Raw genomic sequence first — 288,358 nt, 5'->3', positions numbered from 1 at the left:
ATCAAGAGTTCTAGACTTTGACGGGTTCTTCTTCTTTGCTTTCATGTTGCTTTTCACACAATTGCTGTATGAGATTTTTATAGACATCTATGCCTACACTGTTAGACCTTACCGGGTTTTTTTACAGTAAAATACTGGCAACACTGTTGCCAGTAATTTACTGTAATCTACAGTATGTTACTGTAAAAATGCACTAAAACTCGAGTTAACTAATTTCACTTGCAGAAGCCGACTGTCTTAAATTAACCAACTGTCATTTAAAAGTATTAACTAAAATTTATAATGCATTAATAAAGTGAGCAAAGTATTACTGTGAACTTATTTCATTTGAAACCACAAAAAATTTTGGTAAATAAAGAGATTTCCACTGGATCAGCAACTACACAGTCACTGTCTGTTAAATAAAGCAACATGCAGCATATCATCAATGTTTGTAGATCTTCTCCTGGACTGAAGCACAGGCTCTACTCTTCTGCACAATGGTGAACCAAAAAACAAGATTTTACAGTAAACTACTGGCAACAGTGTTGCCAGTATAAACCTGTTTTATAACTTACAGTTTATTACTGTTAAAATACATTTTGTGGGTGTGTCTTTTTATCTTACACTGTTAACCCTTTCAACCCCACAGGGAAATCCACACTACAAAGAGTAAAAGTAACACTGACGCAGTGTTGCAGTGAGATAATTAAGGGAATATGTAAGTTGAAGTTGAGCATTAGTGATGAACACCTGCTGTTAGAACAGACAATAGAGAAACACAAGAACTACAACTGACTTATAGCCATTACACATTATTACACTTATTATTAACCAGTATGACTTTATTTCTGTCATACATCTACAGAAGTTGTTGAGATGTTTAATGGAAAATGTTTGGTTTGAAGTTACCATTATAGAGATCAGTGTTTGCTTTAGTTGGGATGCTGATGCTAAAACATTAGTGTTTCTTTTGCTGCTTGAGCTGTGTTTTTGCAAGTCACACTTGTGCACACACACAGTTTATGAATGAATGCGGTTACAAATGAATTAATTCCTATACTCATTCAGTTTTATCTTCAATCAAAAGTGTTACATTACCACTGTGAAACCACAGCAATAAATTACAATACTTATTGAACGCATCATGCATAAACCAAAAATTAACAAAGCTATGCTGTCTTTTAGAAACACAGAGATATCACAATTTAGCACATGAATCTCAACAATGGTGGCAATATTTTTTTATTATTCATGAAGCAGTGAATGCTGGGAGTTTTATACTATTCTGGAACCCAGCATGCATTGCGACATGAAACTTTTGATTGTCACCATTGTTGAGATTCATATACTGATTGTTGATGTCTGTGTGTGTCTGAGACAACCAAGAGTTAAACATGTTTTAAGGCACTATATGATTACAATATTGTTCAGAAGACCTGATTACAGAAATGTTGATTTCATGTTGATTCACAATTAAATTTAGTAAATATGAAATACCCATAAATTCAAAGAATATACACAGGAAATATCTGAATATCAGACATGTCCAGGATGAATGTTAAACAATCACAAAAGCCAAAAAACAACTATTCATCTTCCTCTTGACTTTTTCTTGTCATAGCAATTGTGCTTTATAAACTCACTGATACAGCAGCCAGAGAGAGATGAATGGTAAGCAGTCAAGAGACAAGAGACCAACTAAAGCAAATACTAATCTCCATCATGGTGACAACAAACTTTGTTATTAACGAAATCTCTGTTAATTGTCAACAAGAACTTTTGTACATGTATGAAAGAAATAATGTTAAACTGGGGTGCGTTTCCCGAAAGCATCGTTGGCCAACTATGGTCGCAAGTTCATCGCAATGTCCATTGAACTCTATTGGTAACGACGGAACTTGCGACCATAGTTGGCCAACGATGCTTTCGGGAAACGCACCCCTGGTTTGTAAACTGGTTTCACACTCAGTGTTGCTGGAAGTCAGTTGTAGTTTCTGTGTTTTTCTTTTTTCTGTTCTTGTCCTTCTTTTCATTCAAGTGGACTATATTAGTGAACTAATGTAGGCAATAGTGATTGAGGGTATAGGGTGTGATTGTGAAAACAGCCTCTGAGTGTCGATTTTGAGCTGTTAATTCACAGTATATTCCTGTAGGCTATTTTTATTTTCTACGGTATATTACTGTTTTAATGGAAAATGGTATAATATTGTCAGAATTTGGTCTTTTTTTACAGCAAGGGTTAACAGTGTAGGGCCTTGAAGTTCTATCACACCACATGTAGCCACTTATATGTTTTCTTACTTGGCATATGTAACTCTTTAGGTATTTACATCACGACTGTTCACTATATGATTAAAGTGTGAAAATTAATTGTAAGAAAAAGTTTATATTAGTTCAAGTTTGCTCTGTGTGGATGTATTGTTCTGTTCCAGTGATGTTCTATGACTAAACCTTGAAGGGAAAAGATATCACCTATGGGGTCAAAGCCTGTTCCCCAATGGTATCTGCTGAAGCCTTTGCTGGAGGCATATATACCCCTCGGGTCCCAGCAAGTTTTCACCGAGGTGGTAGGACCCAGCGATCCATTTTGCCCCTTTGCATACCTTGTTTATTCGTTTAGCCTGCCATCCAGATAATAAATATGCACTTGCTTTGCAATTCATCCATTGGGTTATTATGGAATCAAACTAATCAAGAGTTCTAGACTTTGACGGGTTCTTCTTATTTGTTTTCATGTTGCTTTTCACACGATTGCTGTATGAGATTTTTATAGACAACTATGCCTAGGGCCTTGAAGTTCTATCACACCGCATGTAGCCACTTATATGTTTTCTTACTTGGCATATGTAACTCTTTAGGTATTTACAACGATTAAAGTGTGAAAATTAATTGAAAGAAAAAGTTTATATTAGTTCAAGTTTGCTCTGTGTGGATGTATTGTACTGTTCCAGTGATGTTCTATGACTAAACCTTGAAGGGAAAAGATATCACCTATGGGGTCAAAGCCTGTTCCCCAATGGTATCTGCTTAAGCCTTTGCTGGAGGCATATATACCCCTCGGGTCCCAGCAAGTTTTCACCAAGGTGGTAGGATCCAGCGATCCATTGCACCACTTTGCATACCTTGTTTATTCGTGTAGCCTGCCATCCAGATAGTAAATATGCCCTTGCTTTTTGCAATTCATCCACTGGGTTATTATGGAATCAAACTAATCAAGAGTTCTAGACTTTGATGGGTTCTTCTTATTTGTTTTCATGTTGCTGTTCTCATGATTGCTGTATGAAATTTTTATAGACATCTATGCCTAGGGCCTTGAAGTTCTATCACACCACATATATCCACTTATGTGTTTTCTTACTTGGCATATGTAACTCTTTAGGTATTTACAACGATTAAAGTGTGAAAATTAATTGCAAGAAAAAGTTTATATTAGTTCACGTTTGCTCTGTGTTGATGTATTGTACTGTTCCAGTGATGTTCTATGACTAAACCTTGAAGGTAAAAGATATCACCTATGGGGTCAAAGCCTGTTCCCCAATGGTATCTGCTGAAGCCTTTGCTGGAGGCATATATACCCCTCGGGTCCCAGCAAGTTTTCACCAAGGTGGTAGGACCCAGCGATCCATTGCACCACTTTGCATACTTTGTTTATTCGTGTAGTCTGCCATCCAGATAGTAAATATGCACTTGCTTTTTGCAATTCATCCATTGGGTTATTATGGAATCAAACTAATCACGAGTTCTAGACTTTGACGGGTTCTTCTTATTTGCTTTCATGTTGCTTTTCACACAATTGCTGTATGAGATTTTTATAGACATCTATGCCTAGGGCCTTGAAGTTCTATCACACCACATGTAGCCACTTATATGTTTTCTTACTTGGCATATGTAACTCTTTAGGTATTTACATCACGACTGTTCACTATATGATTAAAGTGTGAAAATTAATTGCAAGAAAAAGTTGATATTAGTTCACGTTTGCTCTGTGTTGATGTATTGTACTGTTCCAGTGATGTTCTATGACTAAACCTTGAAGGGAAAAGATATCACCTATGGGGTCAAAGCCTGTTCCCCAATGGTATCTGCTGAAGCCTTTGCTGGAGGCATATATACTCCTCGGGTCCCAGCAAGTTTTCACCAAGGTGGTAGGACCCAGCGATCCATTGCACCACTTTGCATACTTTGTTTATTCGTGTAGTCTGCCATCCAGATAGTAAATATGCACTTGCTTTTTGCAATTCATCCATTGGGTTATTATGGAATCAAACTAATCAAGAGTTCTAGACTTTGACGGGTTCTTCTTCTTTGCTTTCATGTTGCTTTTCACACAATTGCTGTATGAGATTTTTATAGACATCTATGCCTACACTGTTAGACCTTACCGGGTTTTTTTACAGTAAAATACTGGCAACACTGTTGCCAGTAATTTACTGTAATCTACAGTATGTTACTGTAAAAATGCACTAAAACTCGAGTTAACTAATTTCACTTGCAGAAGCCGACTGTCTTAAATTAACCAACTGTCATTTAAAAGTATTAACTAAAATTTATAATGCATTAATAAAGTGAGCAAAGTATTACTGTGAACTTATTTCATTTGAAACCACAAAAAATTTTGGTAAATAAAGAGATTTCCACTGGATCAGCAACTACACAGTCACTGTCTGTTAAATAAAGCAACATGCAGCATATCATCAATGTTTGTAGATCTTCTCCTGGACTGAAGCACAGGCTCTACTCTTCTGCACAATGGTGAACCAAAAAACAAGATTTTACAGTAAACTACTGGCAACAGTGTTGCCAGTATAAACCTGTTTTATAACTTACAGTTTATTACTGTTAAAATACATTTTGTGGGTGTGTCTTTTTATCTTACACTGTTAACCCTTTCAACCCCACAGGGAAATCCACACTACAAAGAGTAAAAGTAACACTGACGCAGTGTTGCAGTGAGATAATTAAGGGAATATGTAAGTTGAAGTTGAGCATTAGTGATGAACACCTGCTGTTAGAACAGACAATAGAGAAACACAAGAACTACAACTGACTTATAGCCATTACACATTATTACACTTATTATTAACCAGTATGACTTTATTTCTGTCATACATCTACAGAAGTTGTTGAGATGTTTAATGGAAAATGTTTGGTTTGAAGTTACCATTATAGAGATCAGTGTTTGCTTTAGTTGGGATGCTGATGCTAAAACATTAGTGTTTCTTTTGCTGCTTGAGCTGTGTTTTTGCAAGTCACACTTGTGCACACACACAGTTAATGAATGAATGCGGTTACAAATGAATTAATTCCTATACTCATTCAGTTTTATCTTCAATCAAAAGTGTTACATTACCACTGTGAAACCACAGCAATAAATTACAATACTTATTGAACACATCATGCATAAACCAAAAATTAACAAAGCTATGCTTTCTTTTAGAAACACAGAGATATCACAATTTAGCACATGAATCTCAACAATGGTGGCAATATTTTTTTATTATTCATGCAGCAGTGAATGCTGGGAGTTTTATACTATTCTGGAACCCAGCATGCATTGCGACATGAAACTTTTGATTGTCACCATTGTTGAGATTCATATACTGATTGTTGATGTCTGTGTGTGTCTGAGACAACCAAGAGTTAAACATGTTTTAATGCACTATATGATTACAATATTGTTCAGAAGACCTGATTACAGAAATGTTGATTTCATGTTGATTCACAATTAAATATAGTAAATATGAAATACCCATAAATTCAAAGAATATACACAGGAAATATCTGAATATCAGACATGTCCAGGATGAATGTTAAACAATCACAAAAGCCAAAAAACAACTATTCATCTTCCTCTTGACTTTTTCTTGTCATAGCAATTGTGCTTTATAAACTCACTGATATAGCAGCCAGAGAGAGATGAATGGTAAGCAGTCAAGAGACAAGAGACCAACTAAAGCAAATACTAATCTCCATCATGGTGACAACAAACTTTGTTATTAACGAAATCTCTGTTAATTGTCAACAAGAACTTTTGTACATGTATGAAAGAAATAATGTTAAACTGGGGTGCGTTTCCCGAAAGCATCGTTGGCCAACTATGGTCGCAAGTTCATCGCAATGTCCATTGAACTCTATTGGTAACGACGGAACTTGCGACCATAGTTGGCCAACGATGCTTTCGGGAAACGCACCCCTGGTTTGTAAACTGGTTTCACACTCAGTGTTGCTGGAAGTCAGTTGTAGTTTCTGTGTTTTTCTTTTTTCTGTTCTTGTCCTTCTTTTCATTCAAGTGGACTATATTAGTGAACTAATGTAGGCAATAGTGATTGAGGGTATAGGGTGTGATTGTGAAAACAGCCTCTGAGTGTCGATTTTGAGCTGTTAATTCACAGTATATTCCTGTAGGCTATTTTTATTTTCTACGGTATATTACTGTTTTAATGGAAAATGGTATAATATTGTCAGAATTTGGTCTTTTTTTACAGCAAGGGTTAACAGTGTAGGGCCTTGAAGTTCTATCACACCACATGTAGCCACTTATATGTTTTCTTACTTGGCATATGTAACTCTTTAGGTATTTACATCACGACTGTTCACTATATGATTAAAGTGTGAAAATTAATTGTAAGAAAAAGTTTATATTAGTTCAAGTTTGCTCTGTGTGGATGTATTGTTCTGTTCCAGTGATGTTCTATGACTAAACCTTGAAGGGAAAAGATATCACCTATGGGGTCAAAGCCTGTTCCCCAATGGTATCTGCTGAAGCCTTTGCTGGAGGCATATATACCCCTCGGGTCCCAGCAAGTTTTCACCGAGGTGGTAGGACCCAGCGATCCATTTTGCCCCTTTGCATACCTTGTTTATTCGTTTAGCCTGCCATCCAGATAATAAATATGCACTTGCTTTGCAATTCATCCATTGGGTTATTATGGAATCAAACTAATCAAGAGTTCTAGACTTTGACGGGTTCTTCTTATTTGTTTTCATGTTGCTTTTCACACGATTGCTGTATGAGATTTTTATAGACAACTATGCCTAGGGCCTTGAAGTTCTATCACACCGCATGTAGCCACTTATATGTTTTCTTACTTGGCATATGTAACTCTTTAGGTATTTACAACGATTAAAGTGTGAAAATTAATTGAAAGAAAAAGTTTATATTAGTTCAAGTTTGCTCTGTGTGGATGTATTGTACTGTTCCAGTGATGTTCTATGACTAAACCTTGAAGGGAAAAGATATCACCTATGGGGTCAAAGCCTGTTCCCCAATGGTATCTGCTTAAGCCTTTGCTGGAGGCATATATACCCCTCGGGTCCCAGCAAGTTTTCACCAAGGTGGTAGGATCCAGCGATCCATTGCACCACTTTGCATACCTTGTTTATTCGTGTAGCCTGCCATCCAGATAGTAAATATGCCCTTGCTTTTTGCAATTCATCCACTGGGTTATTATGGAATCAAACTAATCAAGAGTTCTAGACTTTGATGGGTTCTTCTTATTTGTTTTCATGTTGCTGTTCTCATGATTGCTGTATGAAATTTTTATAGACATCTATGCCTAGGGCCTTGAAGTTCTATCACACCACATATATCCACTTATGTGTTTTCTTACTTGGCATATGTAACTCTTTAGGTATTTACAACGATTAAAGTGTGAAAATTAATTGCAAGAAAAAGTTTATATTAGTTCACGTTTGCTCTGTGTTGATGTATTGTACTGTTCCAGTGATGTTCTATGACTAAACCTTGAAGGTAAAAGATATCACCTATGGGGTCAAAGCCTGTTCCCCAATGGTATCTGCTGAAGCCTTTGCTGGAGGCATATATACCCCTCGGGTCCCAGCAAGTTTTCACCAAGGTGGTAGGACCCAGCGATCCATTGCACCACTTTGCATACTTTGTTTATTCGTGTAGTCTGCCATCCAGATAGTAAATATGCACTTGCTTTTTGCAATTCATCCATTGGGTTATTATGGAATCAAACTAATCACGAGTTCTAGACTTTGACGGGTTCTTCTTATTTGCTTTCATGTTGCTTTTCACACAATTGCTGTATGAGATTTTTATAGACATCTATGCCTAGGGCCTTGAAGTTCTATCACACCACATGTAGCCACTTATATGTTTTCTTACTTGGCATATGTAACTCTTTAGGTATTTACATCACGACTGTTCACTATATGATTAAAGTGTGAAAATTAATTGCAAGAAAAAGTTGATATTAGTTCACGTTTGCTCTGTGTTGATGTATTGTACTGTTCCAGTGATGTTCTATGACTAAACCTTGAAGGGAAAAGATATCACCTATGGGGTCAAAGCCTGTTCCCCAATGGTATCTGCTGAAGCCTTTGCTGGAGGCATATATACTCCTCGGGTCCCAGCAAGTTTTCACCAAGGTGGTAGGACCCAGCGATCCATTGCACCACTTTGCATACTTTGTTTATTCGTGTAGTCTGCCATCCAGATAGTAAATATGCACTTGCTTTTTGCAATTCATCCATTGGGTTATTATGGAATCAAACTAATCAAGAGTTCTAGACTTTGACGGGTTCTTCTTCTTTGCTTTCATGTTGCTTTTCACACAATTGCTGTATGAGATTTTTATAGACATCTATGCCTACACTGTTAGACCTTACCGGGTTTTTTTACAGTAAAATACTGGCAACACTGTTGCCAGTAATTTACTGTAATCTACAGTATGTTACTGTAAAAATGCACTAAAACTCGAGTTAACTAATTTCACTTGCAGAAGCCGACTGTCTTAAATTAACCAACTGTCATTTAAAAGTATTAACTAAAATTTATAATGCATTAATAAAGTGAGCAAAGTATTACTGTGAACTTATTTCATTTGAAACCACAAAAAATTTTGGTAAATAAAGAGATTTCCACTGGATCAGCAACTACACAGTCACTGTCTGTTAAATAAAGCAACATGCAGCATATCATCAATGTTTGTAGATCTTCTCCTGGACTGAAGCACAGGCTCTACTCTTCTGCACAATGGTGAACCAAAAAACAAGATTTTACAGTAAACTACTGGCAACAGTGTTGCCAGTATAAACCTGTTTTATAACTTACAGTTTATTACTGTTAAAATACATTTTGTGGGTGTGTCTTTTTATCTTACACTGTTAACCCTTTCAACCCCACAGGGAAATCCACACTACAAAGAGTAAAAGTAACACTGACGCAGTGTTGCAGTGAGATAATTAAGGGAATATGTAAGTTGAAGTTGAGCATTAGTGATGAACACCTGCTGTTAGAACAGACAATAGAGAAACACAAGAACTACAACTGACTTATAGCCATTACACATTATTACACTTATTATTAACCAGTATGACTTTATTTCTGTCATACATCTACAGAAGTTGTTGAGATGTTTAATGGAAAATGTTTGGTTTGAAGTTACCATTATAGAGATCAGTGTTTGCTTTAGTTGGGATGCTGATGCTAAAACATTAGTGTTTCTTTTGCTGCTTGAGCTGTGTTTTTGCAAGTCACACTTGTGCACACACACAGTTAATGAATGAATGCGGTTACAAATGAATTAATTCCTATACTCATTCAGTTTTATCTTCAATCAAAAGTGTTACATTACCACTGTGAAACCACAGCAATAAATTACAATACTTATTGAACACATCATGCATAAACCAAAAATTAACAAAGCTATGCTTTCTTTTAGAAACACAGAGATATCACAATTTAGCACATGAATCTCAACAATGGTGGCAATATTTTTTTATTATTCATGCAGCAGTGAATGCTGGGAGTTTTATACTATTCTGGAACCCAGCATGCATTGCGACATGAAACTTTTGATTGTCACCATTGTTGAGATTCATATACTGATTGTTGATGTCTGTGTGTGTCTGAGACAACCAAGAGTTAAACATGTTTTAATGCACTATATGATTACAATATTGTTCAGAAGACCTGATTACAGAAATGTTGATTTCATGTTGATTCACAATTAAATATAGTAAATATGAAATACCCATAAATTCAAAGAATATACACAGGAAATATCTGAATATCAGACATGTCCAGGATGAATGTTAAACAATCACAAAAGCCAAAAAACAACTATTCATCTTCCTCTTGACTTTTTCTTGTCATAGCAATTGTGCTTTATAAACTCACTGATATAGCAGCCAGAGAGAGATGAATGGTAAGCAGTCAAGAGACAAGAGACCAACTAAAGCAAATACTAATCTCCATCATGGTGACAACAAACTTTGTTATTAACGAAATCTCTGTTAATTGTCAACAAGAACTTTTGTACATGTATGAAAGAAATAATGTTAAACTGGGGTGCGTTTCCCGAAAGCATCGTTGGCCAACTATGGTCGCAAGTTCATCGCAATGTCCATTGAACTCTATTGGTAACGATGGAACTTGCGACCATAGTTGGCCAACGATGCTTTCGGGAAACGCACCCCTGGTTTGTAAACTGGTTTCACACTCAGTGTTGCTGGAAGTCAGTTGTAGTTTCTGTGTTTTTCTTTTTTCTGTTCTTGTCCTTCTTTTCATTCAAGTGGACTATATTAGTGAACTAATGTAGGCAATAGTGATTGAGGGTATAGGGTGTGATTGTGAAAACAGCCTCTGAGTGTCGATTTTGAGCTGTTAATTCACAGTATATTCCTGTAGGCTATTTTTATTTTCTACGGTATATTACTGTTTTAATGGAAAATGGTATAATATTGTCAGAATTTGGTCTTTTTTTACAGCAAGGGTTAACAGTGTAGGGCCTTGAAGTTCTATCACACCACATGTAGCCACTTATATGTTTTCTTACTTGGCATATGTAACTCTTTAGGTATTTACATCACGACTGTTCACTATATGATTAAAGTGTGAAAATTAATTGTAAGAAAAAGTTTATATTAGTTCAAGTTTGCTCTGTGTGGATGTATTGTTCTGTTCCAGTGATGTTCTATGACTAAACCTTGAAGGGAAAAGATATCACCTATGGGGTCAAAGCCTGTTCCCCAATGGTATCTGCTGAAGCCTTTGCTGGAGGCATATATACCCCTCGGGTCCCAGCAAGTTTTCACCGAGGTGGTAGGACCCAGCGATCCATTTTGCCCCTTTGCATACCTTGTTTATTCGTTTAGCCTGCCATCCAGATAATAAATATGCACTTGCTTTGCAATTCATCCATTGGGTTATTATGGAATCAAACTAATCAAGAGTTCTAGACTTTGACGGGTTCTTCTTATTTGCTTTCATGTTGCTTTTCACACGATTGCTGTATGAGATTTTTATAGACAACTATGCCTAGGGCCTTGAAGTTCTATCACACCGCATGTAGCCACTTATATGTTTTCTTACTTGGCATATGTAACTCTTTAGGTATTTACAACGATTAAAGTGTGAAAATTAATTGAAAGAAAAAGTTTATATTAGTTCAAGTTTGCTCTGTGTGGATGTATTGTACTGTTCCAGTGATGTTCTATGACTAAACCTTGAAGGGAAAAGATATCACCTATGGGGTCAAAGCCTGTTCCCCAATGGTATCTGCTTAAGCCTTTGCTGGAGGCATATATACCCCTCGGGTCCCAGCAAGTTTTCACCAAGGTGGTAGGATCCAGCGATCCATTGCACCACTTTGCATACCTTGTTTATTCGTGTAGCCTGCCATCCAGATAGTAAATATGCCCTTGCTTTTTGCAATTCATCCACTGGGTTATTATGGAATCAAACTAATCAAGAGTTCTAGACTTTGATGGGTTCTTCTTATTTGTTTTCATGTTGCTGTTCTCATGATTGCTGTATGAAATTTTTATAGACATCTATGCCTAGGGCCTTGAAGTTCTATCACACCACATATATCCACTTATGTGTTTTCTTACTTGGCATATGTAACTCTTTAGGTATTTACAACGATTAAAGTGTGAAAATTAATTGCAAGAAAAAGTTTATATTAGTTCACGTTTGCTCTGTGTTGATGTATTGTACTGTTCCAGTGATGTTCTATGACTAAACCTTGAAGGTAAAAGATATCACCTATGGGGTCAAAGCCTGTTCCCCAATGGTATCTGCTGAAGCCTTTGCTGGAGGCATATATACCCCTCGGGTCCCAGCAAGTTTTCACCAAGGTGGTAGGACCCAGCGATCCATTGCACCACTTTGCATACTTTGTTTATTCGTGTAGTCTGCCATCCAGATAGTAAATATGCACTTGCTTTTTGCAATTCATCCATTGGGTTATTATGGAATCAAACTAATCAAGAGTTCTAGACTTTGACGGGTTCTTCTTATTTGCTTTCATGTTGCTTTTCACACAATTGCTTTATGAGATTTTTATAGACATCTATGCCTACACTGTTAGACCTTACCGGGATTTTTTACAGTAAAATACTGGCAACACTGTTGCCAGTAATTTACTGTTATCTACAGTATGTTACTGTAAAAATGCACTAAAACTCGAGTTAACTAATTTCACTTGCAGAAGCCGACTGTCTTAAATTAACCAACTGTCATTTAAAAGTATTAACTAAAATTTATAATGCATTAATAAAGTGAGCAAAGTATTACTGTGAACTTATTTCATTTGAAACCACAAAAAATTTTGGTAAATAAAGAGATTTCCACTGGATCAGCAACTACACAGTCACTGTCTGTTAAATAAAGCAACATGCAGCATATCATCAATGTTTGTAGATCTTCTCCTGGACTGAAGCACAGGCTCTACTCTTCTGCACAATGGTGAACCAAAAAACAAGATTTTACAGTAAACTACTGGCAACAGTGTTGCCAGTATAAACCTGTTTTATAACTTATAGTTTATTACTGTTAAAATACATTTTGTGGGTGTGTCTTTTTATCTTACACTGTTAACCCTTTCAACCCCACAGGGAAATCCACACTACAAAGAGTAAAAGTAACACTGACGCAGTGTTGCAGTGAGATAATTAAGGGAATATGTAAGTTGAAGTTGAGCATTAGTGAAGAACACCTGCTGTTAGAACAGACAATAGAGAAACACAAGAACTACAACTGACTTATAGCCATTACACATTATTACACTTATTATTAACCAGTATGACTTTATTTCTGTCATACATCTACAGAAGTTGTTGAGATGTTTAATGGAAAATGTTTGGTTTGAAGTTACCATTATAGAGATCAGTGTTTGCTTTAGTTGGGATGCTGATGCTAAAACATTAGTGTTTCTTTTGCTGCTTGAGCTGTGTTTTTGCAAGTCACACTTGTGCACACACACAGTTTATGAATGAATGCGGTTACAAATGAATTAATTCCTATACTCATTCAGTTTTATCTTCAATCAAAAGTGTTACATTACCACTGTGAAACCACAGCAATAAATTACAATACTTATTGAACACATCATGCATAAACCAAAAATTAACAAAGCTATGCTGTCTTTTAGAAACACAGAGATATCACAATTTAGCACATGAATCTCAACAATGGTGGCAATATTTTTTTATTATTCATGCAGCAGTGAATGCTGGGAGTTTTATACTATTCTGGAACCCAGCATGCATTGCGACATGAAACTTTTGATTGTCACCATTGTTGAGATTCATATACTGATTGTTGATGTCTGTGTGTGTCTGAGACAACCAAGAGTTAAACATGTTTTAATGCACTATATGATTACAATATTGTTCAGAAGACCTGATTACAGAAATGTTGATTTCATGTTGATTCACAATTAAATATAGTAAATATGAAATACCCATAAATTCAAAGAATATACACAGGAAATATCTGAATATCAGACATGTCCAGGATGAATGTTAAACAATCACAAAAGCCAAAAAACAACTATTCATCTTCCTCTTGACTTTTTCTTGTCATAGCAATTGTGCTTTATAAACTCACTGATACAGCAGCCAGAGAGAGATGAATGATAAGCAGTCAAGAGACAAGAGACCAACTAAAGCAAATACTAATCTCCATCATGGTGACAACAAACTTTGTTATTAACGAAATCTCTGTTAATTGTCAACAAGAACTTTTGTACATGTATGAAAGAAATAATGTTAAACTGGGGTGCGTTTCCCGAAAGCATCGTTGGCCAACTATGGTCGCAAGTTCATCGCAATGTCCATTGAACTCTATTGGTAACGACGGAACTTGCGACCATAGCTGGCCAACGATGCTTTCGGGAAACGCACCCCTGGTTTGTAAACTGGTTTCACACTCAGTGTTGCTGGAAGTCAGTTGTAGTTTCTGTGTTTTTCTTTTTTCTGTTCTTGTCCTTCTTTTCATTCAAGTGGACTATATTAGTGAACTAATGTAGGCAATAGTGATTGAGGGTATAGGGTGTGATTGTGAAAACAGCCTCTGAGTGTCGATTTTGAGCTGTTAATTCACAGTATATTCCTGTAGGCTATTTTTATTTTCTACGGTATATTACTGTTTTAATGGAAAATGGTATAATATTGTCAGAATTTGGTCTTTTTTTACAGCAAGGGTTAACAGTGTAGGGCCTTGAAGTTCTATCACACCACATGCAGGGCCGGTTCTAGACATTAGGAGGCCCTAGGCAAAATTCATGTTGGAGGCCCCCCACCCCCAATAAAAAAACACTTGAAACAAATATGATTCCTAACCTTTTTATTTATATAACATTTAATTTTAAAAGCAGTATATTTTTACTTACACAGTACATAAGTTTGGACACATTACTATTTTTAATGTTTTTGAAAGAAGTCTCTTATGCTCATCAAGCCTGGATTTATTTGATCAAAAATACAGAAAAATAATATAGTGAAATATTATTAAAATTTAAAATAATGGTTTTCTATTTTACTATAGTTTATATTTCTGTGATGCAAAGCTGAATGTAGTGCCACGTGATCATTCTGATTTATTATGTTAGAAATGGTGCTTAATATTTATTTTATAACCTGTGATACTTTTTTTCAGGATTTTTGATTATTAAAACGTTGTTTTAAAAAAGTCTTCACTATCACTTTTTATATATTTAACACATCCTTGCTGAATATTCCTGTTTTTTTCTGTATTTTTGATCAAATAAATGCAGGCTTGTAGAGCATAATAATAAACTTCTTTCAAAAACATTAAAAATAGTAATGGGTCCAGACTTTTACCGGTACTGTATGTACATAGTAATCAAACTTTATCTAAGATAATCTCTTTTTTGTTTAATGAAGATGTTATTGTTGTTGTTGTTATTTTGCTGTTTTATTCAATTTATTCACAGTTCCAGAATCCCACTTCAGTAGATGAGCATAAGTGCTTTTATATTGCATTGCTACCTTAAATATGCTATACACAAATCAAGTGGAAGAAAAAGACACGATCGCTACTGAGCAGAAAAAAAATATATAAAGTGATATTATTGGCGTAATGTCAGGAATCTAATCAGCAGCAGAATTTAGAAGATAGACCCATAGATATGAGATCCTTTATTTGAAACATTTAAAAATGTTGTAGTGTGTTGGCTTTTTAACTTAGAATACAGACGTCTTGTCTTTTAATTTTGTAGCTTTTTTACTAGTCAGCTCCCGACGCGATGTTATTGTACGCGCAAATTCAAAGCGTCGCGTCTGGGCACGTTAATGACGCTCGCGCTCTTTTAAACTCGTAATAAAGCGGTGAATGATTTTTCCAGAAATGACGCTGATCTACAGTACAAGTTTATATTTAGAATACATTGCAATCACTCCAAACTAGATGACGACAACTCACACACCTGCATTATGAGCTGTGCTTCTTTGTGTGCTTATTAGGCTTTTGCCTCGCACCTGATGGATGCGTTCGTTACACACTACTTTCAGAAGCCGGCACCCGCTTTGTAACGGACACATTAATTGGTTTAACTGCAGTAATGTAACAGTCTATGGTTAAGATAAACATCGTCACTATTTTTAGTTAATAAATAAATATTGAAATAAATTGTAGATGGGACATTTGTACATTTTTTTTTTTTTTTTTTTTTGTCCCTCTGTCTGGGCCCCATCCCGCCAATCGGGCCCTAGGCACGTGCCTAGTTTGCCTTTGCGTTAATCCGGCTCTGACCACATGTAGCCACTTATATGTTTTCTTACTTGGCATATGTAACTCTTTAGGTATTTACATCACGACTGTTCACTATATGATTAAAGTGTGAAAATTAATTGTAAGAAAAAGTTTATATTAGTTCAAGTTTGCTCTGTGTGGATGTATTGTTCTGTTCCAGTGATGTTCTATGACTAAACCTTGAAGGGAAAAGATATCACCTATGGGGTCAAAGCCTGTTCCCCAATGGTATCTGCTGAAGTCTTTGCTGGAGGCATATATACCCCTCGGGTCCCAGCAAGTTTTCACCAAGGTGGTAGGACCCAGCGATCCATTTCGCCCCTTTGCATACCTTGTTTATTCGTTTAGCCTGCCATCCAGATAATAAATATGCACTTGCTTTGCAATTCATCCATTGGGTTATTATGGAATCAAACTAATCAAGAGTTCTAGACTTTGACGGGTTCTTCTTATTTGTTTTCATGTTGCTTTTCACACGATTGCTGTATGAGATTTTTATAGACAACTATGCCTAGGGCCTTGAAGTTCTATCACACCACATGTAGCCACTTATATGTTTTCTTACTTGGCATATGTAACTCTTTACGTATTTACAACACGACTGTTCACTATATGATTAAAGTGTGAAAATTAATTGTAAGAAAAAGTTTATATTAGTTCAGGCTTGCTCTGTGTGGATGTATTGTTCTGTTCCAGTGATGTTCTATGACTAAACCTTGAAGGGAAAAGATATTACCTATGGGGTCAAAGCCTGTTCCCCAATGGTATCTGCTGAAGGCTTTGCTGGGGGCATATATACCCCTCGGGTCCCAGCAAGTTTTCACCAAGGTGGTAGGACCCAGCGATCCATTGCACCACTTTGCATACCTTGTTTATTAGGGTAGCCTGCCATCCAGATAGTAAATATGCACTTTCTTTTTGCAATTCATCCATTTGGTTATTATGGAATCAAACTAATCAAGAGTTCTAGACTTTGACGAGTTCTTCTTATTTGCTTTCATGTTGCTTTTCACATGATTGCTGTATGAGATTTTTATAGACAACTATGCCTAGGGCCTTGAAGTTCTATCACACCACATGTAGCCACTTATATGTTTTCTTACTTGGCATATGTAACTCTTTAGGTATTTACAACGATTAAAGTGTGAAAATTAATTGCAAGAAAAAGTTTATATTAGTTCAAGTTTGCTCTGTGTGGATGTATTGTTCTGTTCCAATGATGTTCTATGACTAAACCTTGAAGGGAAAAGATATCACCTATGGGGTCAAAGCCTGTTCCCCAATGGTATCTGCTGAAGCCTTTGCTGGAGGCATATATACCCCTCGGGTCCCAGCAAGTTTTCACCAAGGTGGTAGGACCCAGCGATCCATTGCACCACTTTGCAAACTTTGTTTATTCGTGTAGTCTGCCATCCAGATAGTAAATATGCACTTTCTTTTTGCAATTCATCCATTGGGTTATTATGGAATCAAACTAATCAAGAGTTCTAGACTTTGACGAGTTCTTCTTATTTGCTTTCATGTTGCTTTTCACATGATTGCTGTATGAGATTTTTATAGACAACTATGCCTAGGGCCTTGAAGTTCTATCACACCACATGTAGCCACTTATATGTTTTCTTACTTGGCATATGTAACTCTTTAGGTATTTACAACACCACTGTTCACTATATGATTAAATTGTGAAAATTAATTGCCAGAAAAAGTTTATGTTAGTTCAAGTTTGCTCTGTGTGGATGTATTGTACTGTTCCAGTGATGTTCTATGACTAAACCTTGAAGGGAAAAGATATCACCTATGGGGTCAAAGCCTGTTCCCCAATGGTATCTGCTGAAGCCTTTACTGGAGGCATATATACCCCTCGGGTCCCAGCAAGTTTTCACCAAGGTGGTAGGACCCAGCGATCCATTGCACCACTTTGCATACCTTGTTTATTCGTGTAGCCTGCCATCCAGATAGTAAATATGCCCTTGCTTTTTGCAATTCATCCACTGGGTTATTATGGAATCAAACTAATCAATAGTTCTAGACTTTGACAGGTTCTTCTTATTTGTTTTCATGTTGCTGTTCTCATGATTGCTGTTTGAGATTTTTATAGACAACTATGCCTAGGGCCTTGAAGTTCTATCACACCACATATAGCCACTTATGTGTTTTCTTACTTGGCATATGTAACTCTTTAGGTATTAACAACGATTAAAGTGTGAAAATTAATTGCAAGAAAAAGTTTATATTAGTTCAAGTTTGCTCTGCGTTGATGTATTGTACTGTTCCAGTGATGTTCTATGACTAAACCTTGAAGGGAAAAGATATCACCTATGGGGTCAAAGCCTGTTCCCCAATGGTATCTGCTGAAGCCTTTGCTGGAGGCATATATACCCCTCGGGTCCCAGCAAGTTTTCACCAAGGTGGTAGGACCCAGCGATCCATTGCACCACTTTGCATACCTTGTTTATTCGCGTAGTCTGCCCTCCAGATAGTAAATATGCACTTGCTTTGTGCAATTTATCCATTGGGTTATTATGGAATCAAACTAATCAAGAGTTCTAGACTTTGACGGGTTCTTCTTATTTGTTTTCATGTTGCTGTTCTCATGATTGCTGTATGAGATTTTTATAGACAACTGTCCCTTACGAAAAAAAAGTATACTTCAAGTTAATTTTATGAAGTATACTTGAGTAATGTTCAAGTATATTTTTAAGTATACTTTATGTAGTAAGTATACTAATGTCAATATGTACTAGTAGTAAACTTGTAAGTGTACTATTTTAATACCGCTTGGGACTAAATTGGCCCACTTGAAGTATACAAAAGTATATGTTTAAGTGTACTATAAGTGTAACAGTAGTAAACTTTAAGTGCACAACTAGTTTTCTTTTAATGTACTCTCAGTAAACTACTAGGTTAGTAGTTTTATACTACAAGTTTTATTTAAGTGAACTTAACATTATACTTATAGTTTACCATTTCTATATTATTTTTACTCTTTTAGTGTACTCTCAGTAAACTATTAGTTTATTAGTTTTATACTACAAGTTTACTTAGAGTACACTAAAAGAGTAAAAATAATATAGAAATGGTAAACTATAAGTATAATGTTAAGTTCACTTAAAGAAAACTTGTAGTATAAAACTACTAAACTAGTAGTTTACTGAGAGTACATTAAAAGAAAACTTGTAGTATAAAACTACTAAACTAGTAGTATTGTTTAAGTGATCTTAACATCATACTTATAGTTTACTATGTATATATACTTCCGACATACCAATCAGAAATGTTTGAGGAGGGATTAACATGATGCCGACAGCGCAACAACGCTGAAGGAGATTTATAGATCACATTTCTCCTAGCTTTTTGCTATAACTATTGTGCCTTTTAAACTCACAGTTATAGCAGCCAGAGAAAATATAATGTTTAAATATCAAAGGCTAGAGCCCAACTAAAGCCAACACCTTTCACCATCATGGTGACTACAAATGAAACGATAAATAATCAACATCTAAACCTCTGCTGATTCTCAACAAGATATTTTGTAGACGTCTGATAGAAATAAAGTCAGTCTGTTTAGTAATAAGTTAAGCTGGTAATGTTCGTCTTCGGTTCAAACTTGCAATGGCACACTCTGCGCACTGTCACCTGTTTAAATAGGCCACGCCCCTCCCTTACAGAAGCTTAACATTATCTCAGCTTAACATGATTAGTGCAATGAATCTTTCAGCTAAATAGTACAAACAACTAATGTTGTTTAGTAATGATAGCAGGTTTTTACTAAACATAAAAGAATAAGTAATGATTACTCGTAAGTTTAATTAGAAACAAAATCCGGGTTTACAGTGCTTCATCGTTCTGATTGTTTTTAAGACTATCCAATTGTGCCCAGAGGAATTTGAGCTACGGTAGCTTCTCCAGGCCCTACACTTTCAACTGAGAAGGGTCTGGTGTTAACCAGGCTACCATTTATATATAATTTTACTCTTTTAGTGTACTCTCAGTAAACTACTAGTTTAGTAGTTTTATTCTACAAGTTTACTTTTAATGTACTCTCAGTAAACTACTAGTTAAGTAGTTTTATTCTATACGTTTTCTTTAAGTGAACTTAACATTATACTTACAGTTTACTATTTATATACAATTTTTGCAGTTGCAGTAGGCCTGTACTACTATGTTCAAATGTTATTTTTTATACTTGAAAAATACCTTTGATTCTACTTTAATTTTAAAAACATTTTATTAGCTTCATCCTTTTTTATCAACACTTAAATGTCAGTAAGTTTCATAAAGAAAGGGAACATTTTGTTAAAATGTTGAGAAAATAGTTGAGAAAAATCACATTTTTGTCAAAGACTACGCCTTGATCAGATCAAGAACGATGATCAAAACACAGGTGGAGTAGATCGAGTCCAACACCCCCAAAGCTTCACAGTCGTTTTCTCTTCATGGGTTCGGCCTACACTTCATTTCATTTGGAAACATTAAGCAGTTTTGATTTACAAGCTGTTTAATGTTTGATGTCACATTATTTTACATTTGAGTGAGCAATCTTCTATCACATGTTTCAGCTTCTTCTTCTCCTGTGTTTTGATCCAGAGATTCTGTTTTGTGTTTTACACATCTGTTTTATAGCAACACTTTAATCAATATTTTCGGTAACACTTTATAATAACTGCACGCTATTAATCATTAGTTAAGCAGTAGGTAACAGTTAATTCATAATTTATAAAGCATTAATATACATTAATAAGCAGTTTATAAATACAGTTATAAATGCTTTGTTCTTGATTTTAAAGCATATCTATAATGTGTTTAATGATTTGTATTTTCATACTTTATTAATGATCAATTTATCATTTCTAAATGAAGTATAGCATTATTTACAAACCAGTTATTTAGGAGTTGTCAGTGGTTCATAAGATCACTTAGAAAGTGTGAGTAAATGATTAATAAACTGTTTAAATACATATTATTATTCAGACATATAGTAATAGTTCCTTAGTGTGTTAATAACTGCTTTACTAACATGTATTTCTACTGTAATTAATGTTTAATTCAGGTAGTTATAAAGCATTTAGTAGTGGTCAGTTAACTATGTTTGTGAGCTCATCTAAAGTGAGGACTAGTTATGCTTTGTAAAGCATTTATAAAGGAGATTTAAAGGCTGTTAAATATTTCTATGTTCTGTATCACTGTGTTGTGTTTGTTTCCTTTTTCTGTTTAGAAGATAAATGAGCCTTTAAATCTCCTTTATAAATGATTTACAAAGCATAACTAGTCCTCACTTTAGATGAGCTCACAAAAAGTGTTAACTGACCACTACTAAATGCTTTATAACTACCCGAATCTACTACATTTACTTACACTTTCTAAGTGATCTTATTAATCAATGACAACACCTAGTTGGTAAATAATGTAACTGGTTTGTAAATAATGCTATACTTCATTTAGAAATGATAAATTGATCATTAATAAAGTATGAAAATACAATTATTAAACACATTATAGTTATGCTTATAAATCAAGAATAAAGCATTTATAGCTGTATTTATAAACTGCTTATTCATGTCTATTAATGCTTTATAAATGATGAATTAACTGTTTAGTAATGCTTAACTAATGATTAATAGCGTGCAGTTATTATAAAGTGTTACCATATTTTCAAACAAAGTTTCATAAGACTGTATATGAAAAACGATGTAAAAAAAGTATATTTAATAGGCTACTCGATCAAAAGAGTTAACACAACTACAAGCCAAGTATACTTTGAATAATTAAAATTTTAAGTATATCTTGATCAAAAGATTGAGTACAAGTATAGGCTAAATATACTTGGACTTTTCTCTCAGTATAAGTCAAGTAAACTTAAGTGTATTTAAGTATATTTTTGAGAAGTATGTAAAATGTAGACTAAAAGTATGCTTTCTTCTTTTTAGTTTAAAAGAAGTATACTAACACTTGAATAAACTTATTTTCCATGCTCATTTTATTTACTCTATAAGCTATTCCACCCGAAACTTTGTTACTATATAAAGCTGAACATGTTAGTTTATAAGACGGTGTGTAATATTATGTTTTTAAAAAAGTATTTAATAAGCTCCTCATTAAAAATAGTAAACACAAGTACAAGCCAAAAATACTTAGAATACTTAACTATACTTTTAAGTATATCTTGATCAACAAGTATAGGCTAAATATACTTAGACTTTTCTGTCAGTATAAGTCAAGTATACTTAAGTGCAATTTGAAGTATATTTCTGAGAAGAACATAAAGTATATTTCTGAGAAGTATATAAAAAGTAGACTGAAAGTATACTTTCTTATTTTTAGTTTAAAAGAAGTATGCTAATAGAACACTTGAATAAACTTCTTTTTCGTAAGGGATGCCTAGGGCCTTGAAGTTCTATCACACCGCATGTAGCCACTTATATGTTTTCTTACTTGGCATATGTAACTCTTTAGGTATTTACAACGATTAAAGTGTGAAAATTAATTGAAAGAAAAAGTTTATATTAGTTCAAGTTTGCTCTGTGTGGATGTATTGTTCTGTTCCAGTGATGTTCTATGACTAAACCTTGAAGGGAAAAGATATCACCTATGGGGTCAAAGCCTGTTCCCCAATGGTATCTGCTGAAGCCTTTGCTGGAGGCATATATACCCCTCGGGTCCCAGCAAGTTTTCACCAAGGTGGTAGGACCCAGCGATCCATTGCACCACTTTGCATACCTTGTTTATTCGTGTAGTCTGCCCTCCAGATAGTAAATATGCACTTGCTTTGTGCAATTTATCCATTGGGTTATTATGGAATCAAACTAATCAAGAGTTCTAGACTTTGACGGGTTCTTCTTATTTGTTTTCATGTTGCTGTTCTCATGATTGCTGTATGAGATTTTCATAGACAACTATGCCTAGGGCCTTGAAGTTCTATCACACCACATATAGCCACTTATATGTTTTCTTACTTGGCATATGTAACTCTTTAGGTATTTACAACACCACTGTTCACTATATGATTAAAGTGTGAAAATTAATTGAAAGAAAAAGTTTATATTAGTTCAAGTTTGCTCTGTGTGGATGTATTGTACTGTTCCAGTGATGTTCTATGACTAAACCTTGAAGGGAAAAGATATCACATATGGGGTCAAAGCCTGTTCCCCAATGGTATCTGCTTAAGCCTTTGCTGGAGGCATATATACCCCTCGGGTCCCAGCAAGTTTTCACCAAGGTGGTAGGACCCAGCGATCCATTGCACCACTTTGCATACCTTGTTTATTCGTGTAGCCTGCCATCCAGATAGTAAATATGCCCTTACTTTTTGCAATTCATTCACTGGGTTATTATGGAATCAAACTAATCAAGAGTTCTAGACTTTGACGGGTTCTTCTTATTTGTTTTCATGTTGCTGTTCTCATGATTGCTGTATGAGATTTTTATAGACATCTATGCCTAGGGCCTTGAAGTTCTATCACACCACATATATCCACTTATGTGTTTTCTTACTTGGCATATGTAACTCTTTAGGTATTTACAACGATTAAAGTGTGAAAATTAATTGCAAGAAAAAGTTGATATTAGTTCACGTTTGCTCTGTGTTGATGTATTGTACTGTTCCAGTGATGTTCTATGACTAAACCTTGAAGGGAAAAGATATCACCTATGGGGTCAAAGCCTGTTCCCCAATGGTATCTGCTGAAGCCTTTGCTGGAGGCATATATACTCCTCGGGTCCCAGCAAGTTTTCACCAAGGTGGTAGGACCCAGCGATCCATTGCACCACTTTGCATACTTTGTTTATTCGTGTAGTCTGCCATCCAGATAGTAAATATGCACTTGCTTTTTGCAATTCATCCATTGGGTTATTATGGAATCAAACTAATCAAGAGTTCTAGACTTTGACGGGTTCTTCTTCTTTGCTTTCATGTTGCTTTTCACACAATTGCTGTATGAGATTTTTATAGACATCTATGCCTACACTGTTAGACCTTACCGGGTTTTTTTACAGTAAAATACTGGCAACACTGTTGCCAGTAATTTACTGTAATCTACAGTATGTTACTGTAAAAATGCACTAAAACTCGAGTTAACTAATTTCACTTGCAGAAGCCGACTGTCTTAAATTAACCAACTGTCATTTAAAAGTATTAACTAAAATTTATAATGCATTAATAAAGTGAGCAAAGTATTACTGTGAACTTATTTCATTTGAAACCACAAAAATTTTTTGGTAAATAAAGAGATTTCCACTGGATCAGCAACTACACAGTCACTGTCTGTTAAATAAAGCAACATGCAGCATATCATCAATGTTTGTAGATCTTCTCCTGGACTGAAGCACAGGCTCTACTCTTCTGCACAATGGTGAACCAAAAAACAAGATTTTACAGTAAACTACTGGCAACAGTGTTGCCAGTATAAACCTGTTTTATAACTTACAGTTTATTACTGTTAAAATACATTTTGTGGGTGTGTCTTTTTATCTTACACTGTTAACCCTTTCAACCCCACAGGGAAATCCACACTGCAAAGAGTAAAAGTAACACTGACGCAGTGTTGCAGTGAGATAATTAAGGGAATATGTAAGTTGAAGTTGAGCATTAGTGATGAACACCTGCTGTTAGAACAGACAATAGAGAAACACAAGAACTACAACTGACTTATAGCCATTACACATTATTACACTTATTATTAACCAGTATGACTTTATTTCTGTCATACATCTACAGAAGTTGTTGAGATGTTTAATGGAAAATGTTTGGTTTGAAGTTACCATTATAGAGATCAGTGTTTGCTTTAGTTGGGATGCTGATGCTAAAACATTAGTGTTTCTTTTGCTGCTTGAGCTGTGTTTTTGCAAGTCACACTTGTGCACACACACAGTTTATGAATGAATGCGGTTACAAATGAATTAATTCCTATACTCATTCAGTTTTATCTTCAATCAAAAGTGTTACATTACCACTGTGAAACCACAGCAATAAATTACAATACTTATTGAACACATCATGCATAAACCAAAAATTAACAAAGCTATGCTGTCTTTTAGAAACACAGAGATATCACAATTTAGCACATGAATCTCAACAATGGTGGCAATATTTTTTTATTATTCATGCAGCAGTGAATGCTGGGAGTTTTATACTATTCTGGAACCCAGCATGCATTGCGACATGAAACTTTTGATTGTCACCATTGTTGAGATTCATATACTGATTGTTGATGTCTGTGTGTGTCTGAGACAACCAAGAGTTAAACATGTTTTAATGCACTATATGATTACAATATTGTTCAGAAGACCTGATTACAGAAATGTTGATTTCATGTTGATTCACAATTAAATATAGTAAATATGAAATACCCATAAATTCAAAGAATATACACAGGAAATATCTGAATATCAGACATGTCCAGGATGAATGTTAAACAATCACAAAAGCCAAAAAACAACTATTCATCTTCCTCTTGACTTTTTCTTGTCATAGCAATTGTGCTTTATAAACTCACTGATACAGCAGCCAGAGAGAGATGAATGGTAAGCAGTCAAGAGACAAGAGACCAACTAAAGCAAATACTAATCTCCATCATGGTGACAACAAACTTTGTTATTAACGAAATCTCTGTTAATTGTCAACAAGAACTTTTGTACATGTATGAAAGAAATAATGTTAAACTGGGGTGCGTTTCCCGAAAGCATCGTTGGCCAACTATGGTCGCAAGTTCATCGCAATGTCCATTGAACTCTATTGGTAACGACGGAACTTGCGACCATAGTTGGCCAACGATGCTTTCGGGAAACGCACCCCTGGTTTGTAAACTGGTTTCACACTCAGTGTTGCTGGAAGTCAGTTGTAGTTTCTGTGTTTTTCTTTTTTCTGTTCTTGTCCTTCTTTTCATTCAAGTGGACTATATTAGTGAACTAATGTAGGCAATAGTGATTGAGGGTATAGGGTGTGATTGTGAAAACAGCCTCTGAGTGTCGATTTTGAGTTGTTAATTCACAGTATATTCCTGTAGGCTATTTTTATTTTCTACGGTATATTACTGTTTTTTTTTTTTGTTACTTCTTTTTTATTTTGAATGTTCTTCAGATCCCCATTTACAACAATTACTTCCACACCGATACAATACCCTTTACAGGGGATCATAACATTCACACATCCTTACGTGTATGATCAATTCCAAAGAAAAATATGTCCAAAGTTACAAGGATATGAAGAAAAAAAAAAAAAAAAAAAAAAAAAAAAAAAAAAAAAATAGTCAACAATGTTTAAAGTAAACAATTTAAACAGAACAAACATAAACTTAAAACAAAACATGGGTTGTATACAAGTTCCCCTGGCAACTATAACCAGTTATTTCTACTGATCCTCCATCACTGTCATTAATGGTGCCCATCTTTCAACAAAAAGTTCCCTCTGTAATCTCAACGAATATGTAATTTTTTCCATAGTGTAGATATTTCTCAAAATTGTTAGCCATTCAGCTTGGTTTGGTGACTCGTTTTTAAGCCACTTTATTGTAATTGCTTTCTTTGCTGCTATCAGTAATATCTGTAATAAATACATATTTTTCCTACTGCATATCACAACTGGTTTAACCCCTAAAATTGCTATCAGAGGATCTCTTACCAGTTCAACATTCAATACTTTATTAATATATGTAAAAATGGATTTCCAAAAGTTATCCAACAAAGGGCATTGCCAAAAAATATGTGAGTGAGTAGCCATTGTCTCTCCACACCCCCTCCAACACTGACTTGACTGATCCGGATTCATTTTAGCCACAACTTGTGGTGTTCTGAAAAATCTGTTATTTATTTTCCATTGAAATTCCTTCCACAAATTGGCGTTCGTGACTTTATGAGCCTGAGTACATATCTCCAACCAAACTTCTTCACTTATTTCGAGCCGTAGCTCCCTAGTCCACTTGTCTTTCACATAGAATGAATTATCTCTTGTCATTGAAACAATGATTTTATAAACATTGGTTATTGGTTTCCTCATATGTTCTCCACTCTGAATTTTTAATAAATACTGTTCTAATAGGGAGGGCTCTATTAATCTGTTCCAGTTTGGGTGCTTCAGTATAAAACTCCTTAATTGAAGGTATCTGAAAAAATCTGTTCTTGGTAGTTTAAATTCTGTTCTCAGTTGTTCAAATGATTTGAAGTTGTTATTACTAAATAATTGGTGGACATAATGAAGGTTCAAAAGTTTCCAGTTTTTAAATCCCGTATCAAGTCTCAATGGAAGAAAATCTCTAGTATAAGTAATTGAACTCAAAACAGAGAAATCGCCTGTTAGCTTAAATATTTGTTGTATTTCCTTCCAGGCTACGTATGTTGTGTTCGACCATTCTCCCAAAAGTTCTCTGGTGGATTTAACCCTATTAAAAGGGATCACTGACAAGGGCATATCAGGGCTGTAACTTTTTTCTATACTGAGCCATCTTGTACCTGTGTCATCTGATAACCACACTATCATTGCACGTAATTGTGACGCTAACCAATAATGCTTCAAGTTGGGTACGCCTAGACCCCCTTTAGTTTTTGTCAGTTGTAAGACTTTATATCTTACTCTGGGTCTCCTACCCTGCCATATAAATCTTGAAATGAGACGATCTAACAGACTAAAAGTAGATTTAGGTGGAGAAATTGGTAGAGTTTGAAAAAGAAAGAGGAGCCTTGGGAGAACATTCATCCTAACAGCTTCCACCCTGCCTATTAAAGTAAGGGGAAGTGTATTCCAGCGGTTCAAATCTTGTTTAATTTTATCTATTAATTTAATATAATTATTTTGATATAAACTAAGATCAGGGGGTATATTTATTCCCAAATATCTTATTCCCTCCCTGGGCCATCTAAATGAGAAAGCAGATTTCATCTGTGGGGAAATTAAATTGTTCATGGGGAGTGCTTCTGTCTTAGTCACATTTATTTTGTAACCTGAGTAAAATCCAAAGGTCTCAATACATTTCATTAAATTAGGGACAGACTTTGTGGGATCTGAGATATACACAATTACATCGTCTGCATATAGCGACAGCCTGTGTTCTTCTCCACTCACTTCAATACCACTAATATCTGTACTATCTCGTATTAGCTGTGCAAGGGGTTCTATACTAAGGGCAAAAAGAAGAGGTGAAAGAGGATCCCCCTGTCTACAACCCCTCCCCAACAGAAATTTCGGTGAGAAACACCCATTTACTTTTACTGTCGCTTTTGGAGATGAACATAACAATTGGACCCATTTAACGAAGCCAGGACCTAGACCGTATTTCCTCAAAACACTAAAAAGGAAAGGCCAGGAGACACGGTCGAAAGCTTTTTCCGCGTCCAAAGCCAGTGCCATACATGGCACTGGCTTAGACTTGGCATAGGACATAACATTCAGTAACCGACGAATATTATCAGACAGCTGGCGACCAGTAATAAAGCCTGTCTGGTCTGGGTGCACTAGAGTTGTAATAACTGTTTTAAGTCTTTTTGTCAGTATGGAGGTCAATATTTTGCAGTCCGAATTTTGAAGCGCTATGGGTCTGTATGAACTGCACTCTGTAGGGTCCTTTCCCTCCTTATGAATAACCGAAATTATTGTCTCTTTCCAATTTGGTGGGAATTCCCCCTTTTCAAATGCATAAGCATAAGCTTTCTCTAAAATAGGGCTTATGTCGTCTACAAAGGCTTTATAAAATTCGTTACAGTATCCATCCGAGCCCGGACTTTTGCAGTTTTTTAACCTTTTAATTGTTTCCACAATTTCTTCTCTTGTAATAGGTCGATCTATGGCTTGTGAATCTTCTTCTGATAGCTTTGGCAGGTTTATGCTTTCTAAGTAGGCATATATTTTTTCAAATTCTGTACATGTGTCCATATTTGAGTACAGTTTCTTATAGAAAGTGGCAAAAGCTCCTGATATCTCATCTGGCTTATACAGAAAGGGCTTATCCGGGTCGTTATTTTTAATTTTCTGTACAACTGTTAGGCTCATCTGTTTTTTGAGTTGGAATGCTAATAATTTACTTGCTCTACTCCCATGCTCATAATAGCGCTGTTTTAGGAATCTTAAATTTCTCTCAGTATTATCTGTGAGCAAGTCTCCCAAGGCCCTCCTGGCCTCATTTAGCTGAGTTAGATCGCTTGTAGATAATTGACTTTTATGTCTCTGTTCTAACTGTTTAATTTGTTCTTCAAGTTCTTTACGTTTGGCTTCTCTAAGTCTCGCCTTAGCTGATGCAAATGAAATTATCCTTCCCCTCAAAACTGCCTTGGCCGCCTCCCACAAGATCCCTGGTGACGTCTCACTCGTGTCATTAAAGTGAAGGTATTGGTCCAATTCCGCCTTTATATAATCTTTAAATGCATTATCATTTAGAAGTGAGACATTTAGGCACCATAGGCTTGGGTTATAACATCTACCCAGATCCCAAATCAAACTAACTGGGGCATGGTCACTTAAGGTTATGTTATGTATTTTACAATCTAGGACTCTGTAAGATTCATTTTTAGCGACAAAGAAATAATCAATCCTGGAATATGAGGAGTGTGGGTTTGAATAGAACGTGTAATCCCGGTCTCTTGGGTGTATATGTCTCCATGCATCGATCAGGCCTAGATCCTCCATCATTTGCTTTAGAATCCTACTGGTCCCTGAAGGCATGGCAAATGATGGTGGATTTTTATCCATCCTATTTGACAAAATGCAATTAAAATCTCCTCCAATCAAAATGATTCCTTTAGCTTTTTCTATAATCATTTCACTAATTTTCTTAAAAAAATTAGGATTACTTTCATTTGGAGCATAGATATTCAGCATAGAGACCTTCACACCACAAATGGACCCATTCACCAAAATAAATCTCCCTTCTTTATCCGTAATTTCTGAATGTAAACAAAACTGCAACGAACTGTGCAACAATATTGCCACTCCACGCCTTCTGCCTGAACCATGAGATGAAAAATACACTTGGCTGGCCCATGACCTTTTAAGTTTCATATGTTCAGAATCTGATAGGTGGCTTTCTTGTATAAAAGCTATGGTACATTTAAGATGTTTAAGCTCATTGAGAATTTTTTTCCTTTTTATGGGGTTATGTAAGCCCTTAACATTATAGCTAATTACTCTTATGCTATCCATTAACGCTTACGTATGCAGACCATTTATCACACATTGTAGTTCTTTATGATCTTGAGGCACATTGTTATACATATCCCATGTTGTAAAATAAAACATTAACACGAACACTGTAACTATATACATGGTAACATTCTGCATCCAGACTTCCAATTTGTTCACCCATAAACATATGAGTCTTCCTTGCAGTAACATTGACAGAACAATATAAAGCACCTGAGTCGACCGTGAAAAAAAGAGTCTTGCAAGGAAGTAAAGGATTATCCAGAGCCTCCATAAAGGAGTCTGGGCCTTGACTGCAAGATCATTATTGCAGTCCCGCAGTAGATCTGTGTCCACTCCAACCATCACAGATATCCTGCGTTTATGTCTCCCACTCTTATCGCCAGAATTTTTAAATACAAAATAAATAGAAAAAAAATAATAATAAAATAAAAGATCCTTTTTCCGCCACTAAAGATTTTTTTTGTTTCATTGCCTTTATACCCATAAAGTCACCCAACAAGATAGAAACCATGGTTGTTAAAATTTTTTTTTCTTTTCTCCTTTTTTCCCCCCTGCCGTTCTGTTATTTCACAATTCACAATCTACTTCCCAGATATCGTCTGGGGTGTAATTGTAGAAATATTAGCTTATAGAGTTCTTATAAGCAGATATGAAAATCAATGAAAAATGCCTATGTAAACAGCAAGTAGAAGTAAAAAAAAAAAAAAAAAAAAAAAAAAAAAAAAAAAAATAGAGTAAGGAAAATAAAAAGGGCTCTCGTTAACCAATCAAGAACTTAGTAGCTTACCTCCCTAATAAAGTCACGCAACAAGTTATTATTACCCCGCCTCCGAGGAAGAGCAGGGAGGGAAGCAAGCAGCAAAAATAAATAAATAAAATAAAATAAAAAGTCATGAAAGAGATGACACCGTAGCTTCATCATGCTTCCCCTCCCAGAGCAGCAATGAACTGATAGACTGCAGCAGGCGTGTTGAAAGTGTGTGTGCGTCCTCCGTGGGTCACAAGCAATTTGGCTGGAAAAAGCATCCTGTGTTTGTCAACTCCCTTCTCCCTCAGCTTCTGCCGCACTTCATAGAAGTCTCGCTGTTGTTTATATACTTCAGCCGATAGATCCGGGTGGAACCTGATGCTGTTATTCTTGTAGATCAACTGGCCTTTTGCTCTTGATGCTCTCCATACTCGCTCCTTGTCTCGATAGTTTAGAAACTTAACAATGAAAGTTCGCGGGGAGGAGGCGGGGGCGCGCGTCGATCCGGTAATGCGGTGAGCCCTCTCCAATATCACCGGCGGCTGCACACTTAGATTTTCGGTAAACCATTTTTCCATAAAGGCGCAAGAATCCGTCCCCTCCTCTTTCTCTGGTATGCCCACAATTCTCATGTTATTGCGACGGCTTCTGTTTTCCAGATCATCTGCCCTCGTTTCCAAAAACTTCACCTTTCCTTCCAACGCACTGACTTTTGTTTGCAGGCCGCTAATTGAATCCTCCGCCGAGGAAACCCGTTCTTCAGCCTGTGTGATGCGCCCGTTGCACTCGTGTATGTTCGCCTGAACATCCTTAATAGCCGTTAACACACCACTAATTTCTACATGAAAGTCGTGTTTGAGGGATTTAATGGCTTGCATAATATCAGCGCTGGTTACGTCGTTGCTGTCGTTCACCTGCGCGTTGTCCGTGTCCACCGACATGGCGTCTCCTTCACAGTGTTCGGGTTCTGAGACACTGTCCTCACCAGCTTGGAAGTCCAGAGAGTTGAGCGTTTTCTTATGTTTGTTCTTTGATACTCCTCTGGGCATGTTTATAATGACATTAAGTTGACTTTAAGAAGTTTTAGAATAGATTGGGCGGTTTTGTAGCAATAATCTGAAGTTCAGCGACGGAGCGGGGAGAAGTGCTGCCGTTCAGCTCGACGCCATAACCGGAAGTCATATTACTGTTTTAATGGAAAATGGTATAATATTGTCAGAATTTGGTCTTTTTTTACAGCAAGGGTTAACAGTGTAGGGCCTTGAAGTTCTATCACACCACATGTAGCCACTTATATGTTTTCTTACTTGGCATATGTAACTCTTTAGGTATTTACATCACGACTGTTCACTATATGATTAAAGTGTGAAAATTAATTGTAAGAAAAAGTTTATATTAGTTCAAGTTTGCTCTGTGTGGATGTATTGTTCTGTTCCAGTGATGTTCTATGACTAAACCTTGAAGGGAAAAGATATCACCTATGGGGTCAAAGCCTGTTCCCCAATGGTATCTGCTGAAGCCTTTGCTGGAGGCATATATACCCCTCGGGTCCCAGCAAGTTTTCACCGAGGTGGTAGGACCCAGCGATCCATTTTGCCCCTTTGCATACCTTGTTTATTCGTTTAGCCTGCCATCCAGATAATAAATATGCACTTGCTTTGCAATTCATCCATTGGGTTATTATGGAATCAAACTAATCAAGAGTTCTAGACTTTGACGGGTTCTTCTTATTTGTTTTCATGTTGCTTTTCACACGATTGCTGTATGAGATTTTTATAGACAACTATGCCTAGGGCCTTGAAGTTCTATCACACCGCATGTAGCCACTTATATGTTTTCTTACTTGGCATATGTAACTCTTTAGGTATTTACAACGATTAAAGTGTGAAAATTAATTGAAAGAAAAAGTTTATATTAGTTCAAGTTTGCTCTGTGTGGATGTATTGTACTGTTCCAGTGATGTTCTATGACTAAACCTTGAAGGGAAAAGATATCACCTATGGGGTCAAAGCCTGTTCCCCAATGGTATCTGCTTAAGCCTTTGCTGGAGGCATATATACCCCTCGGGTCCCAGCAAGTTTTCACCAAGGTGGTAGGATCCAGCGATCCATTGCACCACTTTGCATACCTTGTTTATTCGTGTAGCCTGCCATCCAGATAGTAAATATGCCCTTGCTTTTTGCAATTCATCCACTGGGTTATTATGGAATCAAACTAATCAAGAGTTCTAGACTTTGATGGGTTCTTCTTATTTGTTTTCATGTTGCTGTTCTCATGATTGCTGTATGAAATTTTTATAGACATCTATGCCTAGGGCCTTGAAGTTCTATCACACCACATATATCCACTTATGTGTTTTCTTACTTGGCATATGTAACTCTTTAGGTATTTACAACGATTAAAGTGTGAAAATTAATTGCAAGAAAAAGTTTATATTAGTTCACGTTTGCTCTGTGTTGATGTATTGTACTGTTCCAGTGATGTTCTATGACTAAACCTTGAAGGTAAAAGATATCACCTATGGGGTCAAAGCCTGTTCCCCAATGGTATCTGCTGAAGCCTTTGCTGGAGGCATATATACCCCTCGGGTCCCAGCAAGTTTTCACCAAGGTGATAGGACCCAGCGATCCATTGCACCACTTTGCATACTTTGTTTATTCGTGTAGTCTGCCATCCAGATAGTAAATATGCACTTGCTTTTTGCAATTCATCCATTGGGTTATTATGGAATCAAACTAATCAAGAGTTCTAGACTTTGACGGGTTCTTCTCATTTGCTTTCATGTTGCTTTTCACACAATTGCTGTATGAGATTTTTATAGACATCTATGCCTAGGGCCTTGAAGTTCTATCACACCACATGTAGCCACTTATATGTTTTCTTACTTGGCATATGTAACTCTTTAGGTATTTACATCACGACTGTTCACTATATGATTAAAGTGTGAAAATTAATTGTAAGAAAAAGTTTATATTAGTTCAAGTTTGCTCTGTGTGGATGTATTGTTCTGTTCCAGTGATGTTCTATGACTAAACCTTGAAGGGAAAAGATATCACCTATGGGGTCAAAGCCTGTTCCCCAATGGTATCTGCTGAAGCCTTTGCTGGAGGCATATATACCCCTCGGGTCCCAGCAAGTTTTCACCAAGGTGGTAGGACCCAGCGATCCATTTCGCCCCTTTGCATACCTTGTTTATTCGTTTAGCCTGCCATCCAGATAATAAATATGCACTTGCTTTGCAATTCATCCATTGGGTTATTATGGAATCAAACTAATCAAGAGTTCTAGACTTTGACCGGTTCTTCTATTTGTTTTCATGTTCCTTTTCACACGATTGCTGTATGAGATTTTTATAGACAACTATGCCTAGGGCCTTGAAGTTCTATCACACCACATGTAGCCACTTATATGTTTTCTTACTTGGCATATGTAACTCTTTAGGTATTTACAACACGACTGTTCACTATTTGATTAAAGTGTGAAAATTAATTGTAAGAAAAAGTTTATATTAGTTCAAGTTTGCTCTGTGTGGATGTATTGTTCTGTTCCAGTGATGTTCTATGACTAAACCTTGAAGGGAAAAGATATTACCTATGGGGTCAAAGCCTGTTCCCCAATGGTATCTGCTGAAGGCTTTGCTGGGGGCATATATACCCCTCGGGTCCCAGCAAGTTTTCACCAAGGTGGTAGGACCCAGCGATCCATTGCACCACTTTGCATACCTTGTTTATTAGGGTAGCCTGCCATCCAGATAGTAAATATGCACTTTCTTTTTGCAATTCATCCATTGGGTTATTATGGAATCAAACTAATCAAGAGTTCTAGACTTTGACGGGTTCTTCTTATTTGCTTTCATGTTGCTTTTCACACGATTGCTGTATGAGATTTTTATAGACAACTATGCCTAGGGCCTTGAAGTTCTATCACACCACATGTAGCCACTTATATGTTTTCTTACTTGGCATATGTAACTCTTTAGGTATTTACAATGATTAAAGTGTGAAAATTAATTGCAAGAAAAAGTTTATATTAGTTCAAGTTTGCTCTGTGTGGATGTATTGTTCTGTTCCAGTGATGTTTTATGACTAAACCTTGAAGGGAAAAGATATCACCTATGGGGTCAAAGCCTGTTCCCCAATGGTATCTGCTGAAGCCTTTGCTGGAGGCATTAAACCCCTCGGGTCCCAGCAAGTTTTCACCAAGGTGGTAGGACCCAGCGATCCATTGCACCACTTTGCATACCTTGTTTATTCATGTAGTCTGCCCTCCAGATAGTAAATATGCACTTGATTTGTGCAATTCATCCATTGGGTTATTATGGAATCAAACTAATCAAGAGTTCTAGACTTTGACGGGTTCTTCTTATTTGTTTTCATGTTGCTGTTCTCATGATTGCTGTATGAGATTTTCATAGACAACTATGCCTAGGGCCTTGAAGTTCTATCACACCACATGTAGCCACTTATATGTTTTCTTACTTGGCATATGTAACTCTTTAGGTATTTACAACACCACTGTTCACTATATGATTAAAGTGTGAAAATTAATTGAAAGAAAAAGTTTATATTAGTTCAAGTTTGCTCTGTGTGGATGTATTGTACTGTTCCAGTGATGTTCTATGACTAAACCTTGAAGGGAAAAGATATCACCTATGGCAAAGGTCACTAACAGGCGGACCGCGGTCCGGGTCCGGACCCAGAAGCCGTCCAATACGGACCCGGACCTACAGCCAAAACCATAGGCGTTTTGTCCACAAACTAAGTCCTTTGAACAAAAAACAATAACAAAAGAAAGCATAAAGCCTTTCTTTAAAGTGAATTTCGTTTTGTATTAATTGTATCTTAATTTTAATCAATGTTTCATTATAAATAAGTAAATATAAATATAACTTCTCAGCTGCTCACTTGCAATAGTCACAAGCACAGTGACAGGCTGGTAGCAGAGCAATCAATTTTGTGAATTACACTGCGCAAATAAAAGTAATAGCAGGCTACCCATCGGATGAAGAAGGGTTGGCTCTCCACAGAACAATAAAATATTAATTTTTATTTCATTTTATTTTTCGTGTTCGCATTTATGAGGAAAAAACAATGTTACAGACGCGACCGCTCTGTAACGGCACTTAAAGACTGTTTTAAAACGTCCACAGACCTCAAATAGAAAGCACAAAGCCTTTCTTTAAAGTGAATTTCGTTTTGTATTAATTGTATCTTAATTTTAATACATTTTTCATCAACCAATTGATTTAATAAGTAATAAGTAGGCTATATAACAGACAATAGATAATCATGACGGAGGCGCCGGCGACTGAACTGGAGTGCGTCTCATAAATGAACCGAAACTCAACATAAGCCTACTTGCCTCACAGACCTGATAAATACATCTATAGAAAGCTTGAATTTTTAAAAAGAACAATTCAAAACGAAAGAAAAAACAGACTGCTCTCTGCTTATGTAATCCGTTAGTGTGCATTTCTCTCTGGTGCCTTCACTACTGCGTGCCTTCATAACTTCATCTTTCCATCCGACACTGACAGAAAACACTTGTTTATTAATAAACAATTAAAATGTCTGCTATATTTTACATAGGCATACATTTCGCTGGTTCTTTGTGACAGCTTTTAGTTGCTTTATTGGCAGCGCCACCCATGTTAAATGAGCGTCACATCCGCACCGCACCGCACCGCACCCCGCATTTATTTAGATTTTTGTCTGAAAATACGCTCAAGTCCTGTTAAGACTTGTAGCCTATATAAAACCCATGAGAACCGTGGGGAGTGAAAATGTGAAGCAGAAACGCTTAATGTCAGATAACGTGCATAATAATTGGACTTTGGGTTCGAGTTTTTTAACCGTTTTCAGTGGTTATGAGGAGCAATATGAGAGAGAAATTTGGTAATCATTATTTAGGTAGGCTACATTAAACCACGTCATGTCATATTGTCAACATATGAAGCTGAATAGTGGGTCATTATGTCTAATAATGATTTTTGAAAACTTAAGGCTTTCTTCTTCATAAAACGAGTCATCACATTTTGTATAGGCTAAATTTTTTTTTTATTTACATTAGTAAGCAGGACATCGTCTTTTTCAAAACATGACATGAGCGAAAGAGGAAAAAAAATGAAGGCGTCATTGTACCCAGCACTTCTGAAAATGCACTTACGAATGTGTGTCTGTCCCCAGCACATTTCAAACCAAACTGACGCCCATGGCCAAAACAGAAGGTTATGATTTTAAACCGGACTAGGCGCTTCTATTTTCACTGGCACAGCTTTTGTAGTCTTTATGGTAGTGGTGTAGCGGATGATGAAACTCACAGACCAATTGCATGCGAGTAAAGACATCCCACGTGATAACCCTCAGCCAATCAAGTTTGAGCATTCCAGGCAGTAAACATTGCGAGTTTACGGTGCAGACAGATGAGAGAGAGGCAAGTTACACAGGAAAAGACGGTAGAAATAAAAAAGAAAGATAGCGATACATGAGGAAACCAAAGGGAGCGAAACAGGCGAGTGAGGCGGATAAAGTTGAGGAAAAGACTGAGGCGGAGAAAGGGAGAGAAACTGACGAGTGAGGCGGAGGAAGTTGAGAAAAAGACGAGTGAGGCGGAGAAAGTTGAGGAAAAGACTGAGACGGAGAAAGGGAGAGATACAGACGAGTGAGACGGAGAAAAGGAGAGATACAGAAGAGTGAGACGGAGAAAGGGAGAGATACAGAAGAGTGAGGTGGAGAAAGGGAGAGATACAGACGAGTGAGGCGGAGAAAGGGAGAGATACAGACGAGTGAGGCGGAGAAAGTTGAGGAAAAGACTGAGACGGAGAAAGGGAGAGATACAGACGAGTGAGATGGAGAAAAGGAGACATACAGACAAGTCAGACAGAGAAAAGGAGAGATACAGAAGAGTGAGACGGAGAAAGGGAGAGATACAGACGAGTGAGGCGGAGAAAGGGAGAGATACAGACGAGTGAGGCGGAGAAAGTTGAGGAAAAGACTGAGACGGAGAAAGGGAGAGATACAGACGAGTGAGACGGAGAAAAGGAGAGATACAGACAAGTGAGACGGAGAAAAGGAGAGATACAGAAGAGTGAGACGGAGAAAGGGAGAGATACAGAAGAGTGAGGCAGAGAAAAGGAGAGATACAGACAAGTGAAGCGGAGAAAGTTGAGGAAAAGACAAGTGAGACGGAGAAAGGGAGAGATACAGACGAGTGAGACGGAGAAAAGGAGAGATACAGACAAGTGAGGCGGAGAAAGTTGAGGAAAAGACAAGTGAGACGGAGAAAGGGAGAGATACAGAAGAGTGAGACGGAGAAAAGGAGAGATACAGACAAGTGGGGCGGAGAAAGTTGAGGAAAAGACAAGTGAGACGGAGAAAGGGAGAGATACAGACGAGTGAGATGGAGAAAAGGAGAGATACAGACAAGTGAGGCGGAGAAAGTTGAGGAAAAGACAAGTGAGACGGAGAAAGGGAGAGATACAGACAAGTGAGACGGAGAAAAGGAGAGATACAGAAGAGAGAGACGGAGAAAAGGAGAGATACAGAAGAGTGAGACGGAGAAAGGGAGAGATACAGAAGAGTGAGGCAGAGAAAGGGAGCGATACAGACGAGTGAGGCGGAGAAAGGGAGAGATACAGACGAGTGAGGCGGAGAAAAGGAGAGATACAGACAAGTGAGGCGGAGAAAAGGAGAGATACAGAAGAGTGAGACGGAGAAAAGGAGAGATACAGAAGAGTGAGACGGAGAAAGGGAGAGATACAGAAGAGTGAGGCAGAGAAAGGGAGAGATACAGACGAGTGAGGCGGAGAAAGGGAGAGATACAGACGAGTGAGACAGAGAAAAGGAGAGATACAGACAAGTGAGGCGGAGAAAGTTGAGGAAAAGACAAGTGAGACGGAGAAAGGGAGAGATACAGACAAGTGAGACAGAGAAAAGGAGAGATACAGAAGAGTGAGATGGAGAAAGGGAGAGATACAGAAGAGTGAGACGGAGAAAGGGAGAGATACAGAAGAGTGAGGCGGAGAAAGGGAGAGATACAGACGAGTGAGGCGGAGAAAGGGAGAGATACAGACGAGTGAGGCGGAGAAAAGGAGAGATACAGACAAGTGAGGCGGAGAAAAGGAGAGATACAGAAGAGTGAGACGGAGAAAAGGAGAGATACAGAAGAGTGAGACGGAGAAAGGGAGAGATACAGAAGAGTGAGACGGAGAAAGGGAGAGATACAGAAGAGTGAGGCAGAGAAAGGGAGAGATACAGACGAGTGAGGAGGAGAAAAGGAGATACAGAAGAGTGAGACGGAGAAAAGGAGAGATACAGAAGAGTGAGACGGAGAAAGGGAGAGATACAGAAGAGTGAGTCAGAGAAAGGGAGAGATACAGACGAGTGAGGCGGAGAAAGGGAGAGATACAGACGAGTGAGACAGAGAAAAGGAGAGATACAGACAAGTGAGGCGGAGAAAGTTGAGGAAAAGACAAGTGAGACGGAGAAAGGGAGAGATACAGACAAGTGAGACGGAGAAAAGGAGAGATACAGAAGAGTGAGACGGAGAAAGGGAGAGATACAGAAGAGTGAGATGGAGAAAGGGAGAGATACAGAAGAGTGAGGCAGAGAAAGGGAGAGATACAGACGAGTGAGGCGGAGAAAAGGAGAGATACAGAAGAGTGAGACGGAGAAAAGGAGAGATACAGAAGAGTGAGACGGAGAAAGGGAGAGATACAGAAGAGTGAGGCAGAGAAAGGGAGAGATACAGACGAGTGAGGCGGAGAAAGGGAGAGATACAGACGAATGAGACGGAGAAAAGGAGAGATACAGACAAGTGAGGCGGAGAAAGTTGAGGAAAAGACAAGTGAGACGGAGAAAGGGAGAGATACAGACAAGTGAGACGGAGAAAAGGAGAGATACAGAAGAGTGAGACGGAGAAAGGTAGAGAAAAATAAGGAACAAATGGCGCTCTCCAAAAAAAGAAAAGTGGACAGTGAAAATAGAGCATTTAATCCAGAATGGACAGACTCATTTCTGTTCATACTTCCGACTGGGAGCACTAAACCAGTGTGTCTCATATGTTCAGAAACCGTGGCACTTATTAAAAGTGGCAATGTGAAACGCCATTATGAGACAAAACATAAAGGTTATGAACAAACATACCCACTCAAATCTGAATTAAGATCACAGAAAATAAGTAGTCTCAGAGCCCAATATGACCAGTCCACCAGGATCCTGAGCCACACATTCACTGCCCAACAACGTGCTCATGAGTGTTCCCTCAGAGTTGCTTGGATTTTGGGTCAACACAAAAAGCCATTTACTGATGGAGGGGTTGTCAAAGAATGCATGAGTGCAGTAGCTGAAACACTACTTGAGGGAAAACAAAAACAAGAGCTTTGTGATAAAATAAAGCAAATACCCATGTCAGCATCATCTGCCACAAAGAAAAGTGAAATATTAACTCAGGATGTGCTAACCCAGCTAGATGAAGCCATGCATAAGGCACCATGTGTAGGCTTAGCTGTGGATGAGTCCACTGACATGTGTGACAATGCTCAGCTGTTAGTGTATGCCAGGTTTTTCAACACAGACCAGAAAGCATTCTGTGAAGACCTGTTAGGTGTCACTCCCCTTCAGACCAGTACAAGAGGAGAAGACATCTACCTGGCCATTAAGGAGATGTTAACAAAAAGAGGAATAGAGCCAAAACAAGTGGTTTCAATAACCACAGATGGAGCCCCTGCTATGATAGGGAGAGAGAAAGGAGCTGTAGCAAGACTGAAAGAGGACAATCCTGAGCTCATAGCTTACCATTGCATCATTCATCAATCTGTCCTCTGTGCCTCCCTGTCAGATGAGCATGCTGAGGTGATGAATACAATGATGAAAATGATCAATTTTCTCAGAGCATCCTCTTCCTACCAGCATCGCATGCTTAGGGAATTCCTCAGAGAAGTTGATGCCAATGCTGATGATCTTTTGCTGCACAACAATGTGAGATGGCTCAGCAAAGGCAGGGTGTTAGCGCGCTTTTGGTCCATCAGGAGGGAATTAGCATCTTTTTTGGCAGAGCTAAGAAGTCAGAAGGCAACACAGTTTTCTCTCTTTATAGAAAATGAGAAATGGATGGATAATGTGGCCTTTTTGGTTGATATCACTTCACATCTGAATGAACTGAATTTGAGGTTACAGGGCAAGGACAATTCAATTTGTGACAGCTGATGACAGCTGTCCGCTCCTTTCAGAGGAATCTGAATGAACTGAATTTGAGGTTACAGGGCAAGGACAATTCAATTTGTGACAGCTGATGACAGCTGTCCGCTCCTTTCAGAGGAAACTTGAGGTTTTCAAGGAAGACCTGCAGGGAGACTGTGTACACTTCCCAGCAGTGCAGGAACAGGTTCAGGGACAGAGAGATTTGTCTTCTTTTGTTAACTTTATTGATAAGCTGATTGTAAACTTCAGCAACCGTTTTGACAGCTTCAGCTTTGGAGAGCAGCTCACCATGTTCATTCAGAATCCATTTCTGATCACAGATGTCAGGGGGTTCTCGAAGGAAGTCACACAGCACTTTAAATGGGTAAATGCTGGGCCTCTCCAGATGCAATTGGTTGATCTCCAAGCAGATGTGGCCCTGAAAAAGCAGTTTGTAAGAACTGACCCTTCCCTTTTCTGGCTCCAAATGGTCCCTGAGACAGCTTTTCCATGTCTGAGGAAAGTAGCCCTATACATCTTGACCATGTTTGGCTCCACATACAACTGCGAAGCAGCTTTCTCCACAATGAACTTTATCAAAAATAAATATCGTTCCAGGCTCACGAATGAGCACCTTCACATGTGTACGAGAATGGCCCTGACTCCATTCAAGCCCAGGTTTAAAATCCTGGCAAGACAAGCTAGAGCTCAATTCTCTCACTGAGCAAAAAAGTGGGGGAGTGGGATATAAGATGGGAAGAAAGTGATACTCTAAAACTGTTCAATTGTTAAGATGTGTTGAGATTTATTATCTGTAAAATTGGTTGAGACTGTTGAGTCAATATGTGAAACAGAAAAGGGGACATTTTCCTCCCTTTTATTATTTTGAAGTTAAGCACTTTTTTTGAACATGCACAATTTTCACATTTTATTTATTTTCTTATTTTGAAATGCAGCCCTACTTTTATATAGTTAATGAGAGAATATTATACACATCTACTACAGTCATTCATATATGTTCAGTTCTATGTTATGTGACAATAAATATTGTCAAAAAGTTTTTGAATTTTACTGAATTCATTTGATTTGTCAGTCAGGTATTGATTACATGCAGATGTTGTTACAACTACTAGGCTACTTGAATATATATGACACTAAATAGTTAGACATTATGATCTTCCGGACCTTTGCTTCAAGAAATTTTCTCTAACTGGACCTCTTTAAATTTTAGTTGAATACCCCTGACCTATGGGGTCAAAGCCTGTTCCCCAATGGTATCTGCTTAAGCCTTTGCTGGAGGCATATATACCCCTCGGGTCCCAGCAAGTTTTCACCAAGGTGGTAGGACCCAGCGATCCATTGCACCACTTTGCATACCTTGTTTATTCGTGTAGCCTGCCATCCAGATAGTAAATATGCCCTTACTTTTTGCAATTCATTCACTGGGTTATTATGGAATCAAACTAATCAAGAGTTCTAGACTTTGACGGGTTCTTCTTATTTGTTTTCATGTTGCTGTTCTCATGATTGCTGTATGAGATTTTTATAGACATCTATGCCTAGGGCCTTGAAGTTCTATCACACCACATATATCCACTTATGTGTTTTCTTACTTGGCATATGTAACTCTTTAGGTATTTACATCACGACTGTTCACTATATGATTAAAGTGTGAAAATTAATTGTAAGAAAAAGTTTATATTAGTTCAAGTTTGCTCTGTGTGGATGTATTGTTCTGTTCCAGTGATGTTCTATGACTAAACCTTGAAGGGAAAAGATATCACCTATGGGGTCAAAGCCTGTTCCCTAATGGTATCTGCTGAAGCCTTTGCTGGAGGCATATATACCCCTCGGGTCCCAGCAAGTTTTCACCGAGGTGGTAGGACCCAGCGATCCATTTTGCCCCTTTGCATACCTTGTTTATTCGTTTAGCCTGCCATCCAGATAATAAATATGCACTTGCTTTGCAATTCATCCATTGGGTTATTATGGAATCAAACTAATCAAGAGTTCTAGACTTTGACGGGTTCTTCTTATTTGTTTTCATGTTGCTTTTCACACGATTGCTGTATGAGATTTTTATAGACAACTATGCCTAGGGCCTTGAAGTTCTATCACACCACATGTAGCCACTTATATGTTTTCTTACTTGGCATATGTAACTCTTTAGGTATTTACAACATGACTGTTCACTATATGATTAAAGTGTGAAAATTAATTGTAAGAAAAAGTTTATATTAGTTCAAGTTTGCTCTGTGTGGATGTATTGTTCTGTTTCAGTGATGTTCTATGACTAAACCTTGAAGGGAAAAGATATCACCTATGGGGTCAAAGCCTGTTCCCCATTGGTATCTGCTGAAGGCTTTGCTGGGGGCATATATACCCCTCGGGTCCCAGCAAGTTTTCACCAAGGTGGTAGGACCCAGCGATCCATTGCACCACTTTGCATACCTTGTTTATTAGAGTAGCCTGCCATCCAGATAGTAAATATGCACTTTCTTTTTGCAATTCATCCATTGGGTTATTATGGAATCAAACTAATCAAGAGTTCTAGACTTTGACGAGTTCTTCTTATTTGCTTTCATGTTGCTTTTCACATGATTGCTGTATGAGATTTTTATAGAAAACTATGCCTAGGGCCTTGAAGTTCTATCACACCACATGTAGCCACTTATATGTTTTCTTACTTGGCATATGTAACTCTTTAGGTATTTACAACGATTAAAGTGTGAAAATTAATTGCAAGAAAAAGTTTATATTAGTTCAAGTTTGCTCTGTGTGGATGTATTGTTCTGTTCCAATGATGTTCTATGACTAAACCTTGAAGGGAAAAGATATCACCTATGGGGTCAAAGCCTGTTCCCCAATGGTATCTGCTGAAGCCTTTGCTGGAGGTATATATACCCCTCGGGTCCCAGCAAGTTTTCACCAAGGTGGTAGGACCCAGCGATCCATTGCACCACTTTGCAAACTTTGTTTATTCGTGTAGTCTGCCACCCAGATAGTAAATATGCACTTGCTTTTTGCAATTCATCCCATTGGGTTATTATGGAATCAAACTAATCAAGAGTTCTAGACTTTGACGGGTTCTTCTTATTTGTTTTCATGTTGCTGTTCTCATGATTGCTGTTTGAGATTTTTATAGACAACTATGCCTAGGGCCTTGAAGTTCTATCACACCACATGTAGCCACTTATATGTTTTCTTACTTGGCATATGTAACTCTTTAGGTAATTTACAACACCACTGTTCACTATATGATTAAAGTGTGAAAATTAATTGCCAGAAAAAGTTTATATTAGTTCAAGTTTGCTCTGTGTGGATGTATTGTACTGTTCCAGTGATGTTCTATGACTAAACCTTGAAGGGAAAAGATATCACCTATGGGGTCAAAGCCTGTTCCCCAATGGTATCTGCTGAAGCCTTTGCTGGAGGCATATATACCCCTCGGGCCCCAGCAAGTTTTCACCAAGGTGGTAGGACCCAGCGATCCATTGCACCACTTTGCATACCTTGTTTATTCGTGTAGCCTGCCATCCAGATAGTAAATATGCCCTTGCTTTTTGCAATTCATCTACTGGGTTATTATGGAATCAAACTAATCAAGAGATCTAGACTTTGACGGGTTCTTATTATTTGTTTTCATGTTGCTTTTCACACGATTGCTGTATGAGATTTTTATAGACAACTATGCCTAGGGCCTTGAAGTTCTATCACACCACATGTAGCCACTTATATGTTTTCTTACTTGGCATATGTAACTCTTTAGGTATTTACAACACGACTGTTCACTATATGATTAAAGTGTGAAAATTAATTGTAAGAAAAAGTTTATATTAGTTCAAGTTTGCTCTGTGTGGATGTATTGTTCTGTTCCAGTGATGTTCTATGACTAAACCTTGAAGGGAAAAGATATCACCTATGGGGTCAAAGCCTGTTCCCCATTGGTATCTGCTGAAGGCTTTGCTGGGGGCATATATACCCCTCGGGTCCCAGCAAGTTTTCACCAAGGTAGTAGGACCCAGCGATCCATTGCACCACTTTGCATACCTTGTTTATTAGGGTAGCCTGCCATCCAGATAGTAAATATGCACTTTCTTTTTGCAATTCATCCATTGGGTTATTATGGAATCAAACTAATCAAGAGTTCTAGACTTTGACGAGTTCTTCTTATTTGCTTTCATGTTGCTTTTCACATGATTGCTGTATGAGATTTTTATAGACAACTATGCCTAGGGCCTTGAAGTTCTATCCAGTGTTGTATAAAGTACTAGAAAGCAATACTTGAGTAAAAGTACAAGTATCGTACTAGAAAAAGACTTTGATAGAAGTGAAAGTTACCTTTTAGAATATTACTTAAGTAAAAGTCTTAAAGTATCTGATATATACAGTACTTAAGTATCAAAAGTAGTTTTGCTATATTTAATGTACTTAAGTAATTGAAGTAAAAGTAAAAAATTCTTTTTAAAAAAAAAAGCAAGCGGTTAGAACTTTGATTGTGAACTTTATTGTGGCTTTCTTATAGTAAAGCATATTCAGGGTTCCAACTTCCCATATCTTCTTAATCTCACTCATCAAATCAAAATTACAGTCTTTTCCAGGACTTTTCAGGCACAATTCTCTTAAGTTCAAAGAACAAACAGCATATTTTTAGAGCTGACTTCAAAGGAAAAAAAAACAGAAACAGAAATTTCACTTTTGTATTAACTTATAAAAATAAATAACTTATTTCTTTCAAAAAAAAAAAAAAAAAAAAAAAGACCTGCTGGTAGGGAGAACATTTTGGTCATGTGGTATGAGCATTTGTAGGGCTTACTCCCCAGGTCACCATCTCACACACACACATTATTTGAAACTGAAAAGGTGTTTGTTCATCTTCAAAAGAAGCTGGTTCTCAAAGTTGGCAGAATTCAGTCTTACTCTTCTTGGACTGAAGACAAGTCCTGCGATGCTAAATAGCCTTTCACAGGCCGCTGAGGCAGGTAGAGGAGTGTTCAGCTTCACAGAAAGCTTGCAAACTGCTGGGAAGGACTTCAGCAAGTCCATGTGATCTGATGAACAGGCCAAGTACCCATCCAGCTGTTTGGCGCCATCTTGTATTTGAGACGACTGCAGGGCAGAGAAAAAGTCATCATCTTCAGACGAAGTGGACCTGCTGGCATCGCCTATCTGCAGTGAGGGCTCATCCAGATGCTGCCTGATGTAGTCAGTTCCTGAAATAGTGTGGATAAAAATATAATTTATACAACTAATGCAATCTGCCATGACCCCAACACAAACTTTTGATTTAAGATTTGTTATTTTAGTTTGATGTACTATCCATGCACCTATAATTCAAGGTTTCTTATTAGTACCGAGGGTAAATTTGTTGTGCAGCAATCATAATCTTGATTTGTGAATTGCCAGTATGACAAATTGTGAAAATATATACAACAAATTTTTCACTATACCCATGATATCTTACCCGTTTTGATTGTGGCTTCATCCTTTGTCCACATCGTGCGGAATTTCGGAAGCAGAATCGCAGCAGCGATCAACTCTGGTTCTCCTGACATGTGGCCAAAACGGTTAATGATTCCCACCTGCAAGGCAGGTTATTTATAGCACATTTCAGCAACAAGGCAATTCAAAATGTACTTTACATAAAACATTTAAGCATTGAGACAAAGTACCAAAGAAACTTAAATATAATTAAAATTAATCATTGAAGAGTTAAGGCAATAGAAAATAAATACAATAATAAAAGTTACCTGTAGAGCATTCACCAAAGGCTTGCAGTACTTCAGTGGCAACTTGACTCGGTCAAGTTTGACAGTGAGCAGGTTGATGGTTGGAAGTAGCCACCCCATCATGGCATTTGCTTCTGCTTGCAAGATGTTGGTAGCCTGGGCGACAGGGCTCATGACAGTGGCATACTCTGCGAGAAAGGCGAGTTCAGCTGGATTAAACCTGTTGAAAACAAAACACAACAACATTGTTTTTATAACACTGTAACCATTTCATTGGATTCATCAAAATAACTGCTGGAAGAGTAATTCAGTAAAATTTACCAATAATAAGTGGAAGTTGGGATACAATGTGATGTAATGTAAAGTTATTAGTGTCCACGAAAGAATGGGACAAAGAAAGACATTCCAGATGTTCGATTATGATGAAACAAAACATAAAATAAAACACATAATTCCTACTTACATTGGAAGCTTTAAGTCAGTGCAGATGACTCTGATGGTCCCCTCTCCCTTTTCTTTAATTATTCTCAGCAGTCTTTCCACTGCCAGGAACAGGGAGTTCCACCTGGTGGAATTCGGGCGCAGCAGCTGGAGGGAGCAAGCATCTTCAACCATTTCGGCTGCAAGGGTGGATTTTCCACATTTGTTCCAAAGTGCACTACACTTGCCAAATGTTGAACGATACACTTTCTTGTACCCCTCATTGGATGTGGCTTTCATGGCATCAACAGTAGCTATTAGGTTGAGTAGATGACAAGCACAGCGCTGGTGCTTTGGGAGCTGGAACTCTAAACCATCATCTTCAGTCAGAAGTGCTGACACATCAACACACTCCACTTCTTCATCCCCTTCTTGATCTTCTTCTTCCTCTCCTGGTTGAGATGCACTGTCATGATCACCATCACTTCCAATGGCATTATTGTTCTCATCTTCACCAAAAATGTTGAACGCTTTTATGAAGTTAGAGCCATTGTCTGTTGTTGTTCGCACAATCTTCCCCCGAATTTCAAATTCAGAGTGGATGTCATTCAGGGCACTTGCCAAAACATCAAATGTGTGCGAACCTCTCAGCTGTTTACAGGCTAGGGCTGCTGAGCATCTTTTGAGACTGTTGGGGTCAATCCAATGGGCAGTAACACCAATGAAGCTCCGCCTTCTGACAGACCAGCAGTCGGTGGTGGTGGCGATATGGTCAACTCTCCTCATGGCCTCAGTCACAGCCCTCTTCATTCCCCTGGAGGCATCATCAATCATGGAGCGCAGAGTCAGACGTGACATAATTTTTGCATTAGGCTGCAGTTCCTTCACAAAATCTTGAAATGGTTGTTCTTCAACAACATGGAATGGCCGGAGTCCTTGGACCACATAAGTCACTATAGCTTTGTCAATGGACCTCTGAGACACAGTCCTGGTGTTCACCAATGTGGTCTGCTTGATGCTGGTGGTGGGAGTCTCAGGAACCCTTTTTCTCTTTGTTGATGTAAGCTCTTCATACTTTTTGAGGTGGTGTACATGCTTTCTCTGTTTCAGAGGGAGAGACATTTAATGAGCAACTTTAGCTACAAGATTTAAAAGTCACACAACACAAACAATTGTCATTTGACTGTTAAACATTATCTAACTCCTTGTGTGGCAATATAAAAGCACTGTGACTTTGCAAGCGTACATTCACAATTTATAACATGAGCCCAACATTATCCTATAACCATTGAGTTTTGAGTTAATTAACATAAAAAGAAATCTCAAGTTTGACAAAACGTTTGACAGTCCCTCTGAATACAACGCAAAATTAACAAAATATCAAATTTTTTGCGATCCTGCATAATTTAATCCTAATTTAACCCCAAAATAATCACAAAAATGAAAAAGACCTCACAAAACATTCAATTATAATCACCCAATTGAAATATCTCTAGTTTAATTAAAGTTTCAATGCATTTTTGCGTGGATACAGATGTTGCGGAAAAGGGGAAACTCCTTTTCCTCGATTTACTGAAGCCTATAATGTAAAACGTATTTTGCAGCTGCACAGCTAGCAGTGAGTGTCTGGCTTACTCATTGGCTGTGCTGCGGCAACTGCACATCCAATGGCGCGGGCGCCTCTGACGGGTGCGCCAATGAGCTAGCATCACGCCATTACACGTCAGAGCCCGCCATTACACGTCAGAGCCCGCCAAGGGGGCGCGGCCTTAGCCTTTTACGGTCTAATATTAGTCCCCGAAAAAGCCATTTTAGCAGGTTTAACGACCGAAGCGACAACTTGCCAGGTTACTATAGTGCGGCCGGCTACGCAATACTCGTTCCCTAGTCTCAGGGAACTGAGGTCACGATAGTAACCGAGTAATTTACACAGACATGTACTTCCCCTTCGAATGGTCACTTCGTAGTAGCTATACGCAGTGGGGACGCCATGCAAAACGCCGCGCTATAAGTAACTGGTTGCCTTCTGCAGCTCAGGACCCCTCAACTCAGGATTTACACACAGTTATACAGTATAAATTACTACACCTGCTGTTAATATTTACATAGGTCAGGTAGAAAAATTGCCCATAGGTTGTCCTGATTATAAAATATAAAAATCGCACTTTTTTAAACAATTTTCTGGAAATTACCACCACAAAATAAGTAATTTTGATCGCAAAAATCACAAAAACAAATCGTGAAATCCTGGAGGGACTGGTATGATGCTTTTGAAGACGTTAATAGCCCTTAACACTTTCTTTCTAACCTGCCACTGATTAATGTAGCAGTTTTCAAAAAATATTTCTCAATCTAACATTAGCCTACCTGAGGAAATATTCGGCCTGGCAGTTAAGCTATACCATAAACAGTTAAGCGCAGGAGAAAATCAGCGGTGTAACGTTAACATTAAAGTTGTTGACGTTAGTTAAACGTGCGCCATGTCAGCTAAATAATTAGCAATAGCAACGTTAACAAGCAGACGTTAGCCTGGCCACCACGTTAGCCAGATATCATACGGCTTATAATAACTTATGTTGAATCACATTGACATTGTGGATTTACCGAATAACTATTAATTTAACCTACCTCAATGTGCTTCTTCAGGTTGGACGGTGAGTTTTTGAATGCCAAAATTTCAGTGACTTTCGGTAGGCATAAGAGGCACTTCATCCGGTAGGAAGAATCTTTCATTCCAATGTACATAAACATTTCTTGCAAATACGGCCACGGGTGTACGGCCACGTTATCTTCTTCACCACTATCGTCAGGGTGGTCGTCTATGATAACGGGAGGTCCTCCAGTAGGTGCTCATGCTTCCATGGCGGTTTCAGTTGTGCTTCCTCCTCCTTTGGCATGGCAAGAAATAAGCATTACGCTGAAATAGAGCGCGCGCCGTGCGGAGCGTGCGAAATGCAATCTAGGAGCAGTCAGTGATTCGCCAGACCTCCCTTATTGCAGTTGCACACATTTCTTTTTCTTTTTTTCTTTTGTAGTAACGAGTAACGAAGATGCTTAGTGGAAATATAACGGAGTAAAAGTATAAATTTTGTCTAGGAAATGTAGTGGAGTAAAAGTGAAAGTTGACATAAATTTAAATAGCGAAGTAAAGTACAGATACGTGACATTTCTACTTAAGTACAATAACGAAGTATTTGTACTCCGTTACATTACAACACTGGTTCTATCACACCACATATAGCCACTTATGTGTTTTCTTACTTGGCATATGTAACTCTTTAGGTATTTACAACGATTAAAGTGTGAAAATTAATTGCAAGAAAAAGTTTATATTAGTTCAAGTTTGCTCTGCGTTGATGTATTGTACTGTTGCAGTGATGTTCTATGACTAAACCTTGAAGGGAAAAGATATCACCTATGGGGTCAAAGCCTGTTCCCCAATGGTATCTGCTGAAGCCTTTGCTGGAGGCATATATACCCCTCGGGTCCCAGCAAGTTTTCACCAAGGTGGTAGGACCCAGCGATCCATTGCACCACTTTGCATACCTTGTTTATTAGTGTAGCCTGCCACCCAGATAGTAAATATGCACTTGCTTTTTGCAATTCATCCCATTGGGTTATTATGGAATCAAACTAATCAAGAGTTCTAGACTTTGACGGGTTCTTCTTATTTGTTTTCATGTTGCTGTTCTCATGATTGCTGTTTGTGATTTTTATAGACAACTATGCCTAGGGCCTTGAAGTTCTATCACACCACATGTAGCCACTTATATGCTTTCTTACTCGGCATATGTAACTCTTTAGGTATTTACAACGATTAAAGTGTGAAAATTAATTGCAAGACAAAGTTTATATTAGTTCAAGTTTTCTCTGTGTGGATGTATTGTTCTATTCCAGTGATGCTCTATGACTAAACCTTGAAGGGAAAAGATATCACCTATGGGGTCAAAGCCTGTTCCCCAATGGTATCTGCTGAAGCCTTTGCTGGAGGCATATATACCCCTCGGGTCCCAGCAAGTTTTCACCAAGGTGGTAGGACCCAGCGATCCATTGCACCACTTTGCATACCTTGTTTATTAGGGTAGCCTACCATCCAGATAGTAAATATGCACTTGCTTTTTGCAATTCATCCATTGGGTTATTATGGAATCAAACTAATCAAGAGTTCTAGACTTTGACGGGTTCTTCTTATTTGTTTTCATGTTGCTGTTCTCATGATTGCTGTATGAGATTTTTATAGACAACTATGCCTAGGGCCTTGAAGTTCTATCACACCGCATGTAGCCACTTATATGTTTTCTTACTTGGCATATGTAACTCTTTAGGTATTTACAACGATTAAAGTGTGAAAATTAATTGAAAGAAAAAGTTTATATTAGTACAAGTTTTCTCTGTGTGGATGTATTGTACTGTTCCAGTGATGTTCTATGACTAAACCTTGAAGGGAAAAGATATCACCTATGGGGTCAAAGCCTGTTCCCCAATGGTATCTGCTGAAGCCTTTGCTGGAGGCATATATACCCCTCGGGTCCCAGCAAGTTTTCACCAAGGTGGTAGGATCCAGCGATCCATTGCACCACTTTGCATACTGTACCTTGTTTATTCGTGTAGCCTGCCATCAAGATAGTAAATATGCCCTTACTTTTTGCAATTCATTCACTGGGATATTATGGAATCAAACTAATCAAGAGTTCTAGACTTTGACGGGTTCTTCTTATTTGTTTTCATGTTGCTGTTCTCATGATTGCTGTATGAGATTTTTATAGACATCTATGCCTAGGGCCTTGAAGTTCTATCACACCACATATATCCACTTATGTGTTTTCTTACTTGGCATATGTAACTCTTTAGGTATTTACAACGATTAAAGTGTGAAAATTAATTGCAAGAAAAAGTTTATATTAGTTCACGTTTGCTCTGTGTTGATGTATTGTACTGTTCCAGTGATGTTCTATGACTAAACCTTGAAGGGACAAGATATCACCTATGGGGTCAAAGCCTGTTCCCCAATGGTATCTGCTGAAGCCTTTGCTGGAGGCATATATACCCCTCGGGTCCCAGCAAGTTTTCACCAAGGTGGTAGGACCCATCGATCCATTGCACCACTTTGCATACTTTGTTTATTCGTGTAGTCTGCCATCCAGATAGTAAATATGCACTTGCTTTTTGCAATTCATCCAATGGGTTATTATGGAATCAAACTAATCAAGAGTTCTAGACTTTGACGGGTTCTTCTTATTTGTTTTCATGTTGCTGTTCTCATGATTGCTGTTTGAGATTTTTATAGACAACTATGCCTAGGGCCTTGAAGTTCTATCACACTACATATAGCCACTTATGTGTTTTCTTACTTGGCATATGTAACTCTTTAGGTATTTACAACGATTAAAGTGTGAAAATTAATTGCAAGAAAAAGTTTATATTAGTTCACGTTTGCTCTGTGTTGATGTATTGTACTGTTCCAGTGATGTTCTATGACTAAACCTTGAAGGGACAAGATATCACCTATGGGGTCAAAGCCTGTTCCCCAATGGTATCTGCTGAAGCCTTTGCTGGAGGCATATATACCCCTCGGGTCCCAGCAAGTTTTCACCAAGGTGGTAGGACCCAGCGATCCATTGCACCACTTTGCATACTTTGTTTATTCGTGTAGTCTGCCATCCAGATAGTAAATATGCACTTGCTTTTTGCAATTCATCCAATGGGTTATTATGGAATCAAACTAATCAAGAGTTCTAGACTTTGACGGGTTCTTCTTATTTGTTTTCATGTTGCTGTTCTCATGATTGCTGTTTGAGATTTTTATAGACAACTATGCCTAGGGCCTTGAAGTTCTATCACACTACATATAGCCACTTATGTGTTTTCTTACTTGGCATATGTAACTCTTTAGGTATTTACAACGATTAAAGTGTGAAAATTAATTGCAAGAAAAAGTTTATATTAGTTCACGTTTGCTCTGCGTTGATGTATTGTACTGTTGCAGTGATGTTCTATGACTAAAGCTTGAAGGGAAAAGATATCACATATGGGGTCAAAGCCTGTTCCCCAATGGTATCTGCTGAAGCCTTTGCTGGAGGCATATATACCCCTCGGGTCCCAGCAAGTTTTCACCAAGGTGGTAGGACCCAGCGATCCATTGCACCACTTTGCATACCTTGTTTATTAGGGTAGCCTGCCATCCAGATAGTAAATATGCACTTTCTTTTTGCAATTCATCCATTGGGTTATTATGGAATCAAAATAATCAAGAGTTCTAGACTTTGACGAGTTCTTCTTATTTGCTTTCATGTTGCTTTTCACATGATTGCTGTATGAGATTTTTATAGAAAACTATGCCTAGGGCCTTGAAGTTCTATCACACCACATGTAGCCACTTATATGTTTTCTTACTTGGCATATGTAACTCTTTAGGTATTTACAACGATTAAAGTGTGAAAATTAATTGCAAGAAAAAGTTTATATTAGTTCAAGTTTGCTCTGTGTGGATGTATTGTTCTGTTCCAATGATGTTCTATGACTAAACCTTGAAGAGAAAAGATATCACCTATGGGGTCAAAGCCTGTTCCCCAATGGTATCTGCTGAAGCCTTTGCTGGAGGCATATATACCCCTCGGGTCCCAGCAAGTTTTCACCAAGGTGGTAGGACCCAGCGATCCATTGCACTACTTTGCAAACTTTGTTTATTCGTGTAGTCTGCCATCCAGATAGTAAATATGCACTTTCTTTTTGCAATTCATCCATTGGGTTATTATGGAATCAAACTAATCAAGAGTTCTAGACTTTGACGAGTTCTTCTTATTTGCTTTCATGTTGCTTTTCACATGATTGCTTTATGAGATTTTTATAGACAACTATGCCTAGGGCCTTGAAGTTCTATCACACCACATGTAGCCACTTATATGTTTTCTTACTTGGCATATGTAACTCTTTAGGTATTTACAACACCACTGTTCACTATATGATTAAAGTGTGAAAATTAATTGCCAGAAAAAGTTTATATTAGTTCAAGTTTGCTCTGTGTGGATGTATTGTACTGTTCCAGTGATGTTCTATGACTAAACCTTGAAGGGAAAAGATATCACCTATGGGGTCAAAGCCTGTTCCCCAATGGTATCTGCTGAAGCCTTTGCTGGAGGCATATATACCCCTCGGGTCCCAGCAAGTTTTCACCAAGGTGGTAGGACCCAGCGATCCATTGCACCACTTTGCATACCTTGTTTATTCGTGTAGCCTGCCATCCAGATAGTAAATATGCCCTTGCTTTTTGCAATTCATCCACTGGGTTATTATGGAATCAAACTAATCAAGAGGTCTAGACTTTGACGGGTTCTTCTTATTTGTTTTCATGTTGCTGTTCTCATGATTGCTGTATGAGATTTTTATAGACAACTATGCCTAGGGCCTTGAAGTTCTATCACACCACATATAGCCACTTATATGTTTTCTTACTTGGCATATGTAACTCTTTAGGTATTTACAACGATTAAAGTGTGAAAATTAATTGTAAGAAAAAGTTTATATTAGTTCAAGTTTGCTCTGTGTGGATGTATTGTTCTGTTCCAGTGATGTTCTATGACTAAACTTTGAAGGGAAAAGATATCACCTATGGGGTCAAAGCCTGTTCCCCAATGGTATCTGCTGAAGCCTTTGCTGGAGGCATATATACCCCTCGGGTCCCAGCAAGTTTTCACCAAGGTGGTAGGACCCAGCGATCCATTGCACCACTTTGCATACCTTGTTTATTCATGTAGCCTGCCATCCAGATAGTAAATATGCCCGTGCTTTTTGCAATTCATCCACTGGGTTATTATGGAATCAAACTAATCAAGAGTTCTAGACTTTGACAGGTTCTTCTTATTTGTTTTCATGTTGCTGTTCTCATGATTGCTGTATGAGATTTTCATAGACAACTATGCCTAAGGCCTTGAAGTTCTATCACACCACATGTAGCCACTTATATGTTTTCTTACTTGGCATATGTAACTCTTTAGGTATTTACAACACCACTGTTCACTATATGATTAAAGTGTGAAAATTAATTGAAAGAAAAAGTTTATATTAGTTCAAGTTTGCTCTGTGTGGATGTATTGTACTGTTCCAGTGATGTTCTATGACTAAACCTTGAAGGGAAAAGATATCACATATGGGGTCAAAGCCTGTTCCCCAATGGTATCTGCTTAAGCCTTTGCTGGAGGCTTATATACCCCTCGGGTCCCAGCAAGTTTTCACCAAGGTGGTAGGATCCAGCGATCCATTGCACCACTTTGCATACCTTGTTTATTCGTGTAGCCTGCCATCCAGATAGTAAATATGCCCTTGCTTTTTGCAATTTATCCACTGGGTTATTATGGAATCAAACTAATCAAGAGTTCTAGACTTTGACGGGTTCTTCTTATTTGTTTTCATGTTGCTGTTCTCATGATTGCTGTATGAGATTTTGATAGACATCTATGCCTAGGGCCTTGAAGTTCTATCACACTACATGTATCCACTTATGTGTTTTCTTACTTGGCATATGTAACTCTTTAGGTATTTACAACGATTAAAGTGTGAAAATTAATTGCAAGAAAAAGTTTATATTAGTTCAAGTTTGCTCTGTGTGGATGTATTGTTCTGTTCCAGTGATGTTCTATGACTAAACCTTGAAGGGAAAAGATATCACCTATGGGGTCAAAGCCTGTTCCCCAATGGTATCTGCTGAAGCCTTTGCTGGAGGCATATATACCCCTCGGGTCCCAGCAAGTTTTCACCAAGGTGGTAGGACCCAGCGATCCATTGCACCACTTTGCATACTTTGTTTATTCGTGTAGTCTGCCATCCAGATAGTAAATATGCACTTGCTTTTTGCAATTCATCCATTGGGTTATTATGGAATCAAACTAATCAAGAGTTCTAGACTTTGACAGGTTCTTCTTATTTGCTTTCATGTTGCTTTTCACACAATTGCTGTATGAGATTTTTATAGACATCTATGCCTAGGGCCTTGAAGTTCTATAACACCACATGTAGCCACTTATATGTTTTCTTACTTGGCATATGTAACTCTTTAGGTATTTACATCACGACTGTTCACTATATGATTAAAGTGTGTAAATTAATTGTAAGAAAAAGTTTATATTAGTTCAAGTTTGCTCTGTGTGGATGTATTGTTCTGTTCCAGTGATGTTCTATGACTAAACCTTGAAGGGAAAAGATATCACCTATGGGGTCAAAGCCTGTCCCCCAATGGTATCTGCTGAAGCCTTTGCTGGAGGCATATATACCCCTCGGGTCCCAGCAAGTTTTCACCAAGGTGGTAGGACCCAGCGATCCATTTCGCCCCTTTGCATACCTTGTTTATTCGTTTAGCCTGCCATCCAGATAATAAATATGCACTTGCTTTGCAATTCATCCATTGGGTTATTATGGAATCAAACTAATCAAGAGTTCTAGACTTTGACGGGTTCTTCTTATTTGTTTTCATGTTGCTTTTCACACGATTGCTGTATGAGATTTTTATGGACAACTATGCCTAGGGCCTTGAAGTTCTATCACACCACATGTAGCCACTTATATGTTTTCTTACTTGGCATATGTAACTCTTTAGGTATTTACAACACGACTGTTCACTATATGATTAAAGTGTTAAAATTAATTGTAAGAAAAAGTTTATATTAGTTCAAGTTTGCTCTGTGTGGATGTATTGTTCTGTTCCAGTGATGTTCTATGACTAAACCTTGAAGGGAAAAGATATCACCTATGGGGTCAAAGCCTGTTCCCCAATGGTATCTGCTGAAGCCTTTGCTGGAGGCATATATACCCCTCGGGTCCCAGCAAGTTTTCACCAAGGTGGTAGGACCCAGCGATCCATTGCACCACTTTGCATACCTTGTTTATTAGTGTAGCCTGCCACCCAGATAGTAAATATGCACTTGCTTTTTGCAATTCATCCCATTGGGTTATTATGGAATCAAACTAATCAAGAGTTCTAGACTTTGACGGGTTCTTCTTATTTGTTTTCATGTTGCTGTTCTCATGATTGCTGTTTGTGATTTTTATAGACAACTATGCCTAGGGCCTTGAAGTTCTATCACACCACATGTAGCCACTTATATGCTTTCTTACTTGGCATATGTAACTCTTTAGGTATTTACAACGATTAAAGTGTGAAAATTAATTGCAAGACAAAGTTTATATTAGTTCAAGTTTTCTCTGTGTGGATGTATTGTTCTGTTCCAGTGATGCTCTATGACTAAACCTTGAAGGGAAAAGATATCACCTATGGGGTCAAAGCCTGTTCCCCAATGGTATCTGCTGAAGCCTTTGCTGGAGGCATATATACCCCTCGGGTCCCAGCAAGTTTTCACCAAGGTGGTAGGACCCAGCGATCCATTGCACCACTTTGCATACCTTGTTTATTCGTGTAGCCTGCCATCCAGATAGTAAATATGCACTTGCTTTTTGCAATTCATCCATTGGGTTATTATGGAATCAAACTAATCAAGAGTTCTAGACTTTGACGGGTTCTTCTTATTTGTTTTCATGTTGCTGTTCTCATGATTGCTGTATGAGATTTTTATAGACAACTATGCCTAGGGCCTTGAAGTTCTATCACACCGCATGTAGCCACTTATATGTTTTCTTACTTGGCATATGTAACTCTTTAGGTATTTTCTTACTTGGCATATGTAACTCTTTAGGTATTTACAACGATTAAAGTGTGAAAATTAATTGAAAGAAAAAGTTTATATTAGTTCAAGTTTGCTCTGTGTGGATGTATTGTTCTGTTCCAGTGATGTTCTATGACTAAACCTTGAAGGGAAAAGATATCACCTATGGGGTCGAAGCCTGTTGCCCAAAGGTATCTGCTGAAGCCTTTGCTGGAGGCATATATACCCCTCGGGTCCCAGCAAGTTTTCACCAAGGTGGTAGGACCCAGCGATCCATTGCACCACTTTGCATACCTTGTTTATTAGGGTAGCCTGCCATCCAGATAGTAAATATGCACTTTCTTTTTGCAATTCATCCATTGGGTTATTATGGAATCAAAATAATCAAGAGTTCTAGACTTTGACGAGTTCTTCTTATTTGCTTTCATGTTGCTTTTCACATGATTGCTGTATGAGATTTTTATAGACAACTATGCCTAGGGCCTTGAAGTTCTATCACACCACATGTAGCCACTTATATGTTTTCTTACTTGGCATATGTAACTCTTTAGGTATTTACAACGATTAAAGTGTGAAAATTAATTGCAAGAAAAAGTTTATATTAGTTCAAGTTTGCTCTGTGTGGATGTATTGTTCTGTTCCAATGATGTTCTATGACTAAACCTTGAAGAGAAAAGATATCACCTATGGGGTCAAAGCCTGTTCCCCAATGGTATTTGCTGAAGCCTTTGCTGGAGGCATATATACCCCTCGGGTCCCAGCAAGTTTTCACCAAGGTGGTAGGACCCAGCGATCCATTGCACCACTTTGCATACCTTGTTTATTCATGTAGCCTGCCACCCAGATAGTAAATATGCACTTGCTTTTTGCAATTCATCCCATTGGGTTATTATGGAATCAAACTAATCAAGAGTTCTAGACTTTGACGGGTTCTTCTTATTTGTTTTCATGTTGCTGTTCTCATGATTGCTGTTTGTGATTTTTATAGACAACTATGCCTAGGGCCTTGAAGTTCTATCACACCACATGTAGCCACTTATATGCTTTCTTACTTGGCATATGTAACTCTTTAGGTATTTACAACGATTAAAGTGTGAAAATTAATTGCAAGACAAAGTTTATATTAGTTCAAGTTTTCTCTGTGTGGATGTATTGTTCTGTTCCAGTGATGCTCTATGACTAAACCTTGAAGGGAAAAGATATCACCTATGGGGTCAAAGCCTGTTCCCCAATGGTATCTGCTGAAGCCTTTGCTGGAGGCATATATACCCCTCGGGTCCCAGCAAGTTTTCACCAAGGTGGTAGGACCCAGCGATCCATTGCACCACTTTGCATACCTTGTTTATTCGTGTAGCCTGCCATCCAGATAGTAAATATGCACTTGCTTTTTGCAATTCATCCATTGGGTTATTATGGAATCAAACTAATCAAGAGTTCTAGACTTTGACGGGTTCTTCTTATTTGTTTTCATGTTGCTGTTCTCATGATTGCTGTATGAGATTTTTATAGACAACTATGCCTAGGGCCTTGAAGTTCTATCACACCGCATGTAGCCACTTATATGTTTTCTTACTTGGCATATGTAACTCTTTAGGTATTTTCTTACTTGGCATATGTAACTCTTTAGGTATTTACAACGATTAAAGTGTGAAAATTAATTGAAAGAAAAAGTTTATATTAGTTCAAGTTTGCTCTGTGTGGATGTATTGTTCTGTTCCAGTGATGTTCTATGACTAAACCTTGAAGGGAAAAGATATCACCTATGGGGTCGAAGCCTGTTGCCCAAAGGTATCTGCTGAAGCCTTTGCTGGAGGCATATATACCCCTCGGGTCCCAGCAAGTTTTCACCAAGGTGGTAGGACCCAGCGATCCATTGCACCACTTTGCATACCTTGTTTATTAGGGTAGCCTGCCATCCAGATAGTAAATATGCACTTTCTTTTTGCAATTCATCCATTGGGTTATTATGGAATCAAAATAATCAAGAGTTCTAGACTTTGACGAGTTCTTCTTATTTGCTTTCATGTTGCTTTTCACATGATTGCTGTATGAGATTTTTATAGACAACTATGCCTAGGGCCTTGAAGTTCTATCACACCACATGTAGCCACTTATATGTTTTCTTACTTGGCATATGTAACTCTTTAGGTATTTACAACGATTAAAGTGTGAAAATTAATTGCAAGAAAAAGTTTATATTAGTTCAAGTTTGCTCTGTGTGGATGTATTGTTCTGTTCCAATGATGTTCTATGACTAAACCTTGAAGAGAAAAGATATCACCTATGGGGTCAAAGCCTGTTCCCCAATGGTATTTGCTGAAGCCTTTGCTGGAGGCATATATACCCCTCGGGTCCCAGCAAGTTTTCACCAAGGTGGTAGGACCCAGCGATCCATTGCACCACTTTGCATACCTTGTTTATTCATGTAGCCTGCCATCCAGATAGTAAATATGCCCGTGCTTTTTGCAATTCATCCACTGGGTTATTATGGAATCAAACTAATCAAGAGTTCTAGACTTTGACGGGTTCTTCTTATTTGTTTTCATGTTGCTGTTCTCATGATTGCTGTATGAGATTTTCATAGACAACTATGCCTAAGGCCTTGAAGTTCTATCACACCACATGTAGCCACTTATATGTTTTCTTACTTGGCATATGTAACTCTTTAGGTATTTACAACACCACTGTTCACTATATGATTAAAGTGTGAAAATTAATTGAAAGAAAAAGTTTATATTAGTTCAAGTTTGCTCTGTGTGGATGTATTGTACTGTTCCAGTGATGTTCTATGACTAAACCTTGAAGGGAAAAGATATCACATATGGGGTCAAAGCCTGTTCCCCAATGGTATCTGCTTAAGCCTTTGCTGGAGGCTTATATACCCCTCGGGTCCCAGCAAGTTTTCACCAAGGTGGTAGGATCCAGCGATCCATTGCACCACTTTGCATACCTTGTTTATTCGTGTAGCCTGCCATCCAGATAGTAAATATGCCCTTGATTTTTGCAATTCATCCACTGGGTTATTATGGAATCAAACTAATCAAGAGTTCTAGACTTTGACGGGTTCTTCTTATTTGTTTTCATGTTGCTTTTCACACGATTGCTGTATGAGATTTTTATAGACAACTATGCCTAGGGCCTTGAAGTTCTATCACACCACATGTAGCCACTTATATGTTTTCTTACTTGGCATATGTAACTCTTTAGGTATTTACAACGATTAAAGTGTGAAAATTAATTGCAAGAAAAAGTTTATATTAGTTCACGTTTGCTCTGTGTTGATGTATTGTACTGTTCCAGTGATGTTCTATGACTAAACCTTGAAGGGAAAAGATATCACCTATGGGGTCAAAGCCTGTTCCCCAATGGTATCTGCTGAAGCCTTTGCTGGAGGCATATATACTCCTCGGGTCCCAGCAAGTTTTCACCAAGGTGGTAGGACCCAGCGATCCATTGCACCACTTTGCATACTTTGTTTATTCGTGTAGTCTGCCATCCAGATAGTAAATATGCACTTGCTTTTTGCAATTCATCCATTGGGTTATTATGGAATCAAACTAATCAAGAGTTCTAGACTTTGACGGGTTCTTCTTATTTGCTTTCATGTTGCTTTTCACACAATTGCTGTATGAGATTTTTATAGACATCTATGCCTAGGGCCTTGAAGTTCTATCCCACCACATGTAGCCACTTATATGTTTTCTTACTTGGCATATGTAACTCTTTAGGTGTTTACATCACGACTGTTCACTATATGATTAAAGTGTGAAAATTAATTGTAAGAAAAAGTTTATATTAGTTCAAGTTTGCTCTGTGTGGATGTATTGTTCTGTTCCAGTGATGTTCTATGACTAAACCTTGAAGGGAAAAGATATCACCTATGGGGTCAAAGCCTGTTCCCCAATGGTATCTGCTGAAGCCTTTGCTGGAGGCATATATACCCCTCGGGTCCCAGCAAGTTTTCACCGAGGTGGTAGGACCCAGCGATCCATTTTGCCCCTTTGCATACCTTGTTTATTCGTTTAGCCTGCCATCCAGATAATAAATATGCACTTGCTTTGCAATTCATCCATTGGGTTATTATGGAATCAAACTAATCAAGAGTTCTAGACTTTGACGGGTTCTTCTTATTTGTTTTCATGTTGCTTTTCACACGATTGCTGTATGAGATTTTTATAGACAACTATGCCTAGGGCCTTGAAGTTCTATCACACCACATGTAGCCACTTATATGTTTTCTTACTTGGCATATGTAACTCTTTAGGTATTTACAACATGACTGTTCACTATATGATTAAAGTGTGAAAATTAATTGTAAGAAAAAGTTTATATTAGTTCAAGTTTGCTCTGTGTGGATGTATTGTTCTGTTTCAGTGATGTTCTATGACTAAACCTTGAAGGGAAAAGATATCACCTATGGGGTCAAAGCCTGTTCCCCATTGGTATCTGCTGAAGGCTTTGCTGGGGGCATATATACCCCTCGGGTCCCAGCAAGTTTTCACCAAGGTGGTAGGACCCAGCGATCCATTGCACCACTTTGCATACCTTGTTTATTAGAGTAGCCTGCCATCCAGATAGTAAATATGCACTTTCTTTTTGCAATTCATCCATTGGGTTATTATGGAATCAAACTAATCAAGAGTTCTAGACTTTGACGAGTTCTTCTTATTTGCTTTCATGTTGCTTTTCACATGATTGCTGTATGAGATTTTTATAGACAACTATGCCTAGGGCCTTGAAGTTCTATCACACCACATGTAGCCACTTATATGTTTTCTTACTTGCCATATGTAACTCTTTAGGTATTTACAACGATTAAAGTGTGAAAATTAATTGCAAGAAAAAGTTTATATTAGTTCAAGTTTGCTCTGTGTGGATGTATTGTTCTGTTCCAATGATGTTCTATGACTAAACCTTGAAGGGAAAAGATATCACCTATGGGGTCAAAGCCTGTTCCCCAATGGTATCTGCTGAAGCCTTTGCTGGAGGCATATATACCCCTCGGGTCCCAGCAAGTTTTCACCAAGGTGGTAGGACCCAGCGATCCATTGCACCACTTTGCATACCTTGTTTATTCGTGTAGCCTGCCATCCAGATAGTAAATATGCACTTTCTTTTTGCAATTCATCCATTGGGTTATTATGGAATCAAACTTATCAAGAGTTCTAGACTTTGACGAGTTCTTCTTATTTGCTTTCATGTTGCTTTTCACATGATTGCTGTATGAGATTTTTATAGACAACTATGCCTAGGGCCTTGAAGTTCTATCACACCACATGTAGCCACTTATATGTTTTCTTACTTGGCATATGTAACTCTTTAGGTATTTACATCACGACTGTTCACTATATGATTAAAGTGTGAAAATTAATTGCCAGAAAAAGTTTATATTAGTTCAAGTTTGCTCTGTGTGGATGTATTGTACTGTTCCAGTGATGTTCTATGACTAAACCTTGAAGGGAAAAGATATCACCTATGGGGTCAAAGCCTGTTCCCCAATGGTATCTGCTGAAGCCTTTGCTGGAGGCATATATACCCCTCGGGCCCCAGCAAGTTTTCACCAAGGTGGTAGGACCCAGCGATCCATTGCACCACTTTGCATACCTTGTTTATTCGTGTAGCCTGCCATCCAGATAGTAAATATGCCCTTGCTTTTTGCAATTCATCCACTGGGTTATTATGGAATCAAACTAATCAAGAGTTCTAGACTTTGACGGGTTCTTCTTATTTGTTTTCATGTTGCTGTTCTCATGATTGCTGTTTGAGATTTTTATAGACAACTATGCCTAGGGACTTGAAGTTCTATCACACTACATATAGCCACTTATGTGTTTTCTTACTTGGCATATGTAACTCTTTAGGTATTTACAACGATTAAAGTGTGAAAATTAATTGCAAGAAAAAGTTTATATTAGTTCACGTTTGCTCTGCGTTGATGTATTGTACTGTTGCAGTGATGTTCTATGACTAAACCTTGAAGGGAAAAGATATCACCTATGGGGTCAAAGCCTGTTCCCCAATGGTATCTGCTGAAGCCTTTGCTGGAGGCATATATACCCCTCGGGTCCCAGCAAGTTTTCACCAAGGTGGTAGGATCCAGCGATCCATTGCACCACTTCGCACACCTTGTTTATTCGTGTAGCCTGCCATCCAGATAGTAAATATGCCCTTACTTTTTGCAATTCATTCACTGGGTTATTATGGAATCAAACTAATCAAGAGTTCTAGACTTTGACGGGTTCTTCTTATTTGTTTTCATGTTGCTGTTCTCATGATTGCTGTATGAGATTTTTATAGACATCTATGCCTAGGGCCTTGAAGTTCTATCACACCACATATATCCACTTATGTGTTTTCTTACTTGGCATATGTAACTCTTTAGGTATTTACATCACGACTGTTCACTATATGATTAAAGTGTGAAAATTAATTGTAAGAAAAAGTTTATATTAGTTCAAGTTTGCTCTGTGTGGATGTATTGTTCTGTTCCAGTGATGTTCTATGACTAAACCTTGAAGGGAAAAGATATCACCTATGGGGTCAAAGCCTGTTCCCCAATGGTATCTGCTGAAGCCTTTGCTGGAGGCATATATACCCCTACGGTCCCAGCAAGTTTTCACCAAGGTGGTAGGACCCAGCTATCCATTTCGCCCCTTTGCATACCTTGTTTATTCGTTTAGCCTGCCATCCAGATAATAAATATGCACTTGCTTTCCAATTCATCCATTGGGTTATTATGGAATCAAACTAATCAAGAGTTCTAGACTTTGACGGGTTCTTCTTATTTGTTTTCATGTTGCTTTTCACACGATTGCTGTATGAGATTTTTATAGACAACTATGCCTAGGGCCTTGAAGTTCTATCACACCACATGTAGCCACTTATATGTTTTCTTACTTGGCATATGTAACTCTTTAGGTATTTACAACACGACTGTTCACTATATGATTAAAGTGTGAAAATTAATTGTAAGAAAAAGTTTATATTAGTTCAAGTTTGCTCTGTGTGGATGTATTGTTCTGTTCCAGTGATGTTCTATGACTAAACCTTGAAGGGAAAAGATATCACCTATGGGGTCAAAGCCTGTTCCCCATTGGTATCTGCTGAAGGCTTTGCTGGGGGCATATATACCCCTCGGGTCCCAGCAAGTTTTCACCAAGGTGGTAGGACCCAGCGATCCATTGCACCACTTTGCATACCTTGTTTATTAGGGTAGCCTGCCATCCAGATAGTAAATATGCACTTTCTTTTTGCAATTCATCCATTGGGTTATTATGGAATCAAACTAATCAAGAGTTCTAGACTTTGACGAGTTCTTCTTATTTGCTTTCATGTTGCTTTTCATATGATTGCTGTATGAGATTTTTATAGACAACTATGCCTAGGGCCTTGAAGTTCTATCACACCACATATAGCCACTTATGTGTTTTCTTACTTGGCATATGTAACTCTTTAGGTATTTACAACGATTAAAGTGTGAAAATTAATTGCAAGAAAAAGTTTATATTAGTTCACGTTTGCTCTGCGTTGATGTATTGTACTGTTGCAGTGATGTTCTATGACTAAACCTTGAAGGGAAAAGATATCACCTATGGGGTCAAAGCCTGTTCCCCAATGGTATCTGCTGAAGCCTTTGCTGGAGGCATATATACCCCTCGGGTCCCAGCAAGTTTTCACCAAGGTGGTAGGACCCAGCGATCCATTGCACCACTTTGCATACCTTGTTTATTAGTGTAGCCTGCCACCCAGATAGTAAATATGCACTTGCTTTTTGCAATTCATCCCATTGGGTTATTATGGAATCAAACTAATCAAGAGTTCTAGACTTTGACGGGTTCTTCTTATTTGTTTTCATGTTGCTGTTCTCATGATTGCTGTTTGTGATTTTTATAGACAACTATGCCTAGGGCCTTGAAGTTCTATCACACCACATGTAGCCACTTATATGCTTTCTTACTTGGCATATGTAACTCTTTAGGTATTTACAACGATTAAAGTGTGAAAATTATTTGCAAGACAAAGTTTATATTAGTTCAAGTTTTCTCTGTGTGGATGTATTGTTCTATTCCAGTGATGCTCTATGACTAAACCTTGAAGGGAAAAGATATCACCTATGGGGTCAAAGCCTGTTCCCCAATGGTATCTGCTGTAGCCTTTGCTGGATGCATATATACCCCTCGGGTCCCAGCAAGTTTTCACCAAGGTGGTAGGACCCAGCGATCCATTGCACCACTTTGCATACCTTGTTTATTCATGTAGCCTGCCATCCAGATAGTAAATATGCCCGTGCTTTTTGCAATTCATCCACTGGGTTATTATGGAATCAAACTAATCAAGAGTTCTAGACTTTGACGGTTTCTTCTTATTTGTTTTCATGTTGCTGTTCTCATGATTGCTGTATGAGATTTTCATAGACAACTATGCCTAGGGCCTTGAAGTTCTATCACACCACATGTAGCCACTTATATGTTTTCTTACTTGGCATATGTAACTCTTTAGGTATATACAACACCACTGTTCACTATATGATTAAAGTGTGAAAATTAATTGAAAGAAAAAGTTTATATTAGTTCAAGTTTGCTCTGTGTGGATGTATTGTACTGTTCCAGTGATGTTCTATGACTAAACCTTGAAGGGAAAAGATATCACCTATGGGGTCAAAGCCTGTTCCCCAATGGTATCTGCTGAAGCCTTTGCAGGAGGCATATATACCCCTTGGGTCCCAGCAAGTTTTCACCAAGGTGGTAGGACCCAGCGATCCATTGCACCACTTTGCATACCTTGTTTATTCGTGTAGCCTGCCATCCAGATAGTAAATATGCCCTTACTTTTTGCAATTCATTCACTGGGATATTATGGAATCAAACTAATCAAGAGTTCTAGACTTTGACGGGTTCTTCTTATTTGTTTTCATGTTGCTGTTCTCATGATTGCTGTATGAGATTTTTATAGACATCTATGCCTAGGGCCTTGAAGTTCTATCACACCACATATATCCACTTATGTGTTTTCTTACTTGGCATATGTAACTCTTTAGGTATTTACAACGATTAAAGTGTGAAAATTAATTGCAAGAAAAAGTTTATATTAGTTCACGTTTGCTCTGTGTTGATGTATTGTACTGTTCCAGTGATGTTCTATGACTAAACCTTGAAGGGACAAGATATCACCTATGGGGTCAAAGCCTGTTCCCCAATGGTATCTGCTGAAGCCTTTGCTGGAGGTATATATACCCCTCGGGTCCCAGCAAGTTTTCACCAAGGTGGTAGGACCCAGCGATCCATTGCACCACTTTGCAAACTTTGTTTATTCGTGTAGTCTGCCACCCAGATAGTAAATATGCACTTGCTTTTTGCAATTCATCCCATTGGGTTATTATGGAATCAAACTAATCAAGAGTTCTAGACTTTGACGGGTTCTTCTTATTTGTTTTCATGTTGCTTTTCACACAATTGCTGTATGAGATTTTTATAGATATCTATGCCTAGGGCCTTGAAGTTCTATCACACCACATGTAGCCACTTATATGTTTTCTTACTTGGCATATGTAACTCTTTAGGTATTTACATCACGACTGTTCACTATATGATTAAAGTGTGAAAATTAATTGTAAGAAAAAGGTTATATTAGTTCAAGTTTGCTCTGTGTGGATGTATTGTTCTGTTCCAGTGATGTTCTATGACTAAACCTTGAAGGGAAAAGATATCACCTATGGGGTCAAAGCCTGTTCCCCAATGGTATCTGCTGAAGCCTTTGCTGGAGGCATATATACCCCTCGGGTCCCAGCAAGTTTTCACCAAGGTGGTAGGACCCAGCGATCCATTTCGCCCCTTTGCATACCTTGTTTATTCGTTTAGCCTGCCATCCAGATAATAAATATGCACTTGCTTTCCAATTCATCCATTGGGTTATTATGGAATCAAACTAATCAATTGTTCTAGACTTTGACGGGTTCTTCTTATTTGTTTTCATGTTGCTTTTCACACGATTGCTGTATGAGATTTTTATAGACAACTATGCCTAGGGCCTTGAAGTTCTATCACGCCACATGTAGCCACTTATATGTTTTCTTACTTGGCATATGTAACTCTTTAGGTATTTACAACACGACTGTTCACTATATGATTAAAGTGTGAAAATTAATTGTAAGAAAAAGTTTATATTAGTTCAAGTTTGCTCTGTGTGGATGTATTGTTCTGTTCCAGTGATGTTCTATGACTAAACCTTGAAGGGAAAAGATATCACCAATGGGGTCAAAGCCTGTTCCCCATTGGTATAGGCTGAAGGCTTTGCTGGGGGCATATATACCCCTCGGGTCCCAGCAAGTTTTCACCAAGGTGGTAGGACCCAGCGATCCATTGCACCACTTTGAATACCTTGTTTTTTAGGGTAGCCTGCCATCCAGATAGTAAATATGCACTTTCTTTTTGCAATTACATGGCGGCAGTCAACGGGACAGGTGCGTCAGGAGCTCTCCTGGCACTTTTAGTTTTTGGAATTATTTTAAACCTCACAGAATCGGGACAGTTTGTAAACACACAGCAAGTTTCCCATAATATATCAGTATATCGAGAAACAACGTCAGTAAAGCATTTTGAATATGGAAAGCACATTTTAATGCAGACGTTTGTAAACACTGCGGTCGGCCGGGATCAACACAAGCGAAATAATGCAGTCCGGGGCAAACACCAAAGTGACAGTGGGATTATCATCATACTCTACCTGTTGCTGTCCGGAGATGTGCACCCGTGCCCAGGTCCGATTTTCCGGGACGCCAGCTGTAAGGCACCAGCGAGCGCACTAGTCGCCACTGAGGGGCTGGGGCTCATTCGGCATCGACCGGCAGGTGGATCTATCAATGACGGGGAGCGAAGATCTCGGACGAAGCGGGCTGAGACGCCGGGCTTGGTGAGTGCTGAGGGCCTTGACTGGCCATCTTTCAGCGCGTGGACCGACGGCGGCGGGGCTGTCGCCGTTGAGGAGCAAACAACTACAAATTCCTTGCCCTGCGTTTCTGTCCCTACTCGATCATATCGTGCGGATGTCAAGGTAACTGGTCATTGCGCTCAAGGTAAGCGTGAAAATCTGCACGATACAACCCACAGTCGTTTCAAAAACATTATAAACCCTGCTTTGAAAAAACACCGCAAACTGAACTTTTTTAAAACTGTCAATCACTCTCGACTGATCTGGGATCAACAACTCAAACCAAAGGGTCTATTTGGAGGGCATATGAACATCCGTAGCCTCAGCCCAAAGTCTGAAGAAGTACATCATCTTCTTATTAACTCCAACTTAGATTTTTTAGGTCTGACAGAATCTTGGTTACATAAAAACTCTCCATCTGCTGCATTACATGTACCAGGGTATAATATTTTTAGACGGGACAGATGTGAGGGAAGAGGGGGAGGGGTAATGATTTACATAAAAGATCACATTAACTGTCAGCAGATATGTTGGCCTTTTGACCATGATTTGGAGTGTATTGGGGTGAATATACTGCTCTCACCTGAAATGTCTTTTGTGTTAATTGTTGTATATCGTCCACCCTCCTCTAATAATGATTTCTATATCACTTTTAAAAAGCTACTTCAAGCATGTGATTTTAAAACTGAGGTAATACTGCTTGGTGATCTTAACTGTAACTGGCTTAATAAGACTAATAGGAAATCCCTTAAACAGATCACAGATAGTCTGGATTTCACTCAATTGTTGGAAGGTCCTACTAGAATAACCACATCGTCTCAGACACAGATAGATTTAATATTCAGTAACAAGCCTGAAAGAATTGTAAAAACATTTAATTTTATTACTGGACTGTCTGATCATAATCTGACTTTACTGTCCAGAAAACTTACAAAAAAGCGATTTCATCCTTCTAATAAACCCGTGGAGCAACTTAGGATTCCTAAGAATGAAATGGATAATTTTCAAAAGGCAGTACAGCAGACTAATTGGATAGATATATTTACTGGGATCAACATAGAAGAAGTTAGCAAAATGTTTTCTACCAAGCTACAAAATCTAGTTAAGGAGTTTACTAGAAAGGTAAAAGGAAAGAAAAAAGCAAATGCACTCCCCTGGCCCAATACTGAAATATTTAATTTGATGAAAGAAAGAGACTCCGCTTTAAAAAGATCATTAAAAACAAAATTAAATAGTGATAGGCATAGGTTCACTTCATTACGTAATCAAGTGATTAAAGTGATAAGAAAGGCTAAAGCCAATTTTTTTATGACAATTATTAATGAGGGAAAAGGTAACACAAAACTGATCTGGGAACAGATTAAGAATGTGATGGGAATTAGCCATAAGATTAGAAACCAGTTAGAATTGAACCTGAATGGTAAACTAATTCAAGACCCAGCTCAAATAGCTGTAGCTTTTAATGAATATTTTATTAATTCTGTGAATGAAATCGCACAGAATTTTTCCCTAATAACTGGAAATGTTGTCACAATAGATGAAAGCATGCCTTCTTTTAGCATTCAACCTATCTGTGAAGTAAAAACTCAGGCAATTATTAATTCTCTTAAAATCTCATCAACAAAAGATATTTATGGAATGGACTCGAAAATGCTTAAATGCCTGAAAGAACATCTATCTTACCCTATCACACAAATTTTTAATCAGTCAGTACTAGAGGGGATATTTCCAACCACCTGGAAGACTGCAATTGTAACTCCCATATTTAAGTCAAATGACCCACGGAACATATCTAACTACCGCCCAATTAGTATTCTACCAGTGGTCTCTAAGGTTGCTGAAAAATGTGTATCAGAGCAGCTTGTCTCTTTTCTTAATAATAGTCCCTTCACACTTCATCCGATGCAGTTTGGCTTCCGGGCCCATCACTCCGCAGAAACGGCTAACTGTTACTTTTTAGAGACTGTTAGAGCAATGGTGGACAAGGGAGGTGTTGTTGGCGCTGTGTTTTTAGACCTGCGTAAAGCATTTGACACAGTCAACCATCAGGTCCTTATTGCCAAACTCTCTACTTTTAATTTTTCCCCTTCTGCAATTAAATGGTTTGAGTCATATTTAGATGGTAGAACTCAATTTGTTTCTGTGAACACCCATCGTTCACTAGCTCTTAATTTATGCACAGGGGTGCCACAAGGATCAATAATTGGCCCGCTTTTGTTTAGTCTATATATTAATGATTTGCCATCAGTTTGCCCTGATATCAATACAATAATGTATGCGGACGATACTGTAATTTATGTGCATGCCAAGACAAAAAATCTGGCTGCCACAAAATTGACCAAAGCCATGGACCAGATCACCAATTGGCTAAATCGTTCATGTCTTCAATTAAATGTAGATAAAACTGTGGGAATGTTTTTTACAAAAAGACAATGTAATAGTGTGTCAAACATATCAATTTCGGGTCAAAACATTACTATTGTGCCGCAATTTAAATATTTGGGCGTTATTATTGATTCTAATCTTTCTTTTAAAACACATATTAAGAAAGTCTGCAATAGGGTCAAGTTTAGTTTAGCTAATTTTAGATATATTAGAAATGCCCTTACTTTTAATGCTGCTAAATTATTTATGGATGCAATGATTATGTCACATCTAACATATTGTCTGACAAGCTGGGGACAAACTAACAGCTCATCACTTAAGCCACTAGCAACTATTTATAAAAAAACTCTTAAAATTTTGGACCAAAAGCCTAACAGTTTACAGCATTGTATAATCCTTAAAAACTATAAACTGCTGAGCTGGGAAAATGTAATCAAATATAGAAATATTTGTCTGGTTTACAAAATTTTACATAATACCGCTCCGCCTCCTTTCAATTCATTCATAATCCAACGTAGTAACAGCAGTCATAATACCAGAAGCACCACACGTGGCGATCTAGTAATCCCACTCAGAAAAAGTACATTTGGTCAATTATCATTTTCATTTACTGCAATACATAACTGGAACTCATTGCCCATTACAATTAAAAACATACATATGTATTCGACTTTTATTGCACACCTTAAAAATTGGCTAATCGACAATTACACCTGCCCACATTAATATGCTAGATGTGATGTGCGCACTAGATGTGACATGATCATGCTTCTGCCATTTGATCTCTGCTGGCTGCTTCAATGCTATGTCCTGTATGTGCTTCAATGTGGCCTCTGCATGATTATTTTTTTGTGTCAATTTTCTCTAGTTTATTGCTTGACCTGCTTTTATGTCTTTGCAATTTGTGCTTGCTTGTCTGTTTCAATTTTGTGCCACCTTGTTTGTTTGTCTAAGCTCTTGCTTAAGCCCTGTTTTAATTGTAATGTATTTATTGATGTATGCCAATTAACAACTGGCTGGGGACTACAGCTGGAAATTAGCCGTAGAGGCTAAAGCTGCTCTTTTCATTAAAAGAGGTTGTCCACATTATTATAAACCAATAAACTAAACTAAACTAAACTAAACTAAACCAATTCATCCATTGGGTTATTATGGAATCAAACTAATCAAGAGTTCTAGACTTTGACGAGTTCTTCTTATTTGCTTTCATGTTGCTTTTCACATGATTGCTGTATGAGATTTTTATAGACAACTATGTCTAGGGCCTTGAAGTTCTATCACACCACATATAGCCACTTATGTGTTTTCTTACTTGGCATATGTAACTCTTTAGGTATTTACAACGATTAAAGTTTGAAAATTAATTGCAAGAAAAAGTTTATATTAGTTCAAGTTTGCTCTGCGTTGATGTATTGTACTGTTGCAGTGATGTTCTATGACTAAACCTTGAAGGGAAAAGATATCACCTATGGGGTCAAAGCCTGTTCCCTAATGGTATCTGCTGAAGCCTTTGCTGGAGGCATATATACCCCTCGGGTCCCAGCAAGTTTTCACCAAGGTGGTAGGACCCAGCGATCCATTGAACCACTTTGCATACCTTGTTTATTAGTGTAGCCTGCCACCCAGATAGTAAATATGCACTTGCTTTTTGCAATTCATCCCATTGGGTTATTATGGAATCAAACTAATCAAGAGTTCTAGACTTTGACGGGTTCTTCTTATTTGTTTTCATGTTGCTGTTCTCATGATTGCTGTTTGTGATTTTTATAGACAACTATGCCTAGGGCCTTGAAGTTCTATCACACAACATGTAGCCACTTATATGCTTTCTTACTTGGCATATGTAACTCTTTAGGTATTTACAACGATTAAAGTGTGAAAATTAATTGCAAGACAAAGTTTATATTAGTTCAAGTTTTCTCTGTGTGGATGTATTGTTCTATTCCAGTGATGCTCTATGACTAAACCTTGAAGGGAAAAGATATCACCTATGGGGTCAAAGCCTGTTCCCCAATGGTATCTGCTGAAGCCTTTGCTGGAGGCATATATACCCCTCGGGTCCCAGCAAGTTTTCACCAAGGTGGTAGGACCCAGCGATCCATTGCACCACTTTGCATACCTTGTTTATTAGGGTAGCCTACCATCCAGATAGTAAATATGCACTTGCTTTTTGCAATTCATCCATTGGGTTATTATGGAATCAAACTAATCAAGAGTTCTAGACTTTGACGAGTTCTTCTTATTTGTTTTCATGTTGCTGTTCTCATGATTGCTGTATGAGATTTTTATAGACAACTATGCCTAGGGCCTTGAAGTTCTATCACACCGCATGTAGCCACTTATATGTTTTCTTACTTGGCATATGTAACTCTTTAGGTATTTACAACGATTAAAGTGTGAAAATTAATTGAAAGAAAAAGTTTATATTAGTTCAAGTTTGCTCTGTGTGGATGTATTGTTCTGTTCCAGTGATGTTCTATGACTAAACCTTGAAGGGAAAAGATATCACCTATGGGGTCAAAGCCTGTTCCCCAATGGTATCTGCTGAAGCTTTTGCTGGAGGCATATATACCCCTCGGGTCCCAGCAAGTTTTCACCAAGGTGGTAGGACCCAGCGATCCATTGCACCACTTTGCATACCTTGTTTATTCGTGTAGTCTGCCCTCCAGATAGTAAATATGCACTTGCTTTGTGCAATTCATCCATTGGGTTATTATGGAATCAAACTAATCAAGAGTTCTAGACTTTGACGGTTTCTTCTTATTTGTTTTCATGTTGCTGTTCTCATGATTGCTGTATGAGATTTTCATAGACAACTATGCCTAGGGCCTTGAAGTTCTATCACACCACATGTAGCCACTTATATGTTTTCTTACTTGGCATATGTAACTCTTTAGGTATTTACAACACCACTGTTCACTATATGATTAAAGTGTGAAAATTAATTGCAAGAAAAAGTTTAAATTAGTTCAAGTTTGCTCTGTGTGGATGTATTGTACTGTTCCAGTGATGTTCTATGACTAAACCTTGAAGGGAAAAGATATCACCTATGGGGTCAAAGCCTGTTCCCCAATGGTATCTGCTTAAGCCTTTGCTGGAGGCATATATACCCCTCGGGTCCCAGCAAGTTTTCACCAAGGTGGTAGGATCCAGCGATCCATTGCACCACTTTGCATACCTTGTTTATTCTTGTAGCCTGCCATCCAGATAGTAAATATGCCCTTACTTTTTGCAATTCATTCACTGGGATATTATGGAATCAAACTAATCAAGAGTTCTAGACTTTGACGGGTTCTTCTTATTTGTTTTCATGTTGCTGTTCTCATGATTGCTGTATGAGATTTTTATAGACATCTATGCCTAGGGCCTTGAAGTTCTATCACACCACATATATCCACTTATGTGTTTTCTTACTTGGCATATGTAACTCTTTAGGTATTTACAGCGATTAAAGTGTGAAAATTAATTGCAAGAAAAAGTTTATATTAGTTCAAGTTTTCTCTGTGTGGATGTATTGTTCTGTTCCAGTGATGTTCTATGACTAAACCTTGAAGGGAAAAGATATCACCTATGGGGTCAAAGCCTGTTCCCCAATGGTATCTGCTGAAGCCTTTGCTGGAGGCATATATACCCCTCGGGTCCCAGCAAGTTTTCACCAAGGTGGTAGGACCCAGCGATCCATTGCACCACTTTGCATACCTTGTTTATTCGTGTAGTCTGCCCTCCAGATGGTAAATATGCACTTGCTTTGTGCAATTCATCCATTGGGTTATAATGGTATCTGCTGAAGCCTTTGCTGGAGGCATATATACCCCTCGGGTCCCAGCAAGTTTTCACCAAGGTGGTAGGATCCAGCGATCCATTGCACCACTTTGCATACCTTGTTTATTCTTGTAGCCTGCCATCCAGATAGTAAATATGCCCTTACTTTTTGCAATTCATTCACTGGGATATTATGGAATCAAACTAATCAAGAGTTCTAGACTTTGACGGGTTCTTCTTATTTGTTTTCATGTTGCTGTTCTCATGATTGCTGTATGAGATTTTTATAGACATCTATGCCTAGGGCCTTGAAGTTCTATCACACCACATATATCCACTTATGCGTTTTCTTACTTGGCATATGTAACTCTTTAGGTATTTACAGCGATTAAAGTGTGAAAATTAATTGCAAGAAAAAGTTTATATTAGTTCAAGTTTGCTCTGTGTGGATGTATTGTTCTGTTCCAGTGATGTTGTATGACTAAACCTTGAAGGGAAAAGATATCACCTATGGGGTCAAAGCCTGTTCCCCAATGGTATCTGCTGAAGCCTTTGCTGGAGGCATATATACCCCTTTGGGTCCCAGCAAGTTTTCACCAAGGTGGTAGGACCCAGCGATCCATTGCACCACTTTGCATACCTTGTTTATTCGTGTAGTCTGCCCTCCAGATAGTAAATATGCACTTGCTTTGTGCAATTCATCCATTGGGTTATTATGGAATCAAACTAATCAAGAGTTCTAGACTTTGACGGTTTCTTCTTATTTGTTTTCATGTTGCTGTTCTCATGATTGCTGTATGAGATTTTCATAGACAACTATGCCTAGGGCCTTGAAGTTCTATCACACCACATGTAGCCACTTATATGTTTTCTTACTTGGCATATGTAACTCTTTAGGTATTTACAACACCACTGTTCACTATATGATTAAAGTGTGAAAATTAATTGCAAGAAAAAGTTTATATTAGTTCAAGTTTGCTCTGTGTGGATGTATTGTACTGTTCCAGTGATGTTCTATGACTAAACCTTGAAGGGAAAAGATATCACCTATGGGGTCAAAGCCTGTTCCCCAATGGTATCTGCTTAAGCCTTTGCTGGAGGCATATATACCCCTCGGGTCCCAGCAAGTTTTCACCAAGGTGGTAGGATCCAGCGATCCATTGCACCACTTTGCATACCTTGTTTATTCTTGTAGCCTGCCATCCAGATAGTAAATATGCCCTTACTTTTTGCAATTCATTCACTGGGATATTATGGAATCAAACTAATCAAGAGTTCTAGACTTTGACGGGTTCTTCTTATTTGTTTTCATGTTGCTGTTCTCATGATTGCTGTATGAGATTTTTATAGACATCTATGCCTAGGGCCTTGAAGTTCTATCACACCACATATATCCACTTATGTGTTTTCTTACTTGGCATATGTAACTCTTTAGGTATTTACAGCGATTAAAGTGTGAAAATTAATTGCAAGAAAAAGTTTATATTAGTTCAAGTTTGCTCTGTGTGGATGTATTGTTCTGTTCCAGTGATGTTCTATGACTAAACCTTGAAGGGAAAAGATATCACCTATGGGGTCAAAGCCTGTTCCCCAATGGTATCTGCTGAAGCCTTTGCTGGAGGCATATATACCCCTCGGGTCCCAGCAAGTTTTCACCAAGGTGGTAGGACCCAGCGATCCATTGCACCACTTTGCATACCTTGTTTATTCGTGTAGTCTGCCCTCCAGATAGTAAATATGCACTTGCTTTGTGCAATTCATCCATTGGGTTATAATGGTATCTGCTGAAGCCTTTGCTGGAGGCATATATACCCCTCGGGTCCCAGCAAGTTTTCACCAAGGTGGTAGGACCCAGCGATCCATTGCACCACTTTGCATACCTTGTTTATTCGTGTAGCCTGCCATCCAGATAGTAAATATGCCCTTGCTTTTTGCAATTCATCCACTGGGTTATTATGGAATCAAACTAATCAAGAGGTCTAGACTTTGACGGGTTCTTCTTATTTGTTTTCATGTTGCTGTTCTCATGATTGCTGTTTGAGATTTTTATAGACAACTATGCCTAGGGCCTTGAAGTTCTATCACACCACATATAGCCACTTATGTGTTTTCTTACTTGGCATATGTAACTCTTTAGGTATTTACAACGATTAAAGTGTGAAAATTAATTGCAAGAAAAAGTTTATATTAGTTCACGTTTGCTCTGCGTTGATGTATAGTACTGTTGCAGTGATGTTCTATGACTAAACCTTGAAGGGAAAAGATATCACCTATGGGGTCAAAGCCTGTTCCCCAATGGTATCTGCTGAAGCCTATGCTGGAGGCATATATACCCCTCGGGTCCCAGCAAGTTTTCACCAAGGTGGTAGGACCCAGCGATCCATTGCACCACTTTGCATACCTTGTTTATTCGTGTAGCCTGCCATCCAGATAGTAAATATGCACTTGCTTTTTGCAATTCATCCACTGGGTTATAATGGAATCAAACTAATCAAGAGTTCTAGACTTTGACGGGTTCTTCTTATTTGTTTTCATGTTGCTGTTCTCATGATTGCTGTTTGAGATTTTTATAGACAACTATGCCTAGGGCCTTGAAGTTCTATCACACCACATATAGCCACTTATGTGTTTACTTACTTGGCATATCTAACTCTTTAGGTATTTACAACGATTAAAGTGTGAAAATTAATTGCAAGAAAAAGTTTATATTAGTTCACGTTTGCTCTGCGTTGATGTATTGTACTGTTGCAGTGATGTTCTATGACTAAACCTTGAAGGGAAAAGATATCACCTATGGGGTCAAAGCCTGTTCCCCAATGGTATCTGCTTAAGCCTTTGCTGGAGGCATATATACCCCTCGGGTCCCAGCAAGTTTTCACCAAGGTGGTAGGATCCAGCGATCCATTGCACCACTTTGCATACCTTGTTTATTCTTGTAGCCTGCCATCCAGATAGTAAATATGCCCTTACTTTTTGCAATTCATTCACTGGGATATTATGGAATCAAACTAATCAAGAGTTCTAGACTTTGACGGGTTCTTCTTATTTGTTTTCATGTTGCTGTTTTCATGATTGCTGTATGAGATTTTTATAGACATCTATGCCTAGGGCCTTGAAGTTCTATCACACCACATATATCCACTTATGTGTTTTCTTACTTGGCATATGTAACTCTTTAGGTATTTACAGCGATTAAAGTGTGAAAATTAATTGCAAGAAAAAGTTTATATTAGTTCAAGTTTGCTCTGTGTGGATGTATTGTTCTGTTCCAGTGATGTTCTATGACTAAACCTTGAAGGGAAAAGATATCACCTATGGGGTCAAAGCCTGTTCCCCAATGGTATCTGCTGAAGCCTTTGCTGGAGGCATATATACCCCTCGGGTCCCAGCAAGTTTTCACCAAGGTGGTAGGACCCAGCGATCCATTGCACCACTTTGCATACCTTGTTTATTCGTGTAGTCTGCCCTCCAGATAGTAAATATGCACTTGCTTTGTGCAATTCATCCATTGGGTTATAATGGTATCTGCTGAAGCCTTTGCTGGAGGCATATATACCCCTCGGGTCCCAGCAAGTTTTCACCAAGGTGGTAGGACCCAGCGATCCATTGCACCACTTTGCATACCTTGTTTATTCGTGTAGCCTGCCATCCAGATAGTAAATATGCCCTTGCTTTTTGCAATTCATCCACTGGGTTATTATGGAATCAAACTAATCAAGAGGTCTAGACTTTGACGGGTTCTTCTTATTTGTTTTCATGTTGCTGTTCTCATGATTGCTGTTTGAGATTTTTATAGACAACTATGCCTAGGGCCTTGAAGTTCTATCACACCACATATAGCCACTTATGTGTTTTCTTACTTGGCATATGTAACTCTTTAGGTATTTACAACGATTAAAGTGTGAAAATTAATTGCAAGAAAAAGTTTATATTAGTTCACGTTTGCTCTGCGTTGATGTATAGTACTGTTGCAGTGATGTTCTATGACTAAACCTTGAAGGGAAAAGATATCACCTATGGGGTCAAAGCCTGTTCCCCAATGGTATCTGCTGAAGCCTATGCTGGAGGCATATATACCCCTCGGGTCCCAGCAAGTTTTCACCAAGGTGGTAGGACCCAGCGATCCATTGCACCACTTTGCATACCTTGTTTATTCGTGTAGCCTGCCATCCAGATAGTAAATATGCACTTGCTTTTTGCAATTCATCCACTGGGTTATTATGGAATCAAACTAATCAAGAGTTCTAGACTTTGACGGGTTCTTCTTATTTGTTTTCATGTTGCTGTTCTCATGATTGCTGTTTGAGATTTTTATAGACAACTATGCCTAGGGCCTTGAAGTTCTATCACACCACATATAGCCACTTATGTGTTTTCTTACTTGGCATATGTAACTCTTTAGGTATTTACAACGATTAAAGTGTGAAAATTAATTGCAAGAAAAAGTTTATATTAGTTCACGTTTGCTCTGCGTTGATGTATTGTACTGTTGCAGTGATGTTCTATGACTAAACCTTGAAGGGAAAAGATATCACCTATGGGGTCAAAGCCTGTTCCCCAATGGTATCTGCTTAAGCCTTTGCTGGAGGCATATATACCCCTCGGGTCCCAGCAAGTTTTCACCAAGGTGGTAGGATCCAGCGATCCATTGCACCACTTTGCATACCTTGTTTATTCTTGTAGCCTGCCATCCAGATAGTAAATATGCCCTTACTTTTTGCAATTCATTCACTGGGATATTATGGAATCAAACTAATCAAGAGTTCTAGACTTTGACGGGTTCTTCTTATTTGTTTTCATGTTGCTGTTCTCATGATTGCTGTATGAGATTTTTATAGACATCTATGCCTAGGGCCTTGAAGTTCTATCACACCACATATATCCACTTATGTGTTTTCTTACTTGGCATATGTAACTCTTTAGGTATTTACAGCGATTAAAGTGTGAAAATTAATTGCAAGAAAAAGTTTATATTAGTTCAAGTTTGCTCTGTGTGGATGTATTGTTCTGTTCCAGTGATGTTCTATGACTAAACCTTGAAGGGAAAAGATATCACCTATGGGGTCAAAGCCTGTTCCCCAATGGTATCTGCTGAAGCCTTTGCTGGAGGCATATATACCCCTCGGGTCCAAGCAAGTTTTCACCAAGGTGGTAGGACCCAGCGATCCATTGCACCACTTTGCATACCTTGTTTATTCGTGTAGTCTGCCCTCCAGATGGTAAATATGCACTTGCTTTGTGCAATTCATCCATTGGGTTATAATGGTATCTGCTGAAGCCTTTGCTGGAGGCATATATACCCCTCGGGTCCCAGCAAGTTTTCACCAAGGTGGTAGGACCCAGCGATCCATTGCACCACTTTACATACCTTGTTTATTAGGGTAGCCTACCATCCAGATAGTAAATATGCACTTGCTTTTTGCAATTCATCCATTGGGTTATTATGGAATCAAACTAATCAAGAGTTCTAGACTTTGACGGGTTCTTCTTATTTGTTTTCATGTTGCTGTTCTCATGATTGCTGTATGAGATTTTTATAGACAACTATGCCTAGGGCCTTGAAGTTCTATCACACCGCATGTAGCCACTTATATGTTTTCTTACTTGGCATATGTAACTCTTTAGGTATTTACAACGATTAAAGTGTGAAAATTAATTGAAAGAAAAAGTTTATATTAGTTCAAGTTTGCTCTGTGTGGATGTATTGTTCTGTTCCAGTGATGTTCTATGACTAAACCTTGAAGGGAAAAGATATCACCTATGGGGTCAAAGCCTGTTCCCCAATGGTATCTGCTGAAGCCTTTGCTGGAGGCATATATACCCCTCGGGTCCCAGCAAGTTTTCACCAAGGTGGTAGGACCTAGCGATCCATTGCACCACTTTACATACCTTGTTTATTCGTGTAGTCTGCCCTCCAGATAGTAAATATGCACTTGCTTTGTGCAATTCATCCATTGGGTCATTATGGAATCAAACTAATCAATTGTTCTAGACTTTGACGGTTTCTTCTTATTTGTTTTCATGTTGCTGTTCTCATGATTGCTGTATGAGATTTTCATAGACAACTATGCCTAGGGCCTTGAAGTTCTATCACACCACATGTAGCCACTTATATGTTTTCTTACTTGGCATATGTAACTCTTTAGGTATTTACAACACCACTGTTCACTATATGATTAAAGTGTGAAAATTAATTGCCAGAAAAAGTTTATATTAGTTCAAGTTTGCTCTGTGTGGATGTATTGTACTGTTCCAGTGATGTTCTATGACTAAACCTTGAAGGGAAAAGATATCACCTATGGGGTCAAAGCCTGTTCCCCAATGGTATCTGCTGAAGCCTTTGCTGGAAGCATATATACCCCTCGGGTCCCAGCAAGTTTTCACCAAGGTGGTAGGACCCAGCGATCCATTGCACCACTTTGCATACCTTGTTTATTCGTGTAGCCTGCCATCCAGATAGTAAATATGCCCTTGCTTTTTGCAATTCATCCACTGGGTTATTATGGAATCAAACTAATCAAGAGGTCTAGACTTTGACGGGTTCTTCTTATTTGTTTTCATGTTGCTGTTCTCATGATTGCTGTATGAGATTTTTATAGACAACTATGCCTAGGGCCTTGAAGTTCTATCACACCACATATAGCCACTTATATGTTTTCTTACTTGGCATATGTAACTCTTTAGGTATTTACAACGATTAAAGTGTGAAAATTAATTGTAAGAAAAAGTTTATATTAGTTCAAGTTTGCTCTGTGTGGATGTATTGTACTGTTCCAGTGATGTTCTATGACTAAACCTTGAAGGGAAAAGATATCACCTATGGGGTCAAAGCCTGTTCCCCAATGGTATCTGCTGAAGCCTTTCCTGGAGGCATATATACCCCTCGGGTCCCAGCAAGTTTTCACCAAGGTGGTAGGATCCAGCGATCCATTGCACCACTTTGCATACCTTGTTTATTCGTGTAGCCTGCCATCCAGATAGTAAATATGCCCTTACTTTTTGCAATTCATCCATTGGGTTATTATGGAATCAAACTAATCAAGAGTTCTAGACTTTGACGGGTTCTTCTTATTTGCTTTCATGTTGCTTTTCAAATGATTGCTTTATGAGATTTTTATAGACAACTATGCCTAGGGCCTTGAAGTTCTATCACACCACATGTAGCCACTTATATGTTTTCTTACTTGGCATATGTAACTCGTTAGGTATTTACAACACCACTGTTCACTATATGATTAAAGTGTGAAAATTAATTGCCAGAAAAAGTTTATATTAGTTCAAGTTTGCTCTGTGTGGATGTATTGTACTGTTCCAGTGATGTTCTATGACTAAACCTTGAAGGGAAAAGATATCACCTATGGGGTCAAAGCCTGTTCCCCAATGGTATCTGCTGAAGCCTTTGCTGGAGGCATATATACCCCTCGGGTCCCAGCAAGTTTTCACCAAGGTGGTAGGACCCAGCGATCCATTGCACCACTTTGCATACCTTGTTTATTCGTGTAGCCTGCCATCCAGATAGTAAATATGCCCTTGATTTTTGCAATTCATCCACTGGGTTATTATGGAATCAAACTAATCAAGAGTTCTAGACTTTGACGGGTTCTTCTTATTTGTTTTCATGTTGCTGTTCTCATGATTGCTGTTTGAGATTTTTATAGACAACTATGCCTAGGGCCTTGAAGTTCTATCACACCACATATAGCCACTTATGTGTTTTCTTACTTGGCATATGTAACTCTTTAGGTATTTACAACGATTAAAGTGTGAAAATTAATTGCAAGAAAAAGTTTATATTAGTTCACGTTTGCTCTGCGTTGATGTATTGTACTGTTGCAGTGATGTTCTATGACTAAACCTTGAAGGGAAAAGATATCACCTATGGGGTCAAAGCCTGTTCCCCAATGGTATCTGCTGAAGCCTTTGCTGGAGGCATATATACCCCTCGGGTCCCAGCAAGTTTTCACCAAGGTGGTAGGACCCAGCGATCCATTGCACCACTTTGCATACTTTGTTTATTCGTGTGGTCTGCCATCCAGATAGTAAATATGCACTTTCTTTTTGCAATTCATCCATTGGGTTATTATGGAATCAAACTAATCAAGAGTTCTAGACTTTGACGGGTTCTTCTTATTTGCTTTCATGTTGCTTTTCACATGATTGCTGTATGAGATGTTTATAGACAACTATGCCTAGGGCCTTGAAGTTCTATCACACCACATTGAGCCACTTATATGTTTTCTTACTTGGCATATGTAACTCTTTAGGTATTTACAACGATTAAAGTGTGAAAATTAATTGCCAGAAAAAGTTTATATTAGTTCAAGTTTGCTCTGTGTGGATGTATTGTACTGTTCCAGTGATGTTCTATGACTAAACCTTGAAGGGAAAAGATATCACCTATGGGGTCAAAGCCTGTTCCCCAATGGTATCTGCTGAAGCCTTTGCTGGAGGCATATATACCCCTCGGGTCCCAGCAAGTTTTCACCAAGGTGGTAGGACCCAGCGATCCATTGCACCACTTTGCATACCTTGTTTATTCGTGTAGCCTGCCATCCAGATAGTAAATATGCCCTTGATTTTTGCAATTCATCCACTGGGTTATTATGGAATCAAACTAATCAAGAGTTCTAGACTTTGACGGGGTCTTCTTATTTGTTTTCATGTTGCTGTTCTCATGATTGCTGTATGAGATGTTTATAGACAACTATGCCTAGGGCCTTGAAGTTCTATCACACCACATGTAGCCACTTATATGTTTTCTTACTTGGCATATGTAACTCTTTAGGTATTTACATCACGACTGTTCACTATATGATTAAAGTGTGAAAATTAATTGTAAGAAAAAGTTTATATTAGTTCAAGTTTGCTCTGTGTGGATGTATTGTTCTGTTCCAGTGATGTTCTATGACTAAACCTTGAAGGGAAAAGATATCACCTATGGGGTCAAAGCCTGTTCCCCAATGGTATCTGCTGAAGCCTTTGCTGGAGGCATATATACCCCTCGGGTCCCAGCAAGTTTTCACCAAGGTGGTAGGACCCAGCGATCCATTTCGCCCCTTTGCATACCTTGTTTATTCGTTTAGCCTGCCATCCAGATAATAAATATGCACTTGCTTTGCAATTCATCCATTGGGTTATTATGGAATCAAACTAATCAAGAGTTCTAGACTTTGACGGGTTCTTCTTATTTGTTTTCATGTTGCTTTTCACACGATTGCTGTATGAGATTTTTATAGACAACTATGCCTAGGGCCTTGAAGTTCTATCACACCACATGTAGCCACTTATATGTTTTCTTACTTGGCATATGTAACTCTTTAGGTATTTACAACACGACTGTTCACTATATGATTAAAGTGTGAAAATTAATTGTAAGAAAAAGTTTATATTAGTTCAAGTTTGCTCTGTGTGGATGTATTGTTCTGTTCCAGTGATGTTCTATGACTAAACCTTGAAGGGAAAAGATATCACCTATGGCAGTGGTTCCAAATGCTGGTCCTGGGGACCCACAGCTCTGCACATTTTATATGTCTCCTTTATCTGACACACCCAGTTCAGTTCATAGAGGTCTTTCCTAACAAGATGACGATCTGAATCAGGTGTGTTAAATGAGGGAGACATACAAACTGTGCAGAGCTGTGGGTCCCCAGGACCAGGATTGGGAACCACTGACCTATGGGGTCAAAGCCTGTTCCCCAATGGTATCTGCTGAAGCCTTTGCTGGAGGCATATATACCCCTCAGGTCCCAGCAAGTTTTCACAAAGGTGGTAGGACCCAGCGATCCATTTCGCCCCTTTGCATACCTTGTTTATTCGTTTAGCCTGCCCTACAGATAATAAATATGCACTTGCTTTGCAATTCATCCATTGGGTTATTATGGAATCAAACTAATCAAGAGTTCTAGACTTTGACGGGTTCTTCTTATTTGTTTTCATGTTGCTGTTCTCATGATTGCTGTATGAGATTTTTATAGACAACTATGCCTAGGGCCTTGAAGTTCTATCACACCACATGTAGCCACTTATATGTTTTCTTACTTGGCATATGTAACTCTTTAGGTATTTACAACACCACTGTTCACTATATGATTAAAGTGTGAAAATTAATTGTAAGAAAAAGTGTATATTAGTTCAAGTTTGCTCTGTGTGGATGCATTGTTCTGTTCCAGTGATGTTCTATGAATAAACCTTGAAGGGAAAAGATATCACCTATGGGGTCAAAGCCTGTTCCCCAATGGTATCTGCTAAAGCCTTTGCTGGAGGCATATATACACCTCAGGTCCCAGCAAGTTTTTACCAAGGTGGTAGGACCCAGCGATCCATTGCACCACTTTGCATACCTTGTTTATTCTTGTAGTCTGCCATCCAGATAGTAAATATGCACTTGCTTTTTGCAATTCATCCATTGGGTTATTATGGAATCAAACTAATCAAGAGTTCTAGACTTTAAAGGGTTCTTCTTGTTTGCTTTCATGTTGCTTTTCACATGATTGCTGTATGAGATTTTTATAGACAACTATGCCTAGGGCCTTGAAGTTCTAACACACCACATGTAGCCACTTATATGTTTTCTTACTTGGCATATGTAACTCTTTAGGTATTTACAACGATTAAAGTGTGAAAATTAATTGCAAGAAAAAGTTTATATTAGTTCAAGTTTGCTCTGTGTGGATGTATTGTTCTGTTCCAGTGATGTTCTATAACTAAACCTTGAAGGGAAAAGATATCACCTATGGGGTCAAAGCCTGTTCCCCAATGGTATCTGCTGAAGCCTTTGCTGGAGGCATATATACCCCTCGGGTCCCAGCAAGTTTTCACCAAGGTGGTTGGACCCAGCGATCCATTTCGCCCCTTTGCATACCTTGTTTATTCGTTTAGCCTGCCCTACAGATAATAAATATGCACTTGCTTTGTAATTCATCCATTGGGTTATTATGGAATCAAACTAATCAAGAGTTCTAGACTTTGACGGGTTCTTCTTATTTGCTTTCATGTTGCTTTTCACATGATTGCTGTATGAGATTTTTATAGACAACTATGCCTAGGGTCTTGAAATTCTATCACACAACATGTAGCCACTTAAGGCTGATTTATACTTCTGCCTCGGACCTACGCTGGAGCCTCTATGCTGTAGGCAACGCGTTGGTTTTCATTTATACTTCTCCGTCGTTGTCCGCGTTCACGCGCGCGGAGGGAGCATGTGAAACCCGAGGGAGCGGTCCTAGCAGACCAATCACAGCGCTAGCGTCCGTGAAGAGTTGATGCGTTGTTAAATTTTTGGAGAGGTGCACGCCAGGGTATGCCGAAAGGTACGCGCGCGCTACACACAGCCTACGACGTAGCTATGGCGTAAGTTCGACACAGAAGTATAAATTGGGCTTTATTTGTTTTCTTACTTGGCATATGTAACTCTGTAGGTATTTACAACACCACTGGTTACTATATGATAAAAGTGTGAAAATTAATCGTAAGAAGAAGTTTATATTAGTTCAAGTTTGCTCTGTGTGGATGTATTGTTCTGTTCCAGTGATGTTCTGTGACTAAACCTTGAAGGGAAAATATATCACCTATGGGGTCAAAGCCTGTTCCCCAATGGTTTCTGCTGAAGCCTTTGCAAGAGGCATATATAGCCCTCGGGTCCCAGCAAGTTTTCACCAAGGTGGTAGGACCCAGCGATCCTTTGCGCCACTTTGCATACCTTGTTATCCGTGTAGCCTGCCCTCCAGATAATAAATATGCACTTGCTTTGCAATTCATCCATTGGGTTATTATGGAATCAAACTAATCAAGAGTTCTAGACTTTGACGGGTTCTTCTTATTTGCTTTCATGTTGCTTTTCACATGATTGCTGTATGAGATTTTTATAGACAACTATGCCTAGGGTCTTGAAGTTCTATCACACAACATGTAGCCACTTAAGGCTGATTTATACTTCTGCGTCGGACCTACGCCAGAGCCTCTACGCTGTAGGCAACGCCTTGGTTTTCATTTATACTTCTGCGTCGTTGTCCACGTTCACGCGCGCAGAGGGAGCATGTGAAACCCGAGGGAGCGGTCCTAGCAGACCAATCAGAGCGCTTGCGTCCGCGTAGAGTTGACGCGTTGTTACATTTTTGGAGAGGTGCACGTCAGGGTACGCCGAAAGGTACGCGCGCTACACACAGCCTATGACGTAGCTACGGCGTAAGTTCGACGCAGAAGTATAAATTGGGCTTTATTTGTTTTCTAACTTGGCATATGTAACTCTGTAGGTATTTACAACATCACTGGTCACTATATGATAAAAAAGTGAAAATTAATCATAAGAAGAAGTTTATATTAGTTCAAGTTTGCTCTGTGTGGATGTATTGTTCTGTTCCAGTGATGTTCTATAACTAAACCTTGAAGGGAAAAGATATCACCTATGGGGTCAAAGCCTGTTCCCCAATGGTATCTGCTGAAGCCTTTGCTGGAGGCATATATACCCCTCGGGTCCCAGCAAGTTTTCACCAAGGTGGTAGGACCCAGCGATCCATTTCGCCCCTTTGCATACCTTGTTTATTCGTTTAGCCTGCCCTACAGATAATAAATATGCACTTGCTTTGTAATTCATCCATTGGGTTATTATGGAATCAAACTAATCAAGAGTTCTAGACTTTGACGGGTTCTTCTTATTTGCTTTCATGTTGCTTTTCACATGATTGCTGTATGAGATTTTTATAGACAACTATGCCTAGGGTCTTGAAATTCTATCACACAACATGTAGCCACTTAAGGCTGATTTATACTTCTGCCTCGGACCTACGCTGGAGCCTCTATGCTGTAGGCAACGCGTTGGTTTTCATTTATACTTCTCCGTCGTTGTCCGCGTTCACGCGCGCGGAGGGAGCATGTGAAACCCGAGGGAGCGGTCCTAGCAGACCAATCACAGCGCTAGCGTCCGTGTAGAGTTGATGCGTTGTTATATTTTTGGAGAGGTGCACGCCAGGGTATGCCGAAAGGTACGCGCGCGCTACACACAGCCTACGACGTAGCTACGGCGTAAGTTCGACGCAGAAGTATAAATTGGGCTTTATTTGTTTTCTTACTTGGCATATGTAACTCTGTAGGTATTTACAACACCACTGGTTACTATATGATAAAAGTGTGAAAATTAATCGTAAGAAGAAGTTTATATTAGTTCAAGTTTGCTCTGTGTGGATGTATTGTTCTGTTCCAGTGATGTTCTGTGACTAAACCTTGAAGGGAAAATATATCACCTATGGGGTCAAAGCCTGTTCCCCAATGGTTTCTGCTGAAGCCTTTGCAAGAGGCATATATAGCCCTCGGGTCCCAGCAAGTTTTCACCAAGGTGGTAGGACCCAGCGATCCTTTGCGCCACTTTGCATACCTTGTTATTCGTGTAGCCTGCCCTCCAGATAATAAATATGCACTTGCTTTGCAATTCATCCATTGGGTTATTATGGAATCAAACTAATCAAGAGTTCTAGACTTTGACGGGTTCTTCTTATTTGCTTTCATGTTGCTTTTCACATGATTGCTGTATGAGATTTTTATAGACAACTATGCCTAGGGTCTTGAAGTTCTATCACACAACATGTAGCCACTTAAGGCTGATTTATACTTCTGCCTCGGACCTACGCTGGAGCCTCTATGCTGTAGGCAACGCGTTGGTTTTCATTTATACTTCTCCGTCGTTGTCCGCGTTCACGCGCGCGGAGGGAGCATGTGAAACCCGAGGGAGCGGTCCTAGCAGACCAATCACAGCGCTAGCGTCCGCGTAGAGTTGACGCGTTGTTACATTTTTGGAGAGGTGCACGTCAGGGTACGCCGAAAGGTACGCGCGCTACACACAGCCTATGACGTAGCTACGGCGTAAGTTCGACGCAGAAGTATAAATTGGGCTTTATTTGTTTTCTAACTTGGCATATGTAACTCTGTAGGTATTTACAACATCACTGGTCACTATATGATAAAAAAGTGAAAATTAATCGTAAGAAGAAGTTTATATTAGTTCAAGTTTGCTCTGTGTGGATGTATTGTTCTGTTCCAGTGATGTTCTGTGACTAAACCTTGAAGGGAAAAGATATCACCTATGGGGTCAAAGCCTGTTCCCCAATGGTATCTGTTAAAGCCTTTGCAAGAGGCATATATACCCCTCGGGTCCCAGCAAGTTTTCACCAAGGTGGTAGGACCCAGCGATCCATTGCACCACTTTGCATACCTTGTTATTCGTGTAGCCTGCCCTCCAGATAATAAATATGCACTTGCTTTGCAATTCATCCATTGGGTTATTATGGAATCAAACTAGTCAAGAGTTCTAGACTTTGACGGGTTCTTCTTATTTGTTTTCATGTTGCTGTTCTCATGATTAATATATGAAATTTTTATAGACAACTATGCCTAGGGTCTTGAAGTTCTACTGCAGAAGGCATGAACATGGACTGCAGCCGAGGGATGTTTTGCCCGTTTTGTGGCAAACACATGAACAGCTTAACGCGGTTTTGCTTTATGTGTGGTCGGTGTTTGGAGTTTTTAAAGGATGCGGACCAGACGGAAACATTGGAAACACAGGGGACTTCTCGACAGCCGGACAGTGCTAAGCAAAGTAAGTGTAGCAAAACGCTAGCTATCTGAGGACATGTGAATAAAAGTCAGTAGTAATGCTAATGATTTTTCGAGCGGCTTCTAACTTTCTATTTTGAAATGGAACTCCATTTCAGCAGAACAACCATGTCCATCATACAAACAGTTCATGGAGTACAGAAGCTCGAAGTCAAAAGAACGAGTCTTTTAACTATGGGCCAAAAGGAAGATATAGGCCTAAAGAAAGAAAACACGTCCAGGTAAGTTGTACTGACCGTCCTATACAATTTTGCAATGTTCTTTATGTATTTGTGTGTGTGTATATTTATTTTACCTATACATTAATTATATCTTTGTTATTTTACTAGATAAACGTAGGATTAATGGGGCCACATGGAACTGATTTAAAACCTCTAAGAGGGAAAACACTCCCGTTATTTACAGACCCAGAGGTAGCAGCACCTGATCTACTGAAACAAGCTGTCCAGAAAATGAGAACATTTAACAAGGACATGCACGAAGGACCTTATGTCCTTTTGTATCCAGACTGCTCAGAGGTTGTCCATGTGCCTGGGGTCAGAAAGGTAATTTAAATTGGCAGAATATAAAAAGGAAATAGGAAAGGCATATTCCAGGATTACTTTTTTCATTTGCCTAGAAAAACACTATAAAAGAGGTTAGTGGATCTCATAATTCAATATTTTTTTAAATTTTTAGATACTCTGCAGGAGGATAAATAATGGTTGTCTGATTTTATTTTTTTTCAGAGTACGATACCTCAGACTCTGCTTCTGAAATTGTCATCACAACAAGGAGCACAGCTGAATTCAATCGAACTGACACTTTGGTACATCAGTTATTTCTCTTTTTTAAAACATTTATGTATGTTTGTATTTATTCATTTTCATATAATTTATTGTACATTGGATTTTAAGCATAACATCAATGTCCTGGTCAATATTTTAGTGGAAAAAGGCTTGTGTTGATTATTTTGCAGTTACTATTATACAGTAACACAGACAACCATTCAGCATTGATATATACTGTATGTGGTAATGGAAAAATAATGGAAGCTGTTGAAAGTTGTTGATCACTTTATCCGTTTCCTCTCAGGTTTTTGAATCACAAAATAGAAGTACTCCCAAACACAAACTGGAAGATGAAAGGTAGGTGTTGCACACTTGTACACAAAGGAACTTTCAGGCGTGCATGGGTTGAAATTATTTCTTTACTTCTTGACTGGAAATGATAATAATAATTCATATTTTATTGGGCTACAGTGCTTTCACTACCAGGTAAAGTGCAATTTCATATTTTTTTTTCATTTAACTCACAAAACTGATAAAACTACTAGAAGATATTTCACTACTTATTCACATACACATTATACATACATTTATTGCTGCACATAAGCATTAACTTGTGCGAATGTGATATTTCAGTTTTTTATTTTGATTAAATTTGCTACAATTTTTAAAAACCTGTTTTTGCTTTGTCATTATGATGTATTATGTGTAGACTGATGAGGAAAAAGATTAATATTACTATTTTAAATTGAATATATAACACAACAAAGTTTTTAATAAGTGCATGGGGTGTGTAGACTTTCTGAAGGCACTGTATGAGTGCTTTCAGTGTCTGTGTCATTCCAGTCTTTTGTTTCTATATGTTTATACTTACAGTTTGTAACAATTAACACTTAATGTGCAACGCAAAAATAGGGTTTCTTAAATCAATTTTCAATACAACCATTTTTTTCCCCCAAATGTATGTTTGTTAAGGTGGATAGTAATTGTAGGGAAGATAATATTTAATAGTTTTCTTTAGATAATTTAAATTCAATTGGCATTACACAGCAGTGAAACAATGTTTGTGTTCACTCTGTAGATTCAGAGACGGTCTTTCAACCCTGGAGTTTTTGACTGCACTACAGCAACACCCTACTTTGCTGGCCCCTGTCCTGTGCCACTCTGAAAGGCGGCTCACTGCTTTTAAAACAATAGGTTACTGTCATAACCCCAGTTCTCTGAAACATTGAGTGGAGAGATATCTGTAAAGCACGGACGGGACACAGAGCATTTAGCCTCTCTGCGTCATCCTCATCACCGGAACCGGTCGGTTCATCGAGGAGCGTGAGGTTGCCCGCGAAGATCTCCTCTTCGGGGAATGCGGGATTGGGCTGGTCAGCCAAAATAAGCACGGAGGCGCCCCGGGAGTCCCCCAGTAGCGCGTCGTCGTCACCGTGTCCCCCATCTGAGTCAGAAAGGCCGAGCTCAGAGCACTGGGTCGCTACAACTTTAAGACATCGTAAAAGCTTATTGGGCAGCATAAGGCAATGACTGCAATTTTCTGGGTTCTCCAAGGCTTCTTGAGCGTGTTTAAGGCCCAAGCAGACCACGCAGAACGGGTGAAGGTCCTTAGCGGCGATGAGCGCACCACACACGGCCGGGCAGGCCCGTGATAGGCTGTTCCCCGGAGAAGCGGCAGGTTTAGACAGCAAAATTCCGGAGAAGAATACGGAAAAATCCGTGGCGGGCAGCCGTGGAAGGAGGAGAAGGTGAAAAAAGGCGAGAGCGCGGGCGGTTCCGAATGCAGAACACAGCAGAAGACTGAAAAGACGGCTGCTACGTCTGGCGGAGGCTGATCAGGCGGTATGTCCTCCTGAAGACACGAAAGTGAGCAGCGTAATCTAACCGAACTGTGTCAGTGCAGAGATCGCGAGAAGCGAATGTCAACTGGAGAATAGCAGCGCTTGCAGCTGTTATATGCCCCTAGGTAAGGGGGCGGGGCCTTACCTGGCATTGGCTGCATGCTTCTGTCTGTCTAGCCAGACTTGGTACAATTGGATGCTTCTGCAGAGGTCAGGTAGTGATGCCCTTCCCATAGGTGGATCTCGAACACGAGATGATGAAAGAGAACCTGACCTCAGTCCTTTGAGGAGTAATTGAAGACTTAAAGAAAGTCAAACCATGGCCTACTGGGCAGACTATCTCCTTGATTGTGAAGGTTTGTTAGTTCATTTGTTTTTTATAACTAGTTAAGAAAACAAATGGCAATGATGTATCTGAATTGTTTTTCTTTGCAGAAAGCCAGGCTGCTGTGTCTGTGGAAGATGTTTTGATGTTTGCTACTGGGCTGTCTTCACTTCCCCCATCTGGCTTGGAACCACTGCCAAAAAAAAGTTCCTGGATGACTCTGCGTTCCCAATGGCAAATACATGCTCAAACTCCTTGAGATTACCACTCCTAGACTCATACACTTTGTTTAAGTCACAAATGGACTTTGGAATTCAAAATTGTCCAGGATTCGGCTGTTTCTAAGCTATATGATGGATGACCCCTAGAGTTAAGACTCTGAAAAAGTTGTTGTTAAAGGTGCACTTTAAAGTGCAGTTGCCAAAGTTGTTTTTATAATGTTACAGTATGTGAGCATGTTCTTTTCTCAGTAGGGCCTAAACATTTTGAAAATGTTTTAGATCCATGACTCTCAAACTGGGATCCCTTTGTGAATCACTGTTTTAGATAAAGAAACAAGAACTTTTGTTTTCTATACTACAAAGTGTAATAAATACTCATTACTCATTACTATTTTTGATTCATTTACTTCACACTTAAAAACAATTAAGCTTTGGGTACGTGACAGATTCATAAATATTGTGTTCAGACAGACAGCAGTGTTTCAACACTAAAAAAAAAAAAAAAAAAAAAAAACTCTCTTTTTGATAATTTTTTCATAGTTTCATGTACAGTTCTGATGCAGACTCCCAGTTATCTGGCTTCTCTAACTGATTGTGTTCCATGACAAAGTCATAAACCTTCTGCGTGCTCTGCTCTCACACCCTCGAGGATTAAGCTCCCGGAGGAAATTCATCACATCATGTCTCTTCACTCAAAGATTGTACTTTTGTTTAAGTACCTGCCACATCGTGCGGTAGCCAAATAGTTGTCCAGGTCCACGAAGTTCAGATCTGATGGCGTTACACACAGCGCTTGGAGAGGAATAATCCTTTCTGCGGTACAACCCGGCTTCGTTCAGTTTACTTTTAAGAGTCCTCAAGCTGATGTTTACACCGTGTAGACTTGACATCATGTCCACGATTACAGCGTACAAGTGGCTCTCGTTAAAATATTGAACGCAATGATGCAGTAGCCTATGTCTGGTCCGCGTCCTTTAAAAACTCCAAACACCGACCACACGTAAAGCAAAACCGCGTTAAGCTGTTCATGTGTTTGCCACAAAACGGGCAAAAAATCCCCAGCCGCAGTCCATGTTCGGTCACCAACTTCATTCACCCCCTGAACTTTTCCTGGTGTGCCGCTTGCCAAAACCCCACATATTAAGCGCTGTTAAACCGTGTAATAAAATGATCATTCCTACTGTATGGGAAATATATATTTTTTTCATAAGGACCTGAGATTCCTCCTTGAAGATGAAGCTGACTAGCCTGGGAAAACCCAGACAACTTCCGGCGAATTTCAATTCTCTCTTCAGGATAGTCTGGAGAAGAGCCCATTCAAACTCATTACTGTGCCGCTGAAATCGCGGCACCAATCAGAAACGTTTGGGGAGGGATTTACATGATGACGACAGCGCAGCGACGCAGAAGGAGTTCTCACGCAGTGAAAAATACATTGCGGAGCAGAGAGGAGACTGACAACACGCTGGCAGACAGGACAGAGCAGGCTACTTTTCGGTTACGTTTGATATTAAACATATTAAACAAAGTCTCAGCTTTCAAATTTGGTATTTTTTTAAAAGAAATTTAAACAATAAATACCGTTTTGTTGCTCTTTAATGTGCCGTGACAGATCGCTGTAGAGCATCAGTTAAAGCTGTTCTTGTGAACCGATCATCTCTTCCTTCTAGTTAATTTATAGCCTCAAATAAACATGAACAAACATAAGAAGGAATGTTGTTTTAACCACGGAAAGGCGTCAGTACACTCCGTTTTTCAAGTTCAAATCCTCCAATGTTAATCTACTCTCCTGACTGCTTTGTCGGACAAAATGGCGGATGGCGAAGTATGATTGGTCAGATCACCTGTCAATCAAGCTGAGCTACGTCGGTTGGTGACGCCCCTTTGGAAATGATTCGTCTACATAGCTTCCCCAGACCCTTCACTCAGTTTCAACTGAGAAGGGTCTGGTTTTAACCAGGCTAGAAGCTGACTGGAACCCACCTACAATTCAGCCAGCTCATCTCTCATCCCAGTCTGCCTCATTTAGGCCTTGTCCACACGAAGCCGGTGCGTTCCCTATCCGATCATTTTTTTTCCTCATTCTAAAAAAAAATTCCGTAAACACGGCGTCGTTTCAAGAAATATCTGCGTACACACGAAACCACTGAAACCGACTGAAAACGGTGTAGTATATATGCCAGACCAGTATGGGGCGCTGTAATTCTGCCACAGAGATACACTATACACGGAGAAGACTTTGAGCATGCGCATAACCTTGCACGCTGTATTCGAACCAAGAAGAAGAACACGAAGATTATCGCTTGTTGCTCACCACAGTTGCATAGAAGCAATAGATTCTGCTATATATAAAGCTAGTAGGCTTAGTAGCTTCTGCAGCACGAACACAATCATGTAAGTCCGCCATTATTGTTGTTGCTGTTACGCGTGACACAGACGGCACGTGATGTGATGACATCATCGTTTCACAAAATATACAGATTGGCTGTACACACGAAACCGCAAGGGTGTCGTTTTCAGATTTATCCACTTTGGGACCCGGTTTCAAAAAATAGCGGTTTCAGTCTCCCAAAACGCCGGATCCGTGTGGACGAAAAGCCAATACGATAAAAAATGTATACGTATACAGCGAAACGCGTCTCCGTGTGGACGGGCCCTTAAAGAGTCTCTTCACCAAGGCTGTATTTATTTAATTAAAAACTGTGTCATTCTGTGTGCCTGGGTCAAAACATTATCATTATTATAAATAATATTATAAATAACATTATAATATATATATATTATATATACTTATATAATATATATATACTTATATATACTTCGGTGCGCGGCGGACGGTTCACGCCTCGCCGTCGTCCATTAATACCTGATAATGGACACCTCGTCGGGCATATATCATTAGTATAGCTCATTGCAATCTCACATTCATATGGGTAATAAATGATTTTTTTATAAAATGTATCCCATACAATGAAAGTGTTAAGGCATAAAAGCATATGAAATGTAAAATAACGCATATATTTTATGCAGTTTCCAGTGAAATATTAGTATCAGTTCACAAAGAAATTAATCTCGGTGACAAGTGACTTATTTTCATTCACAGTCAGCATTCTTTGTAGACTATTGGGTGATTTCAGGGGGACTCGAACCGACGTAATTCACATCAGCGATTTGCCCTGTGTAATAAATAAAAGGCAATTTTATCTACAAAATGTGAATATCAAAGATTTGACATTTTTCCTTCTCCCCTTCCTCAAATTATTGCACATTATATGTACATGTATTTATTTAATACAGTTTTAATACTGTATTATATTTATTGTTTCCTTAGTTACTTTTGGTGCAATAAACAATTTCAAGTAGTTGTTTTATCTTGCCTAAATCACATTTCTAAAATTCAGTTATACATATTTTGAATTGTTCCAAGTTTGCAAAAATTTACCAAAAACCTATGATTTATAATCAAAAAGAGTATACACAATTATTTCACACCCACTCTTTGTTTCATAAAGACTACAAACACACACAAGATGATTTTGCTCCTTTTTATTTCTATTAACTTCATTATGTACAGTTTGCACACTACATATTTGTGGCCTTGGTTATAATACACCTAAATAATGTAATTAATGCACCCTATCCAACCATAAACTCACACACACCTGGGCTTGACTGATTTTTGTTATCCAACAGTGTGAATACAAGTATACTCAAAACAACCTTATTTTATTAGTAATATGTTGTTCATTTTGAACCAGAGATTATTTCTTTTTGGATCTGACAGGCTGCATTTACACTGCAAGTCAATGCACATATCTGATCTTTTGACCAGATCCCTTTTTTTTTTGTTTACTCTCACTTTAGAAAGGACTTGAATCTGATATCTGTGTTTACATTAATTCCCGCCCAATATGATTTTCGGTGATCGGTTTACTATCCACACACGGTAGCGTGAATGGCCGTGATATTAAAATTATTTACGTAATTCATGTTGGGTGGTCGTGATTATTTGCCAGCATGGACAAGATAACAGCTGTCATGACTCATGAATCTTTAGCAGTGCAAAATCTGACGGAACAGATATATAGTCTGGAGAATATTTTAGTTTATCTACTGCTCAGATCTAGAATTCTGAAGTGAAATAAAAGTTTTTTACAACACAACTTCTTTTCTTTACAAAGATAAATATTAAGTTCCCACCTCAATAAAAAGCTGTGAGCGAGCGCATACAGGCACGTCAGCCTCATAATACAACATTAAAAAGCTATCTTTGTGAATAAACGTGTCTTCCTCGCCTTGTGGTGGCTTGGAATTCAAAGGGGAATCGGATATGCGCGTTTAGACGTGGGTCGGATGTCCGGATATCTGATTTAAAACCACATTTGGAAGTGGAAGATGCGGAAAAAAAAAGGATATCATGCGGATTTTTTTGTATACACATGGGCAACCAATTCCAATCTGTGTCAGATGTGAGTAAAAGATCAGATTTGTTGTGCCAGTGTAAACGCAGCCACTGATGATCTGACCTCATTTTTTGAATGAAAAAGTTCACTCAAGTTTTAAAAAAGAAAACTTAAACTGCATGAGCGCAGATCACTAGCTATGTTTCCATCCAAAGTTCAGTCACATCCAAAAAATTAATACTTCTAATGACCGAATTTGCAAGCTATTCCAAAGTCATTTTTGACCGGGAACACCAAATTAGTGAAATGATTTTCAGCACAGCACGAGGATTGAAGAAATAGTTAATCCATTATTTTTAAAAACACACCAGCTGTGCCATTACTTACGAGACATGCGAGAACCAATGACATTTTTGACATCTCTGATGCCAAACCTGATGTGACATGCCATACTCCAAAGGACAGCGATTACTTTAGAGTTTTGATAGCTACAGTAGAGAAGAAAATTTACAGCAAATAACAACTATACTCTTTAACACTGGATTACCTTAATGGTGATTACCTTAACTTTTGGCTCTTGTTTGGAGCTTGCCAGCCCCAGTTATCATTATAACAAAGAACACTCTGGACAATCTACTAAAAATCTCCGTGTTCCACAGAGGAAAGTCTCAAGTTTGTGAGAAAGTTCCCAGTTTTTTGGAAACCAACTATTAAAGCTTCCAACACCATTCTTTCCATGCATCACCTTACAACTAATATGATAAAGTATGTAATTGTTAAGCATATTAATGCAGATATAGAACTGCTAGTCCGCAAAAAAAAAAAAAAAAAACATCCCTGCAAACAAATCACAACCTTTACTTCGGCAAATTTGGACAATGCTTTTTCTTATGAGTCAGCAGAGTACTTAACCGGCCGAAACACTTCTCACATGATGGGCACTTGTACGGCTTCTCTCCAGTATGCACTCGCTCATGGGCTTTCAGGGAATCAGAAACCGTGAAACTCATTCCACATTGTGCGCACTTGTAAGGTTTCTCGCCAGTGTGAATTCTTTGGTGCCTTTTCAAGTATATGATTCTCGTAAAGGCTTTCCCGCAGTCAAAGCACACGTGAGGTTTCTCGCCGGTGTGGATTTTCTGGTGCTCTTTAAAATTGTGGAGCCATAGAAAACCTCTGCCACACTCAGAACAAACAAAGGGCCTTACGGTCTCATGAGTTTTCTCGTGCTTCTGGAGATGTCGATTCTCAATGAAACTCTTTCCACACTGAGAACAGTGGTATAATTTCTCTCCTGAATGCTTTTTCATGTGACCTACAAGGTTTCCATGATAGATGAAACTCTTCCCGCATTGAGGGCATGTGAAAGGTCTCTCTCCGGTGTGAAGTCTTATATGAATCTTCAGGTTTCCTTTATGTGTGAAATGCCTTCCACACTGACGGCAAGTGAAAGGCTTCAGTCCGGTGTGAATTTTCATGTGATGCAGAAGGCTTCCTTTGTGTGTGAAACTCTTTCCACACTGATCACATGCAAACGGCTTCTCTCCAGTGTGAATCCTCATGTGATCGGTAAGATTGTCTTTATGTATGTAACTCTTCCCGCACAGCTGGCATACGTACGGCCTCAAGCCAGTGTGAACTCTTAAGTGATTCTTAAGGCTTTGTTTATGAATGAAACTCTTCCCACACTGATCACATGGGAAAGGTTTATCTACAGTGTGAAGTCTGTAGTGCTCCATCAGGTGTTCCTTACACAAAAAACTTTTCTGACACTGTTGGCACGTGAAAGGCATATTGACCGTTTTTTGAGCTCCAGTTCGCACTGGAAACACGTTTGCTGTAGTCTCTGAGCAATTTTCTCCAGAGTGAGTTCTGAAGTGATCCATCAGGTGCTCTTTAGACTCAAAATTCCTTTTACATTCAAGACAGGAGAAGAAAAATCCACTTCTATGAGCTCTTTTGTGCCCAAACCTTCTCCCAGACTCGGAGCAACTTAAAACCTGCTGTCCGGTAAGGACAATCTGAGGTTCCTCATTCTGATATTTCTCGTCCACATTCTGTTCATCACTTTCCTCTTTCACTTCTGTCAGCCCTAATGTGAACATAAGAAGAAAAAGTTAAAATCACAAACTGATGATTGTCAAGATCATGGAAAAAAAATTTAAGGAATATTTCATGCTCAGTACAAGATAAGATCAATCGACAGAATCTGTGGAGCAAGAGTAATATCCACCTGTCCCTACTTTACTTTTATACCAACCCCACCCCCCTTAATAAAATAAATAAATAAAAAACATCTGGGTTACAGTGAGGCACGTAAAATGTAAGTGAATTGGCAAATTTTAATAACCATTAAAATGCTTACTTTTTTGTAGTATAGCCATGAAATGTAAACCATATGGGGAAAAAATGCTTCATAACTTTTTCTGTGTAGTTACACGATAAATAAAAATTATTGGGAAAAAGGAAGAATCGAACCTAAACAAGTCGTTTTCCCACTTCATTATACATCATAGAAAATACATTTGCATAATGGCCCGTCTATGTTGTTTGTTGTCCACCTGCAAACAACTTGACCAGCCCTCAAATTTGCAAAACACTTGCTTGTGAAAGATTGTTCGTGAGAGTTGGTACATTCCTCCAGTCTTCAGTGTCACATGATTCACATCTGTGCTTAATATGATGATCAAAGGTGTCAAGTAACGAAGTACAAATACTTAATTACCTTAAGTAGAAATTTTGGGTATCTATACTTTACTGGAGTAATTATTTTTTAGCCTACTTTTTACTTCTATTCCTTACATTTTCACGCAAATATCTGTACTTTCTACTCCTTACATTTTAAAAATAGCCTTGTTACTCCCATTTCATTTCGGTTTGTTTTCATTCCGGCTTATCATCGTTCAAAAAAAAAAAAAAAATTTAAACCTTTCCAGGTAAATTCGCGCCATCCGAATAGAGTGAATTTGATTGTGGTTGGGAAGTATAAACATATATCATTGATGAAAAGTATAAACATATCATTCCGACACCCTATTTGGGCGGGTGGACAAAATTTGGGCTGATTTGGGGTCAGTTCGGCGGTTTTCAAACGTCTACATTTTAAAGTTTAATTGGTTAAAACTAAACTAAACTAATGTGCATGTAGTCCATAAAATCAGTCATCATGACATTACTAAACACGCCCATGCAGAGTCAGCTGGCGTTGGTGGTGACGTCACCGACGAGCACGCACTTTTAGCCAATCAGCGATCAGCAGGCAGACGCGATTTAGCGCAATAAGTTGTAGCTGTATATTCAAGTGACCTCTAAAGCCAAAGTGACATACATATACAATAAGGTGTATCTACAGTAAAGAGTGAGTTAGTGAGCAACTCTAAAAACGTACTCATGTGGTGGGAGATGGTGAATATAACTCAGGAGAGCACAGTTGAATGACTTGAATTGAAATCGAATATGGGACGACTCCTGTCCATGGTCATGTGCACACTAGCCTAACCAGACATCTGCAACTTTTACACCGTCCAGACTAAGGCTGTCACTTTTGAGAAAAATCAAATTCGAACGGATATCGAATATCAAGAAATGTATTCGAATATATTCGAATATCTACGAGTAAAATGTAAAAGGAAGTTAATGAACAACCTCGATTCATCAGGTAACGCCACATGGTCGCTGAATTTCACTGTGCTTCATGAAGAGTTTTTCTTTTGCGTGAAAAAGCCGTTTGCCGGAGATGTGTTAAAAGATAGCGGAGTGCAATGTGCATTCATGATTAGGCTACCGGTATAATAATCCTCCTGGCGCCGGGTCTGAGTAATGTACTCTCTTACCTTTGTTATTTGATTAACATTAATGACACTTTAAGACCAGCCGCTGCGGACAGAGACGCGATCTGACACGTGTCGCATTTTCTCACAAATCTCTACGTTCATTTAAGACTTTATTTAAATAATTTAAGACTGCTCTTATGAGGACACTCGACAAAACGGACATTTGGCATAATTTGTGTGTTATGGTTTGTTCAAGCCCGAAAGAGAACTCGATACTGACACGCGTCTTTTCTGTGGGTCGTGTGTGTGTGTGTGTGTGTGTGTGTGTGTGTGTGTGTGTGTGTGTGTGTGTGTAATAGGCAGGAATTACAGCGCGGACTCATTTGTCTTGTCGTTATCTTCCATTTTCAAAACAAGCTGGCTATTGGCTATTATTCGCTTGATTTGGTCATGGGCCTACGCTACAATACGTTTAGAGCGGCCGCTACTGGATGAGATGGCAAACAATACAATAAAAAGCAAACGGTCTAATCATAGAATGTAAAAAATGCGCAAAACATGGCACTTTAAAAACCGGATAGTTTATTTATAGTTCGGTTTCGGATATTTCACGTCATGTTCGAATGCATATTCGAATATCGAATAAAAAGTGACAGCCCTAGTCCAGACTGCACTCTACTTGTCCCTGACAGCTGCTGAAAAAGGTTTGAATCAACGAAGAATCCGTTTTGACTGCTAAATTCTGCGTTGTTCTGCAATGTGTACTTCCGAGGGTTAAAGTCATCGGTTCATTTCTTGATTGCCGTTTTGGCAGTGTCCACCTGGACATTTTAGACATATTTGCTAATTCTCCTTAATTATTGCCCTGTTTTAATCCGTTTTCCTAGAAAATGTATCTATTTTTTATTTTATTTTTATCATCGTTATTTTGTTTAACCACTACAAAGACGTCAGAGTCAGTGGCAAACATCAGAAGGACTAGCCGAGGAAAGGCTGTTCCAGGCGGGGCGAGCGCCCCGTTGATCGCCTGGAATGGATCTCACAACCTAAAACTTGCAATAGGAAATCTCGAAGATAAAATTTTTGTAAATGTTTAGAAATAAGCCACAGATTTGAGCTTTAAACAACTACATTCTCACCTGAAAAACTCTTAAAATTACATTTCATGACACAATAACAGTAGTATTATATTTCAGCTGTATATTAAAAAAATGGCGCTTCTTATGTTGTCGTTCCCCTTGTAGCACGCGCAAGTGACGATACTCTGTCAACCAATCAACGTTCTGCAGTGAGTCTAGCTCCACCCTTAAGTACAGTACCACTGTGCTAGGTACCCTAGCGGAAGGGTACCGAAAAAGTGGTACGGTACCAGGCTTGAGCAAAATTCTGAATTTCAGAATTGGCCTCCATTCAATTCATGAATTGGAATTTGAATTGAATTTACTCCGCCCCACAAGACGTTGAATTGAATTTGAATTGGAATAACAAGAAGTGGAATTAAATTCATGGCAATTCAAAGAAATTCCACACAGTCACACAACAGAAAGAGTGTGTTGAGTCTCGCATACATTCAGTGTTAGGAAGGTTACTTTGGAAATGTTATTGCTTACTGTTATTAGTTACCCATTATAAATGTGGTTTGGATTACTTTATTTGGATAACTTTATCAATGCAAAGCAATTTCATTTTAAGTTGAATAGTAACTAATTGAATTAAACATTTTATCTCAGTAATACAACTAAATACAATTACATTAATTTTGTAATTTAATAACAGAAATTTCATTTCATGTAACTATTTACTCCTCAGCCCTGCATACATTTTGTTCTAAAATAGATATTGATCAAATTCTTGAAATAAATTACCCCCTCAGTGTTATTTAATTATTTTTGTTCCAATGTAATTTTCATTTCAAAGTAATCACACAATCACAAAGTTGTTGTAAATGCAGTTATCATTTAGTCCAATGCAAAAAATTACTGAGCAACACTGTTGCATCTAATTCTCAATAGCTCCTCAAATGTTTTTTTCATTGAGTCTGCACCGTTCTGGTCTGAATATCTTTCCTGCAATGGCTTCCGGCCACTTTGACGCTCTCGCCGCCGGCGGTGTGAACGCACAGTTCTCTACTGACTGACTCAGTCATAAAGACTGTATGTAACTTCTGTTGCTGTTTACGGTCAGAGACTATTTTTTACAGCGGAAGGAAGGCGTTTAGTGATTTTTCTTCATAAAAGTTTATGAAAAACAAACCGCCTAAAAAATGCCCTTCAGCCGTGACCTATTCACGATACAGGACAGCCTCTCAGTACCTTATTGCTTACATATTTCTGTAGTACGGCCAAACAGCGTAGTAGATCATTCATAAACTCACATAAAGGAATGAGCATGCTCACGCCTCAAGCGTCTACGGCTACGCCAAAAAGATTACTGTATTCTATAAACCAATGAAATTGGGTGTGGGCGGGGCGACACACTCTGTGGTCACTTCTTTGGGCTGGTTTTTTTACACAGACCTGGCAACCCTTGTCCGGTTGTGTGTTTTGGGCAATATTCCATTAGGATTTAATGTTTTTTTTTTTTTTTACATGCTACCAACAGAACGCAAAAAATAACCAGTAGAGACCCAGAGGGACCATTACAGTTTCCATCAAAACCAAACCAATTTCCATTATAACCATTAAATCAATTACAGATTATATAAGGGTTTCTATTGTTAGTTTTTTTTTTCAGCACATCAGCAGGGTAATCTTGTTTTATCAAAATGGTGCGCGTGGGGCGCGTCGCTGCAAACTGCTAACGTTACTCTCATGAAAGGTCAATTATTATTATTTTTTTTTAATTAGATGATTTGTTTTCCGCCAAATCCTATCGTGTGCCTTCAGAAATGGATTGTCCTGAGTCACATCGTACTTTCTCGATCGATTATGTCATTCTTGTATTATTGCCGTCAGACCTGGCACATTACTAGCATATAAAACTATAGTCATGTATGCCATGCATCTTCCCTCTAAAGTTACATGTCAATGTATGCCATCTAACGTTAACTGTTATTTCGCAGCCACCAAAACTAGCAGTGGAGCTTGTTACCGAGCGCAGTAAATAATGAAGAATCAAACCTCTTTGTTCATCTGTCTGCTCAGTTTTCACTCGCCATGGCTCTGGGATCGTCATTTCTTCACTCTCCTCTTTTATAAAGTCCATCTTTACAATTGTAACGTTATGTGACGAAGACATAATGTGATAAAGCTTGAGTTTGGGCCTGTTCAAACGCGGGTCTTCACGTTCAGAGTAACAGTAATATATGAGATATTTTTATCTGATTCGCATAACTCCTTCTATTCACTAGATACACGCGTCCTTCTGAGAATATCCAAAGTCAGACGTTTTATATGTTTACTTAATACCTGCAGCTGTCCACTATAAAGTGTACTGTTGTTGAGCGATACACTCACTGAAGATAACGCTAGAGGAACAAGATGGCAACGCGACTTTCTTCTTCTCGAGTTTCAGTGTTTGTTTGTTGCTTTATCGCTGCCTACTGAACTGGAGACTGGCGTGTTGACGCAGGGATGACGTAGACAACCCGAAAGTTAGTAGCGCCATGTTGTTGTTTTTTTTTTTTTTTTTTTTTTGCTTTTATATATAGAAACAGATGAAAATATAAAAACATCTTCAGGGGGATATTAAGGAGTGTCAACAGAAATGTTCACATATAACAGACAAGAGAAACAAATAAAATAAAATAAAAGGGTAAACACAAGCAAATATTATTTAATCTATATATATATATATATATATATATATATATATATATATATATATATATATAGCTAATGTTAAATAATAAGATAATAATAAGAAAACAGAAACATTAATAAGGAGAGGGAAGCAAACTAAGCCTCATCAACAGAATCATTACAGAAATTATATTGTTTCAAGAATCTGTCACATTTTATTTATTTAAATAAATAAAAATTGAGAATCTCCCTCAATTAAAAAATGTGAGAGAGGAAGTGAGCCGAGAATGTTTGCTTATAGATAAAACCAATACCAAATAATAATAATAATAATAATAATAATAATTTAAAAAAGGTTATATTCCTTAGACTTGTTGTAAGCGTTAGTATTGTAAACAGTATCTTTTGAATTAAACATTGGGCAAACCAGCCCTTTAGTGAACTGGAGTTAAATATTGTTTCACTAAATAAAAAATAAAATAAAATAAAATAAAATAAAGAATTATTGGAAATTTAACATTTTTGAACATGTTTGTCTATTAATTTTATTCTTTTAATTATTATTATGTCATATATTTATTTAGATTTTTCTAAATTACTTGGTGGACAATTTTTTCAAGGTACGTAAATACTTAAAAAAAAATAATGAAAGGGGTATTACTGATGCATTTGATTTTGTAGAATAAAATGAGAAAATATCTTGAGCTTGTGTTCACCTTATATTTCAGACATTTTCAAAACCGACAAACGACTTCAGGATGATGGAATGCAAACTCGTTTCTGGGTTTCAGGATTCATGTGGATTCCTTTATAACCTTTAGACTATAAATTACACACACACACACACACACACACACACACACACACACACACACACACACACACAATACATCTGTAATTATTAAATTTATATGGTCTAATACAGGACCTCTTGTATGTAACGCCTCTTGTTTTTACCCAATAGATTTCTAGTGGTATAGTTTGAATGTTAATAATAATAAATTGTATGTTACATACATTGGATTGCCTATGTCAACTTCATAAGTCTTATCATGATCAAAATGTGAGATATTAACATTTTATAGAATATGATATAATAGTGTGCTTATTTACTCATTTGACAATGTTGAAGTATGACAATTAGTGTTTTTTAAATGGCCAATAATTAATAATAATAAAAATAATAAATAAATACATAAATTAATTAATTAATTAATTAATAATAATAAGAATAACAATAATAATAATTATTATTTGTATTTAGCAATAATATACATAGGCTGCATTTCGGCCACTCATAAAAAGTTAACATTATACACAACTACAGATGCAGATGATCCCACTACAGAATGGATGGAAGACACAAATAATTTTAATTGTCCCCATTTTCAGTGATATTATAGCAAATGTGGGTGCAATACAGCCCTCTGTTTCTACCGTAATCTCTTTAACAGTATACATGTGAATTGATCATGGAACAATGCTCTTGATTGCCACAGTATGCTAATGCCTATCTGGTGCAAGAGATCATTGATATACGAATTGAGGACTTTTCGTGACAATTCAGGGACAGGACAGTCCCGTCTAAAGAATCAGAATAACACCTCTAATACATACCTTTGTCACATGTTTCACAATGCCCCATTAACTACTGTGTTAACTTTGTCATGTTTGGTCTCATCTGGCAGCTTAAAAATGAAATAGAATTCTTGTGATTTCTACAGAGATGTCCAAGAGATGTTTTCATATAGTTTTAGAACTATGGCTTAAGATGCATTGAGTGAGGAGATTATGGTAATGTGTTTCTCATCTCAATCACTATCCATTTGCCTAAAGGCTTAGTGGTCCTTGTGTTGTTGTTTTTTTCTTTCAGTTGGTTTTGTTGTTTGCATTCCATTTTTACAAACTTTCCTGACATAATTTGCTTGTAATATGAAAAAGGAAACAGCTGCGTAACGTAACCTACTAGAGGAAAAGGCTGTTACTCCTGAACACCAGCGCGTTTACTGTTAAGGGTTTGCTATTATCACTAGGGAATGTCTCCATCTAAAGGCTTTCAGAATCACAAGACGACATTGTGAAGCAGTCATTTTTAATTGCCTTTGCTTTGGTATAATCACACTTTTTGAATTTGTGCCACTCTGAAGAGAGTAAAGAGAGTGATAAGATTGACTTTATTCAAGAACCATTTTATGGTTTCTTACAGCATTGCCACCTAATGGCACAGGCCTACAGAAATAGAGTCAAGTCGCGTTTCCACCAGTCGGGCCGATCCGTTCTAAGACTGCATGTCCACCAAAGTGTTTTCATCCAGTTGAAAACGCTAGGCACTCTGCTGAAAACGCCTAAGAGCTTTTTGGCATTGCAGAGTTTTTTCAGTTGAGACGCTTTGCTTGTTATGATACAGAATATCCGCAGATGTGTTACTATGGCAGTCAGTTGTAGCCTACTGGGCTTCATTAGCCTACTATTATATTGAAGGTAAAATGAACTGATTTGTATACAAACACTTAAATTACACTTTTATTTATTTTTATAATAATTAAGTTATATGAAATATAAACATTTAAATGGTGGCTGTCATAAAAAACTTGCCAGATTTATTCAAACATGCATTAAATATATTGAAGAACATTAAAAATTATAATGAACATGTGATATGGTAAGCAAAATGCTCCTCTCTAGAGTTATTTTTTTTTCTCGTAAAAATGAAAATCGATTAAAAATCGAGAAATCTATGTTTTTTACCCAGCCCTAATCTCAGCATAATTCACCAATTTGCATAGGCTAATATGTCTATTCGACTAATTCTCAAAAGCTGTTATAGCATGCAATCAAAGTAGTATGAACAGATCTTCAGACCATTTATATTGCAGATTCTTTAAGCTTAAGCTCATATTTAGGAGAGACTGAGGGCACATCAGAGTCTGATGACACAGTAATGTTGATTTGTCCTCCTGAAAAAAAATCGAGCTGGGGAATGTTGTCTTGCCCAAGTAAGGATCACCAATCTTGAATTACATCTATACAGAATGACTTAAATAGTAAGATATTTGGAACTATACTTGTCAGTTGTGAATAATTTCTCATCTCTGCTCAATATTACATCATTACCCCCTCCAGAGGATTAAAGATATCCTAAAGAGCAGCCCTGGAGGCGAGAAGATTATAAACGAATACACGCGCACTAAAAGTCTGTCAGATGGCAGAAGACGTGACTTGGTGAAAATACTGGTTGCCCAGTTGACAAATGAACATGGGTAGGTTGTTCATACGTTAATTTGTAAATTGATGTAATTGGTTTGTGTGTGTATAGAACAAGCCCTTGCTGGCGTTTGAAGGAAGAATATGCAAAGGGAATCATCTCCCTATTCCCATACAAGCTTGGTTATGTAAATAGCTGTTGCCTCTCAGTCTTTTTGATTTACAGGTGGAGGATATACTCTGTATATTGCAGAGTAAAGATTATCTACATTACAATGCAGAAGATGGAAGTGGATATCTGGCATGGAGAATAAAAACAGAAAGAAGCATCAGAGGGACGGATAAAACAGAACACAAACAGGTGCGAGATTTGATGTTTAGTCAGTGCTTTTATTAACTTGGCTGGAAGGCTTGATTAACTTTTTTTTTATTCAACATAAAACTTGCTTATTTTACTCATCTTACTTTACTCATTGTCTTTGAAGTATTCTTTTGTTCCAGATTGGTCTGTCATTAAGTCATAATGTAAATGAGGTCAAGTGTTACATAATATCTCTTGAAAATATAATTGCTGTTCTTTTTAAATGCAAATATGTTTTGCATAATCATCCATGTTGGGCACATTTAAAAGTCACTCTGGGATACTGTATATGCATGTTTTTTCCTGTCATGTATCTAGTTTTGGTATTTGTGTTGTGCTTTTGAAAGAAAAGGAACTAAATATTTGGTTTTCATATTGTCTTCAACACTCTCAGGTGGGCCAACTACTGACAGGGATCCCTTCAAAGAAGACAGCTGGTTGAATGATGAACGTCAGTGTCAGGAAGCAATTGCTCTGATGAAGCATACAGCTGACGAGGCAGTGGTAAAGGAAAAGATGAGGTTAACACTGGCCTATCGCCAGAAGATGCTGCGCAGCACGACCCTAAAGAGTCATCTAATATTCAATCTATTTTCCTGCAATTCATGGATATACCACGCTGTGGTGACCCACAAGGATGTCTGAAAGAGACATTCACCAAGGGACTGTACCTTTAAGAAAAGGGGGGTTTTAGACGATGACGAGTTCCGGTTTGGTCGTTGTGTTTTTGTTTTGATATCACTCGCTGTACTGTGTGATAGAGATATTGAAGTGGATAGTAAAGCTGACTCGACGTATCTCCGTCTCTTGTCTCCTCACTTACTGCACTCCACATTTGGTGACCCCGACGCGAGTTGAACACTGCTGAATTATGTCACACAACGACGGTGGTGAAAACGCAGCGGCGCGGCTAATGTCGGCGCTATCTACGCAGCCACCATCAAGTTACCGGACTTTTGGCAGCACAATCCACGGCCGTGGTTTCAGCACATCGAGGCACAGTTCCAGCTGAGAGGAATAACACAGGACGTTACAAAGTATTTCCACGTGGTAGCGGCCTTAGATGCCTCGACGACGGCCAGGGCTATGGCGCTGTTAGAGGCTCCTCCTGCTGACGGCAAGTACGACGCACTTAAAACGTTCCTGTTGAGCCTCTTTGAACTGTCAGAACTGGAGAAGGCAGACCGCCTGCTGTCCCTGAACGGCCTTGGCGACAGCAAGCCGTCCGAGTTAATGGAGAGGATGCTGGCGGTGCTGGGCGCGGCGGATCCCTCATTCCTTTTCGCCCACATATTCCTGCGGCAGCTTCCAGCACCCGTGCGCACTGCATTGGCTAGTTCCCCCCTCCCTTCCTCCAGAGACTACCGAGCACTGGCGGTGGAGGCAGACAGGATTTTCCTCGCCAACCGACAGCAGTTTGTCCATGCACTGCTGCCCACCCAGCGCACATCTGTTCCACCCTTGGAGGACGACCCAGACACTGCAGCTGCTGTGACGGCCCGCCGACAGCGTGAGGACGGGTGGTGTTATTACCATTCCAGGTTTGGGGCCAAAGCCAAGCAGTGTCGTCAGCCTTGCAGTTTTGGAGCCCAGGGAAAAGCCAGGGCCGGCGCTCATTAGCAGCTATGGGCGCTGGCCGTGACTGCAAGCTGTTGTTCATCACTGACACCTTGTCTGGCCGGCGGCTGCTGGTCGATTCTGGGGCTCAGCGCAGCATCCTGCCGGCGCAGCCGGTGGACACCATGGCTGGCGGACACGGCCCCCCGATGGACGCCGCTAACGGCACACCCATTCGTACCTATGGCACGAGGCATGTGGAAGTGTGTTTCGGCGGGCGGCGTTTCAGCTGGGACTTCGTCATGGCTGCTGTGTCTACGTCGCTCCTGGGGGCGGATTTTCTCTGCGCTTATAGACTGTTGGTGGATGTTACAAACTGCCGCCTGATTGACGCCCTCTCTTTTGCTTCGTACCCCTGCACGCTGGGAGGGACAGGGGCGCTTTGTCTGTCAAACACGCTGGCCAACGGGGACCTGTATCAACGCCTACTTGCTGAGTTCCCCGACATCACCACGCCCACGTTTTCATCGGCGGTGGCTAAGCATGGCGTGGAGCACTACATCACCACGGTGGGCCCCCCAGTCTACGCACGAGCCCGGCGCCTCGACTCTGCCAAGCTCGCTATCGCCAGGGAGGAGTTCGCCACCATGGAGCACCTCGGCATCGTGCGCCGCTCCAACAGCCCGTGGGCTTCTCCCCTGCACATGGTGACCAAGGCTGATGGCGGATGGCGTCCCTGTGGAGATTTCCGTCGCCTGAACGACGCCACCACACCCGACCGGTACCCAGTGCCGCACATCCAGGACTTCTCTGCCCACCTAGCCGGTGCCACCATTTTCTCAAAGGTGGACCTGGTGCGCGGTTACCACCAGGTGCCTGTCCACCCGCAGGATGTCCCCAAAACAGCGGTCATCACACCCTTTGGCCTTTTCGAATTCCTACGGATGCCTTTCGGCCTCAAGGGGGCAGCGCAGACGTTCCAGCGTCTCATGGACTCGGTGCTGCGAGATATGCCGTTCATGTTTGTTTACTTGGACGACATTCTCGTGGCCAGCGCATCTGCAGACGACCACCGAACTCATCTCCGGCAGCTGTTCGGCCGGCTCAGTGAGCATGGCCTCATCATCAACCCGGCCAAGTGCGAGTTTGGCCGGTCATCCATCACCTTCCTCGGCCACCACGTCACCCCACAGGGGGCAGTCCCCCTCCCTGCCAAGGTGGAGGCCGTCGCCAGTTTTCCACGCCCACGCACTGTGAAGTCCCTGCAGGAGTTCCTGGGCATGGTGAACTTCTACAACCGTTTCCTCCCCCGTGCGGCCCAGCTCATGCGTCCATTGTACTACGCCTTGCGGGGTAGGAGACCGGCGGACACGTTGGATTGGTCCCCAGAGATGACTGATGCGTTTGATGCTGCCAAAACTGCGCTGGCCAACGCTGCTCTGCTGGCGCACCCGTCTCCGACCGCCCCAGTTGCTCTTACTACGGACGCCTCTGATTACGCCGTGGGGGCTGTGTGTGAGCAGTGGGTGAGCGGAGCCTGGCAGCCGCTGGCCTTTTTCAGCAGGAAGCTCCGGGACAATGAGAGGAAGTACAGCGCCTTCGACAGGGAGCTCCTGGGTCTTTTCCTCGCCACCCGTCATTTCCGTTTCCTGTTGGAGGGTCGGCGGTTCACGGCTTTCGTTGACCACAAGCCGCTGACGTTTGCTATGGCCAAGTCTACGGAGCCATGGTCTGGTCGACAGCAGCGTCAGCTCTCGGCCATCTCCGAGTTTACCACTGACATTCAGCACGTGGCTGGCAAGGACAATTTCGTCGCCGACTGCCTCTCCCGGGCGGTCGTTGGTTCCGTCCACTTGGGCCTCGACTATGCGGCTATGGCTGCTGATCAAACGGCGGACTCTGAGGTGCAAGCCTACAGGACGGCCCCCACGGCGCTGCTCATGGAAGATGTGATGTTTGGCGTGGCTAACGCTACACTCCTCTGCGACGTCTCCACTGGGCAACCTCGCCCCATGGTACCTGCTGCCTGGAGGCATTAAGTTTTTGATGCCATCCATGGTCTTTCCCACCCGGGGGTGAAGGCCTCTACCAAGCTGGTGGGGGCCAAGTTCGTCTGGCCGGGCCTGCGGAGGGATGTCAGGGCCTGGGCTGCGGCCTGTGTGGCGTGCCAGCGCGCAAAGGTGACTCGTCATACCAAGGCTCCTTTGGCACCCTTCAAAGTGCCAGAGAGACGTTTTGATCATGTGAATGTGGACCTGGTGGGCCCACTTCCCCCCTCCCGTGGTTACACCTACCTCCTCACCATGGTGGACAGGACCACCAGGTGGCCAGAAGTAGTTCCCCTGTCCTCCACTACATCAGCGGAAGTGGCCCGGGCGTTCATTACGGCTTGGGTGGCCCGTTTCGGCACACCGTCCGACCTCTCCTCGGACCGGGGTCCGCAGTTCACATCGGAGCTTTGGTCTGCGGTCGCCGAGGTCCTTGGGGTGAAGGTCCATCGTACCACAGCCTATAACCCACAGAGCAACGGATTGTGCGAGCGGTTTCATCGTGACATGAAGGCCGCGCTCAGGGCCAGCCTTACGGGCAGCGACTGGGCTGACCGCCTCCCATGGGTTATGCTTGGCCTTCGCTCCGCCCCCAAGGAAGATCTTCAAGTCTCATCTGCCGAGCTGGTGTATGGCCAGCCGCTGCGTGTCCCGGGGGAGTTTCTTCCAGATGCCACGGCCCCGTGGTCAGTTGCCTCACATCGGGCTGCGTCTCGGGACATTGCAGACGCTTTTGTTCCTATTCCAACGTCCCACCATGGCCTTCCCCGGTCCTACGTGCCCAAGGATTTACCATCAGCCAAGTATGTTTTCATCCGCCACGATGGCCATCGGACACCGCTGCAGCCCCCATACGATGGGCCCTTCCGTGTCCTGGAGGGGGGGTCTAAGAACTTTGTTGTGGATATGGGGGGCAGGCCTGAGCGGGTGGCTATTGACCGTCTCAAGCCTGCTCATGTGGATATTGGGGAACCGTTACAGCTGGCCCTGCCCCCACGGCGAGGGCGCCCACCTGCGGCAACCTTGCCCCCTGCCCCGCCCCCTGCCCCGCCCCTTGCCCCGCCCCTTGCCCTTGGCCCCTCTACTGTTAGGCGCAGCCGGTATGGCCGCCCAGTCCGCCCCCCTGTGCGTTGACTTTGTTATGTGCTGGACTGTTCTGTTTTGCACTAGTGCATAGTGTCACATGTTCTATTTGGGGTACATGTTCGGCCTGGCCCTGTTATTATGGGTGAATTCTGGGGGGGCCTGTGTGGTGACCCACAAGGATGTCTGAAAGAGACATTCACCAAGGGACTGTACCTTTAAGAAAAGGGGGGTTTTAGACGATGACGAGTTCCGGTTTGGTCGTTGTGTTTTTGTTTTGATATCACTCGCTGTACTGTGTGATAGAGATATTGAAGTGGATAGTAAAGCTGACTCGACGTATCTCCGTCTCTTGTCTCCTCACTTACTGCACTCCACAACGCTTGGTATGTGAGCCTTCAAATCTTTAAACATGAAAACATACAAATATGAAATTAAGTCCTATTGTTGTTGTGCAGTAACCCAGACTCATTAGGTAAAAAAGTTAGTTTCTACTTTAATTATCTTTGACATTTTGTACAGATTGATCAAGATTTTGGACTTCTATTTGGTGATGTGACCTCTGCAAAGTTGTTGAAGAGGTGGTCTACCAACATAAGACAAAGGTTATTGCACAGAGCCATGGCCTCACTCAAGACTATTGAGCTCCAAGACCTCATCCAAAATGCTGAAGTTGAAGAAGGTGACTATATTGTGCTATAAGGTGACTATATTGTGCTATAACTTAAATTGTGTAATTGGAAGTTATGCATTTATGACAAGCATAGCTTTATTCTGATCTATAGAGTTTAAATTTTGGTCACAACTTTACCCATTAGACATGCTAACATTTCTACCCTGATCTTTTCTCAAATGCCTAGTACAGGAGTTGCAGATTTACAGTTTGAAACTGTTTTCATTTGGGTCTCTGAATAACAAAAGTATGGTTGATATGTAGTAGATAAAGTTTAACTCTATGACCTCAGTTCAGTATCTGTAGAGGTTTCACTTTAATTCATCTACACATCTGTACCCTTACGAAAAAGAAGTTTATTCAAGTGTTCTATTAGTATACTTCTTTTAAACTAAAAATAAGAAAGTAGACTTTCAGTCTACTTTTTATGTACTTCTCAGAAATATACTTCAAATTGCACTTAAGTATACTTGACTTATACTGACAGAAACGTCTAAGTATATTTGGCCTATACTTGTTGATCGAGATATACTTAAAAGTATAATTAAGTATTCTAAGTATTCTTGGCTTGTACTTGTGTTTACTATTTTGATTTAGTAGCTTATTAAATACTTTTTTTTAAAAAAACATAATATTACATACCATCTTAAACTAACATGTTCAGCTTTATATAGTAACAAACTTTCTGGTGGAATAGCCTATAGAGTAAATAAAATAAGCATGGAAAATAAGTTTATTCAAGTGTTCTATTAGTATACTTCTTTTCAACTAAAAAGAAGAAAGCATACTTTCAGTCTACATTTTATATACTTCTCAAAAATATACTTAATTACACTTAAGTGTACTTGATTTATACTGAGAGAAAAGTCCAAGTATATTTGGCCTATACTTGTACTCAATCTTTTGATCGAGATATACTTAAAATTTTAATTATTCAAAGTATACTTGGCTTGTAGTTGTGTTAACTCTTTTGATCGAGTAGCCTATTAAATATACTTTTTTTACATTGTTTTTCATATACAGTCTTATGCAACTTTGTTTGAAAATATTGATTAAAATGTTGATATAAAACAGATATGTTTCTAATTCTGCGTATCTGAATTTTTGTGTAGGCTAGTCCACTGGTAGTGTACATATTTACTTTAATTAAACTTTTCCCCACCATTGACTGAATTTTCCAGCTATCCATGTTTTCACTGGTATACGGTAGGGAGCGCTATGACAGTTCTAGTACAGAATCTCTGGATCAAAACACAGGAGAAGAAGAAGCTGAACCATGTGATAGAAGATTGCTCACTCAAATGTAAAATAATGTGATCATCAAACATTAAACAGCGTGTAAATCAAAACTGCTTAATGTTTCCAAATGAAATGAAGAGTAGAAGGCCTACTCAAGCTGGTCCAGCCTGGTTTTACAAATCAAGCTCTGAAAACATCAAAATGCCAAGAAAATGTGAGGACGACTCTGTGTCATTGCCTATGGTCCAGGAGATGCTTGAACAACTAAAGACTTATTTTAAAGAACTTCTTGATCAACAAGAGAAGAGTTTTAAATCATGTGTTCAAGTGATTGTGGACTCTATGTGTGTTCGCATGGACAACCTTTTCAAAGATGTCCAAAGTGTGACTAAAGACATTCAGGACCTGAAAACAAGTCTCCAGTTTTCTCAGGCTGAAGTAGATGAGATAAAAGCTAAATCAAGCAAGATGGCAGAAAAACATCAAGCCATTGCAGAAAGTTTTGGTGAATACCAAGCTTCTTTAAACAGCTTAACGGGTAAACTGGATTACATGGATAACATATCAAGAAAAAAGAACATTGTGATCGATGGAGTTCCTGATGTAAAGTCTGAAACATGGATTGAAGCCGAAGCAAAAGTAAAGAAACTTTTTCTGGAGCATCTTAAAATAGAACCCAAGCATATTGAATTTGAAAGAGGACATCGAATTGGGAAATATGATTCTACTGGACGACCAAGATCTATTCTGATTTAACTTCTTCGGTACAAGGACAAACAAGAAATACTGAAGAGAGCAAAGTCCCTAAAAGGCACAAACATCTATATCAATGAGGACTACTCTGACAAGGTCCGCATGAAGCGAAAGGAACTGCTTCCTAAACTTAGAGAAGAGAGGAAAAAGGGGAACATCGCCTTCCTAAAGTATGACCAACTGATTGTACATCCTCCTCGATCCAGTTAAAATGCCTTACATGTAAAGGTATTTAACTGTTGCCTTTTGTTTGGTTTTTAACTCTTTATGTCATTTTCACACAGTTTCTCTGCAAGTAATTTGGTCTTTAATCCAGATGATATTGATGAGGATAGATCATATAATGATCTGGTTGACCCAGATAAAAATAGTTTAAATTTAAGGTCAAGTGATGCATGTCATTATTATAATGAAGTTGAATTTAATGCATTGTCCAAAAGTAAATCAAATTATAATCAGGGCATGTTTTCCGCTTTTCACTTGAATATCCGTAGTCTACCTAAGAATTTTGACTTATTCATACAGTTTCTATCAACTTTAGAACATCAGTTTTCTGTGCTTGCTCTGACGGAAACGTGGCTGAATGAGGACATCAGACAATTTTACTCCTTACCTCAATACAATGCAGTACATTTTTGTAGAACTAATAGAAAAGGTGGTGGAGTTTCTCTTTTTATTCATGACGATTTTGAATTCTTTGAAAGAAAAGATCTGAGTATTCGTTTTTCTGAAACTGATGCAGAAGCAGTTTTTATAGAAATTCCAAATTGTGGCTGTTTTGGGGGTCAAACTGTAATTATTGGTTGCATTTATCGACCACCTGATAATGATATTGACATTTTTAATGAGGCTTTGTCCTCTATGCTGGAGATTATAAGTGTTAAGAATAGGACTTGTATTCTACTTGGAGATTTCAACATTGATCTTTTGAAACATGAATCTAATTCCTCCATTGACTTCTTAAATACAATTTATTCTTATTATTTCTATCCACTTATTGATAAACCAACAAGGATAACATGTTCATCGGCAACCTTAATTGATAATATACTAACTAATCATTTTGTAAATTCAATTACATCAGGTGTAATGCTCACTGATATTTCAGATCATCTCCCTGTATTTCTGCTTTTTACAAATTCTCAGCAAAAAAAGCCAACCTATAGAATGAAACATCGTAGACTTACTTCTAAATATGTTGAGTCTTTTAAAAGGTCACTGGCTGAGATATCATGGAATCATGTCTTCGGACATCAGGATGCCGAAACAGCTTATCAGACATTTATGAATATATTTTTATCTTTGTTTAATAAATGTTTTCCATTGGTACAAAGTAGAAGTAAAAACAGGAATATTTCTAAGCCATGGTTTACACCTGCATTAAGAAAATCTTCCATTACTAAAAATAAGTTGTATAAAAAATCTCTCATTAGCCCCACACCGTTAAATACTGCGTACTATAAAAAATATAAAAACAAATTCAGCAAAGCTCTAAAAGGTGCCAAGAAAAAATATTTTTCTGAAAAGTTAGGAAATTCATGTGAAAATATAAAAAAGACCTGGAATGTTATAAATGAATTATTAAATAAAAAACAAACAACTCGAGGAATTCCATCTCAGTTATTCGATGGTATCAAGAATTATCAAAATTCCATCGATATAGCAAACGGTTTCAATGATTTCTTTGTGAATGTTGGTCCTTCACTGGCAAAAAACATTGTGAATACAGGAAAATTTACTTCACAAATTTTTGATTTGCCTCATCCTTGTTTAAATGAATTTGATCCTCCAACTCCTAATGAAGTACTTGAAATCATATTAAAGATGAAGGACACAGCTCCAGGACATGATGAAATTAGAGCTAGTCTCATAAAGAAAGTAGCTTCCTCTATTATTGAGCCTGTAACTTATGTTCTCTCTTTGTCACTCAAAACAGGCGCTGTACCAAGAGATCTCAAATTAGCTAAAGTAACTCCCTTGTTTAAGTCTGGGAATTCACATTTATTTAACAATTATCGACCTATTTCAGTTCTACCTTTGTTTTCTAAAATACTGGAAAAATTAGTTTATAAAAGGATATTAAAACACTTGACAGAAAATTTGATCTTATATGATCACCAGTATGGCTTCAGAGAGAACATGTCTACAGAAATGGCTCTTTTACAGTTTGTCGATAAAATCACAAAAAATTTGCATGAAAAAAATAACACTATTGGTATATTTTTAGACTTGTCGAAAGCATTCGACACAGTAAATCATAATATTCTTTTAGCAAAATTAGAAAATTATGGTATTAAACATATAGCCTTAAATTGGGTACAAAACTATTTGGAAGAAAGAGAGCAATTTGTTTATGTTAACAATCTGAGCTCAAGTAGGGGAAAACTTTTATGTGGGGTACCGCAGGGGTCCATTTGGGGACCTCTATTATTTCTAATTTATATCAATGATTTAAGAGTTGTTTGTAAAAATGTTACGCCACTCATGTTTGCAGACGATACATGTCTTCTATTATCTCATTCTAACATTGACACATTGATAAGAGAAACAAATGAAGAATTACAAAATATTTCTGAATGGTTTAAAGTAAATCAACTCTCTCTTAATATAGAAAAAACTAACTTTATGATTTTTAGCACAAAAAACAAAGGAGACTGTCAGGACATAGAGGTATCAATTGATGGTTTAAAAATTAGCCAAGTGAACCAAATAAAATTTTTAGGTGTTATTGTTGACCAAAAATTAACCTGGAAATATCATATTCAACATGTTTGTAGAAAAATAATGAAATCTGTTGGTATACTGAGTAGAGTTCGCTCTTTAATTGATATTTCATGTATGAAAACATTATATTACAGTTTAATCTATCCCCACATTCTGTACTGTAATATTGTTTGGGGTGCAACATGCCAAACATATCAAAATAAGATTTTATTAATACAAAAGAAATTCTTAAGAATTATGAGTAATTCAAATAGATTGTCATCATCTGCTCCGCTTTTCATAAAATATAACATTTTGACAATATTTAATGTTAACATCTATTGCATAAATGTCTTTATGTACAAGTATGTGAATATGATAAATATTATGCCCAGAGCTTTTAATAACTTTTTCATGTATTCTTCGGATGTTCATGCCTATTCCACAAGGCACTGTAAAGATTTTTATCTTCCTTTTTGTAGAACTACAGCCAATCAATCTACACTGAAATACAGAGGGCCTTCCCTCTGGAATCATTTAGACCCCATTTTAAAGACTAAAACCACTCTAAACTCTTTCAAAAGAGAGCTGAAACTAATGTTAACATGTAAATAAGTTTATTTTGTTAATTTGTTATATTGAAATGATTGATGTATTGATTGTATTGTCTTGTTTTGATCATGTAATTTTATGTCCATTTAATGTGATTTTGGGGAGGTGGTTTTATAAGACCTCATGGTCTTCTCACTCTCTCCCGCACAGTATTTTCGTTTTCTTCTTTTATGGATTTGTAAAGTTGTATTTTAAATGTTATATGTGCAAATAAACCTTCAACCTTCAACCTTCAAGAGTAGGCCTAACCCATGAAGAGAAAACGACTGTGAAGCTTTGGGGGTGTTGGACTCGATTTACTCCACCTGTGTTTTGATCATCGTTCTGGATCTGATCAAGGCGTAGTCTTTGACAAAAATGTGATTTTCTCAACTATTTTCTCAACATTTTAACAAAATGTTGTCTTTCTTTATGAAACTTACTGACATTCGAGTGTTGATAAAAAGGATGCATGAAGCTAATCAAATGTTTTTAAAATTAAAGTACAGTTAAAGGTATTTTCCAAGTATAAAAAATAACATTTGAACATATTAGTATACTGTAGGCCTACTGCAAATGCAAAAATTGTATATAAATAGTAAACTATAAGTATAATGTTAAGTTCACATAAAAAAAAAAACCTTGTAGAACAAAACTACTAAACTAGTAGTTTACTGAGAGTACACTAAAAGAGTAAAAATAATATATAAATGGTAAACTATAAGTATGATGTTAAATTCACTTAAAGAAAACTACTAGTTTAGTAGTTTTATACTACAAGTTTTCTTTAATTGAACTTAACATCATGCATATAGTTTACCTTTATATATTATTTTTACTCTTTTAGTGTACTCTCAGTAAACTACTAGTTTAGTAGTTATATACTACAAGTTTTCTTTAAGTGAACTTAACATCATGCTTATAGTTTACCATTTATATATTATTTTTACTCTCTCAGTAAACTTGTAGTATAAAATTACTAAACTAGTAGTTTACTGAGAGTACATTAAAAGAAAGCTTGTAGTATAAAACTACTAAACTAGTAGTTTACTGAGAGTATACTTCAAAGTTGCAACAAGTATTAAAATAGTAAACTACTAGTATACTCATAAGTTCACTTGCAGTACAAATGAGAAACGTAATTATGAACTAGTTGTGCACTTAAAGTTTACTACGGTTACACTTATAGTACACTTAAACATATACTTTTATATACTTCAAGTGGGCCAATTTAGTCCCAAGCGGTATTAAAATAGTACACTTACATTAGTATACTTACTACATAAAGTATACTTAAAAATATACTTGGGGTGCTTCTCAATTCTTATTTGTGCATCCTCGTTTCCTCTCCTCGCTGCCAGGAAAAGACGCGAGGACGGAGGGATCGAATGAAAGCTTTTTTTATACAGTGGAATACTTGATCACTCGAGCGTCACTTCATCGCGTCATCAGCAGCGCTCAGAGGATCTGCCCTCATGTTGTTGAAATTTGTTTATTTAAGAAATTCATAATAAATAATAATAAAGAAAGATACCCTGTTGAAATATGTGAGGTGTGTGGTTTATATAAACTGCAAAAGTAAAGTATAAATCAAAATTATTGTGATCGATGTGAAGGGGGAGGAGAATTTATACGTGCGTCACGTTTTAGTCGATAAAACTCTTCCGCATAGGATGCACCTGCGTATCCTAGCTCATGACTCCTCAGGGAGCCTCCTCACTCCTCGATCCTCGACTCCTCGCGGTGCAATTAGAGAATTGAGATGTCCTTCAAAATGGCTGTGCTCGATCGGTTTCCGGGTCATAGGATGGAGGACGGAGGAGAGAGGAGACGAGGAGGGATATTGAGAAGCACCCCCGAACATTACTCAAGTATACTTCATAAAATTAACTTGAAGTATACTTTTTTTTCGTAAGGGTAGTCATCAATGCCATGAATGTGCTGTTAATACTGATTCTGTGTGCAGTATAAACTAAAGTACTGGAGTGGTTAATGTATTTATACCGGCACATCAAACAAGTGAAGTGAAGTCTAAGTTAAACTAGTTCAACTGAGTAGGAGGGTATGTTCAACCCCTTCTACCTAAGAACCTAAAACAAATGTGTTTATTTTGTTTTCTTTGTCTCTAGGTTGGGACAGCGACATGTCTTCCATTCAGATGCTGGTTCACCTTTTGCCACCCTCAAGTCAAGGCCGCAAAAGACCGGGAAAGATCTCAGCGAGAAAAACAACATTTTATGGTGCATTACCCCAGAAAATTGGACCACTGCTACATTGTTGGTGCATGCGTTACAAAGCGAAACATAACTTTTTAAAAAAAGCAGTTGAAAAGCTTTAAAAACATAATGAAAACATTAGCAAAAAAATACCAGTGCCAAATGGCTTACATTTGGCAAACATTTGATCCAAATGACATGAAATTAGGTCCTGGGAAAATGGCTCCCTTGAATGAAATGGAAGTTGGTGCTGAGATTGCTGAGAAACTTAATGTACCCATGTGGACTAAGGTCCTAAATGTGAAATGGGTTATTAAATCGGTGAAATCGGTTAGGGTTAGCGGTTTGTGTTCAAGTTCAAAATGACATTCCTGTATTTCATGTAATCCAGAATATTGTTATCAAAGATGAGCAGGTCCTTTTCATTACAACTGCACTAAAACCTTTTTGTTTAGCTGAACATATCCATGCTTACACATGCTGCACATACCACAGAAGCACCTTCTGTTTTGGAGATTAGGGATATTTTGCACGACGAGTTGTTTGACATTCTTATGTCTTATGGTTGAGATTCTGATTTGTTTATTGTACCATATTGTTTCATGTAATTCTTCATCTCCTCTCTTACATTATCACCATCACAATTTTCTATTATTTTAGTATGATTGTTTTCATTATTTATTTATTTTATGATCCCAAGTGAATAAAACACGTGCTAGATTTTTATTTTATTTTAGTGTTTAGTATTATTTAGTATTTTTTTTAGGATCACAAGTGAATTAAGTGTACGTGTAATATTGTTTAAACAGGTGCTTGAAAAATAAACATTTGAGCCATGAGTATGTTGTTTATTTTCAGACTGAAAAGTAAGTTTTTCATTTATATTTTTAGGACTTTTTGAGGGTAAAACATGAATGGTGTAATGAAGAATACAAGTTAGTTATTCTTTATAGTTTACTCAAAATTGATGCTAAACAACTCTGCAGTAGAAGTAAATTGTGGCAGTCAACTTCTTGTAGCTCTGAACTGAGTAAAATAGCATGAGAGTTGATTTAAAAAAACACTAAATAGAGTTAAATATCATAGGAAAAAGTAAAATATTATCACTAAATTAAGTATAATTAACTCTGGAAAAACTGCTCTATCAAAAGAGTAACTTTTACTCTTTTCAGAGAGGGACCAAATGTTATCTGGCATTGAGTAAAATTTTCTTCAACTATAGAGTAAATTTTACTCTGACAAATTTACTGTGCAGGAAGCTGCTCCTCTGGAAGCACTCCTCGTTCCTCGCATCCTTGCGGTGCAATTAGAGAATTGAATGTCCTTCAAGATGGCTGAGCTCGATCGGTTTCCGGGTCATAGGAGCGAGGTAACGAGGAGGGATATTGAGAATCACCCAGGGACTTGAGGGGGAAATTCTTACCCGGAACTTCATTTAGACCCTGGTTCCTGTGGTCGAAACACATCGAGTACCACCTTAAAGTTCCTAGTTCCTGGGGAAAGTTCCTGCGGTGAAAACGCGGCTTTACATTCCATGTGTAGTGTTCTCCCTATAGCCTTGCCGTATCCTACATCCAAGACTTTGTAACGACTGAGACAATCAGACACATAACTATTTGTTACATTTAACAAATAAGCTTCAAAGCCTTATCACTCTTAGGAATGAAACATCCCCCTAAAAGAGACAAGAGAGCAGGAAAGGTTTCAGTTGCCAGGGCGACGATCAGATAAGATGTCTTTATTGCTGCTGTGACAAATGTGGTCATGTGGTCAGGACCTGAAAGACCTACAGACCTTGAAACACTTTCCTGCATTCATTTATTGACAAACTGATCCATATATCCGATTTACTGTCTTGTGTAATGTATTTTAATACTATTATTTTTTGATACTGTGTATTTTACAATAGAATCAATGGTCAATGTAACCTCACCTATACCATGTTTGGTCTCTATAAATTGGCACTTTGAAGATCGAAATGACTGTGTACATGATATGCTGATAGTAGGGATGGGACGAAATATCGTTTGACGAAATATCGCGATACAAAACGTGACGAAACGCATCGAGGTCGAAAAAAATGGATCGCGAAATAAAGATAGATGGCACTGCTGCATGATTTGCGTAGTATATGTAATAAAATATGTATATTTTATTGACACTGGAACAGTATGCATTCAAAAAGAATGCTTATTTAATTCAATAATAAATATTACAAAAAGTTGGCTTTAGCTAGATTCGAACCCCAGTCTCGGTGAACACCTGCAATTCGGTTGTTAAGTCGTGACGTAACCACTCTCCGATAACGCTCTTTCCGGGTCCAAAGTCCAGGTCCTCTCTACCTACCTACCGCTTTCGCCAGTGTTTTGGTTATTATTGAGTGTTTTTACAATGCCGCAGTGCTGTGTCCCGTGTCCCGTGCCCCGAGCTAACTCACTTCAACCTCGTAAATCTTCTTTTTCATTGATGCCTGGACTCTACCCTTAATTATGCCACCTGAGGGATGAGCTACACTAACCACTCTGTTGGTGTTAAAGGAATTTAAACCCTTTTTGACCGCCAAGGGTGCCTCACTAAGAAGGACGTGATCGTAAATAAATTTACAAGTTCCACCATTGTTATTTCTGGACGAGAGGAGCGCTTGGACCCGGAAAAGGCTAAACGTCACGTGTGACGTCAGACTTAACAATCGGATAGAAAACAGTATAATATAAATGCGTGATTTTCCCACACGAAGAAACCGGAAATTGTATCATAAGACCTATGCTGAGGAAGACATATCTCTGAACGTCACATTTCACCTTTTCTTTTCGATTTTCTGCGTTTTTCGCATCCACAGCCTGTATTTTGAATGGTGTTTGACAATTCAGAGCCACCGTGCAAGCGAACTACAAAATCCAGCTGTTCGGTTCTGTCTGCCCAGCGCTTCCGCCGGCCGTGTGTGTGTGTGTGTGTGTGTGTCCATACCTTAGACATACTGCCAGTCTCTGTTCAGGATCGATTGGTTCACGGAAATTGGTCGTCTTCTTTTTAATATGTGGCTCCAGTATCGCTAGCAAAGCATCAAACTGTTCCACTGACATTCTGAGGTAAATTTTGAATTGCTCGGGATAATTTCGCAACTCCTTGATAAGGAGGTGAAACTCTCCTTCCTCAGGATTGGATGGACCCAATATTTTCCTCTTTCTTTTTCTCTTTTTAAGAAGAAAGAGGGCAACGAAATCATCCTCACTGCTTGACGAATCCATTTAGTATTTTTTTGCGCAAAGGTTTAATAAATACGCATCGGACTCAGTGTGCAAGGTTTCCGTGCGTGACGAATTTTAAGGCTGACGAACACGAAAAAATGCATACGAAAATTTCGGACTCAGTGTGCAATGGCCTTAAGACTGTCTGTAAGCTATGCCATGCTGTCATTCCGTACACCACATCCAACACATCCAACATGAACCACCACCTTCAACGTCACCATAATAAAGTTGTTGTTATACAGTAATATTTTTTTCTTTTTTGATATCGTATCGTGACGTATCGTATCGTGACCCTGGCATATCGAGGTGCATCGTATCGTGAGTTTAAGTGTATCGTCCCATCCCTAGCTGATAGGTGCGCAACATATTAGTATTACACAAATCTTTCATAGGCTCTTCATCAGTAACCAATCCAGCTGCACATGCAAATGAGCACGCTTAAAACAAAGATCCATAAATCAACAACACAGTCTGTGGGGACCCCCCACCAGGGAACATTTCTTAGAATTAATAAGCAATTAACACTGAGTGTTCACAGGACGAACAGGTGGATTGATTGTAATTTTAATTTGACTACATTACGTAAATTCTATTAACTGATGCAAATATTCATAATGAATTATAACAATGAGTTATGATTGATTATTAATATTTCTTTACACTCTGATGTGCCAGAGGTCTTGATATAAAGAACTCTTTGATGTAACTTGAGCAGATCAAAATGTAATGCTGCAATGAACACTTTTCATTCACTTTATTTGACAGTAGTAGTCAATTTAGTATAATTGAGGGCCAATTAAATTAATTAATTAAAATTTGTGCCATTGTATCCTGAATTTGCTGGCCATTTTTGCCTCAAGCCACAGTTCATTTCAAAACCTGGCATGCACAGTATTTACAAAACATTTATGGTACTTTAAAGGTGCTGTATGTAGGATCCAGCGGCCTCTAGCGGTGATGTTTCAGATTGCAACAACAGTGCTCGTGCGCGTGCTCAAACTCAAGAGCGCGAACTCACCGGCGGCCACACTGAGACTTTCAACACAACGGAGAAAGCATCACACAACATGCTGGAAACTCATGTAAACTCCCACTGCAACATTACCATAATAGGCTACTTTTATCAGCTTGACATAGAACTAATGCTCCATGCTCGTACCATGATAACGTTACATCGACTGTATTTTGCCGACATGTGGTGTTATCTAGCATTATTTTACTAACTATTTGTGTATCTTTCACAATCAGCAATGTCAACATAGGTCAATGAGTGAAAACGAAAACGGTTAGTCAACTAGACTGGACAATTTCAGTGTAACAATAAGACAGTAGGAAGTAATATTACTGTACTGAACATGTCTGGAAATGTGTATTATAAACAATATGATAGTAGTGGGATGAGTGACGTTAGACAGTAGATCTAGTACATAAAATAAAAGTTACATCCTAAAGCACCTGCTTTTTGTTATCATGGAACAGTCTTTTGTATTCATTTCATGTCTTATGTATGTTATATTTTACCTTGCTATTTCAAAACGGAGGTCTCTCCATAATTCAAACGCTCTGCCGATGTTGATCCGTGTTTTCGTCCTGAGTCGATCAGATTGACGTTTGGCCTGACGAGCTTCAGCAGATATATATATATATATTTTTTTTTTTTTTTTTTGGAGTTTGTGTTGGAGTTTGTGTTGGAGTCTGTGTTGTGCTGGAGGCAGGTCGTTTTTTGGTGTTATCAGACTCCATGTCGTTAGCTGCAGTGCAGTTGCAATAGACTGTAGGCTCGGGAGCGCGCATGCACGTCACATCCGGTGGATTTCGCAGAAAATCCGACCCGGAGACTACACATAAAAATAGGAATACTGGCCTTCAGAGGTAATAGCAAAACACGAAAAGTGGATCAATGTAATGTGTGATTACAACCCCTTCACAGACGGGCAATAAAAAAAGGATTCATTTTATAAAAAAAGTTACATACAGCACCTTTAAGTAAAAATAAATAAAAAAATAAAAAATAATTGGGTAAAGAGATACATGAAATGAAGGAGGAACTATGTCACAATATACAATTACCAAATAAAACTGAGAAATGGTCAGTGAATAGATTTAAAAGACTGTGGGATGGGGTGAATAAAAATGTCTTGTAAACTTACGTTCATATTTGTTCTTTTACCATATATTGATAACAATTTATTCAAACTCCATTTGAATGCTGTCACAGTGTCACATTTAAGATAAAGACGATTATAAGGAAGATGAGGTGAGAGGCGTAGTGGCTCTACTTGCAGCGTAACATTTATCAAATAAAACAAAAAAAGAACAATACAAACTAGAAAGAAAATATGAAACAGTGTGGTAACTAAGCCACAAACAACACAACACAATGAACAGAATGAACTGAAAGACTGAAACACAAGATAACGGTGACACACGGACACTACTACTGTTCAAAAGTTTGGGGTTTATAAGCAAAAGTTTATAAAAATGATGCTTTTATTCTGCAAAGATGCATTAAATGGATCAAAACTGACAGTAAAGACAAAATAGCATATTATTTTTTTTATTTTTACTTTCTTTTCATCAAAGAATCCTGAAAAATGTATGATGGGTTCCACAAAAATATGAAGCAGCAAAAACATTCAACATTTATGATAATAAATATTTCTTGAGCAGCATATAAGAATGATTTCTAAAGGATCATGTAACACTGAAAACTGAAGTATGGGATTATAAACTGAAATAATATTTCACAATATTGCTGTTTTTACTGTATTTTTTATCAAATAAATGCAGCCTTTTTGAGCATAAGAGACTCCTTTCATTAGCATTAAAATCATAACATATTAAAACTTGGGTTTGTGTGTGTAGCAGTTAAAAAAAAAGATTAGCTCTGAATTTACACAGAATTGGACAATTTAAGGCTAATATTTTCTATCGGCCTAAAAAGATCATCCCTACAACTGAGTTCTTCGATCAAGCATTATTAATTATGGATATGAGCTCTATGGAGCTAACAATCAGTTAAGCATTATAATCATATTTAATTAAACAATTTAATTATGTATTCTAAAATTATTCCCATAGTTTCTGAATGTAATAATTCCACTGGCGAGCTTGACAAACCCAAGAGTGGTTTATTCAACATAAACTAAATACAAAAACAAAGGCATGGCTTGGAATTCAAGTTACAACATCCAAAATAAATACAAATATGTATTTTTTTCAGCCTTGCTTGGTTTTTATTATCCACTTGCATTACCCACTCAAAACCCCAGTACAGTGCAGTGAAGCTGAGGCCACTGCTGTCACATCACTGATGGCCATTCAGGCTTATATTTAGGATATTACATGGTATGTCGAATATTTGTCAGATTGTGATTTAAAAGGTAAAATCTGCTGTTTGTGACGTCTTACTGTTCATGATGTTCAAGATGCTCATCATTTTTGTATAATTAAATACGAAGAAGAACTCAAAAACTGCTTGCCAACCTCACATTTCTAAATAACTTCATGTCACAAACATCTGTCAAAATCCTCTGTGGACTGTGTGAAGCAGCATATATTTCGATTTTTAAATGGAATACTTTTGATTACTCAGAATCTAAATGCTCCTTTTTAGCACTTTTGGTATGTCAATAAATGCACAGGCCAATTGACTGACTATAGTAAGTGGTTTCACAAGAGTTCTGTGAACATTTTCGAGGTATGTGGTTAACTGCATATCGCTGCAGCCAAATCCAAACAAGACGCCTGTTGTTTGGGCATGGTCAATGGCAAATCTTAACTGATTTGTGTATTTTTAGGCCTGTCTTGGATAGAAATTTTCTTAAATCCACAAATCTATGCATGCAAATTAATCCAGGCAGAGTTGTCTTTGTGACAAACAATGAACATTTTATTCATTTGTGAATTCAGTTAACTTTTGTGAAACTCCTATATATATTTGTGGATCTCTAATTTGATGATTTATGAATGTGCTTAATTTCTGTGAATGGTTGTACATGTGTTAATTGTCTATTTATTTGGGAAAATAAACTATTCTAACCCCATAGCAATCGGATAAGCTAAAAGCAAAAACCCAGGCAGCATTTGAGCATTAATGTGACATTTGAACTTAAAGTTCCCCTGTAGTCAATCATTTTATTCCCTTAAAACTCATTTTTGATCACCAAAATTACATATTTAAATGCTTTTTCCTTGAAAAATATGTCCTCATGCCATAAAATAGCTTGAATGTATCTCTACACCCTTGACTAATTTAATATGCGCGGTTCTATGAATATGCAAATGAGCCCCGTCTCCACTCACTCACTCAGCTCAGAGATCCACTCGGTGACGATCACACGTTGACCTGATTGGTTACAAGGTAGTTTGTGACGTTAGAAACACCAGCGATTTCTAATCGTGTTTTTGAGACTGTCTTTGGTTCAGTTTTAAGGAGAAAATACTCTGCAATGGTGTTGACTTATAAATTTGCACATGTCTTAAAGCATATTAAAAAAACCACATAGACATATAAACAACACTGAAAGCTTGATTTTCACCACAAGGGGACTTTAATAACAAGCTCAACTCAACATCACTCATGTTTAGCTCCTTTCAACTGCTGAAAATAAAAGCTCACTAGATCTTCATGAATCAAAAGTGCCATCTTTTTTATTTTAAGTTGCCATGAAACAGGAGTTGTTTTAGTCTTTTCTTCCCTGTTATGATGTATATCCGAGTGAAACGACCTCTGGAACAAGAAAAATGTAGGGCGGGACTTGTTTTTTATGCAAATTGATTGGATTGAGTGACAGGTTGTCCTGCCCTTGTGCCAGTAAACATCATTAGAAAGTAAAAGAGATGTCACTGCAAGAGGGAGGGGAAGTTATATTGATTAGAATAACCTCAACCGACTGAAATTATAAAACAAATTTCATCTGCATTACATTCAGAAGAGCATCTACTCGAGACTAAAGGCCAGTTCACACTTCTTTTGGTCTGTTGGCCTTGGTGGGCCTTGGTGAGCATATGGAGGTAGGAGGGCAACAAGGTGAATCCACTGATCAAGTAATCCTGTTTACTGAGATACCTTCATCTGAATGATTTTTGAGGGCAGCTTAGATGTATCTTTCACTGCCTATGATATCCCACAATCCTGTGCGTTCAGTTCTCTTACAGTTGAAATGTGTAAATGTACACTTTTTCCACCTTTGATGTAATTTCTAGTGAGAAATTACTGTTGTAGTAATGAAATGTTCGCTTAATTATCACCAAAGCTATCTCTATTTTGTTGTTGATCATTTAACCGCTATGCTGCCTCTGAAGTAGGGCTTGGCAGTATATCGAGTTTGTACAATATATCAATATTTATAAACAATACAGGGTGAGGCAATAGCTAATGTTTATATGGATATACAGTAGTTTGATATTATGAGCGAAAAATAGCGGAGGACACAAAATGAGCTTCTGCAGGGTAACTGTATAATCCAATTTATCCTAAACATGAAATATGCTTTATATTAAAGGGTTGGTTCACCCAAAAATGAAATTTCTGTCATTAATTACTCACCCTGATGTCGTTCCAAACCCGCAAGAACTTCATTCATCTTCAGAACACAAATGAAGATCTTTTTAAGGAAATCAGAGAGCTTTATGTCCCTCCATTGGGAGCAACGCAATTTACACATTCAAGGTCCAAAACGATGGGAAAGACATCATTAAAGTTATCCATTTTCATTTTTGGGTGAAGTATCCCTTTAAGGGCTTAAAAATAACTCGTAAGACATAGTTGATGTGTATAGTTTAAAGCAGCTTGCCTCGACATGTGCTGTTTACTGTGTTTGAGATGTTTTCTTCAGTGCACAACTTACATTTCAAAAGTATATTCTCCATCTGTAAATGTTAGAAGGTCATGCAAATATTTACTTTTTGCTGTCAGGAGTGGACAAGCCTTATGCAAGCCACGCGATTCTCCGCTGACCTTCACAGACATCAGTAAATGAGCACCAAACAGGCAGAGCGCAACAGAATAGGAGCGCAATAATTCGGACTAAAATCTAATGGCTCATTCCGTGTCAAATCAACCAAATTCGGAAACTTCCCGGCTCAAATTTTAGATTTTGTTAATATTTTTTTCTGTAGAAAGGCAAACATAGGCTAAATAGTGAAGAAATCCAAAATATTAAATGTCACAGATGTATATTTAATGAGTAATCCACTATTTTGTAGAGAGGGGTCAAAATGACAATTTTCACCTAAGATTTGGAGCCAAATTAGAGGGTATAAAAATGATTTTAGAAAGATAGCAGAATCCATATTTTATTTTTACACCGAGATTGGTAGGTCTATTAGTTAAATCTGTTTACTTTAGCAATCTTTGTCTCACTATATGCACTTCTTATGTTCTTTACCTCAAGTTTGCATGCCTGTAACTCAAGAACTATTGAAGATATTTGAATATCCTTAAGATTCTGGTTCTTAACAAACTTTCCTTTTGTTAACTTAATTTTAAAGGCCCTCGATGGTTCAATCCCAGAGTTATGGAGATCTTAATGCGGCTCCATGAGTAAATTGGTAAATTGCACAAATTTTCAGTGGTCAAAAACTGTGGGTAACTTTGCATACAGCTGATGATACTTTTTTCTTTAAAAGAGGAATATCTGAAGAACAAATAATGTTGAAACTAGAAATGTATCTTTAACAATTCTTGGGTTACAAGCATCCTAACTTGAGGCAAAAAACACAAGAAGTGCTTTTTTGCCATTTTTGAAATGTCGTCATTGACGAATAATGAGACAAAGATTGCTAAAGTAAACAGATTTAACTAATAGACCTACCAATCTCTGTGTAAAAATAAAATAATGATTCTGCCATCTTCCTAAAATCATTTTTACACCTCTCTAATTTGGCTCCAAATCTCAGCTGAAAACTGTCATTATTCAGCCACATAACCCCCTATGAGTGAGGGATGGAGAGGAGGCGCGCTACAATAAAACCCTGGCCTCACTTCAATATTCTGTTTCACTTGGAAATACGTCACAACACTAAAGTAAAGTCGGGTACAACTTTCGGTTCACAGGGGCTTTAAGAACATTTTGAAAGTGCGCTGAACAACAATTTGCATATTTAAAAACATATTTATGTATTCTCCTGTGTTGGCATAGATTTACAAATGAGTTGCGCTACAAATCTTTTGAAATGGCGCACACGGAGTTCCCAGATTAACGTTATAAGCAAACCAAACTTACAGCATGCAGAGATGGGAGTTTGAGAAACCCGAGTATACTGCTCCACGCATATAAATGATAACTATCAAGACTATGTCCGACTTTTTGCATTCACAAACGCACATTATTGGAAACCTAAACAAACAGCACATGCAGAGGCCGAGTTTGTGTGGAGCAGCGTTAACTGTGAACGGAGCTGCGGTCATTTTAACATGTAATCTGCACGCATGTAAATAATTAAAGCGTTGTGCTTCTCTGTGAAAAAAATAAATAAATAAATTGCGCATTAATTTATTTAACTGAATTGCAGCCTTTGTGATTTCACAATAGCACTAAGCTATATTATGATTGTAAATGCTATATATATATATATATATATATATATATATATATATATATATATATATATATATATATATATCGCGTAGCCTTATTAAACTGTGTAATAATGCAGTTCATAGATTCTCGTCCTTGGAAGGCGCCACTTCCGGTATTTTACCGAATGCTCGAGTTCACAGTGAATGAATCCAGTGAACTCTATCTTTGCATGTGCTGAGTATATTGTTGACGATTACAGCATTTCACTAGATTTGTAATGAGACGCGTTTGTAAACTTGTTTTCCGCTAAAATAAAAGCTCGACTGCAGTTTACGTCAAAATAAAAGCTCACGGGTTTATCTCTTGCATTTAGCAATTAAGGCAAAACTAATTATGAACGCAGGGAACTACACTGCGACCAAAATGGTCGCATATGCGACCTTTTGAAATGCCATTGCGACCCTAATTTTGAATGGGTCGCAAATGTATCACTGATTATTTCACTGTTTTAGGCAATATGCTATGATTTACTATGAGCATTTATTAAAACAGAAATGTGTATTTTAAGAATAGGCCTACGTTTTATAACGTGCTCTGCGCATTCAAAACTTCAGCCCCACGACCGTTACTTAGATTAAAACGTAGCCTGTATCAGTGCTGCACGTCTATGGTGCTGCGCGAGCGGCTCTCTCTCTCTCTCACACAAACACGGACGCGCGCACACAGATAGAGAAGATAATTGTAAAATGAAAATTGACGGGCTATAGTTTACATTTAGTATTTAACGTTTTATATTTTAACGTGTTCTAACGTGTGCGTTCCTCAGCGCGTACATGTGAAGCTCACATGCACTAAAAGCCTGTCTACCAGTGCCTGGATACTGGACTAAGTTATCTTTCGAGTCGTATTGTGCTTATACTGTTAAATACACACAAGGTTTACATAAACAAAGTCGGTTATGTCTAAAGTGAAAGAAAACTTGAGAAAAATGAGTAAATCTGCTTGTCAAATGCGTGTATATTAGACGCTTTGCGCGCAACTCTTAAAGAGACAGTAGCAATAGTAAACACGCTGCCGCTTGTCCTTAAAGGGATAGGCTAGTTCACCCAAAAATAAAAAAATATCTCATCATTAACGCACTCTAATGTTGTTCCAAACCTGTATTAATTTCCTTCTAATATTTTTCTAATATTAATATTTTGAAGAATGTGGCTATCCAGTAGCTGGTCCCCATTGACTTCCATAGGAGAAATGTCACAGGGGTACATCAACTGTTTGGTTACCCACATTCTTCCGAATATCTTTTATTTTCAACAGAAGAAAGAAACTTATTCGAGTTGAAAACATCTTGAGAGAGTAAATTATGACAATTTGAATTTTTAGGAGAACTATTTAACGTTAATAAAATAAGTATCAACGTATAATTTATACAGTGAAGTCTATTTTGTTTTATTTTCATATTTGTTAATTTAATTACTTTCTTCAATGCTACTGTTAAATACACCTACTGAAGCTGAAAACATAAAACACTGTTATTTAATTTGTATATTAAGTTGTGTATGTGTAATGTGTATCTTTGATCTTAATATTTAATAACAAAGAAAATAATGACAAATATTTTTATCTTTGCCCCTGTCTGCCATTTTTTAATAATATGTTTTGTTACCTAAGGCTTTGTTTTTAAAATATGGACATTAGTTTGGCTGTAATGCTCAGTCACAAAATAGTAAAACCAACATAAAAAATAATCGTGATAAAATCGTGAAACGATATTTTTGCCATATCGCCCAAAAAAACCCTAATTGGAATAATAAATTAAGTAGCCTATCTTAATTGTACACAATGTTCCTGTTATTTTTTTTATTTTTTTTACTGTTTTATGCCATAACAGCAATATTAATATCGGTTATTATCGGTATTGACCACAATTTTCACATCAGTGCATCACTACTTAAGAGTTCAGGAGTCTGCCCATCTGTGCCCATAGCTTGTTGAAATCCATTTAGCAGAAAATCTATCCCATTCCCAACCAATGTTAAAGAAAACAAGAAGGCATGTGGTTTAAAAGATGGCAAGTAAAATAAAAAGCACATCTGTATGTAATAGTTTCATTATTGTTCATTATTATCCAGAGCGGCTTACTTTAAATAATTTGTGCGACCAAATCATGTTTTGCGCCAGTAACTGAAAAAGTTAGTAGCGCAAGTGCCACCAGTGGAAAAGGTTAGTGTAGTTCCCTGGAACGTTTCATTTATTTTTCAGTGCATTTGTTTTACAATATATGGCTATTACTGTCATGTGAATAATACTATATTATTAGTAGTATTATGTAGTGTAATGTAGACTGAGACACTATGTCACAACTAAGGGTTGTGTCCCATTTAAAGTTCAGGCACAAGTCAATGCACTGACTTTGTTCAAGATACACACTGATTATGGGTTGGAGCTCTTAAAATCGTAATCTCAAAGTGCACCAGATTTATGAATTTAACTTTAAATTGTACAAAATTGTCTTCCTTTGAGGCCTAGGTCCATCCATCACAATTTCACTAAATCCTGTGGGAAACGCTGTTAAATGTTGATTTTGTTTTCGGTCGTGATTGTAATGCATTGCAATTCTTCTGATGATCATATTAGGTAAGTTATAGCTCACGGCTGGCTGTGTGTGCCACCATGCTTGTTTAAACGTTCAAGCTGAACACCCCTATCCACATTGTCAACATTATGTGAATTTTTTTTTTTTCTATGACAACTGTTAAACAAAGACTGAAAACTAATAGAGACAGAGAATGGGGGATCCTAGTGTTCTCAGCAATGTCAAAATAAAAGTCCTGCTTCTATTAGCCAAACTGAAAAATTATTGGCGATAAAAAAGCAATTTTAAAAAAAGGAGCCACATTTTGGCCAGATGAAAATGTAAATGGAAACAGTTAAAGCATTTTCAATTAATCATAACAGGCTTATTCCTGAGGGTGAACTCAGTTTTTCAACTTTGGGCAAGCATTTTTTAAATGTTTCCCTAGATTTCCATATCGGCTGAAAGTCTTCCCACATGAAGGGCAGAGGTACGGCTTCTCTCCAGTGTGCACTCGCTCGTGCACTTTCAAGGCTCCTGAAACTGTGAAACTCTTTTCACAGTGTGAACACTTGTAAGGTTTTTCTCCAGTATGGATTCGTTCATGCACTTTCAGTTCACCGGCTCTAATAAAAGTACTGCCACAGTCCAAGCACTCGTAGGGTTTCTCACCAATATGCGTTTTCTGATGGTCTTTAAACCCGTTAAGCCACAGAAAACTCTTCCCACAAAAAGAACACACGTAACGCTTTTCTTCTTCATGAATCCTCATGTGTGTCTTTAAGTGAACGGCCAAAAAAAACTTCTTATCACAGCGCTCACAGCTAAATGGTCTTTCTCCAGTGTGAGACAGCAAGTGAGTTTTGAGATTGCAGGCCTCTGAGAATCTCCTGCCACACTCAGAGCACTGGTGTAATTTCTCTCCAGAATGAACCTTCATGTGCCTTTTCAAGCTGTTTTGATGTGTGAAACTCTTCCCGCACAACATGCATGCGAAAGGCTTCTCTCCCGTGTGAATTTTGGTGTGTTCCTTAAGACCTTCCTTCTGCGTGAAACTCTTTCCGCACTGAGGGCAGGTAAAAGGCCTCTCACCGGAGTGAATTCGTAAGTGCCTCTTAAGGTCTCCTGAATTTGCGAAACACTTTTCGCACTGAGAGCATGTGAACGGCTTCTCTCCAGTGTGAATCCTTATGTGTCTCCTAAGGTCTCGTTTACATGTGAAACTCTTTCCACATTGTGGGCAGGTGAAGCAGTTTTTCAATTCTGTTCTTTCTGGTGAAAGATCATTTTCAGATTGGGAGCAATTAAGAGATTTTTCTCCAATTATGAAATAATTAGATTTCTGAACCTGCTTTTTCTCCTCCACTTCATTCTGTTCTTCACTTTGCTCTTTACCTTCCACCAGGTCTAAAATGAACACATGAAAGAGTTAAAAATCAATTAAACTGACTGTTAGAGACCAAGTGTTTATTTTAATTGATGTTTCATGTGCTTAAAGTTATTTATGCCATTTTCATGGTGATGACATTAGATATGGTTGAAAAACAAACTTGGTGACCATGAAAACTTCTGTTCTCCTTATTTAATTTGTTAATCATGAAAGAAGAATGGAAAGAATAAAGAATGATCACCAACCTCTTTGTTCCTCTCCATCTTCATCTTTTATTCTGCATGCTTCTGCATCACTCATGTCTTCACTATCATCTTTAATAAACTCCATCTTTACAAGAGTATACCAAGTGTATATCCTGCCATTCACAAAACAATCTCTAGCACTTCACATAGAGCTGTGCAATACTACATTTAATAATCTACAATAATTTCACGTTACTAGCACATAACAAACTTAAAACCAAGTCAAAACTTCCTTGCAGTTTTATATACGACCAATGCATTTGCGTTCAAAAGCACAAATCACTCCTTCCGCATTTCTCGAGCCCGAGCCGCGTATGACGCATGCGCGAACGACGTCACAACACCACAACGCGAAGGATCAAAATAAAGGTCCGCCAAAATGCATACTTGTATACTTCTTATACGAAGAAGAAAATGTCATCCAATAACAAAGAATAATTGATTAACAAATATATATACTTCTTTTTTTGTTGTTGTTGAAAAAATGAGAAAATGTTCAAGATCCTCTAACAGATGTACTGTTTGCACAACTGACATTTCTCTTGCAATATTAAGTGCATTTGCATTTAATCATTTAGCAGATGCTTATGTACAAAGCTACTTACAAATGAAGAGAACAATAGAAGCAATAAAACCAATAGGGCAACAATATGCAAGTGCACATACAACAATATACATACTTTATAAAAAATTATAATGATATAAATGAATATATAAAGGTCTGCCAAGGCAGAACACCAGTGAACAAATGCACTCTAAACGGCTCATAAATTCAGCTCACTACAGTTTAAAGTCATGAAATCAAAACTGACAAACTCTTATTTGCTATGGAATATTGCAGTGTTTATTATAAGTGAGTTATCCATAGACATTTTATCTTCATATTTCTTTCAGTAAATTATTTGGTTTTAGACAATGCAAGAATCAAGCACTCTGTAAAGTCTCCTCCTTTTGAATGAGTAAGAATCGCTAAAAGGTTTTTTTTTTTTTTTTTTTTTCAGAATAAGAGAGTACAGTGCTCAACCAGCAGAAGCTGCACAGCAGGATCTACAAGACCAGAATTGGCTAAACAAGCAGTGCAACTTTATGATGCAAATTCTCCATTGGCTGAACTTTACCACTGTCAGTAGTTGAAAATCAGCATTTCTTGAAAGTAATGGACAACAAATACACACCCATTGCAAGGAAAACAAATGTGAGAAAATGTCACCACCCAGCAAGCAATAGCCGTCATTTCACCGCCTCGGTTAACTATAGACCCCATATAGTCCGGCTATGAGTAAACCGCTTCGAGCCAAAATAACCTTGAATTTGGTTACATGCCGTTTTTGCCAAAATAACTTGTGAGATGTATGATATTCTATCATGTAAGCAAAGTCAACAGTGATTAAAATGTGTTTGGTTTCATTTCTTTGACATGTGCTATGCGTAGCCTGTGTGTCTATTCTTGGGCTATGGTTAGACTTCTATTACATTTTCACTGACAGCCCAAATTTTGCCTTGTTTTAGCCTAGACGTCAGGGCTGTGTTTGGACGGCTATTAGACGTCTTTTAAAAGCAAAATGGCTTGCTGGGTATTAGTATGGTGGTCCCCACTGTACTGGATTTAAACACTCATCTGCTCCAAATATCAGAGTCAAGAAGTCACTGCCGGCCATTAGCCAAAGCCCTTCGCCAATCACTGTTAAAGAGCTTCTCTGAGATCTTTGTGAGAAACAAAATGGTTGAGCAAAATGGGAAAATGGACCAGTTCAACCATAATGTCTATTTCTTGGCAACAATGCTTGACCATCAGTTTGACCTTAACTGGGTTGATTCAGATGTAATCAACAGCGAGAATCCAGTTTGGGTGAAGAAATTAAGAGAGGATCTGAAAAGATCACTTATAGATTGCTTTAATAATAACCTACAAATTATTTGTCTGCATTTTATTCTTTTTATTTGTCTACCATATAGTCTGTATATTGCAGAGCATAAAATATGCGTACAATAATGGTCATTAGGTCCCTAAATCCAAATAATGCATTTTAATGTATTATTTGTGCATGTGTCGTATTTTTCAGATATTTTGACTGCAGATGTTGAAGCTACAGCAGATAAAGAGATGCTGATGAAACCACAGACTCTCCTCTTGACAAATGCCTACAACTTCTAGCTCGCTATGGAGCCCACAAGCAGCTGAGCCTCTCAGCGAAACGAGCGGTTTGTGTGAGAAAACGAACAGTATTTATATCGTTGTTATCTCTTGAAAACAGCACACGTCTAAATGATCTGACGGCGCGGGCGGGTATAGATATATACATAGATGTCGCCTTGGCTACTGCAGTTCATTGGAACGAAACCGTAGCCAAGCGACATCTAGTGTATACATCTATACCCGCCCGCGCCGTCAGATCATTTGGACGTGTGCTGTGTTACAAGAGGTAAAAACTATATAAATACTGTTCATTTTCTCACACAAACCACTCGTTTCGTGTCTTAGGCCATCAATGTGTACTTACGATGGGGAATTGTTTGATTTGGACGACGGGGAATTGTTTTAATTTGGACTCTGTGCTTGTGTTTTGATACAGTGACCATCGACCTGCATTAAATGACTGACAGACAAGAACGGTTTGACCTAAAAATATCCAAATTGAAACTACTGCGGAAAAAAAGACACCTACATCTTGGATGCCCTTGAGGTAAGCTAAAACATACCAACATTTATTTTCAAAGTGAACTTTAAGCTCAGACACATAAGTACATTGATGCCATTCAAGACACGGACACAAATACAACAATTAAATGTTGGTCTACAAACAGGGAGAGATTCCCACAGCTCCACTCTCTGGCAGTAAAAGTGTTGTCTATACCAGCCTCCTCTGCACAGGTACAGCGTGTCTTTAGCAAAGATGGCCTCATCGTGAGACCACATTGTGCACACCTTAAATGGTCACAGCGCTTGTATTACTGAAAGGCAATATGACCCTTGTTTAGTGCTTGATTGTGTTCGCCAGTTCATTACAGTATGTTACAAGATCAGAGCTGTGCTCAGAAATGAGTTTGTAGTCATTCATAGACAGATTTAGCACAGTAATAAAGCATGAAGCTTGCTGTTATGACTTGCTGGTAGATTTAACTCTCTCAGCCTATCTAAATGTGGGGGAGAGGCGTCAAATAATTGAAATGTCAGCTTGAACTGGAGGACTCAATATGGTGTGATACAATAATAAAACAGGTTAATTTGTATTTTCATACACTTTCCCTTCTTTGAAACCATTTTTTGATGGGAAACTAGTTGCGGGTCTGTTGATGTGTAGTGAAGTGTAAGGTTATTTGGGAGTGTGACCACTAGATGGCATGCTTGTGCAACAGGTGGCTGAATCTCTGAGTTAGCAGTGTTGTTTAGCCCGTGTTTGGTGGCAGATCTATCTCGTGTGTTCCTGTGTAAACATCTTAATAAAGACACGTCAAATGTACAATACTGATACAATAATAAAACAGGTTAATTTGTATTTTCATACACTTGTAATATAATAAAAGTTCTACATATACCTTTATCTTCTTTTCATTGAAACTATTGTTTGATAGGAAACTAGTTGAGGTTCTGTTGACATGAAATAAAAATATTAAATGGCAAGATGTATTAGTGGTATTTCTTTTATTTATTTACTTTTTATTGCCATTGGTTTAATGGGCTGAAAGATTAAAATATTAATGGAAGTTTAAAATTTACAATTGCAATTTCAAATCTTTTTTCTGGACTCATAGTTTTTGAGACCTTCTCTAAAATGGTTGGTCAATTTATTGCTCCAGCCATGTAGACAGCAATTTTACGGGTTGTTAGTCAATATGATAAGCTAACAAAATCCCAGTCTGATGTTATCGCTTTCTGATCACTTCTTGCTAGGAGGCTAATTTTGTGTAAATGGAAAGACTCTTCACCTCCAACATACAGACACTGGATTAAAGATGTCATGTAAAGCTAGTTGGTGAACCAATGAACTCAAATGACAACCGGAGCATCCGAGCATGATATGTTCTTATCCCAAATATCCCAAATATCACAGTCACTTAAAATCCTGGGAATATCTGCCACCAAACTCACCATACCAGAAACCCACATAAATCAACACATCAACTACAAAGCCAGTCTTGGTTTGCAAAAGATCAAGCTTACAGAAACCTTCGGAAATTAAAGGTTTTTATTAAAGTGACTGTCAAATATTTCAACACGAGCCATTCAGAACAAGAGTCAGAAGGCAAGCAACATTCATAAACACAAGCCACTGAAGAAAGACTGACAAGACAAACAAATCCAAAAGAGTGCTCTGTCTTCGAGTGACACAGGCAAGATACAGATGACTGTGAGTATGACAATAGTAAATCGGATAGCAGGAAACAGCGAGCTTCCGGTTCAGTGTCAGGCTTGAGGTGAGGCCTCCATCTGGTGGTGTAAAGGGGAATTTAAAGGCACATTTATTAAATGGTTCCACTTTACAGTGCTGCAAAAAACCAGTACAGGTTAATTAAATATAAAACGACGACATTTAATGCTTCCATCAAGGCAGGAATCTACAGTATTACAATAAAGTTAAAATGAAGATACCAATGTTAAAAAAAAGCTTCATTTGAAGTAAAATTGTGCTCATTGCATGCTCCTTTCTTTAGCTAGTAATTCCATACATGGCTAGAAACACTAAAACTACATCTTAGTTGCCGGTTTATTAGTCCATTAAGTGACAAATATACATGATTAATGTACCCTACTAGAGCACAAACTGACACATTTCAAGCATGCATGTTTTTGCAATAAAAACAAATGATACTTCAATCATTTTCAGTACTGAAGAGCTATAATTTACAAAATTACATTTTAAAGATTTATTAAAGATACATAAACTGGCCAGAACTTAACAATAAGGTCACACTAGTTAACGTTAACTAACATTAACAACGAGCAATACATTTGCTACAGTATTTATCTTTGTTAACATTATTTAATGAAAATTCAACTGTTCATGTCATCTCAGGTCCATGAAATAATATTAACAGATACAACTTTTGAACTTAGTAATGTATTAGTAAATGTTGAACTATTTCTTTTTTCCATTGTCAGTTCATGTTAACTAACGTAGTAAACCAATTTTAAGAATAGAACCTTATTGTAAAGTTTTGCCACACACTGATATCAGTATAGTTGATAACTGCTACCACGAGCAAATAATAGTAATAATTTTTTATATTTCTATACAACTTTAAGGAGAACTTGGCTCACTTTCTCAACTTCGGGCAAGCCTTTTTTAAATGCTTCCCTAGACTACCATATCGGCTGAAAGTCTTCCCACATGAAGGGCAGAGGTACGGCTTCTCTCCAGTGTGCACTCGCTCGTGCACTTTCAGGCCTGATGACTGAGTGAAACTCTTTTCACAGTGTGAACACTTGTAAGGTTTTTCTCCAGTATGGATTCGTTCATGCACTTTCAATTCTGCAGCTCTAGCAAAGGTTTTCCCACAGTCCAAGCACACGTAGGGTTTCTCACCAATGTGTGTTTTCTGATGATCTTTAAAACCATGCAGCCACAGAAAACTCTTCCCACAAAAAGAACACACGTAACGTCTTTCGTCTTCATGAATCCTCATGTGTGTCTTTAAGTGAACGGCCAGAAAAAACTTCTTATCACAGCGCTCACAGCTAAATGGTCTTTCTCCAGTGTGAGACAGCAAGTGAGTTTTGAGATTGCAGGCCTCTGAGAATCTCCGGCCACACTCAGAGCACTGGTGTAATTTCTCTCCAGAATGAACCTTCATGTGAACTTTTAAGGTGCTCTGTTGTGTGAAACTCTTCCCACACAACATGCATGCGAAAGGCCTTTCTCCCGTGTGAGTTTTGGCGTGTTCCCTAAGAACTTCTTTTTGTTTGTAACTCTTTCCGCACTGAGGGCAGGTAAAAGGCCTCTCTCTAGAGTGAATCCGTATGTGCCTCTTAAGCTCTCCTGAACTTGGGAAACTCTTTCCACATTGTCGGCAGGTAAAAGGCCTCTCACCTGTGTGAATTCGTATGTGCCTCTTAAGTCCTCCTGAATTAGTGAAACTCTTGCTACACTGAGGGCAGGTAAAAGGCCTCTCACCTGTGTGAATCCTAAAGTGATCCTTAAGGCTTCCTTTGCATGTGAAACTCTTCGCACACTGAGGGCAGGTGTACGGTCTCTCACCTGTGTGGATTACCATGTGAACCTCAAGGTGTCCTTTACGTGTGAAACTCTTTCCACACTGAGAGCAGGCGAAAGAGCTTTTAGCTTCAGTTCTTTTTTGAGAAACGTTCTTTTCAGTCTCTGAGCAACTTGAAGACTTTTCCCTAATTTTTAATTTATGAGGCTTCTTCTTCACCCCATTCAGTTCTTGACTTTCATCTTTCTCTTCCATTGGGTCTAAAATGAACATCGTGAAAAAAAAAGAAGAAAAAAAAAAAAACTATTTAAGTACAACAAATAAAACAAGACGGATAAAAAGCTAAACAAAATAATCCTAAAAAGATTGACATTTGCTGTGTTCCATCAGATCAGGATGATGAATGATTTATAAATATTAGGGCTGTCAAAATCAAAGCGTAAACGATCGATTTAAGCGCGATAAGACACAGAAGAGAACGCAGTGCAGTACTGGCACACATCGGTGAATGTCCTGTCCGTGTGACTCGTGCGCACAGAAAACCGCTTCAGACAGCGCTTGAACGGACAAAAACACACAAAATTATTGTTTATTATTATTATTGTTGTTGTTTGCTTCGGGTTTTCTCACAAACTCAGTCTTAAATTAGTTAAATGAAGTCTTAAATCAATGTGAAGAGTTGTGAGAAAATGGGGTCTTAACGTGACATCAGCCTAATAACTCCTGCTGTCTGTAATAAAAGGATAATCAAAAAACAAAAGAAAAATAGAAAATCACTCACACTACTCTTGACTGAATAACTTGTGAAGCTTTAATTATAATTAATCTGTATTTAATATAACAATTTATGCAGTGAAGACTGTGAAGTGTTTGACAACTTCATTAAATTTCTGTTTATTTCCTGACTACCTGAAAATCTTAAAGCACCGTTTCCAAGGTTACATGGGTCAAAAACAACGAAAACAATATCTTTTTGTGCATTTTGACAGTTCAAGTAAAAATCTGAACCAGTCTGACTGGGCCAGTAGAAAAAAACCTCAGTGATGAGCCTTGATATATTGAAGCGCACAGGTAAATGTGGCATTTATTATAATGGGTTTATGTGAAGATTGTTTTAAGTTCACAAAAATTAAATGCTGTTATATTTTTTAAAGCCTAATAAATGTTAAAATGATACTGTCATGCTGAATGTCTAAAATTAAGGGAGGAAAGAAATCTATTTCATAGAGACATCAGTAGCAGTGTTATAGGCTATATACTTCTTTCATAAAAAGATGCCATTAAACAAACATTTAAAATATAGGCTACTGTCTTTTTGTTGTTTCTACATTAATTTGGAGATTAAATGTGAAATTATTACAATATAAAAGTATATTAAAAACTTTAATGTTAGGTGCGATTAATCACAATTAATTACACAATAATTTGCGATTAACTTTTTTTAAGGATTGACAGCACTAATAAATACACTATAATGGAGGTTTGTTGTCTTTTTATGCCATTTTGCCTCTATGAGGCTTTGTTACTTTAATGTTAATAATTTATTAATCAAGAACGATCACCAACCTCTTTGTTCCTCCGTATCTTCATCTTTCATTCTGCATGCTTCTGTCTCACTCATGTCTTCAATCTCCTCTTTAACAACCTCGCTCACAGGATGTCAGGAAGAGCTGTCAAAACTCAAGACTTTCGCGTCTTCGTCACGTTTAAAATGATAATATCACTGGTGATATTACTGGTGAAAGAAAATAAACCACGAAATATATCAATCTGTTCCACGTGAGCATGCATTTTACCGAAAGAAAAAACAATGTAAGTTTCTACGTTTATAAGAACTCAACAAATAAAGCATTACAAAATTAAAATCGAGAATAAAATCTATTAGTAAACTAATTATCGAGAATAATAATGTCTCTTGGATACTTTTCTAAAACATAAATCATTTAATGTCATTTGTCCACCTTACATGCATATTATTCCGCTCAAAATCACAAACCTCTTCTCGACCGATTTTCAGCAGACCTGGCGCAGCCCTGATGACGTCACTGGCAAGCGGCCGAGGTTCTTCTAAAAACCTTTTAACGGCGGTTTGCAAACTAAAACAGTGCATTGCCGCCACCGTCTGTTAGCCAAGACTAGAAATAGAAGAAGATAGTAAAAGACTAAACGAGATTAAACGAAAGAAATCAGGACATATCAGTCAAAAATGGAAAAATTCTAAAAATCTACATGCATTATTTTAAGTTTCCAGAAATTGTTCAAATTCTCCAGAAAATGTCACACTTGACAAAAAAAAAAAACCCATACAAAACCATATAAGTCTATTAGAACCTATGATCAAATATTACCAAAACCCTCTATACTGCTACTTGTTCAGAGACACAATCTTAACACAGTGGCAGTGTTTATGCAGTTCTCACTAGTTAGTCTTGTTGGGGCTACAGGTCTCTATGCTTGCAGCTGAGTGGTGTTGAATTGTAGGAAACACTGAGTGTATTGCAGTACAAACAGCTTCAGACGGAGCTAGAAGATGCTGATCAGAAGTACACTCCTGCAGACTGAACTGCTTGACCACTAGCTGCTGCTGTTGCTAAATGCTACAGCAATTAAAACAGCTCTCTTTTTTTTATATAAAATAAAATTGTATTGAAATAAAGAAGAAACTATAAACTTCAAGGTGAAAGTATTTATTAGGCATTTGTTTGTGTACAAAAATGAGAGTGATTGCAGCGCATCAAATCTCTGACCAGCCTCCTATCTCTTACGACTGTTGGGTTATTGTGTCCAAACTTGGCCTTCACCTGTAGAATAGATTAAATTAGGCTTGTGCTTTAACTTCAGTGTCAGTGAAGGAGATTTTTCAGTGAGGGAGGGCAGTGTAGGCTTTGTAACCAAAAAAATTATCAATCGTCCTTTAACTGCACAGGGAATGAGATTACATAATTCTTTTAAAATGCATAATCTCTTAACAACAGGCAATTCTGCATCATGTATTGATGACCATTTTGCTTCCAAATTTGAGATGCATGACAATTATATAGTGGATAAAAGTAACGAGTTGCATTTTATTGTATAACCATTGGACTATTCGACAAATTATTACATCACTATCCAAATTGATACAAAATGTTATTTTACTATTAGCATTACTAGTAAGATGGAACTCATACATTCACACTTCTGATGATATGTACAGTTCTACATCTAGAATCGCATTGAATTTAATTACAGACATAGCGACAAACATCACACATCTAATGAGATTATTTACAAGGACTTACAAAATGATGTAAGAATGGAAATTCTATAGAAACTTTTGCTGTGAAAAAAATAAATGTGTGAGATCATGTCAAGCTGTAGAATATTTCTGATGGGAAGTAATGACTGCTGTGTATCATAACAATGCTTTACAGTCATGCATATTCACTTCACACCCATTGGATTCTCATGAAAAGCACAAGTGTGTTGACAACCTCTGAAGCTTAATGACGTTTACATGAATTAAATCTCTTCTATGCTTTCACTATTTCTTAAGTGCCTCACAGTTATAGCCTGTATACTATTCTAGACAATGATTGGAACTTTCTATTGTAAGCACTTCTTGTGTTATTGCCCCCATAAGATGAATCATTGTATGTATTCCTCATTTGTAAATCCCTTTGGTCTGCTAAATGAATAAAAGGAAGAGTAAATCAGTGAATTGGTAAAAGTACTCTGGTGTACTTCCACAATCCAAGCACACGTATGTTTCTCACCAATGTGTTTTCTGATGGCCACAAAAAATATTCCCACATAAAAGGGAGAGAAAAGGATGCATTTGACTGGCTGTGAGTCATTCAAATGTCTGAATGTACACATACACACTTTCACATCACTTTTTTCCACCTTAACTATATGCATTTGTCGTTTTTCCATGATTTATGCAAATAAAAACAAAGTAGGAAAACTGAAGTTACCTCGTTTCCTTAGACCCTTTTCATCCATACAATAATAGTAGTCAATGGCTAAGCTTACAATAGGACACTGATTACAATAGCACTCAATAAAAATAAAAAAAATATTTTCAGTTCTCTGAAGAATTATGATGACCAAAATTACATTTTAAAGATATGATAGAGGATATAAGAATGAATAACAGGCTTATATTGGCATTGTTTGACCAATGATGTGCAAAAAAAGTAGTCATTTAGAATATTACTATTCTCTTAAAGCATCCCTACACATTTTGTAGCATTTCACACAAGCGGCAACCTCCCCGTCTCTCTCTTGAAACCAACACGGAAGTGAGTTAAACTGCAATTCGTTGACTGGCCGCTTGAGGCTGTTGTCAGAAGTGAGTCAAATCTGTATCTCCCCCATGTTAAAATGACCAACTTTACAGCAGAAAAAAACGTGTTTAAAGCCTGGTATCTGTATGTGGATTTGGTCTATACAGCTAATTTTGCCCTTCATAACAACTGTGAGGGGGGTGAATTATTTTATAACTCGTCCGTTTAGTTGATTAATATTTAAATTTAAGGGTGTGGCCAAGCCACTTGAGTGACAGATGGATTGCCGCTGTCAGTGCTAGCCGTTTGTCTGCTGTTACTAGCCGTCACTTCACCTCAGCAATGTTAGCTGCTGAACTTGCCATCTCTGCAGTGTTTGTGCTTTTTTCGGGATTATTATTTCATACAATTTAATACTTGGGTAACGTTACAAAGCACGTCTTTGGATTTCGTCGTTATCGTTCGAGAGAACAACCAGCGCTGTATTTCAGTTGTTTTACTCTGTGAACATGCACTAATGGATGTCTGACAATTTCGTTGCTTTTTGGGGTTTTCAAATTTAAAACGTCAATAAATGCTCGTTCGTTCTGCTCCCATGGAACAGATGGATTTATAATATGCTTATGTAGGTTACCGTCAGGTTAAATCATGCGGGCGTCGGCGCTTTCTCCGTCCGTGAATGAGCGCGGATTTTCTAGCGCATTTACTTGCACTTCAACGGCAATATATCTATGGTTTAACGGTTAAACCATAACCCATTTGAGAGACGGCCAACATCAGAATTTAAAATGGACTGAATAAGCTCTCTATGAACTTGAGCGATGCCGCGCTGACGGACCATGAAAGAGTGACGGACATGTATGCACATAAATCACTGTCACACACAAACACTCTCGAAGTAATACACAGTCTCACTTGTAGCCATGTCTTTTAACTATTATAATATTTCGAAGGGCAAAAATAGGAACGTTTAATTGGCTTTACATCATCAGCTAACTCGATCACGTCGAGCTAGGTGATTTCAGATAGCCAGGCCAGGCTCCTCAGCTCCACTCACGCCCCGCCTGTTTGTCTATTTTCTGTTATTCGGGAGTGACGCAAGGCCAAGATGGCGACGGCCGGCTCCGCCCACTTTAGGCTTCAAAAATGCTCTTCAGAAACCTACGGGTGACGTCACGGACACTACGTCCATATTCTTTTACAGTCTATGATTTCACAGTAATACACTTTGTCCTCCATTAATATTCCTGTCTAAATTTCCAAAAATGCTTTTTGGAGGATATTCTGTCCAAGTATTTCACTTAAAGTTAGAGCTGCATGATTAATCGTTAAAACATCTACAAGCACCCACGCAATCTCATTCCTAAACGACAACGATTCGCCTGTGTCTATTAAACCTTTGACAAAATCACACTGGAACATTCAGATTTGTGTTGGCGCTGCCGCTGATCCAGAGAGAGCAGATGTTCATGTGTGAAACAGCTTCACAAAGAGTCTTTTCAACCACACATTATTTGTGTTGCAAATTTTCAAATTATCACAGAAGTACTGGGATAAAACAAAGTTTATAATTTAGATATAAAAACCTCCGTCTACGGAAGCGATCAAAATAGCGCAAATCAACTTTTGGAAGTAACTAGGCACTTCAAATATCAATTTGTGACATTGAATCTTTCACTCAAACCATTTTTTTTTTATATATAATTCATTTAAATGAATTGAACATTTTAAAAAGACTGCAGCAATTAACATTCTGTCAGAGCCTCTAGTAAATGACATGTGATTGTGATCTCTAATCGTGATCTCTATTTGAAACCAAAAAATCGCAATTCTCAATTGATCACGAATAGTGCAGCTCTACTTCAAGGTGAACTTTGCTCAGTTTCTCAACTTTGGGCAAGCATTTTTTAAATGCTTCCCTAGATTTCCATATCGGCTGAAAGTCTTCCCACATGAAGGGCAGAGGTACGGCTTCTCTCCAGTGTGCACTCGCTCATGAATTTTCAGAGCTCCTGACTGAGTGAAACTCTTTTCACAGTGTGAACACTTGTAGGGTTTTTCTCCAGTATGGATTCGTTCATGCACTTTCAATTCACCGGCTCTAGTGAAATTGCTTCCACATTCCAAGCACACGTAGGGTTTCTCACCAATATGCGTTTTCTGATGGTCTTTAAACCCGTTAAGCCACAGAAAACTCTTCCCACAAAAAGAACACACGTAACGCGTTTCATCTTCATGAATCCTCATGTGTGTCTTTAAGTGAACGGCCAAAAAAAACTTCTTATCACAGCGCTCACAGCTAAATGGTCTTTCTCCAGTGTGAGACAGCAAGTGAGTTTTGAGATTGCCAGCTTCTGCAAATCTCCTGCCACACTCAGAGCACTGGTGTAATTTCTCTCCAGAATGAACCTTCATGTGCCTTTTTAAGCTTCTTTGATGTGTGAAACTCTTCCCGCACAACATGCATGCAAAAAGCTTCTCCCCAGAATGAATTTTTGTGTGTTCCTTAAGACCTTCCTTTTGCGTGAAACTCTTTCCGCACTGAGGGCAGGTAAAAGGCCTCTCACCGGAGTGAATTCGTAAGTGCCTCTTAAGGTCTCCTGAGCTTGTAAAACACTTTTCGCACTGAGAGCATGTGAACGGCTTCTCTCCAGTGTGAATCCTTATGTGCCTCTTAAGGTCTTCTTGACGTGCAAAACTCCATCCACACTGAGGGCATGTGAAAGGCTTCTCTCCAGAGTGGATTTTGAAGTGATCCTTAAGGCTTCCTTTGCATGTGAAACTCTTCGCACACTGAGGGCAGGTGTACGGTCTCTCACCTGTGTGAATTATCATGTGAATCTTCAGGTGTCCTTTGCGTGTGAAACTCTTTCCACACTGAGAGCAAGTAAAAGAGTTTTTGGCTTCTGTTTTCTGCCCTGTTTCTTGTGAAAGATTATTATCTTTATGTGACCAACTACAAGACTGTTCTTCATTTATGAAATGATGAGGATCCTCATACAGATCTTTCTCCTCCACTTCATTCAGTTCCTGATGTTCCTCTTTGACTTCTATCAGGCCTAAAACATGTTTAATTGTCCAAATCAATTCAAGAATGACACATTAAAATGCAATCTAACAATTCCCCAGCTAACAGGGGAACATTCTCAGAACTTTAGCAAACCTTATGGTTTTCTCAAAGTTATGTACAAACATTCTTCCAGTAATGTTAAGAGAACATTCGTCAAAACGCTAGCACCAAATATATATGTATATATACATCGTTAATGAAACTTTTTAAAAAAATCCTAAATTGGTTCAGAAGGATCAATCACATATAACATTCCAATAATGTTTGCAAAATTATAAATGCAATACTCCCTTAAAGGGATACTTCACACAAAAATGAAAATTCTGTCATTCATTTCTCACCCTCTTGTTGTTCCAAACCCGTAAGAATTTCATTCATCTTTGGAACACTAATGAAGATCTTTTTGATGAAATCTGAGAGCTTTCTGTCCCTCCATTGACTCTACTCAGCTACTCAACTACCATTTTGACGCTTCAAAAAGTTCATTAAGATATCGTGAAACTAATCCATATGAATTGAGCGGTTTAGTCCAAATATTCTGAATAGACTTGATAGCTTTATGATGAACATATTGAATTTAGGCTTTTATTCACATATTAACATTGATCAGCAAACATAAACAGAAGCTCAACCAAGCCTGCTTGACGTGCGAGAATGAACCTCATTGGTTCTTGCTTAAGCTCAAAAGTGCTGCGTAACACGAGAATGAACCTCATTGGTTCTTGCAGGAGCTCAAACGTGCTGCGTAACACAAGAATGAACCTCATTGGTTCTTGCTGAAGCTTAAACGTGCTGCGTAACACGAGAATGAACCTCATTGGTTCTTGCTGAAGCTCAAATGTGCTGCGTAACACAAGAATGAACCTCATTGGTTCTTGCTGAAGCTCAAACGTGCTGCGAAACATGAGAATGAACCTCATTGGTTCTTGTTGAAGCTCAAACGTGCTGCGTAACACAAGAATGAACCTCATTGGTTCTTGCTGAAGCTCAAAAGTGCTGCGTAACACGAGAATGAACCTCATTGGTTCTTGCGGGAGCTCAAACGTGCTGCGTAACACAACAATTAAACTCATTAGCTCTTGCTGAAGCTCAAACATGCTGCGTAACACGAGAATGAACCTCATTGGTTCTTGCTGAAGCTCAAACGTGCTGCGTAACACGAGAATGAACCTGATTGGTTCTTGCTGAAGCTCAAATGTGCTGCGTAACACGAAAATGAACCTGATTGGTTCTTGCTGAAGCTCAAATGTGCTGCGTAACACGAGAATGAACCTGATTGGTTCTTGCTGAAGCTCAAATGTGCTGTGTAACACGAGAATGAACCTCATTGGTTCTTGCGGGAGCTCAAACGTGCTGCGTAACACAAGAATGAACCTCATTGGTTCTTGCGGGAGCTCAAACGTGCTGCGTAACACGAGAAAGAACCTCATTGGTTCTTGCAGGAGCTCAAACGTGCTGCGTAACACGAGAATGAACCTCATTGGTTCTTGCTGGAGCTCAAACGTGCTGCGTAACACGAGAATGAACCTCATTGGTTCTTGCTGGAGCTCAAACGTGCTGCGTAACACAAGAATGAACCTCATTGGTTCTTGCGGGAGCTCAAACGTGATGCGTAACACGAGAATGAACCCCATTGGTTCTTGCTGAAGCTCAAATGTGCTGCGTAACACGAGAATAAACCTCATTGGTTCTTGCTGGAGCTCAAACGTGCTGCGTAACACGAGAATAAACCTCATTGGTTCTTGCTGGAGCTCAAACGTGCTGCGTAACACAAGAATGAACCTCATTGGTTCTTGCGGGAGCTCAAACGTGCTGCGTAACACGAGAATGAACCTCATTGGTTCTTGCTGGAGCTCAAACGTGCTGCGTAACACGAGAATGAACCTCATTGGTTCTTGCTGGAGCTCAAACGTGCTGCGTAACACAAGAATGAACCTCATTGGTTCTTGCTGAAGCTTAAACGTGCTGCGTAACACGAGAATGAACCTCATTGGTTCTTGCTGAAGCTCAAATGTGCTGCGTAACACGAGAATAAACCTCATTGGTTCTTGCTGGAGCTCAAACGTGCTGCGTAACACGAGAATAAACCTCATTGGTTCTTGCTGGAGCTCAAACGTGCTGCGTAACACAAGAATGAACCTCATTGGTTCTTGCGGGAGCTCAAACGTGCTGCGTAACACAAGAATGAACCTCATTGGTTCTTGCGGGAGCTCAAACGTGCTGCGTAACACGAGAATAAACCTCATTGGTTCTTGCTGGAGCTCAAACGTGCTGCGTAACACAAGAATGAACCTCATTGGTTCTTGCGGGAGCTCAAACGTGCTGCGTAACACAAGAATGAACCTCATTGGTTCTTGCGGGAGCTCAAACGTGCTGTGTAACACAAGAATGAACCTCATTGGTTCTTGCGGGAGCTCAAACGTGCTGCGTAACACAAGAATGAACCTCATTGGTTCTTGCGGGAGCTCAAACGTGCTGTGTAACACGAGAATGAACCTCATTGGTTCTTGCAGGAGCTCAAACGTGCTGCGTAACACAAGAATGAACCTCATTGGTTCTTGCTGAAGCTCAAACATGCTGCGTAACACGAGAATGAACCTCATTGGTTCTTGCTGAAGCTCAAACGTGCTGCGTAACACGAGAATGAACCTCATTGGTTCTTGCTGAAGCTCAAACGTGCTGCGTAACACGAGAATGAACCTCATTGGTTCTTGCTGAAGCTCAAACGTGCTGCGTAACATGAGAATGAACCTCATTGGTTCTTGCTGAAGCTTAAACGTGCTGCGAAACACAAGAATGAACCTCATTGGTTCTTGCTGAAGCTCAAACGTGCTGCGTAACACGAGAATGAACCTCATTGGTTCTTGCTGAAGCTCAAACGTGCTGCGTAACACGAGAATGAACCTCATTGGTTCTTGCTGAAGCTCAAACGTGCTGCGTAACATGAGAATGAACCTCATTGGTTCTTGCTGAAGCTTAAACGTGCTGCGTAACACAAGAATGAACCTCATTGGTTCTTGCTGGAGCTCAAACGTGCTGCGTAACATGAGAATGAACCTCATTGGTTCTTGCTGAAGCTCAAACGTGTGGCGTAACACGAGAATGAACCTCATTGGTTCTTGCTGGAGCTCAAACGTGCTGCGTAACACGAGAATGAACCTCATTGGTTCTTGCTGGAGCTCAAACGTGCTGCGTAACACGAGAATGAACCTCATTGGTTCTTGCTGAAGCTCAAACGTGCTACGTAACATGAGAATGAACCTCATTGGTCCTTGCTGAAGCTTAAACGTGCTGCGTAACATGAGATTGAACCTCATTGGTTCTTGCTGAAGCTCAAACGTGCTGCGTAACACGAGAATGAACCTCATTGGTTCTTGCTGGAGCTCAAACGTGCTGCGTAACATGAGATTGAACCTCATTGGTTCTTGCTGAAGCTCAAACGTGCTGCGTAACACGAGAATGAACCTCATTGGTTCTTGCTGGAGCTCAAACGTGCTGCGTAACACGAGAATGAACCTCATTGGTTCTTGCTGAAGCTCAAACGTGCTACGTAACATGAGAATGAACCTCATTGGTTCTTGCTGAAGCTTAAACGTGCTGCGTAACATGAGAATGAACCTCATTGGTTCTTGCTGAAGCTCAAACGTGTTGCGTAACACGAGAATGAACCTCATTGGTTCTTGCTGAAGCTCAAACGTGCTACGTAACATGAGAATGAACCTCATTGGTTCTTGCTGAAGCTTAAACGTGCTGCGTAACATAAGAATGAACCTCATTGGTTCTTGCTGGAGCTCAAACGTGCTGCGTAACACGAGAATGAACCTCATTGGTTCTTGCTGAAGCTCAAACGTGCTACGTAACATGAGAATGAACCTCATTGGTTCTTGCTGAAGCTTAAACGTGCTGCGTAACATGAGAATGAACCTCATTGGTTCTTGCTGAAGCTCAAACGTGCTGCGTAACACAAGAATGAACCTCATTGGTTCTTGCTGAAGCTCAAACGTGTGGCGTAACACAAGAATGAACCTCATTGGTTCTTGCTGGAGCTCAAACGTGCTGCGTAACATGAGAATGAACCTCATTGGTTCTTGCTGAAGCTCAAACGTGTGGCGTAACACGAGAATGAACCTCATTGGTTCTTGCTGGAGCTCAAACGTGCTGCGTAACACGAGAATGAACCTCATTGGTTCTTGCTGGAGCTCAAACGTGCTGCGTAACACGAGAATGAACCTCATTGGTTCTTGCTGAAGCTCAAACGTGCTGCGTAACACGAGAATGAACCTCATTGGTTCTTGCTGAAGCTTAAACGTGCTGCGTAACATGAGATTGAACCTCATTGGTTCTTGCTGAAGCTCAAACGTGCTGCGTAACACGAGAATGAACCTCATTGGTTCTTGCTGAAGCTTAAACGTGCTGCGTAACATGAGATTGAACCTCATTGCCTCTTGCTGAAGCTCAAACGTGTGGCGTAACACAAGAATGAACCTCACTGGTTCTTGCTGAAGCTGAAATATGCTGCATAACACGATGATTAAACTCATTGGTTCTTGCTGGAGCTCAAACGTGCTGCGTAACACAAGAATGAACCTCATTGGTTCTTGCTGAAGCTCAAACGTGTGGTGTAACACGAGAATGAACCTCATTGGTTCTTGCTGAAGCTCAAACGTGCTGCGTAACACGAGAATGAACCTCATTGGTTCTTGCTGAAGCTCAAACGTGCTGCGTAACACGAGAATGAACCTCATTGGTTCTTGCTGAAGCTCAAAAGTGCTTCGTAACACAAGAATGAACCTCATTGGTTCTTGTGCGTCAAGCGAACATACTTGAGCTTCCGTTTATCATAACTGATTTGTGCGTTGATGAATGTTTATATGTGAATAAAAGCCTAAATTCAATCTGAAAATCATATAAAGCGGTCAAGATTCTTCAGAAAATTTTGGACTAAAACGCTCAATTCATATGGATTAGTTTTATGATCTCTTTATAAACTTTTTGAAGTGTCAAAGTGTCAGTTTTATAGCTGTCAATAGAGGGACAGAAGCTCTCAGTTTTCATCAAAATTTTCATTTTCATTTGTGTTTCGAAGATGAACGAAAGCCTTATGGGTTTGCAATGACATGAAGGTGAATAATTAATGACAGAATTTTCATTTCTGGATTGACTATACGTTTAACATTTATATAACCAAGAAAAAAAACGTTTTTAAAGCAAAAATGTTTTGAACGTTCATAGTCACATTCAGAAATAAAGTTTGAAAAAATAAAGAACATTAGCAAAACGTTCTTTGAACTATTTTTGTTAGCCGGGTTAATGCCATCTGATCTGTTATGATCATTTCTGATCTGTTATGATCATTTCTACAGCTCAGACTGTGAACTGTTCAAGAATTTATTCATTGTCAGCAGTCATTAATGAATAAGAATTAACACCAACCTCTTTGTTCCTCAGTATCTTCATTTTCCATTCTGCACGCTTCTGCATGACTCAAGTCTTCTCTCTCATCTTTAATAAACTCCATCTTTACAATAATATGTCACATAGATCTCAGCTGGGGTTTACTGCTTGTTTGGAAATGAGACTTTGTCACGTTTGAGACTAGTATGGTCGACATTTGAATGGAAAGATCAAAGCCAAATAAATATGCAAAATAAATCCCTGTTCCATAATAATACTCATAAATGTTGCGCCATTTGAAAGAGACCAACATCACTTTACAAAAAGCATTACAATAACACATATATGGCGATAATCTACGTTATCATTACATTACGCTAAATGCAGTAATACTGCCATGCTGTTTCAGAACATTTGTAAATAACATTAACTACTTTCGAAGGTTTCGTAACTATTTACACCTTAAACCATAACCACAATACAAATTTCACAGCAGTCTGAATGCGCCGCAGCTCGTGTGACGTCATTGAAACTACGCAGCAAAATAAAGGTCTTTAGGAAATAATACAAAAATGTAAGTCAGAGGGTAATTTTGGTGACATATATTTAAAAGTTACATTTGTTATCCAGTGGTATTTTGATATATCAGCGTTATAAGAGCATGCAATGTCAATTTAGTTTTTTTTTTTTTTCAACGTCCTCACTCCATCCCTGTAGATGGCGGAAATGCACCGAGATCAGTTTGCAAACCTCTAAAAAAATATAAAGAATTAGAAATACGTTTTCGCATATTAAAGGAGGAAGGATTTGCAAAGCATCTCCGATCTGGATAAGCGACAAAGGGTCGATCCGCTTAAAGATGTGATAGTGCTGGCTTATCATTAACCTCGGAAGTGAAAAACGTAAACAAACGCGGCACGTGCTTTTAGCGCGTAATATGTGTGTGTGTGAGTTGGCATTCAATCAGGCCAATAAATAAATGGCACGAATATTTTCATCTCCGTAAACGTGGCAAAGTCTCGTTACCAAACAAACAGGAAAAATTCAGGTGTAACAGCTCATATTTGATAAAGTTAGCATCATTCGCCCGTTATTTTCTGTTTATTACTGTGAATCAGCTTCATATTACAGCGTTTATTACTGTGATTCATCTGTACAGAAATAAATGCTCTGATATATCTGCCTGGCATTCTCGTAAAGATGGAGTGTATTAAAGATGAGAGTGAAGACATGAGTGATGCAGAAGCATGCAGAGTGAAAGATGAAGATACTGAAGAACAAATAGGTTGGTGAGTTTTCACTAATGAAACGGTGTTAAGTTCAAATAGAGTTTGTTTAGAAAACCATGGCAGTAGTGGAGACTGGGGAGTTTTTGTCCATGCTTCCATTGCTCTCAGTGTGTTTGCCCTGTCTCAAACTTACATTTGGAATTTCTCCTTTCTATTAGTTTTACATGTGTGTGCATGAATACTTTGTTAAATGCACTATCTCACAGTTGTTTTTCTATCAGCCCCACACCCCATTTCAATTGAAGCATTTTAATTCAAAGTAAACAAATGGGAGGAATTCCATTTTAATTTCAGGTGCAAAATACTGAACTAATTTATCAAATATTTAAAGATTAAAAAACAGCAGTGTTAGTTACTCTCACAGTTGTGGCAAATGTAGATACACTAAACGTTTTTATTCATGCTTTGCGGTTTCACTATAAGTACATTGGAAAGTGTTACAAATATCAATCGCTAGTTGGTCAGCTTAACATTATTTAAATAAAGATAAAGTAATTATCTTAAATTATAGATAAATGCAGATGCACATACACATTCTGTCAAATAAAAACCTACAATTGTAACATCAAATTATAGCACAGAAGTGATTTTTTACCTCAAATTGAGTTTTGTTCTGAAAATCCTTTCAGATACTTACGACATCTGTGATTTAATCCCTGTAGCTCATTTATAACTGTTTCACCTTACCATTTGATACAGCACTCCCTGGTCACCTACTAAAATAACATTGTTAAAGGGATAGTTCACCCAAAAATGAAAATTTTGTCATAATTGGCTCACCCTCATGTCGTTTTAAACCCATAATTCTTTCATTCATCTTCAAACACAAATGAAGATCTTTTTGATGAAATCTGAGAGCTTCCTGTCCCTCCACTAACAGCTACTCAACTGACACTTTGACGCTTCAAAAAGTTCATAAAGAGATCGTAAAACTAATCCATATGAATTGAGCGGTTTAGTCTGAAGAGTTTTCTAAATTTTCAGCATTTTCTGAAGAGACTCGATCGCTTTATATGATGAACAGATTGAATTTAGTCTTTTATTCACATATTAAACATTCACCAGCTCACACATCAGTTGTGGTAAACAGAAGCTCAAGCATGTTCACTTGATGTGTTTGGTTGAGCTTCTGTTTATATTCGCTGATCAAAGTTTAATAAAAGCTCAATCTGTTCATCATAAAAAGTGATTACCGGTAAGTCTCCTCAGAAATGTTTTGGACTTAACCGCTCTATTCATATGGATTAGTTTTACAATCTCTTTATGAATTATTTGAAGCGTCAAAGTGGCAGTTGTCAATGGAGGGACAGAAAACTCTCAGATTTCAAAAAAAGATCTTCATTTGTGTTCCGAAGATGAACGAAAGTCTTACAGGTTTGGAACGACATGAGGGTGAGTAATCAATGACAGAATTTTAAGTAAATTTTGGGTAAATTGTCCCTTTATAATATGAGGACAGATACTGCAATGATCATTAATTTGTATATTAGCAGTGCATCAATCAGCACATCAAAGATCTGATAAAAATAGATACGTGACAGCTCTTGCTTTATGCCATAAGCTTGATCATTGTTGCTTTTGATTTCACCTTTTGTGAATTGATTTTTGACCGTGTACTGTTTTCGTTTTAGACCTGGTGCAAGTGAAAGAAGAAGGTCAAGTGAATGACACAGAGGAGACTTCTCTGTATCAAGAAGCTCATAGTTTCAGAAGTGGAGAAAAATCTTTTAGTTGTTCAGAATCGAAACAGAATCTCTCACAAGAAACGAAGCAGAGAACAGAAGCCAACAGTTGTTTCACCTGCCCTGAGTGTGGGAAGAGTTTCACACATAAAGGACACTTCAATGAACACGTCAAAATTCACTCCGGAGTGAAGCCTTTCACCTGCCCTCATTGTGAAAAGAGTTTCACGTGTAAAGGACACCTTAAAAGACACATACGGATTCACACTGGAGAGAGGCCGTACACGTGCAGTCAGTGTGGAAAGAGTTTCAAATGTGCAACGAACCTCAAAGATCATCAGCGCTCGCACTCTGGAGAAAGGGCGTTTAAGTGTGATCAGTGTGGTAAAAACTTTATTTTGGCTTCAAACCTAAAGGCCCACATAAAAATTCATACAAATGAGAAGCCGTACGTGTGCGCTGTGTGTGGAAAGGGCTTTTTGCGCTTGGGCTGTTTTAATGATCATCAGAAAATACACACTGGCGAGAGAGCTCACATGTGTTTTGAGTGTGGGGACACGTTTACTAGATCCAGTGCATTGAAACAGCACCAAAAAATCCACACTGGAGAAAAACCTTACAAGTGCTCATATTGCGGAAAGGGTTTCACTCATTCTGGAGCCCTGAAAAGACACGAGCGAGTGCACACTGGAGAGAGGCCGTATCACTGCACTGCGTGTGGGAGGACTTTCACCCAGTCCAGCGATCTGCAGAATCATATAAGAAAGCCTTGTCCAATGTTGTCAAACAGTGAGCAAAGTTCATCTTCAGTTGCAGTTTAAACAGTGAGAAGTTGCAGTTTTGCTGAATGAGCTGTGCTGTGTACCGTAACAACTTGTTTGTACATGCTTTACAAAACAAACTTTTGCTTTAGAAAAGTAGGGTGTGTCGCTGTCAAATGCCACAAGTTTGAAGGAACTATTTTCTTCTGTGATGGGAGCAGAAATACTACTAATTGAATTGTTAATGCACCGCTATTCTTTCCTTTCATTTGTCGTAGTTACTCAATCAGTTCGGCTGAAAATATTTCAAGAAATAAAGTTAATTTGGTCATTTTGGGTTTTAACTGTGGGGTAACAAGGGGTCATGTTTGAATAGGGTAGCCTGTCTCGTACTGTATCCTCTAATCTCGGACAGACACTAACGTGAAGTGTGGTGGTGACTACATGCCATTTCCAGAAATAAAAAAGGTACATTAATCTTCTTCTGTGTGTGACTTATTTAATGAGCACAGAAGCGGTTTATGTCAGGTTTAATCAACATGAATGTAAATGTTGTATCTCAGTTCTGCATTAAATAAACATTATTTTAGGAAGTGCTCCAGGGCCTGTTTTCCATTCATAAGTGATTTGACACAATTCTTGTGTCAATTGTTTCGTTATTCAAAGTTATTCTTCACAGACTTGTAGCCCCAGGTCCATCACCTCAACCTGTTTAATGTGAACAGAATTAGGGTATGTTTACATGATGACGATGTACTAAAAACGGAAAAGTTTTTCCACGTACAGAGGACAACATTGTCAAAATGAAAACAATCTGTGAAAACAACTAAAAACGCTGTATTATTCATGCCGGGGCAGTAGTTGATTTCATTTTGTAAAGAAACACTATGTGCTTATAGACTGAACACGTAATACACATGCGCAGGATGTCACCGTTTTCACAAATTTACATTTTTGTCACATTTTTCTCTGAACATTGAGACGATAACGGTTTTAAAAACGTGCACTTTCAGGCCCCCCAAACATTGTTGTCGTGTAAATGAATGGCTAAAACATGTTCAAAAATTTCAGTTTTTAGTTGCAAATGGTGTCGTGTAAATGCCCCTTTAGATGGTGGCTTTTATGGAGTTACTGAAAACAGTCGCTGCTTCAGTCTATCAAGAGCAGCCAGAAATAATAGGCAAAAATATATTGTATCAAGAAAGGCCACACAAGTGCTTTATTATTTTTGTGTAAAAAAAAAAAAAAAACCTGTTAACATTAAACAGTGTAACACAAATGACACTTAAAAAAAAGAAAAAAGTTCAATATGGTTGGGAAATAATGTGCACACTTGAATTGTCCACTAAATTATAATTTCCTCTGGTCAAATTGAACAATAATGCATTACAGTGAATGAGTTAAAATAATTATGGGAAAAAAACTCAATATTCAATACCATTCATTGTAATTTTTGTTTGCTATATTTTTTTTCTTTTAAAAAATCAATTGATGAAAAAGTCAAATAGGGCATTTCAATGAGTACGAAAACTTGTATCTGTTTGGTATCAGATAAAGATATGCTCTCTGATTACAGTTTTTTGTTTACCTAATTGTTAAAATCACTGTTAATAAAAGTATTTACCTATATGCTAAGTAATTTTTCAACAGAAATGTAAACATCATTTATGCAACAAATAAATTCATAGGATAAGCTACAATCACTTTTAACTAACAATTTGGATGAAACTGTTTCCTTTTAAGGGATGTATGTTTTGTTTTTTGTTGTGTTCAGCAGAATTCTCTACATCTTTAAGACAGAGATGCACAGACACAGAGGAAAGGAAGTTCAAAAGAAAGTTTTATTTAGAAAATATATGCAGAATCATAAGTGAAACTAGTTTTTGATGCCAAGGGCCCCCAAATATGACAATCCGATTGCAATACCTTCCTAAAACATAAAAGACCCAAAACATTATGAGCAGTCACAGGTGAAGTGAATAGTGTTGATCATCTCCTAACAAGGCCACACATTAAGGTCTGCATATTAGATGCTAAGCAAACAATCACTTTCCATAATCAATGCGTTCCAGAAGAAATGGGCAAAAATAAAGATCTGGGTGACTTTGACAATGGCCAAATTGTTATGGCAAGGCAACTGGGTCAGAGTATCTCTGAAACGGCAAGGCTTGTTAGGCCAGCAGTGGTGAGAATTTACCAACACAGGAGGGACAAACCACAAACTGGCGATAGGGTGTTGGACGCCCAAGGCTTGATGCATAAGGGCAACGAAGGTTATCTGGTCCGAGCCAACCGAAGGTCAACTGTGGCACAAGTCACACAAAAGTGTAATGTTGGTTATGGGAGGAATGTGTCACAGCACATTGCACTATGAGGCTGTGAAGCCACAGACCAATCTGAGTGCCTATCATGACCCCTGTCCACCGTCGAGAGTGCCTTCAATGGGCATGTGAGCGTCGGACATTGGAGCAATGGAAGACGGTCGCCTAGATTGGTGAGTCTCGTTGTCTTTTACATCACATGGACGACTGCATACATGTCCGTCATGTACCTGGGGAAGTGATGGCACTTTTTACAACAAAAATGAATCATCACTGAACTTACTTAAGATGGACTATGACACTATTTTCTTCTAGATCTGCTGTACAGTTGAAACAAACTTTGTTGCATTATTTTCCTGTTATCACTGTAAAGCTGCTTTGAAACAGTCTGTATTGTAAAAAGCGCTATATAAATAAAGGTGACTTGACTTGACAGGATACACTGTGGGACGACGGCAAACCAGTGGAGGGAGTTTTATGCTCTGGGCAATGTTCTGCTGGGAAACCCTGGGTCCGGCCATTCATGTGGACGTAAGTTTGACATGTGCCACCTACCTAAACATTGTTGTAGACCAGTAGACCCCTATTACAATGGTTGTTAGGCAGGTGGTCATAATGGTTTGGCTCCTCAGTTATGTTATAAATGGTTATACCCATTTATACTGTGTGAGAAAAACATTTCTTTGACTAATGTTTTTTTTTTTTTTTTTAAGAGCACAGAATGTGGTTATATCACATCCGTTGCAATGTCCAAAGTAGACTAGCCATAATATCATCATTTTGACAGGTGTACAGTACCACTTACTATAAAGACTATATGGTCTAGCCCAAGTAATGATGTGGAATAATTATTTTTATCTTTACCAACCCTCTTTGTTTGAAAATGGTTCCTCAGCATCTACAGCATTACAGAGCCTGTGAGGATCCATTGCACATTTAGTTGTCATTGAGACATGTGATCTTTTCCCTTGTGATTTATCTTATCTCAGTGAGCAAAGAACAGAGTAAGTCTTATGCATTGCGGTGTGGGAAATATTCCTGACTCTTCCTCTGAATAATATCTTATAGTTTTACATTAACAGCTAAACATAAGAACTTTGCTACTCCATCCTCAAGTTAACCCATTGATTCAGAATAAAGTGGTTAGTGATGTATCTTTGTCTAGGGTGTTGTTCACTTAAACACCAAGCGCTCTGGCCTCCAGAAGTGAGTAGAAATGCTCTCTTTCAAATGGACTTTGCTGATATAGTAGTAAGAAGCCCCTTTTCCCATCGTGCCCCCCTTAGTCATGCTAAATATGACAGGCACTTTCTGAATTAGAAAGCAGATGTGCACTGTGTCCGAAAAACAAGGGGTTCACCCAACTTCATTTTACCCCAGCAATGTCCCGTCTGAGGTCCGTCCTCATCTTTGCCAGATCGGAATGATTCTTCACCAGCCGTATCATTCATCCTTCTTGTAGGAACTGGAACTCAGGACTAACAAATCTGCTTCTTTTTCCCCAAAACTAGACTAGACAAGCTTCTGTCACAGTTCAGTGATTAATTTACATATGATCACCTATACCTAACATTATTAATGTTAATTAACACACGGTCAGTTTTCTCATATGTGCCAGAGAAGAATGGGCTTCCTCTGCTGAATCTTGGTTCTTCATTGAAAGAAAAGAAAACAAATGATGGTAGGATTGTTTTTAGGAAACAAACTCCCTAAATTTATGGTTCTTTTTTATGGGCCATGTTTTGCAATGCTGTTATCTCTTAAAGTACATACTTCACTCTTCTTGTTTCTAATCAGATCTGACATAACTCAATTATCAGATATGATTTTGAAAAGAGAACCAATCAGATGACCTTGTAGCATTTACTGCTCTGGCAATTATTGATCTGCTGTTACTCCCTATCAGGTCCATCATGCTAGCTTTGCACTTTTTATCATTTTATTAATCTTTTACAACATTGTTGGTCTGATATCAGATCAGAATTCCTCTGTCAGTCGTTCTGTGCTTCATAGCTCAAACATGTTTCGCATGTTTCTTTTTCTTTTGCATTTCTTATGTCTCTTTGGCTGTCAAGGTAGATGTGAGGTGAGTGACTCTTTTACACATATCATTTATGCCTATGCTATAATGGATATATTTCAGTTTTTGTGCAACAAAACAGCAAACAGAACAACTATATTTTTACTTATTCTAAAGTAATTCGGCATGTATCAATGTGAAGTATTGGTTGTTACCTGAAAAGTCTTATGACAATTGATATTTACCACATAATTATTTCTGAATATTTTCTCTTGTCATGATTTGCCTATTAGGCAACACAACGAGTGATCGGTAAGTGTGCTTTCTTCCTCTCTTCTTTGCTGAGAATGTATTCAATGTACATAATGTAAAAACTGTGCCTAACTGCATTAGCATTGATTTTGCAGAATATAATGTAGATGGTGGCAAAGAAGATCTGTTTGATGTTAATGAAGGTAAGGTGAACACGTCATCACTAAGTCTATAAGTGTTTGCTTTGCTTTGCTTTGCTTTGCTTTGCATGATGGTAAGTCTGATTGACCATGGCCTTTCTGTCTTTTCTTGTTTGTCATATTTTCAGATGCGGGTCTTGATCTTTTTGAGGGAGATATTTTATATGATGAGGTGAGAGTTGATATTTTGTTTATCAGCAGACCAGATACTAACTAATTTGACTTGAAAAACCACTGTTTGTGAGTGGTTTGCTGTTCTTATAGCATTAATGCTGTATGTGTGAATAAACGTACTTGGTTACTTACGTAACCTCGGTTCCCTTAGAGATAAGGGAACGAGTACTGCGTTGCAAACGCTGTGGGAAAACTCCTTTTCTCGAGAATATTGAAGCCTTTATTTTAAAACGCATTGCTGCAGCACAGGCGGGAGCATCCAGCTCGCGCGAGCGTGCTGATAGGCTGTGCTAAGGCAACTGCACAAACCAATGGCGGGTTAGCAGAGGCGCGAAAACCAATCAGGGCGCCTGGCGCTCTGTCAGAGTCGAGCGCGCGAAACTGCACGTGACACAAGAGTATAAATACAGAGAAAATCCGCCATTTGACAGGTCTAATTGACTGAAGCGAAAAACACCTGATGTAAGAGAAATAGCACGGCAAGGCAACGCAGTACTCGTTCCCTTATCTCTAAGGGAACCGAGGTTACGTAAGTAACCAAGTACGTTCCCTTACGAGAATGTTCTCTCGTACTGCGTTGCAAACGCTGTGGAAACACTTTTTAAAACGCTGTGCTATTAGTCTTGTGGCCACTCTGAGTTTCCAGGGAGGCCTGGGAAAATTACAGAGTAGCCAGGATACCAAGACCAGAACATCGGGCCAAGAGATATCCAAATGAACAAAGATCTGGACCAAAGGGCCAGTCATAAGTAAAACCCACAAAACTCGAGGTGACAACCATGTGTCTGAGTCAAGACTAGTCTGGGTCCACAGAGCCAGGGTCTAGATTGAGAGAACTCGTGCCTGCAGAGCAGGGACCTCTAAGTTATAAAACCTTGCAAATGTGGACGGAGCGGATCAGCCGGCCGCCGCACAAATGTCTTCGATAGGTATACCGCTCGACCACGCCCACGAGGAGGCGATGCCTGTTGTCGAGTGCGCTCTAACACCTATGGGACAAGGGAGGCCCAGTGAGGTGTAAGCCAGAGCAATGGCCTCCACTATCCATCTAGACAGTGTGAGCTTCGTGACCGGAAGACCCTTGGTCCGGCCCCCGAAACAAATAAAGAGCTGTTCAGACTGTCTGAAAGAGGCCGAACGCTCCAGATAAACTCTCAGAGCTCTGACGGGGCAAAGCGTGTGAGCATCACTGTCCTCCCCTGAGGTAGGAAGAGCTGACAGAGAAATGACCTGGGCTCTGAACGGAGTTGAGAGCACCTTAGGAACATATCCATGTCTTGGCCTAAGGAGGACCTTAGAGTCATTGGGGCCAAACTCAAGACAGGAAGCGCTGGTAGAAAGCGCTTGTAAGTCCCCTACTCTCTTAACTGACGCCAGTGCTAACAGCAGGGCGGTTTTCAGGGAGAGGGGTTTTAGATCAGCTGACTGAAGTGGTTCGAAGGGGGGTCCCCTAAGAGCCCGTAGAACCAGGGAAAGGTCCCAGGCCGGTACTGAAGGTGGCCGAGGCGGGTTAAGCCTTCTAGCACCCTTAAGGAAACGAACTATAAGGTCGCTTTTACCTAAGGAGGATCCGGCTACCAGTACGTGAAATGCAGCAATGGCTGCCACGTACACCTTGAGCGTGGAGGGGGAGCGACCCGCGTCCAGCATCTCTTGGAGAAAAGAAAGCACCTTTGGTACTTCACAAGTGTGTGGGTCGAGGTTCCGAGCTAAACACCAGCTGGAGAACACTGACCATTTGAGGTGGTAGAGGCGTCTAGTAGATGGGGCTCTAGCCTCCATAATAGTATTCAGGACGCCCTCTGGTAGGTCCTGGGGTACCCGTTGAGTGGCCATACATGTAGGGCCCACAAGTCGGGACGGGGATGCCAGATAGTCCTGTTCGCCTGAGCCAGGAGGTCGCATCTCACTGGAATCGGCCACGGGTCTGTTACAGACAGTTGCATCAACTCTGGGAACCAAGTCTGGGTTCGCCAGAGGGGGGCTACCAAGAGGACTGCGCACTCCGTGTTCCTGATCCGTTCGATGACCTGAGGGAGCATCGAGACCGGTGGAAACGCATAGAGGGGGAGGTTGGGCCAGTCGTGGGCCAACGCATCCCTGTTCTTTGAAAACAAGATTGGGCAGTGACAGTTGTCTTCTGAGGCGAAGAGGTCTACTTCTGCCTTCCCGAAGACCTCCCAAAGTAGGAGAACCATCTGGGGGTGGAGAGACCATTCCTCTGGGGGAACCTTGCCCCGAGAGAGCATGTCTGCTCCTGTGTTCAACGTGCCCGGCACGTGAGCTGCCCTAAGCGAGCGCAGGTTGGTGTGAGCCCATAGCAGAAGCTGTGTGGCTATGGCAAACAGGTTGTGGGACCTGAGGCCGCCCTGGCGATTTATGTAAGAGACCACTGACATATTGTCCGTCCGGACCAAGACGTGGTGTCCTACCAGGTATGGGAGGAAGGCTTTTAGGGCTAGAAAAACTGCTCTCATCTCGAGGCAGTTGATGTGTAGGCGTTTCTCTGAGCTCGACCAGAGGCCGGAGGCAGGCCTGCCCTCGTACAGGGCTCCCCAACCTGAGTTGGAAGCGTCTGTCGAAATAACCCTCCTTTCTGAGACCACCCCCATGCTTACGCCCTGCTGGTACCAGCTGGCATTCTTCCAAGGGGCCAGGGCTCGAATACAGCGCTGGTCCACCTTGATATTCAAGCGGCCTGAGTGCCAGGCGTGGGGTGGCACCTGAGGTGCTAGCCACAGCTGAAGAGGACGCATATGCAGTAGGCCTAGTTGGAGTACTGATGATGCTGAGGCCATCAGGCCCAGGATCCTCTGAAACGTTCTGAGGGGTACGTAAGAGCCCTCTATGAACGATGTGGCGAGCTGCTGAATTGATAGAGCACGGGCCGATGTGGGCCATGCTCTCATAAGTACGGAGTCGAGAACTGTTCCCAGGAACGTGATACTCTTGGAAAAATTCACCCTGAGCCCTAGGCATTCCAGATGGCTGAGGAGCCAGGCTTTGTGAGTATGGGACTCCGCCTCTGACTGAGTCAGTATGAGCCAGTCGTCGAGGTAGTTCAGAATGCGCATGCCCCGCTGTCTTAGGGGGGAGAGAGCTGCATCCATGCACTTCGTGAATGTACGAGGTGCCAGTGCCAGTCCAAATGGTAGAACTGTGTACTGGTATGTCTGCCCCTCGAAGGCGAATCTCAAGAATGGCCTGTGGTGGGGGTTCACCTGGATGTGAAAGTAAGCATCTTTTAGATCTACTGAGAAGAACCAGTCCCCTGGGCGAATCTGCGCCAGGATGTGTCTGGTAGTGAGCATTCTGAATGGCCGTGACATGAGGGCCTTGTTCAGATGTCTGAGATCTAAAATGGGTCTCAGGCCGCCGTCTCTCTTCGGGACGAGAAAGTAACGGCTGTAAAACCCTGACTCGCTTTGAGAAGCGGGGACTGTCTCGATGGCCCCTTTCGCCAGCAGACATAACACTTCGGTGCGGAGGACGTGAATCAATGTGCTCCTTACCGAGGTTTGGATAACCGCGCGAAAACGCGGGGGTCTGCGGGCGAACTGAAGCGAGTAACCGCGCTTTATGATGTTCATCACCCATTCTGAAACTCCGGGGATGGCCTGCCAAGCCAGAGCCCGAAGAGCCAGAGGAACTATCATATCTGATGACGGAACGCCCGGAGTCGGGGGTTCGACCTGACATGAACTTAAGTGAGAAGTTTTGCTCGTTGTGCTGCTTTTTGTGAGTCGCTGTTAAAACAGCGTTTGGGTGCAGGGGTGCGTGACAGGTGACGGGCCCATGTTCTGCATTTAAAACTGCTCCAACCGCCTGAACTGAAGAGGGGGCTGTGAGTAGCACTCGAGCGATCTTCGGGGCAGGTCCGGCCGCGGCGGGACATTGACCCCTCTTTCTGCCGGTTAGGACGGCTTTTTGGGCTCATGGTCGAGCGTGAGCTTAGGGAACGGGTACCGTTTCACGGGCTTCAGGTGCTGGCTGGTTTCAGCCGCTGGGCGGGGCTGGTGAACCTGTGACACTGACCTCTCCGGCCGCGGCGTACTCTTGGGGCGCCGTGGAGCCGAGCTGGAGCGTTTGGGGAGGAAGTGCTTCATCGCACTTGAAGCTTTCTGAGCTTCAGTGAAACACTCTGCAAAGCCGTTGACAGATGGGCCAAAGAGACCAGATGCTGAGACGGGAGAATCGAGGAAGGCGGTTTTGTCTGCATCCCTGATCTCGGTCAAATTCAGCCATAAATGGCGCTCCAAAACCACCAGGCTGGCCATGTTGCGGCCTAGGGCTTGAGCAGTGGTCTTTGCGGCCCGTAGCGCCAAATCCGTAGCACTTCTGAGGTCCTTAAAAGCGTCTGGTTCAGGGCCCGACTCATCCATAGAGCGGAGGAGCTTAGCCTGAAACACTTGAAGCGTCGCCATGGCATGTAGTGCAGAGGCGGCTTGACCGGCGGCAGCATAGGCGCGGCTGGCTATGGCCGAAGTAGTTCTGCACGGCTTGGATGGGTGCACCGTCTTTGACCTCCAACTACCTGCAGTGGGAGGGCATAAGTGCGCGGCGACCACTTCCTCAAGTGGAGGGAGAGACACATAGCCCTTTTCCTCAGCGCCGTCAACAGTGGAGAGCGTGGAAGTGGCAGATGAGCGCGCCCGCACTGAAAAGGGCGCGCGCCAACTTTTAGTGAGCTCTTCGTGGACCTCAGGGAGAAATGGGGCTGCGCGCTGACGAGGGGCCTGTTGGCGCCCCGGCAGGTACCATTCGTCGAGGCGGCTTCTGGTGGGCTCAGCTGGGGAAAGCCAGTTGAGTCCCAGCTCATCGACAGCGCGAGACATGACACGGAAAATTTCGGCGTCAACACTTGCTCTAGTGTCAAGACGATCAAGCTGAGAGGGGGGGGGGGCGGGGTCCGCGGAGCCCGACCACTCCTCACTCTCAGATGCCGCCATCGAGACTGCGTCATCCATGTCCTCAGCAGATCCGCCGAACGAAACGAGTCCCGCCGCTTCACCTGAGGGACGTTGGTCGCTTCGAGCAAACAGGACTGGAGAAGAGGGCGTGGGTGAAGCATGCGGGGAAGGACCCGGCGTGCATTCGCTGAACTCACCGCGTTCAGGAAGCCTCTGATCGCGCCGCTTCTTCCTACGGGGCTCACGGGGCGCCGAAGACGGAAGATGGGCGGGTTCACTCTCAGAAGTAGCGAGAGCGAGTCTTGAACGGAGGATAGCAACAGGCATCCCGTCGCAGTGAAGGCAGCCGCCTTTAGTGAGCGCTGACTCGGCGTGCTCAGGGCCGAGACAGGCAGCACACTGTGTGTGTCTATCAGACACGTGCAGGGGAACCCCGCAGGAATCACAGATGGTGAGCGGCATTTGAAACAACGCCGCGCGCTGTGAAAACAGCGATTTGCTCTTTTAGAGATAATAGAAAAAGGATACTCGTCGGATGCCACAGGGAAACGCTTGGCTGGCATTCTGCCGTGACGCGAAGCTGTTCCGCTGAGAGGCTTTTCGACGACGAGCGGCTTCCAATCCGGAGAAATCAGCGACGAGGTGAGTCGAGAGCTGAAGGAGATTAAATCTGTCAAATGGCGGATTTTCTCTGTATTTATACTCTTGTGTCACGTGCAGTTTCGCGCGCTCGACTCTGGCAGAGCGCCAAGCGCCCTGATTGGTTCGCGCCTCTGCTAACCCGCCATTGGTTTGTGCAGTTGCCTTAGCACAGCCTATCAGCACGCTCGCGCGAGCTGGATGCTCCCGCCTGTGCTGCAGCAATGCGTTTTAAAATAAAGGCTTCAATATTCTCGAGAAAAGGAGTTTTCCCACAGCGTTTGCAACGCAGTACGAGAGAACGTTCTCGTAAGGGAACATAATTCAGCAGTGAACTGCATATGTGACAAAATGTAACGTCCTGTTTCTGTCTCAGAAATGGGGCAGGAATTCTATAATCGGGGATGAATACAGATGGCCAAAAACGATTCCTTATTACCTTGAGGATGATTTGGGTGAGTTTCTTTAGTCCCTTTTTTTTGATACAGATACAGTATCACAATAAAATATATAAAGTATAATAAAGTATAACAATAAAATAATAATAAAATATAAAACATGATTAATATAATCTACTGTAATATAATTTAAAATGTAATTTATTCCTGTGATCAAAGCTGAATTTTCAGCATCATTACTCCAGTCTTCAGTGTCACATGATCCTTCAGAAATCATTCTAATATGATGATTTGATGCTATCAATGTTGAAAGCAGTTGTGCGGCTTTATATTTTTGTGGAAACTGTGATATATTTTTGCATGATTTTTTTATTTATTTTTTATTATGAATTGAAAATGAGCATTTATAAAAAAAATATTGGCACTTTTGAGCAATTTCAATGCAATTTAAATGCAATGCAATTTTAAAGGGTAAGTTCACCCAAAAAATGAAAATTCTGTCATTAATTACTCACTCTGTGACCCTCATGTCGTTCCAAACCTGCAAGACTTTCATTCATCTTCGCAACACTAATGAAGATCTTTTTGATGAAATCTGAGAGCTTTCTGTCCCTCCATTGACAGCTAGTCAAACTGACACGTTGATGCTCCAAAAAGTTCATAAAGATCATACAACTAATCCATATGAATTGAGAGGTTTAGTACAAATCTTCTGAAGAGACTCGATCGCTTTATAAAATAAACAGATTATTACAACTTTTATTCACATATAAATATTGATCATCAAACAATAACAGAAGCTCAACCGAACCTGCTTGACCCGCGAGAACAAACCTCATTGATTCTTGCTGAAGCTCAAACATGCTGCGTAACACATGAGATGGTTTAAAATTCTGTCTGTTAGGGTGTGTTCACACTTGGCATGTTTGGTTTTATTAAAACGAACCTTGGTGCGATTGCTCTGTTAGTGCGGTTCATCTGAATAAGTGTGAATGCTTCCATCTGAACCCTGGTGTCAACAAACAAGCGGACCAAGACACTAAAAAGATGAGTCTCGGTCCGCCTCCAAACGAACTCTGGTGCGGTTCGAATGATATATGAACGCAAAGACATGTAAACTAACCAAAAATAGGACATGATGTCACAAGATATGACCCTAAAAAGGACAGAATGCTCAAACAAGCAGATTTGGGTGTGTGACGGAGGGATTCCTGCCGCTGTTTTGACTCCTTTAAGCCAGGGACATACAAAGCCCACGGTTTTTGAGCTTTTTTCGGTGTGTTCCGCGTGTTATCTTTAGGTTCTGGACCAAACAAACCAAGCAAAACGAACTACAAGTGTGAACACACCCTTATTGTAGCAACATTTACCAGCCCCTATACATGACGTTGAACAAAACAAAATGTTATAGGTCACTTTACATGTCAGTCAGACGACCTCTTCCTGTGGACAGTCATTGGTATTGAAGCGGCCGGAGAGCCCAGATCTCATGTTGGCAGTAAAGGCTATGCCATACTAATTAGGCCCTAACAAATCAATTTCTCTATGGACAGATATCAATGCAAAAGGGGTTATCCTGAAGGCCTTTGAACAGTATCGGTTGAAGTCATGTATCGACTACACACCATGGAGTGGAGAAGAAAACTATATCTCTGTATTTAAAGGCAACGGGTGGGCTACTAAACACTTATATACATGCTGCTCCACACAATATGAGCTGTGTAGGAACCATGATAAAATATAATATGTATATATACTGTATATTTATGTATGTGTGTGTGTGAATAGCTGCTTTTCATCAGTTGGGAACCGGCGAGTTGGCAAACAGAGGCTGTCCATTGGCAGCGGATGTGATCGTATCGCCACCATTGAGCATGAGTTTCTCCATGCATTGGGCTTCTGGCATGAGCAATCCCGCTCTGACCGTGATGACTATGTCTCCATCATCTGGGACCGCATTTCAGAAGGTATTTTCGATTCAATATATCCTATGCATCTTTGATACATGAATAAACCCTGATAGATCTATCAATCTATCTATCTATCTATACTGGCGAATTATGGTAGTTATTAGAGTGGGGCTGGTGATGTCCTTCTCAGCGGGGTAGATGGTGAATGCCGATGTAAAAGTACCCGGATGATCTCCTTCTTCTGGTGAGATTCTGAAGTGTGCTTATGATGGACACTTTACTATCCCACAGATTTATGAATGACAGTGAAGTGATGTAACTGGCGCTGGTAGGTCACATGATAATGACAGCATGGCGGATGTAGTACGTCCAGATTACATTCATACTACACACATACTACACACTACAGCAGTGGTTCCCAAACCTGTCCTGCCGGCACCCCAACACTGCACGTTTTCTTTGTCTCCCTAATCAAACACACCTAATTCAACTCATCAGCTCATTATCACATGGGTTAATGAGCTGATGAGTTGAATCAGGTGTGTTTGATTAGGGAGACAAAGAAAATGTGCAGTGTTGGGGTGCCGGCAGGACAGGTTTGGGAACCACTGCACTACAGTACTATATACTATATAGAACATACTTTTTTAGCTGTCATGAAGTAATTCAAAATAAGTACCTACTCAAGAGAGTACGTGATTTCGGACGTAGCCAGTGTTTAAGTGGATCACTAGAGACCTTATTCCCAAGTAATAGTTTTAATAGGGGGGCGAGACGTCGTCTGACTCAGAGTCTAAGGATGAACCATTTTGGATTGGTGGTACCAATCGTAGGTGTCTAGAAGACAGAGGGTATATAACTTAAGTCAGGATTACATAGGGGAATATCTACCACACCATCCCATCCTTTTTCTCTTTCTTAATTTCGACAAACAACAATAAATAAGACAAACGGTTTAACATATAGCACTTCCTGAAGACAAAGAAACTGATGACGTCTAATGCAGAGACCATTTTATAGTCATAATGGAGTGCCATTGCACATCATATGACTGCTGTCGGCCAATTGAATTGATTAATTTCACACATAATTCAGAGACCGGCCACGCTAAAGCTTTGAGTTCCCTTGAAGGGAAACCACACTATACATGATGAAGAAAACACACTACAAAGAACTGAACGGATGGTATAATTACACAGGGCAAATAAGGGAGAAAACGAATAACTATAACAAATACATATATTAACCAAGGACACAGGGATTAAATGCAGGTTAAGAAACTAACTTCAAAGAACCTAAACACAAACAATATATGACATTTACATTGTGTATTTACAGTATGGAGAAAAAAAACAACCTCTAATTTAGAAGATTATTAACAAACAGATTATTGTTATGCTCGTTTGATACAATGAGATATTCTCAGGGATGGACATTTATTTTCAGAGCACTTTCATTTCACAGGCAAGGAGCATAACTTCAACAAATACGACGACACTACATCCAGTGCCCTGAACGTACCTTATGATTATGGTTCCATGATGCATTACAGCAAGAAAGCTTTCCAGAATGGCACTGATCCCACCATAGTCACCAAGATCCCTGCCTTCAGTGACGTCATAGGCCAGCGTATGGAGTTCAGCGACAGTGACCTGCTCAAACTCAACAGACTCTACAACTGCAGTAATGCATTTTACACACTATCACATGTAAAAGAAACAAAACCTCTCTCCTTCATAAAATGTGATGTTTAGTTTACGTCAGTGGTTCTCAACCCTGTTTCTGGACCCCCAAACAATGCACATGTTTGGGGGTCCAGATGTGCAGTGTTTACAAGACACTGTTTTACGAAAACGTTTTACGTGTGTTAGCCGTTAATTTTCACGACAACTGCGTTTTGGGGGCCTGAAAATGCAAACTTTTGAAAACTGGTTTCAAAGTGCAAGTTTTCCATTTCCAATTCCAATTCTTGCTGGTATCAGCAGGAGGGACGTTCTCAACATTAACAAGTTGACAATGGTCAAGTGTACTAAATACTTTGTTTGCAACAAGATCGTACAGAAGAACATGATGAAATGTAGGAATGTTTAAAGTTCGCCTGTACTACTGGTTCACCTGACAGCATGTGATTACTTCACAGCAAGCTCCTCCACATTTCTGGACTCCTGTAACTTTGAATCGGAAAATATCTGTGGAATGATCCAAAGCCATGAAAATGCTGCAAGCTGGCAGCGTGTTTCCAAAGCTACAGATGGACCAGACACTGACTACACCAACATGGGACGTTGTGATGGCAAGTCTTGTTGATTTTTTAATATTTAAAAACTTCAATGCATTCTTTATAATTGAAAAGCTTTAAAGGGATAGTTCACCCAAAAATGAAATTTCTCTAACTAATAATTTACTCACACTTGTATCATTCCAAACCAGTTTGGCATTATTGATGTCAAATCTATCATTACAGCTATGACCATTTTTCATTGAATAACAACTTATATTTCAGTCTATTTTACAATTTTAAAACTGTTATGGTGCTTTTTAGTTCACTCATTCACTCTGGGTGTATGGAAAAGAGCACTTCACTTCGGTTTCATTTTTCTTCATCTTTTGTCATACAGAAATTTATATATGACAGTGCAATATCAGTTTCATTTGTAACAATCCCTTTAAAACAATAATTTGTGCATGAAGATTAATGGAATGCAGAATATTTAATCTGCCATGTGAATGTGACCACTCTGAACAGGGTGCTGATGTAGAACACAGATTAAAGACCCGTGCACACATGGACATGTGAAAGACACTTCCGTTTCAAAATCCAGCAAATTTATTCGGATAACTTTGAAAATTTTGCACATGAATAACATACCTGGCATGTGAATACTGAAATCTCTCTTGGAATTTGATGATTTTTTTTTTTTTTTTTTATGTTTTCACAGTTATATATATGAATGTTATACGTATAATGTTAGTTAATATATTTGCCATTCACAAACAATCACAATACAATTTACTACATTACAAATCTGTTATTAATGAATGCCAGTGAGATGTTAACTTCAGCCGGGTACACACTTAACGACTGTTAGGCCAATTATGAAGTACTTTGATACTTACGACTGGATCATGCCCAAATGCGCAGAGTCAGAGACAGTTGCGTTCGATCAGTGTTCACAGTCGGTGTTTAAAATCTGCTCCAGTCTTTGGAAACAGAGTCTGTAAGTGTGTTCAGTTCAGTTAGAATGTTTCAGCTAGTCGTTAAGTGTGTCCCCGGCTTCAGGGTACGTTAACGTTTACACGACAACAGTGTACTAAACACTAAAAAGTTTTTTCTTTGCGTTTTTCACAGACTGGCGCCAACGTTGTCAAAACTCAGACTGAAAAGTTTTCAGTTTTTAGTTGAAATGGTGTCGTGTAAATGATTCCAGCTGGTCAAGCCATTCAGGCTGATTTTCAATCTGGGTGAAAAAATAGTTGGCGGGCAGTATCGCATTAACAAGGGAATTTAGCCAATCCTGACTTAATGTATTTCATGGATGTAACAGGGGTTTTGTCAGTTTATGTCAGTATATATACAGTATATAAATATATATATACACATACATACATTAGAGGGGTCACATATTTAAAACTCTAATGTGAAATGGCCCAAACTATGGAAGCTTTTTCCACTAGGGAACAAATAAAATAAAATAGGTAATTTCGCTTATATCTCACAATAATGACTTTATTTAGAGATTTAAACTCTCAATTCTGACAAAGAGTTAAAAACTTTTAATTGCGAGTAATAAAGTCAGATTTGTGAGAAAAAAAGTCGCAATTACCATTTTTTTGGGCAAAAACAAGCTTCCATACCAAACAGGCCTTCTTCAAGGGTGCAAAAATAAGGTTATTTAAATAACGTATTTGTAAAATAGTAATTGTATTTGAGTACTATTGAAGCAGAAAACTTGTACTTGTAAGTCAAACATCATGCTTTTTACTTTTTAACCTTTTTTACTAAACCCACAAGCCAATCAAATCTCCCTACTAAACTTTTACAGTTAGTGACATTCAGATTAAACTGTGTTTGGACACAATTGTAATATTTCGATCTGGTGATGACGTAATGATAAACAACTCAAAAGTTGAACGATAAAATCAGCTGCTGCACAATTTCACTTTAAACATTTTCAGGTACCAGGTTTACTACATGGTTAAACAGGTAAATACATTAGTTACATTAATTATAAAATCTCTAAAATTCTAACATGCAGAAAACGTTTTCAGTACAGTCAAACACTCCTTTACTTTGACTACAAACACCTCTCATAATCACTCAACTTGAGCATTTTTGAAACGTGGAAGGCCTTGCAATTGTCAATTCATATACTATCTGTATAACCATCATGTTTTCAGGAAAGGGTTATTTCATGCACTTGAGCACAGCGGTTGGGATGGAGGGGAGCAAGGCGCTGCTGGAGAGCAGGATTCTTTACCCCAAGCGAGGATTCCAGTGCCTGCAGTTTTTCCTCTACAACAGCGGCCATGCAAGTGACCAGCTCAGGATCTGGACGCGAGAGTTCGACATGTCAAACCCGAACGGGACCCTGCATCTCATTCAGCAGATTGAAGGTACAAATGTTCAGCCTTGGATTAATGAATATCAGACGTTATTTTAAATGTGACTGTTGTCAAAGACTTTTTATTTGCACCACACAGGTTTTTATTTATTTATTTTGCATTAGTCTTATTTCACACCTTAAATTTCTTGAATGAAATTTGAGTGTTTCATTCCATTTTCAGGGAACTGGGGTTACATGCGTAGCCCTGTTCCCTTTTAGGGCTAAGCTGTGAACTGTGCACAATCATAGTGAGCTAGGTATAACAACTCTACTGACAAATTTGGAGGTAAACGTCAACACTTTACAGGGCGCATCCCCTGCGACTTGTATAACAGGGACTCTTAAACAGGGGAGCATAACCCTACTTAAAACCGTATTAACTATAGAGGAGGGGGATGAAATGAAGGAACGAAAACTGGAGAACCCGCCCAGATAGCTCTCATTCTTCCAGCTCTTACCACTTTCACTTAGGGAGTGGCTCTACAGACTGGTGTGCACAAGACATATCTCTTTTTGCCTTGAAAGATGCCATTTAGCAACCCATTCACAGGGGAGAATAAGATCCTACTTACAACGCAACAATAATTTGGGAGGAAACAGAATGAGAACTTGGGACAGTATGAACATGCCCAAAATAATTCCCATTCGTCAATTCCAACCTTGGGAAAGAATAAAATCTTTATTGACGAGCGTGATTGTTCCCGGTGCCCCCTGCATCATTGGTCTGCATCGCACGGCTGTCACATTCATGCGAATCACACCAAAGTTCCAGTGCAGCCGAACTAAGACAAGATGGTCTCTGCATAACAGCTTTCACATTTAAAATTTTGAATGCAAACCATGCCCCGTTTTAAACTAAACTGCCAGTGTGAAAGCACCCACAGAAACAATTCAGTCGGTCTAAGCACTGCTCATAGATGCACTTTACAAGCCATAGAGAGGGTGGGCACCTGTCCTAAACTACAATTTAAGGGGTTGCATCATCTCACTGAGACAACTCCTTAAGTAGGCTGCCACCTAACCTCCATATAGAGGGTGAGCGGCCGAAAGTGAGGGGGTTGTAAGGTTCTTCTGCCACCAACCCTATTAAGAAATAGTTGTCTCTCAACAGTTTCTCCAGCCGAGCTATAAGAAGCGCAGCTTAATTGTGAAGGGGTCACATCATCTAACTGTGAAAACTCCTTTAATAAGCTCCAACTTCAGCAGTTCATTGCTAACACTTCAGATAATACTGGAGTTAAAGCAACAAAAAGTTAAGAGGTCGCATCATCTCACCGCGACCACTCCTTCAATAGACTGCTGCCTCAGAAGTTCATTGCTAACAACTCAGTCAAACCGGAAGGAAGGCAACCGCAATCTCACCGTGACAGCTCCTTTCATAAACGGTTGACCCTCAGCAATTACTATCCTCTGGTTTCTAATGCTAAACACCTGTGCTGAAATAGTGAAGTGAAAGTGAAGGGGTCACATAATCTCACCATGGCCAATGATTCAGCTATGCCGAAAACCAAATAAAGAGGGGATTGGATCATCTTTATTCTTTTTCATGCAACCACACCCTCAAATGCAGAGCGTTAGCAACAAAAGAACGTTCTACTTTAAGACTGTAGTCTGCTTTGACCTCCAACTGGAGATGGCAACAGGGCTACTTTTTTTTACTCTGTCTGCCTCTTACTGGCACACTCGGGGTTCGTAAGCCATATACCAACATCAGCTGATTAATGCTGGAGGAAGGAGGAGGAGCCTTAGCTCTCCTGCCTTTACAAAACTCCCAGGGTGTGTGCCAGTGGCATTCACTCATACTAGCATGTTAAGATCTCTCCCGTCTCTAGGAGTCTCTTTATTATCCTTGTCACTCGCAAAATATATCAGCCCTGGGTTTATAACACCCACCCCCAAACTCATATATTTTCCTATATGTGTTAAGCACAAACGATCTAGCTAGTCCCTAAAAAGCCAGAATGCAAAAGCGAATATAATATGTTTTCGTAAATGATTCTGCTTCAAACAACCTACTGTGCCCCAACACCGTCCTCTGAGGGTTAGGGAAGGTAAGGTAGAAGGGAAATGGTGGAGGTGGGGGGAAGGTGATGAATTATATATTTACTTTTTTAATCCTTTTTAACCAGTCTTTTAGACTGTTGTCAATTTGTACCTCCCTCAAATCTTGGCTCCTTGTCTCGTCAACGTGCCACCTTTGTCCCTAGCCCCTGGATTTTTAACAGAAGGAGAGGGGACCTGGCCGAGTCAGGGATATATCGCCTCAATGCCTCCGACTGCACCTACGCCTCTCTGAAGTTTCCCACCACTGTTCAACGGCAGTGTTGAAAAGTCCAGAGGGTGATAACGTGGCATCAAGGAGAGAAGATTTCTCCCTCTCCTTGTTCCCCAACAGACTGAATCTGAGATGCCTCTATGAAAACACCATAGTCACCATAAAGCAGCCAATGGCAGCAGATGTCAGTTTAGTTGCCTGGAGAGACAAATCCGCAGTACGGCGCAGTTCAAGCGACAATCTCTGCCCATTATCCAGTTCCTTCAGGAGGTCAGCCTGCAACACTGCCTTTAGCAGTGTTTCCACTGTCGGGCCAAAAGTGAGCGTGCTAGTGCATGCCAGGGCTTCCTCTAGGCCAATGGCCAGTGGTTTTTGGCCCGCTGAATACCTTGGTCCAAAGCGGGCCAACTGGGACTTGGGGAGTGGTCATGAACAAAGGTGGTGTCAACACTGCTGTTCTTTTCCAATGTTATCATATCAGGCTACCAGCTAACCCTTAGCATTTAAGAAATTTAAAACAATTTTCAGCTCAAAACTCACTTTCAGACACCAGCAAGTGTTTGAAATAACTTCCGATTGTGAACCCATGGGGACTGTGGTCACCATATGAGGAAAAAATATACCTAAAATATGCCGGCGTCAGTATCTGCGAACGTAGTAATGGGTTATAACCGGACTTATATCCTCCATATGTTGAGTGATGATTGGCTAGATCTGTGGTTAATGAATGACGTGACTTTCCGGTGGAACTTGCGCTGGAGCTCCCATTTCTGGCATTAAACTCTAGATGGGGCAGGCTGATAAGTCTCTGACTCATTTGGTAGCGATCCCATTATCTACATGGCACAGCTGATTGGTTGCTATTGCATCAGCAATAAATGAGCGTTTAATTCATGTATGTTATATGTGCAGCAGCAGCAGCAGCATGTCTTACCTGCTCACAGCAATGTTTGTGAATGTATTGGCAGTAGTAAGTCTCGGTATTTGCTCTGCAGCAGCAGCAGCGTAGCACATCTTTTCCGCCAAGACCAAATACATTAACATTGCATATACATTACCATGCCAATCTCTATTACCAGAGATTTGTAATCTCCCGAGAGTTGTCATGATAGAAATTAGATATTAACTCATATACAACTCCTGTATTCTTCTCATGAGCTCCCTCTGTTGCTCTGGCTGAAAGGATAACATTATAGTGACATGGGAGAGATTGCTCAAACCTTGCCAGATCACATAATATCGTGGGGGGAAATTAGTAGAAATGCTCACACTTTCTAAAGAAATTTAACAAACATATGATATTTTATCAATATTTTTCTAAATGTGTAAGCCTTTGGACTTAAAAGAAGCAGTTGCGACTGAACAGGTTCTCTATTTATGTAAAATGGTACAGACCAGTTTTATTCAACATAATTGATGTGCACTCCTGACACAAATTAATAAATTACTGTCACTGGCTCAAGGTCCAAGGCTATTGGCCCAACCTGGCATGTTGTTAGCCCTGGCTCGCACTGGCCCGACAGAGGAAATGTGTGCAGGGATCCACCAGCCTGACCTGCTGATATGCTTGGCCATGGCCTGCCCTGAAGCGCTCATCCAACCTTAATCCTAATCTAGCTGTGGCACGGGCCATGACCTCTAATAATTTGTGTGTTGTGGCATCATTACAAGGAGATGGGAAAATCAAAGTAAATTTCACGCTTTTAGAGATTTCCTTATTTATTTTAATCAGAAAAAACATCTACTTTTAAATGGGTATCTAACCAGCTGATGCATCGTTTTCACAAACTATAGTTGTGAATGGGAACTATATTTAACTTTTGTATTTGTAAAGAAACAATCCACTATAGCTGGATGACTTTGCAAAAAAGGAGGGAAATTTTGCGAGAATGAGATTGATTACATTGGCCATAATACAGAAATATGTCAAGTTTGCAGCTGTATTAGAAACACCCAGGAAGCAGTATTAACAAGTTTTCTGTAATTCAATGCTAAGCCAGTATAACACATATATGAATGAGTATAGTGTAATGAATGCATGTAGTGTACAGAACTTTTTTTAATAACTGTGGAAATGTATCATCAGTGTCTGTGAAAAGGGTCCATTGGTCCTGAATACACAGGAGCTTCTCAACAGAAAGAACAGCACAAGAAAAGTGACTTGTTGCTTTTATAAAACAGATACTAACTAAGAAATATATTTAGGAGAAAAAAATGTTGTGAATCAGATAGATTGGATTTGTCCTTCCACTAGCAGGTACAAGGATAATAGTTGGGCTCTATGAGTGCTATGCAGTAACATCTGTACAGGGTAGTTGTTGCTAGATAACCACTGGAACACTAGGTTGACTGAATTAACAGCACAACCAACTGCTTTATTCATTAACAGTGACTCTTTTATGTCTTTTATTTGAAAGCTCCTCCCAGTGGCCTGTGGCAAATCCACCATGTGAGCCTGAACGTCTCCAAAAAGTTCCGTGTGGTGTTTGAGGGAATTAAAGGTAGTGGAAACACAGGCGGACTCTCACTAGACGACATCAACCTATCAGAGACGACTTGCCCTGAACATGTATGGATGATCAAGGACTTCAGAAGCATTCTGGAGAACACGCCAATGGACACTGCTATTTATAGCCCACGTTTCAGATCTAAGGATGGCTACACCTTCCAAATGGGCTTGTATCCCAATGGCACAGCTGGATACCCAGGCGAGCTGGGAGCTTATGCTCACTTAACGTCCGGGGACGATGCCGTGAATGACAGTCTGGTCTGGCCTGCTCGCTGGAAGCAGATGACCATGATGCTGATGGACCAGAACGCAGACATCCGCAAACGTATGTCCAACCAGAGGAGCGTAACAACAGACCCCACAATGAAAGTGGAAGGTGAGGTGTTGTTGATTTGGGTATATGATTCCCATCATGTCCTGCTAGATTTCTGAAATGTTTACATGCCAAATTTAGTTTCACTAACCACAGTGTCCCACCACAGTGTCATAATGAACTGACAATTGTATTTACACTCCCCATAATAACATAAAAGATCTCAAATATTGTGTTTGGCTCAGATGAACCAAAATCAAAAGTGCCTTGTGGCTTAGTGCCCTTATCAAATCAAAAGATTTAATCAAATGAAGTCAAGTCATCTATAGCGCTTTATACAATAGAAATTGTTTCAAAGCAGTTTCACAATTATAATTAAAAAAGCTAATGATACAAACTTAATTAAATATGAGAGAAGTTCAAATTCTACTGTAAAGCAGCTGTAGCAAGACAATAGTGAATTCAACTCAATAGTGTCAGTCAAATCAATAATATCACTGAATATTAAGTCTCACCAACTAAGCAAGCCAAAAACAACAGTGGCAAGGAACCCAAACTCCATCAGGTGACAGAAATTGAGAAAAAGAAATGGAGAAACAGGGTCAGTCAGGAGACTTGATCTGCTCTGGCCTAGATGAACATACGGTTCGTCACACAGGCATTAGGTGGGAAGGAAAATTTGTAGTCTGTCCGGCAGGTTGAAACATGCATGTACTGTAGAGTTGCCGTTTAGCCAGTAGCACGATGAGTTTAGATTCCAGCTGGTCCTGACATGAAACGTTCATAGCTGTCCATAGGAATCTGTGCAGAGGGCTCATCCAATTGACCTCTAGTTGAAATAAGTATATACAGTCATTTGAGAAAGAAAGTACATCTTTTTTGAATTCTATGGTTTTACATTCAGGACATAATAAAAAATCATCTGGTCCCTAGCAGGTCTTAAAATTAGGTAAATACAACCTCGGATGAATAACAACACATGACATATTACACTGTGTCATTATTTATTTAACAAAAAATAGGTCAAAATGGAGAACCATGTGTGAAAAACTAAGTACACCCTTACTGCTTCCATAGGAATTATGAGAGTAAGTAGCATTCAGACGCTGCTAATCAAATGCCGAATTGATTGATCGATCATCAACAAATGTGATCACCTCTATAAAAGCAGAGGTTTTGGAAGTTTGCAGGTCTGGAGCTCTCAGGTGTGTGTTAACACAATGCCATGGAAGAAAGACATCAGCAATAATCTTAGAGAAACAATTGTTGCTGCCCATCAAACTGGGAAGGGTTAAAAAGGCTATTTCCAAACAATTTGAAGTCCATCATTCTACAGTTAGGAAGATTAAGACAATTGCCAATCTTCCCAGGAGTGGACATCCCAGCAAATTCACCTAAAGATCAGACCATGCAATGCTCAAAGAAACTGCAAAAAGCCCAAGAGCTACACCTCATAATCTACAGGCTTCCATAAACATGTTAAATGTTAAAGTTCATGATAGTTCAATTAGAAAAAGACTCGACAAGTTTGGAAGGGTTGCCAGGAGAAATAATCTTCTCTCTGAAAAGAACATGGCAGTACGTCTTAGGTTTGCGAAGTTGCATCTGAACAAACCACAAGACCCCTGGAACAATGTTCTTTGGACAGACAAGATCAAAGTGGATATGTTTGGCCACAAAGCTTCACGTTTGGGAAAAAACAAACACAGCATATCAGCACGAACACCTCATAGCAACTGTCCATCATGCTGGTGGAGGTGTGATGATTTGAGCTTGTTTTGCAACCACAGGACCTGGGCAACTTGCACTCATTGAGTCGACCATGAACTCCTCTGTAGTATATAGCCTACCAAAATGTGAGGCCATCTGTCCGACAGCTAAAGCTTGGCCGAAATTGGGTCATGCAACAGGACAATGATTACAAGCACACCAGCAAATCTACAACAGAATGGCTGAAAAGAAAATAATCAAGTTGTTGCACTGGGCCATCCTTGCACTGGCCCAATCAGAGTCCAGGTCTCAACCCGATTGAAATGCTGTGGCGGGACCTTAACAGAGCTGTGCATAAACAGATGCCCACAAACCTCAATGAACTGAATCAACAGAGAAATGTGGGACAAATTCCTCAACAATGATGTGAGAGACTGATAAAGTCATACAGAAAATGATTACTTTTAGTTATTGCTGCTAAAGGTGGTTCTGCAGGCTATTGAATCATGTGGTGTATTTAGCTTTTCACACATGGCTTCTCCATTTTGGCTTTATTTTTGTCAAATAAATTGACACGGTGTAACATGTAATGTGTTTTTATTATGTGCTTTTACGTAAAACCATAAAATTTAAAGAGGGTGTACTTTATTTTTCACATGACTGAAGTCTGTTGCACTGCATGTTTTAAAGTAAAGTGTGCACTTTGCTCACGCGATCAGCTCATGATCCAGTGTTATCAGAGTGGCTAAGTTTACAGTGAACTCCATCTCTGCACGTGCTGTGAGTTTAACTTGCATTTGGGAAAGCAACGGGCACCAGTTACGCATTATTTTCACATTCGCATTATATCCAACATTTTTCTAGACAGATGATTACAGCATTTTACTAAGAAAAAGTTGTTTTATTTATATAGCTCCTTTCCGTAGCTCAAGGTTGCTTTACATTTTGTGGTAAAATAAAAGCTTGAAGGTTAAACTCTAGCAAGTAAAGAAAAAAATAACAGTATTGTAATTTTACTGCTGTAATGTAAAGAAAAAATATTAATATACTTATGATAAAATAATTCTTTCGTATTTACATTTATTTTACAGTGCTGTTGTATTAAAATAGTAACATATTAGTGTCTTAATATAAAATTATTATTATTATTATATAAAATTGTTTGGCTTCCTAAAACAGCAGTGTGAATATAATGTGGACTGAGACACTATACTGTATAACAACTAAAAAGACGTTTTAGTCCATTTTAAAATTCAACTACAAGTTAATTCAAAACATTTTACTCTGTTCAATTTGGTCACTGAAAAGGGGATGGATGTCTTAATTTGGAGCTCTCTTGATCCCAAGGTGTAGATTATCAGATTGATGCATTTATATCTGACCGAATCCTTTGGAGAAACCCAGAATCATCACTGTTTTGTTCAAATTTCCTCTTTAGGGACTGAAGATTTCTTCTGGGATGATCCACGTAAAGTTGGGATGAAAGTAACAGAAGACGACGGGACAGAGTACTTCCGTGGTCCAGGTGCCGGGACCCCTGTTTACCTCACCCAGGCCAGAGCCCTGAGCCGAGACTTCATCAAGGGCGGAGATGCCATCTTCCTTCTTACACTGGAAGGTGAGCACTGAGAAACACAGGGCCATTTCACAACTCAGTGGGACTTATTTCTCATTAGCTGATAATGTATTCAAAAAGACTTTAAGTGCACAAAGGAATAGAATGAAATCTCGTTTACTTACTCTCATTTCGATCTAAACCCACACTCTTAAAATAAAAGGTTCAATTGGGTTCTGTATAGACTCAGTCAATTTTAAAGAACACTTTACGCCAAAAAGGTTGCATATAAAGAGAAATGTTGTAAATTATTGCATATACTTTCATGTTTAAAGTTTTTTTTTGTTATAAATGTTTGTATGTTTACAAGCTTTTTAATACAAACAATGTAATCAAAATAAAATAAATAATCAAAACTAAATAATTCATTAAAACTAAATCCATAAAATTATCCCATAATGGGAACCTAATTGTCATGAAACTGCTATGACAGGGTTGAGGATCCAAATGCAGTCGTTTAATAAAAGGGAAATCCAGAATCGAAAATCCATACAGGCAAAAGGTCAAAAGCACAGGGTCAACAGTCCAAACAATGACAAAGTCCAAGGTACAGGCGAACAGAGAAATCCAAAACAACTGGAAAATAATTGAAAGCCAAGACACGGGCAAACAGAAATGCCGTACATAGAAATGATATAGAAAGACTAAACCAGTCTTTTAAACTCCTTGATTTCACTTTTTTTAGTTTAGTTAGTGTGAAATGTTGCTGTTTGAGCATAAACAACATCTGCAAAGTTACAACGCTCAAAGTTCAAAGCAAAGGGAGATATTTGCTTTTAAAGAAATCACTATTTAAGGACTACAACAAACGACTGGTTGGGCCTACACAACATTCTTCCCGGGTTAGTGACATCAACAACCCTACAATTTACATAAACAAAATACAAAATACCCCAAAATTCTCAACACCGGCAGAAAATGACTAATGTACCCTTGAGCAAGGCACTTAACCCCCAATCGCTCCCTGGGCGCCATAGCATAATGGCTGCCCACAGTGTGTGTGTTCACTACTCCTAATGTGTGTGCACTAACTTGGATGGGCTAATAGTTCACTTCAGAATGAAAATTCTGTCATCATTTACTCACCCTCAAGTTGTTCCATACCTGTATGAGTTTCTTTCTTCTGCTAAACAAAAAAGAAGATTTTTTTGTGAAGAATGTCGGTAATCAAAGTTGATGTACCCCACTGACTTCCATAGTATTTTTTTTCCTACTGTGGAAGTCAATGGGGTAAGACCTCAATGGAGGTCAACTGGATGCTATGTTACTTGTGTGCTTACATTTGTCCATCTGTTTGTGTTCTTGTAGATATCTCTCATTTGGTTGCTTCACAGCCCTTCCCTTCCACAACCATGACTCCAACAAACTCAACTCCTGGAACACCCGGTCCAACAAATCCAAACAACAACACGTCAACCAGCACAACTACTGCGACCTCCCCTACATCTGCCACCACCACCACCACTACACCTCACAACCCATGTGTGTCAGTGCAATGTGAAAATGATGGAGTGTGTGTGCTGAACAACGCAGGAGAGGCGATGTGCAGGTAATACATGAGAGGCCAGTTCACAGTTTTTTTTAACATTGATTAGTGTGTGGTACAGTTTTAAAGTGGAGCCATGACCAACCACTTTGGTTCTTGGAAGTATTCCATTGGGTTTTCCAAAAATTCTACACTAAAGAGTGTAAGCCATGAATGAAACCAACCAGCTCTCAAAACAAAACATGAAAAAAAGGTTTAAATAAATCAGACAAAAAGACACTAAAATAAAAAATGACAGTAGCTATTATAAAGTATAATATCGATATTTTTATGAAGTAGCCTATTTAATTATAAAGTATTTGATTGTCTGTATAAAAAAAAACTAAAAGATAAATGAGACACTAAACTACACAACCCATGAAGCGCTGCAAATTAAGTAAAATAACAATATAAAGCTATTATTTGAAATGTTATTATTAATTATTTTATTGATAGTATAAAGCAAGTATGTGATTGTAAGAATAAAACAATGTATTTGCAGTTGATTGCAAAATAGATCTCAGTGCTCAGATCTGTTGCAGTGATTCTGTTACCAATGCACAGTTTATATCGCTGCGTCTCAATTGATATACTTATACTATGGCCTAAAATTATGTACTGCTTTTAAGAAAAAGTACATTCTTTTGAGTGTGTAGCACAAGAGTAGGCAAGCTTTTGGACAAACTACTTTGTCATAATTTCATCTTAGTTATATCCTGTCGTCGTTTAAACTGCCCTGTCAATCATCTTGTCAAAGTTCAAATCCTCCACATTCAATTTAATTTCCTACCGTTTCGGAGAGAAATGTAGCAGCACGGTGATCTGCCAGTCATGGGTCTTGCATGCAGAGACTCTCCCCATGTGTTTGCAATTTGCATAATGATGCATTTTAAAGTTAATGACCAAAAGTATTTTTACAAAAGTCCACCAATCTGTTGCAGATGAAATATAATGTGAATAGCATTGAATACATAACTTTTCGTCAGGTAAGATCAGTGGTTCCCAATCCTGGTCCTGGGGACCCACAGCTCTGCACATTTTATATGTCTCCTTTATCTGACACACCCAGTTCAGTTCATAGAGCTCTTTCCTAACGAGATGATGATCTGAATCAGGTGTGTTAAATGAGGGAGACATACAAACTGTGCAGAGCTGTGGGTCCCCAGGACCAGGATTGGGAACCACTGGGTTAGATACTGATTATTAATCACTCAAACCCCTTTATCTAAACCTTTCTACTCAATCATCGGACACATCCATCATGTTTGTATTTTTTTAATACATTTTTGTGTTTGTAGTTCTAATTGAATTTCTAATCGCGTTTCTAGTAATCCTGAAGACCTCGATTAGCTGGTTCAGGTGTGTAGCATTGGAGCTGAACTCTGCTGGACAGTGGCCCTCAAGGAAGTGTGTTTAACACTCCTGCATCCGAAACATCCGGGGGGTGGGGGGTGTTGGTTGGGGGGGTTCCAGGGGAATGCGTTGTTGCTAATACAATGCTATATTAGATATGTACAAAAACAATTGTAGAAAAAGTAACATTACAACATCCAGAAATCAATTTCATTTGTACATTTTGTTTAATGTATTGACATTTCATGTTTAACGTGAGTTTCATTCTTACATTTACTATATCACAACATATCATTAGTCCCGAGATTCTTTACATTAGTGAATGAATATATAGACACGCTATCAGTATTTGTATTCACTAATGTCTGGTGGTGGAACTTCTGGTAGACGTTTCAGAGCGTTTTTCCTCATTAAGATCAAAGATGTTCAACAAGATATGATTGTATATTGAAAGCAGTCATGTCCATGTTGTGTGCATTTTGTTTTGTGATTTCACCGGAAAGAATAGTACGGTGGCCCAGTAGTGCACAACACAACGAAATTTAAAAAGCATACATAAGTTCACAACACGACATTAATCCACAACACAACGTAAAATGTACAACACAACGAAATATCGGGCTCTCGGAGCACGATGGAAGTTAGTATTCCTTGCCACTGTTCTATGGAGTCAGCAGTCTAAAAAATATATCAACACCACGATTAGTTTTAACAGTATGTAGCTAACAATTGTATATCGACATTTATTAATTCAAAATCACCTACATGCACTGTAGCTGTATATTTATACTCTAGAATGCTTTGACGCGTTACCACGTTAATGTCGTTGTGTTGTGAACTTATGTATGCTTTTTAAATTTTGTTGTGCTGTGAACTTGTGTATGCTTTTTAAATTTCGTTGTGTTGTGAACTTATGTTGGCTTTTTTAATTTTGGTGTGTCGTGCACTACTGGGCCACCGTAGTATAGAGTCTCCACAGCGGCATTAGGCGATAGATTGACGCACTCATCTGTGTGAAGCCTGCGCACGAGCCACAAGAGAACATTCGTCCACTGATAACATTGGCAACAAACACTCAGCATGATTTCAAAAACAACACAATTCATCGCCGGATCACCTCTTATTTAACACAAATGAACGTCAACTCGACATGTTTCATTTGCATTAGATGTTTAAAAAAATAGTGGGGATAATATTGACCCTGGCAAAAAGTGCTTGGCAAAATAATGTTGTCATTATCATGTGACCTACCAGCGTCAGTTACGTCGCTTCACTGCCGTTCATTAATCCTCTCCTGTGGCCTCATGGGATAGTAAAGTGTTCATCGTAAGCACACTTCAGAATCTTGTTGGAAGTAGTGGGTGATCCGGGTACTTTTTGCCTTCTCTTTTATGAGTATTATGAATTCAGACATACTTATTTTGTCACATACTGTTTTTTGCCTACTATATAGCAGGGAAGTATGCGATTTCGGACGCAGCCCAGGATCTCATACGTGTGTTTCCAATAAGGGAGACATATAAAATGTGCAGTGGAGTCAGTCTCCAGGACTGGTTTGGAAAGCTGGACTAGGCTATACCTCAGACTATACTAAAAATACATGAATGCTTTCAATACTCATTTCCCACAGAATAGACACACAATACCAGCTGCACTTTTTCATCTCTCCAACAGCGAGTTACACATAAATCCGCCTCTCCTCACTCACTCACTCATTTCATTTGCTCCGGATGGATATTGTTGGTGTTACAGCGCTGGAATTTCAGTGTGGGATTGCGCGTATTGTGCATTAATTGACTCATTCCTGCACCCAAAGTGTGAGAACATAAAGCTGCCTCTCAGTACTAAATTTAATTATTTTTCACTGCTTATTGCGCTTAAACAGTCAAATACACACATTGGACATGGCGAGTATTCAAATAAACACATTCAATTGTGTTTTAAGGCTAAGAAATTGCATGTGTAACAGTATAATGAATCCATGAGTCAGGTCTTAAAGTGACAGTAGCCTAATAAACCTGTTGCCAAATTATGAGATAATAAAAATATCTATATGACAGTTTACCCCCCATGGTATTAATGTCACAATTGGCTAGCAACTATGGAAAACCACTAGCCACAGTGGCTGGTGAGCAAAAAAGTTAATGTCAAGCCCAGTTTGACAACATGAACTCTAAAGAATCTGTGCATCACAACATCATCCATGTACCAGAAGCATGTGCACACTTTGGTCAGAGCGGAATAGATGCAATTAAATATTTACATGCTTATTGTGTTTTTTTGCAATTAAAATCAGCATACGCCACATATTTACGATTATGAGTTCAATCACATCAATTTGATCAAAGTATTGGGTTTACATGAGGTAGTTTAAATGCAAGTTTAAGTGCAAGTTTAAATGCAATATTGCCTAAATCTCATTATAATCGCATTATGACCTGGATAATTGAAAAAGGGATGAGTGTTTATGTCATGATTAGTTTAGTCTTAAGTTACAGAAGATGTTTTTGTTGTCACGAGCAGCTTGTGTGTGTTGTGTCTCCCTGCAGGTGCGCGGTGGGTAACGACTGGTGGCATTACGGCGACAGATGCCAGTTTAAGAGCTCTGCCCAAAACAACATCATCACCGCAGTACTGGCGTCTGTCGTGGTGTTTGCCGTCATGCTGATCGTGACGGTAGTCAGCGTGGTCTGTGTGAAGAAGCACCAGAGAAAAGCACGGCTAAATGGAGAGGGAATCACCATTAAAAACATGCACTCGTTCAAAGCATGAGGATCTGATGTTTTCTCTAAAGGCCCATTCACACCAACACAGAAGACTATACAGATAACTGTGACCATAACCGCATTAGCGGACGACGTCGGCGTACGCTGCAGTTTTGTCACCTTCCGCTTTAAATGCTCAAGCTCTCTAAATCACGAAGGATTCTGAATGGCTGTCAATGTTTTTATCGTTCATCAGCAGGAAAATGCTGTTATAGTTGTGGTGTGGACTCTGATCCTTAAAGTGATTTTTAAGTCGAGTTAATTAAGTCAAGATTTTTAATAGCGCTTTTTTACAATTTACAAAGATTTTTTCAATGCAGCTTTACAGAGATAACATGAGAACGATGCATTTCGGCTGTTCAGATAAAGTTAGTTCAGTGTTGATTCAGTTCCACTGTAAAGATCATTAATTATTAAATTAGTTTATTTCATCTATAAAGCACTTCTACAAAAAAGATGTCATCGTCCAGCTCAGTTCAGCTCTCATACAACAATGTCAGTGCAGTCAGATCAATAAAATCGTTGAATATTAAGTTTCCCCAACTAAGCAAGCCAGAGGCGACAGTGGCAAGGAACCAAAACTCCATCAGTGACAGAATGGAGGAAAAAACCTTGGGAGAAACTAGACTGTCGCTCAGTTCTCCTCTGGCCAACGAACAAACAGTGTATGATTATGATTCAGGCTGCTTTTAGAACTACATCATTATCAGTATAGTTATCGTCCTTGGTGTGAACGGGCCTTAATGTGTGTCTTACACAATAATGCTATGAGAATGATTCATGAAAAATGCTTTTATAATTGATTAGTTGATGTAATTAATAGGACAAGACGTGGTTTGTTCATTGGCCCCAAAAAGCATCTGTTCACTGTCTGAATGTCATAACATGCATGAACACACTTATAATAAAACCTCTGATAAAGAACCACGGTAAGTCACTATTGGAAACACATTTCGAAATCCAAGAAACCTGGTTGATTGACAATAAGACCGTATTAATTCTTCCTGTCAGAGTTTTTCTTTGAGGTTTAATTGTGGTTTTCCAAATAAAAGAGAACAACTAAAGTTGAAGATGTTTCACATCTGTTCCATTGAGAGAAGTTTTGGTTACACTTTATTTTAAGTTGATACATTGTACTTACTCAAATAAGTACTGAGCAATATTAATTAACTCCATGTACTTACTAAAGAGTTACGGTTAGGGTTTGGTTTAGGTTTAGTTACTTGTAATTATGCACAATTTACTGTTAGTAACGTGTAACGACGCCACCTTAAAATAAAGTCATCATCATCATCTCTCAGAAAGAGACACGAATCATCAGCTAGTTGATTAATTGAAAGTGTTACAATCCATCATCCATGTTCAACCTAAGAATGTCTTATTCATATTGGCTAAAAATAATAATAAAAAATAAATAAATAAAAAACAGATTTTGCTACTTTTTCACTGAAATGAGCTAAACTTGGTCCATTTGTGTTTGATCACATGAATCATTTTTGTTAAAAATTGGGCAGTGGATTTCAGCATGCTTTGAGTAGAGCGGAATTAAAAATAAATGTTAAATTATGTTATAAATGATTATTTTATGTGTTATTGAGTAAAGGGGAAAACCTGTTAGTTTTTAATGTACAATTATGTTTGCCATTTAAAAGAGTTTCTGTTATTTTGATGTTTTTGTGGTTACCAAAGAGTAGAGGGAAAACACATCATATTATGCACCAAAAAATAAATTATAATTTGTTACAGCCAAATGTATTAGTTCTCAAATTATATTGGTTCAAACCTAAAAGGTGCATTAAGCAACTTTTCATGTTAAAAATACCCGTTTTCTAACCCATACATGCTTAAACAATTGCCTGATGGGCTGAATGAGCCCTTCTCTGATCACTGAGATTGTCTCTAATCCTGTAAAGTAAAATAAATAAGAGGGATTCGGGCCGGAATTTTAGACTGGGCGTGACGTCATGCGCGTTCACGGCACGCATAGCTATATCTGGCAGGTTTGTGTATTCGCCGGCATTCTCCATAGAAAATGGATTGTAAGAGACCTGCTTGTAGTTCATTTCAAACACCAACGCAAACTCCACGTAAGATAAAAAAAAGAAAACTTTTGTCTAGTGAGCGTGCACATCTCTGGCTGCAGTTTCGCTTGCCGCCAGAGGTGGCATAGTTCTGCAAAAACTCAGAATCTTGCTTAATGCACCTTTAAATTGCTATGTAATATTAATAAAAAAAAATAAAAAATTAAAGACAAAGAATTACATTCATACAAAGTATAATCAAGAAAATAAACTGAAAAGTGTTTATTACATAATTTAACCATGCACATCAGTAACAAACAATGTTTCCACGTACCTTCAATGAATTAAGCTATTATTAAGTGACCAAATTCAGTGTATAATTCAATTAAGTACATAATTTAATATCAAGGAGATTGCACATTTTAGAGAATGACATTAATTGAAATCAATCAAGTTTAGAAGAAAAGAATAAGTAAATCAGACAACCTGCGTGTGTTTTTCCATTTTCTCGGTGTATTTTCTTTAGACATTAGCTAAAATGTTGGCCATTATTACTTTTTTGGGTTTTTATGAATTCATTTCACTATAAACAAAAGCTAAATATGAACCTTGATTTTTCACTTAAGATAGGCCTATGTCTGTTCTGCACATCAGCACTCTTGTGTCAAGCCTAAATACTAGTTAAACAAAACTGTATTTTGCTGTTGTTGTTTGTATATATTTTCTCTATGGGGAGTGTTGTTTGCTATTAGACAATCTGAACAAAAGCATTTTAAACAAGAATGGTTTCTGATTAGACCAATATAAAACTTTAGATGACACGGGCATTAACTTCATGCTTCAAAAACTTCAACATACCTCCAGAAACTCTTTTTAATGTCCAACGTATAAACATTAAACAAACACACAGATCTGGCCCACATCTGGTACATGTAGATTCCACTTGTTCCAGATGTTGGCCGGATCTAGGCCGACACTATGTTGCCGTCTGGGTAACTGTCCTTGTTACTCTATGTAGGGCACCAATTTGACCAGCGTCATTGATTGGATCAACAATTGTGAGTTGTTGAGGGAATATTCACACAAAAAAAAAATAAAATAAAAATCTAATGAAATTGCTGTGATCTCATTTAAGTTTAACATTTTTACTCATCAGTACAACTAACCTAGTAAATTCAATGGTGTATGAATGTGTCATAATTTTATTAATTTATACCAGGGGTCTTTTTTTTTAGGTGACAGAGACGTGTCAAACAGAGCTACATATTAACCACATAGCACTTCAATATAAATTGAAACCAACCATTTCATGATAGTTATATTATGTTAAGACAGTAGATTGGAACTATGCACGTTATTGTTGTTGTTGCACATGCATCATTGTCTGTGTATTACTTTTTATTATTACAATTGAGATTTAGGCATCATAACAAGCATGCGTTACAATAAAAATCACAATTCATTAGTCATTCACAGTTGTTATTTTAAAGGATTTGCAGATCCATACATTTTGATTTTACTAGTGTAGTCAGATGGACAATTAAACATTTACTTGAACTTTGGATTCAAGTTTATAAAAAAAATAATAATAGCATTTTAATTTTACTGTCAGATGGACAATTAAAAATTTAATGGAATATCAAAAATATATTGATACAAATATTTTTCTATTAGTCTGCATTTAGTACACTGTCAACTGCAATTTCGAGCGCGTATCCCGCATTTATATGTAGATGTCAGCGTGTAATTGACCGATGTTACTCTTAGCAGCATGAAAAACAAAACTTAAATTCAATGGATTATAGAGGCTATAGCTTCGAAAGCGTGCAAAGAGCACTCCCTTCACAATCACTAGAAAGCTGTCACTCATCTCAGTTCGCGATCTCACAAAGTTCCATTAAAATCAATGAAGTTGTCTACACTGCAAAATGTATCTCTTTTTTGCAAATCATGTCTGTGTTTGCTATTGAGGATTCGCGAGTGTGCAGAACTTTGGCGAAAACTTTGGCGTTTTGAGCGGTAAGTGGATTTTAACTTAAACACCTCTGATGGGCCATTGCGTCAAAGAGATCAACAAACATTGGTGGACCCCCTGCCATACCGGTGCAGACCCCCGGTTGAAGACCCTTGATTTAGACAAACAAATTATTTTTTTAACGTACTTACCTCTATATATTACAGTTTTTACAATCACCAGGACACATTTCTCAATAATTTTTCAAAACTCTTCACACAGTTCTCCTAACCAACTTTTAACTTGGCAGAGCAGTTCATTTCACATTCAAAATGCACTAAAACTACCAAAACACTTCATACACACGTGTCTCAAATCAACTCATTCTTCTATAACACTAGCAAAAGTTGTCACTCAAAAAACAATGACATAAAAACACTGACAACGGGTAGCATTACGCAATGTTTTCTTTCGTAAAACTTCTTTACAAAACAAGAATTGCACCTCTCTGCTGTTTAGAATTCACTGTAGTTTCTGTTACATGATGTTACGTTTACAGTAATTACAGTACATTTTTCCCCTTTTGTATAGATGGTAATGAAATTAAAAGATGTAGGTGTTCATCTACATCTAATTGTATTGATAGGATTCCATTTTATAGATTAGAAATATGGGTAACACTTTATAATAATGTTCAGTTGTAAGTCATTTATAAGTGATTAGTTAATGATGAACGAATCATTTACAAAACATTCATAAATGAGTAGCAAGTGACACTAACATTTTATGTATGTTTTGTAAATTGTGTTACAAGTCATTTACAATTGATTAGTTAATGATTGACTAATCATTCATAAATTATTAATTAGTGATATGTTCATTATATGTTTTGTAGATTCAGTTAGAAGTCATTTACAATTGATTAGTTAATGATTAACTAATCATTTACTAAACATGACTATGCGTTTCATAAATGTTTAATTAATTATGTTACTTTTTTTTTGCATGTTTTGCTCACATCAGGTGCGAAGTGGTTAAAGACTCCATGTGTTTCAGAGAAGACAGCTGTCTATACCCTCACCAGTCAGCACTTACACTACAGTGTTCAACACCTGTTATAGATGTGTAAACGCATGAATAAATCATTTACAAGTGATGAAAATGATTTACAACACTTTCTGCATCCCCTAATCTAAAGTGTAAACTATTCATCACTTGTAAATGTCTTACACTTCATTTGTAGATTACCACTTCAAGAATCAAAAAGGCATAAGATCAACGAATCGAATCTATGAATGTATATGTAACACATTTACAAGTGATGAATAGTTTACACTTTAGATTAGGGGATCCAGAAAGAGTTATAAATCATTTACAACACTTTCTGCATCCCCTAATCTAAAGTGTAAACTATTCATCACTTGTAAATGTGTTACATATACCTACAAATGATCTGTATGTGTATTCAAGGCATTTACAACACTTTTTGCACCCTCTAATTGCTACATATATACAAAAAAACAAACATTTATTAAACATTTATGAAACGCATATTCATGTTTTGTATATGACTAGTTAATCATTAACTAATCAATTGTAAATTACTTATAACTGAATCTACAAAACATACACCCAATAATTAACATATCACTTATTAATCATTTATGAACGCATAGTCATGTTAGTCAAATGTTGTAGTTGTGTCGAAGTAGAAACAGAATGAATGTAATTTGAAAGATGTAGTCACTGACTGCATTTTGTGCCAAAGCAATGGAAAATAATCCACAGTTTGGCTCACAAAGACTGCTGTTGTGCTCACTGTGTGAAGAGTTTTGAAAAAGTGAGCTAAATATTGAGAAACTGGTCCTAGCGATGGTAAAAAAACTGTAAACTGGGATACATGGAAAAATATATGAATATAATATAAGAATATATTATGTCAAACACTCATATCAGAAAGCACCACAAGAAAAGCTACTGTAGAGTCATAAATTTAAGATTTATTGTAACAAAACCAGGAACTGTTTGTGTGGTTGGTTTGAGCATAATTTCTTACAGATAAATTGGATTGCATTACAGGACTTGACACAGTCATGCTGGTGTAAAGAGGCGGATGAGTGTGTGTTTATGTGTGTGTGTGTGTGTGTGTGTGTGTGTGTGTGTGTGTGTGTATGGCTCATTGATCAGCAAGTGACGACAGCACTGGGCAGAATGCACAGTTCATTTACAACTGGTGCGTGTGTGTATATGTTTCTGATACATATACATATATTGGCATGTATGCATAAAGGGTCATCTTGTTCTAGACACACAGTTCCCTTAAAAAGCATTGGTATACAATATTTTTCTTATTTACAATCATTGGAAAGAGAAAAAGAAACAAACAAAAAAATCACCATTTCTCGCAGAGAAGATTAGTAAAAAGTGACGAAGTCACCATAAAAGAGTAAGCAACTCCTAGGAGTTAGTCTTTCAAATTTCCACTAAATTTCTAGTTTGTATACAGGCCTGAAGCCTTGATTTACTGAAGAGATACAGTATTACTTTAAGTGCCCTATCTACAACAGTTAAGTGTGGTATTACTAGTGTGTACCGTACAACACAATTTAATGTCAACGCAATCTTCTGTTTTAAAATCAACTTAAAGTCTGTTGTAGCTTCTCTCACATATGATAACTAATAAACAAAATGAAAATATCCAGAGACTTGATGTTGGTAATGACAAGTTAACATCGCAATAATAGTGTTGAATTATATAGGTATCGGTTTAAGGTAAATAAAAGTTAAAACAGTCAGTAATCAGTAGTGAACTGCTCTTAAAACTCTAGTGAATGGGTGAGGCACGGTAGAGCACACTCTTGTGTTCTCTTAAAGGGATTGGTTGAGATCCTGGTGGACTTCGTGGGAAGTGGCGTCATAATACGTTGCCTGTTTGGCCCAGTTTCATGACCTTTCAGAGCCGTTGTAGGTAGATTACTCACAGCTTCATATTGGTTGACTGCAGTGAAGCAGAATATACTCCACTTGAGTATTGAGTGAACATTCAGTCATCATCCACTCAGCCTCATGTCGTTCTAACTGATTTACTCAAAAGTGGCGGCATTGGTGCAAGAAATGCTGTCAGAGTATGTCAGTATTGGGCAGAAGACCAAGAACTGCGTAATAAAGCCAACGACATGAAGGTGAGTAGATGATGGCAGAATGCAACGACTCTTTCAGAGTGGTGTGTCGTAGTAGTCCGTAGGTCGCTCACTCTTGGCCGGCCTCTGTTGGTCCTGCTGATGTTGTTTCATGATCTCCTTCACCTCCTCCTCCAGCTCTGGAGGTATGATGAACTGGTCGTCGGGGTCGGGTTGAGCGGGGGCCGTGAAATAACCCCCAGATTTCTTGGAAGGAGCCTCGGCCACCTCAATCAAGTTGTGGCTCTGCTCCTGCGGCGCCACCGAGCCATTCCCCCTCCGCTTCCCCAAGGTCTTGCTCCAAGAATCAAAGTTCCCAATTTTGTCCGTCTCCAGCACAGGCTCCGGAAGCTTCTCTGGGGTTTCCGGTGTGCAAGGTGGAGGTGGCGGAGGTAACAAACAGTGGACGTCAGCCTCCACTTCCACTCGACTGCCGTTAGAGAAGACGCCAGCAATGGGCTCCTCGTCCTCGCTGTCCAGGCCGTTGTCCGAGAGTGCGCTGGAAAAGGTGGCGCTGGAAAGTTGCCTCTGGAAGGAGCCGCTGGCATTGGGAGCTAGGTGGAGCGAGCAGCAGGGCAGGCGTGGGTTCAGCTGTGGCACGTGGCTCTGCGGATGGAGGTGGATGTGCGAGTCCTGCAGGAGGAGAGGCGGCTCGTCCGAGGACGCGGTGGATCCCACTTCGGAGCTCATCTCGGAAGCGCTGACCTCGGAGCTGATCTCGCTGCAGGAGGACGGGGGCACCCCCGCAGAAGCGGCCGGGTACAGGCCCGGCCCAGGGCTCGGCGGGGGCTGTGGCGGCGCGTGGATGCTTTCGGACGCCGAGCAGCAGCAGCAACAGCAGTCCTCAGCCACGCTGAGCTGCACCACCACAGCGCTCAGGCTGTCCGTGCAGCCGTACGACTGCGCCAGAGTGCACAGCTTCTTGGCAGCCGCCAAAGCGTCGGGGACCTTCCGAACGGCCTCCACCGCCTCGCTGGGGTCCATGACGTCGAAGAGACCTCTGCTGCCCAGGATAAAGAACTCATCTCTGGGGGTCAGCGGGAGCGTGTTGACGTACGGCCGAGGCAAGACTGCCGGGTAGAGGAATGAATAGCCCATGATGCGGGTGGAGTCTGTTACGCCGTTCACTTTGTTGTCCTGTTTAAGAAGAGGAATTCGCCGTAGCGGCGCACTTTGGTGAGTGAACATAGCTCTTTGTTAATTGTTATAGTAAAACGATGTTCAAAGACTGTGTTTGTGTGAGTTAAAAGGAATGGTTCACCCCAACAGTCAGCCTCAAAGCTGTATTGTATTTACTTTCTTCTGTTTGACGAATTGTTTCGCTGTTTTATGGGATTCAGCAGTTTCAAGCCCCAAGAAGCATATGCTATAAAAGTAGGGTAAAAAGGTTTAATCCAGGTCATCTGAAGGTATATGATCACTCTGCATGATAAACAGAGCAAATTTTAAGTTGTTGTTCAGTATCATTCACTTGTTTCAAGACGTGAATAATTAAATTTTAATTTCACTGTTACAAATTGATTGCTGCTTCAGGGGAGTTGTGCAGATTTATTTTACCTTATCATTATGTCCCTTTGGAGCTTGAAACTGCTGGACTATTATTGTACATACAAAAACAGCTGAAAGATTTTTCAAATATCTTCTTTTGTGTTTCACAAGAAGGAAAAAAATGACACGAGTAAGGGCATGAAGAATGATGACAAAAATTTAGTTACTCGGTGAACCATCCATTTAACTTCTATAAAAGCAACAGATAAGCAGAATCCACCTTAGAGTCAACATGAAATGGCATTTCACTTCCTTAATGTGCCTCACTTCAAAAGACAGGCTTTTAGTTTCTCACAGTGAGTTGGTGTGCTGATGTAAAATGGGCATTTCATATCAGAATGGAGTCAGAGCTGAATGTGAGCAGCCACGTACCCCCCTATGCTAACGCTATTTTCAGATCTATCCTTATTAACCAGCATTCAATAACCGCAGTAACAATTGGCGAGATTTTACAGGCAACAGCCTCAAACTAGCAGTGTGCGATATTGACAAATTATATCTCAATACTTTTTATATTTAATAAGACACTACAGTGCTGTTACCAATCTAATTAAATCAGTATCAGCAAAATCCATTTTTGCACTGTAGAAGTGGCACAGAAGCTGCATGTAAAGCAGCATTTATTTACACTGCAATTACATCATAAATAATGCTATGAGATTAATTTATTAAATGAAACTAAAAGACCAGTCGGTGGCAGCAAGTCATGTCTTAACTTAGTGAGTCGCTGAGTCATTCATTCAAACGATTCCTTCAAAACGGCCGATTTATTCAGGAATTAAGCAAGTGTCGCATGTCCAATGTGCATGATATACAGTAGTCAGCATTTGAAGTGGATCAAAAAAGTTAATCAAAGTTGTCCCAAGACAAGAACGAGTATTGTTCAAAATTCATGTATAACTATGATGAAAGGTTTTGATCCACTTGAAATGTTGACTACTGTACATTTTAAATAGTATATGTGTTTTTCAATGAATAGTATGTTGAAAAGTGTATGCCAAAAGTCCCCGGATGGTCCTCTATTTCTGGTAGATTTTCAAAGTGTGGATCTGTGCAAACTCGGCTAATATCGGCCACAACCCATTGAGATTTAAAGGAGGATTTGGTTCAGAACTACAAAAATTAATAAAAAGAACTACAGGTATGGTGGATGTGCGTGAGACCAACGGTTAAGTAGAGACGCCCTGAAAGGGGTTTGATTTATTTGATTTAGCAATATCTAACCTGATGAAAAATATTAGTGTTATATTTCATCTGCAACAACATTGTGAACTTGTATTAAGACACAAATAGCACAATCGCAAGATGTTTGTAGATGCATTTGATAATTAACTATTAAATGCATAATTTTGCACAAAAAAAATAAAAACATGAGCAGAGTTCTCCGAATGAAAGAACCACAACTTGCAGATCAGTAGGAAGTATTGTGTGAGTAGTATAAATTTAATTAAATGTTAACTGTGAGAGGATGATTGAAAGGGCGATTTACGGTGACAGAACGCACATAACTCTGCGACAGAGGGCAATTTTATGACGTGGTAGTTTGTCCCAAACTTGCCTACTCTTCTGCAACACACTCCAAAGTATCTACTTTTTCTTCACAAAAAGAGTACATACATACTTAGCATAGTATACGCAGGTAAACTGGGATGCAGCATCTGTCTTTATGAATGGATTGTTGAAACACTGATTTGTTCAAAAACTCTGATTCATTCAGGAATGAAACACCAGTATGTTGATCGGAGACACAAAGAGTTCTGTTGTGAGTGTGTTCGGAACTATTTTCTATGCCAAAATATAGTAAAAAAAGTTCTTTACTGAACTATTGCATAAAATCAATATCACATTTGCAATCGTGCTGATATTCGGGAAAACAGCACGTTTGTTCGTGTGATATTGCTTAACTATATCATATATAAATCTAATAGGACTCGTTATGACGTGTTTTTGTTTGTTTTTTTGCAAAGTGACATACTCGATAATGCCAGCTTCCACATCATTAAACAACAATTACATTAAATTAACATTACCATATTATCGTAGAAGATATGCACACCTCAACCTCAAACAATGACTAAATAACTAATCGACTGTGCAGACTCTTATGACATTTTTTGATGCAAAGAGACTTTTTTTTTTCTCTGGAAAAACGTGCACGGATGAATAGAATAGTTCACAATAAGACCGGGAACAGTGAAACAAACTTTCATTTCATGTTGACTTTAATTCCAGAGGGAAGCGTTCCTCATACCTCAGTGATGATGGCTTTATGCTGTCGCACGCGGTCGTATTCCTCCTTGATGCTGATGTTGTGCAGCAGCGACAGCGGGAGCGCCTTGCCGTCGCGACACAGCACGGCCTGACACTTGCCCACGTTGGCGGAGGTCAGGGTGAAGCAGCCAGCGGGGTCTGTGGGGTCGTGACGGATGTGACAGAGCGCTGCCGAACCGCCCAGCTTCTGCCCTGCAGTGCCTAACTTGCTATTAAATGGAGAGGGAAAAGGACAGGCATGTTTAGTATTTATCAAAATCTCTCCATACTGATTGTCACCACAACACCGCTTATTACGCGTGCATTTACCGCTGCATGACCAGAAAGGTGTTGGTCATGTAGTCTTCCTCGCTCTTGGTCCTGTGCAGTTCTTCTGCCAGTATGTCGTTCATGGTGCACTGGAGTAAATACGGCACCTCCACGTTCCTGTCGCCGTCGAACACACCGTACAGAGCTTCTCTACTGCCGCAGAAGCTGTTCACAGACAGCGCAGCCACACACAGTCTGTGCAACGCAAACAGCACACGTCAGACACTCAGAAACCGTTCACACAGAGGATCTCTGAAGTGTGTTATCCAGTGGTCACTCACTTGTTTTTGACGCCTGAGGCTTCGGTGTAGCCGTGACTCCAGACAGCTGGCCCTCCTGCACTCTCATTGGCTGAGAACGACGAGGGAGGCGGATCGATTCGGAAACAGCGGATGTTACTGTAAGTTGAAAGATGTGGAAGTGAAAATATGAATTTTTACAGTAGGTCGAAAGCAGACGTCAAGTCACTTTTATTTCTATACAATACAGATGGTTGCAAAACCATTCTAAGATCCAGTAACACTAATAGAGAGATGATCGGATGAAACCACGATCAGATGATGAACACTAATTAGAGCAGTCTCAGTACTAAGATGCGGTCTAAATCCTGACTGGAAATCCTCGCAGATATCATTTCTTTCTAAAAAGGAACATAGTTGTGAGGATACTGTCTTTTCTAGTATCTTCGACAGAAAAGGTAGATTCGAGATCGGCCTGTAATTGACTAATTCTTCAGGATCAAGTTGCATTTTTTTAATAAGAGGTTTAATAACAGACAGCTTAAAAGTTATTGGTACGTATCCTCATGACAATTATGAATTAATAATATTAAGAAGCGGATCTATAACTTCTGGAAGTATTTCTTTCAGTAGTTTAGTCGGTAAAGGGTCTAACATACATGTTGTCGATTTAAATAATTGAATGAGTTTAGACAATTCTTCCTCTCCTATAGCAACGGATGAATGGAATTTGCTGTAATTGGACAATTGCTCTAATTGGACACTTCTGAGCTTCAAAGGTGTTCATCATAAAAGTATTACTGAATTTGTTTGAGGTCAATCAGATGAAATAGTTGCACATATCAATATTTGCTGAGAAAGCCCCCAAATGAAGACAATTCAAAGGGATTATTATGTCAGACAAAAACATTAGACAGATATTTAAACAAGTAATAAAAACTCGGTGAGTGTTTTAGCGCAATTTTCTCACCTCATGGGATTACAACACTAAGAGATAGTAAATCTTTTCCTGGATTTTTTTTGTGCGTTCCCGAGATTAGACCTTCCTTAACATAATGCCGAAAACCCGAAGTCTCTAGGTGGTCTGGTTGAGGAGTAGATAGAAGTGCAAGATTGGTGCGCACAGACGCACAGAACAGAAATCATGAGTTAACAAGCGCAATTTTGTCCGGTGGAAAATTGCGCTAAAAAGTGGCTTTGCACGCTACATCAAGCATTTTCTGAGTGAAGGAACACGTTTCTAGAATTGTAGGAAAATCCCTTATTGCAGAATTTATTTCGGAATTTGTACATTTTAATTTTTAAATTACATTATTAATTGTTGTACATCACCTTTTGCAATTAATCTCACTAAACTATTGTGTTAATTTCGACAACACTCAATTTAGGAGAAAAAAAAAAATCAGTTTCATAGTTGCTGAGAATGTACACCTGGGAAAATTCTCATTTATGGCACTGACAGAAGTGGAAGAACATGCACGTGTCCCCTTACTTGAGCTGCTCCAGGGTCTTGTGGTCCAGATTCAAGCGCAGGTTTCCTGTCAGATCCAGCTCCTGGAGTTTGGGAGGTAGACTCTCCGGTAAGGTGATCTCACTCAGCTCATTACAGCTCAGATCCACACACTACATACACAACACAAGCGCAAATATATGAATGCCATACAAGCAGTGTAGCGCACAGTAGGATGTTTGATTAATCGTCTGATAGTGGTTATTCAATCTAACTGCAGTGATTTGAGATCAATTTCAATCACATTTTGCCAGAGTTTATAAAAAAATTAAAAAGACACGCATTGTAAAGTACAATTACTCATACAAAATGAAGGTTTGTGGGTTTAATCAGACTGCATTATTAACATATTAGGCTTACACTAGCTATGTTTCCATCCAAAGTTGCAAAATTTAACTTGTGCGCAAAATTGGAATATTGCATAAATGTTTGCGAATAAAGCACCGTTTACATCCAGTGAGTCGAAGGGAACAAAACCGGCAGTTCCTGATAAACTGGCGCTGAATATCACTAAGTAAGAGAAGCCACTGTATATAATAAATTAAATGCGTCTCAGAGCGCCCAGACGAACCAAAATAAACATGTTATCTTGCTTTGGGAGGCAGATTTTGCTGTTTGGGAACACAATCATGTGACAGTTCAGGGAGGGAATTATCCTGAACCACTTTGACGACAGACTTTGCTCAGGCATTTCAGAAGGACCAAAACAGCAATTAAATTGTTAAAGTCCCCCTGTAGTCAATAATTGTATCCCTTAAAACTCATCTTTGATCACCAAAATTACATTTAAACATTTTTCCTCATGCCTTAAAATAGCTTGAATGTAACTCTACACCCTTGCCTCATTTAGTATTCGCAGTTCTATGAATATGCAAAATAGCCCCGCCTCCACTCACTCACAGCAGCTCAGAGATCAACTCGCTGACGATCACACGTTGATCTGATTGGTTACAAGGTAGTTTGTGACGTCAGAAACACCAGCGATTTTAAACTGTGTTTTTGAGACTGTCTTTGGTTCACTGCAGTTTTAAGGCAAATACTCAGCAATGGTGTTGACTTATGAATTTGCACATGGTTTGTCTTAAAGCAGATTAAAATCACCACATAGACATATAAACAACATTTAAAGCTTGATTTTCAGACAATTAATCGCCAACACAAAATTCATGATCATGACAGGCCCAGTGCTCGGTGAAATCTCACTAGTCCAAAATAATCCATATCATAATTTGCATAACTGCATATTAAACATCACATAGGAAAGTTTTGGTGTCCTGCAGTATTTTTGCTTCTAGTGTGGACAGTAGGGTTGGAAAACGGAGAAAATCTCACAACTGAATGACTTTCATGGCACGATTTGTTTCCATAAACAGATGCGCATACATCATTCTGCCATACTAAAATACACAGACAAAATAAATGATTTAAAGCCAGTTTTGTAAACTGAAATGTAGTAATGTGAAGAACGCTGAAAACAACCACAGCGTGAGTGATCTGACCTTCATCTCCATGAGCTGCATGACCTCGGGGAAGACCTCAATGCAGTTGGAGTGAGCCACCAGCGTGTGCATGCGCCTGCAGTTCAGGATGGTGGTGGGAACTGCCTTCAGCCTGTTCCCACTCAGGTCCACCTCCTCCAGCTCCTCCAGCTTGGCCATTTTACTGCACAGAAGACAATATTGATTTGCTGAATATACTGAATATAATATACTGCGCATACACACATTCTATGAATCAGACTGAATTTCATTTGGTTGAGCTTAATGTGTGTGTCTGTGAAATTTGGCATGCGTCACTTCTGGTAATTTGCCGATTAAGCAGGTCAATTTTAACTGAGGATTTTTTTAAATGAGTAATCAAATTTAATCGAGCAGATATTGTATGTAGTACAATACCCGGTTACACCTGTAATTTTATTCCCTCTCTTTTGTCCACTTTCAACCACTTCTGTCCTGATTTCTTCGAGGGGAGGGTCTATGGGTGGGTGAATTTATGCTTTTTTAGATCTTTCCATCTAATAGACGAAATCAGCTTGCACAATTTACATATTAAAAACATACGGAGAGCATTAGCTTTCGTTTCTGCTCTGACAGCCGCAAGACCAGCCGGACGCTGTGTGTGTGTTAGAAATCAGGAATGATGAGAGAACATTTTCATCATCAAACCAAACTTGGGTCTCCACTCTACAGCCAAAGTTTAAACCTGTCTGTCCCATAATGGGCTTCCCATAATGTTTACGCATTAGGTCAGTTGGCGTAGAGTAGATGGACATTTGTGGCTGTTTGAACACATTCGACCACATGAGCGTTTACTCTACGAAAGCAGTCCGGGCGAATGTGTTTTCATCTTCGTCTGGAAGTGGTCGAATGTGGACGAGCTCAAAACATTTTAGACCCTGTTTACTCCTGTATTTAGCGTCGTCCACTTGTGATCCGATCGACCAAAACGCATCTTAATACCAGGTGTAAACAGGGCCATAGTTGTGCCCTTAGGCTATCAACAGGTATTTTCAAGTGTGCGTATATATAGTAGCTTTAGTCTGGGAATAAATTTGTCACAGATTTGGACACCTCCCTTTGGGGACGTCTTCAATTATTTGTTATTCAATTATTGATATATATATATATATATATATATATATATATATATATATATATAGATATTTGAAAGTGTCACCTGGCTGGGAAGGTCTGCAGGTGATTGTAGGCCATGTGCAGGATCCTCAGGTGTGTGTGTCCCGTCAGCTGAGGCACACACTTGTCCGTCAGGTGGTTGTTGGTCAGATAAAGCTCCTGTAAGATACTGCTGCTCTCTTCTGACAGACTGGATGCTGGGAGATTCTCCAGCTTGTTGGCTGACGCATTCAGACACCGTAAACTGAAGACAAATCACGTTATTGACAGTGAGTTACTGACAGTCTCACTCGAATGCAATGCGTTCAAACGCTAACATTCAACTTCTGAGACACAAAAGCCCTTAGTAATGGCATTTTCAAAGTTTTCAGCGGTGGAGTTTTATTTTACTGCTTTAGGGGGCGTTTACACGACACCGCTTTCAACTAAAAACAGAAAACGTTATACGCATTTTGGCTGTTCATTTGCAACGACCAACTTTTGAAAACAGGTTTGTGTAAGTTTTTGAAAATGATACCGTTATCATCTCAATAACGGTAAACTACAAAAACGCGAATTTGTGAAAACGTGACATCATGTGCATGTGTTCAGTCTATAGGCATGCACGCGTACTTGACAACCAAACCAACAATGGCGGACTACAGGACTGCATTTGTGCTTCCTCTAGATACTGAATTTATTAACGTTTCTTCATCAAAGTGTAGATTTACTGCACCACTTCTACGACCAGCGGAGACATATTATTTACATACGTAGAAGCATTTACATACATAGTTTGTTTACAATGTGACATCGCCAACTACTGGCCTGGCAGCATAATGCAGCGTTTTTAATCATTTTCGAGGATACGCTGTGAACTGGCATCATTTTGACAACGTTGCCGTTTGTATGCGAAACATTTCACAAAGTGCAAAGGAATTTTTTTTTTTACACTTTTAGTACATCATTGTCGTGTAAACATGCCCTTAGTTTGTAGTGCACACGGGACCAAACTAGATCCTCCCATTCATATCAGATTACAAAAAAAGATTAAAATTCATAAACTACTGTTCAAAAGTTTGGTATACGTTTAAGTTTTTTTTATGTTTTTTTTTTTTTTTTAAAGAAATTAATGCTTTTGACCAAAACCGACAGTAAATACATTTATAATGTTACAAAAGATTTATATTGCAAATAAATGTTGTTCTATTCAACTTTTAATCAAAGAATCCTGAAAAATGTGTATCATAATTTACACAAAAATATTAAGCAGCACAACTGGTTTTCAACATTGATAATAATAATCAGAAATGTTTCTTGAGCATCACATCAGTATTAAAATGATTTCTGAAGGATCATGTGACACTGAAGACTGGAGTAATGATGCTGAAAATTCAGCTTTGATCACAGGAATACATGACATTTTAAAATATATTCAAATACAAAACAGTTATTTTAATAATATTGTAATAATATATCGTAACATTACTGTGTTTACTGCATTTCTGATAAAATAATAAACGCAGCCTTAGTGACCAGAAGAGACTTATTTGAAAGTAGTTTAACTGATTAAGAACAGGTTAATGTATGCAGCGAGTGAGAACAGCTCATCTAAACTCTGATCCAAACTCCTGTGAGCTTGTACGTCTGATGGAAAAAGTGAATGCTTTGCAACACTGCGTAGACAGTAACTCTGACGTTAACATGTTGCTAGTCTAATAACGTGAGCTGGTTTGCTGAACTCAAACTTTGACTCAAGACTTTTCAGCTGGTCAGGACAGCTTAAACCAGCGAAGACCAGCAAACGAGCTGAGGCTGGTTGAATCAGTTATTTTTTTAGCAGGCCAGATACAAATATTGAGTAAAATAATCAATGTTTAACTAGATCACCCCTGTTTTGGATATTTTAAGCACTGAATGGACTGTAAATATTTTTACAATCAACGTTGCACAAGGAACTTGTCGCACTGCCTTCTGGGATTGTTTTCAGGAGCATGTTTATAATGTGGCGGCTCACTAGTGTTTGGAAGAGAGCTCTGATGTGCCGCCGCTCTTCAGTGTGTTTGTGTTTCACCTCTCTGATTTCAGGAAGAGATTACAGGGAAGCTCGATGAGATGATTGTGCTGCACATCCATCACCTCCACGACGGGACGCTCCACTCGCTCCGGCAAACGCTTCAGCTGGTTGTGACCGGCCAAGATCTTCCTCAAACTGCCACTGCACAGCAACCTGATGGTGGAGATTACAGGGAGGTCAGTGTGGCAGTGCAGAAGCTCACATCAAACACACACACACACACACACACACACACACACACACACCTTGTGTTTTCATGTTTTATGGGGACTTTCCATAGACAATGATTTTAATGCTGTACAAACTGAATATTCTATCCCCTAATAAAAAAAAATAAAAGACAATAAAACAAGAATCACCATTGGCTTAGCTTTTCAGAACTGAGGGATTTGAAATGTTATAAAAAAGATGCAGAGATGACATTTTTATTACTCAACAGGTGAGTAAGGTATTTTACTGAACAGATAAATTGCCATTTGTAGCTCTCTAACAGAGTTTATTGTAAAACATTATCTATTGTGAAGGCTCATTTCATTATGGTTGTTGTGTTGTGTGGTTGCTGTGCTGGAATTTGTTTTTAAGGAAGTGCCATGTGTATTAATGGGTAAAGCTACTGTAGTGTTTTCAGCTAGTCAGTTTGAGATCTGTTCCATCTAAACTGATTATATCTCTTAATCCTAGAAGGGAATGCCGAAGCGAAACAAAAACAAAGTTATTCAGCAAAATGCATGCCATTTTGTTTTTTTTTTATCTGCTAGAGGGCCCAAAGTTATCTAGTGAACCTTTAATTGTTTATTTCAATAATAGGGCCCTCTATAAATGTATTATCAAAAACGGTGGTAATCAAACAAATAAATAAAACTTAATTTAATCTTTTAAAATGTAATAAAATGAATTTTTAACAATTACATTTATTTTTAGTGCTGTACAACAGAGATTTATAGTAGGAAGCAGGAAGCAGACAGACTGGCTAAAGCGACCGTCTGCCAGACATCTCACGTCACCAAGGTCAGATAAATCCCATCACATAGAGCCTCTTTCACCTAGATATCATCATATAGAGACTGTGTCTGTTCCCCGAATTAGGAAATACAAAAAACTCACAAACCCATTTAAGAGGTGAAAATTAAATTGATGTTCAACAAATTAAAAACAGACATAATACAGATAAACAAATGATAAAGCTTGGGTTGCTGAATATTAGATGCCTTTCTACAAAAGCAATTTTTGTAAATGATATGATCACAGATCATAACCTACAGTAGATATGCTGTGTTTGACAGAAACCTGGCTAAAACCATACGATTACTTGACTTTAAATGAGTCCACCCCCCAAGATTACTGTTATAAACATGAACCTCGTCAGAAAGGCAAAGGGGGAGGTGTTACTCTAATTTATAGTAATATCTTCAGAATTACTCAGAGGTCTAGTTTCAAGTGTAATTCTTTTGAAGTGTTGGTGCTTAATGTAACACTATCTAGTGTAAGGGATAAATCACGTTTGACATTTGTGCTGGCTACTGTATACAGGCCACCAGGGCACCATAAAGATTTTATCAAAGAATTTGCTGACTTTCATTCAGAGTTAGTATTGGCTGCAGATAAAGTACTAATTGTTTATTATATTTATTAATAAATTGTTTATTGATTTTAATATACATGTAGATAACGAAAAAGAGGCGTTGGGATTGGAATTTAGAGACATTCTGAACTCTATTGGAGTTATACTTGAATATTGCGTAGGCAACACGTGTCAGGACCTACTCATTGTTGTAATCATACTTCATATCAAATATTGTCACATGGAATCGATGTTGATGGCGTTGAAATTCTGCAGCAGAGCGATGACATCTCAGATCATTATCTAGTCTCGTGTGTTCTCCATTTAGCCAAGGCTGCAAAACAAACTCCCCGTAACAAATATGGTAGAACTATCACTTATACCACTAAAGATTGCTTTATAAATAATCTTCTTGATCAGTTTCTACAGTTTCTTTGGCATACCAGATAGCTTAGAAGAACTCGATGTTGCAACAGAAACTATTGACTCTCTCTTTTCCAGCACTTTAGTCACGTTGCTCCTTTGTGCTTAAAGGGGGGGGGGGGGGGGGGGGTGAAATGCTATTTCATGCATACTGAGTTTTTTACACTGTTAAAGAGTTGGATTCCCATGCTAAACATGGACAAAGTTTCAAAAATTAAGTTGTACGTTTGGTGGAGTATTTATGTGACAAAAATCTTCCGGTTTGTCACAAGTTTCGGAAAGTTTTTTTCGAGTATGGGCATGTGTGACGTCAGTTGGAACTGCAGGCGGTGAGTAAAACTGCTAAATGTCTGTGTGTTGTTAGCTATCGGCACGTAAGCACAGCAAGTAAACAACATGATCACGTATAGTTAAGTCTACTACAGTATCGCATCAGGCAGTGCATTGTAGTCTCTCTGAGGAAAAATTCCATTCATTCATTGCTATAGGAGAGGAAGAATTGTCTAAACTCATTAAATCATCTAAATCGACAACATGTATGTTAGACCCTATACCGACTAAGCTACTGAAAGAAATACTTCCAGAATTTATAGATCCTCTTCTTAATATTATTAATTCATCATTGTCATGAGGATACGTACCAATAACTTTTAAGCTGGCTATGATTAAACCGCTTGTTAAAAAAATGCAACTTGATCCTGAAGAATTAGTCAATTACAGGCCGATCTCAAATCTACCTTTTCTGTCGAAGATACTAGAAAAGGCAGTATCCTCACAACTATGTTCCTTCTTAGAAAGAAATGATATCTGAGAGGATTTCCAGTCAGGATTTAGACCGCATCATAGTACTGAGACTGCTCTAATTAGAGTTACAAATGATTTGCTCTTATCATCCGATCGTGGTTTCATCTGATCATCTCTCTATTAGTGTTACTTGATCTTAGTTCTGCATTTGATACTATCGACCACAACATTCTTTTGAATAGACTCGAAAATTGTGTTGGCATTAGAGGAATGGCATTAGTGGAATTGCATTAACATGGTTCAAATCATACTTATTTGACCGCAGTAAACAAAGAGGTGTCATATCGATCACAAGTTCAATATGGAGTACCACAAGGCTCAGTACTAGGACCATTGCTTTTCACTCTGTACATGCTAGCCCCTGGGAGATATCATTAGGAAGCATGGCATTAGTTTTCACTGTTATGCTGATGATACTAAGCTCTATATTCTTTTGCACCCTGACGAAACATACAAATTCACAAAATTAACTGAATTCATAGTTAATATAAAAAATTGGATGACTAGAAATTTCATACTAAATTCTGAACAAAAAAAACAACAACAAAAAACCCCCAGAGGTTTTAATTATTGAACCAAAAACCTCCACACGTACTAACCTAGAATACTGTCTAACAATTGATGGCTGCTCTGTCAAGTGTTCGTCGTCAGTTAGAAACCTGGGTATGCTCTTTGATACCAATCTTTCATTTGAAAGTCACATGTCTAGTATCTGTAAAACCACATTTTTCCATCTTAAAAAATATATCTATATTACGACAAATGCTTTCAATGATAAATGCCGAAAAGTTTGTTCATGCGTTCAAGGCTAGATTATTGTAATGCTCTTATGGGTGGTTGCCCTGCTCGATAATAAACAAACTACAGCTGGTCCAAAATGCAGCAGCCTTCCTTACCAGAACCAGGAAGTTTGACCATATTAGCCCGGATCTGCAGACAGACTCTGTCAGTTTAAATCTAGACTAGAAACACATCTCTTTAACCTAGCATACACATAACACATTATCAATTTCTATTATTAAAAATCAGTTAAATGATTGTTAGGCTGCATAAATTAGGTCAACCGGAATCAGGAACACTTCCTATAAAACCCAATGTACTTGTTACATTGTAAGAAGAATGGCATCCACATTAATATTAGTCTGTCTGTCTCGTCCTTATCCCGAGGTTACCGTAGTCAGCCGGATCCGGTCCATATGCAGATCAGATGGTGGACCTGCACCAACACACGACCAAAACGCAGCCCTGAATGTCAGCAGAGACCGTGTCTACTAGACAATCCCCTGTGAAGGCATGGTCGCCACGACAGCCATCGGCACAGATCCTCAGCAAGACCACGAGAACCAGACAGGTCCTCCGCACAGACCCTATGGCCAGCTTTGGCTCCATACCGGCATGATGATTCGATCTTCAAGCAAAAGGAACTGGATGAATATTTGAATGCTACCTGTTACGTGGGAGTTTTGTTGCAGTTACCTGGTAGCTCACCTGCAATCAACCGGTTAATTGGTATCACCTGATGGGCGCCATTTTAAATCCAGGACACATGCTCATTCTCTCTCTCTCTCTCTCTCTCTGGTCTTGCAGCCAGCACTGCAGTAGCAGTGTTGTTATCTCTACAGTCCCCTTTTTCTTTTAGAATTCAATAAACTTTATTTTTGATAGGCAGACTTCAGTCTTTGTGTACTTTATGTTGCTTCCCTAGTGCCAGGTTTGTAACACTACCGATCCCTATCTGAATTCTGACTTGTGATGTTGCCTGAATCATAATCACACTGTGTTTGCTGCCCTGCACTGGCAAAAGTAGCCTAATGATTATGAATGTGTCGGGAAAAAATAGCAAGGAGACATTTTAATTGTTTTTTAATAAACTAGTGTTTTCTGAGTAAGTGTTGGTGGCAAAGATGAAGATGACGATGCTGACTTGTCATCTCCGCAGTATAGTAAACGCGTGCGCGCCTATAGAGAGAAATGCACCTTTCATTTGGATTACATAATCAGAGAGTATTTGTTTTCGAATTGGTATGTTTAATGTAGACATTTCAAGCTTTCTATAGGCTATTTCTCATATCTGTGAGGCAAGTATCCTATACGCTGAGTTTCGGTTCATTTGTGACACGCTCCGGTTCTTCTTGCTGTCGAGGACGGAGCAACTTTCTGCTTGTAAGTTTATTCCGTGCACTGTCAAGTGCTTCATCAGATTTGTTGTGTTGCCGGTCTTGGCAGCAATTATCTTGTCGCAAATATTTTGTGCTGTTGGCAAGCGAGCCTGGTGAAATATAGCCACACTTTTGATCTTTTCCACTTCTTTTACATCTATGGGGGTTGGGACGCTTGCACACTACAGCCTCACGTATGAGCCACGTCTCTGTGGGCAACCACGTAACACTAGTGTTTTTCCATGATGCCTCGCCACTCATTGGCTCACTGACGTTGATGAGATTAACCCCTTAGTCATCGAAATTTGGTACCATACAACAAGACATTTTTTGATACTCTATGGTATCGATGCAATTGGGTTGGTGCCTAAAAAGTATAGAACACAATACCCTGTCCTACCCAGGATTTTCTGCTTTGTGGAAATCATAGGGCCCTACATTTTTATTAAAATTATGCTGACTTTAAATGGCATGATTCTTTCCCTTAAAGTTGTTAAATTGTCATTAACTATTGGCATCAATGTTAGTGTTTGCAAAATGCCAATCTCTTGCTATGGCACTGACTATGTAAATCATCAGGAGTCCATGAGTGACTGAAATGTGGCTGAACGCACAAACCACTGCAGTTTCACTCAGACACTCACCACGGTGGAAGTTCAGCGATGTTGTTGTGACTGACGTCTAGAACCTCCAGTTTCTTGCTTTCACTCAACCAATCGGGAAGAGACGTCATACAGTTCCTGTAAGAGAGCGAACACACACAGCTGATGACACACGCAAGGAAACTTCATGTCACGATGTGGGTTTGACCGCAGTGATCAGATAGTAACAAAGATACAAGTGAGAGAGATCAAACCCACCTGGAGATGTCCACGTAGGTAAGGTTAGAGGCCACAGGACTCACGTCTAACTCTTGCAGCTCTGTGGAACAGATGTCGTAAGGCATCAAGCAAACAAATGGATGTTGTGTGTTAAATAGTAAAGGGATAGCTCACCGAAAAATGAAAATTAGCCCATGATTTACTCACCCTCAAGTCATCCTAGGTGTACATGACATTCTTCTTTCAGGCGAACATAATCGGAGTTATATAAAAAAATGTCCTGGCTCTTCCAAGCTTTATAATGGCAGTGAATTGCTGTTTCTGTTTTGAAGTCCATAAAAGTGCATCTATACATGATAAAAGTGCATCTATCCATCATAAAAGTGCATCTATCCATCATTAAACTGCATCTATACATGATAAAAGTGCATCTATCCATGATAAAACTGCATCTATCCATCATAAAACTGCATCTATACATGATAAAAGTGCATCTATCCATCATAAAAGTGCATCTATCCATCATAAAACTGCATCTATCCATCATAAAACTGCACCTATCCATCATAAAAGTGCATCTATCCATCATAAAAGTGCATCTATCCATCATAAAACTGCACCTATCCATCATAAAACTGCATCTATCCATCATAAAACTGCATCTATCCATGATAAAAGTGCTCCACAGGGCTCTGGGGGGTTGATAAAGGCCTTCTGAAGCATAGCGAAAATATTCATATTTAACACGTTAAAGTAAAATTCTAGCTTCTGGCCAAACGCAGTCTACTTACACCTAAGGCGCAACTAACTCAAGTTGTGACGTCAGAAGTAGCATAGTGTATCATCATGGGGCATAAATATCATCAGTACGTCGCATTACTCGCATAAGTTGCGCTTGATCCGTATGTTCGTTTGGCCTTAAGCTAGTTATTTTACTTTATTAAGTTTTAAATGTAGATATTTTTCTTACACAAACGCATCGCTTCAGAAGGCCTTTATTAAGTTCCTTATTGAGTTCGTTTATGATGGACGGATGCACTTTTATCATGGATAGATGCAGTTTAATGATGGACGGATGCACTTTTATGGACTTCAAAACAGAAACAGCAATTCACTCCCATTATAAAGCTCGGAAGAGCCAGGACATTTATTAGTAACTCCGATTGTTTTCGTCTGAAAGAGGAATGTCATATACACCTAGGATGACTTCAGGGTGAGTAAATCAGGGGCTAATTTTCATTTTTGGGTGAACTATCCCTTTAATGTGAGGTAAAATGGTGTGTGCGCTACCGTTGTTGGAGGCATACAGAGCCTTGAGCGCGCAGCCACGCAGACGCAGGCGAGCGATGCGGTTCCTCTGACAGTGCAGGACCTCCAGCCGCGGGAACATGGACACGTCCAGCTCAGACAGGCGGTTATCGCGCACGTCCAGCTGCGTCACGTGACGCAGAAACTCCGGCTCGTCCGGCACCACGCTGGAGATCTGGTTCAGACTGAGGAGATGGAAAAATTCACCAAAGCTATTGTAAATACATTACCAACACTAAAAATTTGTGTATCAAATATGCAATCATGATCAACATAATTAAAATGTTGCTGAAATATCTGTAGTACACAATCTACTACATGATTTCTGTCATCTGATTGATAGTTCATACTGTTTTAGCAAGGAAAAGACATTTTAGAATAATTGTAAAATTGTCCACTTTTAGCTTGTGGTTCACTTGTGGTCTTTTTGCTGTGAAACCTTTAATGATTTTTACAAAGTGAATGTAAGAACTTTTATATTGTTAGTAATATTTTAGCTTTACTTGATTATCTGTACATAATTTCAAACAAATCATGTTAAAATGTGAGTTCAGATATGTTCCATCAGCCTTCTGAGAAAGGTTTATTTGTTCATCTCTCGTTCATCATTGTATTGCATTAAATGTTGTAAAACTACAGAGCTTTGATCATAAAACCAAGCATTAAATATCATCTTCTTAAGACAAATTATTGGCAGATACAGAGTAAAGACTGCTGTCTGTTATAGTGTTGATTCATTCATTCAAATAGCATATTCTTGCTCTAAATATAATTGAGCTGTATTTTTCCTCCACAAGTATGAGCTCCATATTCTCACTAGGCTGTATCATACTATATGAGCCATAAGAGCCTGGTGTAGCAAATATTATCCTCAAAAAAAGCTCCTATGCAAACCTTTTTGTTTGCTATTTTATACTTTGTCTAAATGTTCAATAAACTGTTACTTTAAAAAATAGATTTTTCTGACTATTATTTCATATGTCAGGCTTTACATGGTTAACATTAGATAATCCATTAAGTCAAGTCAAGTCATCTTCATTTATATAGCGCTTTTAACAATGTAGATCGTTTCAAAGCAGCTTTACAGAGATAAACGTATAATTTAAGGTAACAGAGATTGTTTTGGCTTTATAGCGGTTCTTTAATAAAGTTATTTTCCAGCTAAAGTTAGTTTTGAGTTAGTCATTAGCTAACATGAAGTAAAAATGAGCAATGATTTTTTTCAGCATTTAATGATTTTTGTTAATGCATTTACAACTGGGCATCACACACTATTAGACTGAGAATCACACATTAGTAGACGTTCAAAACAAGCTCACGCGGAAAAATGGGCCTTGTTGCCAGGAGACCAATGGAAAATGAAAACAACGTGTTCTAAAATGGGCTCAAAATATCAAACATGTTTGATTTCATCCGTCTGAATGGAATCACAGTCTGAACCTAAAAATAGAGTCTCTGTGCTCATCATACACTACGTGATTTTCTGTAAAATCTGTCAACTCTAACTGTCGAATATATGCAGACTGATTCTGACTGACATTGACTCGTCCAGACTGCATATCAGGGCAAAGCATCTGGATAAAAGTATTCAAGCTTGTGATTAGAGATTACAATACAGTACCTCTTGTTTTTTCCTGTTAATTCAAAGAGCATCAAAGGGATAGTTCACCCAAAAAATGAAAATGTTTCAAATGTTTCAAAAACCTGTGTGAGTTTCTTTGTTCTGTTCTGTTGAACACAAAAGAAGATGTTTGGAAGAATGTTGGTGACCAGACAGTTGACGGTACCCATGGACTTCCATAGTAGGGCAAAAAAAAAACTATGTATAGTCAATGGCTTCCATCAACTGTCTGGTTACCAACATTCTTCCAAACATCATCTTTTGTGTTCAACAGAACAAAGAAACTCACACAGGTTTGGAACAACTTGAGGGTGAATAACTGATGACAACATTTTCATTGTTGGGGTGAACTGTCCCTCTAACTAATGTTACCAGACACAACTTTTGATTTTAAAACTGTATTAGTAGCCTAAATGTTGAAATGAACATAAACTAAGAATATTAAATGCTGAAGAATTATTGTTCATTGTTAGATAATGTTACCATATATTGGTATATATGGTATATACCATATGTTAAATAGTGTTACCAATATACTGTATCTCTGTTGCATTCTCACAGTAAAATAGGAAAAGTAACAGTGTTTGAATGTCTAAATCAAACCTATGATTTCAATTCACTGTAGATTTCACAGCCACGTGAGATACCAGACGAGTATTGGTCAAAAAACGAACTCCAAAACATTTGAATTATTACACATTAAATTCAACTAATACTTTAAATAACTGAATAGACTTGAGGCAGTGATTTCCCCACGGTTCAGTGTGAGGTGTAGGCTACTATCACAGCTAGTGTGTAGTCCGTGTGATGTGCTTGTGCTCACCGGAGGTCGACGTGCTTAAGCGTGAGCAGACGGAAGGCCTGTAGCGTCAGCACCGGCACTTTATTTCCAGCCATGCAGAGTCTCTCGACGGCGGGCAGCCGCTCCAGCACCGACGGCACCTGTGTGAACTCATTGAAGGACAGGCCCAGGTAGGCCAGCCTCTGCAGAAAGCCCAGCTCCTCGGGGAGAGCGCACAGCAGGTTCCCGTCCAGGACAAACGTCTGCAGGCTGACACAGAGACGGAAATGAGCTCAACAACATCTACACAGCACACAAAAATAAGTTCGAAGAACGTTTTGCTAACATTCGCGTTATGAATGTTTTAAAAACATTTTGTTTTCTTGGTTAAGAGAATGTTAAGGAAACATTCCATGTTTTAATTTTGCATAGATTATGAGATTTGAATGTTTTCTGAATCAAGCAGTAACATTTAAAAAATGTTAGATGAACATCCAACTAAAGCGCTTCAGGACAGAACGATGCATACGTTTTAGTGCTAACATTTTGAGAGCATTATTAATAACCAGATAACCTTGAACGTACATTCTATGAATGTTACTGGAAGAGCGTTTGTTCATAGCTTTGAGAGAACGTGAGCTAACATTTCCTGTTAGCTGGGTATTACTATGCAAAGCAAGGAGGCTTTTCTACAAGGAGGCCAGCGTTTATTGTTACTACAGTAAAACTCTGGAAACTCGACACTTGAGAGGCTGGATGAGCACGAGTGTGTCCAGAAGGTGGCAGCAGTGCAGTGAGTGTCACATGACTGCCCTGACTCCACATCGCATATCTACCGTAAGTTTGGCTGCGTTTAACTCCACTTTTAGATTTACACACACACTTCCATAAGCACTTTCCCTCGGGGGAATCCCTACTGTTCAACTTTGTGAAGGAGGGAAGCTTATTTGGACAGACCATTGACCCCTCAATTTTGGCCGAGGGAACGAGTCTACTCAACATGTACACTTCAGGCCAATCCATAGACCTCAATGCACCATGATTGTGACATCACAGCAGGCCAACTTAATTTAGCCCCACCCCACACAACTCTACTGTATGATATTGGAGTTATTTTGACATTTAATCACGTTCAATACTTGTAAGCTGACTGTATTTTTTTCACAGTTATAGTTATTTTATAAATATTTTATAGAAATAAATGAATACATTCATAATTAATATTTGTTTATATTTAATGTTTTAACAGCCCAAGAATACATTCTGGCCTACAGAATGGTGCATAAAACAAATTCATAAGGAAAACAACTATAAATATTAAATCAGCTCCATTGCGGATTCCAGGTGATCAAGTGGTGGGCACAAACAGTCCACGTAAAATAATGTATTTTCACTGGACTGCGATCCTTAGACTTAATATCATTGGTTAATATTGTTCATAACAGTAATACAAGGAAAGTAGCAAGTTATTACATATAATATGTAACATTTGACATTTTGTTTAGACTAAACTGCACTGATGAAACTGTCACAATAAGACCAGAAAAGTGTGACTGATGGGAAGACATGGGAAAAAATAGTTACAGAAGCGCAAGCCAAAATTTAGACCTTGAGAGAGTAACAGGGCATGAACATGTCAAAGCGAACAGGGTGTTGCGATGCTACACGCTACGATGGACGCTTCGATACCATACAGCATCATCATCCACCCATTCAGTTTCTATGATGCTTGCGTTTGCTCTAGACAGAGTGTTAGTCTACTCAACTGCTTCCTCATGACTCATACTTTTTGCAACACAGCTAAAAGTATTCCTAATATGCTGGACCTTTTAGTGAAAGTAGCCTGTTGAGACAAGCCTTCACAAGCACCCGCAAGAGCCGAGTTTGTGATGTTTGTGTTTGGGGAGGTGCAACTCTCCGTTTGCAAGGACGTTTGAATGTGCTTTATTTTTGTAGTTCCGCAGAAACGACACGCTTCACCTTCAAACACATCCGCGGCGGACACACTCACTTGGTCATTTTGCCCACGTCAGGATGGATGGAGGTCAGGTGGTTGCAGCTGAGGTTGACCTCCGTCAGCGTGCTAATGGAGCAGATGTGCAGTGGGAAACTTCCCAGCTGGTTATTAGAGAGATTGAGACTCCGCAAACGGGAAAATCTGCAGGAGAAGAGAGGAAATTTGGCAACAATTAACCTCACATAGTGTCCTTCTTATAGAGGAACCATGACACTTTAGCTTACTTCGTTAAATCATCTTTTCATCCACATCGTGTCCTTAATAGTTTTAGCATGTAGCATGAATGTAGCATTTAGCATGACCTCATTACATCAGTATTACATAAAATTCTCAAAAAAATAAATAAATCAAAACAAAATGTTCATGCTCTCATTTGACAAAGCTGTTGATAGATATACTGATACTGACAGTTCTAAGAAAGTGCGTAAATCCTAAAGTGACTAAATATCGTCCTGGCCTAATCATACAGAATCTCATCATTTACTAAATACTGGCTACAACCGTACAGTTAAACACTGTTTAATTTAAATGCTTTGGCAACACAAGTTGTACGATTTATCTCCGCTTCTGGTCAGACGGGATTCATTTCCCATTTCCAACAGTAGATGACAGTAGATTCTACCGAGTGGGGCGGTAAGTCATTTCATTATTATCCTCGACTATTCATTTAGTTCACTTTAAACAATTACTTTCTGTACTTTTCATTTTATATGAATTGCAGTGTATTTCTAAAATGTCTAAATGTCCGCATTAAAATTTCAATGTTGACATTCTTGTCCAAACACCTAGGGCACAATGAATTCAGTTTTATTTCCCAAATTGCGTGTTTTCCGGATTTTAAATGGTTCTGGATTCTACTGTAATGGTTTAACTTTTTTAATTTTAATAATCCAAAAAATGTCCAATCGATTGAATTAATACAAATAATAAAGGCCTATGAAATGTATGGTTTTTAGAAATTATCCGTTTTCTGATTTAATACAAATGTATTATTAAAAATGCTGGAATTCACCAAACTTTAGATTAATTAATCTTTAAAAATGTAATCAAATTCAAATGTGAACAATTTGAGGCGGGGGAGAGCTGATCTGTGAAACACACACTGACCTCTGGAGCTGCAGCAGCGTCTGGTCAGCCGGCAGAAAGTTGTGTTTGAGGTTGAGATGCGTCAGGTCTTGACTGTACAGCAGGTTGGGCGGCAGTTTCTCTAGACTACAGCAAGACAGATCCACCGAACTGATCCTCTGAGACACCATCTGACGGACGGACACACAGACAGGTCATTCATCGAGGTATGGGGTCACAGCAAGATCAACAAGGAATTGCGCATCTGTGGGCGTTTTCTGCAGGGTTATTATAGTTAACCAAAACTAGTTAATAAAAACATTTTTTTGTTGCTTGAAATTAAAATAAACGTTAACTGAAATAAAATAAAATACCGGTATGACTATAGATAATTTCAATCGAATGTTTCTGTTAGTTGTCAAGACAGCATTTCCATTTGCATTTTGTTTAACTTCAGGTAAAAATGTATGCACCTCTTGGTGGAAATAACATCACAACACTTATTTCCATCAAGAGGTGCATCAATATTTGGTCCAGATCTTGTGTTGTCCGTGCAAGAGTCCAGCAAGTCTCCTCCAAGCACATCCCAAAGACTTTCAGTGAATTTAAGATCTGGACTCAGAGGAGCACACTCATGTGTGAGAATTATTCTTCATGCTCCCCACAACCATTCTTTCACTGTTTGAGCCTGACGAATCTGGACATAGTCATCCTGGAATATGGCCATGATGTGTCTTCCTACATGGTTGTTTAAGAAATGAAAAGCTACACACTCCATCAATTAGGGTTAGAAGAACTGTTGCCAAACATGTAAAATGCTAGAAACAGAATAATCACAGCAATGATGATCCAGTCATACACTCTTAAGCATTTGCATATTTAAATCCAAACAGCGACTTTTTATTTTTGGCCGGGCAGTGTATAACATCTCACTGATACTGAAATAATACGGTTTTCTGGTCCAGCAGGTGAACATGGTCACTTAGTAAAGTAGCAGCACACTCTCCTCAACAACAAACTATCATGACTTAGTGAACCAGCATTCATTAATAACACAGCACACGTCGCTCATAACATGACACGATCACATTAACACAGCAGCCTGAAACCTCTTGTGAGGTTTTTCTAATCTGAGGGTCCCGGTGGGCAGGACGGCTCTCACGGCACAAGGTTGTCTCTGGGAACGGCACAGTAAAATAGGCTGGCCAGGCTTGCCCTACTTGCGTTTGTTTAGGATGGTTCGTTCGTAGTAAAGTATGCTAAAGTAGGACTCCCAACTAGGGCTTTTCACACTCTTTCTGTGATGGAATGATGAGGTGTCATTTTCAGGGCAAATATAGCTTAGATCAGAACAACGAGGAGCTTTCAACTATGTAAAGAGGTGAGAAGGTGTGTGTAAACGTGCTGCAGAAGCACAGAGGTCTGAAGTCCACGAGCAGAAAAACACACGCTGATTTACAGCAGGGGAACGAGTGCACTTCTGCCAGATCCAACCAGTTTATTTCTCACGAGCCCTTTACAGTATGTTCAGGGCTGAAATGAACGCACATCAGTAGATAAATGTTAACGGCAAGAAAAAATTAGACTGGGCAAAGTTCACCATACTGTGAGAACTGCGAGTCACAGCATAAATGTTTAACAAACATCCCCAGTCCAGGTGGGATTCAGACATGTATGGTGATAACGCTTAAAAAGAGGGTTGTGTTGCCAAGCTTAATGTAGTCTATGTGAGTAAATGAGCCCTGACATTTCAATCGTTCAGTCTTCAAGTACACACAGAGTGATCTGGAAGTTGAGTACGGATCACAAGATTCTCTTGATTCATTCTGTGCTTTGCTTCAGTTGTGTTCGGGTCTCACTACATTACCCGTTCACACTGTTAACAGAACACAGCCCATTACAGTAATGGATTATTGCTCAGTCCTTCCAGGATTTTTAACAGAAACACCAAATATATAATATCAACTATCATCTTATGTACATTATGTATTATAACAAATGCCTGAGGAAGGTGTCAACGGCCTTGTGATTGTTGTTGTTAATCACACATGATCAACACATGATCGACATTTAACTCAAATGTTCATTTAATCTTTAATATTTGGCCACTTCTTTACGAAAGAAATGCTACAACCACTGTAATTTCTTGAACAGGAATATGAAATCAAAACATGTGAACTCAGAGCGAGAGTTTAAACTTCTGTTTTGAAATGTCTTACGTGACAAATCTGATAAAATGGTGTACATTGCGTTCCCAGATGACCGTTATAAGCAACTCAAACTCACAGCATATGCAGAGATGGAGTCTGAGACGCTCCACACATGTAAATAATAAAAAGATCATTATCATTTGAAGCAGCATTTACTGTGAACGGAGCCACTCTGAAACGCACATAACCTACACGCATGTAAATAAATAAAGCACATACATACATAATATATATATACACACACACACACACACACACACACACACACACACACACACAGTTGTAAGCGAAATGATTCAACCCCCATTGCAAATCAGATTTAATGGCAAAATTTGCAGACTTTCAGATGTTTGCAATGAACAAAAGTAACTGAAATAGCTCAACACAAATTCAACTGAAAATGCAACTTTTAATGACTTCTGCAGTCAGCTTCATGGCAAGCATTTTTAGTACTTAGTAGAACAGCCTTTTGCTGTTATGACCTGCTGCAAACGAGATGTATAACCAGACACCAGCTTCTGGCAGCATTTCTGATGAATCTGAGCCCGTTCCTCATGAGCAATGACCTCCAGTTCAGTAATGTTCTTGGGTTTGCGTGCCTCAACCGCCTTCTTCAAATCCCATCAGAGACTTTCTATGGGGTTCAAGTCAGGTGACTGTGATGCCACTGTAGGATCTTCCAGGACTTCTTCTGCAACCGAGCCTTGGTGGAATTTGAGGTATGCTTGCATTGTCCTGTTGGAAGGTTCACTGACGCCCAAGCTTCAGCGCCGAGGATGCAAAGCAGCCGCAGAGCATCACAGTTCTGCCACGCTGAACTGAGAGACAGAGTTCTTTACAGCTAATGCTTCATTCTTCTTCCTCCAGAGATACCGCTGATCCATAGGGCCGAAAAGTTCTGTGGCTTATTTATATGATTTTGAGCAAATAGGAGCCATCCAATTTGTATCCTGGTCCTTGTTTGTGAAGGGCAATCATACCTTCTCTTAACATTTTGGACCGTTCTTTTGACTAAGCCATGTTTCTAACATGAAGTCAAACGTGACACTCAACAAACCTAGCCACTTCAGACATTCAGGTTTGCTTGAGACAGCACTTGTTTTGCAGATGTGTGCTGTCGAGAGGGATTCTATTCAGGGAGTTGAATCATTTTGAGACTGCAGAAGTCATTAAAAGTTGAATTTTCAGTTGAATTTGGGAAAACCACTTGAAACATTTGTTGTGTTGAGCTATTTCAATTACTTTAGTTTGATTTGTTCATTGCACACATCTGAAAGTCTGTAAATTTTGCCAATAAACCTGATTTGCAGTGGGGGTTGGATCATTTAGATTACAACTGTATATATATTAAATCCGCAGCACATTGCAATCGAGGAATTTTTCCTGAGAAAAAGTCCCTGGTGAGACTGTCTGTCAACCTATTAATTACACATTTCTGTTGTTTGAATTTTTTCACAGACCGAAAGCGTTCCAAACCAAAGCCCTGAAGTCACTGATTTGGGGAAAAAAGCAACGAAAGGTACCACATTAGTTCCATGGTTTTTGGACATTTACCAATGATAGAAAGATTCAGGATCATGGTCTGTATAAAAATATTGGCAAGTGAGGCAGCTCACTAGAGTTTGGATCAGCTCTAGTGTGTCAGGTCGCATTATTTCTACAAGGTGGAAGGAGAGAGGCGGTCACACACACACACACACACACACACACACACACACACACACACACCTTAGCAGCCTGTCGGTGCCAGCGGAGGTGTTCAGTGAAGCTGTCGAAGCTGATATAGTAGGTCTGACTCTGAGGTCCCGCTGAGCTGAAGGCCAAACAGTGACTGTGTTTCTTCACCTCTTCCACCTGAACACAACAGAAACACACTCAAACTCACACATGAACGAGACACGCTCCCCATGCAGTGGGGTGAAAACACATCATCTTCATTAGTGTCAAAGGTCTGTCTACATCAAGAACTGTGATGCTTGATGTGGCAGACAGCACTCAATATTTAGTCTAGCGGGTCTAGAACATAAATGAACACAGAGTACGAGACTTTAAACGCACCTCTGTTTGTTTAGCACTTCATCAACTCTCAAAACCACCATAAAACTTTACAACTCACTAACCAATGTCCACTATGTCTGTCCTCTCACTGAACTCTTGTTTTAAGTGTTGCTCGTTGTTAAAGTAACTAGGATCTTGGGAAAGATGCTTTATAAATATAGCCTGGGGTTCAACACACACAGGCAATATAACGTGCATGAATGAACTCTGTGAATATAAACTCTGTAAAGTCACCTTAAACATCCCTTGTTTATTTTAATTACTATTATACTGTACAAGTTCCTACATAAAACATTTACATTGACTTACACCATGGTCTATGTGAACATTCAGTTCTGATCAATCATTTTAAGCCATGCATAATGTCTGAAGAATATCTATTCTTTTTTTGACTACTCTTATCCAGTGCACTTCAGGAGGGGTGGCTGTAGGATCACTGGTTTGGGACACACATTCTGCCTAATGAGCATATGAGATAAGCCTGGGTTCAGTACCTTTCCTCCGATCAGTGGCAGGATGTGCATCTTGCCCGTATGGCTGGCCTTCACCGAGGAGACCATGAGACAGGTACCACATAAAATCACCTGCCGTCGACTCCAGCGGTTCACCGGTAGCTGCAGCTTTCCTTTCCGTACGTTATACGTCCCGGAGAGCTGGATGCGCTCCGAGCTCTCGATGCTGTGAGGTTTTCCTGCAAAACAGAGAAAGACATGAGCCTGACTTCTCAGCTCCTCTCCTGCTGTCAACATATCCAGTGCAGCTTCAGATGCACATCACATTTCACACTGCAAATTCGTTGACTGCACTCTATACAGGAAATGAACTGAGTGTGAAGTCAATTACTATCAGTCACGATTACTAGCAGTAATTTCTAGTAAAGGTCAGATTTCAGCAGACCTAGAAAATATGGAGTGACGTTCAGCAGTCACTACAAGTAAAGAGAATTACAAGTACTACTAGTAATGAGTGGAATTAAGCAGCCAGTATATTAAGAGTCAGTACTAGTAAAAATTACAATTAAGCAGGGATAGGCACGAGTACTCTCAACTCAACTTAACTCAGCTATATTTATACTGTAGCATGACTAAAAACAACAATTATTAACCACGGTTCTATACACTATATCAAATATGGTCAACATTTAACACCATGTACAACATAAATTACAGAACAGACCAGACACAGCACAAATCACAATTAAAAGCCGAAGAAAAAAGATAGGTTTTGAGTTTTGCTTGAAACTCCTGCAGTGTACAGGCTGTTCTAAGGTTTCGGTGCGGCAACGGCAAACGCTCGATCTCCTCTCGATTTCAGTCTCGCCCGAGGAACATTTAACAGTCTCTGGTCGGATGACCTAAGAGACCTTCCAGGACTGTGAACAGATAATAAATCGGAAATATATACGGGAGCTATTTAAAAACTAGTGACTTTAAAATCAATTCTGTAACGAACTGCGAGCCAATGCAGAGATTTCAGAACAGGAGTGATGTGCTCTCGTTTACGCACATTGGTAATGTGCCTATAGCAGCTGTACTGCAGACCGTTAAGAGATGCTTGGTTAATACCCATATAAAGGGAATTACATTAGTCAAGCCTTGTTGAAATAAAAGCATGAATCACCCTTTCAAAGTCCTTAAAAGAAAGACATGACTTTACTTTAGCTAGGACTCTGAGATGATGAAATCTACATTACTAATCTGTTTGTCAAATTTGAGACGACTATTGAAAAACACACCCAAATTCTTCACTAATGGTTTCACACACAGAGACAAATGGCCAAAATTTCAGCAAGGAGAGATAGCAGCTTCTGAAGATTCAAAAACTAGTCTCAGTTTTCCCTTCATTAAGTTGAAGAAAACTGAAGAAGGGACATCCAGGCCTTTACATCCGCTAGACAAGCCAACAGAGTATCAAAACCCATGATATTTGATCCCAGGGGCAAATAGATTTGGGTATCGTCAGCGTAACAGTGAAATGAGACGCCGTGTTTCTTAAAAATCGACCCATGGGGAAGCATATACAAGGAGAATAAAATCGGAGCAAGAATAGAAGCTGAAGGGACCGCACACATAAGAGGAGCTGCAGCCGAAGTAAACTAACCAATATTAACAGAGAACCCTCCACTATTAAAATAGAATTGAAGCCATTTAACAGCATTTCCCTGAATGCCCACCCAGTGCTCCAAACGAGAGATCAGAACCAGGTCAATCGGGTCAAACGCCGAGAACACAGCAGACTTGCCAGAGTCGAGTCAGTGCAATATCGAGTGGTTTTCCTAAAACCTGATTGGAACTTCAAAGATTGAGTTTTTATTCAGAAGCTCTGTAGTTGGTGAAACACTATTTTCTCTAAAATTGTAGATATCAAAGAAAGATTTGAGACTGGCCTAAAATATGTCAGAACTGCCAGGTCTAAATATGGCTTTGTGAGATGTGGATGGACAATGGTCATGTCCTCTGGTCCCGTAGCTGTTTCATACTCTTTTGAACTGTAGGTCCAATCACCTCAAAAATGTATTTAAAAAACGTGGTGGAAGAACGTCATGGGGGGATCCAGAGGGTTTGAGCTGGCCAGTGGCCAAGCAGAAGAATACTCCAGTACTCGGACGTGAAAACGATGATCACCCTGACTTTTAGATTAGGAACTGCATTCACATGTGCAGATTCTTTGAATAATTCAGCAATGCTCCATATGGACTGAGTTTACATCCACCATAGAGAAACAAATGTACAATATGTTAAGCATGTTCTTGACTAACTATGCAGCAACATTTCTGCTTTCGCCTCTGAGACAGAGCGAGCGAGATCTGACCCAAAAGCAGCAGCAGTACAGTATGTGGGTCAGGACCCCACGGTACGCCACATGGAGCGCTGAAGCCCACTTTACAGCGCCACCATCAGCAAAGGGTTAACATGACATCCAGGCCTATCCACACAACACCACCTTAGATCTGCAGAAGAACACAACAGTACAAGACAGACACTGATGTGCAGTCGTAGGGTGAGTGACAGTCTGCAGGAATCAGCTTCATGTTGGTGAACACACAGTTATTACACGTATGTATTCATGAAGGCTTCTATTGTTGTTGTTAAAAAAATGACCAGCTACTTGATCAGATAATAATCTCTCAAAAGCTTTAGTTACAGTGTTATCTCTAGTGACCTGTTACAGTGAAGGAAATAAGAGAATTACAGACAGAGAGAGAGATAGAGAGAGAGAGATAGAGAGATAGAGAGAGACAGAGAGAGAGAGACAGAGAGAGAGAGAGAGACAGAGAGATAGAGAGAGAGAGAGAGAGACCTCACATGGATCTTAAGCATGATTTAGGCGTGTTTTCTCTTTCCATGGCCGAAAGGAAACCACAGCCCTTCCTGCTCGTCTCTGACTGACATTCACCCTGAACTAGGGTTGACACTCGTCACGGTACCAACATTTCAGCAGTCGGTCCTAATACTAGTCACATTTCAGTTCAAATCGCAACAATTTTGGTACATGGCAAAAACTTTTGTAATTATTTAGTTTTTAAATGTAACTATTTGAAAATGTATTATATTAAATAAATGAAATTAGTTCATTTTTGAATGCTATTAATCAGATCATAAGTAAATAATACAGTACTTAAACATTTACAGTAAACACATTTTTTTCAGTTTGCATTAAAAAAGTAAAATGAAAAGTTAGTATTAAAATGAAATTACATTTTATTACATTACAGATAACAGAACTGGCAGGTATATTACACTTTAAAGGGTTAGTTCACCAAAAAATGTATTTCTCACCCTCACATCGTTCCAAACCTGTAAGACTTTCATTCATCTTCGAACACAAATGAAGATCTTTTTTATGAAATCTGAGAGCTTTCTGTCCCTCCACTGACAGCTACTCAACTACCACTTTGATGCTTCAACAAGTTCATAAAGAGATCGTAAAAATAATCTATATGTATTAAGCGGTTTAGTCCAAATTTTCTGAAGAGACACGATCGTTTTATATGATGAACATACTGAATTTAGGCTGAATCTTTGATTTCGCTGAAGAGCTCAATAAACACCTGTAAACTAAAGAGCAGGTTATTTAACTCAACGAAACATCCTATATGAAATTAATCAGATATTTATACAAAATAAACATATTAATACAACTTAAATCTGCACAAAATGACATTCTTTTACAGAAATGTTCTCATTATGATTTTACGTAGGCCTATATGACTGCGCTGCACATGTTGCACTTTGTATTTTTTCTTTTCAAAATGGATTTCAATTATATTTCAAGAAATTCAAAACCATCATGTTGAACATCCGAAGCGTCTCAGCTGAAGGAAATAATCCATTATTTATCGGGCTTTTATAATATATATATATATATATATATATATATATATATATATATATATATATATATATATATATATATATATATATATATATATATATATATAAAATTGACTTTTTGGGGCGATCAGATAACATTAAAAATGAACATATTATCGGCCGATGCCGATATGTTTGCCGATATATCAAGATGTTTGAAAGCAGATTGACCCGGTCGATAAAGTGAGTCCCACATAACAGAATTCATATGAATTTTCTGCATTGCTGACAGTGACTCATTCCAGGCCGCAGTGAACGGGACGTCCCACTCACTTGTCTCCCAGCCCTATGGATGACTCCGAGTTTGCCATGGCTCTGCTTTTACACGCCTCATCCTGTTTTGAGTGGTTAGGCAGATCCAGAGCTCTGGGTATCCGGCACAAAGCAGAAGAGGGTGTGTGTCCAGGCTATATTTGTCCACGTTCTGCTGGTGCGCTCTAATGCACCGGAGAAACCGCCTGTATGACATATTGGGGCTAGAAACTCCTGAATAATTTCTTTCAGGAGTTTAAAAGGCTCGTGACTGTGAGTGACACGTTCTGGAGAGCTTCGGCTCACCAACGCAGATCAATCTAACCATTTTCAGCACTTGTCAAAGCATCTTAGAGCCGATGCCTCCATACTGTTGATTCTTTGGATGAGATTTTAGATATATCTTGATATTATTATCAGAGGAAGCATAATTTCAACCAAACAGTTGCTCAAGTCAATGAGATTCAGAATGCAAGTGAAACACAGTAAACTTATGATCACATTTTCACAGTCTGTCACTAAATTCGCACAATAAAAAGACAAACACTGAGCTGAGCTCAGTTAAATAAAAGTTAGCGTATGGCAAATTCAGATTATGTCATCCAATCTAACAATACTACCTGACAATATCAATTCAATTTGATCCCCCTTTTTAAAAGTAATCTATTCACTGAAAGATATTTATTTTTCCGACAGTAACTATGTTGTTGAACTTATTGCGAATTTCTTCATTTTGCACTGCAAATTTTTTCAATCACAAGAACAAAAGTTGTCAAATCTTTCTTGCTGACAATTTCTAAACTGTAAAATCTCTTAAACTCATAAATAATAGTAAGAATCACACATTTCTTAAACACTATAACCTTCTCTTTCTTGCAGACTGATGTTTCCCTTGTTAACCTCTTTGTTTACTTCGCCCTTCCCTTTCCTTATGTTATTTTTATTTTAAATGCAGTGCTGTTTCTTCTTTGCAATATATAAAAAAAAACCCTGGTAAAAATGTATTTTGATAGTCCACTGTAGACATTTTACTAACTATACTGTACGTAACTTTGCAAATACAAGTCAACTAGCAGTCAGTAGAGTATTAGTAGACTGTCTGCTTAATATCCGCTAACACTTTATTCTTATGCTCCCCAACAGACATTATACTGACTAGAAGTAACTTTGTTAGGTAATGGTAAGGGTTAGTACAATAAGTACTCTAATGAGAGTTTGTTGACATGTAGTTGCAAAGCTACTTAAAGTTAGAAGAATGTCTAAAGAGGATCTTTGAAATAAAGTGTAACCAAAAATTAATATGCAAAAGAAATCAACAACAATTTAATTAAGTGTATGAGGTCAAACCTGTTAACCAACAGCATGGAAACAACCTCAGACTAATAGGCACTACTGATAAAAGAATGAACAAGTTGTGCTACACGAGCTTCATAATACAATCATTTAAAACTCAAAGCATCCTCTACGCAGTTTCAAACCCATAAAATGAATGAATACCCCTGTAAACCAGTGATACAGCAATATTATTAGCAAACAATGGCTTCTATTCACTTATTTTTCTGTGTATGGGATTGTCTACACTCAAATGAAATGTTGTTCAAAAGCCTTCTTTTCATTTCAGAACAGAAAAGGAGAAATAAAACATGTCCTGCTCACGCAGACAATGAATGGTGACCTTCCTCAAAGTAAACTTTAAGAAAGTATATAATATATAATCTTATGCAACTCGGTCTGTATATTCCAAGTGTTCTGAAGGCATGTGGAAGGATTTAGCAAAAAACAAACCAAAAGTGTTAATTTATTCTATTCTAATTCATTCTAAAGTTAAAATCTTGACCTTGACCGTTGCACTTCTGTGTCATTCATGTGTGCACAGCAGTTTCACACCCAGTTCACTGCGACCACAAGCATGAATGAGATCACAAAACAAAACACAAGGCCTATAAAACTCAGAAAATCTGTTCTCTGAGGTGAACGTCTCTGTTATGCTCAGGACAGAATGAAAGTTGTCGCGTGAACAAGGCCTTATATTAGCAATATATTATTAATTTTTTTGTGTTAATAATTAAAATTATTTAATTTACAACTAATTTAATCATTTAAAACAAACAAAAAAAATCTAAAAGCATGTTGTTATGAATAATGAATTATTGGGCATTTACTGCCATACACACTGGACGGCCCATAGCCTGTAAACAGCTCTCTCTGACACACACTGCGCATCTCTGAATGAACACAACCGACAGAAAGCATCGCTGTTTAATTATAACATCACACGTGCGCGCAAAGGTCTCAAAGTGAATTCACATACATTATAAATCATAAACGTTAAAAAAACATGTTAAATGCTGTAACATCTAACAGGGAATGATATACTGTAGATGTGTTGACTTAAAAAGTAGGACTGGAATGACGGGTCAACCAAATCGGTCACGTCGATTACGCCCTGTTTATGTTCATCCCTGTCATGTTTCACACAAAACAAAACTCTGGAGCAGATGCTAAAGGTTCGTATGGCAGCGCCGCTTAATACGGTTGCACTCATACAGCGTTTTGTTTTTCACAAGCGTGAACCGTATTCTATAACATTTGTGGAATACTTGATTCTGATTGGTCAATCGCTCCATCCAGCGGTGTGTTTTCCCAGATAACAACCGCTGAGAACAGAAACACAGGCTCATCCGGGTAATGAGCCTCATCCTAGCAATGGTTTTTCTTTGTGGAAGTTTTGCGTTTGGTGAGCTAATAAAATATTAAAACACAGTCGAATCAATATTTTGTGTACAGTTATTTAATTATGCCATCCAGTATCGTGGACTCGCTCTCTCTTGTTTCATTCAAACGCAGCTGCTGCCATTTTGTACACTGATGGATTATTGGATAACAAACAGGTACGATTTTAAAATGTTAAAATACAAATGTCCGTCTAGTTTGAACTTGCCGCGCTAGTAACTGCTCTCTCCGCGGAAGCTCTGCGTTTAAAGACCTAATAAAATATTTAGACTCAGATCAATATTTCGTGTCTAATTATTTACTCATGTGGCAAGTAGCCGTGTAATAAGCGGGATAATGTACATCCAGTATGTAGAGTTTTTTAGGCAAGAATGTAGTTTAGACCTCAAATAGGTGACTTATACTATAAACATAGTGCATATTTGACAATTTCTTTCGACGTTTTTGGAGATTGAGCTCCAGGCCGTCAGCGGCCATTGAGCGCTCATGAAGCCGCACAGTAGTGTTGTCAAAAGTACAGACTTCGGTACCAAGTAGCGGAATCGCAAACGCCTCTGATTATGCATCAAATATGTCTGTGACTACAATGATCTAACATAGAGATCAACTAGGCTAATCTCGGCCAGTCCTTCCTTACAGTGTTTAAACATGAGGTAGAATTAATTTTGGGTATATCAAAGGGGCAATCTTTGGTCTTATTCATCAATTACTTAGCCTAGAAATCTAGACGCACCCTAGCGGCAGCAAAATGTATTTTGCAGCCAGGGCAGTCTAGCAACTCTCCATTGACTTTCAAGCTGCAAAAACCTAAATTGGGTCAGGCCAATCACGTCGTGTATAGAGAGGGCGGGGCAGGCTTAACATGATGACGACAGAGTTGCGACGGTTACCTGCCACTTGAAAACAAAGAATGACGGCTGCTGCTGGCGAACATCTTTCGAATCGGCTTTGTCCGCGACTCTGGAGGACTTGGAGTTAGGTTTTTCTTTGAGAAAAGAGCGTAGAACGGCACTTAAGTCATTCTTAAAAAAAGGAAGATGTGTTCGTAGTTTTGCCGGCCAGATATGGCAAAAGTTGAATCTATCAACTAACGTTAGCTCCACTGTTGGGAAAACGCTCTGGTTGGTTGTAGCGCTGTCCTATTGCGTGCAGAGGGAATTTGAAAGACAGACGTTTATCACGCCCCTCGGATTGAGCCGTGTCTATGGTGAGTTGCCAGACCTAACATCTTGATGTAGGTCTGGCTTGCCAGGCTATCAATTACTTGTTCCAGAGCAAATGTACTATAACGCTGCTTTTACAAATGAAGAAATGATATGTCCGCATGATATGTATTTTATATTGTAGAATAAAATGTGAAAATATCTTGAGCTTGTGTTGTTCATCACAGACCTTATTTCAAAAGCATTTATCCAAAAACTCAGTCAAGAAACCCACTGACTTCAGGTAGTGCTAAAATGCTAACTCGTTTCTGGGTTTTGGCCTACAAAAACACGTCATCCCTGGACCACTCTATTGAGTAAGAACTCAATAGAGTCTTTCGTTCTTTGAGTCTTTGTGGCACTTTTGTGAGGTGATCCCTTAATAAAACATGAAACAAACGCTAATTTAAAGCAAGCGCTGTCTGGTTTCAGCTCATTTAGATGAGTTCACCGTTTCCACTCGCAGCTATGCTTCAAACTCAAGAGTCAAAGGACATCCCGCCACCAGAAGACTAATGAAGACTAATGAAAGTCCTGCTAGTTCAAGACTCTCTTCAGAAAGATCTAGATGTTCAGAGCGACAGTGTCGTCTGTCCAGAGGATTCACTGCGTAAGTAGAGTCAGATCTTCTGCAATATGTGACTTCAGTGCTTGCAACACAGATCCTAGTTTCATCAACCACACTGCTGTAACTTGATATTACCAAAAATACTGTACTGTATTATTACTGAGAAGAAATATGTGCAAAAAACGATTTATTATGTAACTATATCTAAGATGTGATAATGATGTGTATTAGGTCCTATATGTTGTAACTCTGCCTGAACAGCGGCAGCAGAAAGTAAAACACTAACTGGATTGACAGACTATTATTAAATGAAATTAGGAAATTTGTTGAGGTTATGATGAAGGGTAGGACATTTTATGCATGCAGATCAGTCGCAAGCTCATAACAGTGTCTGATATGGGACTGATAAAGTTCAGTTATTAAACTTTCTAATCTTTAGAAAGTGATTCTAAATGAAGGATTGCAGATGGCCAATAAAATGACAAACGATGCAAAGACAGAAATGAACAAGACTGCAACTCACATGACTCTCGATTTGAATGAACATTTAATCAGGTGAGGACTGTCCGGTTTATGATTGGTTGTTTGATGGTTCCTAAATTGTTTCACACTGTGAATATGATATAGGATGAAGTGCAGCGGTTAAAGGTCAGGATTGGTCCAGTAAAGTGCCGCCATATTCATATCACTGTACCAAGATAAACAGACTGAGTTCAGATAAGCAGCTCTATCTAAAAAGCGAATATAGCCTACTTGACAAGTTAAAAGACATGCTTGCTGTGCCTATAGTGTTTCTGTTTTCACATATTTAGTAATGGTCAACCAGTTTGTCTGATGTCTGAGAGTGCCACGTGATCTCATTAGTATTCTTTTGTATTTTTACGTATTTAAAATACTTTCATACACACTGAAACGTACAATATTGACAGCACTAAAACGGAAATTATTTACGTATGTACAACTTTTAGACTTACAAATGTGTACGAATCGTTATTTTTCCATATTAAATTCGTGGCATTCTGGACTTTCAAGGCCCAGAAAGGTAGTAAAGACATCGTTAAAATAGCGACTATTTAGCTAATATTTTTCGTGCGCAAAAAAACAAACAAAAATAGACTTTATTCAACAATTTCTTCTTGTCTGTATCAGATCTCCTACGCAGCTTCCATTGTAAATACAGTGCATCGAGTTCTGCAGCAGACTGACACAGACGAGAAGAAATTGTTGAATTCGATTTGTGTTGAAGATGAACGAAGGTCTTACGGGTTAGGAATGACATGAGGGTGTTATTGTTTAATGTGTAATATTTATTTTGTTTGCCATGGGACCCAAAAGGCATTTTCTCAGTGTGCGCTGTAATCCACATCTTTAAGCCGGGTTCACTTCATACTGTACGATTTTGGCCACGATTTGGCCGTCTGAGACCAAATTTGCAAAACCTATAAAAGATTCCTGTGTTTGATCGTTAGTTTGACGTGTTCACAGACAGCCGATTAATGACCGCTGCGATCAGCGTCAGAAGATTTGACAGTGTGACTTTTCCTACGATGACCGTCAAATTGTCTTTTGTTTTTTTTTAAGACAATTTCATGACCAAAATTAACGTTAGAGATTTCTTTGTCGCCACCATTTCAATCCGCGTGTAATGCAGCTCATAGCTCTTGACTGTCGTACAGTCTGACATCAATGACAACTGAGATCTTACAGTAGGCGCGTTACTGTAACTGCAAAACTTTTGCGTTTTTTTCTAAATATAGATAAAAAAAGATTGCGAAATTACGTCTTTTACATTAACCGATGTTATGCGACTAAAACGTAATTTTTTCCTCTCACGATAAGTCATTCCAAAAATCATGGCAACGGACATTGGTAGGTTTATATATCACAGCCACCGCACTAGACATTATTATTATTAATGGAAGGAGACATATGCGTGTTATCCAATCATTAATGGCGAAGAAAGGTGTTTCTCACTCATTTCTGCTTCGAGGTCTTGATTGTGGCATTTCTTTGAGGTTTAGAATCCAGTATTTCAGTCATTATTTTGTCTTTTATGAATTTAATAAAGAACTCTGTCTCGTATTCTGTCCAAACATACAGCGCCTTCTACGTCAGGTGACTGTAAATGTGCAAAAACTGTTTCCATTGCAGTTTTGCAAAATATTTATTTTTCGAATTGCCTAAAAAGCACGTCATGCGAGCGTAAAAACTTTTTTGCGAAATTGATGTGTTTCCAATGGGTGTATTTTCAATTCACAATTTCAATTTGTGCAATTTGAAGGGTAATGGAAACGCGGCTAGTGTGAAATGACTTACAGCGAGGATCATGTTTGTTCAGTCTGACAAGCAACAATCGTAAAGGACTTTTATAAAATCGCACAGTGTGCATCCGGCTCTAGAATCCATATGTGTGCGAGGAACAGACCCAAATTCGAGTCTTTATTCAGCGACCTTCCTTTCCATTCTCAGCAGCGACTACAAACGTCAAATCCTGCGTTCATTACAAACTCAAAAATTGCTGCCCCAGGAAGCTTTACAACACAATTTACGGCAGTGATATCAAACGCTCACTGGCTCTCGTCTGCTTCGTCACAGAATGTCAAATACCCTTTACATTCGGTTATAACTTCAGACACCTGTCCTGATCTGTGTCCGCTGATGTGCGCTTTTAGGGCTGTGAAACAATTAATCGTGATTATCCAAAATAAAAGTTTGTGTTTACATAATATATGTGTGTGTACGGTGTATAATTATTTTGTATATATATAAATACACTCACATGCATGTAGTCACATCAAGTGACTAACTCATATTTAATGAATTTTAAATGTAAATATTGCATCAAATGAATGCGTATTTCATTTCAGACATTTTGTGTATTTGCTCTTTTTGAGCAAAGATCTAAACTAAATTATAATTTATGATGATTACTAAAATATGTGATAGGGGAAAAGGCACTAAAACAATTATGCCTGAACTAAGGTTAAGCTTCAGAGGTGGTGTGATGGCTGTACGAGGACAGTCGCAATTACAGTGCATTTATATTGATGACACCCAGTGGCTTCAGATCCCGCAGACACACGTCGTGTCCTCTAGAGTTTCTCACAGACAGCTCAGCACAGTCACAGATGCTGCTGAATCTCCTGAAATCTCATCTGGATCCAGATGCTCAGCAGTCACACACACACACACACACACACACACACACCATCTGAGCCTCGACTGCAGAGCTTCACCAGCACACTGATCATAATGAAGCAACACTTTAACCATTAAAAGAAATGATTCTGGCTTGACAGCAGAGTGTTGATGCAGGCTATTTTATTAATTTATTATTAATTATTGTGGGTTCTATGAATTTTTGCTGGTGTTTTTCCCCCTTTCTTGCTAGTACGAAACAGAAAAGATAATGCATGCTTTAAAAAGACAATCACAATAAATATAAAGGTCTTTCAAAGTTGTTATAGTAAGTAAACTAAATAAAATATTGAGTAACAAAATGTTCTTAGTTTTATCTTAAGTGAAAGTTCTTTCATATTACAGCTAATTTGGATTTTTTAGTTTATGGTGAAGTAAAGTTGTAAATATAAGGTGTAAGGAGTGTGTTTTCATTATTATAGAGAGAGTGAGTGAAATCTCCTGTAGCGCAGTCACATTAATGCTACACAACAGGATTCAAGAGAGCAAATCAAGCCGCTGGAGCTCAGAACAACCTACAACCTTTTTATGAGACGCACTGTAAATGTCTGTACTGTACTGACTCATGAAACACTGCAGCAGTCGCTACTGGCAACCCATACTCGGAAATTAGTCACGCATATTAGGAGTGGTGAAGAGTGAACACACACACTGCAAAAAAAAAAAAAAAAAACCTTGTGTGTGCAGAAAATGAGATGCGTGAGAGTGTTAAAGAGCAGGATGACACAGTGTGTGTACATGACACACACGTGCCTGAGTGGGTCGAGATGTTCATCAGGAGACTAGCACAGTTACGTAACAGACAGATTGAGTATGTGTTGGTGAAGAGACCGCGACAGAGAGATACCAATTAAATATGTCAAAAAAATACTGCAAAAATAAATCAAGAACCAGCTTTAAAAAATTTGTCAAGACAAATGCTGTCAAAAAGTTGGAAGAAGTTTTATAATCTTAAAGTTTGAAGGCAGGCAGTGGAGTGGGGGGGGGGGGGCGGTGGGGGGAACGAAAGGTCTCGAGGTGTGTTTTAAAAAAAATGACCTTCTTTTGGGAGCACCGCTTTTTTATGACGCAGTGTCATGCGGGAGATGCTGCAAAAGATGCGAGACGCGAGTCCGTCTAGCTAGCGTCTTTTTACATTGAAAAACAATGGAAAAGTAGAAAAATGCATTCTGTGTGAACTAAGTTTAAAGCTAGAATTTTGAAGATAAAGAAAGAAAGAAAGAAAGAAAGAAAGAAAGAAAGAAAGAAAGAAAGAAAGAAAGAAAGAAAGAAAGAAAGAAAGAAAGAAAGAAAGAAAGAAAGAAAGAAAGAAAGAAAGAAAGAAAGAAGCCCCTTGAAGTCGTGTTTTACAGTGGATTTAGAACAGCTCAGGGGTGTTGTTAGGCACGACGCGGAGCGGAGTCCACCGTAATCCACTGTAAAACACGGCTTCAAGGGGCTTATTGCTTTAGTAAAACGGTTATTCCATAAAAATATTCATTCTAATATTTTATTTTATTCATAAAATAAACACCAGCAACAAAAAATATAACATTATAACACATTTATTCCTCCGCCAAACAATGTAGTTCCAAAGAGGTTGCTAAGCAACACATGCAGCAACAAAGCATCACAAACGGCAGTTGCGCAGTAATGCGGTCACAGGTGTGTGTTTGTTGAGTCATTTACAACGGCTTCGAACGCGGCTCAACCAATCAGAATCAAGGACTGGAACTATCCGTTTTATAAAGATAGATAGAACATTGTTTAAATTGACGATCACTTAATCGATTAATCCTTAACAATAAGCTTGGCTTTACAGTGAATATAGGGAATATGACCATCACTTTAACAAGTGCTTTTAAATTTGCTGACACATTAGTAAGGCTCGATTTTCATCACGTGAAAAAATAACTGCTTTTCATAAAAATGTGATCTGTAAAAACAGACTTGTGTCATATATCATTGAAAAGGACTCAACTAGCAGAATACAACAAGTATATTCGCACGACACACGTGTAAACCGTAAACACATGATGCTTTGCGCCATGTTTTGGTTTGTAACTTCCTGAAACATTAGTAAAGCAGGCCCGGCTCCATAGGGGCGCACCACATAACAACCTATCACGAAGCTGGTGGATTTAATTAAACCAGATAACAAGCTGGAAAACAGTCAATAACCTGTTAAATTCATCGGGATGATGTTTCACTATCTATGGAAAGCACGCTCTACCACTCTTGCACACACATGTGATATGCGCACAACATTCACATGCACAGAAACTTCTCGTCAGCGCTGCCCCACGACTTTATAAACTATTTATCAAAACAATAGTTTTGCATATGCACCCATTGGCAACAGAATGTGAGCGTCAAGTGACGCAAGTCACGCGACACAAAGTTTTAACTTTCAAATAAGTGTTTCTGTTAAGAACAATTAAACTTCATTTCGTTTTTTGTTTATGTTCCTGTAAAAATCTCATTCGTTTCCATTTCTTGAACTGGTTCGGAGCCCTTAGATATTATATGTTAAATAATCTAACAAAGTTGCTTTACAGGTTGACAAAAATCCTGACGGCGCTTCTGCTTTATCAGTCATATCTCAAAGAAACCATGACACGACTTTAAGACCATTCAGCTCAGTGAAATACAAATTAGCCTTCAGGAAACAATTGTTTCCTGTTCTTGGGCTCATAAAACAGCACCTTATGATCAAATACAGTATCAGCATTTGAAGTGGATAAAAAAAAAGTTAATCTAAGTTGTCCTGAGACAAGAACAGGTTTAGTTCTGAATTAATGTCAAACTCTGATGAAAGGTTTTGATCCACTTCATGTTGATACTGTATATTTCTTCAATCAAACAAGAGCTTGATAAACTCTAGGCCACAGAAGAATCAGTCATTTATCATATCATTAATTTTTTGACAGATCTGCAGGATAAAAAGTTACTTAGACTGATGTAATACACACTTCAGTGAGCCGGACATGCCTGACATTCCCGAAGAGTCTGAGTACATACTTCACATGCCTTCAGACGGGGGAGGGAACGAGCCTTCGGACACCTCTGAACCAAAGCCAGGAATGAGGAAAGCACTGGAGGAAACACTGTCCGTTACACTGCCTGATGATTGATGGGTCTGATCAGGTGACCGGCCATTAATCCTCATCACATGAGCGCCGCAGCTCTAATCCAGCCAACATCTGCCAAGATCCCAGTCCAATACAAACCTTTACGTCAGGCTCAACAGAGATTATCGTTATCATTATCGACTATCATACCTTTTCCATGCCCGCACACTTAAATGTTCTTAATTTCATAGAGTTATTATGCAAAAATATGGTGCCAAGCACAAGCAAGAAATTAAAATGTAGCTTTTTTCAAGCTAGAGTTTTTTTTCTCCACCATTTCATTTGGTCATTTTGTGAAATTGAACAGGCTACTTACATAAAAAGTTCCCAATAATATGTATTAGTAAGATGATATGTAAATAAATCAGGTTTATGATCAAAGCTCTATAGTTTCCAAACTTATAATGCAATGCAATGCAATACAACAGCGATTGAGAGATGAACAAATGAACGTTCCTCAAAAGCCAGGGGGATGTTTGAAAAATGATGTATTGATCTTCAAGTAAAGCTATAAGTTGCTTCAGTCCAGTAAGTGTTCATCTTGAAATCACAACATCAAAGTTATTCTTATCTTTGCTTTATAAAAAACTAAAAAAAAAAAAAAAAAAGATTTCACAGCAAAAAGACTGAAAGTGGCGGACATTTCATTTTTAGAGTTAAACTAAAATGCCTTTTACTTGCTAAAAGCGTATAAACTATCAAATCAGACGACAGAGGGCATGAAGCAGCAGAATGTGTGCAACAGGTTCTTCAGCAACGTTTTGATCATTTAGAGGCCTTAGAAACGTGCGGATCAAATACGACACAGTGGGCTTTATAGGGTTAAAGTGTAGTCTCTGCTCAACACTGTAAAAGTCTGCAGCTCATATTAAATCAGCTCTTAACCCTAAGACAACAGTTGCTAAGATCCACTCCTGCTCCCACAACCCTTTCCTTCCCCCATGCGTGTTCCTCACAGCCTGTTTTTCTCAGCGGCGTGAATGAAAGCGCTTCCTGAAGCCCCACTGTTGGCCGACGGGCCAATGGACGCTGGCGTGAGACGGTGAAGGGAGCGCGAGCCAAGAACAGGCCGGGTGAATAGCATCTAAATATCCCCAGCCCCTCTCTCTTCACCCTTCACTGCACCAACACAGCATTCAGCCTTTCATTTCAATGATAATGAACAGACCGGAACAAGAGCGCCGTCCAAACGACAAGAGCGGCTCACAATGGTTTTGTGGCCATGTCATGTGCATCCGTGGGAGCAGAGAACGCTGCCATGTTTATTACCAACGAGAGAGAGGGCGAGAGAGAGAGAGAGAGAGAGAGAGAGAGAGAGAGAGAGAGAGAGAGAGAGAGAGAGAGAGAGAGAGAGAGAGAGAGAGAGAGAGAGAGAGAGAGAGAGAGAGAGAGAGAGAGAGAGAGAGAGAGAGAGAGAGATCCATGGGAACTTAAACATGGAGAATCATTGTGAATTCATGTTGTTCTTCTTACGGCTGTTGAAGTTTTAAAGACAGCTACTGCAGGGTCATGTTCGGCAGTGACAACACATCAACTCATGCTAACTTTACAGCATGTGTTTTTAAAGTTCGTAAACACTTCAGCAAGGTTACATTTGCAAGGTTGTTCGGTCCAAAATTATATTGAGTGCCTTTAACTATTATATAGTAACATTCAGGCCCTGTTTACACCTGGTATTAAGATGCGTTTTGGTCGATTGGATCAGAAGTGAACGACGCTAAATACAGGAGTAAACGGGGTCTAAAGCGTTTTGAGCTCGTCCACTTTCGACCACTTCCAGAGGGAGTCAAAAACTCATTCGCCCGGACTGCTTTCGTAGAGTAAACGCTCATGTGGTCGAATGTGTTCAAACAGCCACAAATGACCATCTACTCTACGCCAACTGACCTAATGCGTAAACATTATGGGAAGCCAGACGGGTTTAAACTTTCTCTGAAGACCGAAGCTTTCAGGACGAAAAACGTACCAAACAATGTTCTCTCACCATTCCTGATTTCTAACACACACACACACAGCGTTCGGCTGGTCATGTGGCTGTCAGAGCAGAAACGAAAGCTGCTGCTCGCCGTATGTTTTTCTGTTTTCTCCTTTCACGTTCACATGTACATTTTAGCTTATTTCAAGCTTACTTCGTCCACTAGATGGAAAGATCTGAAAAAGCCCATACATTCACCCGCCCATAGACCCTCCCCTCGGAGAAATCAGTCAGAAGTGGTAGAAAGAGGACAAAAGAGAGGGATAAAAACATCAGGTGTAAACAGGAATGCGTCTCACTCGTCTACTTGTGATCCGATCAACCAAAACGCATCTTAATACCAGGTGTAAACAGGGCCCTAAACTAATCATTTGATTAAATGTAATGTGTGTATTCATGTTTTACATTGTACTGTATAAAAAATACCAGCATGTAACTGATTTCTGTAAAAAATCTTTCCTTGCCCCATTAGCCTATCCCTGTTCCTAACCCGTCGCAATAGCAGCAAGTGTTTTGCAATACAACACAATAAGCACATTGTGCATAACATTTTTTGTCAGTCATAATAGTTAAAGAGACACCTAATATAAAGTGTGACCAGTCATTCATTTGTAACATGCGTTTCTGAAGTAAGTAAATAATTAAAGGGTTGTAGCACTATTTTTGACATGCACGTGTCATATAACGACTGCTTGACCGTGACGTCACGTGAACTCAGTGTCAGCGAGCTCATCTCCCGAGTCAAATCTTCTGCATGCACGTGTATTCAGTGTTTCTAAAACAAGCTTGTGCAATATGCAAAGTAAAAAAAAATGTGTATAAGGAGTCATTCAAAGCCATTCCAATCACAAATAAAGATCTCTCTAACAACTGAAACTGCTCCTCCTGAGATAAAGCCGTGTCTCACGTGTGTCTCCTCTGGACTGACAGAACCTCAGATTTGTGCCAAGCTGCCAAAGTCTGCAAATCCCTCTTTGAACTAAAACCCTTCTTAGATGCTCGCCACAATATTCATTTAGCTGACACCTTTTCCCAAATCGACAGATGCAACTCAATGACAACTACTACTTTGGGCGATACATTTCTCTAGGAAGTTTGAAAGGGATTTGTCACTTAACTAACAGCAGACTGTGGCTTCTCATTCACAGAGAAGGTGAACCGATCTCGCCTGCGTCAACACGCAGAGACTTGTGTACATGAGCCACAGTCGCTGTTTCTACTCTAAATTCAGGGGTCGTTTCCATGAACACACACATCAGCTGACAGCAAACTCTTCATGTGTGGATGGAGGACGATGTGACTCTCTCACGACTCTCTCACACAGGCCGTAAACATGAAGTAGTAGTAGTAGTACATTTACCTGCGTAGAAGCGCAGGAGAGATCCCAGCTCAGTGTTCATCCCCTCCTCCTGGACCCGCCACGGGTCCTTAAATCCCAGTTTAAAGAGAAAATCATTCTGGATCTGTAGGGGCCTCTCGTCGGGGCCCAGGCGCCGGGCGGCCTCGCCGTGCAGCTGAACATACAGGGCCGGGCCGGAGTCCGAATCGGGCGGTGTGCCCGCTGACCCCGGACTGTGCCCGAGAGCAGGCGGTGGGTCACTGGTCACGGGCCCCGGCAGGACGGGCTCCGTGGGACAGTCCAGCTCCAGCTCGTCCGAGGAGCTCCCGTACGTGTCCAGGCCCTCGGCGGCGCTGCTGTCGAACGCAGACGCATCCGTGCCCAGGATCATGTCGTCGCTGAGCGAGTCCCGGTGCTGGCTGAACCGGGCCCCGGAGCTCAGCTCGTCACAAGCACTGCTGGTCTCCACATCGGACCCCGCAAACCTCTTCAGGGAGTCCTCGTCCTGAGGGGACGAGCGGTCCACGCTGGCCTCCGAGGGCGTGTAGATGTCGTATTCCTGCGGGTGGTACGGATGGTCCTTCTCCAGGAGCAGGAGGCGTAACCGGTCACCGGGCTGATCCGGGAGGCTCTCGGTCCCGGTGTGAAGGTGCCGGAGCGGGCACTCTCCATCGCAGTTCCCGTTCACGTCGGTGGACGGGTAGCTTTTAGCGTTCAGCCTCAGGACCGAGCACGTTTTGCCGCCGGCCTGTTGCAGACGCTGGGCTATCTCGGCCGCGGTGCTGTCCACGGTGCACAGAACGGGCCGGGCCGGGTGAGACCACGCCAGCAGCCGGTCGTGAATGTGGATGGAGCCCCGGCGCAGGTCCTGGCGGACCCACTGGCGGTCTGACAGCTGTAGTTGAGGACTGGCTCGGTGTCTCAGCAGCGTCTGTCGGTCCAGACTTCGGCTGTGAGATGAGTTTATACCCGAAACGTGCCTCTTCACCCTTCTCTTCCTCAGCAGCAGACTGGAGCTGCCTTTACAGGCTTTGTTTACCATGTTGAGCTCAGCTGGGCTCTGGCTTCTGGTCCTGGGCTGGTCTGAGCTCGTCTGGTTCGATGTTCTCTGGCCTTCATCATCTTCTTCATCTGCTGTGCTTCTCAAGGCCACACTCAGAGCACTGCTCTTCTTCAGTTTAACGCTCTCCATCCTCACAAGATCATTCCTAGTCCATTTGAGCGAAGATGTGAGCGCCGCACGACGCTCCTGAACGCGCGCGGAACACGCAGTTATGATCGCGCCGCTCCGCTCGGGATCAGATCATGGAGTCTGAAAGCGAATGACGCGCATCTCGCGAGATGCGCGCGAGAAATACGCGAGAATTCACGTCGCCCTGAATGCTGTAACGAAAGCGGAGGATAAACGTTGTTGTTTTTTAATCATAGCCTGTAATTTATATCGACATGTAGTAGTTCTGTGCTGTTCTTTGGATGATAAAAAAAATGAAAAACAGGAAGTCTCTGTAAGCTCGAAGGAATGGTAAACCATCGCGAGAGTTCACGTCCTCAGGCTGACACTCCAGAGATGTGATGTGAAACTAGCGAGTAGGCTGGAACTGGTTGTATTCAGAAGCTGTGTGCGTTTGTTTTAAACCATTTTCTCATTCGTTCTCACAGCATCACTGCTTATTGTGCAGTAATAAATAAAAAGAGCGTGGAGACGCCACACTCCACTTAAATCTCGCGAGAATAGAAACAGTTAACGCCCATGAAGCTTATATTTTGTAACATCACTATTTTGAACTCATTCAAACATGAACATATTTGATTATTTTTCAACTTAATTTTCACGTTGGGACACTAAATTTATAATGTCGCTGACTCGCTGTCACCCTTTATTTTTGGGGGGAAGAGAAATATTAGTAAACTCTGCAAGTAAGTGGATGTGCATATCTTCGATATACAACTCCATTTCCCGTGATGCGCTGCGGCGTGTGTTTTTATTGGTGCGTCACAGTCATTCGTGTTCATCCGTTTATGTTTCTAAAATATAAATCAGTCGCAGTCATCAGTTAAACTACAGTAACACTATATTTAGTAAGATGAACACATAACCAGATTTATCACATAAAAAAAAAAGTAACAATGTATTCTTTCTGCATATTTAAAAATCAAAGTGATTGTGGTCGCTTTTATTTTAACAGTCTATGATTGTTGCGAGTGCTTTCAGTTGATGTATGTTGTTTTTGATGAATACAAAGTGAAGGATAAGTGCGTGAACTGGATTTAGATTCGCCATTTCAAGCAGAGCTGCAGCAGAAGTGTTTTACTGCCCTCTATCGATCACACAGAGTCACAGACGTCAAGTTCAAAATACGGACTAGTTACATAACCATCGAAAAACCATATCTAACAACAAAATAAAATACAAATAATGGAAGATTGAAGTATGCCACTGATGCAAGCTAGTGAAAAAAAACATGCTAGCAAAAAGCAAAACACTGAAAGCATTATTCAGTTAATTATTTGTAGTAATAAATTAAAGTTTATTCTAAAATGTATTAACATTTGTATTTAATATATAGTATTATATAATTTTAATTCATATAATAATATATAAAATAATAAAATTATGAAAAAAAAAAAAAAAAACTGAGCTCTCTTCAACATCGCGCGCACAACTGGAGCTGAGCATGTGACTGCGCGCGCACATATCTATTCCGCGGCAAAGAACAACGATATTTTTTAGAGGTGAGGTCATTATTAAATTACAATAAATTAAATGAATGATTTTTGAAAAAGTTACTCTAGACACCAAAATAACTTGACATCCTTACGTAAATGTCTTAAAATCATACATACTTCATATAATGACGTATATTTTGACACGATAGTCTGACAGGAAACTTTTTAAAGGGATACTTCACCTCTGGGAAGATGAATGTGTATTTAAAATAGGTAATTTAAGTAGAAGAAATGTGAAGAAATTTTTGAATTTGGAGCTTTCTAGACTGAGAAAAGCCAGAAAATGTATTTTTGGCTTATGTGGATGAAAGACAACAACTCCCAGAATGCACTTGCTTCGCTGCCTTAGGGGGCCACGCCTACCGGTAAGAGTGCGCAGTTGTAAACAACAAAGCTAGCCTACGTGATGAGTTTGCGAGGGATTTAGAGATCGTCCAAAATGTCCGGGATTCGGCTTTTGCGTTCTACAGTCGCCATTCATTCATCATGTTTACTGTGGCGAGCAGGACGAGGCTGACGGCCGCGGGAGAACAGCGCGAGGCCGGTGGCGTCATTACTGAGACGCGCCGGGTCTCGCATCTCTCACGGAGGAGCGGGAATTTTTCTTAGCAATGGTAAAACGCACATCAACCGATCACTTGTTTAGCGTTCATGTAAACACTACATTCAAATTCACCAATCGGAATGAATTCAGTTAGATTGAAAGGTGTGCATGTAAACAATGAATGGCGACCGCAGAAAGCAAAAGCTGAATCCCGGACATTTTGAACGATCTCGCCCGCCGGACAAGTCTGGGAAAAGGAGGATGGTTACTTACTCAGCTTTCTCCTACTATTCAGCTTTCTCCACAGAACAAGAGCCTGCTAGCTTAGCTTCCAAAGAAAGACGGCTGACACTGTGTACATTCTGAGTGAGATCCCACCCTCTATGGGCGGGCTGAAAACATGCGGAACAACGCCATCTACTGGCTGTAGTCTTTAGCCTCTGGACAGAAAATCCTCCGATGACGCAAAATGACGATTTTTGCGTCATCGGAGGATTTTTTCCAGACAAAAAATACATAAATCTCTCATCTCAGGGGGATATGAGGGTGGAAAGCATGGTAATTCGAAAATACTACAGGTTTTCTACTAATACAAAGCTTAATGCTAAATCCTGAAGTAACCCTTTAACGATTATGAAGATTTTATGACAGTTGACAAAATACTACCTGGCAGGATAAAGTGTTTAAAAAGACACTTGACTTTAATTTTGATCTTAAAAGGACTTATGAGACTTATAAGTTGACATAAAATTGTATGATAGTCATTTATGTGAAGAAAACGAAAATAAGTAATGTAATGTAACGTTAGGCTACAGCAAGGGTGTAACTTTGGTTTGAGAAGTAACGTTAGGGGGGACACAAAATCTGGGAACATTTTTTCGATTTGAATCCCATACATTTAGGGACTATGGTGATGCAAAATCCAAGAAATAATTAAGTTGATTATAATGTTAAATTCTGCCAAAATGAATACTAAACTATGTATAACAAAAAGATCTCTTACTTTTTTATTGTTTAATAGGGGCTGATTGCCAAGACTTGAGAGAATCATTCTATAAAGTCAAAAATGTTCACCATTAATGTTTTGTGTGTAAATAAAATTGAAATAACGTGACACCCAATTTCCACTGTAATGTAAAAACAACATAAAGACAGTGTATTTTAAATAATTGTTTAATAGGATCTTTTTATGAATGAAGGCCGGTATCACTGATAATAATATAGCTACTGATGTCTCGATGAAAAAAAAATTTCCCCCCCAAATTTTAAACATTTATTAGGCTTAAAAAATATAACAACTTTTATTTTAAACAATCCTCACATAAACCCATAATAAATGTCAAATTTACCTGTGCCCTTCCTGTCTAACAGGTACGAAATATACATAAATTGAATAAGGTTATCAAATAGTCTGCACTGCATAAATTATAAATTAAATATAGATTAATCCTTATTAAAGCTACAAACGTTATTTAGTCAAGATCAGAGAGTAATTTGCTCTGTTCCCCCTGTCCCCATAGGAAATTACACCAGTGGGCTACAGTAATATAAATATAGAAAGAAAAATATATTAATAGTAATAATATGTTTTGATGCAGTTATGTGGGTACAAAATGTAGTCAAAATCAATTTAAATCTGTCCTTTTAGAAACTGTCAAACTATAATGGCATTAAGTCATTTCTGTCATGATATCTTAATGTTTTAAAAAGTCATTGAAAACATAATGAAAGTCATAAATATTAATATGTTTTTTTTGTTTAAGTGAATTTAAGACACCATTGGCTGTAACGGAGGAGGCAGAAAGAGCCACTAGGAGGCCCTCTGTCCTCCTTCCCCGTGTGCGACTGGTGAAGAAGAGGACATCATCAAACGCAAACGTTATCTGAGTCTGCAGGGAAAGAGGAAAAAAGTAAGAGAATTTAAAAGCATAATTGAATATTTAGTACTTTGTCCTGGTGTACTTAACCTAGGTAAATGTAAGCTATTGTACCCCCTAACACTCTTATTTGAGACACAATTTATCTTTGCATGACCTGCAAAGCTGGGACGTACGTGTCAGTGTCAAATAATGTAATAATGTAAACATAATGAATGGTGACTGTAGAAAGCAAAAGCCCAATCCCGGGCATTTTGGGCGATCTCGAAATCCTGGCCAGACATGTCCTGGTTAAACAGGACGTATGGTCACCCTATGTTACATAGTTGCAATAGTACAGTACGTATTTAGCTAGCGTGAAAACATTAACCAAACAAGTTGTTTGATATGTTCTTGTCTACACAGCTTACAATTTTTTGTTATAAGAACATTTCCATAACATTCCCATTATGTTATTAAAACAAACTTCCAGTTTTTTGACGTTGTATTAACGTTCTTACTTTAGACCCGACTCTGAAGTAGGAGCTAAATTAGTTCCTTCAAAAGGAGATCCTAGAACTAAAATCGTTCCTAAAAGCAACACAATTTCCAGGTTTAAACGGGAAACTTGATTTTTATTTTTATTTTTTTCTAATACGATGTTATGGTTCCTGGATTAGTATTGACAATAAATATTGCTGAATATATATATATATATATATATATATATATATATATATATATATATATATATATATGGGTATTTTCAACATTAAATGTACAGAGAAATGCAGACTAAGGATGCCCAGGTCAAAGGCCATATATACTTAACCAAAAAGTGCTTAACACAGTAGAACTAACAGTCATATGATTAGCTTAGATCATTACAAACCAATCACCAGAACAAATCACAGTGAAGAAGACTTGAGTGACATTGATTTTTACTCAACTGTATGATATAAATGTACATGCATCTTTCTATTCAGGAGACTCACTTGGTTGTTGTGGCCAGTGATCTCCCAGCCATGAATAAAACTTCATTTCTACAAAGAGCAACGTGGGAGTTGTGTCAGGTATCTGCTGTGCAGCCGAGAAACAGATTATATTTATATATAGAAAATAATTATACACTGTACACACACATATTGTCACCACCACGTCATGGATTGTCTGCACCTGTGCTCGTTTGTCCCTAATTAGTTTACCTTTTACACCTGTCTAGTTAGTTTCCTTCTGTGTATTTATTAGAGGTGGGCATAGATTAATTTTTTTAATCTAGATTAATCTAGATTAATTTTGAAATTAATCTAGATTAATCTAGATTAAAATGGCTCATTTGAATTCTGCCGAAGGCATTCAGAATATGTGTGCTACCCAAATAATGACTATAAAAGTAGCCTAAGTCTTTGAGAACGGGTTTCTCAAGCCAGGTGGCGCATTAGACCAGGGGCTCATCTCCTGTTTCCAAAATGCATCACAAACTGCTTGAGAAAGCTGTTCTACTCATAGACTGTAAAAGGTTACTTCTGTACTGTTACCGTCCGTAGGCAACATAGCCCTATGTTATTATCAACTACTATAGGCTATCAATTAGGGATGGGCGATATGGCCTAAAATCTATATTGTGATATACATTGCAGCCTCTTGCGATAACGATATACAGTATATTATAATAAAACCATTTCAGAACAGGTTACACAGACCCTGCTAAACAACTGCTAAATTTATTTTTTTTAAAGGGTATATGTAGTTTTGAGAACATATATTGTGCAAAACTGTAAGTATACAACATAATTTTGCAGATAAATAAAATTTAAGTACACTAGCTGCAGAGATCTTAAGTAGGTCTAATGTTTATTATAGCTTTGAGCTTATGAAACCCCAAATTTAAAGTTATAATATTGTCTAACTGATGTCTTTTCAGTTAAAAAGAAACACAACAACGATTCTTAAAATCAGGCGTAGACAGAGATTATGTGTTAACGTTACACCACTAGATTGGAATGAGAATAATTATACGCGCGCGCTGGTGATGTCATGTTTTGTTTTGAATTTGAGGTGGTAGAATGGATTAGTCGTGTGTTAACTTACCGAACCGTTACCCCACACACTCGGATAGTTTGCTGCTGTTTGTCGGACGGCTTAAATCCGAACCAAGTCCAAATTATGGATGTTGCAGTTTCACTTTCAGCCGTGTTTACTTAAGATGACGACGAATATGCGTTGCAGCCGGGTTTACCTCGCAGCCGCGGGTAGATTGCGTCATCATTGCTTGTGTAGTAGAGCCATCTCCCAACCCAACTTGGGGAATAGATTAACGGCGATATTTTTTTTATCGCGCGATAAGAGTCTCGCGTTAACGCAGCGCGTTAACGCCGATAACGGCCCACCACTAGTATTTATACTCCCTGTTCTGTTGAGTCCTTTGTAGGTTCTCGTTTGTGTTAGTTGTGGTTGTGCCTGTTCTGCCTGCATTAGTTTAAATAAATATTGTTGCTTCGTCTTCGTCTTGTGCCTTCGTCTTGTGCCTTCAATGACCACCAACACCGTTACAGAAGAACCAACCTCTCAAAACGAGAAAAAGAAGAATGGACTCACCAGCACTGCGACTCCTTCTCTTGCCTGAAAAACGTAGGTGGCTTGGATACCTGGCCTAGGGGCTCAGGAACGAAAAACATCACCATCACAGCCAGCGAGCCCGAGGCGCCAACGGAGAACATCAAGGCCCCGGAGATGACACAGGCAGGTCAGTCCACCTCAGAGCCAGGAGTGGACCTGGACCTTATAGATCTGTGGTCCATGGATCCTATTTCCACCCAAGTCCCCACCCTCAAGTCTTCATCTTTGCCGGTCCCATCCGGAAACCTGCAGCCTATATCCCTGCCTGACCTGACCCCCTAGTCTCGTCTTCATCGCTGGTCATGGCCAGCCCCGTGGATCCGTCGGCACCACTGGTGTGGTCCAGCTCCTCGGCTCTGCCTCCGCCGCTCACTCCGTGCGGCTCATCCTCTTTGTCTCGGGCTTCCATTCCACCAGCTTGGCGTGAGGCCAAGCCCCTGACTGCACCTCAGGCCTCCATGCCCATATCTCCACCTCGGCCTGTCAGTCTGTCACCCTCGCCTCAGCTCACCGCTCCCTCATCGCCTCCGCGGCTAGTCTGCGCGGCTCCGCTGGACTCACTCTCCTTTATCCTGGTCAGCCTTCGGAGGTCGACGCCCAGCTTCCACATCGGACTTCCGGGATGCCGGCTATGCCTACGCCCTGCACCACTACACCTCCATCGGACTCCTCCGTTCCTCCAACCTCCCCGTCATCCTCGCTCACCACATCGTCGCCCCAGTCATCACCTCAGTCCCGCGACCCAACGGCTCAGTGCCAACCTTCCAAACCAGCAATGTCGGCCTGTTCTGTCAATCTCTCTGTTCCGCCTGTTCCTCTACCATTCACCATGGTTCCGCCTCCGCCGATCGGTCCCAGGGTTCCGTCCGCCCCCCTCGGTCAAAACTCCTTCCTGGTTCCTCCCACCGTCAGCTCCACCATGGTATACATCTCCACCGACTCCTCCTCATCATCATCCGTCACCAGCTCTACGTCCTCCGCCGAAGGCTCCGGCCTTTTTTTTTTTTTTTTTTCTCTTGTCGTCCTTAAGGCGCGAGGACGCGCCTATCCGAGGGGGGCGTTATGTCACCACCACGTCATCACCATGTCATGGATTGTCCACACCTGTGCTCGTTTGTCCCTAATTAGTTTACCTAATTTAGTTTACCTTTTTAGTTTACTTAAAAAGTGCAAAATATGACAAGACAATGCAGAAAAGCAGAGCGCATGTGGCAGAAGACAAAACTTGTAGTCCATTATAACATCTACAAAGACAGCCTTCATGCTTTCAATATGGAACTAGGCAAAGCTAGACAGACTTTCTTCTCAAACATTATAAACAGCGATTTAAACAACACACGCACTCTTTTTCCTACTGTAGAGAGACTGACAAAACCCCCCAAAGCCAGATTCCCAGTGAAATCAGACAGCAAGTGCAATGAGTTTGCTTCTTTCTTCTCTGAGAAAATCAATAATATCAGAAAGGTGATCAGCACATCCTTGAGTTGTGCTGGGGTCAGACAGATCAGACCACCTGAGAAAGTAGTTACTATGTCTGATTTCAAAGAAATTGATGGCAAAATTTTGGAAGAAACCGTACAGCACCTTAAAACATCAACCCGCGCTCTTGACACACTTCCCACATCTTTTTTCAAAAGTGTGTTAAACAGTTTAGAAGCAGATCTTCTAGAAGTGGTAAATGCCTCACTTCTCTCTGGGAGTTTTCCAAACTCCCTGAAAATTGCAGTTGTAAAGCCCCTCCTGAAAACGAGCAATCTGGATAAGACCATATTAAGCAACTATAGACCAATCTCAAATCTTCCTTTCATAGGCAAGATCATTGAAAAAGTTGTCTTCAATCAGCTGAACAAATTCTTATTCTTGAATGGATACTTTGACAATTTTCAAACTGGTTTCCGACCGCACCACAGCACAGAGACAGTGCTCATAAAGATAATAAACAATATTCGCTTAAATACTGATTCAGGCAAATTATCAGTGCTGGTACTACTCGACCTCAGTGCTGCATTTGACACTGTTGATCACAACATACTTCTTGACAGGCTGGAAAACTGGGTGGGGCTTTCTGGGATAGTCCTAAAATGGTTCAGGTCATACTTAGATGGGAGAGGTTATTATGTGAGTATAGGAGACCATAAGTCTGAGTGGACATCTATGATATGCGGAGTCCCTCAAGGCTCAATTCTTGCGCCACTCCTGTTCAAACTGTATATGCTCCCAATGAGCCAAATAATGAGAAAGGACCAAATTGCTTACCACAGCTATGCAGACGACACACAGATCTACTTAGCCCTATCGCCTAACGATTACAGCCCCATTGACTCCCTGTGCCAATGCATTGATGAAGTCAACAGTTGGATGTGCCAAAACTTTCTTCAGTTAAACAAAGACAAAACTGAAGTCATTGCGTTTGGAAACAAAGATGAAGTTCTCAAGGTGAACGCATACCTTCACTCTAGGGGTCAAACAACTAAAAATAATGTCAGGAATCTTGGTGTGACACTAAAGTCAGACCTTCGTTTCAGTAGTCATGTCAAAGCAATAACTAAATCAGCATACTATCATTTGAAAAATATTGCAAGAATTAGATGCTTTGTTTCCAGACAAGGCTTAGAGAAACTTGTGCATGCTTTCATCACCAGCAGGGTGGATTATTGTAATGGACTCTGACATCGTGGGGCAAGGTCTACACAGTTCCAAACAAATTCTGCTCTTATTTCAACTCTGAAATGTAGGACATGTATCTTGGCAGAATGAAATGGTGTAATGGTCAGCATAGTGTTACTTGATGTATTTATTAAATTTAATTTATTTTAGAATTGATCTTTTCCTTGATATCTTATGCCTGCTAACCTCACAATTTAGTCTCTTATTAGCAATACCATTCATATTAGATTAGCACTTTAATAATAATTATTATCATTATTCGGTATTAGCAATTTTAACATTTATCACGCTGTAGCTACTAATCATTTGTTTGTTCAATAAAACAAAGTTGCTACATATTTTTCATGTAAGCTATACTTATTTATTTGTTAACTTAAATTATAATCATATTCCTGTGGTATAATGAGGCAACACATACAATCTATATAAACTATATATAACAGTTAGGTCCGATCGAATGATTTTTTAATTAAATTCTGATTGGATTCTGTTGGTATAGGCACTTGCCTAAAGCTAAAATAAGTTTTTTTGCCTCTAACAAGTGCTTTCAACCTTCTTTTTGATCTAAATTGTATGCGGAAAACACTTGAGTTTTGCCACAGTCTTGATGTCCCATCACCTAGAGTGTTACTGAATGCTTTTTAAGTGCGTCCATAATTGAAAAACCATGGAAAACATTTTTTAAACAGGAAGTAATGGAATATTTACGTACATATTTACAGCGAGTCTATTCGCACGGGATTAGTATTACCTGAGGTAATTTAGAGTTACTGGATGACTTTGGGAGAGGAGCAGGGAGAGGGAGCCTGGAGTTAACTAGCAATGTCTTGGAGCTTAACCAGGCTTAACCAGCGACGACTTGGAGCCGGGCTTAACCAACGATGACTTGGAGCTGGGTTCATCCAGCGATGACTTGGAGCTTAACCAGGCTTAACCAGCGACAACTTGGAGCCGGGCTTAACCAACGATGACTTGGAGCTGGGTTCATCCAGCGATGACTTGGAGCTGGGCTCATCCAGCAATGACTAGGAGCTGGGCTTATCCAGCGATGACTTAAATGACTTGGAGCTGGGCTTATCCAGCGACGACTTGAACGACTTGGAGCTGGGCTTATACAGCGACGACTTGGAGCTGGGCTCATCTAGCAACGACTTGGAGCTGGGCTCATCAAGCGACGACTTGGAGCTGGGCTTATACAGCAACGGCTTGGAGCTGGGCTCATCTAGCGACGACTTGGAACTGGGCTCATATACATTTACATTTACATTTAGTCATTTAGCAGACGCTTTTATCCAAAGCGACTTACAAATTAGGACTAAATAAGCGAGTCATCTAAAAGAGGCAAAAACAACAACAACAACGCAAGGAGTGCTCAAAATACGAAGTTCAGACATTATTCAGAGTAGCATAAGCCTGATAAGTGATGTTTCAAAGGGAAAGGAATTTTTTTTTTTTTTTTTTTTTTTTTTTTTTTTTTTTATGAGGTTAAGTGCTCACGGAAGAGATGGGTTTTCAGCTGTCTTTTGAATGTTGTCAGGGATTCTGCTTTCCGGATGAGGGAGGGGAGTGCGTTCCACCAGCATGGAACTGTGAATGAGAATGTTCTGGAGAGTGATTTTGTGGCTCTCTGTGATGGAACCACGAGGCGTCGCTCGTTTTCCGATCGTAGGCGTCTGGTAGGGATGTAGGTTTGTAGGAGTGAGTGAAAGTAGGAGGGAGCTGAGCCTGTGACAGATCTGTAAGCAAGCGTCAATGCCTTGAACTTGATGCGAGCAGCGAGAGGTAGCCAGTGCAGAGAGATGAACAGTGGAGTGACGTGTGCCCTCTTGGGCTCGTTGAAGACAAGGCGAGCTGCAGCATTCTGGATCAACTGTAGGGGTTTTGTTGCACATGCTGGAAGTCCAGCCAGAAGAGCATTACAGTAGTCAAGCCTAGAAATGACCAGGGCCTGGACGAGAAGTTGTGTTGCATGCTCAGTTAGGAAAGGCCTGATCTTCCTGATGTTGTGCAGTGCAAACCTGCATGATCGAGCTGTCTTTGAAATGTGATCTGTGAAGGTCAGCTGGTCATCAAACGTTACTCCAAGGTTTCTGACCGACCTTGATGGGGTGATTGATGATGACTCTAGCTGGATGGTGTAGTCGTGCTGTAGAGACGGATTGGCAGGGAGGACGAGAAGCTCAGTCTTTGCCAGGTTGAGCTGCAGGTGATGTTCCTTCATCCATGTGGAGATGTCCGCCAGACAGCTTGATATCCGTGCAGCTACTGTGGGATCATCTGGTTGAAACGAGAGGAGGAGCTGTGTGTCATCAGCATAGCAGTGGTAGGAGAAGCCGTGTGCCTGTATGATGTGTCCCAGTGATGTGGTGTAGATGGAGAAGAGGAGGGGACCAAGAACTGAACCCTGAGGAACACCTGTGGTCAGCTGATGTGCTCTGGATACCTCGCCTCTCCATGCGACCCTGAAGGACCTACCTGTGAGATAGGACTCGAACCAGTGGAGAGGAGTTCCTGTGATGCCCAGTGCTGAGAGGCTGGACATAAGGATCTGATGATTCACTGTGTCGAAGGCAGCAGACAGATCCAGGAGAATGAGGACTGAAGATTTGGAAGCAGCTTTTGCGATCCGTAGGGCTTCTGTGACTGACAGTAGTGCAGTCTCAGTTGAATGCCCTTTCTTGAAGCCAGATTGGTTGACATCTAGCTGGTTGTTTAGAGACAAGAAGGATGTTACTTGGTTGAAAACAGCTCTTTCAAGTGTTTTCGCAATGAATGGTAGAAGAGAGATAGGTCTGTAATTCTCTACAGATGATGTGTTTAGCGTTGTTTTTTTAAGCAGTGGAGTAACCCGAGCCTGCTTGAAAGCTGTGGGGAAAGTGCCAGTATGGAGGGATGAGTTGATGATGTGTGTGAGTGATGGTAGAAGTATGGGAGAGATGGCTTGTAGAAGGTGTGAGGGGATGGGGTCTAGAGGGCAGGTGGTAGGATGACTGGAGAGGAGAAGTGTAGATACTTCTTCCTCGGTTAGCGAGGAAAAGGAGGACAGAGGAATATTGGCTGTGGAAGGGGTCGGTCTGGGTTCCTGTGTGTGTGGTGCTGAGAACTGACTGCTGATAGCTGTTGTTTTGTTGGTGAAGAAGTTCGCAAAATCGTCAGCAGTTAGGGAGGAGGCGGGCGGTGGTGGGGGTGGACAGAGGAGGGAGTTGAATGTCTTGAAGAGTGATCGTGTGTTGGAGGAACTGTTGATCTTGTTGTGGAAGTAAGAAGATTTTGCCACATGAACATCAACAGAAAAGGACGAGAGGAGAGATTGATACATACTCAGGTCAGATGCATCTTTTGATTTGTTCCATTTCCTCTCCGCTGCCCTGAGTTTGGTCCGGTGTTCACGAAGAACCTCAGACAACCAGGGGTTGGAGGGAGTAGCGCGTGCTGGCCTGGAGGAGAGAGGGCAGAGAATGTCTAGAGAAGAGGTTAGAGTGGAGCATAAGGTGTCCGTTGCGGTATTCACATCCAGAGATGAGAATTGTGAGGGTGGGGGAAGAGAAGATGACACGGCAGAGGAAAGATGGGAGGGGGAAAGTGAGCGCAGGTTTTGCCTGAAAGTGACTGGTGGTGGGGTTGGTGGTGCAGGGGTAGAGAGTTGTAGGCTGAAAGTAATGAGGAAATGATCTGAAACATGGAGGGGTCTCACCAAAATGTTCTCTGTGGTGCAGTTGCGTGTGTAAACCAGGTCCAGTTGGTTGCCTGATTTGTGAGTACCTGAGGTGATGAGTCGTTTGAGATCGAAAGAGGTTAGGAGAGAGATGAAGTCTGTTGCATGCGGCTTTTCGAGATGGATGTTGAAGTCACCGAAGACTAGAAGTGGGGTGCCGTCCTCAGGGAAAGTGGACAGCAGCACATCCAGCTCATCTACAAAGTTACCCAGCTGACCTGGGGGGCGATAAATGACTACAATATGGATCTTAATGGGAGTTGTAAGTGTAATAGCATGATATTCAAATGAGTTGTTGTTGCATAGAGAAGAGAGCGTGGAGTATTTGCAATAGTTAGAAACGAGAAGCCCTGTACCCCCACCTCTCCCAGACTGGCGAGGGGAGTGGGAGAAGGAGAAATTGCTAGAAAGAGCAGCGGGGGTTGCTGAGTCTTCTGGACGAATCCAGGTCTCAGTCAAGCCCAAGATACTAAGAGTAGAATGAGAGGCAAAGGCTGGAATGAAGTCAGCTTTATTGACTGCTGACTGACAATTCCATAGACCCACGGAAAGAGAGAGAGGAGTGTATGAGGATGAGAGAATGGGACGCAGATTGGCAGTATTGCGCAGCCTTTTGCGAGTGATGAAAGGGCGTTGGCGAGAGATAACAGGAATGTGTTGAAAGCACATGTTGAGTAAGGTGAACAATAAGATAGAACGAGGGAAGGAAGAGGGAGAAGGAGATGCTTAAGTGCCTTTCTGGTGTCCTTGCTCGGTGGAGTCGCGCAGGTAGAGTCGATGGTCTTTAACCGAGTCGGTCTTCACACGATGAGGCTGAACACGAGAGCTGAACGCTTCCGCTGACGCTTCCGCGACAGCGCGCAAATTACACCGATATACTGATAATGCTTTCACCGCTTGAGTGAGTACAGCTGTTTCGGTCGGGCAATTAAGTGAATGACGCGAGAATGGGCCAAATCGAAAGTGCTAGGAGCATAGGCTTACGTGCAAATTAGACTGCAACAATAATAAGTTTCACTCGCAGCTGTTTGTTTAATGTGGCAACGCGTCTAACTAAAATACAGAATTATGTGAAGTTAAAAATACTAAATAAGCAGAGAATCGAAGATGGCCTTACCTTGACTAAAATGCAGCACTGAAATAACAGGAGAACAGAGTATTCTAGAAAAACACACTTGCGCGCTCTTGCCGTGTCTCTTGTATGCTGTTCGCTTGTCCTGAAGGAATGATCTGAATTTCCTCAATTTATATGTATTCTTACAGATGCTGTTTCGGTCGGGCAATTAAGTGAATGACGCGAGAATGGGCCAAATCGAAAGTGCTAGGAGCAAAGGCTTACGTGCAAATTAGACTGCAACAATAATAAGTTTCACTCGCGGCTGTTTGTTTAATGTGGCAACGCGTCTAACTAAAATACAGAATTATGTGAAGTTAAAAATACTAAATAAGCAGAGAATCGAAGATGGCCTTACCTTGACTAAAATGCAGCACTGAAATAACAGGAGAACAGAGTATTCTAGAAAAACACACTTGCGCGCTCTTGCCGTGTCTCTTGTATGCTGTTCGCTTGTCCTGAAGGAATGATCTGAATTTCCTCAATTTATATGTATTCTTACAGATGCTGTTTCGGTCGGGCAATTAAGTGAATGACGCGAGAATGGGCCAAATCGAAAGTGCTAGGAGCAAAGGCTTACGTGCAAATTAGACTGCAACAATAATAAGTTTCACTCGCGGCTGTTTGTTTAATGTGGCAACGCGTCTAACTAAAATACAGAATTATGTGAAGTTAAAAATACTAAATAAGCAGAGAATCGAAGATGGCCTTACCTTGACTAAAATGCAGCACTGAAATAACAGGAGAACAGAGTATTCTAGAAAAACACACTTGCGCGCTCTTGCCGTGTCTCTTGTATGCTGTTCGCTTGTCCTGAAGGAATGATCTGAATTTCCTCAATTTATATGTATTCTTACAGATGCTGTTTCGGTCGGGCAATTAAGTGAATGACGCGAGAATGGGCCAAATCGAAAGTGCTAGGAGCAAAGGCTTACGTGCAAATTAAACGTAAGCCTTTGCTCCGACTTGGAGCAACGACTAGCAACGACTTGGAGCTGGGCTCATCTAGCGACGACTTGGAGCTGGGCTTATACAGCAACGACTTGGAGCTGGGCTCATCTAGCGACGACTCGGAGCTGGGATCATCTAGCGACGACTTGGAGCTGGGCTTATACAGCAACGACTTGGAGCTGGGCTTATCTAGCGATGATGTGGAGCTGGGCTCATCTAGCGACGACTTGGAGCTGGGCTTATACAGCGACAACTTGGAGCTGGGCTCATCCAGTGACGACTTTGAGCTGGGCTCATCCAGCGACGACTTGGAGCTGGGCTCATCTAGTGACGACTTGGAGCTGGGCTCATCTAGCGACGACTTGGAGCTGGACTCATCTAGCGACGACTTGGAGCTGGGCTCTTTTAGCGACGACTTGGAGCTGGGCTCATCTAGCGACGACTTGGAGATGGGCTCATCTAGCGACGACTTGGAGCTGGGCTTATACAGCAACGACTTGGAGCTGAGCTCATCTAGCGACGACTTGGAGATGGGCTCATCTAGCGACGACTTGGAGCTGGGCTTATACAGCAACGACTTGGAGCTGAGCTCATCTAGCGACGACTTGGAGCTGGGCTTATACAGCAACGACTTGGAGCTGAGCTCATCTAGCAACGACTTGGAGCTGGGCTTATACAGCGACAACTTGGAGCTGGGCTCATCTAGCGACGACTTGGAGCTGGGCTCATCTAGCGACGACTTGGAGCTGGGCTCATCTAGCGACGACTTGGAGCTGGGCTTATACAGCAACGACTTGGAGCTGGGCTCATCCAGCGACGACTTGGAGCTGGGCTCATCTAGCGACGACTTGGAGCTGGGCTCATCTAGTGACGACTTGGAGCTGGACTCATCTAGCGACGACTTGGAGGATATGGATATGACCTCCAAGGATATGTTACCATGGCAGGTTATATCCAGCATGGATATAAGACATATGAGACAGCCCTACTGTCTCAAATATTGGTCCATCTCTTTCTTTGCGCTGTCTCCGTGTTCTTCTTTCTCTTCGTCATCGGACTCAGACTGCATCAGCATTGAAATCTCCTGCTGTTTTTTGTTTTTTGGTGGTGGCTCGACAGTCTCCTCTTCAACATGGCTTGCTTACAGCTGGTGCATATGTTCAGCTAGGCAGACAACCTTAAAATCAAATAGCATTTTCTTAGTCAAATCTATGCGTTGTGCACAAGATAGTAGTTGTGTGGCATAATCATATTAAATTACATTTAAATTATTTACTAATTTAAATATAAAATATCAGTCCAACCTCACAAGGACAAGTGCAGTGTCCGTTCGCGTGTCACGAACGTGTCACGTGTCCATATTGCACCAAATGCAACACTGCACTCCCTTGGGTTCACAGCAACACACCCGCCACATGTGAAGTCGACAAGTTTTTTTAATGCCAAAAGACCAGGCCCTTCTTCTCTTTGGTGCTTGAATCTCTGGTCTAGTGCTGAAGAAAGGAGGTAGATGCTGCTGGGTTCCAAACTTAACAGTTGCCATCTGCTGTCGATCTCCGTGAAGAGGGTCTTCATTTCTCTGTTGGCAGGGCTGTCATCCTCCTCCGGTGACAGGTGGCGTTTCTTCAGGTTGAAAAGCTTTGGCACTGTTGCAGACAATGACAAGTTTGCCTCCTGTGACAGTAGTCCTTTGAGTGTTCTCCAGTACTTCTGCTGTCTCCTGTGCCAGTTTCCACTGGTCTGCTGTCAAGTCAAGGGTGCAATCTCCTTTCTTCATGATGCTGGGATCTGACAAAACAGCTGTCACTGGCCATCGTTTCTCCACCAGTCAGTTAAGCATTCTACATGTAGAGATCCACCGAGTAGCGTCATCTTGAATGAGTTTGTGCTCTATAGCAGTGTCCTGAGCAGCAGACCCCTTAAACGTTGCCCCATTTCTCCGGTTTTTCTTTCAGCGTCTCGTTACACAGCTTCATATTACTGGCATTGTCGTGAACAGCGGCTACTTGCTTATAATTCGGAATGGCGAAGGTGTCCGCCGCGTCTCCAAGCTGTTGTGCAATGTTGACTCCCGTATGGCTCAGCTCAAATGCTTTGGTTTCCAAAACGAAGGCAGAAAGTTCCCACTCCTGAGTTATAAAGTGATAGGTGACAGCCATGTACGCCTCCATACTCACCGAGGTCCAAATGTCCGTTGTGAAATTTAAGGCCGTTGAGTTTCCAACAAGAGCAGAAATTTGGCCTCACAGATCACTGTATTTCAGAAACAGGGGGTTTGAAATACTGGAACGATTTGGGACAGTGTAGTTGGTCTCCATCTTCTTAATTCATTTTCTGAAGCCTTCACCTTCAACTAGAATAATGGGTCTCATATCCATAGCGATGAACTCCACTATGGCATCTGTTATCTCTCTCTTTGTTTTCTCCGTTATCGGTTTTCGGAATTGTAGGATCTGCTGTGAAGTTTTGGGTGTGGTTGAGGATGTTGATGTTGATAGCTGCGATACCTGGGGATGTACCTATAAACAAATTCTTATTAGGCTGGGCTGCTGTAAGGTTTTTTTATGTCAATAACTGCCATATTCGCCAATATTTTTCAAGCAAATTAAGTGCACATTTTTATCATGTGTAAAATTGCTGATTAACATGGTGGATAAAAGCAGCTCGTTTTTTTACACCAGCAATATGCTATAGGCATACTACTTACAGAGCTCATATGATTTTTCAAACTTGATGTGCTGTTGTGGAAGGCCAGTTTCAAATCGCATAATTGACACACTGACTTTGTCTTGTCCTCACTCAATTTAAAGTGCTCCCACACAGCTGAGATATTCGGCATTTTTGTGTTCTCTTCCAGATGAACTGAATCATGACGTTCACTCATGGGCGATTTTACTGGGGCACGTGACGACGTCCCAGTAAAATCTCACGTTTGAGTTTTAACAAGCTGCTATAGTTCACAGTAGATTCATTTACATTGATAATAACGGGTAAAATGGCTAACACATTTTGTTTATATTATTCTATTTTCCACAATGTCAAAGCAACGCAGCTTAACCCAAAATGCAAGCTCAGGCATACGCTTCTATTCATACAAGCCCATGCAGTTGTGCGCACTCGACAGAGAATACTCCAGTTGCAGGGAACACTTTAGTAGACTAAGAAGCAGCATATTAAGTATAAAAAAGTTGGGTTCCTTCAACTCTCCATCCTATTAAAAACAGCTAGACTAGAAGATAATTGTAAAACACATATATATATATATATATATATATATATATATATATATATATATATATATATTGTATTTCGCCAGATTTTATTGTTAACATATTCAAGCGCGAATGAGAACCGTTTCGAGGGGGATGCCAGGTGTGTGAATAAAAAAAAAAGAAAAAAAAGAAAAATATTTGAAACCCAAAATGGAAAAACAATCTAATACCAACCCACCGAACAAATATTTGAGTCCAGCCCTAGATAGCATACAAATACCAACGTAACGTTAACACGACAATGAAGTGAAGACACAGCTAAGCGAACATTCTAAAATTGGGATTAAAGTGAATGTTCTTGGCTTTGTGAAGATGAAATTTACCCAGAAGAAGTAATACAGTATTAAGAATTAAGAATGCGTATGTGCGCAGGCGTGTAGTCTTTGTTTACTAAGTGATATTATGCATGCCAGACAAATACTTGTCTGGCATGCATAATATAGTGTTATTTGCTCAAGGATCATTTTGATAACATTGTCATCTGTACAAAGAAAAAAACGTTTCCATTTTTAGCACATCGTTGTCGTGAAAAACGTACCCTAAGAAGGATGTATAGTGTAGTTAAAAAGAATATAAAATGTAATGTAGAAAATAAATTAGATCAGTGGTTATGTCAAGGAAACAGACTCAATGGCGAGAGGTGAGTAATAAATGGAAACAGTCGGTATTGACAGACGGTAAATGAGGGCAGATGCAGAGAATAAACAACAACCAGAGTGATGGAAGAGTGAATGAGTCCAAACAGGTTAGTAGCAGCACACACCTTTGAATCACTGTTGTACTTATCCTTGCAGGAACAGATCAGACCATATGGAGGAGATGGAAATCCAGTGAAGCAGGAGCACAGGGGGACAATGCAGGTCAGACACAGACACTATATCAGTCCTAGTCAGCGAAGAGACCAGACAATCTCTGTGTGTGCAGTGCTGGCTTATGTAGAGGGGTAAATGAAAATAAAGACAGACAGGTGTGTTGATTGAGAAGAGTGTGCAGGTAATGTAGAAATGTAGTGCACATAGGTGACAGGCATGGTGATGATAGGTGATCCTGACAGGTTATTAGACGTTCTTATTGTCCTTCATTTTTTTACTGACAGGGTCAGATACCAGACCTGATTTTAATAAATTATTCAAATAATATTGTCTCTTTAATTTAATTGGAAAGCAATGTATTCAGTCAATACATGACAAATATGTTTTTCAATATCATTAAGAGGTACGTAGTTGCATAGAAATGATCTTTAAGTATTTTGGAAATCACAAATTTCTTTGCAAACTGATTCAAATTGATTAAACAAAAACTATAATGAATTTCAGGATGATTTATTTATTTATTTATTTATTTAATTACAAGTCAATATACACAGATTGTAATCTTTGAGACCTACAAGGGCTTCTTCTCCTGTGGCTCCTACTGGTGGACAATATCAGTATTATGGCCTTTATAATTCCCATTGATATAAATGACTGATATTTTAGAAATTTCTGTTAATTTCTGGATACACAGTCTTTACTAACAAGCTGATTGTTGAATCAGGTTTGTTTGATTGTATTAGATTAGATTGTATTGATGGTTTTAGATTTGTTAATTGCATTTAATAGATACTTTCAATAAAAAATTTGCAATTGGTTTGTAAAAGGTGTTTTTAATGCATGTATGGGCTGAGTTTTCGCTGCATTTACAGTTTTGACCAGCAGGGGTCACGAGCACTTCAAAACACTGAATCATTTTGTGGTTATTTTAGACCTCTTTTATTCGTGTTGTGACAAGAATCACTGAAAAATATCCTGAAGACAGATTTCCAGTCAGATGGTATGTATTGTGTCACCACAAAATGTTCTTTTGTCAAGGCATATTCATTTCACACTGTTTTTTTTTTTTTTTTTTTTTTTTTACTTTTGTCAGATTTAATTGCAAATTATAATACACATTTTCATTGCTGTACTTTCTACAGAAGCACAATTACAAATTAATCTCACAAAATGATTATTGGTAAAAACAAACAAACATTTCAACCACTTCATGTTGCATTTGTTTTCTTACAGATAATGCAAGTTGGCTTTCAATAAAAACTTTCTATGACAAATAACATAAAAAAGAACACATAATAGAAATGGGTATGTCCTTTGTGTGCGTTTTAACCTATTCAACACAACGTATTTCTTCCTTTTATCAACAAAAAAAGAAATAGAGCAAAACTTTCAAAAACCTTCTTTCAAAGCAAAACTCAAAAAATAAAGCACATCTCTCTGGCCTAAAGGTCAGTTTTCCACAAATGTTTTTCAAAGGGTATATCAAAAGCTGTGGTGTGCGATGGTGTTTTAAAATGAGGAAGCAAAGTCCTCATATTTTTTTAATATATCAAATGTAAATTTATGTCCCTGTTACACTTAATTTCCTGGTTAAATAAAAATCATATAAAAAATATTTATTCTATTTATTAAAACCAAGTATAAATTTCATCAAGGTAGTGTTTTTAATCATTTTTACATTTATTCCAATATAATAACTAAAGGCAGTAACAATTTTAACGATATATATTATTTGTGAACTAATGTTCAGCTTTTTTTTATAGTCAATTACTCTTCTTAGACAAGAAAATGTACCTTTAATTTCCCTAAGGCGACTGCTCACTAAAACCCCCACAGTCATCATGTTTTCAGTCCATTTCTAATTAGATTTGAACTTGACATAAAGTGGTGATATCTAAGTTGTTTACTTTCTTAATTAGTCTTCCAATTAACGGCATGTCTTCATTCAGGACAATTCGAGAACGCGCATGAAATCAAGAGGCGGGATTTATTGCACAAATCAATCATAACCAATCCCACTCAATGTGATGGAGGCATCATTCTCAGTTACTCCCCTCTAAACCCAGCGCATGCTTTAGGGGTAAGGCAAGCCTCCCGCTGTAACTTTACCTGCGGATGTCGCTGTTGGACAGTGTTAGTTTATAAAAACGACTGACTGTTACACTTTTTAATGTCACATTATGTTGGTAATTGGCAGGTCCAGCACAGTCTGGTATCTCTTAAATTGCCCCTTTTATGCTATTTTAAAGTTTCCTAATGTTGTTTTGGAGTCTCCTACAACAGGTTTACATGCATCTAAGGTCAAAAAACTGTTTAATCTCCTCATAATATACATTTGCACATCATCACATTTTCAATGACTCTCAAATGTCTCGTCAGATGAATCAATCTCTCTAAATCCCTCCTTTCCGCGAGCTACTCTGCTCTGATTGGCCAGACAGCTCAGTCTGTTGTGATTGGTTTACCGCGTACAGCGCGCGTCGAAAACAAAAACACCCATTGCCATAACAACGTCAGCTCTGATTGTCCTTAGGCTTCCTACACCGTAAACTAAACACAGTAACGAACAATGCCGTCGATTTGACCATATCAATCCCAGTGTGAGTCCAATAATGAAACATTGGAAGAACTAGTTATTCAACCCGAACCTCCATCGCAAGGACGACTCGAGCAGGACGTTTCTCAGAGATACGCTACTTAGTTTGAGGTACATTATGAGATGTTGCAACTGTAATTCCTCACCATAACCATAAGCAAGTGCATGTCCATCAACAAACCGATAATTTTACTTGTACTTATTTATTTACAGAGTATTTTTCTAATTTATTAGCGGTTTGCGAATCCTGCATTGAACCCCGAGATTTGAGAAGTAGTCGTCAGTAAAATAAAGGGAACACAGCAAAAGTTTAGGATTATACTGCTGTGGTATCATGGTAAAGATGGATTTTAACCACTGATTCTTCACACGCTGCTCCTTGGGCAGTGAAAAGAAACTGGCTTTACCTTCACATTGTAGAGCACAGTGTCTTCTCGACATGATGCTATCCAGTATCCACAGGAATCAGCTGCAGGTTTGAGGTTTGAGTTTTCCCTGGTGTCTGCGTGTGCAATAAGTGGGCGGGCAATATGCTAATGTTTCATCTTGACTCTTACTTTTGAAAGACAATAACTTCATATACGGTGCACTTTCAGATTTAAAACTTTGCAGGATGTTTTCATTCACTTATAGCTGTGTTACACACTTCATGAACGGTCATTTTTCAAAAGGCAGAAAGTGAATGAGGTTGGAGCTGAACGGGTGATAGAGGAGAATTAGACTAATAGTGATGGCCCAGGTCTGGGGTCCCAGGGAGGTAGTCAAATGACAGGGAAATCCAAGGACTATCATTGAGACTATTATTCATGTGGTTGAACTTTAAGCCTATTAAGGCCTTCTTGTTGTTGTTGTTGCTCTTTGGGGGCATAGCAGTTTTTGGTCTCCCTCTTGCCTGCTTGGTAGCCACTTTTGTTTTCCTTTAGAACAACATACCTGATAGCCATCACCATAAAATGATTAGAACCTCAGTGGTTATAAAGCTGATCAATACTGCAAGGAGAATCTAACTTTGCTGGTCTTGTGCTCTATGTGGGATCCTGGGCTGGTGCGGAAATCCACGAACTTGTATGAGGAGTTTGAATGCTTGGTGATGTATGGACTCCAGAGCATTGCCATTCTCATCCAGGACATTATTGGTAATGCCAATGTAGGAAGAATGTGGTGGGTCACATCCATCAGCTTTAAGTCGGAAACAGTAGATGCTGTCCCAGATAGCAAGCAATCATTGAAACAATGTTGAGTCAAAGTTGATGTGGCAATGCTAACTGCATTGAATTAATGTTATAAAGTGATGTTGATTCAATATCACTTTTGCACCTGCAATTAATGTTGAAACAATGGTGAGATTTCAAAATATCAATGACAATGTCATTGAATCAACATTATAAACTGATGTTGGTTCAATATCACTTTTGAACTTGCAATTAATGTTGAAACAATGGTGAGATTTAAAAAAAAAAAAAAAATCAATGGTAATGCCATTGAATCAACGTTACACTATGACTGATTCTACATCACCAATGCTGAATCAATATTAAAATGAACAAAAACGAATCAATATTGTTGAATCAACGTTATACTATGATTGATTCGACATAATCAATGCCGAAACAATATTGAAATGAACAAAAATAATCAATGGTAATGTCAGTGAATCAATGAGTTACACTAAGATGTTGATTCTACATCACTGCTGTTGAATCGAAATTGAAATTAACAAAAAATGATCTTTGGTAATATTGTTTGATCAATGTTACAATGTAATGTTGTTTCTAAATCACTTGTTGAAACACTGAAAATACAACTGAATTGTAACGTCAAAATAAAACAATGTTGCCATCTGATATATCAAGTTAATGTTGAAACAACATTAATATTTCAACTACACTTCAATGGTGTCACAAATTACTGACCATTTTAAAATTTGGAGAAATTATTTTCAAATATAAATGACACCTTTCCAGCAGTCGAGTCAATTTATGTTATTTAACAGTTTAACAATCAATGACAAAAAAAAGATCATTATTTAAAAAAATGAAAAAGTAGGAAAGACAAAAGCATTATAACTTTTAAAAAATAAAACAGAAGTCTGATGTCATTATAACTAAAGTGATCAAATGGTTCAGATTTTAAAAATCTGGCTTTCATCAGACTACTCCTCTTTTCCTTTCTTTGGGTTCTCTGAAATCTGATTTTTTTTTTTTTTTTTTATATTCCAACCATGATTATAGTATCATTAAATTCTGTTTATTTAATCTAATTTTCTAAAAATAGGTTAAAGGAGAACTCCGGTCAATTGTAACATTGAGCTAATTTTTTTGTAAATTTGGAGTGCTGTCAGTACAGAGAACAACGACAAAAATCGGTGTTGCCTACACCTTGTTATCCTCTTTTTAAAATTTGCACCCTGTTGACTTCAGTGGGGCAAGATTTAAACCTGCTTTTAGCCTCTTAACATCCTTGATGTGTCATTACAAGTGCCCAGCCATGTGAGTGATTCCTTCAGGGTGAACACGGGTGAATCTGACTGCAGTAGATGTGAAAGATATTAATAAAAGTGATGTTAATTCAGCCAGCGCACATACCTGTACGATATGAATGGTCATAACGTAGTTCAAACAGCATAAGATTATTTTTGTAAACGTAAATGAAAACTGAAACTAAGATTAAAACTATTGTTAAAAAAACGTTCCCTTTCAGTCGCTCACGTTCGACGTAACGTCGACGTGACGACGTAATTGGGATCACTTCAGGGAGCCCTATCAACTTCGAGTGTCTAGAGAACGAGCCAATGAAAGTTGGCGTGCGTGAATCGCGTCACGCGCCCCCGCCCCGCCGCGCGGGTATAAACAGGAAGCGGGCGCACGCACACATTGTCTTTCACTTCGGAGCCCAGCTTTCGTGAGACTTCTGTCTACAAGAGATTCAGCCCTTGAAGACTCAAAAGGAGATCTACTCTCTGCCTACAGTGTTGGTGTGACGGCGCGATCAGCGGTGGCCGCGAGCATTGCAGCTCACAAACTGCTGTTTTCACAGCACTATTGTTCTGTGTTTGTGTGTGTGTGTGTGTCGGTTCGGTGGGCATTTCCTTGTGTGTTAATCACACCGCGGCTACCCCTGGGTGCCTCAGCACTGAGAGAGTATTTCTTTTTTTTTTCAACCTTTTTTTGTTTTTACTAAAAGAGCAACACAAGCGTGACCCTGCGTCTTTTTCAAGATGTCATTCCGCTTGTGCGTTTCTGGATGCCGTCGTTCCCTGGCGCCAGCAGATGGCCACAGCAGTTGCCTCTCGTGTTTGGGCATTCAACACGCTGAGGCAGCTTTTGTGGATAGTTCATGTTCCCATTGCGGGAATATGACTATCGCAGCGCTTAGATCGAGACTCGCTTACCTCAAGGGAGGTGCAGTCCCCTCGCCTATGCCCCGATCTAGTGTCTTTTCTGCCCTGCAGAATAGACCTACTTCAGTGCATGACCAGGGTGATCTGAGGATTACTGTGAGGGCTTCCCCGTCGAGTCATCCTCCGCGGGCCCCTCACGCCTCACAAGCGCTGTCGCCATTGGGGCTCCTTAGTGAACGTCTTGGTCCTTCTCCGGAACGGCCAACCGTTTCCTTTGGGGCTCCAGCTGACGATCAGATGTCGATTGCAGCATCGGAGGGGGAGCTGTCCTCTGGAAATGACGACTCGGCTGCGTTGCCCCCCTCGGGGTGTGTAGCGTTGTCCGAGCCGGATCCAGAATGGACTGCTATGCTTTCCCGGGCCGCCGAGAAGGTCGGGCTTGCGTGGAATCCTCCACCACGTCCCGAACCTTCTCTGTTGGACGATTGGTTTCTCGGGGCGGGCCGTGCTGGTTCTCAGTGCGCCGCCCCGGTACCTTTCTTTCCGGAAGTGCATGAGGAGCTTTCTAGGACGTGGAAGGCACCGTATAGTGCCCGAAGCCGTTCTAGTGGCTCCTCACCCCTCGCCACCCTCGACGGCGGGGCAGCTAAGGGGTATGTGGATATCCCCCCAGTGGAGCGGGCCGTCGCGATGCAGCTGTGTCGGGCGTCCGCTTCCTCTTGGCGGGGTAATCCACGCCTCCCGTCCAAGGCCTGTAAGTTTTCGTCCGGTCTAACGGCGAAGGCTTACAAGGCCTGTGGACAGGCTGCTTCCGCCCTCCATGCCATGGCGCTCTTGCAGGTCCACCAGGCCCAGGCGCTCATGGACATGAACGAGGGTGGTTCTGACCCAGAGCTCCTCCGGGAGCTCCGTGTGGCAACCGACCTCGCCCTCCGGGCGACGAAGGAAACCGCACGTTCGGTTGGTCAGGCGATGTCCACTCTGGTGGTCCAGGAACGCCACCTTTGGCTCAACCTGGCGGATATGAGGGACACCGATAAATATCGGTTCCTGGATGCCCCTCTTTCCCAGGTTGGGTTGTTCGGCGACGCGGTCGAGAGCTTTGCCCAACAGTTCTCGGCCGCACAGAAGCAGACGGAGGCCATCCGGCACATCCTGCCCCGGCGGACCCCTGCTGCTCCCACCCGTCCGCCGGCCGCAGACCCTCCGTCTACTCGTCGCCGTGGTCGGCCTTCTGCGGCGTCCTCCGCTCCCGCTAAGCCCCAGCAGCAGCAGCCATCATCCAGGCCTCAGCGTGGAGCAAGCCGCAGGAAGCCGACCCCGCCCGTCCAGGCCGCTGCCAAACCAGGAGGCAAGCGACGATGCAAACGACCCTGAGACGGGCGGCCCAGAGGTGGATCAAGTTGCTCTTCAGGAGATGGCGAAGGCGCCACTCCTTCCCCCGGTGGAGGGCCGGGCGGAGAATCTTTTGTTTCCTTTTCTTTTTGTTCCACCACTGACCCACGGGTCAGTGGTACCCACATTTTCAAAAAAAGAGCAATTTCTGAAACCTCTGGGCCCCAAGAGTGTGCGCTTGGCAGTCGACGACGCCGCCATGCCTTGTCACTCCCGAGCCCCTCTTTCATCGCCAGCGAGCAGCAGTGGCTGTGTTCCGGACGTGCTGTCGCCTCCACTCACTCACTCTGCCCTTCGACGGAAGCAGGTATGTGCTGCACCACACACTCAGACCCCACTTCGGGCCGCTGTGCCGTCCGAGTCGGGTCCCTGCATTCCGCCGCGCTGCCCCACCCCGGGTACGTCTGTGGTGCCGTTGGTCCCGCTTGCTCGGTCTCTGGGAGCCTGGTTAATGCTTCCCAGCCCGTCTCGCTGGCTCATCCGTACCATCAGACTCAGCTATGCGATTCAGTTCGCCCGGCGCCCCCCTGCTTTCAGGGGCATCCTGTTCACCCGTGTTCTGGCGGACAATGCCCCGGTGCTCAGGGCGGAGATCGCAGTCCTACTGGCGAAGGACGCGATCGAGCCGGTCCCTCCAGCCGATATGAAGACCGGCTTCTACAGCCCGTACTTCATTGTACCCAAGAAAGGTGGTGGGTTACGACCAATCTTGGACCTGCGCGTCCTGAACCGGTCCCTTCACAGGCTACCGTTCAAGATGCTTACGCAGAAACGCATTTTCAAATGCATCCGTCCCCAAGATTGGTTTGCAGCGATCGACCTGAAGGACGCGTACTTTCATGTCTCGATTCTCCCTCGACACAGACCGTTTCTCCGCTTTGCGTTCGAGGGACGGGCATATCAGTACAAGGTCTTACCCTTCGGGCTGGCCCTGTCGCCCCGCGTCTTCACGAAAGTCGCGGAGGCGGCCATTGCTCCCATGTGCGAGCGTGGTGTTCGCATCCTCAACTACCTCGACGACTGGCTTATTCTGGCCCAGTCGAGAGAGCAGTTGTGCGAACACAGGGACATGGTGCTCAGTCACCTCAGCCACCTAGGGCTTCGGGTCAACTGGGAAAAGAGCAAACTTACCCCCGGGCAGAGGATCTCTTTTCTCGGTATGGAGTTGGACTCGGTCAGCATGACAGCGCGCCTCACCGAGGCCCGTGTCCAGTCAGTGTTGAACTGCGTGAGCACGCTCAAACGCAGAACAGCGGCACCACTGAAACTGTTTCAGAGGCTCCTGGGGCATATGGCATCTGCAGCCGCGGTTACGCCGCTCGGATTGCTTCATATGAGGCCGCTCCAACACTGGCTCCACGATCGAGTCCCGAGATGGGCGTGGCAGAGCGGCTCGTGCCGGGTCCAAGTGACTCCGCACTGTCGCCAAACTCTCAGCTTGTGGTCGGACCCTTCGTTCCTGCGGGCAGGTGTTCCCCTGGAACAAGTGTCCAGGCACTCTGTGGTCTCCACGGATGCCTCTACCACCGGCTGGGGGGCCACGTACAACGGGCATGCAGCTTCAGGTCTGTGGACGGGGCCTCAACTGCATTGGCACATCAACTGCCTCGAGTTGTTAGCAGTACGTCTTGCATTGAGCCGTTTCAAAACGCTGCTACTAGGCAAGCACGTACTGGTCCGTACGGACAGCACTGCGACCGTTGCGTACATCAACCGCCAAGGTGGTCTACGCTCCCGCCGCATGTCACAACTCGCCCGCCATCTCCTCCTCTGGAGTCAGAAGCATCTGAGGTCGCTTCGTGCCGTTTACATTCCGGGCCTGCTCAACCGTGCAGCCGACGAGCTCTCACGGCAGCAGGTGCTACCGGGAGAATGGCGACTCCATCCCCAGGTGGTCCAGCTGATTTTCAGGCGCTTCGGGACCGCTCAGGTAGATCTGTTTGCCGCCCCGGACACGTCTCATTGCCAGTTGTTCTATTCTCTGACCGAGGGGACCCTCGGCACGGATGCTCTGGCACACAGCTGGCCCCGGGGCCTTCGCAAGTATGCGTTTCCCCCAGTGAGCCTTCTTGCACAGACCTTGTGCAAAGTCAGGGAGGACGAGGAGCAGGTCTTGTTAGTTGCGCCGTATTGGCCCAACCGGACCTGGTTCCCGGAACTAGTGCTCCTCGCGACAGCCCCTCCCTGGCCCATTCCTCTGAGAGAGGACCTGCTCTCTCAGAGACGGGGCACCCTATGGCACCCGCGTCCAGACCTCTGGAAACTCCATGTCTGGTCCCTGGACGGGACGCGGAGGTTCTAAGTGACCTACCCCCTGCGGTAGTTGACACCATCACTTCCGCTAGAGCCCCCTCTACGAGGCGCCTCTATGCTCTGAAGTGGAACCTGTTCGTTGACTGGTGCTCCTCTCATGAGGAGAACCCCCGATCTTGCTCGATCAGAGCCGTGCTTTCCTTCCTGCAAGAAGGGCTGGAGCGAAGGCTGTCTCCCTCCACCCTTAAAGTGTATGTTGCCGCTATTGCCGCACATCACGATGCTGTTGATGGTAAGTCTTTGGGAAAGCATGACCTGATCGTCAGGTTCCTGAGGGGAGCGAGGAGACTGAATCCTCCTCGCCCACTCTCTATACCCTCTTGGGACTTGTCTCTGGTCCTTTCGGCACTTCAGAGACCACCCTTTGAGCCTCTGCAATCAGCTGAGTTAAAAATTCTGTCCTGTAAGACAGTACTCCTGGTTGCATTGGCCTCTATCAAGAGGGTAGGGGACCTGCATGCATTTTCGGTCGACGAATCGTGCCTAGAATTCGGCCCGGATAACTCTCACGTCATCCTGAGACCCCGGCCCGGATACGTGCCCAAGGTTCCTACCACTCCCTTCCGGGACCAGGTAGTGAACCTGCAAGCGCTGCCTTCGGAGGAGGCAGACCCAGCCCTGGCTTTTCTCTGTCCCGTTCGCGCTCTGCGTCTGTACGTGGACAGAACGCAAAGCCTCAGGACCTCAGATCAGCTCTTCGTCTGTTACGGAGGCCAGCAGAAAGGGAAGGCTGTCTCCAAGCAGAGGATGGCCCACTGGATAGTGGATGCCATCGCCTTGGCTTACGAAGCCCAAGGCGTGCCCTGCCCGCCTGGGTTGAAAGCCCACTCCACTAGGAGTGTCGCTTCTTCCTGGGCGCTGGCTCACGGCGCCTCGCTGACAGACATCTGTAGAGCTGCGGGCTGGGCGACACCTAACACGTTCGCTAGGTTTTATAGCTTACGTGTTGAGCCGGTTTCTTCCTGTGTGCTTGCTTCTACTAGCCGGTAACACCAAAGTTCCCGCTCTAGTGTCGGCTTGCTGCGCCACTCCCTTCCTAGGAACGGATACGTGCGCTTTTTACTCCAGTCGAGTTCCCCATTGGCGAACCCTGTGAGTTCCTCCGCACCCCTTCGGCAGTTGGACGTTGCGGAGCGTCGGACGCCAGGCCTAGTGCTCGTATGCTTGTGTAACTTTTAATCCCATATGTGTATTCTTCCACGACCAGCTCCCTGCGGTGAGCCCGTGTCTTCCCTTGGCAGAGTCTGCTCTGCCGTCACTGTCCGGTGGTCTCCCCCTTTGGGTGGAGCCACCCCAGTGACATTCCATATGTCGCACTGCCCCTTCGGCCAGTCCATATGTGTATTCTCCACATGTTACCTCCCTTCGGGCAGGATGTGGCTCCGCAGCGTTCTTTCCCCTGGAGAGGTACGCTTTCCCAGTGTTATCCAAGAGTTCCGCTGTGTGGGGTATAATGGAACAGCAGTTGAACTCCCTCTACGCAGGTCTTCCGCCCCAGCAGTTGGGGGTCTGAGAGTCTTGCGTAGGGCGCTGGATGTGGTAGCAACCGTGGCGTTTTCCATGGGATCCCAATTACGTCGTCACGTCGACGTTACGTCGAACGTGAGCGACTAAAAGGGAACGTCTCGGTTACTGATGTAACCCTCGTTCCCTGAAGGAGGGAACGGGAGACGTAACGTCCCGTCGCCACCGTTGCTGACCATCGCTGCATGGCCGTCACAAATCTCGGCTCCTCAGCGAAAAACAATGTGTGCGTGCGCCTGCTTCCTGTTTATACCCGCACGGCGGGGCGGGGGCGCGTGACGCGATTCACGCACGCCAACTTTCATTGGCTCGTTCTCTAGACACTCGAAGTTGATTGGGCTCCCTGAAGTGATCCCAATTACGTCGTCACGTCGACGTTACGTCTCCCGTTCCCTCCTTCAGGGAACGAGGGTTACATCAGTAACCGAGACGTTTTTCGTAACTGAAATAAAATAGAGATTTCAACATAAATGAAAAACTAAACTAACAACAGTTGCTGAAAAACTAACTGAAATAAAATAAATAATCAGTAAAAATACATTTTCGTAATTAATAAGCTCTCCATTCCACTGCGCTACTTTATTTTTCAATGTAAATACGTGCTAGACGGACATGACCGTTGCACTCGCGTCTTTTGCAGCGTCTCACGTATGACACTTTGGCCCTGTCCCAAATGGCACCCTAAGCACTTTCGTGACATAACGCCGCTTTGACTGTCGGGAAGAAGTCTGTGGCAAAAGTGCACATCGAGGGCGCATATCGACCGCAAAGGGGGGGCTCGCGAGCACCCTTCAGAAAACTAAAATGACAATTGGGACACCCACTTTTAAAAGACGCGTCTCGAGACCTTGTGCTTTTTCCCCATTCCACTGCCCATGTCTTGCTTTTTGCAAAGCAAAAATGCTTTCTGTGTGAACCAGCCCTAAGAAGCAGAAATGGCCAAATAAGTATTTCCATCATGTCTAGACCTTATGCAAATGCAGCTGTACCTTAAGTCCAAGAAAGATAACCATCTCATGTGAAACTTAATAATAATCAGGATAAGTAGCTACCACACATTTTAGACAGGAGACCACACTGAGCAGAAAACGGAAAATACAAGTAGCATGTCTAGCCCACAAAAAGGATGTACATTTTACATCTAGAAGTACATCTACATCGAGTAGACATAAACTAAATGTCTGGTCTGAATAGAACACATGTGTGGCGAGCACGACGAGGTCGAGGGCCGTGGGAGGACGGCGCGAGGCCGGTGGCGCGATTGATAATGAGCGACACGTGCGCGACGCACCGGTCTCGCATCTCTCACGGAGGAGCGGAAGCATAAAGGAGGAGCGACGACAGTGAAGAGCGAGAGAGGACAGGCCTGTGTTTTAGTTCATGTTTTGTTTCTGTTTGTGTTGCCAGCAGTCGTCCGTGAGGGGCTGCTGGCTTTTACTTTCATTTTTGTATTTGTGGATTTATTTATTAAAATATGTTGAATGTTCGCCGGTTCCCGCCTCCTTCTTCCCGTACCAACAAACCTCGTTACACTGGTGCCGAAACCCGGGAAGAAGGAGGGACACGCTGTCGGAGAGCCCTCGCTGCTGGGGGGGATCGCGGTGCTGAGGAGGTCGGGCAGCACGAGGGAGCGATGGCCGCCGATTGCTGCCCGAGGCGATGGTGCTGGAGCGATGGAAGAACTGGGGGGACGGAGCTCGAGCTCGCTGCCGTGCTCCTGGGTCGAGGAGGGGTGGCTGCCGTCCGAGAGGGAGCGGAGGAGTCCCGTTTGCCGTGGGCCGGAGCCTGTTGCCGTCGGCCATGATGGGGGCGGAGCAGGGGACGGGAGGCTCGCTGCCGGCTGCCCTCAACCGGAGGAGCCATCGCCGTCCGCCAGGAGGCGGAGGAGCGTCGAGCTGTTCCCCAACGGATGTCCAGTACCATCGCATGGCACCGCGAGTGACTCTCAGCTGGTTGAGGACCGAGCGGCAGTGTGTCCGGGAACCGGATCAAGTTTTTTTTTTTTTTTTTTTTTTTTTTTTTTCCTCTCTCCCCTCTCTCGTCTCTGTCGCTCCTCGTGCTTCCGTCTCCTTTTCCCTCACCTCGTCTATCCATACCTCCAGCCCAGGTACCGCAGCCGCCGTGATCGGTCCCCCCGGGGAGGGGGGGAGGGGGAGTAAGCGCAGTCTCGTGGGTGCCCCCCGGCCTGCGAGGGGCGATGGGGGTATGTGGCGAGCACGACGAGGTCGAGGGCCGTGGGAGGACGGCGCGAGGCCGGTGGCGCGATTGATAATGAGCGACACGTGCGCGACGCACCGGTCTCGCATCTCTCACGGAGGAGCGGAAGCATAAAGGAGGAGCGACGACAGTGAAGAGCGAGAGAGGACAGGCCTGATTTTTAGTTCATGTTTTGTTTCTGTTTGTGTTGCCAGCAGTCGTCCGTGAGGGGCTGCTGGCTTTTACTTTCATTTTTGTATTTGTGGATTTATTTATTAAAATATGTTGAATGTTCGCCGGTTCCCGCCTCCTTCTTCCCATAACATCTGAACCTCGTTACAACATGAATATGATATTAAAAGATACAACAGACAAAAATCATAAATGGATTAATACAAGAATAATATGTTTGAAAGGATTAATCATAGAAATAAACATAAAAGATTAATCATAATTCATTATCATTACATTACAGTAACATTAATCGCTTTTTTTCTTTCTTATACACCACGTTTAACAAGATTTCAACTTTAAAGGAGAACTCCGGTCAATTTTATTGAATCTGACTGCAGTAGTTGTGAAAGATATGAATAAAAGTGATGTTAATTCAGCCAGCGCACATACCTGTATTTTCTTCCTGTTTTCAGTCGAAGTCCACAGTAGTCTATTGTCGAGTTCACACGCGTGATCATAGGTAACTAAACCTACTCGCGTGAACTCGACAATCGACTACTGTGGACTTTGACCGAAAACAGGATGTAAATACAGGTATGTGCGCTGGCTTAAATAACATCATTTTTATACATATCTTTCACATCTACTGCAGTCAGATTCACCCGTGTTCACTCTAAAGGAATCACTCACATGGCTGGGCACTTGTAATGACACATTAAGGATGTTGAGAGGCTAAAAGCAGGTTTAAAACTTGCCCCATTTAAGTCAACAGGGTGCAAATTTTAAAAAGAGGATAACACGGTGTAGGCAACACCGATTTTTGTCGTTGTTCTCTGTACTGACAGCACTCCAAATTTACAAAAAAATGAGCTCAGTGTTAAAATTGACCGGAGTTCTCCTTTAATAGGAATGCGTTTTAATTATTTTCTTTCTTTTTGTACGTTTAAGCTGCATTTGTTTGGTTCTTTCAATCTCAAACAATTATTTTATTTTTATTATTAAGAGGTTTTAACCGTTAATTAAGAGTTAACCGTAAACCGCAAACATTAAACTTTGCTGAAATTTTAATGACCCCCTGGCAAGACCCCCTGGTGGGGATGGCGGCGCATGCAGACGTGCAGAGCGTGCGCTCTGAGGAGCTTAGCGGAACGCTCATCATACCGCCTGTGAGGCGTCGAAGACGGCGAAGAGACCGGAAGCAAAAGCGGGGAAAGAGAGCCGGAGTACGGGCTAGGCTACAAGCTAACCCACACAGACCAGCGCTTCCGAGTCTCTTTCTTACAAACGCCCGGTCACTCGTGAACAAGATGGACGAAATGAGATTATTTTACATCGCCTTAACAACTGTGTTATGGTAATCACAGAGACTTGGCTGGATAATGCTGTTCCCGATGCGGCTATCGAGCTAGCGGGCCGCTCCGTATACAGAGCAGATAGAACGGCCGACTCTGGTAAGAACAAAGGCGGCGGAGTGTGTATATACATTAATAATGACTGGTGTACATCGGTGGACATTATTAGGTCACATTGCTCTTTGAACATTGAATATTTGTCATTGAAATGCAGACCTTTTTACACCCCGAGAGAGTTTACTGCTATTGTTATTACAGCTGTCTATATACCACCACGTGCTAATGCTAAGCTAGTGCTAGAAGAGCTGCATGAAGCTATCAACAGCCAGCTGGATGCATACCCGGAGGGAGCTGTAATTGTAGCAGGGGACTTCAATCATGTGGATTTAAAAACGGTGATGCCCAAACTATACACCAGTATACACTTTCCGACCAGAGATAATAATATATTGGATCAAGTATACACCAACAAACCAAGAGCTTATAAAGCAGCCCCATCTCCACACCTAGGCTTGTCAGATCACATCTCTATAGATCTGATGCCATCCTACAGACCTTTGATCTGCAGAACAAGACCAACTGTCAAAACGGTCCAGGTCTGGAATGAGGAATCTTCTGCACGCCTGCAGGACTGTTTCGGAAATACAGACTGGGATTTGTTTGCGAGCACAGATCTGGAAGAATATAGCTCATCTGTTTTAGCATACATAGCCTTCTGCACTGACACTGTGTTAACGACCAAGACCAGCATGGTGTACCCAAATCAAAAACCATGGCTTGATGGGAATGTACACTCATTACTGAAAGTGAGGAATGCTGCCTACAGGTCAGGGGACAGGCTGGCTTACAGTAATGCTCGGAGAGATCTCAAGAAGGGCATTAAAGCAGCAAAACACAGGTATCAACAACGCATCGAGGGCCATTTTAACCCTTTCACACGTAAGTTTAAAATATTCTGGCTGACCCCCCAGCGTGAGTTTTTCAAGGCGACCGTTATTTAGAACGTGTCACTTTATAGTTTCCATGGTGACGCGTCATTGCTTGTCACGTGACACACCGCAGCAACAACAGAGCTGAATGAATGATGATCTGCTTTTATGTCATTTTTCCTTTTTTATTCAAAATATTCACAAATTTGTTAGATATGTCATGAAATATCTGATATTCCGATTGTCAAATAAATGCAAGTGGAAGTGTTTTGTTGTTTAAACACCTTTATAACGATCGTGTTAGTTGAGCTGTATGCGCGATGGGCGCCGCCATCTTAGTTTGTGCCGCAGACGCAGTTCAGAGAATCAGATCTGTTGGATTTACAACACGTGAATTCATCCACTTCTCCCGAAGTACATGAAAGTAAGTGGCCGGTGAACTGGGAGAAGAATAGAGTAAACTTTAAAGTTACTTACACAATGTGTATCTTATATGAATAAAACGTGTCTAATTATAATGGAAAGGATAATTATTGCCTCTTCCTTTGACATCAGTGTGTATTTTACAAACTCTAAATGTATTGTTTTTTTAGTACTTATATGTCTGAAACCTAAAATAAACATTATGTGGTTGAAAACACTGAAAAGTTGTGATATATGACAGCTCTGAGCGCGCCTGTCTCTGGCTCAGCGCCAGCCAACGCGCGAAAGCATATTTGAATTTAGCAGTTGATCACGTGATGCACTGACCGTTCTAATCACACTGGTGTGATAGTACGCTCCAGGGACCAGCCTAGACTGATCACACCGGTGTGATCGTACGTGCGAAAGGGTTAAAGATAACAACTCCTGCAGTATGTGGACAGGCATTAAAGCTCTAACGGACTATAAGAACAGCCCCTCCTTGTCCGGCGCAGGATGCCACGCTTCCTGACACCCTGAACCAGTTCTTTGCGCGCTTTGACGGTCACTCCAACAGCATGGAAATCCAGACAGCACCATCACCCATAGAGGAGCTGGTACCTGTCTTCGAATGCCATCAAGTGAGATCCACGCTAAGGAGGATCAATGTCAATAAAGCAGCAGGACCAGACAAAGTTCCAGGTCGCACGCTGAAGTCATGTGCTGACCAACTGGCGGGGGTGTTCACCAGCATCTTCAATCTGTCTCTGCAGCAGGCTGTAGTCCCAACATGCCTAAAATCAACTACCATTATTCCCGTGCCCAAAAAACGGTCTGTAAAATGTCTGAATGACTATCGTCCAGTCGCTCTGACACCAATTATCATGAAGTGCTTTGAGAGATTTGCACTATAGAATACTGTTAAAAAGGCCAGCTCACAGCAGCCAAGACCAGCTCAACGTAGTGCAGTGCAGCCAAGACCAGCTCAGTGCAGCGCAGTGCAGCCAAGACCAGCTCAACGCAGCGCAGTGCAGCCAAGACCAGCTCAGCGCAGCGCAGTGCAGCGCAGTGCAGCCAAGACCAGCTCAACGCAGTGCAGTGCAGCCAAGACCAGCTCAGTGCAGTGCAGTGCAGCCAAGACCAGCTCAGCGCAGTGCAGTGCAGCCAAGACCAGCTCAGCGCAGCGCAGTGCAGCCAAGACCAGCTCAACGCAGTGCAGTGCAGCCAAGACCAGCTCAGCGCAGTGCAGTGCAGCCAAGAACAGCTCAACGAAGCGCAGTGCAGGCAAGACCAGCTCAGCGCAGCGCAGTGCAGCCAAGACCAGCTCAACGCAGCGCAGTGCAGTGCAGCCAAGACCAGCTCAACGCAGCGCAGTGCAGCCAAGACCAGCTCAGCTCAGCGCAGTGCAGTGCAGCCAAGACCAGCTCAACGCAGCGCAGTGCAGCCAAGACCAGCTCAGCGCAGCGCAGTGCAGCCAAGACCAGCTCAGCGCAGCGCAGTGCAGCCAAGACCAGCTCAGCGCAGTGCAACCAAGACCAGCTCAGCGCAGTGCAGTGCAGCCAAGACCAGCTCAGCTCAGCGCAGTGCAGCCAGCACAGCCCTGCATCGCCCAGCCAAGTCAAGCACAGCCCAGCACAGCCCAGTTTAAACAATGGATGGATCAGTATCCTTGGTTATTCGTGAAAGATAACAAATTAGGATGCACAGCCTGCAAGGAGGCAAAGCGGCTATTTACAACACAGAAGGGTGTTCAGATGGCAGAGGAATGGATTAGTGGTGGTGTGGGAGGATCTAATATTCGGGCTATGCGCAAGAAGATCTATAAACATAGAGACAGTTTAGCCCATCAAAAGGTTTTAGGTATAGAGAAACAGAGAGAAAAAGAAGTCCTTCCGAACAATGCTGCAACAGTTACTGCTTCTCTATTTGAAGAAACTGCCAATGCTTTAAGAACTGCATATTTTGTGGCGAAGGAGAGGCTGGCATTTACAAAAATGAGCTGCTTGGTTTCTTTGCAGGAAACAAATGGTGCAAAAATGGGCCAATTGCACAGGTCAGATCATGCATGCATTAACATGATAGAACATGTGGCTGTTAAGATGAAAAAAACTGTGATATCTAAAATAAAGAACAACGGGTCTCTCCTTAGTATTACAGTAGATGAAAGCAGCACATATGGCATTAATTATCTGGTCATTTATATAAGAGCAGATGTCACAGGTAGAGGGGATGTGGAGAACATATTCCTTGACCTTGTTGCACTTGATGAGGGAACAACAGCAGAAAATGTATATAAGGCACTTAAGAACAGTCTGATGATGGCAAACCTGGATGATGAGTATTTAAAGAATCATCTCATCAGCATTGCCACAGATGGGGCAGCAGTAATGACAGGAAAAGACAGTGGCCTCATTGTAAGGTTAAAGAAAGATTTCCCTTCACTTAAGAGTGTGCATTGCCTTGCACATAAACTAGAGCTGGCAGTTCACGATTCCCTAAAATGTGTGACAGGATGTAACCACTTTGAACACTTTATATCAAAGTTGTACACAATGTATCACCAATCTACCAAGAATGCACGGCTCCTGTCTGAAGCTGCCTCTGCGGTTCATATCAGCCTGCTAAAAATTGGGCAAATATTTACCATCCGCTGGGTTGCCAGCAGTTACAGCACAGTGCAGGTAGTCTGGAAGGATTTCCCAGCTCTCGCACAGCAGATGAGAGCAGCATCCGAAGATCGCACGTACACTGACGCTGAGCGAAAGAAGTACACTGGGATGCTGAACAGACTGACCAGCACAGGCTTTGTTACAGACCTAGCCACCATGAGAGATGTGCTTCAGGAACTTAAAAGCCTTTCACTGAAACTGCAAGTGAGTACCTAGTCATATTTTGTACAGTATAACGTGGGTTCTATGGTGGTTTAACAAAGCTATAGCTTGTAGCGTGCATTTACTGTATGGTTAAATTGATACTTCATATCACACAAATCTAACAATCTCCTTTATATATACATTTCAGAAGAGGAGTACCTCCCTAACAGATGCCAGCCGGGACATTAGACTGACAATGGAGGTTTTGGATGCCATGAAGACACATGGGGGAATGTCAATGAGAGAAGTAAAAGAATCTTTGATGGAGGGAACCTTTAAGGGAGTAGCCCTGAAGGAAAGCACAGAGAAGGTCAATCAGCTTCAGTTCTTTCAGGCAGTGATCGACAACCTGTCAAGTCGTCTTCCAGATTCTGAACTCACAAAGTCATTAAAACCATTAGACCCTCACAACTGGCCCAAAACAAGGGATGAACTGATCTTGTATGGGGAGAAGGAGATACATGAACTTGCAAAGGATCTGGGTGAACCAACCAGAGAGGCTGTTGAAGATTTCCGTTCCTGGAAACTGCAAGAGGATCAAAGTGGGAAGACCTTAAGAAGATTGATAGTTGCAAGCCAAACATATCTAGCAACTTCAGCAGAGTGTGAATGAGGTTTTTCTGCCATGAATGATACAGCCAGTAAGACAAGAAATCGCCTAAGGGTCAGAAGTCTCTCAGCTGTCTTGTTCGTCAACATTAATGCACCCCCATTGGAGATGTTCGACCCTAAGCCTTTTGTGCTGTCCTGGCTTAAAGAGGGGCACTGTCTGTCTACTGCAAAGAAGGCAGGAAAGGAAGCAAATAATAAGAGAGAAGACAGACCACTGTGGTCCATTATGTGTTGATGTTAGACAATACTCCTTTAAAGGTCTAGAGCAGGGGTGCCCAGTCCTGCTCCTGGAGAGCTACTGTCCTGTAGGTCTTCTCTCCAACCCCAGTTGACACTAACCTGATCAAGCTGTTCATCCAACTAATTAATAGAATCAGGTGTGCATTAGGGTTGGAATGAAAAGAAACCTATAGGATGGTAGCTCTCCAGGAGCAGGAGTAAGCACACCTGGTCTACAGTACCTGGACTTTAGACCATACTTTAGTCTGTTGTGTTAATAAAACTGTAGAGATACTGTTCTGAACTGAAAAGACTGCAAGAAAGGATTTAAACAACATGTTTGGTATTGAAAATGATAACTTGAAGGGGTGTTTTTAAAGGGATACTCCACTTTAAAATGAAAATTCTGTCATCATATACTCACCCTCATGTTGTTTCAAACCTGTATGAATTTCTTTCTTCTGCTGAACAGAAAGGAAGATATTTAGAAGAATGTCAGTAACCAGACAGTTTCTGGTACCATTGACTTCCATAGTAGGAAAAAAAAAATACTATGGAAGTCAATGAGACCAGAAACTGTCTGGTTACTGACATTCTTCTAAATATCTTCCTTTTTGTTCAGCAGAAGAAATAAATTCATACAGGTTTGAAACAACATGAGGGTGAGTATATGATGACAGAATTTTCATTTTAAAGTATCCCTTTAACACTTATATTATAATAATAAATTGTATTTCTTAAGTAATATTTTTCTTCATTTTAATTTTGAGAACTAGTTAAGACAAATAAATAAAATGTGCCTGGACATGTTGATTTTGAATAAAGAGGTTACTATTGGATTATTGTCATTTTAATGGCTTTTAGTCATGTTAGAATATATTACGTTTTTTTTTTTTTTTTTTTACATGTCCCTAAATATTTTAGATCAGGTTATGGATTGACTACTTTGAAACAAAGTAAACCATCTAATGTAGGTACAGTCTTTTCAGACATCATTATTTTTCAATCCAGCGGCCAGATGTTTTACAAATTACATTTAATGTAACATAAGGGATGAGAAATGCCATTTGTATTTGATCAAACCCCTTGAAGGTGCATGGTCCTGCCATAATGAGTACACCTGGTGGATTTAGAGTTAGCTTCCTTGCTCAAGGACAGAATGACCTGTTATTCACTTTCTCATGTCAGGGATTAGATTTATTTAAGGTGCTGTAACTTTGTTGCTCCAGAGTTAGAGGTTTACCTGTTAGATTATAGACACTTCTCCAGACACCACTACAATACTGGGCCAAGCCCAAACCATGAAAAACATCCCAAGACCATTATCCCACCTTCAACATTGGTCCATATAATTTTGCCTACAGTATATAGTGAAGCAAGGTATTCTTCAGAATTTTTTATAATTTAATAATTAAATTTTAGGGGACCCCCCAAGAGTCCTAAGTCATTTCGAACCCTGCAGAAAACAATGAGTCTCACTACAGAGAGGATGTCCAACACCTAATCAAATGGTGTGTGAACAACGGTTTGGTTCTGAACACTGCCAAAACAAAGGAGATCGTTGTAGACTACAGGAGAGTCAAGAAAACAACATCACCCCAGAGGGTGAGAGGGTGAATGACATCAAATTCCTGGGTCTACACATAACAAAAGATCTCACATGGACCATTAACACATCTCACTTAGTGAAGAAAGCGCAGCAGAGACTTTTTTTCCCTAAGAAAACTCAAAAAAAACAAAAGTGCCAACCCAGCTCTTAGTAATTTTTTACAGGAGCACAATAGAGAGCATCATCTGTTATTGCATTACAGTGTGGTACTCCAGCTGCACTGCAGAAAACCGCCGAGCTTTGTTACACTATGGTAAGTTAAACTTACCATAACAAGATTTTGTAGGAATTCAAACGTTTACCTTCAGTTAAGACATAACCTACTATGTTTGCTAGGATACTTGCTAAAACAGACGTTTTGACATAATCTTTGTGTGAATTAGTCTGTTCATTTGACAGCGCTTCCCATGTGCACGCGTTCTTTCGCATCATCTTGCACTTAAATATTTAAATCGGCAAGGCTTTAATGAGTTTAGTTTTAACAAAGAAAGCAACATGTGCTGTTTGGGTCTCAGCTGTGCTCATGCGCCATCAACACCCGGGTTATGTGACTGGTTATGTTCGAGCATAGGGCACTCGTCTCGCACTGAACAAAGTTTATAAAGAGTGGCCATTTTCTCCATGTTTTTTGATCATAGCTGTTGTAACATATTTGAAAGCCAGAATATGTATCCATCGACAGAAATATACTTTATCTGAACTTTGTCTGCCTGTTTTACACATTGTTCTTTTAAACCAGCCATATTATAGATGCGTCGTCGGTTTTTTAGATGAACCGTGTTGCAAGTGCGTGCCGAATGGTGAGTGGTGAACAGTTCAGAAACTTCATGTTTGAATACCTGTTTGATATTTAGTTGATCTGAATCAAATGAAAGTTCTGAAAGTTATGTAACACTAAATATAATTTTGAATATGCAAGTAACACAGTGATTGACTGATGGACTGGTCTTCATGAAAATGCTGTTGCAAGAGACTGAAAAAGTGACGATTTCTATAAAGAAACAATTTATTGTGACAATGTGTCTTTTGACATTTGAGTTTGTTCTAATGTGAACATTTTACATTAGTACATTAGAACACTGCATTAGTCCCACTGTCTGCATCGGTGTCTTCCACATCCAAAACCTTGCCACTTGGCTGTCACCTTGTTAGCAAATTCTATCACATACAAAGTGGATAAGAAGACCGGCGAGTTGTTGCATTCATTCATGTCTGTCACTTGCACCTTCAGGGAGTTTGTGCTTGACAGTACAGGGTTGCCAAAATTCACTGCCACGATTTCAATCCTGTAGTCTTTGATCCACTCATAGTCCAGTAATGTAATTGTCTGGAGGAAGTTATTCGTCTTGCAGCTGGAATGGGACGTCCCCAGCGACCACGCAGGTAACAACTGCATTTTCACCCTCATCACGATCTGATACATTCACCAGAGCCACAGCTGTGCCCACAGGCATGTTCTCTGATATTTTAGCGATGTCATCTTCATGCTTCACAAGGCCGATGCCCAGGATCCTGATCAAGGGTGTAATGTCATTCTGATCTTTCACTGTGATGGCCATTAGGGCTTTAGAGCTTTTAGATTACGGACCATTGTCTTTAGCTTGTACGGATAGCTTGCTCTGATATCATGCTGACGTATATCAAAAAATCTTCGGCATTCTGCAGTCAGACACAACAACTGCTCTGCTCAAAAACACGATGGGAAATTACTTAATCTGACAACACAGATTAATGCTCAAAAAAATTTTGATTTTCAAACTCTGATATCATGTTTTTAGGTGTATAAATTATGTGTGAATATTCTCAAACTCTCTCACAGTGATCTCTCTATGGGATATTTGGTTGTTGTCATATTTAAAGAAAAAACAAATCTAAAATACATGTCAAGTCAAGTCAAGTCATCTTCATTTATATAGCGCTTTTAACAATGTAGATTGTCTCAAAGCAGCTTTACAGAGATAAGCGTATAATTTAAGGTAACAGAGATTGTTTCGGCTTTACAGCAGAGTTAAGTTATTTCCATCTAAAGTTAGTTTTAATTGATTTGCTTCCGTCGCAATGATCATTTGTTATTAAATTAGGGGCCGCTAAGACGACACCATTCCCTCTACACAGACTTTAAACGCGAACCTGTGAGAAACGCTGATGGCGTTCACATGAGCATTTAGAATGGGTTCTATAGTTATGTGCGTTTGAATATACGCAGGTTTGGAATTCCCTACAAGCCAAGCCTAAACAAAATACTTGTCTTTCCTTATAAATTTTGATAAGGAATTTTATTTTATTTGTTGCTTTGGGGTAGGACCGCGAGGCGAATTTTCCCGACAACGCCTTATCTGTAGAGTGGTAGTGGGATCCTCCATAGGGAGAGACTAGTTGGCACTTCAGCACTGCGTTGTCATCGGGTCCAGGTGAAGGTCCTTAGTCAGATCTGGATACGGCCTGGATCCGGCAGGCTGCAGGAAAACCTCGGGATAAACACAGACACTAAAATTAGCGTAGATGCCATTCTTCTCATGATGTAACGAGTACATCATGATTTTTGGGAAGTGTTCCCGGTTCCGGCTGACCTACTATATGCAGCCTAACATTAAATTATAGAAGTCTATAATGTATTATGTGAAAGCTAGGTCAAAGAGATGTGTCTTTAATCTGGCTTTGAACTGACAGAGTGTGTCTGCTTCCCGGACAATGGTAGGAAGACTGTTCCAGAGTTTTGGTGCTAAATAGGAAAAGGATCTACCGCCAGCAGTCGATTTTGATATTCTAGGTATTATCAACTGGCCGGAATTTTGAGATCGTAATAGACGTGATGGACTATAATGCGTTAAGAGCTCGCTCAAGTACTGCGGAGCTAAACCATTCAGTGCTTTGTAAGTAATCAGCAATATTTTAAAATTGATGCGATGTTTAATAGGGAGCCAATGCAGTTTTGACAGAACTGGGCTAATATGGTCATACTTCCTGGTTCTGGTAAGAACTCGAGCTGCTGCGTTTTGAACCAGCTGTAGTTTGTTTATTAAGCGTGCAGGGCAACCACCTAGTAAAGCATTACAATAATCTAGCCTTGAGGTCATGAACGCATGAACTAATTGTTCCGCATTTGTCAATGA

At 39.8% G+C, this 288,358-nt stretch overlaps 7 protein-coding genes across 8 annotated transcripts; 2 read left to right on the top strand and 5 right to left on the bottom strand.

Annotated features, from left to right (window-relative positions):
• Positions 1 to 96,233: 96,233 nt before the first annotated feature.
• On the bottom strand, positions 96,234 to 104,393 carry LOC308695829 (uncharacterized protein). Its single transcript, XM_081374057.1, has 2 exons — positions 103,991 to 104,393; positions 96,234 to 99,190 (listed from the first exon to the last, which is right to left on the bottom strand). Exons 1-2 carry the CDS (start codon positions 104,106 to 104,108, stop codon positions 97,956 to 97,958), a joined length of 1,353 nt encoding a protein of 450 aa, XP_081230183.1. The 5' UTR covers positions 104,109 to 104,393; the 3' UTR covers positions 96,234 to 97,955.
• Positions 104,394 to 133,282: 28,889 nt separating this feature from the next.
• LOC308695748 (uncharacterized protein) lies at positions 133,283 to 136,340 on the bottom strand. Its single transcript, XM_081373936.1, has 2 exons — positions 136,027 to 136,340; positions 133,283 to 135,798 (listed from the first exon to the last, which is right to left on the bottom strand). The coding sequence occupies exons 1-2, from the start codon at positions 136,109 to 136,111 to the stop codon at positions 134,795 to 134,797; spliced, it is 1,089 nt and encodes a 362-aa protein (XP_081230062.1). The 5' UTR covers positions 136,112 to 136,340; the 3' UTR covers positions 133,283 to 134,794.
• Positions 136,341 to 140,715: 4,375 nt separating this feature from the next.
• Positions 140,716 to 144,231, bottom strand: LOC308695369 (uncharacterized protein). Its single transcript, XM_081373490.1, has 3 exons — positions 144,176 to 144,231; positions 143,746 to 143,914; positions 140,716 to 142,439 (listed from the first exon to the last, which is right to left on the bottom strand). The coding sequence occupies exons 2-3, from the start codon at positions 143,798 to 143,800 to the stop codon at positions 141,283 to 141,285; spliced, it is 1,212 nt and encodes a 403-aa protein (XP_081229616.1). The 5' UTR covers positions 143,801 to 143,914; positions 144,176 to 144,231; the 3' UTR covers positions 140,716 to 141,282.
• A 627-nt stretch (positions 144,232 to 144,858) lies between these two features.
• Positions 144,859 to 155,431, bottom strand: LOC308696457 (uncharacterized protein). Its single transcript, XM_081375204.1, has 2 exons — positions 154,951 to 155,431; positions 144,859 to 149,506 (listed from the first exon to the last, which is right to left on the bottom strand). Exons 1-2 carry the CDS (start codon positions 155,033 to 155,035, stop codon positions 148,326 to 148,328), a joined length of 1,266 nt encoding a protein of 421 aa, XP_081231330.1. The 5' UTR covers positions 155,036 to 155,431; the 3' UTR covers positions 144,859 to 148,325.
• Positions 155,432 to 155,683: 252 nt separating this feature from the next.
• LOC308695931 (uncharacterized protein) lies at positions 155,684 to 159,240 on the top strand. Of its 2 annotated transcripts, none has more exons than XM_081374203.1 (3): positions 155,684 to 155,959; positions 156,071 to 156,196; positions 157,832 to 159,240. In XM_081374203.1, exons 2-3 carry the CDS (start codon positions 156,112 to 156,114, stop codon positions 158,701 to 158,703), a joined length of 957 nt encoding a protein of 318 aa, XP_081230329.1. In that variant the 5' UTR covers positions 155,684 to 155,959; positions 156,071 to 156,111; the 3' UTR covers positions 158,704 to 159,240. The 2 variants fall into 2 exon arrangements, with proteins under 2 accessions (XP_081230329.1, XP_081230330.1); XM_081374204.1 differs by having other exon boundaries at positions 155,734 to 155,983; positions 157,832 to 159,233.
• Positions 159,241 to 160,991: 1,751 nt separating this feature from the next.
• On the top strand, positions 160,992 to 190,164 carry mep1bb (meprin A subunit beta b; the record flags this gene model as incomplete). The annotated part of the gene is made up of 13 exons (XM_081373823.1): positions 160,992 to 161,092; positions 163,378 to 163,439; positions 163,565 to 163,608; positions 169,536 to 169,614; positions 171,111 to 171,228; positions 171,346 to 171,524; positions 172,932 to 173,150; positions 173,608 to 173,760; positions 175,866 to 176,081; positions 180,764 to 181,231; positions 184,317 to 184,496; positions 185,802 to 186,042; positions 189,852 to 190,164. The coding sequence occupies 13 exons, from the start codon at positions 160,992 to 160,994 to the stop codon at positions 190,141 to 190,143; spliced, it is 2,352 nt and encodes a 783-aa protein (XP_081229949.1). The 3' UTR covers positions 190,144 to 190,164.
• A 5,926-nt stretch (positions 190,165 to 196,090) lies between these two features.
• phlpp1 (PH domain and leucine rich repeat protein phosphatase 1) lies at positions 196,091 to 244,750 on the bottom strand. The gene is made up of 17 exons (XM_081373737.1): positions 243,456 to 244,750; positions 225,179 to 225,375; positions 224,355 to 224,480; positions 220,459 to 220,607; positions 219,346 to 219,492; positions 217,377 to 217,604; positions 214,915 to 215,117; positions 213,664 to 213,724; positions 213,448 to 213,543; positions 207,854 to 208,009; positions 205,844 to 206,044; positions 204,667 to 204,829; positions 203,150 to 203,280; positions 201,700 to 201,816; positions 201,419 to 201,613; positions 201,090 to 201,318; positions 196,091 to 198,427 (listed from the first exon to the last, which is right to left on the bottom strand). The coding sequence occupies exons 1-17, from the start codon at positions 244,624 to 244,626 to the stop codon at positions 197,327 to 197,329; spliced, it is 4,671 nt and encodes a 1,556-aa protein (XP_081229863.1). The 5' UTR covers positions 244,627 to 244,750; the 3' UTR covers positions 196,091 to 197,326.
• Positions 244,751 to 288,358: the final 43,608 nt, after the last annotated feature.

Source organism: Scardinius erythrophthalmus (assembly GCF_964197995.2).
Source record: "Scardinius erythrophthalmus genome assembly, chromosome: 9".
Taxonomy (NCBI): domain Eukaryota; kingdom Metazoa; phylum Chordata; class Actinopteri; order Cypriniformes; family Leuciscidae; genus Scardinius; species Scardinius erythrophthalmus.
This window is presented reverse-complemented; position numbering and strand designations above follow the sequence as displayed.

Excerpts from the sequence above, each read along its gene's own strand:
- LOC308695931 (XM_081374203.1), top strand. The coding sequence starts at position 156,112 with ATGGAGTGTATTAAAGATGAGAGTGAAGACATGAGTGATGCAGAAGCA. Across the intron at positions 156,197-157,831 it reads AGATACTGAAGAACAAATAG|ACCTGGTGCAAGTGAAAGAA; the intron begins GTTGGTGAGTTT and ends TTTTCGTTTTAG.
- LOC308696457 (XM_081375204.1), bottom strand. The coding sequence starts at position 155,035 with ATGGAGTTTATTAAAGATGAGAGAGAAGACTTGAGTCATGCAGAAGCG. Across the intron at positions 149,507-154,950 it reads AGATACTGAGGAACAAAGAG|GCCTGATAGAAGTCAAAGAG; the intron begins GTTGGTGTTAAT and ends AACATGTTTTAG.
- LOC308695369 (XM_081373490.1), bottom strand. The coding sequence starts at position 143,800 with ATGAGTGAGACAGAAGCATGCAGAATGAAAGATGAAGATACGGAGGAA. Across the intron at positions 142,440-143,745 it reads AGATACGGAGGAACAAAGAG|ACCCAATGGAAGAGAAAGAT; the intron begins GTTGGTGATCGT and ends TGTTCATTTTAG.
- LOC308695829 (XM_081374057.1), bottom strand. The coding sequence starts at position 104,108 with ATGTCTTCGTCACATAACGTTACAATTGTAAAGATGGACTTTATAAAA. Across the intron at positions 99,191-103,990 it reads GCAGACAGATGAACAAAGAG|GGCTGACAGAAGTGAAAGAG; the intron begins GTTTGATTCTTC and ends TGTTCACATTAG.
- phlpp1 (XM_081373737.1), bottom strand. The coding sequence starts at position 244,626 with ATGGAGAGCGTTAAACTGAAGAAGAGCAGTGCTCTGAGTGTGGCCTTG. Across the intron at positions 217,605-219,345 it reads GACGTGGGCAAAATGACCAA|CCTGCAGACGTTTGTCCTGG; the intron begins GTGAGTGTGTCC and ends TCTCTGTGTCAG. Across the intron at positions 213,725-214,914 it reads TCTGTATGCCTCCAACAACG|AGCTGCAAGAGTTAGACGTG; the intron begins GTAGCGCACACA and ends TCTGTTCCACAG.
- LOC308695748 (XM_081373936.1), bottom strand. The coding sequence starts at position 136,111 with ATGGAGTTTATTAAAGATGATAGTGAAGACATGAGTGATGCAGAAGCA. Across the intron at positions 135,799-136,026 it reads AGATGGAGAGGAACAAAGAG|ACCTGGTGGAAGGTAAAGAG; the intron begins GTTGGTGATCAT and ends TGTTCATTTTAG.